This window comes from Sinohyriopsis cumingii, unplaced genomic scaffold (genome assembly GCF_028554795.1).
Source record: "Sinohyriopsis cumingii isolate HCF-2022 unplaced genomic scaffold, ASM2855479v2 utg000624l, whole genome shotgun sequence".
Lineage (NCBI taxonomy): Eukaryota > Metazoa > Mollusca > Bivalvia > Unionida > Unionidae > Sinohyriopsis > Sinohyriopsis cumingii.
Window position 1 is genome coordinate 420,419 of NW_028315919.1, and position 288,358 is coordinate 708,776.

General features: G+C 34.9%; 3 protein-coding genes and 1 long non-coding RNA gene across 8 annotated transcripts; 2 read left to right on the forward strand and 2 right to left on the reverse strand.

The window, feature by feature from the left end:
- Positions 1 to 4,510: 4,510 nt before the first annotated feature.
- On the reverse strand, positions 4,511 to 174,062 carry LOC149773571 (small subunit processome component 20 homolog). 2 transcript variants are annotated; one of them, XM_089946373.1, is made up of 63 exons: positions 173,919 to 174,062; positions 168,432 to 168,512; positions 165,120 to 165,186; positions 164,091 to 164,152; positions 161,159 to 161,229; positions 158,933 to 159,127; positions 157,952 to 158,036; positions 153,712 to 153,771; positions 147,430 to 147,507; positions 146,592 to 146,750; positions 144,175 to 144,333; positions 141,259 to 141,393; positions 138,664 to 138,741; positions 137,482 to 137,651; positions 135,757 to 135,876; positions 132,835 to 132,932; positions 128,099 to 128,204; positions 126,426 to 126,576; positions 124,456 to 124,518; positions 123,232 to 123,384; positions 121,786 to 121,942; positions 118,825 to 119,080; positions 115,830 to 116,054; positions 113,714 to 113,804; positions 112,009 to 112,094; positions 111,106 to 111,231; positions 104,561 to 104,727; positions 96,321 to 96,399; positions 92,464 to 92,659; positions 87,585 to 87,662; positions 86,021 to 86,100; positions 84,478 to 84,689; positions 81,208 to 81,343; positions 77,076 to 77,166; positions 74,814 to 74,887; positions 73,726 to 73,795; positions 72,075 to 72,128; positions 63,643 to 63,798; positions 62,586 to 62,741; positions 61,067 to 61,204; positions 59,372 to 59,643; positions 56,929 to 57,044; positions 54,014 to 54,222; positions 52,601 to 52,740; positions 50,017 to 50,272; positions 48,645 to 48,812; positions 46,428 to 46,594; positions 44,305 to 44,452; positions 42,132 to 42,248; positions 41,512 to 41,682; positions 40,133 to 40,264; positions 38,854 to 38,964; positions 33,553 to 33,702; positions 32,265 to 32,384; positions 31,333 to 31,395; positions 23,763 to 23,894; positions 22,410 to 22,551; positions 20,480 to 20,649; positions 16,281 to 16,352; positions 11,625 to 11,801; positions 9,668 to 9,794; positions 8,287 to 8,432; positions 4,511 to 7,459 (listed from the first exon to the last, which is right to left on the reverse strand). In XM_089946373.1, the coding sequence occupies exons 1-63, from the start codon at positions 173,958 to 173,960 to the stop codon at positions 7,316 to 7,318; spliced, it is 8,211 nt and encodes a 2,736-aa protein (XP_089802499.1). In that variant the 5' UTR covers positions 173,961 to 174,062; the 3' UTR covers positions 4,511 to 7,315. The 2 variants fall into 2 exon arrangements, with proteins under 2 accessions (XP_089802499.1, XP_089802498.1); XM_089946372.1 differs by having other exon boundaries at positions 56,923 to 57,044.
- A 13,202-nt stretch (positions 174,063 to 187,264) lies between these two features.
- Positions 187,265 to 216,641, forward strand: LOC149773572 (tryptophan--tRNA ligase, mitochondrial-like). The gene is made up of 7 exons (XM_089946310.1): positions 187,265 to 187,444; positions 195,671 to 195,861; positions 198,361 to 198,442; positions 200,781 to 200,861; positions 210,144 to 210,226; positions 212,841 to 212,959; positions 216,112 to 216,641. The coding sequence occupies exons 1-7, from the start codon at positions 187,316 to 187,318 to the stop codon at positions 216,558 to 216,560; spliced, it is 1,134 nt and encodes a 377-aa protein (XP_089802436.1). The 5' UTR covers positions 187,265 to 187,315; the 3' UTR covers positions 216,561 to 216,641.
- Positions 216,642 to 225,204: 8,563 nt separating this feature from the next.
- Positions 225,205 to 253,872, reverse strand: LOC149773573 (uncharacterized). Its single transcript, XM_089946309.1, has 9 exons — positions 253,618 to 253,872; positions 236,666 to 236,830; positions 234,688 to 234,800; positions 233,323 to 234,288; positions 232,411 to 232,555; positions 231,797 to 231,936; positions 230,526 to 230,648; positions 229,428 to 229,741; positions 225,205 to 225,710 (listed from the first exon to the last, which is right to left on the reverse strand). The coding sequence occupies exons 1-9, from the start codon at positions 253,704 to 253,706 to the stop codon at positions 225,591 to 225,593; spliced, it is 2,175 nt and encodes a 724-aa protein (XP_089802435.1). The 5' UTR covers positions 253,707 to 253,872; the 3' UTR covers positions 225,205 to 225,590.
- A 1,856-nt stretch (positions 253,873 to 255,728) lies between these two features.
- LOC149773574 (uncharacterized) lies at positions 255,729 to 282,387 on the forward strand. Of its 4 annotated transcripts, XR_016417354.1 has the most exons (6): positions 255,729 to 255,915; positions 256,216 to 256,434; positions 263,196 to 263,373; positions 265,536 to 265,685; positions 270,010 to 270,160; positions 274,529 to 282,387. It is a non-coding gene; the product is annotated as an uncharacterized LOC149773574 (long non-coding RNA). The 4 variants fall into 4 exon arrangements; XR_016417355.1 differs by lacking the exon at positions 263,196 to 263,373 and having other exon boundaries at positions 255,729 to 255,919; XR_016417353.1 differs by lacking the exon at positions 263,196 to 263,373 and having other exon boundaries at positions 268,805 to 270,160.
- The last annotated feature ends 5,971 nt before the right edge of the window (positions 282,388 to 288,358 follow it).

Here is a 288,358-nt window from a genome sequence, read left to right on the forward strand (position 1 = left end):
GTTATGTGTTCATGTGTCTGTTGCCATGGTTACAGAGTGTCAAAACACTATTAAAAAAGATATGAAAAGTATTCATCTTTTCAATTTACTTTTCATAAATACTGCTTTATCAAGAACTATTCACCCAGTTTTAAATTTTGCAATATGCAGTTTTATTATTTTTGGGTTATTAAGCTCTGTAAATAAAATTTTATTTCTAAAACTACTGAATACTACACCTAAATTACATTGACAAAAAAGGTACTTAACCATAAAATAATAAAAAAGGTTCCAACATGAAATACTGATTAACATTATTGAATGATGTTTAATGTTATTGAATGCTATGAATATATGGAGGCATTAACAGGGGCCAATATGTTCGCTTCTTCACCGAATATATTGGTTTGTTACCTTCACTGGAAATGACAAGTGTTCTTTATGTATTTTTATCCTTATACTTTCATGGCAAAATAACACACACACACACATTTCAATCTATAGCAGAAATAAATATAAATACTTTGACTTCCATACCCCTTGATGTAGCCTCTATTTAATCTCTGATCCATTTATGAACTATATATTTGTCCACATATTAATGCAAATGCCAAGCAATATTTAATATCCCTTACACCAACACTTTTGTAATTTTTGCATACTTTTGTGAAATATGAATGGTAATGGGTAAACGGACCACCCCCACCCCACCCCAAAAAGGCATCTATTGTTATGTTTTAGCTGTGAAATCTATAATGACACGAACACACTTTATTAATACGCCAAGGAAGCACAATAGTCGATTTCAAATGCTAAATGCTTGATCACATGATATTAGTCAGCTATCATAATTATGCCTCCTAGTCGAAGCTGTGTTAAAATAAGTGCAAAAAAGTCTACAATACTTAATGCAACAATGATTTTCTAAGAGTTTTAAACATAATTATAAATATATATCTATCCTTGAAAAAATTGGCAAGTGTATTTATTCCCAACTTCAGTGTTAAAGATAGAATTTGGACATTAATAAAAAAGAAAACACTATTGGTTCAAAAGTTCTAATGAACTTATGAAAAATGTTAAAAATGTTTTAGAAATAATAACAGTGGCAGGTTTGGTGCATATGTCCGCAAAGCATAATACGGATACAATCACAACATTAATTTTCCCCAGTCAGCTCTCTCTCTCTCTCCTTTATTAAGGAAGGCCTACCCGCAGCTTTGTTAGAAAAACACCCAGGCATGTCAGTGGAGATCTAACGTGTATTACGCAGTGTATTCAAGAAAGAAGGCACTTCCAGGAATTGATCCCTTTTCAAGCCAGTAAGGTGGATATTAAACACTATCTTTTTTTACAGATTTCAGTTACACAATAATTCTTTAACATAATTGCAAATTAAATGAAATCAAAATAGTTAACAAGAATTCTTACCCCTTATGTAAAACATTTTATTATAGAACAGGCATGTCCTCCAGGGTGTGGGCCAAAGAACTGATTTTTAATGTCGCACCCTATGATGTAAATTAACACATAAAACCAAGTCAGTGGCCATATTGTGCCAACCCCTGTGATATAACGACTTGCTTTATCAAACATAAAATTACATACTAATGGTTCTACCAATCATCCAGAATGGTTCATTATAATAATTAATAGTTAAATCTACTAGCACTTGTTGTAAGGGTCAGTTGACAAGAAAAAAATGAAAAGCAAGAAGTAATAGTTATGATTTTAATGATTGACATAAAAATAAATTGTATTTTCTGTTAAAAAAAAATGAATCAGAAGAATAACTGTAAAAAATACATGAAAACTCTTTTAATAAAAAAGTGAAAAAGAAACAAATTTATACTGGGGAGAGGGAGACTAGGCGACTGAAAGACAGTGTTATCTGAGCAGAAAATGGGAAACCTGGAACAAAATTCTAAATTTTTAAAAATGACCTCTGTGAACCTCCTCACCAGGAGGGTTTTCCTTACAAGATGAGAGGTGTCTGCTGTATCTTTTCTCACTCACTGAAATCTCCCATAAACTCAAAATTATTTTAGTAAACATTTCAGAACAGGAATTTTCTTGTACTTATTAAATTTTACTTGGCCTCTTTTGGTTTCAGATGTTTGGTGTTAAACTTAAATACAAGGTTTTTTCAGAATCATCAAAAAGTATTTAGGAATGGATTAGATACAATGGATTATGGTTGCACGAGTCATCACACAAAAGCTCAGGTGATATAAGACAAGACAGTATGGTATCTGTAATCAAACTTTGTCATTATTTGTGTGTTATCTCTTAATAATAAAGCACCAAAATCTAAACAACTGAAATCTCACATGAAATTCAATAGTGGATGTAACAGGAATTTCATGAGATGGAACATGAAAAATGGCTCAGGGACAATGAAAATGCATTATGCCACTCCTGTAAAGTTGAATTTAAGGACTTCCCAAAGTCAACACTGACAGAATCAATCTTGAAAACATTCTGAGAGGAAGTCAGCAAGTTGAATCTATTCATAGGCAGGAAACAATTTTAGCTTCTTGGCAGACTCAGTAGTAACACTGCTTCATTTCAGTGCAGACAATGTAAGAACATTTTCTGAGAAAACTTCAGCCTGACTTCAGTGAAAACCTGAATCCCATAACAATACATTTCACAGGTGTTGGTGGCGCTCACCAGATAATATGTACTTTTGAGAGAGTGACGTATGTAAGGTGAAGTAGTTTGCATTTAAAACATGCACAGTGGAGAGAATGTTTGCATACCTGTATGCTACATTAATGTAATGTGGATGATATTTCTTTTGGATATTGTACTTTTGGAAATTTTACATGATTTAAGCACACTGCTAACTAAAATGACTGCTCCCTTGTGTTAAAAAATCAATCTGAATTAGTCTAAAGTACACTATACATAGCAGCTATTAAAATAGGGAAAATGAATTTTGTCAGACGAGACAATACCAGCTTCTGAAAGTGCAATGAATGAATTACCAAATATATAAAATGTAAAAAAAGTTATCAGCTCTTTTTTATACAATTTACCTCTTAAGTTCAGGAAGTGAAAATGACCAAGTATAGCTAGCACCTTTTTGAAAGGTGCACATTTGAAGTAAGGCCAAGCTGTATACTCTATAACCCATAGTACACCCATAAATCATACACCAAAATAAAGGGAATTAAAGGTTCTTTGCATCATACCTAAGATATACAAGGTCTTTTTTAAATAGCCAGTATAACCAGTGAGGAAAGCCGGGGAAATTTTTTTTCTTTAAAATCCTAACCTTATGGAAAATACGAAACTGTAGAGTGCCACCTGTTGTGATCATCAATCATGAGGACTGCCACAAATATAACCAGGGGAATGATCTACTAAGAAAGGATAAAAATGTATGTGCTACATACACCTGTAAGGACTGTATAAAAGACAACACATTGCCGTGTAAAGACTGATGTGATGAGATGATGAGCATATTTTAATATAGATAAAATCAATTTCATAGTAATTATCATTTTGTCCATTTGCATGCTAAAAATTAGGTCAAACTCCTCCAGATCTGAAGCAAAAACTACTGACCAAATTTTGCCTGTCTCCTATGCCAAACTCTAAGTTCTGTCATATGTTCAATTCAAATCCACATTATCTAAGAAGGAGCAAATATTATTATCCATGTCTGTCTGTTCCATCCTATCACATCCTGTTCTGCCCTTTTATATGTCATAAATTTTGTTTCTGCTCAGTGACTTTAACAGGATATAATGAAAAGATTGTAAATTTTGTACAAAGCTGTACATTAAAAGGTCCCCATGTCAAGTTTGAGTTTCACTGCTTTCTACCACAAGAGTTATGGCCCCTACCTGATTAAACCGTTGTTACACTAACTTCTACAATTACGTTTCGTATAAGGAAATCCATGATAAGCTCAATATGCACCATTTTCCAGCACAATTTAACCTAGTTATGACTCCTGTTTAACTCTGAACTTGGCCTTTACATTTTGTTTCTGTTCCAGTATCTTTGAAGGACTTTATTGACTAAGTTGAATTCAGTACAAGTCTTTACATGAAGAAAATATAAAGTCTGCTTTTCAACGTCGTCCAGCAAAATAGTATTTGACTTAAATCTTAAATTTCCTAACTTTTAAAGATCTTCATGGATTTAAACCAAATTTGATATAATGTTTTATTGTAACACCATGGTCGTTTGATTTTTAATGGAGTTATGGCCCCTATTTAATTTACTACTTTGCCTTAATTGCACCATACTGGTGGGAGTTTCTGTGGCGTATTGACATATTCATATTTTTAATAGTGCGATACTGATTCCTATCAGTTTTGTGTGTGTGTGTGTGTGTGTGTGTGTGTGTGTGTGTGTGTGTAGCTTCACAATTTTCCACATGCTTCCTTTTCATTTCATTTGGGAATATTCATGTTTGTCCTTTATCAATCCCTTCTCAGTCCCAAATCAGATGTGTAAAACATTCAAAATCTATCGAGAGATTGGAAAGCTGACTGAAGGATGAGTGAAGATGGACTATTGAATCATCTTTATTTTTCAATAAAACATTTTAATATGGAAATAGAACTCTCCATATTTAATTTGTCATGACAACAAGAAAATATTATACAGTAGTTTATACATGGTCAATGTAAGTTTGTACATAGATATATTCAGTCATTACTCTACAACTGTTCAAGTCAGTGCCAAGCTAATTTTGCTGTAAAAGAAACAGTGAATTTATAAAATGATCAACAGAAAATGCTCAGGTATAATTAAAAATTTGTATTATTCTCAAAATAATAGAAAAGTGATCATATGTGATTAAAACATGTACAAAAGACACATCTGTGAATTACTGAGCAACTTGTACCACAGTACAATACTGTACTCCACTCATGACATCAGGATAACATGGAAAGTGCTAAAGATATATTGTTCCTCAATGAGTATGATACTGAACAAAATACAGACCAGTTTCCACCTACATAACCATATTTATTATATCGTCCTTACTCAAATAAATAATTACACATTTTTTTCTAAATTGTAAGACTCGTATATTGCACTTAATATCTACAGTGTCATATTTTGGCATTTATTCTGAGTGAACCTACTGTCAAAGATTACTTTTGGTGCTACCCTAACTACCAGTTTTGTGAACTTTTCATAAATGCATATTCAATTATAATAATGGAGTTCTTTAATTTTGGTTCTTTTGTGGTTTTCAATCAAAAAAGCCAAAATTAGACTCCAATTAAAAAATATAAGAGCTGTAAAGTACACACTTATCACTTCGTCTATAGTTAAATATATACCAAATAATTTTTTCTTCAAACTTCAACAAAAAGCTCAGTTTAGCTCTGTACTTGTTAGCGCCTTGTAGAACAAAATTCATGTAAAATCCTAATTAAGGTAAAAGATGATCTTGTCAAGTTCATATTCAATTTATTAGTTAGACACAATTCTATAAAGAAGATTTTAAAAAATTGTACATATTCAATAAAGTGACTGACCGCTTCAGTCTTTACATACATGATTGTTTCTTTTGTGTGAGGTATAGTTTTCTTAGATATTACCGGAAACGAAATTGTTAAACAGAAGCTCATGTGATATCAGGTGATATGTGATATGTACTCAGACAATATCACAGTTCAATACATAAATATACTATGCTTAGTTGACATGTCTACAACTGGATAAAACTGTTACAGGCATGGATTTTAATACCCATAGTATTATTTATTAAAAGGGTTTAATAAATCAAGAGGCCAATGTGGACTTGATATTGCTCACCTAGTTTACATAAGATAGACTATTTCATTAAGGCATATGTTTTTTTTTTGATAACATAATTGTATGTAAAGTATATCCTAACCTTTTATATGTAAAACCTATCTGAATATAGTCTAACCAAATGTTTACAGCGATAAAGGCATACTTATTTTTTTGTGTAACTTGAACAAAATTTCCTGGATAAGAAACCTATTTATGATATATTTCATACTGAAGTAGTGAAATGTATCAGATAAAATGCATACTGCCATAGTGGTAATACCACTTTTATCATCACAGTGGTAATCTCACTATTGGAACTATTTTCTTTTCCCATTTAGGAAATTTATTAGTCTTTATGCTTGTTATTCCAACTTATATTTCCATATTTATGCCTAATTCATTTTTCTTCCTTTTCTTCTCCTTCTCTCCCTCCATTCCTCTCTTTCTCCATCAGGATAAAGAGATCCTAAAATATGTCAAGACATTAGTGCACATTTGTCCATGACTAAACATACAAAACCGGTTTCTTTTCAGTTCAATATTCAGCATCACCATAGCTATTACAACAAATGAAATAGTTTGTAGGGCAAAGCTCTTGATTAAATATAGTAACAAAACTGTTTACAAGGCAACTATATCTCTTGTCACAATTATAATCATGTCTCAAATTGCTGATTGAGAACTAGATATATGTGATAATCAAAATTCAGGTGCAGTGTCTGTTACCAAACTAGACTGTAGGCTTGCCAAGGAAACACCAAAATCCAAAAACAAATAAAGCACTACAATCATTTTAGGTAAATGCAGTGAGTGTTTGGGTGCAGCCCCTAAAGCACAAAAATCTTTATAGATAAATTCACATATGCTTTGTTTCACAAATACAATGAGTGTTTGGGTGCAGAGAGGACTTGTGATTGCACTGTTTGAATTTGAATCTGAGATTATGTCTGCTGTTGCCAGATGTGATCTGAAGTCACAATGCAGCCACTGTATCTGTTGTTATTGTTATTGTGATGTTGTTGGGAGCTGATACAAAGCTTGATTAGAAAGCACTGGAAACAGATTGGGAACCAAAAGACAGCATAGAATTTACTGTTTAAAACATTCCATAAGTATCATGTGACCATTTACAGCCAATCACACTAAAAAAAAATGCAATAAATTCATAACATTTGGAAATAATGGGTGATAACCTTGAGAGTGAAAGGGAGAGTTATAAATATGTGTACACTTTATAAGACACTTCATTATGGTGGCTGGATCTACCCTTTGAATATGACCTTTAAGCAACCATTGAAATTAATACTGTAGTCACAGGTTATGATGTTAGAATTTGCCTCCAATAAAATGGGTCATTTAAACTATTGGACTTCAGTTTTCCTGGTGCTTTTGAAAAGCTAAAACACAGAAAACTATTTCTTAAGCCAAGGTAGCCCTAGGATGTGAGAGCTAATCTCCAATGGCATAAGACAACTGATGTCATTAGTTTCTAAGGTTAAAAAGTATCCAACAATCTGTCACAAGACATAGCATTAAATACAGAGTCTAAATTAAAGAAAGAATGTCAATCTGCTGTAACTTCTTGATACTTCCTCTTCCGAGCTTTACGTGATGGCCGCAGTTCGTCAATGCGTCTCTTTTTGGTGACCTGTTTTGCCAAGTTTTTCTTAATCTTCCTCTTTGCTGCAAACTCTGGATCAGAAACCGCCTGTAAAGAACCAGTCCAATACTCATTTTATGGTCTCTGCATTATTACAGAAGAAAATGACAGCCTCTTACATTCTTAAGCATCTTTTAATAAAATAAAAGTACCGTATATACTCACTTGTAAGACAAGTCCAGCTGTAAACTGCACTGACCCAGCAAAACTAAACTGATATTAGCAGATGCCAGAAATGATTATAAAATATATTTTCAGCACAAATCTTTTTCAGAATTCATTTTACATAAAAAGGTCACAGCTACAAGAAAATGGTGCATAATTTTCAAAAGCACAAACACAAACAATCTGCATGCTGACATTTCCCTGAAATCTTAGGAAAGATCAATATTTGATGAAACTTGTTGCAAGAAAGAAAAAAATTGTTCTGTTGAAGTCTCCACATAAATGATTAGTGAGTATTGTTTTTGGCTGATAAAATGGTTTGTTGCATCTACTTTGAGCAGATTATTTCAAACAAGTGTTGACATAACAATCTGTACAGATTATTTCAAACAAGTGTTGACATAACAATCTGTGCAAATATCTGACAGTAAAATTTAACATGGTTCAACTGCAAGATAAAAATATAATCTCACATCAGTACTTACCAAAAATGAAGAAATAAAATAAGGAATTGAATGCATTATCACTGATGCTTTGGAAGTGCTATCATGTTTATGATCAGGATACTCAATAGAAATACTGAGAGCCATGGTGTGACCAAGTTATATCCAAAGCTGTGTTATAACGATGCATGTTACAGCAGGGTTTTCATCTACTCATAAACCAAACAACCTGTATCTCAAGATCCTAAATAAGGATATCATGTTTACCTGAATGGCTCTTTGCTGTTTCCTCGTCTCTCTTTTCTCAGCTCTAATTTTTTGGGCAGCTGCATAGACCCTTGTGAAATCCTCCACTCCCACTAACTTCTTCAGGAGCTCCATCACCTCCCCTGCCAAATGTCGCAGTGGGGAATCTGTTGGAAAAAGTTGGATTATATATCTAGAGAATCTTACACAAACAGACTGGTTTGATGTCAAATTTATCAACCTAAAATGACTATTATATGCACAAGATACATGCACTGAGAAGCTACTGTATTATGAAATGAAATGCATAAATTTCATGTAAAAAGAAAACAAGTTTAGCTTTTATTTATCACGGAACATTGAAGATTTGCATTACATGATGTTGCTGTGCAGCAATGATAAGCCTTACAACATTGAGTGAAGTAAGATTTTTGACTCCATAAAGACAATAAATTTCAGCATTATGCAATGAAATTGATTTAAATTTAAATCTGTCACTGTATCAAATTTAATTTAAATTAAAGCTACAACCCAAAAGGAAGCAATAACCTGAGATTCTGATTGTTTTTGCCCTTGTTAAAATGTTATCTGGTGACTCAGGAAGTTCTTTTATCCTGCCTTGTTTCAATGACCACTCTTGCCCAGTAGCTTCGATATATCTAATAGTAAATTCAACAATACACTGTATGATATCACATTAAAAAAGTATTGCACAAATTTAAATGTCACCTTAAGTGAAGGACTGGAACTAATCCTCATGCCAATGACAAGAACAATATCTTGTAACACAAATACAATTTTATGGTACCTGTAATTTATCTTTTTCCTTTTAAATACAAAGGAAATTTTTATAAGGTGTTCAATTTCATAATGATGCCACAGGTGGGCTAGTTAAGTAACATATTTTTCCAGCAATGTCATGGCTTTTGACCTTTGGTAAATCTATCATGTGGAATTTCCCATGATTCCCAAGGAAGTTGCATGTTAAAACTGCTGCTGATCCAATAATGCAAATAAGACGTATATTTATTTATACAAGCGTTCTGTATAATGTGGTGTTTTGCCCAATAACGCTATTATAATAACGTAGTTTTCTGCTTCAAAAGGCAAGAGAGGAACCTCAAGGATATCTGGGTATAAACTTCAGTAATAATGTACCAAAGTTACAGTGAAATACAACAATTGATGTAGAAGATATATGACTTGCAATAACTTTAATGTTGATGCCACCACCACCACCACTACTGAATAAGTAAACATCTGTCTTGCCATACATATGTGAGTCAATTATCTTGAAAATAATTTACATAGTCAGATGACAAAAGACAGTTATTAAACAATTTTCACAGCTTTACTTGGCTCTTCACCTAATTCAAAGTACACAATACAAAAAATGATTTACCTTGTGTAGAAGACTGCTCACTCAATTCTCTCTGAAGAGATGGCATTACAATCGGAAGGATAGAAATCAACATTTCTGATCCTAGGTTAAGACTAATGGCTGCAAGCCATTTAAAAACATTGGATCTCTGAAAAAATGATAAAACTGATTTTAGAAATAAAAATGAACAGAGATATGAACGATCTCAACCAATGAAATAAGGGTACTGCAAAATGGCACATCTATACCTTTTAATGACCTTGCCTCATCTTCTGATCTAGGGACTTGATTACTGTATGTGGACCTAATTAAATTTCCATCAAAACATCTATAGAGTTTAAAACAAGGCATTAACTTGGGGTTTAAAAAATGGCAGCATGATAAAGGAGAAATGCCACTGAACTACATTCTTTGGTGAGACTTTGTAGTTGTTGTTGCGGGCTTAATGCCATTTTTCAGCACATGATAGGATATAGATGATGTCCAGTATAACTGGTGGAAGAAGAACCCATTAAAACTCTGGGAAGAACTACAACTGGCAAGTTTTCTCGCATACCCACACAGAGTCCGAGACTTGAACCCATATGGGCAGAGGTGAGATGGTAGGGATCAATAAAGGTGAGTCCTTTAGACTACCTGGCCACCCAGGGCCATTGTTGAAACTTTGACTTTGAGACTGGGAGTATGACTGTCAATAGGCAAGACAAGGTCATGATAAATAACAAGTTCAAGTTTCATTAAAATAACTTGTTTGGTTCAAAAGTTTTATCCATACATGTAAAAAGATCACCAAGGGTCCTGGGTGACCTCCCATGGATTGGTTGTTCTTATCAGGGTTTTCCCCTGTGTTCTCCTCCACCAGTTAGGCTGTATAGCCCATCATGCAGTGAAAAATGATGTTAAACCCAAAACAACAACAAAGATAATAATACAGATCACTGATTTACATTTTACTGTGCCATGACCTTGACCTACAGGCAGCAGAGGCTTCATTATGGTACAAGACACTTCATTATGCTAAAGACACACCTATCTATGCAAGATATATACTTGAGCAGAGTTGCATTATAATATCTGATGTGGTTAAAAAGTCCAGAAAGAATACAAGTCTCAGAATTACATATTCCTTTGCTGTGACAATGGCCTTCAGGCTGGGGACATGAGACAAGTCATGGTATATAAGTTTTATTAAAGTATATTCAGTGTTACAGACTTATGCTGTTACAATCCTGGCAACAATACAAGTCACAGGATTATATTTTTAATTGCTGTGAAATTGACATTGACCTTGACATTTTCTTGTCATGATATAACCTTCAGCAAAGTTTCATTAAGGTATCTTCAGTGGTTGAAAAATTACACTCCAGACAAAGGTAAATTTACATGTTTCCTTCACATCAAGGAGCATGTCTAGTCATGATATATACATGGGCATAGTTTCATTAAAAATATCTCCTGTGGTTCAAAAGCTACACTCCAGACAAAGACACAAGTCACCAAATCACATTTTCCCTTGCTATGACCTTGACCTGGAGACAGAAGGTGAGGACATTGAGTGCAAACACACTTTCTAGTCATGATACAACTTTCAGTAAAGTTTCACTAAGGTCTTCCATGGTTGAAAGTTACACTCCAGACAAATCGCATCATTTAAATGTTCCCTTGATGTGACCTTGACCCCAAGGCAGGAAACATGGCTGTACTACTAATGTTACCTACCTGGGCAATATTTCATGGAATCTCTCTGAAAATGGTAAGTAATGGGCTGGACAAGCACAAGTTACAATATGGATGGAGTTTTAAAAATGTATTACATACAAGATGTCAGTATCTAAAGAAAAACCTGAAAAGTAAGTATTGAAAACAATTTAAAATACCTAGTTGGTACTGACCTCTCAAACACTACTTAAGAAATTAGACACTGAATATGTTAGGCTATTGTAAAATAATAAATGTAATACATGCAGACATTGTATACCTTGATAATGTTGCCTGGATTGTGTATTGCCTCATGATAGACCTCCCTGATCATTTTCTTAACAAGCCATTCCACAGTCAGCTGGGTGGACTTGTCTGCTGTCTGGTTGCCTTCTGCAGAAGACTTCTGTTTCATCAACATGGCCACTTTGCTGATAAACACCATGTTCTTTACCACCTGTTGGAAGTTAAAACAGCACAATATGAATATACTTTGTCTGTATGGAACAGAAACTAAGAGATGTATTGTATTATGGCGATCAGAGTAAAGTACACAAAATGGCAGTTGTCCTGGTAAAATCCAATGTAGGTTTTACAGGTTTTAAGTCTGTAATGCTGACCACTGAGCTTCTGTCTACCTTCCATGTCATGAAGTGTCACATGAAAAGCATATTATACTCACAACCCACAAGATATGGTCATGTTTAATCAAATACAATTTAAAAAATGATTTCAACAAGTCCTAAGAAAGAGCTACAAGAGTCATGTCTATGAAGATTCAAAGATACAAAGATTCAAGCTTAATGTGATTCACATAGATTCAAGCTTAATGTGATTCACATAGATTCAAGCTTAATGTGATTCACATAGATTCAAGCTTAATGTTATTCACATAGATTCAAGCTTAATGTCATTCACATAGATTCAAGCTCAATGTGATTCACATAGATTCAAGCTTAATGTGATTCACATAGATTCAAGCTTAATGTGATTCACATAGATTCAAGCTTAATGTTATTCACATAGATTCAAGCTTAATGCTCATGGAATGCTGGACAGTTTATACAGTTAATCAGTGGCAAAGGTTGTTTGAGTCAGATTCATGTAATCATGAAAAAAAACCAAAGTTTTATTATCATTGCCATTGATATGGTAAAGTTAGGAACATTATGAAAGTGGAATTCCTTTTTCAACGCACAATGTGGAAACTGAGAGCGGGAAAATCTAAAAGTTAATGCTATACTCCACTATCTAATAAACAGTGACAGTGAGAGCATTTCATAAGTAAATGATAAAAGATGGAAAGTGGAAACTAACCAAAAGATTTTAAGGACAGAACATTGGTGTATTTTAATGCCCTACTGAAATGGTTGTAGGAAAAGTAATGGTGTCATCCTTGCATTCATCACACCATGGTTAAATTTTGTCTTCATGCCACTTCAGGCACTGTTGTCTTGCATACACATCTCATAAAAAAAACTTCATTTTTTCTTATTTAGTGTGTGTGCATGTGTGTGTGTTTGTGTCTGTGTGTATGTACATAAGTGTTGATGATATTGATAATGCTAAGTTTATTGGCTAACTTTTTTGGGAAATGTATTCAATTCATCAAAGAAACCAGGTATTTTCTTGTACCACAAATTGAATTTCCTGTCATTTTCAACAGGCTTGTATGACAGCTTATTCTCAATTGTACAATGTCACCACATGCATGCAATGCCTGGATTTTTATGTTACAGTCCTGGTTACTGCTCAGTTAAGTGAACAAGAAGACAGTCGTGTTCTACTCTCGGATAAAGACTTGATCAACATGAAGACATACTTTTAAGGCAATGCACATGCCAAAGTGTCACCTGAGACCGACATGAACAAAACTAGTTTTGAGAAGTCACGACTAATGTGCTTATTCAGCAGTTAATTAGATGCATTCAGCATGTGAAGCAACAAAATTATGCTTTTGTTTTAATTTTTCTCAGTGGAAGTATGAACATTACTTGCAATCAACAAATGTAAAACAGCAAAAACAGTGTATATTTATGTGTGAGTGTGTGTGTGATTTGGACTATTAACGTAGCTTTTAAAAAAAATCAGTCATACTGCTATGATGTCTGCAAAGTCAAAGTTTATAGTGATGTCTAGTACTGGGGCATCATGCTGAAGACATGTAGCATGATGTCCACCCAGTACCATTATCCCGACACCAGGCTGACCAGTCCTAACACTAACCTCGTAACGCTGAGCGCCTAAGAAGACAGCTGCGAGTACCATTTTTATGAGTCTTTGGTATGACTCGGCCAGGGTTTGCACCTGTGACCTCCTGCATCCAAGGTGGACGCTCAAACCACAAGGCCTCCAGACTGGTCTGTATATATTTATGAAATGATAACTATTTGAATTAGACACGGTAACTGCTTTTGCTTATATATATATATATATATATATATATATATATATATATTGTTACATGTTTAGACTCAAATGAACAGTAACACAAGAAAGAGTGAAAACAAGCTTTGAAAACATACTAAATTATTTCCCTGTAAAATAAAAAATAATCCAAGAATAATCTACTAAAAAAATTGTTTAAGTCCTAATAACAAAATGTTCTAATTATTTCAACTTTGAATCCCGATAAAGAATCCAAGATGGAAGATGATGACATATGCTGTAATCTGTTGTTGTTGTAGGGTTTAACGCCATTTTTCAGCACACGATAGGCTATACATGGCGGCCAGTATTAATGGTGGAGGAAGAACCTGGGAAAACCCTGGAAAGAACCACCGACCCTCGAGAAGCTACTGGCAAGCTTTCTCACATACCCATATTAGCTGAATCCGAGACTCGAACCTACGCAGACAGAGGTGAGATGTCAGTGATCCGTAATGGAGAGCGCTTTAGACCACTCAGCCACTCGGGGCCCCGCTGTAATCTGTAGTGTTGAAGTCTACAGTTACTTGTAGAAACAAGAAAAATCACTCCAGTTTTGGAAATCAGAATACATTTTTATATAAGCTGTCTTTGTTCAGGAATTTCACATGAGCTTACATATTTTCCAGGAAAAAAAGAATTAATCCTTTTGAATTAAAGTAATTTTAAATAACTCCAAACAGCACAACATACAACTTCAGTGTAAGAGCCCAACTACTACTGAGAATATCTCTCCAAACAAAGGTTATATTGTATTCTAAAATGCAAAAAGGGGGTCACGTGATCATGTTCCAGAACCTTGTCAAAATTATGTACTTGTTAAAGATCACATACACCCAGTGTAGCCCTGACGAAAACCAATCAGTTTCCTCTAAGAAATAAAAAATAAAAAAATTGTTTACATATTAAACACATGGTCCCATCATGACCTTTACAACAACCAATCATTTTAAAATAGAAAAAAGAACTTATTTATGTAGTTGCTACTAATTTTGAATCAAGGTCAGGATCAATGCTTTTGACTTTTACTGAATCTTTGTCAAAGTCAATTATACAACAGAAAGAGGCATTTATACAACAATGACAAACAAGACAACACAAAAGAAAGCACTGATTTGACAAAAGTTCACATAACTATGTCTAATATAAGTATTGTTTGAAATTTTAGAGGCCAAGCCTGACTGATATGAATTCTAATGATTAAATGGGAACCTATGTTTGACCTACAAAAGGAGCAATGGCACTAGTGGTTGTCTTGATGCAAAATGGTATATCCATAGATTATATCCTACATAGTTAATTGTAATGATAGTTATGACCATGGCAATAATAATAATACCAACACAAACTAAAAAAGAAAAACAAATTATTGGGAAATAAACAAACAATGATGTTATTTGTGTGTGGATGCACTTTTGGAGTCTTAGTTTAAGCAGCAATGCTTTCAATGTTCTAAAGTACCATATCCATTAAGATTTCTTTTCTCTTCTGGTGTCTGAATTCCAGTTGCATTGATGGTACTTGCAGTATTATACCACTGACAGTATGGCCAGGGGAAGATGGCCAGGGGAAGAGAAGTGTTCTGCAACTAGACATTTCCATCATCTAATCAGATCTCTGATCCCTTTGTGTAGTTTTTCAGCATAGAACAATTGATAATACAGTACTCTGAGATCCTTACACAATGTTCCGCATATCTATGGATTAACAGAGACCAATGTAATTTAAGAATGTGCATAAAAAAGGAATAAACTCTGACAGACACTTAATTTCCTTCCCATTTCTGGCATGTTTCCTAATTTCATTGATTTGCACAGAATACTATTCCTAATTTCATTTATTTCCACAGAATATTACTAAGTTGTGATTATTATAAATGGATATAATATGTTCTCTGGGAAGAAAAGAAGGACACAAATCTTGAGTAATTTATATAAATGAACAATAAATACAGCCTGTATTTAAACAAGTGAACATACCTGTGAGTGATGTTCTACCATAAAATACCAAGAGGCAGGGCATGAAGTTGGGATGCTTTCAGTATATCATCGTGATTTAAATTTGTGGTCAAGTTTTTCCATGAAAACTGGTACCCCATGATTTGAGAGTGATTCAAAGTATACATAAATGTATATGATAAATATAGCCACAGAATGATTCTGATTTGCCTAATACTCAAAACAATTGTACCAGCTTAAATTTTATTGGTTCTGTAAGTATAAACTAAAGTATAACTGTGAACAGGAGTAAATAAGGCATTCTAGTTTGCTGCCAAGGGGTAAAGTGCAGGATAATTTGCAGAGTCTGATATTTTGTGGTTCATTGTCTTAAATGGCATATACAGGCATGTTATTTCAAGGACATTTAAAACTGAAACCAATTTCTTTTCAACACTCTATGTAGAAACCAAACTTTTAACTGAAGAGCTTAAGGACAGCTCTGTGTGTGTTTGTCTGTGTTTGTCTCTGTGTGTGTGTGTGTGTGTGTTCTGCATACATTTAGTTCCTACCTGACAAGCAAGTTCTTCATTAAGTAAAGGAGACTGGAGGTGGGAGAAGAAAGACAGAGCCAAGCTCCTCAGCTGTTTTGGAAATAAATGGAAATAAAAATTACTGAATCATAATACATATATAATATCAACATTATTATTAATTTTTAAAACTAAGAAAACATAATAAAACTTATAAACATATTTCACTTAAAGATAAACTATAAGAACTCCTGGATGCAAGGATGGCATTATCCTTACATCCACACCCCAGATGCTCTTTCACTCCATATGTACAAGCCATATTATTTGGTCAATTAAGTAAATCATTATTTGGTTGACTAAAAAAAGAATTATTTGGTCAACTAAATACATTCATAATAACCATTTTCCAGTTGGACTGGATGCCAGTACAGTGACATCAATATAAGGGTAATGAGAAATTAATTTTTTCCCAAGAAACATTTCCAGCAAATCCTGCAAATGCACCAAAACCGTGCCAATGAAGAGGATGTGCTATAAGCAAGTATATGTGGTACTACAACCAAGATGATAAGGCTGAATGGTTATATTTTCTTTTCCTGACCTTCACTGAAAGACAGAGGTACTGCTGGGCCCCATGACTTCTCTCCATGTATTTTAAACAGTGCTTGAGAGCATGGACTGGGTTTTGCATCACTGTCTCTCTCAACATATCAATTAAGAAAAAAGTTATTTGGGCATTCAAAGGGATGATGCTATTGTCTCTGCATTAGTCTCTGAAAACACCCCTTTCCCCAATAAACCTTCAAACTTGAGGGTGTTCTCGGTCAAGAGATTCTCTCCATGACTACACATTTAAATTTCTTTCTATACAAGGCCTTCATGACAAAAGCCAGGTCTGAAGGAGAAGCCTATCTGACTGAGATGAAACATTTGTGACTGAAGTTGTTGGAGTTAGTTGTGTCTGACCAGGATCATCCTGAAGATGTCTACTGCTAGCTCAATTAAATTGTTCACCCAGAACTTGTCCCATATGAGGGTGGCTATCAGAATCACTTTGCCAGTCTGGCCACTTATTTGTTTGTTTACTCCTGCAATCAGAACAGCTGATGGGAATGCATGTCTCTAAAATCGGTCCCTACTGACTGAAAGATGGTTCATGATCCAAACCAGAATCAGAGCGATGAAAGGTGAGTAGTTTGTGTTTCCACATTGTCACAAGGAAATGTAGTGGATACCTGAAAGTGTGCAAATCCAATAAAACAGCAATGGATGCAGGGATCAGCGGATGTGAAGAATCTGTCCACATATTGACATAAATGAACCAGAATATTATGTCTGATCTCCATAAACTGGTGCAAACATCACAGTGCAGAGACTCCTAGGAATGTAGTGAAGCATTCACCAAATGCACGAGTTGCACAAACTCATAGAAATCCATGTCCCTGTTGCAGACAAAGCCTTAAGGCTGGATAATCCATATAATTAATACGTGAAGGAGATGAATGAGGTTGCGATAGGCAAAACATTTCATACACTGATGGATGAAGTGCTGGGAAGAGAAAAAAATTCTGACTTCTTCAAGTTCACTAGGAAGGAAAGGTGGGTGAAGAGCGAGGCCAGGCTATTCATTTTGTTCAATAAAATAGTTACCATGTGATTTTGAAAATTGTCTTTCAGGAAAACTTCAGTTGCTGTCTGAAATAAAGACGTGAATAGGGTGACAATACTGTTGTTTTTGAAAATGACCTTAGGATTATACTGAGATCGAATGAGAGAACATACAACTAGAAAACCGCTTCTTGTAGGACAAACTGAAGGAACTTGCATGAAGTGTAACTGATGTAGTCAGGACATGGAAATATGTCAGCCAGTCAGATTGAGGCTGATTGCAAATTCTGCGCTTTAGAGGGAAAGCCTTACTGATTCTGATGTTTAAATTTTGAACTTTGACACAGTTATGTATTTATTGAGACAGCTGAGATCTATCACTAGCCTGAGTTTGCCATTGGCTTTAAACACAAAAGTTAAAATCTGTCATGGAAGGGAAAAACAAAAGGGATGGGTTTGGATAAATGAAATCCAAAAGCCCTTTTGTACTGCTGTTGTTAAGTGGACTTTAGCCATGTCTCCCTCTCCATATAATCATCTCTTCTCTGTGGCTGAGGTTGTTGTTAATGAAAAGTCAGAGGATGAGGAAAGGAGATGGAGGTGCAGTTCTTGTGCTTCATGCTTTTGTACATCTTGTATATGACTGCCAAACAGTGATGCTGTTTCAGAGCTGATGATCAGAAGGTGTCTTGCAGTAAAGTTGCAAGAAGCAATAAGGGTGTCAGTTACAGAATGATGTACTGCCCTATTAATCACTGAATGATGTGGGATACAGAAACACTGCCAGATTTCTTCAAGTGGGGAAAAACTGCTAAAGATGCTAAATCAGGCATTGATGATATAGCCATAATTTTCCAAACCAATTTTGAAGTTGCATAAAAAAACATTTTAAAAAGCTGTGTGATTGACATGTTTAACCGTAACAATGTTCTCAGAACATTTACACTCCAAGCATGTTCAGTGCCAGTGTAATTAAAAAGATACTGATAATAAGTTTGGGAGAAGATAGCCTTACAATTGCCTAGGTTCTAGTTTCTGTGCAAACGACTAGAGATTTGCTTATTGTCACCAATGGAAAGAGGAGACAAAATGAAAGTTGTTTATCCTTGTGGCCAGTATCTACTTGACCTTGTATATCTGGCTCATGCATAGTGTAGGTAGACACTCGGTGATCAGATCAAGAAAATTTAAAGACTGGCGGCTTTAACGCTAAACTGTATCTGTGCTATTGTTCTATCAGAGTAAGGCAAAAATCCAGGTTTTCTCTTCTCCCACCATGAGGGTTGCCTTCTTATCTGGAATGCTTACATGTCTTTGTATAGCATACCCAGAAGCATGGAAAAAGTAGTCTAATTTTACCTTGGCGTAACATGGTATTTCTCTATATTTTGATATCCAAAAGGACCAGTTGCCACCACCTTTCTCAACACGATTTTAATAAGCAGCAATATCTGAAACTTTTAATTCTAGAAATCTTGACCTAATTTACAAATATATCCAACAGAAAAATAATGATAAACTTGTAGTTGTGGCTTGCAGAAATATTGTAAAGTATCCCTAATAACAAATCCCGTCTTGACTTTTTTTTGGTATACTCAGTCCAAACATTCTCTAGTGCCATCTGTGGGATGGACGCAATACTATCATATTTTCTATATGTCTTCCAATAATGTTTGTGTTTATGCAAAAATCATTTTCTTGCCTTATAATGTTTGGACATCATTTTAAATGAATTCTGTTTACCTGCTTATGCTTTCAGACACAATTAAGCTATGTCCAGAGATGGAGGTGGGGGGGTCTCCTGTCCCTCACTAAAATCCCCCATGTACACAAAATTATTACTAAAAAATTGTATTTTTCCCTTTTTTTTCACACTTTGCTCCAGTGTTGTATTTAATGTAATACTGCCTGTGGATCACATGACTGTGAAGCAGCTAAGCAAGACAAAGCAATTCAGTTTCATATTCCAAGTAGCATAAAACAATTAACAGCCATTTGAATCTGTTGGCTGGGTGGGTTGGCTTCTATGTTTGAAGTTTATCAGTACCATTTTTGTAAGCTTTTGGTATGACTCGGGCGGGGTTCAAACCCACGCCCTCCCGCTTTTGAGGCAGACGCTCTAACCACTTGGCCACCGAAGCGGTTAGAGCAAATGCAATGGCTTTGCTGTAATGTGTTTTTCAATCCCAGACAGAAACCATCTGGCAATGATCTGCTGTAATGTGTTTTTCAACCGCCGACAGAGACCATCTTGCAATGACCTGCTGTACTGAATTTTTTAACCCCAAACAAAGAGACCATCTAGTAAAATTCATTACATTCTGCAGCTTCCTATTATGACTGTCAATATGAAGTTTGGTTAGAAAATATTTGAAAATGCCACTGTAACTGACAGTTTTGTGTTTGACCATTCACCCCTCAAGAGCCCCTTGTGGATCAAGCCAATGTTACTCCAAAGGCAATATGACTAAGTAATTTTATTAAATTCTCTCCATCAATTTTAGAGATGTTGTTATGGGCAGAGAAAATTACATAAGCAGTTAATTTTCAACACCATGGATAAGTAATAGATAGTTTGTCCAACACACTGATTAAAAAAATTAAATAAAATGTAGCATTCTTCGTACCTTTGTAGTTGTATTTGTCTCTAGGTAGCCATGAATAGTGTCCCCTGACAGGTTGACTGGTTTGCTGATTAGATCCTCGGGTTTATAAGAAGCAAATAACATTCCAAACAGCTGCGCTGCTGCCAACTGAACCCATACATGGGGGTGACGCAAATGAATCTGGACGTGATCTAAAAACAATTACAATATGTCATATGGGCACCAGAAAAGGATGCTCTCAATCTATTAAGCCACTCATTTACAGATATTCTTTCATGAATGTGTCACATTTACTAAATTTATGCAAATCTGACAAAAATCAAATATGACAATTAGTTGCAACAAAATGGCTATATAAGAAAAATGAATAAATCTAACCTAATCTGGTTCTTTCAGCACAAATTATTTCCATTAAAACATCTCTCATTACATTTTACAAATTATTCCATTAAAACATGTTATTACAATTTTACAAATTATTTCCATTAAAACATGTCATTACAATTTACAAATTATTCCATTAAAACATGTCATTACAATTTTACAAATTATTCCATTAAAACATGTCATTATAATTTATAAATTATTTCCATTAAAACATCTGTTGTTAAAATTTACAAGTTATTTCCATTAAAACATGTCATTACAATGTACAAATTATTTCCATTAAAACATTTGTCATTATGATTTCATATGGGTAACCTTTGACTGAACAGTACAACCTTGAGTATGATGACTGAACTGTACAGGCATAGTCACACACGTGTATGATGACTGAACTGTACAGGTGTAGTCAACCTTGTTTATGATGACTGAACTGTACAGGCATAGTCATGCTTGTATATGATGAATGAACTGTACAGGCATAGTCACACTTGTGTATGATGACTTAACTTTACAGGCAGTCACACTTGTGTATGATGACTGAACTGTGCAGGCATAGACACACATGTGTATGATGACTGAACTATACAGGTGTAGTCAACCTTGTTTATGATGACTGAACTGTATAGGCATAGTCATACTTGTGTATGATGACTGAACTTTACAGGTAGTCACACTTGTGTATGATGACTGAACTGTGCAGGCATAGTCACACATGTGTATGATGACTGAACTATATAGGTGTAGTCAACCTTGTTTATGATGACTGAACTGTACAGGCATAGTCACACTTATGTATTATGACTGAACTGTACAGGCACAGTCACACTTGTGTATGATGACTGAACTGTGCAGGTATAGTCACACTTATGTATGATGACTGAACTGTACAGGCATAGTCATACTTGTGTATGATGACTGAACTGTGCAGGCATAGTCACACATGTGTATGATGACTGAACTATAAAGGTGTAGTCAACCTTGTTTATGATGACTGAACTGTACAGGCATAGTCACACTTGTGTATGATTACTTAACTGTACAGGCATAGTCATACTTGTGTATGATGACTGAACTGTACAGGTGTAGTCACATATGTTTATGATGACTAAACTGTAAAGGCATAGTCACACTTGTGTATGATGACTGAACTGTACAGGCATAGTCACACTTGTGTATGATGAATGAACTGTACAGATGTAGCCACACTTGCGTATGTACAGGTATTGTCAAACTTGTGTATGATGACTGAATTGTACAGGTAAAGTCAACCCAGTGTATGATGACTGAGCTGTACAGGTATTGTCAAACTTGTGTACAATGAATGAATTGTACACGTATAGTCAACCTTGTGCATGATGACTGAACTGTACAGGTGTAGTCAACCTTGTGTGTGATGACTGAACTGTACAGGTGTAGTCAACCTTGTGTGTGATGACTACTGACGGCAACAGAAGTACTCTTTATAAGCAGGTGATACATTGGTAGTTAAACTTATTTATGCATTTGTAAACATAGAGAAATTGGCATTTATAGACAGGTGGTCATTACAGCAGACTGTACCTACCAAAGATGATATTCATGTTCTGTCTCCATTTATCACTGTGTAAGACAGTACCACACTCCTGTAGGACTTTGCTCAGAGTGTTAAGTGAATTGTAAAGAAGATGATCCATATCCTGACTAGGGGTCTCACCCTGGCGCTCCTCCTGAAAATATTCATTTGCAAACTTTTTTGGAAATGTTTATTCATCATCAGATCTGCCAACCCTAACAAGACCTTCTCAGTAAGGAAGGTGAGTTTTTCCATATGTAAAACCAACTTTCAGTAAGGTGTTACAAATCATCACATTATGCTATTGTCAAGTTAGAAAGCATGCATTTAAAAAGCTCAGATATGTGAATCAATACTAAGGCAGTGACAATAAATAATATCTTCAACTAAAAAGTTTGTCAAGTTCCCTCAGATCTTAATTACCTCCAGTACAGTTTTAAAAACTGCATTTACAAACTCTATGAAGCTTACTGGCTTCTTGTTATTTCTCAACCTGATGTAATTCTTGGCCTTCTTTTTTCAATTTCATTTGAGAATGGCAATCATCTCTCCTGCCATGAGACAGATGATATCCAATACACTGTTTTTCCTCCATAGAATCTGAATATTTCTTTCTATTCTTCTGTATTATTAAAACTTTTTAAGAGACTTAATGGCCCTTTCAAGCAGAACATGTAATGTGTGTTGGATGCCATTTTGTAAACATTCTAAATTTTATAATCATTAGTCTGATCATGAAAATGTTTTGCATTAAAATAAATATTTGCAAGTGAAAGCATTTGAGGTACTCATGCAAAGTTTGTCTGGTCCCCTACCAACTCTACTGAATCTAATATTAAACCCAGATCTGAATCAAACATGGACAAGCCAGTCTCCAGATTTTACTGCAGCAATCATATTTCTGTAATCTGTGCTTTTGTTTGGGAAGTTCATACTTAAAGGTCATTTCCTTAAGACTTACTGTCAAATCATAAGGGTTGGCAGGTCTGTTTCATAACATTCCTGGAAATTACTCAAACTGAGTACTTATGGTGGAATTTTTAATGATGGAAATTGTTCTACAAGGCCCAGGAACTGAAAATGTTAAAGCCTGAGACACTAATTTTAAAATTCCAAAGAAATGATCCAAATTTACAAAAATAAATGTATTTAAATTAATTTCTCATTGCAAAGTAAGCAAGACATCATGAATGTTAGAAATTTCCTCAACTTAAAACAACTAATTACACAAAGCCGCCACATTTCAATTAGTCTATGATGATTAAGATTCAGTCAATCTTGTTCCTGTGATAGATGGAAAAACTACTCACATCAAACAGAAGCAAGGTCTAGATCTGACTAACAAGTACTGTTTTATTGTCGCACCTTTTCCCATTTCCCTGGTTCAATCTGTTGTTCTAAGACAGGCAGCAGTGTTGATAAATGGTGCTCAAAATTTGAAGCTTCTACCTCCACAAACAAGCCGACCAACTGGGCTGCCATAGTCCTCAGTAACACCTGAAATAAATCAGCAGCATTCTGTTTGATAAGGAATGCTCTACCTAGTTTGTGTATGTGTAATGCTCTACCTAGTTTGTGTATGTGTAATGCTCTACCTAGTTTGTGTATGTGTAAAGCTCTACCTAGTTTGTGTATGTGTAATGCTCTACCTAGTTTGTGTATGTGTAATGCTCTACCTAGTTTGTGTTTGTGTAATGCTCTACCTAGTTTGTGTTTGTGTAATGCTCTAACTAGTTTGTGTTTGTGTAATGCTATTTAACACATGATTAATTTGTTATTTATATTCATATAACCATAATAATATTTCCATATCTGTAACATGAATAAAAAGCAAATTTTTTTTATAGTAAAATGTTTCTTCAATAATAGTTAACTAATGATAATACCCTCTGGGAGAATTACTACTACCTTGCAAATCCAATCCTCGCTGGCTAACATGTTTAAGCTAAGAAGCTAAACGTTATCTTCCCACCCAGGTGGTAGGGTGATCTCCCCTTGGTTGAGGGATTGGTTTCAAATCTGTGAACACTTCAGTTACTACTGGACCTGATGGCACACTACCTCATGGATGTAACTGCAGGGATATTGTGAGGGTGTATGTGTATTATGATCCGTTAAGTATTATTGAAGAAACATAGTTTACTAGATAAATTGGTTTCTTCTTCAAACACTTTACCCAATCATAATACCTTAGGAGAACAAGTAAATGGTGGAGAGAGATACAGCCCCTTACCCAGGAGAGACAATCTCTGGTTCCATAAGAAGACAGTTTCTAGATAACCCAACTCAACCAAAGAATAGACTTCATATATTGTGTAGTGGCTTTGAAAGAGAAAAATTTTCCCTCCTGCAAATCCAGTGGAATACATGCAGCTGTAGTACAACCCAAGAAGGTAACCTATTGTACCTAGGCTGTAGGTTCAACTGAGTTAAGCCTTTTAAAATGAAAGCTCTCTGAGCTGGAAAAGTGAACTTGAATCTCCATCCCATGGCATTGATAATGCAATGCAATATTTGTGGCAACTACCCTAACTTTGTGAGCCAAGATGTAAAGCAAATTCATTTGGTCTGGGGTTATTTTCTGACGTATAGAATGAATAGCCCAATTTATCCATGATGAAAGTGTCTCTGCTGATATCATCTTTTCCCTCTAAGAGGGGTAATAACAGGTGTGATCTCTCTTGTTGCAAGATTGATGAGGTCATGCTGCCCTGGCCTTCCAGATCCAGAACTGGTGAGACAAAGGTCAGGAGTTTTGGCATTGCACCTTGTCACAAGGAAGTCTGCCACTGGTTAACACCATTGGGCACATATTTGAGTGAAACCTGAGAGATGAAGAGACCATTCTGTGTGTAGCAGTTGATTCTTCTGGGACAATACGCCTGCCAATAAATTTAATTTGTCTGGAATGATGAATTTGGACATGGAGATGCCACTTTAGGAAATCCCCAACAAGAACACAAAACTCTGGGGAATTCTTTCCACCTTGCCAGTGGAGATAAGCCACCTCATTGGAGTTGTCAGATAGAATGAGAACACCTTTCCAATTCCGATCCTTCAGCTGCCAATGAGAAGTTTTTGACATGGCTTTCATCTCCAGACTGTTTATATGTAAACGCTGATCCTGAGGGGATGTTGGAAGGAGGTGTGCTCCCCCACCCCCATCTGTGTACTTGTATCCATACAGATTGTGATTTCTGGAGGTTGTACTGGAGAGGCATACCCAATATAAGCCCAGTGAGGTTGCCCCATCTTCTGAGATGGAATGTGCAGACTGTGTGAAGTTGGTCTAATGGGCAAAATCTTTGCCTCCATTTTGGACAACAGAATCATTTGCAATGTGCACATAAACAGGTTACCTAGGACTAAGAGTTCACTGCTGCAGTAGATCATCCCATAAAAGCAAGGAAGCCAACATTGTATTGATTTTCAATGCTTGTTCCTGAGGGAGACAAACTCTGTTTACTTGCATGCTGAAAATCATACCTAGATATTCAAAATGTTGAGATGCTTTAAGGTCAGTTTTGCCCTTGGTGTACAAAGAAACCAAGGTTGAGAAGGACAGTAAACAAGAATATCATGTCTGGCTCCAAGATATAACTCACCTAATGTTTTTGAAGAATGTAGTCGAGGTAGTTAATGTTGCCACAATGGAGATGGTCCATTTTCTAGGTCCATCATTTAAATGATACACCAGGGACAGATGGTCAAATGGGAGTGCCCTGAACTGGTAAATTATGTCTCTGTAGGCGAATTGCAACTTCCAGGAAACAATGTGAAAGGGGATGTGAAGATACACATCTTTAAGTACATACTGGTTGCATAGTCTTTGTCAAGGTGTTTCCATCATAAACCAAATGACAAAGGAGGATGTGTGCTGTAGTGATACAAGAGGTGCAATGAGGTGATACAGAGTTCCATGGAAACCACTTGCCACTTGTCATGTCCATAGGTCACTGTGCCAAATCTTGTATCATTTGGCAGCAAAGAATTGAAACCTTCTACCTACCTATATCTGTGATAAAGGCAGCATGAATATGACATCTTTTTTTCTATAAGGAGGCTCTTGTGGCTAGAAACAGTGTAAAAAAATTATCACCTTCTCTCTGTCTCTGTCCACTTTTGCTTGGGAGAAGTGTGGTTTTCAAAAGTTAGATTCAGTTGGACATCTTCCCAGTGGCTCTTGTCTGAGGGTTGCCCCTGTGACCTTTTGATGACTGCCTTGGAAATCCCTCTACTGTTGCTGAGACTGCGAGGGAAAGAAATTGGTCTCAATGTGGATTTTTATCAATCTGACCATTAAAAAGGCGACTAGAAAATATAGGTTGCAAGCATAGCTTGACCTTATGGTGGTCTTCAGAAAGGTGGAGGTTAAGAGTACTGCATTTTGTTTGGCAGTTGTGCATTCGTAGCTGCTGTTAAGTTGGGCAGCCCTGTTAAAAATGTGGGCCATTCTGGAAACAGGCTTCCATACATATCCTGTTGACTTCATGGAAAGAAGATACACTGTGTTCCCCTCTGAAAGATCGCCACAGATTCTAGATCCAACACAGAGCCAATAACCACGACATTGCATACCAAGTGCTGTATCACGAGATGACTTCTAATCCACATGTACCAAGAACAACTATGTCATCCCAAAGCTGCAATATCTTGGTTGACAAATTGAAAATTGTTCTGTGAGACTTAAAGAACTGCCAATAAAAGTTCAAGGGAAGGTGTCTTTGTGAGAAAAAGAGTTGGCTGACACCTGGGTCTTATAACTGACGATATAAGCATTCCAGAATGTCAGTAGCTCTGCCATACTGTGGAAGTAATTTGAAATTAATTGTTTCTGTTTAGATAAAAATAATCAACTGATGCCAGAACTTTAGACCAGACAGTTGTAGTAGGAGGAAGACGAATGAACTCTGGTGGCAGAAGGTGGAAAACTTCTGGAGTTGAAGCCTATAAGGCCAAGTCTTTGCACATATATAATATCTAATAACGATAAGTGGACTTGCCAGCAAGTTTCAGTGGATAAAGATGTTGAAGCTAACATCTCTTGTGCTACTTGCGAAGAAGCTGGAGAAGAAAGTCGAGGATGGTGGCTCACTAAACTTGCAGAACATCCTGAGTTACTTCCATGCTGTCACTAAATAAAGGATCCCTTTGAGTGGAAAACGCTTGAGAACAAAGTGAAGCAAAATCTTTTGGATACTTAAGTATTAAAGCTGGGCATCTTGCATAGGGAGAGTCAAGTGGCACTATGAATGTATAACCTGGGTTCATGAAACTAGACAAACTTTGTTCTTCTGTTGGCTGATAGTGGTCATACCAATTACAATCACAGGTACATTGGAGAGTCTTGCTGTAATAGAACAGGTCCGTCTTGGTTGGCAAGACTTTGTCCAGTTTTTTAGATTGGGACAGGGTAAAGGATAATCCACATAGCTGGTATATAATTTGCTCTTTATCTCATTCCCCAGCCAGTGATATGGGATTGAACCCTAGCATGCAAAATGACGTCCTTGTCCCTCAAGGTGACCATCAGCACCTTTCCCTTTAGTATCCCTATCTCCGCTGCCCATTGATTTCTGTCCGTAATATGCAAGTCTGACATATATTTGTAGAATTGTAAGTGAACTAAGCAACACATTTACAAATGTTTTTCAGTCTGGTCTTGCCCATAGTCTAAATCTGTAAGACAAAACAGAGCAGACAACATATACAGATGTAGTGTGGCATGTCATGCTATGACAATTACCCATAAAAGGGCACATAAGGCGGCTCATACAGTACATTATCTGAGTGCTATTATTAACACTTACAAAATGGACACTAAAATATCAATTCTAATGAAAGTTATCTGTAGGAAAGGTTAAGTGACTGCCTATACAAGTAAAATCAGTGAACCCTTGCTTACATTAACAATTAAGTCAATGCTACAACAAAACTAAACATTGAAAACTTACCTCTATGTATCTGACCACATCATAAACTATACAGCAATTCAATTAATTCCATTTTCCATAGTACACACCATATATTCACATAAAAATGCAATGATTGTTGTTGCTGTTGTTGTAGGGTTCAATGCCATTTTTCAGCACACGATAGGCTATACATGGCGGCCAGTATTAATGGTGGAGGAAGAACCCGGGAACACCCCAGAAAGAACCACTGACCCACGAGAAGCTACTGGCAAGCTTCTCACATACCCACATTGGCTGAATCCAAGACTCGAACCCACGCAGATAAAGGTGAGATGGCAGTGATTCGTAACGGACAGCGCTTTAGACCACTTGGCTGCTCGGGGCCCCTAAAAAAATGCAATGAAGCGCCATTCTTTATACCTATGAAGTGGACACTATAATATATATTCTAAGACAATGTTACCTGTGGAAAGCAAAATGATGACCTATACAGGTAAAATCAGTCGAGTGTCATGTACGTAAATGCTAACAGAACTCTAAGTCTAGATTAATGTAGAAAACTTACCTGTATTTATCTGACTGTAGTGAAAACTATATAGCAATATTAGACAAGTTTTCTATATCACACACCAAAACTGCGCCTATTTAAGTACAGCTATAGTAATATGAGGGGATATAATCACAACCCATGCTGGTACCTATCACGGGCAGCTACATGTGTGTGGATGGCAAAGTGATGACACTGAAAAGCCAGAAACTTTGTCAATGAAGAAAATAAACAACAGAAAAGTTGGAAATTAATAGATGGTGTATACTTCCCTTCAAATAGAATGCTCCCCCAACTTCCTTAATGGTAGAAAACTATATCTGGATTGCATGGAATCCCTGTTTGTAAAAAGTGTGCTACTCAACAAGAGCAAAAGTAGTAACTTGAGTATTTATGGGATTTGGCAACAATCCCTGAATCAAGAGGAGATCACTCTAACTGCCACATAGGTGAGCAGATAACTTTTTGAATTTCAGCTAAAATATTTTAGTCTGGGAGGGCTTTTTTGTGAGACAGCAGTAGTTCTCCTATGGTATTATGGCTGTTTTTGAAGAAGAAATTAGCACTTTTGTAAGACTTGCAATGTTTCAAAATCAAACTACTGTCAGAATACTGGAAACAAAAGTTTTTATATAAGATAATAGTAGGTCTAAATCTTTGGCAATAATTATCTTTGCAATATGAGACTGTAAAGAACTACACATCAAAATAGTGAGAGAAGACTGGATATGAAACTAATTTTACAAAGTATTTGTTGTATTATTCTGCTGAAGTATACGTCTTTCCTACATGGATTATAACATTATATACAGTGTATACTCACTTATACGATGAGTCTAACTGCAAATTGCACAGACCCATTTCTACCAGTGTATAATGCACCAGTAGATCTGGATCTGTGCAGTTTGTTAGGAATAATCAATAGAACAAACAACATAGACCCTAATCTGTGGGAGGATTATGCTATGACAGATCAGGATCTTTGTTATTTGCAGTTTGACTTGACTTATAAGCATGTATATACATTAATAAAAGTGTGTGCATGCCTTGGTGAATTAATGATTACTTAAGGCTTAATTATAAATGATGAATAAAGTCAGCACTATCAAAGGACCATGAAACAAAGTAGCAATAACTGGACAAAAATGAAAGTACTCACTTTGATGATGTTCCAAAATCGTGTGTGTAAAAGATCACATGAAACAAATTTCATACTAATACATGAAAAGGAACAATAAATAGAAAGGTTTAAAAAAAATGTAAATTTACCATCCATTCTGTATAACAAAACCATCATCGATGGTATGGTCCAACTAAAAGATTATGTTTTGTCTAATTATGTAGAACTTCTTATGATGCAGCCTATATACAAAACCATATTGCTCTGTGGTAACTGAGTTTTGATTGGTGAGTGTAGCACTTCTTATCAAGCATCTACAAACCAGGTCACATTACTATGAAGGTAATAATTTCTGAAAAACTTAGCTAAACACAAAGTTAATTCAGGGCACTTTAGATTACAATGATCTAGTTTTGACTTAAGGGTGTAATACCTTTCATGGTGCATCTTGAAGTCAATTTACACGACTCTGCAGACAACACTCTGTGAAACTAAGCTAATTACAAAGATTTACACAGATCACTGTTTTTGGTAAATACAGATCACAGTGACCTAGACATCGTGCAGTACTCCTTATGGTGCATATTTATCCAAAGTTACAGAACTTTGCAAGCAATAATGTCGGATAAACTTGAACAAACATGAACCCAGATAACCTGAGCTTAACACAAAAGTTTGGCAAACACCACTGAACCATGAAATATAAGCACCAGCGATTCAGTTTTAACTGTTGCTGTAGTACTTCCAATGAAACATCTACATACCAAATTATCTGAGTCTATGAATAAAAGTGAGAAAACGACAAACCCTTAGTACAATGCAGATGTCAGATTAAAAGACAGAACCACTTCTGGACAGGCATTATCAATCCATAATGCTGAAAGTGCCTTGCCATTTGGGTACAATGTTAGTAAATTAGTCAAGCCAGTTAACCAGTCTGACAGAATCTGGCAACAGATTTGCAAACACTGCAAAAGCCTTGTTAAACTATCTGTTAACCAGTCTGACAGAATCTGACAATGGATTTGTAGACATTCTGAATGCCTTATTAAACTGTTTGCTAACCAGTCTGACAGAATCTGGCAACAGATTTGCAGACATTGCAAAAGCCTTGTTAAACTATCTGTTAACCAGTCTGATAGAATACATGGGTCAACACTGTAAATGCTTCATTGAAATGTTTGCTAAATTTACCAAAAGCAAGGCAAGTAAATGGAAACAAATACAACTGATGAAACAATTAGATATATACATCTTGACTGGTCCCTCAGGGTAGTAAAATTTTAAAAGCCTGTTTCTGAACTAGTATAGGAAGTAATGAAATGATTTAAATGAACTGTGCTGTCATACTACCTTGCTGTCACTAAACCACTTCATAGTAATGGCAAACAGCTCATTTCGTTTAGTATGGGCCAACTGGAAGTAGAAAGATTAAATTTTATTTCTACAGACTTCATTCAAATATTGTCTTATCACTGTCATACAAGTTAGTTTTGATTAGACATTAACAGTGCATGAAAGAAAACATTAACGCTCATTTTACACTAACCACTTAGTATTATAAGAACAGGAGGCTCAAATTGGTCTGATACTGTTCATAAGTGTAACGTTACTTAAGCTGGTGAATAAAAATTCACTCACATACTGAAAGTGAGCAGAGAATATAAATTCTTAGAATGAGTGGAGTTAATCTGTGCAGTCAGCAATATTCCAAGGTGTCCTTAACCTCAGAGGCCCTGCCCTTGGAGTATAACATGCAAATCACTGAGACCAGTACCCAAGTAACAATGGTGGTTCAGTGATTCAGGCATTGGACATGTAATCAGAAGGTTGCAGGTTCAAGTCACACCATCTGATCAGCATGAATTGACTAATACATTTTTCTTAATTTATTTATAAAGGTTATAGGTGTCTTTTCTCTTAGTACTTAAATTTGATAATAAAAAGCATATTTGATTAATATTACTTTTAGAAACTAAAAATACAAAAATAGCTGTTTACAATTTTCAAACAAATGAACTAAATTTTTGGTCTAAGAAATTCTGCTTTAAAATTGTTCCTCCATAGAAAAAGGCATTCATTTTTGTATTTAGCACAAGCTGTCATATTTGTAGATTGGCATCATCTGAATAAAATGAGCTTCTGTTTTGTGGTTTTTGAGAAACTGTAAACAGCAATGACTAATGGACAAATCATGACTCACAATAGACAATGAACAAAGAGAAATACCATAGCTTCACTTTGCCTTGTGGCCAGGTGAGATAATAAAATACAAAGTTGTATACCTTGCCAAGAAGTGACTTAATGGCCAGAGCTGTCAGCTTTCTACATTTGACTGATTCATCATTGGCCAGGGATGCTGACATGGGGAGGTAGAAAAATGAGGCATACTCTGCCAGAGTTTGCTGCAAAAGTAAGTACAATTATTAGGTAATTACATGCACAATATTTGTTTCTAGGAAAAGACATAAATATCAATATACTCTAATGGGACCAGAATGATGAAAGATGGTTTCTAAAGTGGGGTTCAAAGGTTTCATAAGCAGAGTTTCACCATACAATGCATCCCATATATTCGAGCTTATAAAGTGAGTCCAACTACAAACAACACAGACCTTGATCATAATGTGCTAGCATATCTGGGTCTATGTTGTATGCTATACTGATTACAACTAATAAACTGCATAGATCCATTTCTGCCAGCATATGTTGCAACAGCAGATCTGGGTCTGTGCAGTTTGCAGTTGGACCCAACTTATAAGCAGCTATATACAGTATATAATTTATAAAGGAGGTAATACAAGTAGGAATCAGAGGTACTCACTGTGGATGAAACCATTACAAATTATTCTAAACAATTACTAATATGTGATATGCAAGGACAGAATTTACAACCTAGCACATTCAAATCTTAATTATGAAATTACATTTCCTAAACAGACCGATATAGAAATATATTTTGCATCTCAAATGCATGTGGCCTTAATCTCAATAAAGAAATATTTTGTCTCAATATCATGTGATCTAGATTTAAATAGAGAGATATTTTCATCTTAAAACCATGTGACCTTGATTTAAATAAGAAAAATATGCATCTCAAAAGCACGTGACTTTGCTTTAAATAAAAGCAACCTTTTTAGAATTTGAATAACCTGGCATCCTAAACTATGCAGGCATATTACATAATTGCCACCTCATATTTATCTGACCTGATACCAGAAACTGTCTGTAAAATTGGCTAATAATGCTATAATTTCAATATTAACTTCTGTCTCTTCTTTTTAAATTAAAAGAATGTTTACACTGAAGTTACAATAGGTGTTAAAAAAATTACCTAACAGATGATAGTTATCATTATGCCAAAATTAGCTTTTGAATTTCAAGTAACTACTCCACAAATAAAATCTGCTGTCTATTTTAAAAAAGTAACAACACATGACAAGCATAAAATTCAAGCAAATTTCAGCTAATAAAATTAATTGGATGATTAGTTATTAACTAAATTTAATGAAAACAAAAGTATTAAAAGTTAATGATGAATAATCATCAACAATTTTCAAAGTCCTTTCACACCTGAGGAAATGTTGTAAAGATTGTGGCCAACAACTCCAGTGTAGATTCCCTTCCAGCCTCTGTCTCATATGACAACTGAGTGACATAAAATTCCAAATGTTTCTGTAGTTTCTTTCCTAGTGGGTAGTCCAGCATGTACTGCAACATGACCTGAAAGGGGTACAGTACTATTAGTGTTAAATATCATTTACATTTGCTGGCACAGAGGATTAATGGTACAGGTCCTGTAATGACTCTTATTTACAGGGAATGGAGACACAATGGAACAACTGTACTGCATATAATCATTTATAAATCTAGTCCAACTGGAAACTGCATAGACCCACATCTCTCATCACATAATGCACTGGCAGATCTAGGTCTAAGAAGTTTGCTAGATACAATCAGTAAAACAAATGACATAGACCCTGATCTAAAGGTGAATTATGCTTTGCCATATCAGGGTCTATGCTATCTACATTTGGACTCTTACACAAGCATTGTTGTTGTTGTTGTTGTTATAGGGTTTAACGCCATTTTTCAGCACAAGATAGGCTATATATGGTGGCCAGTATAATTGGTGGAGGAAGAACTCTGGAAAACCCAGGGAAGAACCACCGACCCACGAGAAGCTACTGGCAGGCTTTCTCACATACCAATGTTAGCTGAGCCTGAGACTCGAACTCTAGCAGACAGAGGTGAGATGGCAGTGATCAGGAAGGGTGAGCGCTTTAGACCACTTGGCCACTCGGGGCCCCCTTACACAAGCATATAATGAATACTATTATTTTCATGATGCTAAGATATGACTTCATAAGTACTGGAAATTGTTACTTTCTCATATCATGATACAAATATAAAATAATGAAATATCATCCAGGCAAGTACAAATGTTAAAGTATGTGAGACTGCCTATTATCTCGCAAGAAAAATGACCAATATATATATATATATATATATATATATATATATATATATATATATACACACACACACACTCGCTTTTAAGTTGAGTCAAACTGCAAACAACAAAGATCCTGATCTGCCATAGCATAATGTTCCTGCTTTTTTTTGTTTTACTGTAATAACTCTTATTTACTGGGAATGGAGACGCAATGGAACAACTGTACTGCATACAATCATTTATAAATCTAGTCCAACTGGAAACTGCATAGACCCACATCTCTCATCACATAATGCACTGGCAGATGCAGTTTTCTAGAAACAAACAGTGGAACAAATAACATGGACCCTGATCTGAGAGTGCATTATGCTTTAGCAGATCAGGGTCTATGTTGTTTGCATTTGGACTCATCATATACATAAGTGTATACATTGCAGCTGGACTCTTCTTATAAGTGAGTACATGTGGTACATGAGCTTGTATAGAGAGTTCCTTTCAAATTAAATTCATGAAACTCACTAAACAGTTTCTATTTTTAGCTGACAATAGCATGCAACCATTCAATGAGTTAAATATTTTTCATTAAGAATAATCAAAAATGTAATATTCTATTTATGACATAATAAAAAAGGCTGATTTTTTTGGACAAAATCACATGATATAGTAATGATCACTACGCCTTTGCCCTATATGACTTAATAATGTTTTATGTGATTACCATAATGTTAAAATAATGTAGAATAATGTCTTGTCACATAGTCGGCACACTTTGCCTATAGTGTGTGCAGTTTAATATTCCTGATATATTATAACATGTGAACAAATCACTTTATGTGATTCTGATTGGTCCAGATAAGTTCATGAAATTATTGTGCAGTATTCTCTTTACTGACTGGCTGTGATTGTGGGAAAACTTTTTAAACCCAGCCTTCTGGAGTTTTTTGTTTTCACTGAACATTTTTGGACACTGGCCAGTTTACCCCCACAAGGGTTTGATATGTCGTATATAACATGAAAAATGGCAAAACCCCCACAATAAGAACAATAACAACAAGTAAAACTACCGGTATTGCTCAGTTGATAGCAAGGGTGGGGGTGGGGATGGAGATGGAGGGGCAGTATATCTGTAGCATGGAATCCACCTGTTATACAACCTTGGTTTAAATGTGAACTTACAGAAGTAAATAAACTCATCTTTGTTCACCTAAGAATATAGACATAAACTGGTCTCCCCAACTGACAGAACTTTATACAACCACAGCATATTTACGCGGTAAATATGTGATACAAGTCTGACTCAAAAAGAGATTTGTTTACGTCTTCTGTCTAATGTTCCAAATCAAATACTGCAAATATCCGGTCACAAATATATTACAGTAAATATGTATATTTCTGTATCCAGTAATCTTCTTTTCACAAACATATTGCAATAATGTAATGTTTAGTTGTGATGTAGAATTTCAAAGTAAACATTGGCACTGTGTTGTGTAGGCCAACTCAAACCAGTACTGTGCAATGCATCAAACAAAGTGACATCACATGCATTGGACATTTTGTGTTTATTGGGATGGACACTTATTCTTTGATTTATACTTAGCAAAAATGTGTAATATATACTATTTCAACTTTGTTTGGGACTTTTTTATGCACAACAAATAAAAGATACCATGTCTGTCAGATTGAATGAAATTATTCATTCTTCTTTCTATCTAAATAATTTCTACTCAAATAAAACTATGTGATAAAAAGAATTTCAAATGGGTAATGATTTAATATTGAATTTATACAACTTGTTAAATAATGTCCAGCTTTTTCTCGCAAAATATATTCAATATGAAATCGTTACATATTTGAGAACCTCTATACATCATGTGTGATGTCATAATAATGTCATATGTGATGTCTTATATGATGTCATAATAATGTCATAATAATATATGCGATGTTATAATGATGTCATATGTGATGTCATAATGTCATGCAATGTCCTAATAATATATGTGATGTCATAATAATGTAATGTGATGTCATAAAAATGTCATATGTGATGTCATAATAATGTGATGATATGTGATGTCATAATGTCATGTGATGTCATAATAATGTCATGTCATGTCATAATGATGTCAAATGGTGGTTAATACACATGTTGCAAATAGTGGAATTATGACATGGGTATAATCAAATAAATAACACAGTGGTCTGGTAATAGATTGATTTCCTTTACAAGTACTTTCCACCAATTTAGACTGGAATATACCAGTACCATCCAGACATATTTATATACAAGAGTCTCTGTACCATCCAGACATATTTATATACAAGAATCTCTGGAGAGGACTTATGCTCTACTGGGTGAAAAGAACTTCCAGAAATTAAATATAGGACATTTCTTCCTTTAAACTGCCGAGTATTGAAACCATCTCTGATATTCTTCAGTGATAACAAGATTTTCAAATTAGCTGATGTGTTGGACATACAGGAAGTAAATTTAGCACCATCTTCATTTAGTACCAAGCAGACATTACAAGCTTTTGTTTTGTAAAAACTCCATGTCAATAGCACTTTCTGTTCAGAAGAAGTAGCAAAAACAAGATTTTCAGGATGGCTGCTGTGATGGCAATACTGGACATTTTATTGGCACCATTTTCACTGAGGATCAACTAAACATAATAAAAAATCTTGTAATGAAAACCCTACACTGATATTATCATCCATCCAAGAAAAATAACAAAATGACAAGATTTTCAAAATGGGTACCATGGTAACACCATTTTCATTCAGGACCTATTAATCATGGGATGAATGTGCACGTTATGTTTCATGGTTGCCCTCCAAGTAATTTAGGAAGAGTAGTGATAAACTTTATATGTGTATATATATATATATATATATATATATATATATATATATATAGTAAAGAAATACAAATAGTAAACTACATATTTTTAGCTCTAAGTCATAAAATCAGAATGATTCCAAATGAGTACAGAATGTGTAAACCATTTAATTCAGACAACAGTAAAACTTGTACCAGATCTCTAAACCGAAAATATGAGTTTTCTACCAGGGCAAAATTCTTTCGAGACCTTTGTTCTAGTCTCATTTCAGAAGGATATAAAGAACACATGTTTTTAAATACTTTCTCAGCACTTTTAGAATGTAGGCAAAATGTACATTATTTAGAACTGAATAATATCATGGATAAAAATGAATAAAAGTAAAAGTAAATCTTTTGTACTGAAAATATCACAGAAAATACTAGATCTCTAATATTTCTAAGTGTAATAAGATAGAATGGCATTACAAATGCACATAAAAAGGGGAGATAAAAAAATCTAAAGGCAGAAAATTTCTAGTTCAGTTCTTATTGCCAGAAAAAATATCAGTTGTTAGTATGGATCCGGTATGGTGTGCAGGCATGTGCGGAATCTGCTGTGACAGACATGTCCTTACCTGTCTTCACTCCCTGTGGAGATGTGAGGAATATGCTGTGACAGATGTGTCCTTACTGTCTACATTTCCTGTGGATATATGGGGAACACGTGGGGAATCTGCTGTGATAGATGTGTGCTTAAACGTCTACATTCCCTGTGGACATGTGCAGAATCTACTGTGACAGATATGTCCTTACCTGTCTACATTCCCTGTGGATATATGCAGAATCTACTGTGACAGACGTGTCCTTACCTGTCTACACTCCCTGCGGACATGTACAGAATATGCTGTGACAGATGTGTCCTTACCTGTCAACACTCCCTGCAGATATGTGGGGAATCTGCTGTGACAGATGTGTCCTTACTTGTCTACACTCCCTGTGGACATGTGGGGAATCTGCTGTGACAGATGTGCCTTTACCTGTCTACACTCCCCGCAGACATGTGGGGAAACTGCTGTGACAGATGTGTCCTTACCTGTCTACACTCCCTGTGGACATGTGGGGAATCTGCTGTGACAGATGTGTCCTCACCTGACAACACTCCCTGCAGACATGTGGGGAATGTGCTGTGATAGATGTGTGCTTACAAGTCTACATTCCCTGTGGACATGTACAGAATCTGCTGTGACAGATGTGTCCTCACCTGACAACACTCCCTGCAGATATGTGGGGAATCTGCTGTGACAGATGTGTCCTTACTTGTCTACACTCCCTGTGGACATGTGGGGAATCTGCTGTGACAGATGTGCCTTTACCTGTCTACACTCCCCGCAGACATGTGGGGAAACTGCTGTGACAGATGTGTCCTTACCTGTCTACACTCCCTGTGGACATGTGGGGAATCTGCTGTGACAGATGTGTCTTTACCTATCTACACTCCCTGCGGACATGTGGGGAATCTGCTGTGACAGATGTGTCCTTACCTGTCTACACTCCTTGTGGACATGTGAGGAATCTGCTGTGACAGATGTGTCCTTACCTGTCTACACTCCCTGCGGACATGTGGGGAATCTGCTGTGATAGATGTTTCCTGTATCTTCTTCATCAGCTCTTCCATTTCAGGGACAGAGACTTTTCTTGATAGTATGGCCTGTATGTAAGAATATCAAATGTTGATATTTCACCATAATAAATGAAATCTGTTAATTGCATCAAAGAAGAATAGAATTTGACTAAATGAGAAATGAGTTACCCTCACTAAATAAAGTATTAAATCTGTCTACAAGTCCAAGTGTCTAATAATTAACCACTCTTCCCCCCTCCCCCATTGTCATGTCATATCTGTTAGGTAAATGTGAACAACGTATTCCATCTAAACCAATAAAGCACATAACCGATAAATTAAAAGAGGAAGATAATGACTGAAAGGATATGAGGGAATTCCCTCTCATCTGCTAGGGTGGTCTAGTCACCTACAGTCCCTGACTGGTTTTGTTAAGATTCTGTGCTAAGCTAAATAACACAAATGGTTTCCTTGTGTACTTCTCATTTGGAATATTCAACTTAACACCTAGTAAATTATGACAACCTTTTATACAGTGAATGTCAACATGGTAAATCTTTTACTACCATATATACTTGTTTGTACGCTGAGACCAACTACAAACTGTACGGACCAGTCTCTGTTATCGCTATACGCACAAAGAGATCTGGGTAACTACAGACTGTACAGACCCATCTGTTATCGCATAATGCACCAAGAGATCTGGGTCACTGCAGTTTGTTAAGAGTGATCAGTAGAACAAACAACTTAGACCCTGATCAGCTGGTGCATTATGTGATACCATAGCAAAGTCTATAATGCTTGCATTTTGACTTGACTTATCAGCATGTATACTTGTAATGTCTTTTGCAATGACCACATTCTGATAATATGACCACCTCATTAAACATCAATGTAGCTACTTTCAGATTAACCTAAATCATGTACACTTGTGCCATGTAGTATATATTTACATGTCAAGAAAGAAATCAACCTGGTAAATTTGACATCTATAGTTGTAATTAGTCTGGGACAAAAAAATTAATTTGGTCTCATTACCAAACATGACTGATTTAATAAGCTGCTAAATCATATGAAGTGAAAGCTAATCCTGTAATATATCTTTGAAATAGATATGAGCACTTCTAATGTGCTAATTTTTACTTGTCAAAATAAAATAATTTCATGCTGAAGCAACAGATAAAATTATTATTCAACAATAATGATAAAGAAATGATTATTTTGACTTTCTACATTAAAGAAAATAGAATGTGACCTTCAGCAAGGTGAAGGCTGTGCTCTGTCTGTTGTAGTCATGAAGATCCTCTTCACAGAATAACAGCAGGACTTGCAACTGCTCAGTGTTGATCTTGAAGAATTTCACATGTCGAACAAGCACTGTCACTGCCTGAAATTATACACATTTTAAACTCTTTTATATAAAAAAAATGTATATATACATATTACTACTAAAATCCAGTCAATAGCATGCCCTGGAATTCCAAGTCTTGGGGCCAGTGTTACATATATATATATATCTCTTCATGTCCAGTTACTGATCATATGGCTGGGTATCTTGATAGTTTCTAAGTTATATCAAGGCAAGTGCCTAACTCCAGAGGCAAGACCTAGGGTTTGCATTGGATGTATAAGAGCATTTCTCTCCTCATACCCATTCAATGAATGTATCATTAAAAGTCTGTGATCTTCACAATTTCAATGTTATGACCTAAGGGCAAGTCACTTACCCCTGGGACATGACCCAGGGTATGTATTGTCTAATTTCATCTCTTCATGGAAACCCGATCCTCACTCTATAACTATGTATAGCTTTGATACATAGTTACAGGTTGAGGATCGATTTTCCAAGTTATGACCCGGTGGAAAGTTCCCAATGTCAGGGACATAACCCAGTCTTGGCACTGGATACACAAATGATTCAGACTCCTGATACACTTCTAACATGCATGTGGTTACATGATGGTGATCTCAACAGTTTCCAAGCTATCATCAAGGGGCATGTTGTCTACTCAAGGGCCTGACTTATGGTGTATAGTGGACACGTGTATAATTTTGTCGCCTTATGTCCTTCAAATCTACAAATGGTTACAAGGTCAGGATTTCCAGTTTCCAAGCTATGACCATCAGTAACATGCATTACCTCAGGGATTTGACCCATGGCCTGTAATGGATACTATCTTATTTTTATTAAAACCAATATACATATTGTTATAGCCCCAGTGATGATGAATACCAATCTTCATATCTACATCTACAATATTAAAGTGATTGCTAGAGATTTTGTTTCCACCCTTAAGCTAAATCTTTAAAATTTATTAAACTGTTGTACAGACCACACCAAATCATTGTGAGATAACTTTCCACATTAGGAAAATATAATGCTCTTTCATCATCAAAACAGCTTTGCTTTTATAGTTTTGCATCAAAAACTCTAAGGATTCCTTGTTTTTTTTACCAAAACAAGTAACTTGCATGTAATTATCATACAATCAGCACTAAGTATTACTTTTTGCCAACACTGATATGATTAAACATGTCCTTGAGTACAGCTCCAAAATGATATTACATGTCTTGGGAAGACTAAATTTTGCTTTTGCTAAATTAAAAGACTATTAATGTGTTATATTCGTTTACCTTGAAGCACATTGAGACCAGTTCAAGGTTGTCTCCCCTGGCAGAGCCAACTGAGCCATGGTTTTTCAATAGAACAAACATGCCATTAGCAATCTTCTTTATGTTTGTCTTGATGGAGGGCAGTTGGAAACGCAGCAACCAGATTAGACACCTCAAACTACCAGAGTTTACCTGAAACAACAGAATACAGATGCAATAATGCAATGATAAAATGGTTTTTAAAAAATACATGAGTTTTGCTCTTTTTTTTTTAAGGCAGCATCTGTGATACAAGAGCCAATTACAAAATACATTTTGAAGGAAAGGAAAATGTGCATAAAAGAGACATTAAATAGACAAAATTCTCTATGATGTCAACAAACTGAGCACAAAATAATTTCAGAGGATACTTTGTCCCCCCTCCCATTTCAATGGCCAATTTTTCTTTATGTTAGCTTTATCATTGTCTCTGTCTGCAAATTTATTTCATGTACTTTTCAATAATAAATGGCATTATATAAGAATACATGTACATAATGGGTTAAAGATACAGAATAACATGTAGTCTACAATGCAACTGTATGAATGCACAAATTCTAGGAATCATGTTATAATGTCCTGATGACTATCATGGAACTAACCTTGATATGTTTAGAAAACAGGCACTGTGCAAGCATTTCAACGAGAGGATCTATTAACCTAAGGTGATCTACATCAAAGGAATTCAGCTTCTGTTTCTTCAAGCACTGATGAAGCAGCTACATTGGATAAAAACAAAATCTTGTACTAAGAATGTGAACAAAGTAAATATGCAACCTGTTCAGTGAGACATAAAAATGCTGTAACATCCAAGATAAGCAAATCTCACTCTTTCATAGATAAGGATAGTAAGAACTGATCTCATTCAACTTAGCAAATCTCACTCTTTCATAGGCAAGGATAGTAAGAATTGATCTCATTCAACATCAGCAAATCTCACTCTTTTATAGGCAAGGATAGTAAGAATTGATCTCATTCAACATCAGCAAATCTCACTCTTTTATAGACAAGGATAGTATGAATTGATCTCATTCAACATCAGCAAATCTCACTCTTTCATAGGCAAGCATAGTAAGAATTGATCTCATTACATATCAACAAATCTCACTCTTTCATAGACAAGGATAGCAAAAAATGATCTCATTGAACAAGAACCATACTATAAATCAGTGAAGATAAAATTGTTGAACAAGAACTATACTATAAATCAGTGAAGATAAAATTGAGTAAATATGGGTTTGACTGTCTCTGATTGGTTGATAATGAAAGTAAGATTTTAGTAAAAAGAATCTTTTGAGAGCCTGTCCTACTTGTAACTGAAAAAAGTGAGGGACATTGTTTTATTAACGTAATTTCCATCCCTTTACAGACCTGAGTTTGGAAGACCCTTTACTGAAATCAGCAGCTGACTCTTTGGTGCAGTACTGAAAGCGTACATTTTAAATTTGTGTAGGTCCAGAAAATGTTGCAGCTGTTATGGTTTTCTTTTCACAAAAGCTGTCATCATAGATGTGTATATACTGATACAAATCTGATCATGAGCACTCAAAATTTTAAGTTACTGAATTTTAATATCATGGTGTTTGTAGAGGTTTACAGTGGGAACTGAATTAGTACAGTGAGTCCTGAATTCTTAAGTTTTGTACAAATTCATGATTTCTGTATTAGAAATCCCTATTATAAAATTGATATTCATGAACATTAAATTAGTAGGTATTAAGGAACTGATCAATGACATATACAAATAATAAGCCACCATGAAAATCTGTGATTTCACAGCATCAGAAACACACTTGGCTGACAGACAAAAAAACAAAAGGACAGAAGATTGATTATAATGAACGAATACAAATAAAAATATGCAGTAGATTATATGATCTATAAGAATTCAGTAGACTACCTCAAGCCAGCTGTCATTTAAATCGTTTCTGTCCCCAACCCAATATTAAAATCGCTTCTACTGCCCACTAACCCACAGCCAGAAATTATGTTAAAAAAATATGCTTCTGTAGGGGGCAGTGTCGTTTTTATTAAAACATATCTGACAATGGATCATAAATTTTTTCAATTCCTTCTGTTGTGGGTTGGTTGAATTTGAAAGTGCCTTCCCCCCAGGAAGTATATGTTTTATTGGAAAAGCCCTCAAAAACAATCTTCCCACATATATCTTAATTGCCAACATAAATATCATTATTCATCACATGTAAATACCATTATTCATCACATGTAAATTCATCAACCTCTATGAAGCAAATAATGAAAAATAAGTCACAATAAAAATGTAATCTTCTTATTTACAATCCCCGAAAATATTATATGATACAGAGACACATGGTTAAACTTTGTACGCATAAATTTCACACTAAAAGAACATACTGCAGAAGATCACATCGAAAAATGCCAGGAAAATAATCATCTCACTTTAAATGAAATACTGTACTCCTTGATCACAAACATTTATACTTTTTTGAGAAAAGCACAAGTATAAAATGTGATGAAACACACAACCTCTTCCTATGTAACATTCTTACTTTACTAAGTACTGGAAATCTTGTCTCCCCTTAAGGATGATTGTGATAGCAATAGGAATTATAAATTGTTCTTTATCATGATTAATGTGTTGCTATGGCTACTGCACCTCTGACAGAAAATATATTTAAGATATATCAAAATAAGGGTCAATGAAGATATGATTAGCTTCAATGCAATGTAATCCTACAGAAAACTAATGATGTTACCTGGTACAAAAATCCTACAGAAATTTTATGATATTACCTGAAGTCCAAATTCGACTACCACATGAAGATTGGTCTTCTTATTGGATTTAGGTTTGGCCCCTCCTCTGGGTATCACTGTTGGTAGGAGAAGACAACTCGCTGGTTTCTGGCCAGGTTTTGTAGGTTCCTGCTCTGGTGCTTTCTCCCTAATCATATACAAGTTTTGTACATTATTTCATGACGAGATCCTGCAGACTGATTGACCACACACATGCACACGCACACACACCATAGCTGCCAACCTTCCAGGCTCACAATTAGTGAAAACACGGATAAAAAGTCGTGAATTTGGACAAGAATTAGTGAAAAATACCATGACAATAACTCCATCCACTCTGACCACTCCATCCACTCTGACCGTCAATACTACCATAGATCAAGTTCGCAATATAAAAGTAAAACACTACATATATGCAGAAAGATTTATTTTTCAAGACATGATACTGTGGCAGACTTAAACTTCCTCAACTGCTTGATTGTAAATTTGTTTTCTAAACAGTTCAGACTTCTTGCTGGCTGGTTGATCTTGGCGAATAAAATTACTGACAAATTTTCTGTAGCTAAGGAGGCCTCACTAGAGAAAATACACTTTCGCTGTCACTGTTGCTGTGAGGAATGCACAGGAGCTGCAGCACTTTTGGTCCTTCCACATAAAATTTGGAATCGATTTTCGAGTCCGTTAACATTTGTCAGAACAAATGTTTAGCATGATCTCCAGCTGATAAAGGTAGATTGTGTTTGACAAGAAAACTCACAAATAATGCTTCAGCGTTTGGTAGCCTGCATTTCTTCCGCCAATTGTTTAAAATATTCTGGAGCCGAAATCTGCGAATTTTTAATTTTCCCAACTTCTACGTGTTTTTGCAACCGACGTACTTCCTCACATCGTCTCTGCGATGGCACACTGAGTACAAAAAGCATGATGAATATCAGTGTTTAATGGCAGAATGCACGGCCAATTTTTTATATATTCCAAATTAAACTTCACTTTTTGAGTAATACATTTCTTTTTTCTTGGTGGTGAAGACATTTCCTAAACCGTACATGAGATGCTGAACCGTACTCAAATCAGTGTTGGTGACGCATGCGCGGAGCAAAATTCCGGTTAGGCCCCAGTTTCTCTCAAAAGCATTTGTAAAACTACTCTTATACATATAGATTAAAATAGGCAACAATGCTTGCTACCGGGCCAACTGTACTAATCGGCTGTAGATCTACTAATATCGCGACCAGCAGTACCGGACCGTTTCGGCAACTGCGAATATCACGACTAGCACTTAACGGGAAATTGGTTATTTTATTAAAGATTTAAAATAATTGAGGATTGGAGAATTCATGAATTTTTGGCTTGCGGAGTGAATCCGTGAATCACTGAAAAAGTCGTGAAATTCCCACCAAATTCGTGAGGGTTGGCAGCTATGACACACGCATGCACACACAGAGCTGGCATTTAAAATCATGGCTTTCTAGATTTATAAGATACAGCTAATTAAACAAATGCATTCCTTCCGTGGAACTTTAAGTAATTTTTTTTAAAGCTGTTTAAAACATTAATTTATTAAACTTTTACTGGTTACTCAACATACTGAGTATCTACACTCATATACTATTTAAGTACAAAAGCTTTTGGAAGATTTCTCCATATATTAAAGATGCTTGTACAAAAGTAAGAAATTATCGGACCTCTTGACTGTACTCAATAGACAGTGTGTAATTTAGGGTAAGTACAGGCAGGATAAGCACAACTGACTCTAGTTTACATCTCACAATATATGAAAATAAATTACAGAATATCTGAAAATAACTTATATACAATGCTGCTAATGGGGATGATATTTTTTAAATGTTCAATGGACAATCACCTTTATCCAACAGTATGTAACAAACAAAGCATAACTAACTCTAGTTTACATCTCACAATATATGAAAATAAATTACAGAATATCTGAAAATAACTTATATACAATGCTGCTAATGGGGATGATATTTTTTAAATGTTCAATGGACAATCACCTTTATCCAACAGTATGTAACAAACAAAGCGTAACTGGAAGAAAAACGCAAGACCTGTGCAAATAAGAAATCTATTCATTGTCTGAAGTCATGATTTTATGATCTTACACTTTATTTTCATCCAGGAGAGGTATAACCTCCACTGTTAAACTGTGTATATATATCATCAGCATTTCAGTGGTAATGGCTTTGTTTTCCATCAGTCCATAGGCTATTCTCTTCATCACATCCTGGACCTTCCTGGACATCTTGTGGCTATGAGTTGTCTCCAAAATCTGGTATAAAAAGTATGGTGACCTAATTTCAAGGTTTTTCTGTATATTAAATGATCCAATCTATTCTTGCTTAGCTACTTCAAGTTTTATGACCTATTAATCAACAGAGTGCATTATACTGGCAAGTCTTACAATACCAGGGCTAAGTAGGCCAGATGCAAATAGATTCAACATGATTCTTTGTTAAAGAACAGGTAGATAAAACTATATAGGCACTGTAAAAAGCCAGGTACACAGCTAGTTCGTGTTTCCTCTGACCCTTGTCACCCAATATTTGATAACTGGACATTTATGTTGGGGTGTATGGTCTGAGTCCATTTCCCTATCGAAAAGTTGGAATTTGCAGACACCATTTGGTGTCGGCATTGGGTAGCTGCTTACTAGCAGGCCCAGAAAACTTGAATGACCTTTCATCGAGATATACCTGCATGAAATCAATAGGAATATGATTTATTTTCTCAGAAATTGTGATCATAGCGTTTGTTACATCTTTAATCCGCTGACAGATGAGATGAAAGTACATCGTTGCTGACATTTGACCTGGATCTGGTCATTTGCATTCCTAGTCACATGACTATACAACTCTCGCAACCTACATGTCAATGACATCAGAGGTCATACAGTCACGTGATATCAAAAAATTGTAGGAAAACAAATTGAACATATATATGAAAGTCATGTAATTTTTTTATAGAAAATGAAAAAACATAAACTTCTCAAAATATTTATTGTGAAAACAATGACTGAAAATCTGTAAATGTTGCAGCAATTTGAAGAAAACCAGATTCACTATGCAGAGAGCACATGTCAAATGTGGTAATCATGTGACACCAACAAAACCATCACCGACACATGCTCGGTACTTCTTGAAAATGGTTTTCTCCACCCTGCTGCAATACCGACACGTTTCTGGTCATTGTTCTCAAAATAAATATGTCGAGAAATAAGTGTTCATTATATTTATTTACAAACATTAAGTGACTTCTATACAATATGTACAAATTCTATGTACAACAACTTTGGAAATTTGTTTATTGTCAATATCATGTGACTAATTGACCTCTGATATATATATATATATTATTTTTCTAAAATAGCAGCCAACCATATGACATAGCCTTCAAGACAGATATAAATGTAATGGATGTTAAACACGACATTACTATAGGAACACTGAAATCTCGACCTGGTGGCCACATCCATGAAACTAAGCACAAATTCATAATCATATTCCAATTTCAAAACTGTTCATCTTCTACAACTTTCCTCAGAGAGAAGTAAGAATCACAAGAATTCTGAGAGTTATTTGTTTTTGTCTCTACAAACATTCCCAATTTTTACATGACTGAGCAACTCTGCATGATTTCTAATTTGGGAGTTTTACACAGGAGTTTCATTTTTGTGCTCAGACAGTTTCATGACTGAGGCCTGGTCTCAGATTCAACAGGTTCATGAATCTGAGGCCTGGTCTTAGATTCAACAGGTTCGTGAATCTGAGGCCTGGTCTTGTGCTCAAAGTTGCATGACTGAAGCTTGATCTTCTGCTCAGAGAGCTTCATGACTGAGACCTGGTTTTGGATTCAACTGTTTCATGACTCTGAGGCCTGTTTTTGAAACATTTCTGAGCATGAGTTCAAGATCAAAATTGCAAAAAAACAATAAGATACCCTATAATTCTTTAATGACATAGCCTTCACCCTTTTTTACACGATAGTGTGAAATCTGTATCTAATAAAGCCTTTTTCCATAGGTCAAACAACTTTTCTAACAATTTACAAGTCTGGTACTTTCTTTAGCTTATCATAGAAAACATATTGTATTTGGAATTTATCTCCATCATTGAAATTTCTTATTAAAGTAAAAATGTGAAACTATATTCCATAAACTTTTAGAATGCTATTTTTAAGCAAAGAGAAGTTTCAGAAAGTTAAATTTGGGGACCTAATGTTGAACTTTATGCTCAAAATTCCTTTTTAAGAATATGGGGCCAAAGCTATCAATTCTTTCTCTTTTCACAAAGCAATTCATTCTAGTACTAGAATGCACAAACCTGCTTCAGCGGAGAGATCAGTATTGTCAGAGATCCTGGTCCTACAATCCTGCTTAGGATCTCATATGAGTCATAACTTTTACTGGTCTTAGCTTCAAACAGTTTTCCTGTAATTCCCTCAACTTCCTTCTCCTCTGCTACTTCACCAAATATTTCCTCATTAAAAACCTGCAAGATGTACACATATCTTAAAAGTGCATGTTTTGCAAATGTTATTTAACAAAAATGTTCTCAATGAAAACATAGTCCATTTGTTATGACTCTATGGTCATAAATTAAGTAACAAAAATAAGCAAAACCAACAAGTTTGGTAAAACTTAACAAATAATTTAATTATCAAAGTTATAAATGAAAATGTGAGAGGAACATGCAGTATTATGAAGTGAATCCAAAATAATCCTGATAAAGTTCTATGAAACTCCGCATGAATGAAAAGTTCCATATAAATTTCAATACCAGAAATGTACATGTATTGGTCTGCCAAGAATCATGACATTGTCAAAATGGCGTTTCTAGAACGTCTGTGAAAAACTCACAAAAAATCCAGAATAATATTATAATCCAAATAATGAGCACTTTCTATTTCCAGTGAACAGTCAAAAAAATTTTTTTTCCTCTCAAATAATATCTAATTACAACATAAAACATGTCTGCAGACCTACAACAGGAACACAAGAAATAAGAATGACTCCAAAATTGGAATGAATCTGATTGCTCAGTTCTCTCCTTTTATACAACTTTTACTGCAACTATATATCACAACATATGTCACCCCCATGTGACAGATCTTACTACTCAATTCATAATTGCATATTCAAGTGACCTAGCCCAACCAATTCATCTAGAACCATCCAAACCCCATCAGCAAATAAGAAATAAACCCAATGTCATCATTAAGACTATCATTAGTAATTGTCAGAGCATACATAGGCCTCTATTTATAAATCATATGTAACTTTACACTCTTAATATTTCTAAAACAGACCCTAGTCAAGTAGTCAAAATGTAACGAAAGATCATAACAAATTACAATTTACAGCAATGAATAAAAAAAAAAAAAAAAAATTGATAAAATCATGTACCAGGAGTTACATAAAATATACACATCTCTTTTCCCAGAAAACTGTTATTTAACCTGACCAATCCTAAAAGGGTATATATGACAGTAATTGGATCTAGTACAGTGAAATCTGTCTATAAGGGACACTCAGGGGATTAAACAAATTACTAATTGATAGGTGTCATTTAATAAAGAGGTTTTAATAATATAATTAAGAGAATGTCTTATTAGCAGTTGTCCTTTTCATAGGTGTCTGCTAAGTAAGATTTCACTGTATCAGGTTAGACATTCTCATTATGAATGTAGGCTTACCTCTTGCAGACATTTTAGACAGATGTCAAGGTCACCAGCATTGATGGACGTTGCAATGTGTTTCAGCAAAAGATGAAGCGTGAAGCAGAGAACATGAAGCTGGTAGCCACGTTTTAATGTCCCCCGCAGTTCCATGAGCAGAAAGGGAAAAAAGCGAGGACCCAGAGATTGAAGAATCTTTACAAGAGTATCCCGTGCTGTGTTTCGAATGTCATTAGATCTTGACTTCAGAAAGTTACACACTTTTATGAGTATCCTGTGGAATAAATAATGAATAATACACATTGCCCAAATAACCTATCTAATATGACTAACAACAAATTACTTCAAAAGACCTATTGTATGTATGTACATGCACACCTTTTTTCTTCATGCCACCAGTTCCTTATCACAATAAAATGCTTTCTCGGACCAACTTTTGTAAAGAAGTTACAAAGTTACAAGTTACTTCAACTGGAAGACTTGTGTAACTCCATTTTCAGTATCTCCTTGAGAACACAAAACAGTATGACCTAAGTAGATAGAAACTTGCACTGTATTATTATTATTATTATTATTATTTTGATAAAGGAATATCAAGTGAATCAAAGGTGAGAATGTTTCTTATCTCACTTGCACTCACCATCAATATAACTCATATATAACTCAAAGGTGTCAATATTTCAAATTCAAAAGCAAAGTAGCTTTTATCTTTAGGATGGAGGGTTAAAGCAATTTGTTTGTTGCATGGTGGGAAAGGTAGTTGTGTTATAGCAGCAGAAATGGAAGTGATCTTTTGTGACAATGTGACAGGTATAGGTTGATATAATTATCTATCTTCCTGTGAATTAAAGCAGTTTCTGACGAAAAAAGTTCATCTTTGAGAAGAGATGGGAGTTACATCCCTTTTCTTTAGGGTATGCAGTCATTCAATATTTAAAACTTGCATGGTGAGGCGGGCAAACTTTTGTGTCACAAAGAATAGCCGTACGACCTCTTTTGATTCCCTATTCACAGGCCTAACACATACTGTCTTTTCATCTCAGTGAGTCAAGAACTGGCTAATCTAGATATTGGTTGTTTTTTCTGGAACAGCTGTTTTGAATCCTAGTTTATGCAAATTGAGCAGTCAGAGTTGTTGTTTTTTTACAGTGGTATGTAAGTTGTCAATTAGTAGTGAAATTTATTGCACAAGATCGGTCAAAATCTGATTATTTGGAGGGTCAGTGATGATTTATTTATAGGACAGATTAACTGGGAAGAGATACAGTAATCTTGTTTGGATGTATTTATAAAAATGTATGTCGTTACAAAATTTATTTACCATTACATACGAGTTCAAACAATTGTTTTTGACAGTAACTGTACCATTGTAAATTGTTTATTATATGTTCAAGATCATTAATATAGACATGTATATTATCATTTTGACAAATAAAGTATTGTGGTTTTTGTGTCTAACAAAACATTTCAGCACTAGAAAGGCTATACATGGCAGCCAGTATATCTGGTGGAGGAGGAACCCAGGAAGAACCACCAATCCATAGAAAGCTACTTGCAAGCTTTCTCACATAACCAGTGGCCCTGCCTGAGATTCAGACCCATCCAGACAGAGGTGAGAAGTCACTGATCTGTAAAGACAAGAACCTTTAAGAACTCAGCCACCTGGGGCCCTAAAACATAAAAATGAATTTAGATACATTTCTTGGCGATAATGTTATAAACATCCCCATCCAGTATGAAATGTTATAAACAATCTTTACTTTATAATCATGTAATCGTTGTGTATCAAGGAAATTTTATGATTTTTCCTTATGAAAAAGCATATAAAAAATGCATGCATGCATCAGATTTTGGGGGATATCTGACATAAAATGTGCAGGGAGCCTGCAATCTCACTCAGGGTGCAACACTAAATTCACTGATACTGCATTTGCATAATATAGACTCATAACATCATGCTATTACTGAATATTACAGAATATTAGAATACATTGGTTTCATTAAGAAAAGTAAAAATTTCTTTTCATTTCTCATTCAGCACAGATTGGAGTATCCACTCACTGACAGGAAGATCCCAACTGTTTCATTTTGAAGCAAGCTAGGTCATTTGGAAGCCATGTGAATGAATGTAAACATGTAATGTTTGTCTTACTGCTGACAATACAATGGACATTGTATATTCATAATCCTGTGACTTTAGCTTTATGCAACGTAACAATGAACATCCTTAATTTTTGATTGACACCATTAATATTTCAAGTTAAAATTTACACCATGAATGGCCATTGTTAACACCGTGCAAGGTTAGAATAGGCACCATAATGTAATACAACCAACACAATATGCTTAAAGGCTTCTGAACTGAAAGCCTTCAAGGTTACTATGTATAAAGTGGGATATTAAAATGACACCACACATGGTTACAATAGATTATATTCAGGTAGCTACTAGCACTATACAAGACTAAAACTGATGCCAAGAAGGGTTCAAAGATATATTCAACAAAAAATATGAGTTCTAATGTGCACAGATCAAAATAAAACCATGTGATGATACAAATGTTACTGAAGCAATTAACAATAACCCCACGGGAAGCACATACCCAGGTAGATGTTGTTCAAGCTGTTTTTGTGGGAGATTCTGAAGAAGCTTCACCATGGCAATGGCAAGGGGGACCCGCAGGATCTCATCATCCTCTGCATACTTGGATTTAGCCAGTTTATGTTCTCCATCACTCCTGGCCTGTACAAGTATGTACAGAATAGATTAAATCATGCTGTGCAAGAAAATAGATGCAAAAAACACCTGCACACAATATTAAGTATCTGTAAAAAAGATCTGTACTTACTATTAAATACCTGTGAAGAATACAGGTACACACTATCAAATACCTGTGAACAAGACTGGTACACACTGTTAAATACCTGCAAACAAAACTTGTGCACACTATTAAATACCTCTGAAAAGATCTGTAAACACTATTAAATACCTATGAAAAGTATCTGTCCACACTATTAAATAATTGTGAACAAGAACTGTACCTCACTATTAAATACCTGGAGAAAAATCGGTCGAACACAGACAAGCCTGTATCTGGATTTTACCACAAACAAAGTAATTTCCATAATTTGTGTTTTAATTTCTCAAGTCTGTATTTTAAACATTTCTGTAAGACTTAAGGAAAAATTTTAAGAGTTGGCAGGTTTGAAATACATGTGAAAAAGATCTTTGCACTATTAAATGCCTGTGAACAAGAAATATACACAGTATTAAAAACCTGTTATTAACTGCTTTGATTTACTTGCGGTAAATAATAGTCATCTTTCAAAACAGATAATGCAAATCACACTATTTTAACATCAATAAATATACTAGAATTTTTAATTCAAGTATAATGGGAATATCAGTATGTATGTATATGGTTTAATGGCACACCAGCACAGTAATGACTACCATATATGATGGAACCATACATTTTTAAATCATTTTGTATGTGCATTGTATGTTCAAGGACACATTTTGTTTCTTTCCAAGTTATGGGACACCTTAATGATTTAAAAGGTGGGGCACAAGTTCAACACCAATTTATTTCATTTCTTAAGTCTTGAGACATATAACCTAGGTGAAAAAAGTTCCATCATAACTTCTGGGCCAGGAGAAAAATTAATTATTTTATCGTGTCCCAATATATATGGTAAATATGGTATATAGCATCAATTACAAGGTAAGTTCTAAAAATTGCAAGATAAACAAAATATTTGGAAACTTCAGTAAAACTTCTGGGCTTTATATGACATTTGATAATGCTTGGGTGTACTGTATGATTGTGTTTGAGAAAGGGTGACAAAGTCAAGTCGATGTCAAGGATCAAATCTAGTATTTCGTCATCATAGTCAGGTTTAAATTGGACTTAAATATTGGCCAGAGAGGACAAGTAGTATGTGGCCTCATACACCCATAATAACTACATACATATAGTACTATATATGAGGACTTAAAATCTACTAAGACACACCTTTTGCACCAATGTTTTGTGAAGGTCTGGTAGAATACTACTCAGTATTGTTCCATGAATCCTTGTGGCTAGACCTGATGGACAGAGCTGTTTTCTCCAAGTAAGCTCTACAGCATCCTTGCTGTTCTCAGGTACAAAACTTGTATCTTCTTCTACTGTATCCATAGTAACATCCTCATTGTCCTTCTCTTCCTTCTCCTTCTCATCCTCTGCAAATGACAGTATCAACACAGATTTGATATCAATTAACTTATCTAAAAAGTTTCCATTCTGATACATTAACCGAGGGCCATTCCATTCAAACATACATGGTACACAGAGAAGGCAGTTTTAAAAAAAATATATGCCAGGGTACATTAATAGCAGAGTTTATATTAAAATAATAAGAATATTCTAAATTGCATCTATGGGTGAGTTAATTCTAAATTGCATCTATGGGTGAGTACCCTGCCTTAAAAGTGCTGGGGAAAACAACATCAGTAGGAAATCTCCAAAAATGTTTCCTTGCATCAGTTTAGCAGAAGAATTAGTTTAAAGAGATATCTACCCATTTCTACCAGTTATTAGCAAATAAAGTAGCTTGTTATACATGGTTAAAGATGATTTTTTTTTCTTTTCTTTGATTATCAAAAATATTCTAACCCTGAAAGGCGGTCATCTAAACTATGAACATTTGATACTCTTGGAGTACATTCAAAATATATGCCAATTTTTGTATTAAGTATTAAGAGACAAATAACAGTATTAAGAGATCAATAACAATAGTAAAAGATAAATAACAGTATTAAGAGATCAATAACAGCATTAAAAGATAAATAATAGTATTAACAGATAAATAACAGTATTAAAAGATAAATAACAGGATTAAGAGATCAATAACAGTATTAAAAGATAAATAACAGTATTAAGAGATAACAGTACTAAAAGATAAGTAATAGTATTAACAGATCAATAACAGTATAAAAAGATAAATAACAGTATTAAGAGATCAATAACAGTATTAAAAGATAAATAACAGCATTAAGAGATAAATAATGGTACTAAAAGATAAATAATAGTATTAAGAGATCAATAACAGAATTTGGAGATAAATAACAGTATTAAGGATATAAGTGACTAATTAAGAGATAAATAACAGTATTAACAGATCAATAACAGTATTAGGAGATGAATACAGTCCTACCCACTTATATCGACATCACTTATGTCGACAAGCCGCCTATTTCTACAAAAAAAGCAAAGTCCCGTCCCTTGGTCTACTATAACTATAAAAATTGTCATGCTTATGTCAACGTCAGATAAAAAATAAATGCACATGTCAACAGAAGCCTTTGGTCCCAGCTTGAACAAATCCTGTTTTCTAATTATTTATGTCGACAAGCTGCCAGTTCCGACCCATACTTTGTTCAACAATTAGTTGAACTTGCCGCCAGACTTTAATATTCCTGCCTAATCATTTATGTCGGCAAGTGTCCTGTTCCGACCTGTACTTTATTAAACATTTAGTTGATCCTGCTGCCAGGCTTTAATTTTCCTGCCTAATCATTTATGTCAGCAAGTGTCCTGTTCCGACCTGTACTTTATTAAACAATTAGTTGATCTTGCCGCCAGGCTTTAATGTCATGGTCAGATAAAAAAAACACACTTTTGTTTGGTCCTATAAATTTGGCTTCTTGTGGCGACTTAAATAAAAGCAATGAAATCTGATCGATTCTTGCATTTTCCAAAGTGATCCATGATTAAAACAAGTTTATTGTGCTGTAAAAGTTTCATTTTTAACTTTATTTAGCATGTGTTAATGTATACAATATTATGCCTTCATTAATCATATCAGCCGCATATCTCGTTTGCTTTTATGTACTTTTCACGATGACTTCTCTAACTAAACACATGTACTGTTTAAACCAACTTGTTGACAGGTTTTCAATTCCCTGCGAATAGCACCATCCCCTTGGTTGCCTCAATAAGACAGAAAGAGACTGATCAAAATCTAGACCAATTTAAGTACATGTACTTGAAGCATGTAAATAACAAATATGCAACCATGTGCTAATGCTGACATTGAATACCAACAATGAATATCGTAGTGAATGTTTTTCATATCAGGATGTGACTGACAATATTTTATTGTGGATTTTTATTACACAAAGGTAACCAAAATGTAACTTGTCAATATACAAGTGTATTTCACACTGGTTTTGTCTTCATGTACTAAAAATTACCACTGTTTGTTTTCTCAAAGTGTAAATGCTACTCACTGACGACAGGCCACCCCTTACTGACAAATTTAACTTGTATCTTTTTTCAGACCCCCCATCACTTATCTCCACCTTTGTGGCCAATATTTCCTTGGGCCCGAGGATGTCGACAAAACGGGTAAGACTGTACCAGTATTAAGAAATCAATAACAGTATTAGGAGATCAATAACAGTATTAGGATATCAATAACAGTATTAAGAAATCAATAACAGAATTAAGAGATCAATAACAGTATTAGGAGATCAATAACAGTATTAGAGATCAATAACAGTATTAAGAGATCAATAACAGTATTAGGAGATCAATAACAGTATTAAAAGATCAATAATAGTATAAAGACATCAATAACAGTATTAAAAGATCAATAACAGTATTGAAAGACAAATAACAGTTTTAAGAGATAAATAACAGAATTATGAGATCAATAACAGTATTAGGAGATCAATAACAGTATTAAGAGATCAATAACAGTATTTCCTACTCTTAAGACATGAGACAAAAGCAATAAGGATTCACAGAATACTTTTGGTATAACAAATGACCTGCTTAAAAGAGGCATTCCAAGTTATGTAATGTATAAGTATATTGTATTGTATACAATGAATTCATAATATTGTATACTAAGCATAATAATAATAAGGGATACAGACTATTACCTTCCAGAGTATTGCTAGTACGTGGTTCTGAAGTGAATGTCATGGGAGGTCCTTTGTCGTTCTGCTGAGAATTGCTTAGATCAAAATGAAAGGCATCCAGTATTGTTACTATCAATCTGAAATCAAATAAATAACAGCATCAATCTGGCACTTGCAAAACACATTATGTGGTAAACTAACTTTTTTTTCCAAACATTTTCATTTATTTGTATTTTTAAAAAGAAGAGTGGTTTTCTTTATTTGAATATTTAGCTGGTAAAACAAAATCAAACTCTGCCATTGCTGGTCCCAAGTCCGGATGTAAAAGGAGGAGAATTGGGCATGGGGCTAGCGACCCGTCCCTGTAAAACCCCACTTGCTACAAAAACGCCAACAGAAGAAAAACCAGAAAATGAAACCCTGAAGGATGAAGGAAGACTTATAACGCTATGTGGTGAAAGCACAAGCCCAAGGAAGCCATAAAGCAGACCACCCTTCTATCAAACAGGAGCACTAACATCGCAATATGGAACATAAGGACAATGTGTGAGGTAGGAAAAACAGCACAGGTAGCAGCAGAGATAACAAACTACAACCTATCCCTACTGGGTATTAGCAAGACACGATGGATTCAATCTGGACAAAGAAGACTGATGACAGGAAAGATGATACTGTATTCAGGATATGAGCAAGATAATGCACCTCATACACAGGGGGTGGGGCTCATGCTGTTTTTTCTTTCAAGCTGGTGCTTGTATTGGCTACAAGCAGTGCACATATTCCGACAGAGAGCTACATCTGTTCTCTCGTGCAAGAAATCTTTCTTCTTATAGTAATTAAATGCACTTTTTCCACATGCCTTCTGAGCTTCAATTTTTCAGTACGCAGCTTCTTTTGTAGGTGCCGTTCCAAAATCTTCCAACTGCAACTGACGTACAGCAGAGGTCACAAAATGTCAGTGCTCTAGCATTCAGTTTTCTTATAAAATGACCAACTAAATTTTCCGTTGACTTTTTGCTCCAGCCATTCTCATTTCCATACGTTTTTTTAAAACCTTTATCTAAACTTCTCGTGTCATGGTCTCTCTCAACAACTTGGGATGCCGTTTTTTTTTTGCTGCAAGCATGCCTCTTCTTTCCATCGCCATCATTTTCCATTACAATCAGAATACTCTTTATGATAGTCATGGGCTAACTAATATATGGAACGAATATGTTAAAAGGGTCATTGCGGAATGGGACCAAAAGATCAATTTTTTAAAAAACCAGATCAGAGATGATAAAAAAATGGACTATATCAAGAAAAACGGATTCAAGTCAGGAGAAAAGTGGATTTCCAGTTTATAACAGAGAAAAATCATGTCTGTGGTGAGTAATTTGGAATCTGGCAGGTCATATGAGAAATGAAAAGGTGATACAAATTTAAGGACATCTATTATAGGCATTAATTTGGCATGCATGTCACAGAACAAAGAAGTCAGCTCAGGATAAATCAGAAGAATTGCACAATTTGGTTGGGAATTTTTTACCTAAAAAAATGGGGAGGATTTGCACTAAGAATGGTGAATTTTTCATTGCAGCACATGTCAATTTTTTTTTATCCTAATGAATACCCAAGCTAGGATGGAAAAATATACTACTACTGTAAACGAGAGATTATGTTCAATTATAAAGTTGGCACAGTGTTGTGGCAGATTTATCTTTATCCAACCATCTCTACACAGTTCATGACCACCTGAACCTTTTGAGCCAATATATATGTTTAAGAAATTCATTTGTCTTGGGTTTCTTCCTTGTATGTTGACCAGATTGGTTTCATTGCCTTCAATTTTCATTCAAATATACCAATATACTAATTCCTGCAATGTAAACTTCAAATTGTCCCCTTTACCTATCTTCTTGAGTCCACTGTCCCCACCAAAGAATATTTTGGAGGGAAAAATCCTCATAGCATCTCATAAAATATTTAATAAAAATTGATTCCATTTCACCCATGTCTTGGCTTAAGATGAAATTGAATCAAACCAGTTGGAAATTCCCATCTTACCTGCAAAACACCATGTAAGTAATTTTCCAAGACTCTGTATATAAACCTCAATGGATCAGAACACTCCTGTCACAAAACTGCTTTCTAAAAGCATTGTGTATCAAAACAGGAATTCTGAAGAGTTACACGAAACATAAATGGGACATCAAGTAACATATGATGCAACAGTACACATCAACTACCTTTGTTTATGATGAAGTCATGGCAACTAGAGTACAATTTGTCCTTGTTTATACAAGTTTAGAAAAAAGTAATTATGGGCGATGACTTATTTTTAGTAATTCTGAATTAAATCAATTTATTTGGCAATAGGCTATATTACATATCTTAGCACAAAATATAAAGAAATTAGACTTTATCACAGAGTTGGTATGAAAGATATTAAAGTTCAAGTTACAGCACTAATAATAGAGGTCACCTGACTGTAAGTTTCTGAGTGTCCAAGCTTTTTTCCAGCACCTGTAGATAATGTTTCAGCTGTTGAAGGTAGTTGTGCCATTTCAACTGCCTGCATATGGCACCCATGGTTTCCACTGCAGCATCCTGCAGGGCATTGGCTTTACTATAGCTCTCACTGTTCACAAAACTTGAGACAATGGGGAGAAAGTATGATATGAGAGTCTCATTTCGTACTTGACATTTGCTAAGATGATTCCTCAATTTCCTGAGTGCCTTGGCTCTCCTATGGAGCTAAAACAAAAAATTGCAGTATCAAAAGTCAGAAAAGCTCGTCTGTACATACATTAAATTTAAAAATGGTATAATTGCTAACGCCAACACCAATGACTTCAACAACAGTGATAAAGCATATAGAATATGAAATATTTTGTCATAAACTCAGGTACAATTAAATATAAGCGATGATGACTTAGCTTTAGTTTCATGAAGACAGCCAGGTATAGGGGCCAGAATCATAAATTCTGATCAAATTATTCAATCATTCTTGAGAATAAGGAATCTGGTGGTTGATTTGATGGGAACCATCAAAAGTGATTTATGACCACTGGTATGACATTTGTGATCACATGCAATTATTTACAGCAGCAAGGGTAGAGAAAGAAACCCAGGAAATGTGCTCTTTGTACTTATGTTTCCGTTTATACATTTGCTACACTGGAGTGATTATTTGCTTGATTATGGGGAATCAGTATTGGAAAGACACTTCTCAAACCTGAGCAATTAGTGAATTATGTGGTGCAGGGAGAAATAACCATATTCACAAGGTTGATGGTAGAATGGATTAGTTTTAAAAAATGGTCCCCCTCAAATTCTTGACATTAATATCTTGCAATATTCTTGCTATAAATGTTTAGATATTGAAAAGAAATAATTTTATGTGAGACAGTTAGGTCCTGTTTCATAGTAAATGATACTAAATCTGATCTATGGCTTAGAAGTGTTCACGGATAAATCATACAAATGTAAATTAAGGAAAAGCAATGTGAAATTAAAGCCTTAGTTTAATTGGAGGAATATTATTTGTGGCCTTTTAAGGTCCCTTCAAATAAACTGACCATTGTCTTGGAAACATAGGCCTCAACACAAACTCTCCCAGGGCATTGACAATGTTTTCTTTCCCTGCTTGCTCTTAAGATGAACTTGTCCTAGCTGCCTTTATGCTTGTAGCAAGAATTTTTTCAGAACATTTTTAAGCTCAGATAGATTTGGTCTCTCAGCACAAAAGTATTGAGTCAACAGATGCAATAACTTTGTCAAATATTATTGGAAAAAGCTGAAAGTCTAATTCCTATATTATGACACTGATGTAAATCTTTGTACCAAATTAAATTAAATTAATCACATCTGAGCTGAAACAAAAGATACAACATCAGCAGGTGGTCTGCTTAACAACACTAATGTGGAAATACAGATGAGGGCAACAATATGTACATCCACCATCCACCATAGGTTCAAGTTCAGAAATTATAATTTGCTTCAAATTAATTTGCAAAACTCACCTGTCTTGAAGACTGTCCTTGCTATAACTTGAAGATGCCATGGTACCACAACTAAAACAAATGCATTTTCCATGGGGATCTGAGAATTATCAATATTTCTCAAAATTTTAAAAACTGTTTTAATAATAATGAAATGCAACAAATTTTACACTTACCTGGATGTGTTTTATGTTTTCAAAGAAGTCTGTCTCAACATCTTTGTCCTTTAGTGCATGTAGATCCAAGAACGTGGCATGGTCAGAGAATACGTCCGCAAGTGTACTCAATAAGCCAATATACTCATGTCGCACAGTCTGAAAATAATAGCAACCAATTTGAAAGTGTGCATTAATATCAATGAATAACAGAAAATATCACTTAATACAATAAGATCTTCAAAACTGTAATCCTCCAATGAATGATTAACGATGTGAATTTTGTTCATTCAAGAAGGTTGTTGTTGCTGTTTTGTTGTTGTGGGCTTAATACAATTTTCCAAAACACCATAAGCTATTTATGGCAGCCAGAATAACTGGTGGAGGGAGAACCCAGCAAACCCATTGGTAGAAAACTTACCCATGGTTAGCTACTGGCAACCTTTCTCATGTAACCACACTGGCTGAGCCAGAGACTCAAACTTACACAAGCAGAGCTGAGATGGGAGACATTGGTAATGACAAGCAACTTTAGATCACTCAGGCACGCTGGACCCCGCATACTAGAAGGTGGTTTAAGCCAAAGTCAAATTCATTTGTAGAAATTATTTGAGCCTAAGAACTTCAGCAGTGCATTCATAATTTTTATATCTAAATGTACTTATTAATATATATCATGCACTTCCATGGACACATGAATTCAACTACAAAACAGCCTTAAATCTGTTGTAGAGGCGTCTGGATTAACCATATTTCACAACACATTTAGATGCATGTGACCTTACTTTGCAGCTATGGTATATTAATCAAAAGCTAAATTAATAATTAATAATGGGGTTGGGGTATAAGGAGAATTTCATTAGCGGTGTCATTGTCCCTTGGTGGTAACAAACAATCCCAGGAATAGACAAATAAGTGGTCATGTAAATACCATATTGCTCTTAAAGACATGTCTGATTTTACACCTGTACAAGCTAAACTACCATACATACTCGCTGATAATACTAGTCCATCTGAAAATGCACAGACCCAGATATACTATGATATTATTAATTAATTATTACATAATTATTACTATATTATTATTAATTATTACACCCATCAATTTAATGTAGTTATGAGACAATTCATTACAGGCAAATTAATTATCAGGTGTATCAATTTATCACATGACTCGTTGCTAAAATGCTGCATATAATTAACCAATTTAATATTTATGGCATGATATTTACACGTTATTGCATTTGTATGGGAAAATATGAAAGAGTATTTTGGATGAATATACTGCACGACCTTGGGATTTTAACATTCATATCAAATCAGTGTTAATGTAAGGTCCTTTGTGTACAAATCTGTCCAAGGATTTTAACATTCATATGCAATCCGTGTTAATGTAAGGTAATTTATATACAAATCTGTCCATGGATTTTGACATTCATATGCAATCTGTGTTAATGTAACGTCCTTTATGTACAAATCTGTCCATGGATTTTAACATTCATTTTCTAAATGAACCTCTTATTAATACTATACTTCTTACTTCATTCTTGTTTCGTAGCCCTGTTTTCACCACATTAAGTAAACCTTGTGAGATGACCTCTCTGAATACATCTTGGTCATACTGAGCATGCTCAAACTGCTTCACCATGGTAACAAGACAGTGGGTGGAGCTATCTCTTAGTGATAAGTCCTCAATCTACAATTATATATCATCTGTTATAAACTGGGAACAGAATGACTCATGAGTGTCTGAAAAACTGATCTATATGCAAAATTTAAACACAAATGGCTGGATGGACAAGTGCTACCACACTATTTAATCCAAATACCTTGTGGTGGCAATAAAAATACCGTTTCATTCTTGGAATACATTGAGGGCAGCCATCTTTATCCAATGCAATTGTATTTTAGATCAATTTTTCAAATGAAATTAAAGAAAGAAAATACTGAATGGGTGAAAATAATAATTATACATAAAGCATCAATAGTATTTCTATAGATGAGCTTTACATTACTTGAAAGCAAAATACATTATACATCACTAAAACTTAAATTGTGATCCATGCTTTGCTTCATTATGCTATGTACTTGACGCATCCTATTGTATTTATCATGTCTACATGTGGTTTTGTCATGATGTATGCAATATTCATAAAAATTCATTGATGATTTAACAATCTGAAAATGAAGAAACTCTTACAACCTACAATCAGTAGTTACCATGTGTACTTGCTTATAAGTCGAGTTAAACTGAAAACAAAGATCCTGGTCTGCTGTACCATAATGCACCTTCAGATCAGGGTCTGTGCTGTTTGTTCAACTGATTACTCCTAACAAACTGTACAAAGCCAGATCTGCTGGCACATTATGTGAAGACAGATCTAGGTCAGTGCAGTTTGCAGTTGGACTCATCTTATAAGTGAGTATATACAGTAATTCACCACAAACTCTACTAGCAGAGAAATAAAGACATCTAACACGTAAAGCGTTGCTTTGAGACAAATAAAAAAATGTTTGAAAAGAAAATGTAGCTGAAAGCAATAAATATCAGAGGATTCCAGGAGTAAGAGAATATCCTTGACCTTCTAACAACTTACTGTATTTATGAAGAAGCAGCAGTTGTACAGAATGGGGAGACAGAAGATGGGATTGATGACAGCGCTCTCTCTGAGTAAGGAATTAATCTGTTGGAACTCCTTCAGCCTTGTTGTGTAATCTGGATCCTCTACTCGCCTCTTGTCCCAGCTATTCAACTATTGAAAGCAGAAAAGAAAGAAGTCTACACTTTTCTCATAGAATTATTTATCTGTGCAGATCATTCCTTGACAGGAAAGAAATTAAAATGCAACAATACATGCAAAGGATCAATACTGGATATGTTTTTAATCCTTGATAAATAAAATATTCCAAATAAATTGCTCAATAACCATAGTTTTATCAATAAAATTTGTCTTCTATGGATCATGTTCTAAACAATATGTCTCACCTCCCAATTAACAAGGGCTCAACAAAAATTAATTTAAACTTATCCCTTAAACAGGATACTTCATTTTTTGAATAAACAAACAATACTGAATGGCATGATGCAAACAAAACAAACAAAATAAAAGGACTGATTCTGTCTTGACTGTCTATGTGTTATTCATACTATGAAAACAAGGTTACAAATTTGAATATTCATTGCAGTGGTTCCTAATACAAACTACAATTATAAAGGCTTGGACAATGATTCCATATATGAATAAGTGGCAATTCACTTCTTTACTTGAAATATCTGCTATTTTAGCAATATTTAGTCTACAAATATTAATAAAAAAGCCAAGAAATTTATTTAAACTTTAGAACGGACCCAACCCCCCAAAAACGGAAGTTGTCTCAGCAAATCTTTAATGTGATTTTATCATATATTACCCAAATAACAAAAGATATTTACAACTGTGGTGGCCATTACTTGCAAAGGATTGGCAAAATACTTCTGTTTTTATCATGACAACATCTCGATATGATGTTGAATGCCTGAAGGTACCTTTTCCCATGGTGCATTCTATATATGCAAATTTACAACAGAGCGAAAAAATTCAAGATAAAGAAAATTTAGAATTAAAGAATGTAAGCCTGGTGGCCAAAATTACTTATAATGTAATCCAATTGCAAGAAAACTATGTATGTTTTAAAAAATCTATTATTTTGTAAAGAAATTATGTTTTTGTAAGAATACTCACCTGAACACATTAACATTAAGAAGTTCGACTACCTCATAAATCCAGCAAACACAGAATTACTCCATATCAATGACGGTAAGAAATTCTTCCCAACCCTTCCCATTAACTCTCCTCACCACCTCTGTGGATATGTCTGCTAAAAAGTGTTCATTTGAATGATACTTTGATGAGGATGACTGCATTTGCAGGAAAGCATGGGAGAGTTTAATAGTAATGTGATCGGGTAAGTATTCTCATAGAAACATATTTATAAATTTGAATGCATTACCCAATAACAATAAGATAAGGATAATAGATAACAGGAGGAAATGCTGGGCATCCTACTGTTATCATGGTCACTCTCCATTGAATAAAACTCCTCCATGTATGAGGGAAACCACACAACTAAAATCAGACAATCACAACTGACAGTCACTGAAAAGGAAGCAAATGACATTTTCTTGCCAAGTGAAATCACCAGACTTATCAAAGGCATGTTCTATGCCCATGGTATGGCTGTGCTAACTTCAAACTAGTCTGGTAATGGTCAGGGCTGCAGTCACCATACCTACCAAAGTCAATTACTGTCTAAAGCTTGATTAGGTAGGTAGAAGCTTGAAAAAGTTCAATGCGAGTGTCAGCCAACTTCATCTCTTAGGTCTTGGATTGCCACATTCTATTGGAGCAGTTGCTGGGCCCCACAGAACATTTTCATGAATTTAAGAGTTTTTAAGTGCACGAACTGGGTCCTGCATCACCGCCTCCCTAGACTGATCACTGGAGAGGGGATAGATGACCACTATTTGATTGCCCCATGATGGTAGCCTGTTCTTCACCATGACACATGGTCATTAGGACCATGAAACTAGCTGATCTGAACTGCAGATAATTCAAGTTGACTGAAAGGGAATGAAACTCACCTTGCAAGCAGAATGTCATGTATTATAGCTACTTCAACTGAACTACATCAGATCCCATGAAAATTTCCACTTTTAAAACGGAGTGCACAATTTTGGTCTATAAACTTCAAAATTGGCTAATAGGTCTGATAAATCGCTACCATGAGCTATATCTGCTCTATTATGGTATCTGAATATGTCTGACATCAGGGAGTGTAGCCTTTGATTGGGGGGGGGAATGTGTGCAAATTTTTCTCCTTAAAATTTCTGAGAATTAAGTTAGCCAGCTGTGTTACCAAGGCACTGAAAGGGACAATGCAATTGCTTTGCACCAATTTCCCCAAAACTACCACTTCTCCTAATGCACCTTCAAAGTGGAGGACCTTCTAGCTTATGATATTCTCTCCAAGATGGAATGCTTAATTGTTTTACTTTTTTTGAAAGACTCTCCTGATAAGAGCCAGGCATGAAGAAATAGCCTGTCCAGGCATGGCTGAAACACTTGAAATCATGGCTGTTTGAACATGTCCAGCCTTGGGGGAATTTTCCTGAGAATGTTTATCGCTAGACTGGGCAGATCCTTCTTGTCCAACCTAAAATGGGCCATCAGGATCACTTCACATCTGTGGTTCCTCACTTCATAATTTTTTCCAGTACCAAGCCCAAGGGTCCATGATAAGATGAAGGTGGGCAGTTTGTGATTCCACTTTGTTACAAACAGATCTATCATTAGGCAGTCTCAAAGTGCACAAATCTGCTGAATGATCCATGGGTGGATGGACTACTCTGTGTGAGAAAATCCCAAACCAGTAAATATAAAACTGGTGATTTCATCTCTCCCACCCACCCACAAGCCTACCATCTGAGAAGATAACACCACCAAGACAGAATTCTGCATCATAACGAGATCTACTTTTCACATAATTGGTTCTCTCAGAAACTAAATGAATTTACTATGGTGTTCATATCTAGAATGTTGATATAAAAAAGCAACTCTTCTACCCCACCCCACCCCACCTCCTTACCTGGTGTCCATATCAAACTTTTCATCTGGGGCTTTTCAAGAGGAATTCCTGCTGAGAGCCATTATTGATTATACCACTGACAAAAGAAACAATACTTTATTCAAAATGATAATTGAACAGAAAAAGAGGCACCATTATGCAAGCAATGCTACTTGCAAAGGGCACATGAAAAGGCATCCATGTTGAATCAAATCTGCTGCCGCATTGGGTAGAAAAAGGAGGGCAAAAATTCTCTTAACAAGATCCATTCCTGGTTGGAAATCAACTCAGTGAGCTTGATAACCTGTGCCACATGTAACAGAAAGAGGCAAACAAGTTCCAGTTTGCAAAGCATTCCTTGCCTAGGTGGACAAAATGCTAGGATGGAATGAGGCCTAACTTGAAGAAACTGACTAGCAACCATAACTGATTCAAAAGGGAAAGAAAATAATTTATGAATCTGACCAAGAATAAACCTGCCACGTGTTTCTGTAAAATGTGGCCAAGATGTGCCACCATCACTGCTGAGGAAGACCACTAGAAAATAGAGAGGGCACAGATCATAATCTTGGTGAAAGCCCATAGACTGGTACTAAAGTCAAATGGAAGACCATGAAATTGGTAAATGGTTCCTTGAAAACCAATCAGAAGTAACTTGTGCAAGAATAATTGTATAGGGACCTGACAATATGACAGTTAAGTTTAAACTAACTGTATATACATTTTTTTAATATACCAGAACTATGACTAACCTTTCCATTTGTATTTTTACAACCTCAATGCAGTTATCTACTTGTTGACCTCTAAATATGGTCTGACATTTGAACTAATCTTGAGTACTAGAAACAGCCAGATGTAAAACCATGGAGAATTTGACTTGTGAACAATCTTCTCTGCCCACTTGTTGAATAGTGACCAGATCTCTAAAATTCCTGCCTTCTAATTGCACAGCAAGTCTGTCATGGAAGGTGAAGTTGAAAGAGGGGAATGGATCAATGAAATCTGAAGGCCCTCTCAAACATGTATAGCCAATTCATTCTCAGGAAACAGGATTATCAATTCGGTATAAAAAAAGGAATCTGGAGCACAACAAAAGGAAGTCGGGTTGGCAGTCAACATAGGCTGTTAGGATGTTGTAGAAGGAAACATGGTGTTCCTTACTCTTTATTCAACTGCTTCCAGAATTATGGGGCCTGCTGCTGCCATGAGTTAGACTGGGGATGAAATTGTTGCCTTTGAGCATTATTCATCCTCCACCTATTGCAAGCAATCAACTTTTCACTGCAGCTGAGACAGACTCAACTTAAAACTAGGTGCAGGTGGCAAGGCAAGATGAAGAGGCTGTTCTTGCAATGCCTACTTACATACTTCCTCAATTTTTCATCAAGCCACTCCTGTTCACCATATAAAACAGAGAGCTTGGCATATTGACCACTGCAATGTTTTTTTTCCCAGGAAAGCAACTCAGCACTGAATACCAACTAATGTTTGTCATACCTGCATGGACAGAACTCCACTGGCAGCTGAGAAAAGAAAACAACAGAATTGTCAGGGTCCTTTATTTTATCAGCCAGGCAGTCAGATGTTTTTTGTCATCTTCCAAATCCAATGAAATCTGACTTGCAGCTGACAGGGTTGGACATATAGAAATCAGCAAACCTCAGCAGATTTCTTCCATGGCCACTTTAAAACTATTTCATATGCACCATTGCTGGATCAAAGTACAGAAGTCACCAAGGTTATCCCAGCACACAATGCATTTGTTGTCCTCATTGGGCATTCTATCACAGTAAAACGTCCCAGTCATAAGCCATAAAGATCTGAGCTGTAGGCCACATCAAATGTTGGGCAAGAGCCAGTTTTTGCCTTGCCACTATAAAATGATGTGAAGCACTATTGGTTAGTATGTATGGCTATCACTTGGATATATGGCCTAGCTAGTCAGCTCAGCTCTTGACCAGATGGAAGGCCTGGTAGTTAACTGGATGGCAGATTCATTAACAGATGGATTGGCCAACCTGATCCCTGTATAGCTCTGCATTTCAAGGTGCAGGTGGCAAGTATAAGGCATGGCTTGCTGAAGTAGTGTATTCATGGTCACTGATTGTGGAATACAGCTGGCCAAACAGCTGGTCTGGCTGGTTGGTAGCTGGAGTGGCATTATACTAACTGATGTTAAAATGGACCATCTATGTCTGAAAAATACTCCATGTACACAGACTTATAGGCCCTAAGGTCAAGCTCAGACATGCTGTGTCGAGGTGATTTACACTTAATGGGCAGTGAAGAAAAGGAAGGGCAGTCCTCCTGAAGTCATCACTGGAGAAATAAGAGGGACAGCAGCAAACAAATATACTCTAGGCCTGCAACTATGTCATCGCCTGTTGTACATGTCGCCGCATCACAACTAAGATAATGCCTGTTGAGGAAGTGTGGGTGGCAGCACAACCACTTTTTCATTCATCTGTAGCTGACATGATGTAATGGTTGCTGTGGGGACTGAATGTATTGCTTACAATGGGGGAGGAACCATAATTGTATCCCCCACTAAGGTGGCCAGTGATGACATCTTCAAATGCAAACATAGTTTGTTGCAATTTTTCTCTCTGGACTTGCTGCATCTATCCTTTGCCTTTAGTCCTTTCCACAGTACAATGGTCCAGATGTTTCTGAGACACATGAACACTGCATGAAGCCATAGTTGAACACTGGCACATACAAGGCAGGTCCCATGAATGTCCTTGTTTGAATCAAATCTTTTGCATTTTAAGCATTTGCTGCCATGGTCTTTATCAGTTTTCTGCAATACAAATTATTTTCAGGAAATAACAAGCTGAAAGTAACAAACTGCACAAATAATTAACACCTGTTACTAAATAACCAAATAAATATCAGCATGTGTGAAAACAACCATCAACAGGAACAAATGATAGTGTGCTCAAGCACCAGCTCCAAAGAAGAAAAAAAGTCCACAACTGTGAGAAATTCACATAAATATCAACAAATTTCACAAAATAATGATTACAACATGTAGAAAAGAGAGTATATCTACAATTTTGGAGTTGATATACATGAATATTTCATGAGTGAAGTGGAAACATTGCAATATCATCTAGATTTTCTTTTTATTATATATCTTTAAAAGGCAAAAGCCATCAATTTTCATGGGTTTTCTCCATTCTGTGCCAACGTGATTAACAGCTGCAATACTACATCAATAAAAAAAAGTTCCTAAATTTTACAATAATTCTGAGATAGCAAGAATTAACAAATTTAGCTTGTACATATCATGCATCAAATTACATACTTTGTCAAAATACTGACTGTATTCATATGAAAATAAAGACAATTTTGTCAAAATACTGACTGTATTCATATGAAAATAAAGACAATTTTGTCAAAATACTGGCTGTATTCATATGAAAATTAAGACAATTTTGTCAAAATACTGGCTGTATTCATATGAAAATAAAGACAATTTTTTTCACACATTTCATGCACTGTATTCATATGAAAATAAAGACAATTTTATTTAACACATTTCATGCACTGTATTCATATGAAAATAAAGACAATTTATTTAACACATTTCATGCACTGTATTCATATGAAAATAAAGACAATTTTTTTAACACATTTCATGCACTGTATTCATATGAAAATAAAGACAATTTTATTTAACACATTTCATGCATAGCATGATACTGCTGGGGGGTGTAACTAAAAACATTTAAGTGGTTGTATTTGACATACTCTAGAACACAACAGCTTTATAAAAAAAAAAGATTTTAATGATTGTGAGTTTACTTGTAAGGATTTTCTTTCTTTATTTTGTTTATTTCTACACTAAAACATAAATTTGTGTCTGACTTTGGCAAGCTTACAAGCTTACAGTCTAGTTCAGAAGCAGATTCTGTATCCAATTTTTGATTATCACTTAATTTCAGTTTGAAATCAACATTAATCAATGCCTGATTTATCCATCATTTTCAAACACAATTGTGATGAGAGTTAAAATTGCTACTTAAAAAAAATTGTATTACTATATTTAATAACAGGATTCTTTTAATAAATGTGTACCATTTGTCAACGAGTATTACAGGTATACACTGAATACATTATGTGTGACGACACGTAGTAGCAGGTCATGTAAGATCAGGCACTGATAGTTTCCACGATGCATGTAGAAAACTAGTTCCAACAAAGGTAACACCTGAATTCTACATCTTGCCGTGTTAGTTCATTTTTATGAATTTCTCTATCGCACCTCAATGACTGAATAAATTAACATTTGCGGGTCTACAGTTCACTCATTTTAAGGTCAGTACATCCTGATGTGGAGGGAGACAGACAAACAGACAGAAGGAAGGAGTAGATGAAAAATAAAGTAGGCAGAAATATGGTAATATCAGTCTGAATAATATACATATGGGCGGATATATTTCCTAAATAGGAAAAAGTAGTTCCAAATGTGACATCACCACTTTTGCAATAAAAGTGGTACTGCCACTGTGGCAACATCATTCTTCTCCCACTGACATAGTTCAGTATCATACTATGAAATGTGTAATAAACTCCTTTACACTCAATACTATACTGATTTTGTCAATAATATACGTGATTAACTTAAGATTCTGTGAGAGGTACAAGATATGATGTATGCTGTAATAAGCAAAAGTTGAAAACTGGCAAACAACTGTAGCCACCCTATCAGTGGTGAGGTGAGGTAAGGAGCAGAGTTGGGATGAGTTTCTTCCCTTTATCTATAATACTACAGATAAGGAAAAGATTAAATGTTTCAACTTTTCATGATTGGTGGATTCGAATGGTAGCAGAGCTTCTTCCTAACATTAATGTCTCTGGGAATGCATTCAAAGGGAAAATAATATTGTAAATAACTAGTTAAATTATTGTGGTGTTCTAAATAAACATCCCCATACATCTGCATCATTTACTATCTTCCATCCGATTCATACAATTGTATCGCCATTAGACTAAATTTGTATCGGTATAACGTGCTTCCTCTACAGACCAAAACATTTTGTAAAATGTAAACAATCAGAAAAATTGCTATAATAATATGAACATTTCTTCAGGTCATCTGCAAAAGAACAAAAATATGTCTACTAAATTTTATTTGCACACACTGAGTTGCTTTTGCTTACTCATGTTAAAAAGCTTATGTCAAAAAACTGAAAATTGCTGCAGTGGTCTCAAAATCTAATCCTAAAAATCATGTTTACCAAATTTAATGGTCTAGAGAGAGTGTTTATTTAAGTGAACTTGCTTACAAGCTTATCAGGGCAAATGAATGGATGCATGGATATGCCTATGGCCATACAGAAGGATGGATTGACTAGACCAAATTAAGATGTCCCAGCAGTATGTTATGAAGAAATAAAAGTTGCAGTCTGCAACTTCATACCTTGGCAACAGTCACTGCCACAGCCTGCATGTCTTTTTCTCTCTCGCAAACAATCTGAAATGGAATCAAATGAAATATTTGTTATTGGCCTGATCTATACTTGTAAACTTGGGATTCTTTTAATATTCGTGACATACATGTATCTGGCATCCTGTCAATGACACAATACAAATACTGCATTGCAGTGTTATTTACAGAGAAAAAAAATCTTTTTGCATAGTTGGCAAAGATTTATTTTGTTTTCTATTCATCCTCAAACGAGCTTTTCCTTTTAAGCCAATCTTTTTATTGTCTACATGCAGTTCACATATTCTAACACAGGACTGCATCTGCCATTTTGTGTATGTTTACTTGTGTGATATCTTAAAAACCAGTGATGATAAAAAAAATTATATTCTCATTTTATGTTGATAATAGTGTCAAAGGAAATTATGTGTGTGTGTGTGTGTGTGTGTGTGATTTAGATTGTTAAGGTAGCTTTAATATTTTTTCAGTCATACTGCTACGCTGTCTACAGTGTGACAGTCTATATCTAACATGTAGCATGATGTCCCACCCAGTCACATTATCCTGACACTTGGCCGACTAGTCCTAGCACTAACTCTTAATGCTGAGCACCAAGCAAGGCAGCTGCTAATACCATTTTTATGTCTTTGCTATGACTTGGCTGGGTTCAAAAACGAGACCTCCCCCATCCCAGGTGGACGCTCCAACCACGGGACCACCAGAGCAGACTCAAAGGAAATGACATTAGTTATGTTGAAACCTATCTACAAAGAACCATTTAAATGTATCTTTTAATTACGAGTGTAGTTTACATATAAAGAGGTTTTAAGAGATCATATATAAAAAAAAGAAGTGACCCATATATGTATTTTATATGTCCTTTATATGATTGGGTCTGATAAGGCAAATTCCACTGTAATTAAGTGGAACAATAAAGATATATGGCTTATATAATAAGCAAACCTCCCTCACCTACACACAATGCAATGCAAACCTCTCCACCCACAATGCATAAACCCTCACCTACCCATAATGCAAAAAACACTGCATGTATTATACTGGATCCAAAAAAAGCCCAAAATTTTTGTTGTTAACCATGTCCCTAATGTAAATAAAAAGTCTCAGTCTGTGGTACTCAAAAATGTAAAAAAAATCTTTAACAAATGCTACAATAACACGAAACACAGGCATTCATAACAAATATCATAAATCAACCTGGAGCAGATTTTGCTAAAATGTTCAAAAATGTGTAAGAAATGGAAAAAAATCAGGTCATACACATATTAATACAAACATGTCTACCAAATTTCATCTATCTACCTCAAATGGTGTTTTGGTGTTTGCTTAATTGTATAAACAATATTTTTGTCTAACAATATTTAAGTCCATAAAGTTTACAAATCTGTATAAAAAAAGAAAACAAAACAAAAACAAAATGTTACAAACACCAAATCTAATCAGGTCTCTGGACTTGAGTAGAGTATCTAAGTATTTAATATAGTCTGGTTTAGCTCAACAGTTTTCAAGAAAGTCTACTTACAAGGCAATCTGAGAGAGAGACATTGGATGGACAGCTGGTAAAAACAAAGTCAATATTATAATGTGCAAGTGATAAATGCTCAAAGTAACAAAGCTGGGTCATTACCTGGAAGATATTGCATAAAATGTCTCTGCTTTGCTTCTGAGACAAGCTCAAAAACAGGGGAACCACTAATCTGCAATGTAAAAGAAAATATGCACATTGTTGCCCTATGTATAGAAGCAAATATTACAAACTGGGTTCAGGAAACTCTGCCTCACTATTTCTTAGAAATCTGTACATGAAACATTAACAACACAATCATTTCGGAATTTCAAAACCACAATCCAACTGAGGTTTAAAAAACTCTTTTGAATGGCTAAAAGTGCAAGCATAGATCTGGATCGTTTCTCATATGTCTATTTTTTAAAGTTTTCTTTACAATTTCATATTTCTACCTTTCATTCCATCCAAGAGGTTTCAAAACATAAATATGTATGCTTGTAAAATTTACCATTTTGTCCACTGTAAGACAGTGAGTCTGTGAGCTCATCTATCCTGTTGCTTTCCTTTTTTTTCTTCCAACTCTGACCAAACAAATATACACACAGAACAAACCAAAACAAACCAAAACTAGAAATTAATACATGAAATATTGATGCCTGTAAAGTGCCTGAAAATGTACATAAATGCAAACCCTAACCGAGGTGTGAGGAAGAGATAAATATAACATAATATGGCAGCCAGTATAACTGGTGGAGGAAGAACCTTGGAAAACCCAGGGAAGAACCACCGACCCACGAGAAGCTACTGGCAGGCTTTCCCATGTATCCACGCCTTGGACTCGAACCCACGCAAGACAGAGGTGAGATAGCAGTGATCCGGAACGGTGAGCGCTTTAGACCACTTGGCCACTTGGGGGCCCCCTTTTAACATGTATATGCACTGGAAAGGGATATTGTGCACTCTAAACAATGACATTGGACTTCACATCTACTAAAGCAGATAGTTAAGTATTACACTGATTGAAATGGCTGGGGTCACCTGATTTTGTACTGTGAAGTTGCTAAGTATCATGCTATGGTAGAACATATATTAATGACGTTATTCACAGGGTCACTGTGTAATGAAGATGTTTTCTAATTAAGGAAATTAAGAGAAGACGAAGAGGGAGATGACTACTGAAATAAATGTGTTAATGTGAGGGTGCCCACCTGTAAAACTCATGGCGAGATTCAATCTGTTTCATCAGGTTCATCACAATGGTCAGTAGGCTGAGCTCTGTTTTCTGTAGGATATAAGCATAAAACGCTTGAGCAATATTTCTTTCGAGTTACTCGCCAAAATTATGCTAGATGTATATGTATGCACTGATTAACAATGAATGAAGTCAACCTAGATTAAAAAATAACAAGAAAAATTATCCATAGCCTTATTGGACTTGGCTCGGATCATTACTTAGAGTGTTTGTACTCACTTTTAAGTCCAACTGCAAACACACAGACCTTGATGTGCCATCACATAACACTGTTCTAATAATTACTCCAAACAAAATGTAAACACCCAGAACGTCTAGTGTATCATGCAATTGAAGATCTAGGTCTATAAAATTCATGTTATTTGCAGCTGGATTCAACATTAAGTGAGTACATACCATATAATGCAAAAACAATGAAACTGAAGATTTTACACTTTAAGTTTGCAAGCCAATGTGTCAAAAGCACTACCACACAATCAGCAGTAGCATATTTACCAATGGCAATTTTTTTATATATCCAAAAGCTTTGGAACCAAAAATTAATTTTCAAGAAAATTATGAGAAAATTTTGGGCTGCGTTAGGGGTGGGCAAGACTGGCCTCTATTTTTATTTCTAGAGAAGGACAATAAATTACCAAGTTGGCAATGTAGATACAATAAAATTAAAACTTTATAGTCCATAATCGTTTTACCTTGTCATCTTTCATCTAAATACTGTCACTTCTATATGAGAAAATACCTACATAAAATCAGCAGCTTGTCAGTTAAGTCTGAGTTCAGCTGACAAAACTGCTCTGAACTGTACAATAGAAAATTATTTCAGTTTTCATTAGGTAGAAAGGAAACTACTTAAGCCTTCATGCCAAAAAAATCCAAAAATTATTGTTTCCTTTATTTAAATTTACCCTGTAATAGTCCCAAATATGACAAGCTGTGAAGCAATTAGCCAACTGGTGCTTTGGCTGTAATGATCCAATCATAAAATAGCATATGCTGTCAGCATGAGCTGGGAAGTATTATTACAAATTCAAACTTCCAACTGACATCCGAATAGATGAAAATGAATCACATTTTGCAATTCGATCTCCCACTTGAATGTAAATGAAGAAACAGTTTTCAATCATCAATATTTAGGACAAGCACCTTTTACCTAAATGGAAAAGTAATACATCAACATGACTGAAAAAAACTATGATTGGTACTCACAAAATGGCAACTCCTGGCACTTTTACTGGCAATGTTTGTTGCCATGATTTTTGTGTTTCAAAATGACTTTCCACATCATACACATTGTGATGGATATTAATTTTAGAATGTTCAAAAATTAGGATCAAAAGTAAAATTACTGACAAGACCTGTCAAAAACACAGGGTGCACAAAAATATTTCAGATAACAAACTTTGGATGTCCACACACTTAGAGTGCTCAATGACTGGATGGAAAGTCTAATAAACAGGTAAGTCAATTCTGAGAAGCAGAATCTCATAGGATGTGCAGGACATTAAAACAAAATCAGGAAGAAGTTACAGCCTGGTTTTTTCATTCTACTCCACATTTCAGCAATGATTTTATTTGGAACTTCTATGTCCTAATAACTTCACAATATTTTTGTAAAAAATGTTGAAATGCTGGAAAGGTATTTAAAATAAGACTATGATTCAGGTTAGTACATTAATGAGTCAAATCACAATAACAACAAATTACTGGATTGCAGTTCTTGCTTAAGTATTTGTTTGTTTCCGACATGAAGCTGTTATAAACACACAATTTGTAAAAAAGCTAAATACAAATTAAGATACCTGGCAAATACTGTCTATTTCTAAAACATACACAATTCCTACTATATATTTTGAATTTATAGTAAGTTCATGTAAAATGTAAATTAATTTCCCAAACATAAATAATGACTTTTAAATATTTATGCACCAAAAATGCCAACAAAAGTTTATTTTTGTGTCAACCTTGAAGGTACAGCAATATAAAGTGGAACTCAAATGCACGCGATTTCAATGTCAACCTAGAAGGTATAGTAGAAATTCTAAGCTGGAACTCATACCCATAATCTGATCCACCGTTGAAATATGCCTGCCACTCAATGAATTTCAAAATGTTACAAATAATATTCTATGATTGGTGACAATTACAATGATACTGCCCCAGAAGTGAACTGATACTTTGCTATATGCCAACACAAACCAGAAATCAAAAAGACACTGACCTGAGATCTCTTCACACCTGGATCAAGGAATGGCAGCAAAGATTTGACCAGAACTGTTGAATCCTCCTCACTCTCCACATACACACTCAACCTGCAAAAAATCATGTTATATCAATAAATCTTCTTGTTATCTAAAAACAGCTATCTACACCTCATTCATCGAGCCACCCATGGCAGCTCAGGAATGTGCAAAAGACCCAGTGCAACCCACTGCAAAGTCGTATCTGGTAACTAATGTGGCAACATTTTGCCTAGGGGTATGCCTCATGATGATTTTTCCAATTATGATGGACTGGGCATTTTAAGAATGCAAGTTATATTGAGAATTTGTCTTTTGTACCAAAAGGATTTTACAATTTTTGCTTTTTATATTTGTTCTGTATAGATACAACTGAGCTGACATACCATAAACCCTATCCATATATGTACAAATCAATATTCACTCCTCCATGTAACTGGTTTATCTGTCCCCTAACCATTCAAAGTTAGTTTAATGCAAAGTTAGTCCACAAAATTTTCATTTTTATGTTTTGCCTCCCCCATTGAGTTAAGATAAATCACTCTTCTGGATTTTACTTTTCAGATATCACAAACATGCCAACCCCAAGAGAGGTATAATCATAATGTTTGCTAATACAAGTGGCAAAATTAAGTAAACCATATGAAAAATGCACATTTATTTTGGATCTGCAGCTGGTAATTCTTGATAAAAATGGGTAAATTCCATCAGGATTACAACCAGAGTACAAACGCAACCATCATGAAAAACTGTTTATATTCAAAACTCACTTTATGTAGTCTACATGTATAACTTTCACAGAATGATCATAAAATCCATAAATTTTGCAATGAGCATTACAATGTTCTCAATCTGAGTGTTGCATTACATGACTCTCATTTTCTTCTTTTCAAGTACGTAAAACGGTGTTGATTTTTTCTTTTTCTGATATGGCCTGTTTTGAAGTTAAAAAGATCCATTTGCTCTAACAATTTTCAGTCATATAACCCTCACAAGTCAAACCATAAGTGCCTGCTTCACTTAACATCTGGTGCCATTTTCTTTAAAAGTAGAGACTGATTAGAGTACTATATTATCAATATAATGAATCTGTGAGGCAAAGTTTCAGGTTAAAGAAACCCATCTGTCTTCTTGGAAATATACAGTTGCAATAAATACAAAATAAGGACAGTACTTGTAATTTACTCTTATGCAGCAGCTTTCTAGAGTAGTCTCCAATTTTTACAATGAGTGGGATTAATGAGATGATCGTAAAAATGACAAGTATACAATTTTTTTACATAATATTTAATTTTTAATGTACCAGAAAATCATAATCCTAATACAGGCGAACATAAGACTTAATTAGGTGAAAAAAGCATAATAATTACACCAAAATTTTAATGGTTGTCATATCTGATACCAGTTTGAAGTTTAAAGGAGACTAGAAATCAAAATTTTCCTTTTACGTATGTAATTCTCTACAGATTTTAATTCGACTGCAATGTTTATAAATTAAATATCGTAAGCGGGTAGTGATTATATTGCGTGGAAGATACCACGATTCCGTAAATTGCCGAGTTTTTCCGAGTTTTGATGAGATGACAGATCAAGTGGTACCGTGACGCTATACTAGCCAGTCCTCGAATACAAACATAAACATTGGCGAGCGAGGCAGACAGGAGACCACATTTGGGTTGCACATTCAAATGTTGAATCTGCAATCTGATATAATAGTTTATGTACTGTACTGGTAAGTGCTAAAAGAAATTTGTTAGGCACAGGCCCCGGGCTGGTGACTTAAATAAACTAAAAGTCCTGAATGAAATTCCACAAGCCGGACAGTTCATACCTGTCAACTCTCAAGCCGGGAGAAAAACCTCCCGATTTTGGGGGTATTTCCTCATCTACCTCCCGATCTGGTAATATCTCTCGATTTTGCGCAGCGAAGTCCCGATCATTACATTATGTCTGTCAATTTTCATTTGTCAGAAGAAAAAAGCCCAACCCCAAACCATTTATAAATATAACGTATGCAATCCACAGTCTAATCTGCCACACGGCAGACATCGTAGCGATATGACTGAAAAATTGTTAAAGCTACATTAAAAATTAAAATCACACGCGCACACGTCTAAACCCGGCACTGGACGAAATAATTAATATCATACAACAGTTTTTTTTCTTCTTTTCTTCTTCTTCAGTAAATAGAACGTGAAGATTAAACATTATTCAAGTAAATTTCAGATGTTTTTAAACAACTACAACATTACTATAGAAAAAAAGTATTAAAAGAATAAAATTGTCACAATTAGCTTAAATGAATGATCACTTTGAAATTTTCTCTGCAAACAAAATCGCATCTCCATTTCCGCCAAAGAAACTCGGCCAATTAACACCTGACATTGCTCTACCGTATATGAAAAGTTTAATTACCATGATTAAATTACAAGGAATAAAACAAAATATACCATGCAGTATATGTGGCCCTAAAGAACTAATTCTATAAATATTTTAATCAACAAACAGTGTTACATGCATTAAGACTTAAACCTAAGGAAATAAGGTGGGGCATAAAACTTGAGAAAAACAGTTGCCACATGTACGGTAACTTGTGACTGCAGATTTGAACTGTTAAAATGAAGTCCATGGCAATGTAAGTAACAACAAAATTGGCATCGTTTACATGTATTTGGCAATCAATTGCTGGTGCTTACACATACACACACTGTCGAACATGGTTTCTTTGAAGTATGTCCGAAGGGCAGTCCTTTTCACAAGATCAATGCAAGGATAAGGATTATGTTCATTAGTCACACCGGCTTTATTGTTTGCATACTTAAATCAAAACTTTAGCTATTTTGCAATTTAGCCAGAACTGACCAGAATATGCAAAAGGGGCTTGTCATGGGGGAATAATAAGGCGTATCACAAGGAGAAAAGGCACGTCAAATGGACCGTCGCACATTGGGGCGGGGGGGGGGGGGGGGGGGGGGCAATAGTCCCCCCCCGTTCTATTGTCAGACAGTTAATGTGAAACTTTGACGTCCTTTTTTTTAATCGCTGCTTTTGAAACTGCCCAAGGAATAGTTTTATATCAGTTCCAATTATTACAGATTACCGTTTATGCATACTACATGTATACAATGCATTTTTTTTAAAAATTTGTAATTTTTATAAGATCACTGAAAATTGTGTTTTCTCGAAACACGACAGGTTTAGAATCTTATTTTTAGCAAAGCTTCCATTTGATTAAAATCAAATCTAAATTTCACCTAGGACAGTGGTGATTTGATTTAGATTGTGCCGTGTTAAGGCATGTATGTCAACATCTTGAAAATACATTTACTCATTTCACCAGCGCGATCAAAGTTTCCTCAGGCAAACAATTTTTGTTTCGACAAGCCTGACGGGCACCACACTTTGAATACAGGATGGGCCGGAACTAAAACCAGAAGGGGCCCAGGGTGTCGGGCTATCAGATTTGTTTTTAGCACTGCTGTTTTAGATAAAAGATATGTGGATTGATTGTTGCATTTTGTGGTCACTTACTCGTCCTTCTGCCTATTTTCGTAACTCACACGTTTAACACTTTTCCCAGGATTTAAAATGTCCAAAGGTTCGTCTGGAACAGCGCCAACTTTTAGTCAAGGCCTAGCATTTGCGTATCTTTGAGCTGCCATTTTTTCATGATCCCTCTCGTAACATTCCTCTGAGAAATGTAACGAGCACATAGTGCTGTATGGTGTTGCTTTGAAATCGACTCGTTTGTAATAATGTACCCATTCTTTCATTATGCCTTTGTCTTTCGGAAAAGAAAAAAAAAATGTCCACAGTCTTTTCTTAATGTTCTATTACACCCGTAAGCAACGCAAAACGGTATTGTCTTTTACTCTGGCAACTCCCACTTGGGCTGCTGGAGTCGCTACTATGACGTCACATCCCGAAAGTAACCAAATAGGCGCGGAAATTTTGCATACGAGGTCACGGAAATTCAGCTCCTAGAAGATAGGCCAATATTTAAATATTGGCATTACGGTCGCAGATGATACTTCAGAATAAGGTTTTCTGCTATAGTACTTTTATTATTATTCTATATTTCGATTGATTTCTGGTCTCCTTTAAGTCACTTACTTGGAAAGAATGTCTAGTTCCCGAAAGGCTTCCTGTTTCTTGCCAAGCTTGTCTTTAATAGATGCTATATTTGACTGGATAAACTTCAGGATGTCAGAAATGTACGGCTTCAACAAATGAATGCCAAGGTCAGGAGCTACATTTATACAAAGAAAACAGTCTTGTTAATTTTACACATACCATTACACAACAAGAGACCCAACTGGGCCTGAAACTGCTCAACTGGCTGATATTTCCCACAGGTCAAATGTAAGAGCAGTTTGTTAAAAGTAGGATGTTTACTGTCAAAATTTCTTAAAATATCACTGATTAGTTATGAAAACAGACACTTCAAGGTTTCTCCATTTTTTTTGTTAACTTCATCCATATTTGACTACAAATAATCAAGAGTTGTACAAAAGAGAGAAGCCTTGATGCCAAGAAACTTTATACTAAATTTTGTTACATTCTGTTAAGCAGTTTCAGTAACAAGTATAAAGACATATATATTTTGATAAACAGTGGCCATATTGGATATCAGATAGCATCACTGGTACAAATCTGAAAGGATTTCATACCAGAATGCTTTCTTTCAATTTCTTTTACTGGAGTTGTTCAAATGATTTTCAATTTTTAGAAATAATGGACACACAATATAATTAGTACAACTTTGAAAAATTTAATCACAAAGTGGCCTGAGAAATATTCCCTAAATCTGAAGAGTGGTTTGAGAAAAGAAGCTGAAACTTGCAAGTGTTGATGGATGACAGACAATGCACAATTTAGAGATTTTAAAAAACACTAAGTTCAAATGAACTTATGGCCAGGTGAGCTATACATAAATAATGAAATGATCCAAATGCTTTTCAAGTTTTGAAGGCTACTGAGATAAAAATCAAAAGAACATAGTGTTAAAATAAAACCTGTAAATAATATGATATGTGATTCAAGTTAGAAAGGTGCTAATGGAACAGGAATGTGCCACCAAAGTGCCTGAAAATTGACCTTACAAGAAAACTTAACAAACAGGCATGGGTAACACTACATGCTCCATCATAGTACCTGAAAACTGACCCCACGGTAAAACCTGACAAACATTGATAACACTACATGCTCCACCACAGTGACTGAAAACTGACCTGGCTGTACAACTTAACAGAACAGACACACATGGTTAAAAATGCCTGAAAAGTGACCTGACTGTAAAACCTGAAAGACATACATTGGTAACAATACATGTTCCACAGTGCCTGAAAACTGACCTGACTGTAAAACTTAACAGAACAGACACACATGGTTAAAAGTGCCTGAAAACTGACCTAACTGTAAAACCTGAAAGACATACATTGGTAACAATACATGTTCCACAGTGCCTGAAAACTGACCTGACTGTAAAACCTGAAAGACATACATTGGTAACAATACATGTTCCACAGTGCCTGAAAACTGACCTGACTGTAAAACCTGAAAGACATACATTGGTAACAATACATGTTCCACAGTGACTGAAAACTGACCTGACTGTAAAACTTAACAGAACAGACACACAAGGTTAAAGTGCCTGAAAACTGACCTGACTGTAAAACCTGAAAGACATACATTGGTAACAATACATGTTCCACAGTGACTGAAAACTGACCTGACTGTAAAACCTGAAAGACATACATTGGTAACAATACATGTTCCACAGTGACTGAAAACTGGCCTGACTGTAAAGCTTAACAGAACAGACATACATTTAAATGCTTCCATGGTTGGAGCGAGTGTTAAGTCTTCAAATTCAGCACTTGTCTATAAATAGAAACCAGCAAAATTCCAAACCAAGATGGTACCCCCTCCAAAACAAAGACGTGGTTATTATATTGTTTTGAACAAAGAGTAAATAAAGCACAAATAGTATTTTTAAATTCATATTTCATAGTGCCCAGTAACTATTTTAAATAGAGTTGTCCATTGCTGTGCCATGATTACAGATTCTTCTGACATTGTTACAGTAACTTAAATGTTGTAAAAATGTATGACTTGTTACTTAATCTCATTTAAAAGACACCCCCGATGTAATCAAGAAAACTTGCTAATATCACATTAGCGGTCGAGAAAAGTTATACACCAAACATAATTCTCATACAAAACGAAAAGCAAAACAAGCAAATTTCAGTCTCTACTCAAATTCAACTCAAGGCAATTAAATGATGCCATGCAAATATGCATGTATATTAATGTATGCACATTTCATGTGGTTACACGTATATTAATGTGTATGTTTCATGTCAGCATTCATGTACCTTACTGTGTACATTTCATGAGAATATACACATATATTACTGTGTGTACATTTCATGTGAGTCAGACCTACCAACCCTGATGAGGCCATCTCAATAAGAAAAATTATTCTTTTTCTCCATAAGTCTGACTAGTTTTCAGTAAGGTATAACAAAATATCATAAATTGCTATTGTAAAACTTGAAAACATTTAAAAATTCAGTATTTGAACCACGCAATGACAATAGAAATTATGTTCAACTGAAAAGCTTTTAAAGTATACATAGAACTTATTTACCACTAGTACAGTTGCACAAACTTCAGTTCCAATTTTTTTCCATCTCATTTGATGACAGCAGTCTTATCTCCTGCCACAAGACATACTCACATTGACATGTTATGTCCAATGTAATTGTCTCCCTTTCTGCTTTTATTCACACGAATCTAAATATTCCTTTCTTAATTTCCCTTTCGACTTCAACATACATCACTTGCTGTATGCCATTAAAAAAAATTCTATAATCAAGAGTTTGATCTTGCAGATTTTTTGCATTAAATAATATGTGCAGTTTAAAGCATCTGAGGTACCACTACAAAGGTAGTTTGGTTCCCTGACTAATTCCACTAATTCTAATATGAAACCCCGATCCAAATCACACACAGATGAACCAATTATCAGGATTTTTTGGCAACGATAATTTTCCTGTGGTTTTTGTTTTTATTCCATATTTCTGTATTTAAAGGATCTTTTTTGTAATACTTACAGCATAACTGGATTGGCAGGTCTGGTGATTATGCATGAACATTACAGTGTGTACTTTTCATGTGAGTATGTATGTACATTACTGTGTGTACTTTCAACTGAGTATGCATGTACATTACTGTGTGTACATTTCATGTGAGTATGCAAGTACATTACTGTGTGTAAATGTCATGCGAGTATGCATGTACATTATTGTGTGCACATTTCAAGTAAGTATGTATGTACATTATTTTGTGTACATTTCAAGTATAGAATCAGAGTGTTACCATTAAAATCTATGTCAGTGACACAGTTTATATCTGTCAATCTCATGAACCCCTCTTCAGCCTCACTTCCAGACAGCAAAGTATCAACTATCTCCAAGATGTAGCTACTGACAGCTGATGACACTTTAGGGGAAAGTAGAAGTTGGAAGACCGAGTTCAATGGGGTCAGCTTTGGGGCCCCTTCAGGGTGCTTAGCTAACAGTGTAGTATACCTAAAATGGTGAACATGTGAAAAAGAAATGTGAAAATAGGAAAATCCTCATGTGTGCAAAAGGAGTGCTTCTTAGAACATGCTACATGTACAAAAAGAATTTCATACTAACTGGGATGGTATGATGTGAAATTGGTATTTTGAGTGGACAGCAGACCCCCAATATTGCCTATGTTCATTTTTTGCATGCAATGTTTTATTTAATTAATGTGGTAAAATTCCTTTATTTTTATGCAACAGTAAACAAAATTAGAAATACAAAATCAAATCAGAAATCAAGTAAGCCAACAGTAGAGGAAGGGCAAGATCACCAAAAGTATTCACCCTACACTCTTTTGCACTGTTGGAGATTTAGAGTGATTCTTTTTCGGAAGGCTTGTCTCATGGGCATCTTTTATGTTTATGCTCAAATTTTGTAACTTAAAAGCTTAAAAGATGACTGGAAAATATTTTACCTTGTCTGAAGCTAAAACTGTCAACCTACAAAAATTTTTTGCATTCTTGTTTACTCAAGAATATATCAATTTAAACTAAAACTGCTTCCATGACACAGATGCCAATATGATTCATCTGAAGGAAAAGTTTGACGTCAAACTGGGACCATAACTCTGCAAAATTTTACTTGAAAACAAAAATGAAAACCTCACCATTGTCTTTTTGACATAAAGTATCAGTCCATGAAATCAAACCAAAAACATACACAGAAGCGCAAAGTTCTATCGTAAGACAGAGGTCATAACTCCACACAATTTTTTGGCAATGTAGTTGAAATCAAATTTGACCATGAGTTTCTCAACGTAAATTCTTAAAGCAAATTTGATTCAAATTCATGAAATAGTTACCTAGCAGAAACTGAAAGGCCATACTCAATTACAATTAGCCATACCTGTGCATAATTTTACCAGAAAAAACCCCAATGAGAATCAAATTTGACTTTTTGATGTCTTCTATGTAAACCCTCATACCAAATCTGGTTTCAATCCATGAAGTTCCTTCGTAAGTTAATGAGTTGAAGCTAAACTGAAAACAGGCCCAATATGATGGGTTGGACAGAAAAGAGTAACATTTTATGTCCTCATCACAGATGTGGCAAGGCATTTAAAAGAAAGTGAAATAGTAAGACAAGTTTTTTTTTCTACCTTATATCAATGTCTGCTTATATGTATATGATAAATTTAAAGAGAAAAAGATTAAAACTCAACAACAATATAAATATCCTTAGATGTTACATCTAAAGATGACGGGGAAAGGGAGTCATTCAATTTAAATCCTATCTTTGTGGTGTTCTTAAACACACCATAGTTCTTTCAAAGTCATTATTTTCAATCTTACCTTGGTAATTTTGCCCAGGTTTGCAGCAATTTCAGCAGAGGAGTAGGTGTGTAAATACCATCTAATGATATTTTCTTCAGCTTAAAAATGTAAACAAAAGTTTATTCTTTCTTGTTTAAAAAATACTGAGAGATATTTTAATGATGACATTTTCTGCAATGTGTACAATGTAAGCATGAAAACACAAGCAATATGTACTTGCTTATAAGTTGAATCTAACTGCAAAGTGCAGAGACCCAGATCTGTCGTTGCATAATGCACCAGCAGATCTGGGCCTGAGCAGTTTATATGGAGTAATCAGTATAACAAACAACACAGACCCTGATCTGCAGACACATCGTGCTACAGCAAATCAGGATCTTTGCTGTTTGCAGTTATGCAATATGTATGCAGGCATTACAGATTTAAGCATATGTACTGTCATTCAAAGCATTTGAAAAACACATGCTAGGAAACCATACTTAAGATAAGATGGACTTTCAGGGGCCATAACTTTTCTTAATGACAAGGAATACCTGAAATTCATTTCCTTCAAGAACCCATCAATACAACCATCATCTCATGCAAAAGATTCAAAAGTTGCTCGGGGCCCCGAGTGGCCGAGTGGTCTAAAGCGCTCTTCGTTACGGATCACTGCCATCTCACCTCTGTCTGCGGCGGTTCGAGTCTAAGATTCAGCCAATGTGGGCATGTGAGAAAGCTTGCCAGTAGCTTCTCGTGGGTCGGTGGTTCTTTCTGGGGTTTTCCGGGTTCTTCCTCCACCATTAATACTGGCCGCCATGTATAGCCTATCGTGCTGAAAAATGGCGTTAAACCCCACAACAACAACATCAAAAGTTGCTCAACATGGGCCATAACTCTGTACAAAATTAAGTACATGTTGCAAAACCCATAAAGTGACTTTTCTTAGTCTATAAAACAAGTTCACTTAAATGCATCAGAATATGTTGAATGATTGTTGAGCTACAATGATTACAAGCAACATCTCATAAAAAGGTATTAAATATACAAGGCCCATAACTCTATCCAAAATGGTGTAAACACGACAAAACCCATAAAAATCACAGAATTGTGATCTATGCCAATTGCAAGCAAATTCTAAGTTTCATGGTGAAGGCAACAATTTGCTTCACACAAGACGTCTGTAAGCAACAGCAGGTTTGCACAATACAGGCTATATGGTGCTGATTAAAGGTTAAGTTATAAGAATATAAAGAACTGCAACAAAATAATATTGGATGGGAAGACACAGCCTTCCAGATAAACATAAACATTTGATACTAAAATATAGAACAATGAGAGTAAAGATGTTTAAATTCTGTAAAAGATATATCAAATAATAGATATAGGTAAAAGATATATCAATAATAGATACAAGTAAAATATATAAAATCTTTAAAACATGATGTCAAAATTTTTTATGCAAACTGTATTCCCCCAAAAATCATGGATTACTCTGGTGGTACATCATATTAAAGTTTGGTATGTTTGGAACAAAAAAGATGAGAGCACAAGTTTAGCTGTGTAAACCTCCAAGTAATTTTACTTCAAATTTTGTACCAACCTGAGGCCAGACTGCTGCTTCAAACATGGCATCTATGTCTGCTGCTGTATAATGGAAGTCATCAAAGTACTCAAAGAACTGAAGAAAGAAAAAAAATACCCATACATGTGACTTGGAACAGAGTGAAATAGTCTACTCTTGTGAAATTGATGCAAACCAATGCATTTAAAACTTTGGACAAGCCAGAATCTAGGATATACAAATGTATTTTAGACTAACTCTGAATACACTGTTCCTGTCTTTAGTTATGTATTACAGCTATAGCTAAATGGAAGCCAGCAATATTACAAATATAGAACTCATGAAAAAGATTGAATAACAGTAAGATGTACTTTTAATATTTTGTGAACTGAATTTGAGCAAATAAAACAAGTTCTGATGGACTTTTGTGACTCTTACAAATACCAATATCACACATCCACAGACAAAACTCAAATTCTTTCCTCTGTAAATTAAAACATTACCCATTTTACAGCTAGATCAAGTGAAGAAGTAAATACCAACACAAAACTGCATAAATTATTTGTTTAATAATCTGAAATAATCTGACATTATACCATTGCCACATGTTATGTATAGCATATCAAATGAGTTCTTTCCCCTGATTTGAAACGGAACATACTGTCAAACATGCCCTAACAGTCATCTGCATTTGACAGCCACCTGATCTTCATGGCCATTCATAATGGAATTTCCTTCAAAAAAGTAATGTTTAAATGGCTAATGGCCTGGTGATTCCTAAAAAAATAATTGTTTCTTACATTTTTAAGTGGTTACTTGAGCAAAATAACTGACACCTCTATGCATGCAAATAAAATGTCTTGTTTTTGCAAGAAAGACATGGTTAGGGAAAAGACATGTCATGTAAATTGACGTGTAAACATGTCTTAAGTTGCTTATATTCACATACTTGTGTCAATCTATTCAGTGTAAGTTCCAACTGTCTAATTTCTCCATGTCATATTAAGAATTGACACCATTAATATTGCTTAGAAAATTCACTTTGGGGTAAATATTTAAGGTAAGTAATCCTTCTGCTAGTCAGCAAACAAACAGACACACAGGCATAGACACACACAGAACTCTGTTACATCCATCAACAAAACCCTAGCTATGGGCCTAATAGCACCTATAGCCTTGACGGTTAGATTCAGGAAAGCCAAAGCTAACAGCGCAGAACCAGATGGCTGATCAAACATTTTACATGCTTTAAGGCAAGTCCTGCAAACAAGTCTTTGAAGTTAGCCTGCAAAGTCAAGAGTAGGACTCAGATCTGGGCAATTCTGAGCCTCCATTCCTTTGCCCTGGCTTTGCAGTAAACTAAGAGAAGGCCGCATCATCCTTGTTCTTACCAGCTGCCAGTGGAAATGACTGCTGCATCATACTGGTTATTTGTTACCTGCCACAAAACTTAGAAGCCCCAAGTCAGTAAAGTACTGACCCATCTCAGTCTACAGTCCTCATTGGGTGCATGGGGCTTAGATATTCTTCATGTCAGGTAGATGGCAATACCCAACATAAAGAAAAGAAAATTTTTCCAGCTTGGAAGCTGGACTCTGTGCCCTCGAATGTCTGATGACCTCCAAATGACAGAAGATGTCTGAAAGACGAACTGACAGACTCAATATGTGAGGCAACCCCCCCTCCACTGGCAAGGCAAGAGTGCTGATGAACACTGTGAACATGGTGTGATTTTGCAGTCTGCAATGAACTTGTGCAGAAAATCAAGACACTGGGAATGATATGCCCCAACTTTATATGAATCCGTGAAGACAAATACCACTTCTATGACTCTTTACTTGACATCCCCAAGTAAAGCTTTTACTCCTTAACAACTTCAATCCCTGAGATGGATCTGATGACAGTTCCTCATGACCCTCATGTCTCAGACAGTGTTGTAAAGGTCAATAAGAATGGCTAGAATGTTTTTAAACTATGTGCTCGGAAGCTGATTTGCATCACAAACATATTCTTTTAAGGCAAACATCACCACAAAGTGTCATGGCACTGTCCAAAATCCAGTTACGATCATCAACTTGACCTGATTATCACCAGTAGACACAACCTGCCCGGTGTACTCAGCACCCACATTTATCATAGTGCGGACTGTGACACAGACCACTAACTTGTCAACAGCAGAGTCTAAAGTGCAGCCCTGAAAACAATATGAAGCCAAATATTTAGGCTTACAATACATCAACACACACAGCATGCAAAATGCTAACAGTACTGAGGAGTCTACTAAATGGACTATAAATCAATGCTAAAGAACTCTAGAGCACCCTAAATTCTATTATCTATGTGTCAGCCATCACCACATATGGAAGAAACAGAACCCATAACCAAAGACTGGTTTGAGACCAAGTCTGACAAAGTGGTGTCAGTGATAGGGGTAAAGAATGCAGCCTTCCAAGAGTACAAACTAAATGGATCACCAAAAAACATTTCTGGACTACAAGTTGGCAAAAAACAACAATGCAGAAGGTAACCAGGCAAATGCACAAAAAATGAATGTGCCAATCTATCCCTGGATAAACAGACCACATCAGACACTGGAAACATCCTGCACAATGTATGATATAGGATCAAAGGCTCTCAGTCATACTGCCATATTGTAACCCACTTGAAGGCAGTGAATGGCAAGGTGATCACAATAGGAGCAAGCAAATGTTTCACTGAATGGACCACTATACTCCCTCAAAACGAACATCTCTCAGCAATTGAGAGCAATAATAAGCAAACAATGCTAGAGTTCAATCAAGCATAAAGATGCCCAAAATGGATTAATTCCAGCCAAGGTGCACAAATGTGGAAAGCCCTACTTGCATCTCTATGAACTCCTTCTGCACCGCCGGTAGGAAAAAGCAGCCCAATAGGACCCATATTGGATGTCCAATAGGCACCATTTTCATTCAGAACCATCTAGACATCACAAAAGTCTTTTACTAAAAACCCTATGTCAATATGACCATCAATTCTGGAAGAATAGACTTCAATAATATGTTCACGATGGCAAAATTGTAGCCTGTGGTCACCTGTTCATAAGGCCATTCTTATTCACTATACCCACCCCACCCCGTCCTATATAAATGTCCACTGTGTAATGGTCACCTGCCTTGTGGGGTCAGTGGCCAGGCATTTTCTAACCAAACAATGCTATTACAGTAGACATGTGCCAATGTGACATGTACATTCTGAAAGCTATCTCAAAAGAAAAAGTTCATGTCTGGGAAGAGATACAATATCCTTTTCAACAGGTTCAGGTTATTCAATATTTGAAATTTGTCTGTAAAGTCAGGCCAAGGTTTATTATTCAATATTTGAAACTTATCTTTAAATTCAGGCAAAGTTTCAGTTCACAGGTCACAAAAATAGTCATATACAGCTTCTCTGGATTTCTTATTTAGAATGGGCTTCAGACAAACAAAAACTTATTTTTATGCTGGCGAGTTGAGCATCTGGCATATATTATTTATATATTATTTTTAAAGCACATACAGATGTTTTCAAGTGAATCTCACAATAGCTGGCTGACAAAAGAATTAATCTTCTGTTTACAATCATACGTAAGTTGTAGGTCAGTAGTGACATTATTGTATTGTCATGGTCCATGAGACAAACTAGGATCTGTGATTATTTTACGTCTGTAATGATTTAACTTTAAAGAATGGATTAAAGTAAGCAGGATACAGTTATCTTGTGTGGAACATAAATTTGGGAGAGAACAATGTGTGTGTGTGTGTGTGTCTGTATGTGTGTGTCTATATATATATATATATATATATATATATATATATATATATATATATATATATATATATATATATATATTCATGAGAAGTAGTGATAACAACATTTTCTGCATTGCTGTCATGGTGGCCATATTGGACTTCAGATTGGCAATGTCTTCAATTATGACCAAATAGATACCATAAGATATGACCATCCATTTAGGCTTAGTGATGAGATTTTGAAGATGGCCTCTATGGCAGTCACACTGGATTTCCAAGCAGTACTATTTTCATTTGGGACCAACTAGACCATGGAATGAAGGTGTCTGTCAAGTCTCAGAGCAAGCCTTCAAGTAGTTTAGGAGGAGTAGTGATTACAAACTTGTATGGATGGATGGATAGATGACAATGTAAGAAAGACCATATCATAAACTCTTCTGGGCTATGACCAATTGAGCTAAAAAAAATATGTAATTTTTATGAAAATATGCAAATCAGATATTTTCAGAGTGGTACCACTGTCTGGCCTCAATTTTTCATGCAATCATCCAACCTCAATCTCATAAAATTCATGACTGTAAATTTCTTCTCTTGCCTACTACTATTAAACTGTAGTTTACACAGACGGAAAGACATCCAACACTTGACGCAACACTGCATGAAAAACTGACTTCTATGCATAACTTCATCAAAGTCGGAGCATGAAGCAGGAAATGAAGTACATAGTGACTAATTTTTTAAACGGTACACCCTCATGAAGAGGCATCTACAAAGTGTATAACCCTATGCCCTGCAATGGACAAGAAATTTTCTTCAATACTGAATCAACTTGTAATTAATGGACATATATAAACATAAGCAGGCATAAAGACACATGGATAAACAAGAACATCTCTCTCCTCCCCCCCACCCCACACACATCCATCCATCTATTCATCCCATCTGCACTTCACCCCCTCACACACACACCCATCCATCTATTCATCCCATCTGCACTTCACCCCCCCCATCCATCTATTCATCCCATCTGCACTTCACCCCCCCCCACCCATCCATCTATTCATCCCATCTGCACTTCACCCCCCCACACACATCCATCCATCTATTCATCCCATCTGCACTTCAATGGCATATCGTTTATCACATACCTCTTTTAACCTGGTCAGTGCAAGCTGTCTGACATTTTTCAAGATTGGGATAACAGATGGGACAAGTCTGTCTCTGTTTTCCAAACACTCTGCACAACAGGTGGTAATACCAAGGATAATCTGGTACAAGGATGGTAGAAAGCTGTCTGAAAGATGTCCCAGCTTTTTGAAGATTGTGTCCATTGTACTCAGTGCCCTAGATGGAAAAATCAAATTAATCAAACGTACTATTTACTTATCTCATTTCAACTTGACAAAACATTACTGAAAAAAAAGAACAAAAATTAGCTTTAGACATAATATATTGTTTAAAATTGCATAAACATGTATATGAGCACATGTATCTATAAACATGTATATATACGTGCACATGTACCTATAAACAAGTATATGTATGAATACATGTATGTATAAACAGGTATATGAGCACATGTATCTATACACATGTATATATATATGAGCAGATTTATCTATAAACATGTACATGTATGAATACATGTATAAACATGTATATGAGCACATGTATCTATAAACATGTATATATATGAGCATATGTATAAACATGTATATGTATGAATCCATGTATGTATAAACATGTATATGAGCACATGTATCTATAAGCAGATGTATCTATAAACATATATATGTATGAATACATGTATGTATAAATATGTATGAGTACATGTATCTATAAACATGTATATCTTAGCACATGAATCTGTAGACATGTATATCTATGAGCACATGTATCTATCAACATTTTTGTCTATGTGTATATCTATCCACCAACATGTTTATCAATGAGAACTTGTATCTATTGATTTTTTTAAACTATGAGCACATCTATTAACATGCATATCTATGAGCATGTGTGCCTAATAATGTTTATCTATAAGCACATCTATCAACATGGATATATATGAGTATGTGTGCCTAATAACATTTATCTATGAGCACATCTATCAACATGTATATCTATGAGCACATGGACTTATAAACAAGTTTAAACATTTTTATGTATAACACACATAGCTTAAACTGGTATAACCCATGCCCCTCCCCAAACCCTCAATTTAAAATATATATTGGTTGTTGTTGTTGTTGTTGTTGTGGGGTTTAACACCATTTTTCAACACACGATAGGCTATGTATGGCGGCCAGTATTAATGGTGGAGGAAGAACCCGGGAAACCCCCGGGAAGAACCACCGACCCACGAGAAGCTACTGGCAAGCTTTCTCACATACCCACATTAGCCGAATCCTAGACTCGAACCCACGCAGACAGAGGTGAGATGGCAGTGATCCGTAATGGATAGCACTTTAGACCACTCGGCCACTCGGGGCCCCAAATATATATTGGTAAGGAATAAACAAGGTGCATAATATGTAATATCAAATTAAAGGTAAATATATAAAAACTGATGATATCAAACAATATTCTTGCAGCTTGGGAAGTATGAAATCAAAATAATATTATTCCTATCTTAATACTTTGTTTAATATGTGTTCCTTTGTGCTTAGAACATGCCATATCCTTAAGGGTTTCAAATGATAAAGTTTCTGAAAGTAATTAGTGGTAGGAGAAGTCCACACATTCTTAAAGGCTGTTTATGTGCCCTAGACTGAGCTGGTTCTGTGGACAACATTTTGCAGCACTCTCATTAACCAATAAAAAACATTTTCTATCATGTTTATGTCATGACTTTGTCTAACTAGCACAAACATTGAAATGACTTTGGTATTTGTATTGCTGGGCAAATCCTGTGCACAGGTGCTTTATCTACTGTGAAAATGTACTGCTCTACAGGTCAAACATTGTTCTTAGTTAATTGCAACTGTTTTGGGGCAATTAAGTTCCCATTTATGACTGATACTGTTCCAACTTCACGATAAAGTTATGCAACCCCGCATCATCAAACTTAAAACTGGTCAATGTAGGAGCCAAGGCAAGACTGTTCTCCAACACAATCATCAATGACCATTACTTTTCCCAGCAAACTGTTCATAGTGGGATGAAATCAACTACCCACCAATGATAGCCATCCTCATATAATTTTCTTTCAGAAACTCTTTTTGGGATCTATATTTTTCCATTCTGATTAAAAATGCTAAAAATATCAAACTTCTGCATATATTTTCTTTAACATCATAAAACTAAAATTAGTCCCAGTGAAATGTGAATGAGGTCAGACTTTTTAGACCTCTTTTGTCAACTTAATCATTTAAACTGACCAAATCAGTCTATAACATGATATCAAGCAAACAAGCAATTTTAGAACATCTAACTCCACTTCATGCAAAATTATTTAATGTGTTATAAAATATTTTTGGTACACTACTTATTTCTCTGCACTTAAGGGCCATACTGTTTATACAAGCATCAAACATGGAAGAATGATACAGTTCTGAAAATAAACCAATTATGCAGACCTGCCAACCCTAATGAGAATGTCTCAATAAGACAAGTCAATTTATTTCCCTAATTTGATCAGTTTTCAGTAAGGTGTAACAAAATATCATATACTGCTATTGTAAAGTTGGATAACGTATTTAAAAATTCGGTATTTGAAACATGCAGCAATGGTAAACATTATGTTCAAAATGAAACGTTTGTAAAGTACATGTAGACCTTAGTTACCACTAACACAGTTGCACGAACTTCAGTTCCCTATGCAGCTCAATGGCTTGTTGTTATTTCTCAACCTGACATAATCCTTGTAATTATCTTCCATTTCACATGACATCTCCTTCCTTGAGACATACTCAAATTGCATGTCATGTCCAATAAACATAATTGTGTCACTTCAAGCGTTTATTCATAAGAATCTGAATATTCCTTTTTATTCTTTTGTGCTGATTATTAACACTTTTTAAGAGGATTATCTGCCCTTTTGTCTTCAACATGCATCACTTGCTGGACACCATTTTTGAAGAATTCTATAATCAACAGTTTGATCATGCAGATGCTTTGCTTGAAAAAATTTGTGCAAGTTAAAGCATCTGAGATACTGCTGTATAGTTACTCTGGTTCCCTAACTCCACTAATTCTAATATGAAACCTGGATCCAAATCAAATGTGGATGAACCAATTATGCAGACATTTTGGGAACAACATTTGCCGTAGTTTTTGCTTTGATTCCTTAACTTCATATTTTAAGGGTCATTTTTGTAAGGCTTACAGCAAAATTATGAGTTGGCAGGTCTTAATAACATGCACTGGAGTGTGACAGCTATTATCACACTTTACCATGAGACATAAAGTGTTTTCTTACAAACATAATCAATGACCATGTATGATATGATGTTGTCAGGATCTTGCTACCTTCACTTTTGGCTGTACTCTGTATCTGCATCGAATGCAGGATAACAGTGCAGACTTACACGTCCACAATTCAACTCAAAATCAGTTATTCCTCCTGTGTTTCACTTTGAAAGCAATAGGCAAACTCTTTGAATTGGTAGGAAGAAATCTAATCATGCATTATAATTTATTAATGAGGTTTTTCAGCCATGTTACCAATGAATATACTATCTATACTTGCTAAGTCCAAATGCATACAACATTGACCCTGATCTGTTTTTGCATAATTCACTAACAGATCATTCTATGTTGTTTGCCTTACTGATTGCACCAAACTGCAGAAACCAAGGTCTGCTGACACATTATGGGATAGCAGATCTGTGTCTGTCCAGTTGGATTAGACTTATATCAAGATATTTCTGTGTATAAAATCAGGGCAAGTCTGTATACATTCTATGCATACACATGTGTTGAGTCTGTGTGAAGAGGTAAGGCCAATATCTGTCAAACAATTGCTTATAATAATTAAATAATAATTAAACCTAGTTCTACTTACCCAAACATTTTCTTTGGTGGCAAGGTGTTTGCAAGATCAAGTTCCTTCTTGGTATTCAGTACCATCTTTAAGGGATTGTCTGTCGCAAACAAATTTAAAAAATGGATATAAAGCAACAAAGATTAATACCAATACTTTAACCACAACTTAATTCTTGATCACATAGCTTGCCTCATCAAAACCTTTAGTTGAATGATTACAAGGCTTGCCTCTACAGAACTTTTAGTTGAAAGATTACATGGCTTGGCTCTACCAAATTTTTAGTTCCATGATTACATAGCTTGCCTCTATAAAACGTTTAGTTCCATGATTACATAGCTTGCCTCTATAAAACTTTTAGTTGAATGATTACATTGCTTGCCTCTATAAAACTTTTAGTCCCATGATCACATAGCTTGAATCTATAAAACTTTTAGTTCCATGATCACATAGCTTGCCTCTATAAAACTTTTAGTTCCATGATTACATAGCTTGCCTCTATAAAACGTTTAGTTCCATGATTACACAGCTTGCCTCCACAAAACTTTTAGTTCCATGAATACATAGCTTGCCTCTACAAAACTTTTAGTTCATGATTACATAGCTTGCCTCTATAAGACTTTTAGTTCCATGATTACATAGCTTGCCTCTATAAAACTTTTAGTTGAATGATTACAGCTTGCCTCTATAAAACTTTTAGTTCCATGATTACATAGCTTGCCTCTATAAAACTTTTAGTTGAATGATTACAGCTTGCCTCTATAAAACTTTTAGTTCAATGATTACATAGCTTGCCTCTAAAAAACTTTTAGTTCCATGATTAGACAGCTTGCCTCTATAAAACATTTAGTTCCATGATCACATAGCTTGCCTCTATAAAACTTTTAGTTGAATGATTACATAGCTTGCCTCTACAAAACCTTTAGCTCAATGATTACATAGCTTGCCTCTATAAAACTTTTAGTTCCATGATTACATAGCTTGCCTCTATAAAACTTTTAGTTCCATGATTACATAGCTTGAATCTATAAAACTTTTAGTTGAATGATTACAGCTTGCCTCTATAAAACTTTTAGTTCCATGAATACATAGCTCGCCTCTACAAAACTTTTAGTTCCATGATTACATAGCTCGCCTCTATAAAACTTTTAGTTCCATGATTACATAGCTTGCCTCTATAAAACTTTTAGTTCCATGATTACATAGCTTGAATCTATAAAACCTTTAGTTCCATGATTACATAGCTTGCCTCTACAAAACTTTTAGTTCATGATTACATGGCTTGCTTCTACAAAACCTTTAGTTGAATGGTTACATGGCTTGGCTCTATAAAACTTTTAGTTCAATGACCACATAGCTTTCCTCTACAAAACTTTTAGTTCCATGATTACATAGCTCGCCTCTATAAAACTTTTAGTTCCATGATTACATAGCTTGCCTCTACAAAACGTTTAGTTCCATGAATACATAGCTTGCCTCTATAAAACCTTTAGCTGAATGATTACATAGCTTGAATCTATAAAACTTTTAGTTCCATGATTACATAGCTTGCCTCTATAAAACTTTTAGTTCCATGATTACACAGCTTGCCTCCACAAAACTTTTAGTTCCATGAATACATAGCTTGCCTCTACAAAACTTTTAGCTCATGATTACATAGCTTGCCTCTATAAGACTTTTAGTTCCATGATTACATAGCTTGCCTCTATAAAACTTTTAGTTCAATGATTACAGCTTGCCTCTATAAAACTTTTAGTTCCATGATTACATAGCTTGCCTCTATAAAACTTTTAGTTGAATGATTACAGCTTGCCTCTATAAAACTTTTAGTTCAATGATTACATAGCTTGCCTCTATAAAACTTTTAGTTCAATGATTAGACAGCTTGCCTCTATAAAACATTTAGTTCCATGATCACATAGCTTGCCTCTATAAAACTTTTAGTTGAATGATTACATAGCTTGCCTCTACAAAACCTTTAGTTCAATGATTACATAGCTTGCCTCTATAAAACTTTTAGTTCCATGATTACATATCGCTTGCCTCTATAAAACTTTTAGTTCCATGATTACATAGCTTGCCTCTATAAAAGTTTTAGTTCCATGATTACATAGCTTGCCTCTATAAAACTTCTAGTTCTATGATTACATAGCTTGCCTCTACAAAACGTTTAGTTCATGATTACATAGCTTGCCTCTATAAAAGTTTTAGTTCCATGATTACATAGCTTGCCTCTATAAAACTTTTAGTTCATGATTACATAGCTTGCCTCTATAAAACTTTTAGTTCCATGATTACATATCGCTTGCCTCTATAAAACTTTTAGTTCCATGATTACATAGCTTGCCTCTACAAAACCTTTAGTAGAATGGTTACATGGATTGGCTCTACAAAACTTTTAGTTCAATGATCACATAGCTTGCCTCTACAAAACTTTTAGTTCATGATTACATAGCTTGCCTCTATAAAACTTTTAGTTCCATGATTACATATCGCTTGCCTCTATACAACTTTTAGTTCCATGATTACATAGCTTGCCTCTATACAACTTTTAGTTCCATGATTACATAGTTTGCCTCTATAAAACTTTTAGTTCCATGATTACATAGCTTGCCTCTACAAAACCTTTAGTAGAATGGTTACATGGATTGGCTCTACAAAACTTTTAGTTCAATGATCACATAGCTTGCCTCTACAAAACTTTTAGTTCCATGATTACATAGCTTGCCTCTATAAAACTTTTAGTTCCATGATTACATAGCTTGCCTCTATAAAACTTTTAGTTCCATGATTACATTGCTTGCCTCTATAAAACTTTTAGTTCCATGATTACATAGCTTGCCTCTATAAAACTTTTAGTTGAATGATTACAGCTTGCCTCTATAAAACTTTTAGTTCCATGAATACATAGCTCGCCTCTACAAAACTTTTAGTTCCATGATTACATAGCTCGCCTCTATAAAACTTTTAGTTCCATGATTACATAGCTTGCCTCTATAAAACTTTTAGTTCCATGATTACATAGCTTGAATCTATAAAACCTTTAGTTCCATGATTACATAGCTTGCCTCTACAAAACCTTTAGTTCATGATTACATGGCTTGCTTCTACAAAACCTTTAGTTGAATGTTTACATGGCTTGGCTCTATAAAACTTTTAGTTCAATGACCACATAGCTTTCCTCTACAAAACTTTTAGTTCCATGATTACACAGCTCGCCTCTATAAAACTTTTAGTTCCATGATTATATAGCTTGCCTCTATAAAACTTTTAGTTCCATGATTACATAGCTTGAATCTATAAAACCTTTAGTTCCATGATTACATAGCTTGCCTCTACAAAACTTTTAGTTCATGATTACATGGCTTGCTTCTACAAAACCTTTAGCTGAATGTTTACATGGCTTGGCTCTATAAAACTTTTAGTTCAATGACCACATAGCTTTCCTCTACAAAACTTTTAGTTCCATGATTACACAGCTCGCCTCTATAAAACTTTTAGTTCCATGATTACATAGCTTGCCTCTACAAAACGTTTAGTTCCATGAATACATAGCTTGCCTCTATAAAACCTTTAGCGGAATGATTACATAGCTTGAATCTATAAAACTTTTAGTTCCATGATTACATAGCTTGCCTCTATAAAACTTTTAGTTCCATGATTACATAGCTTGCCTCTATAAAACTTTTAGTTCCATGATTACATAGCTTGCCTCTATAAAACTTCTAGTTCTATGATTACATAGCTTGCCTCTACAAAACGTTTAGTTCATGATTACATAGCTTGCCTCTATAAAAGTTTTAGTTCCATGATTACATAGCTTGCCTCTATAAAACTTTTAGTTCATGATTACATAGCTTGCCTCTATAAAACTTTTAGTTCCATGATTACATATCGCTTGCCTCTATAAAACTTTCAGTTCCATGATTACATAGCTTGCCTCTACAAAACCTTTAGTAGAATGGTTACATGGATTGGCTCTACAAAACTTTTAGTTCAATGATCACATAGCTTGCCTCTACAAAACTTTTAGTTCATGATTACATAGCTTGCCTCTATAAAACTTTTAGTTCCATGATTACATATCGCTTGCCTCTATACAACTTTTAGTTCCATGATTACATAGTTTGCCTCTATAAAACTTTTAGTTCCATGATTACATAGCTTGCCTCTACAAAACCTTTAGTAGAATGGTTACATGGATTGGCTCTACAAAACTTTTAGTTCAATGATCACATAGCTTGCCTCTACAAAACTTTTAGTTCCATGATTACATAGCTTGCCTCTATAAAAGTTTTAGTTCCATGATTACATAGCTTGCCTCTACAAAACGTTTAGTTCCATGAATACATAGCTCGCCTCTATAAAACGTTTAGCTGAATGATTACATAGCTTGCCTCTATAAAACTTTTAGTTCCATGATTAGACAGTTTGCCTCTATAAAACATTTAGTTCCATGATCACATAGCTTGCCTCTATAAAACTTTTAGTTGAATGATTACATAGCTTGCCTCTACAAAACTTTTAGTTCATGATTACATAGCTTGGCTCTATAAAACTTTTAGTTCCATGATTACATAGCTTGCCTCTATAAAACCTTTACTTGAATGATTACATAGCTTGCCTCAATAAAACTTTTAGTTGAATGATTACACAGCTTGCATCTATAAAACATTTAGTTCCATGATTACATAGCTTGCCTCTATAAAACTTTCAGTTGAATTATTACATAGCTTGCCTCTATAAAACTTTTAGTTCAATGATTACATAGCTTGCCTCTATAAAACTTTTAGTTCATGATTACATAGCTTGAATCTATAAAACTTTTAGTTCCATGATTACACAGCTTGCCTCTATAAAACTTTTAGTTTTATTATTACATAGCTTGCCTCTATAAAACTTTTAATTCATGATTACATAGCTTGAATCTATAAAACTTTTAGTTCCATGATTACATAGCTTGCCTCTATAAGACTTTTAGTTCCATGATTACATAGCTTGCCTCTATAAAACTTTTAGTTGAATGATTACATAGCTTACCTCTATAAAACTTTTAGTTCCATTATTATATAGCTTGCCTCTATAAAACTTTTAGTTGAATGATTACACAGCTTGCCTCTACAAAACTTTTAGTTGAATGATCACATAGCTTGCCTCTACAAAACGTTTAGTTCCATGATTACACAGCTTGCCTCTACAAAACTTTTAGTTGAATGATTACATAGCTTACCTCTATAAAACTTTTAGTTCCATTATTATCTAGCTTGCCTCTATAAAACTTTTAGATCCATTATTACATAGCTTGGCTCTATAAAACTTTTAGATCCATGATTACATAGCTTGCCTCTATAAAACTTTTAGTTTCATGATTACATAGCTTGCCTCTATAAAACATTTAGTTGAATGATTTCACAGCTTGCCTCTATAAAACTTTTAGTTTCATGATTACATAGCTTGCCTCTATAAAACTTTTAATTCCATGATTACATAGCTTGAATCTATAAAACTTTTAGTTGAATGATTACACAGCTTGCATCTATAAAACGTTTAGTTCCATGATTACATAGCTTGCCTCTATAAAACTTTCAGTTGAATTATTACATAGCTTGCCTCTATAAAACTTTTAGTTCAATGATTACATAGCTTGCCTCTATAAAACTTTTAGTTCATGATTACATAGCTTGAATCTATAAAACTTTTAGTTCCATGATTACATAGCTTGAATCTATAAAACTTTTAGTTCCATGATTACATAGCTTGCCTCTATAAAACGTTTAGTTCCATGAATATATAGCTCGCCTCTATAAAACTTTTAGTTGAATGATTACATAGCTTGCCTCTATAAAACGTTTAGTTCCATGATTACATAGCTTAAATCTATAAAACTTTTAGTTCCATGATTACATAGCTTGCCTCTACAAAACCTTTAGTTCCATGATCACACAGCTTGCCTCTATAAAACTTTCAGTTCCATGATTACATAGCTTGCCTCTATAAAACCTTTAGTTCCATGAATACATAGCTTGCCTCTACAAAACTTTTAGTTCATGATTACATAGCTTGGCTCTATAAAACTTTTAGTTCCATGATTACATAGCTTGCCTCTATAAAACTTTTAGTTCCATGATTACATAGCTTGCCTCTATAAAACTTTTAGTTCCATGATTACACAGCTTGCCTCTATAAAACTTTTAGTTGAATGATTACATAGCTTACCTCTATAAAACTTTTAGTTCCATTATTATATAGCTTGCCTCTATAAAACTTTTAGTTGAATGATTACATAGCTTGCCTCTACAAAACGTTTAGTTCCATGATTACACAGCTTGCCTCTACAAAACTTTTAGTTGAATGATTACATAGCTTACCTCTATAAAACTTTTAGTTCCATTATTATATAGCTTGCCTCTATAAAACTTTTAGATCCATTATTACATAGCTTGGCTCTATAAAAGTTTTAGTTCCATGATTACATAGCTTGCCTCTATAAAACTTTTAGTTTCATGATTACATAGCTTGCCTCTATAAAACTTTTAATTCCATGATTACATAGCTTGCCTCTATAAAACTTTTAGTTGAACGATTACATAGCTTGCCTCTATAAAACTTTTAGTTGAATGACTACATATAGCTTGCCTCTATAAAACTTTTAGTTGAATGATTAATTTGCCGCTATACGACTTTTAGTTGAATGATTACATAGCTTGCCTCTATACAACTTTTAGTTGAATGATTACATTTTGCCTCAATAAAACTTTTAGTTGAATGATTACATATAGCTTGCTTCTATAAAACTTTTAGTTCCATGATTACACAGCTTGCCTCTATAAAACTTTTAGTTGAATGATTACATAGCTTGCCTCTACAAACCTTTTAGTTCCATGATTACAGTTTGCCTCTATAAAACTTTTAGTTGAATAATTACATATAGCTTGCCTCTATACAACTTTTAGTTTCATTATTATATAGCTTGCCTCTATAAAACTTTTAGATCCATTATTACATAGCTTGCCTCTATAAAACTTTTAGTTCCATGATTACATAGCTTGCCTCTATAAAACTTTTAGTTCCATGATTACATGGCTTGCCTCTATAAAACTTTTAGTTTCATGATTACATAGCTTGCCTCTATAAAACTTTTAATTCCATGATTACATAGCTTGCCTCTATAAAACTTTTAGTTCCTTGATTACATAGCTTGCCTCTATAAAACTTTTAATTCCATGATTACATAGCTTGCCTCTATAAAACTTTTAGTTTCATGATTACATAGCTTGCCTCTATAAAACTTTTAATTCCATGATTACATAGCTTGCCTCTATAAAACTTTTAGTTGAACGATTACATAGTTTGCCTCTATAAAACTTTTAGTTGAATGACTACATATAGCTTGCCTCTATAAAACTTTTAGTTGAATGATTAATTTGCCTCTATACAACTTTTAGTTGAATGATTACATAGCTTGCCTCTATACAACTTTTAGTTGAATGATTACAGTTTGCCTCAATAAAACTTTTAGTTGAATGATTACATATAGCTTGCCTCTATACAACTTTTAGTTGAATGATTACATAGCTTGCCTCTATAAAACTTTTAGTTGAATGATTACATAGCTTGCCTCTACAAACCTTTTAGTTCCATGATTACAGTTTGCCTCTATAAAACTTTTAGTTGAATGATTACATAGCTTGCCTCTGTAAAACTTTTAGTTCCATGATTACATAGCTTGCCTCTATAAAACTTTTAGTTCCATGATTACATAGCTTGCCTCTATACAACTTTTAGTTCCATGATTACATAGCTTGAATCTACATAACTTTTAGCAGTCTGCAGCCACCTTTGTATACATTAATTATCATGAAGAAAATAAATTTTGACACAAGTGATGTTGGCCTATGAAATGTTGGTCCCTATAACAGGACACAAAAGACAATATTCTAATAACAAGAAATTCATATGTAAAATAGTGAGTTAACGTGCTGAGAATAACCAATCACAATACGTGTTTGTGTACAACAAATAACATTTATAACGTTTTCTGATATAAAAAAATGACAAAGAAATAAAATATAAATATGAAATCTATATCTCCATTCCTATTTTAACTAGTTCTGTCTTTATGTATTTATATTAATGTCCCCAGTTTTTTGTAACAGCTGTGTTAGGATTCATTTGTATCTCGAGTTAAGCATACAGTGATAGATACAGAAGTACTGTAGGTAGCAAGAATATGTTAAAGTCACAAAACTGTAATGTCTCACCTGATATGAAATGTCTAAAAGGTGCAAAAACAAGCTCCATGAAGCAGGCAAGCTCCTGATGATTGCAGCCATTCAAGAAACGAAAGACAAGGGACTGTCGCTGACCAATGTTAGACCTTCCTGATGTGCCGAGACCAATTTTTCCCTGCATTTTGCCATAAAGAATGCTGTAAAAAAAAGTACAACTGATCACATTGAGCACTATGAGATAAATGTCTATTCTACCGACTAAAATGTGTTTGACAGAAATGTAAAAACTCTGTATACAAGACAATGTTATTTTATCTCTATGAGCTAAAGTCTTGCATCTTATTATGCTCTTTAATAGCATTTTAAATGTAGACTAGCATTAACAAACAGGATGTAACAGCTTAAACACATTATTTCAACACTTCCTAAAGAAACTGCTAGTTAGATATGAAAACGAATAACAAATTATCACATTATTACTTGTCCTTAACCACTGATAATGGTAGAAAACAAAACTTTGGAGGGGGACTTCTTTCAGAAATATCTGGTCATACCAACTTAAACAGCTAAAGATCACCGGCCATACTCCAACAATTTCCTATTTATATCAGATTTGCATTACATGATTAAAAATAGTTATACTCGCAGAAAAAAAACAAAAAAATTATCAAGGGTAAAGAAGAAATAATAACTTAATTACTCGAAATAGAAGTATACAATGCTGTTACTTTCCCTTAGTTACAATTTCCCACCTACAGAGGATGCAACCAGAAATGACATACATTTATCCATATAAGATGAAGTACATGCTTCTTGCTGTTGAAAAATAAAACACTATAAACTATGGATAGTGAATATTTTAGATGAACTAATGAAAACTAATTTACTGTTCAGCCTTTTATTGGTATGCATGAAAATTTATGTTAATACAGGTAAAAAGAATCAATGAAAGAAATGAGCACACTTAAAGAATCCAAAGGAACCAAACTTGACTTCCTTTTGTCAGCCAACTTCAGAAGAAAAAAATCGGCACACTAAAAAGATACCAAAGTCAATTTTCCGGGTTTGGTTTGCAGTGTAATAAAATAACCTATGTATCTGATATCCTGTCGGTAAGTTTAAACAATGAGTTTATTTCTCCATGCCAGTTGTGTTTATCACCCGGGCTTCTATTTGTTTGCCATATGTAATCATAATTGATGTTTTAATTGCAAATATTATACACAATAATAACTTGCTTTAATAATAATTTTGTAACCCATGCTAGCAAAAAGATTATCATTTGCACTCACACTGAAAGTATTTTAAAATAATATTTATTTGCGAGATACTGACTTAATAGTCAACCTGGATACAATACAATCTGGGTCAGTTTGCAATAAGTAACTTATCATGCGTAAATGGCAGGTGCCTTCAAGCAATTGGGTGATACTTTCGTCTCATTTGCAATTTTGTTATTTGAAATAAGCAATACACACTACACTAAGGATGCATACGCAAGCCAGCATCTGCTATATATACGGATTTATATTTTTAAAAAATAATTTTCGCATGATGAAAAAAGAAGGAATATATGATAACAATGCAAGGGTAATTTCTTTCATTTTATTTTCAAACAAGTGTATGTTTATCAATTTATTTTGTACCGTGAGTGTGTGGGGGGGCGGGGGGGGGGGGGCACAAATTAAACACAAAATTATTTCCTTTCTAATTTGTACTGAATAATGGAGCAAATATGATTGACGATATTGACCGGTAATGACAAGCTTTCAATTTACGCGCGCAAACACTAAGACAACTTGAAAAATAAAAACAAACAATAAAATTAACTGGTAAGAGCTTCATATTGCAGCAACTAAATACTGACAAAATGCTCAACATTATTCTCTCTCTCTCTGTCTCTCTACATGTGTAATCTAGTATGTATTGTATGCAGCTGCGTTACAACGTGGAGCCTAAAATTATGTATATTTGTTATAATATCTCCTGTATACTACCCTTAGCAAAATGTATATGTATTATGCAGAATATTATCTGTTATGCATTTTTGTTTTATAAATGATTATTGATAATTTGACTGGAAGACTTAAATTGAGAATGTCGTGCAGATGCATATATTTGTTAGCATAAAAAATGTATAGAAATATTTTAATTAGAACAAGCAAGATATGTCAGTTTGTGTTTCTCTCATAAATATGTATGTCACGAAGTATGATTATTTCTTTCAAAGAATATCAAAATAGTTTGTTTAAATTTAGTTTTTATGTCCTCATAACATCAACTTTTTTGTTGAAGAAAAAGAACGTACAAACTATTAAGTTTTGCTGAACTGTATTTCGAGTTAGGCCGAATTGTCTTTCAGCCAAATTCACCATATGCCAGCATAAATGATACAACTTTCCCATCCCTCCCCTATTCGATCCCACAGATTAAATACACTTTTTCCTGGCAAACATGGTTTTATGGAAAAAGAAAGAACTCTTTTTCCCATCATCACTCTTTCAGCTACATCCATATGCAACACAGTGCACCATATTTGTTGTACAAAAGCATGATCGTACGCTATATCACACAGACATTTACATGGGGAAATTAAGCATTTGAATGGCTAGGTTGAATAGAAGGGATAAATGTACATCATATCCAGTTTTGGCACACGGAAACTATCGATTGTTTACGGAGATTGCTGAATAATTTTTTCATTTTATAAAGCGGAGTTTTAAGTCTAATTAAACATTTTTATGGTGTGCATACATAACCAATGTGTTTTGTTTATAACTATAACAATATCACACATCTGTACAATATAGGTGGCCAGTGATCTTTAAATAAAGAAATTTGGCCAAGGACAAGCAAGAATCAATATGAAACACTAAAAATTGATTTTGTAATCTAGAAAATGAGTAACTAGTCAAACTATTATGCAACTTTTCCACTGAATGTTAGAATAAGATATTGTGAAATGTTTCCTTTCTAAACTATGATATTTAAACAATGTCATTAAGCCATGATGACTGACATCATTACTCAAAACAATGCCACTAAGTCATGCTGACTTACATCATCACTCAATGCAATTTCATTAGGCCATGATGATTTATATCATCACAAGCCATGCTGACTTACATCATCACTCATAGCAATGTCATCAAGCCATGCTGACTTACATCATCACTCATAGCAATGTCATCAAGCCATGCTGACTTACATCATCACTCATAGCAATGTCATCAAGCCATGCTGACTTACATCATCACTCATAGCAATGTCATCAAGCCATGTTGACTTGCATCAACACTCATAATGCCATTAAACCATGATGATTTACATCAGCAATGCCACTAAACCATGATGACTTATATCATTACTCACAGCAATGCCATTAAGCCATGATGACTTATATCATTACTCACAGCAATGCCATTAAGCCATGACGACTTAATCATAACTCACAGCAATGCCATTAAGTCATGATGACTTACATCATAACTCACAGTAATTCCATTAAATCATGATGACTTACATCATAACTCACAGCAATGACATTAGGCCATGATGACTTACATAACTCACAGCAATGCCATTAAGCCATGATGATTTACATCATAACTCACAGCAATGCCATTAAGCCATGATGACTTACATAACTCACAGCAATGCCATTAAGCCATGATGACTTACATCACAACTCACAGCAATGCCATTAGGCCATGATGACTTACATAACTCACAGCAATGCCATTAAGCCATGATGACTTACATCATAACTCACAGCAATGCCATTACGCCATGATGACTTACATCATAACTCACAGCAATGCCATTAAGCCATGATGACTTACATCATAATTCACAGCAATGCCATTAAGCCATGATGACTTACATAACTCACAGCAATGCCATTAAGCCATGACGACTTAATCATAACTCACAGCAATGCCATTAAGTCATGATGACTTACATCATAACTCACAGTAATGTCATTAAGTCATGATGACTTACATCATAACTCACAGCAATGCCATTAAGCCATGATGACTTACATCATAACTCACAGCAATGACATTAAGCCATGATGACTTACATCATAACTCACAGCAATGACATTAGGCCATGATGACTTACATAACTCACAGCAATGCCATTAAGCCATGATGACTTACATCATAACTCACAGCAATGACATTAAGCCATGATGACTTACATCATAACTCACAGCAATGACATTAGGCCATGATGACTTACATAACTCACAGCAATGCCATTAGGCCATGATGACTTACATAACTCACAGCATGGACATTAAGTCATGATGATTTACATCATAACTCACAGCAATGCCATTAAGCCATGATGACTGACATCATAACTCACAGCAATGCCATTAAGCCATGATGACTTACATAACTCACAGCAATGACATTAGGCCATGATGACTTACATAACTCACAGCAATGCCATTAAGTCATGATGACTTACATCATAACTCACAGCAATGCCATTAAGCCATGATGACTTACATAACTCACAGCAATGCCATTAAGCCATGATGACTTACATCATAACTCACAACAATGCCATTAAGCCATGATGGCTTACATAACTCACAGCAATGCCATTAAGCCATGATGACTTACATAACTCACAGCAATGACATTAGGCCATGATGACTTACATAACTCACAGCAATGCCATTAAGCCATGATGACTTACATAACTCACAGCAATGACATTAAGCCATGACGACTTAATCATAACTCACAGCAATGCCATTAAGTCATGATGACTTACATCATAACTCACAGTAATGTCATTAAGTCATGATGACTTACATCATAACTCACAGCAATGCCATTAAGCCATGATGACTTACATCATAACTCACAGCAATGCCATTAAGTCTTGACGACTTACATTACACTCATAGCAATGTGAAAAACTATGAGGCAACTGATATTAAATGTTTTCTTCCAAACATATCTGAATAAAAATCCTGCTGACAAAACCTTTAAAATTTTAAATACACATTTTCCATTATAGCTGAATGTTATGTTTCTTATCTATCTTTCATTCTGAAGTATATAAGCAGTAATATAACTGTGCCAGATGAGTACATATATATGAGCATTAATATCACTGGGGGCCCCGAGTGGCCGAGTGGTCTAATGCGCTCTCCGTTACGGATCACTGCCATCTCACCTCTGTCTGCATAGGTTCGAGTCTCGGATTCGGCCAATGTGGATATGTGAGAAAGCTTGCCAGTAGCTTCTCAAGGGTCAGTGGTTCTTTCCGGGGTTTTCCCCGGGTTCTTCCTCCACCATTAATACTGGCCGCCATGTATAGCCTATCGTGTGCTGAAAAATGGCATTAAACCCAACAACAACAACAACAACAATTAATATCACTGTGACAGATGAGTGCATACAAGAGTATTAATATCACTGACAGATGGGTATATAAATATGAGTATTAATATCACTGACAGATGAGTGCATACAAGAGTATTAGTATCAATGACAGATGAGTGCATAAAAAAGTATTTATATCAATGACAGATGAGTGTATACAAGAGTATTATTATCAATGACAGATGTGTGCATACAAGAGTATTAATATCAATGACAGTGTTGTGATGTGATGTGATTTTGATTTTTAACATAGCTTTAACAATTTTTCTGTCATATCGCTATGATATCTGCAATGTGACAGTTTATAGTGATGTCTAGCACTGGGGCATCATCCCGCAGACATTTAGCATGACGTCCCACCCAGTCACATTATCCTGACACCAGGCCGACCAGTCCTAACACTAACCTCCTAATGCTGAATGCCAAGCAAGGAAGCTGTTAGTACCATTTTTGTAAGTCTCTGGTTTGATTGGGCCGCGGGTCAAACCCACGACCTCCTGCATCCGAAGTGGATGCTCTAACCACTAGGCCACTGGAGCAGTCAATATCAGTGACAGATGAGTGCACACAAGAGTATTAATATCACTGGGATAGATAGTGCATACAAGAGTAATAATATCACTGTGATAGATAGTGCATACAAGAGTATTAATATCACTGTGACAGTGCATACAAGAGTATTAATATCAATAGCAGATGAGTGCATACAAGAGTATTAATATCAATGACAGATGAGTGTATACAGGAGTATTAATATCAATGACAGATGAGTGCATATAACAGTATTAATATCACTGTGATACATACAAGAGTATTAATATCACTGACAGATGAATTCATACAAGAGTATTAATATCGCTATGACAGGTGAATGCATATGAAAGCATTAATGCCACTGTCACATGAGGCATATATATGAGCATTAACATCTCTGACAGTTAATTGCATATGAGTATTAATATCAATGTGACAGTAAATTGCATATATGAGTATTAATATCGATGTGACAGTTAATTGCACATGAGTATTAATATCAATGTGACAGATGAGTACATATATATGAGCATTAATATCACTATAACAGATGAGTACATATATATGAGTATTAATATAACAATGGCAGATGCCACTCACTAGGGGAAGACATTTTCAGAATGCGAATCTCACCTCATAAGGATCTGCAGCACTTCATTTCTGTCCTCTTTGGCTATAGGGCTGTTTTCATGGTCTATACTGAACAGTACCAGCTCTGTCTTGAAGCTCTTGTCATCCATCAACCTCTCAAAATTATCTCTACAATAGAATCAAACTGCATTATTACCAAATCTTGATTCTTATCAAGAAGATCAGTGTGTAAATTTTACAACTATCTACAGAGACATGCTAAAGATACATATATTTTCTATTTCACAATAAGTTAAATTTATTGTAGTCATTAAAATTGACTTCCACTTAAATAGTGAAATTTGCCTTATCTTGTATGATTGTCTATGACATCGTAAATTGTATAATCAAATATTATAATGCTTTCAAAAGCTTCTATGATCCAGGTAAGATTTTGTTTTAATTGCAAAGGTAAATAATATGCTTAGTTTGTAATTTACAGCTGTCTGGATGTTCTTGTATTGTGTTGTTCATCCTTTATTACAGAAATTTCCTGTTATCAAAATAACTCTTGGAGAATAAGTCAAACATATTCGATCCAAATTTAATTTGAGTGATGCTGTGTATCAGAGTCATTGACACTATGCGTTATTAAAGTTATGCAATTACCATCACTCACAATCCTTGTAAAAAAAGTCCATTATCATTAAATGAATGCATCTATGCTATCTGATGGCTAGAGTAAATATGTATAAGAGGCCACTATTTTGTTGAGCCCAACTCATATTTAGCAATGTACAAATTGTAACATTAAGGTTAATCTAGGTTGAGGACAGGAGTACTGAAGTAAAGATAAACAGTAAGAAACTCTTCAATATATCAAGCTTACACCAAGGCACACATAACAAATATGTATCTATTAAAGTATAAGGAAGAAATAGCAAACTTTGTAACTAAATTACTTACTTATATGGTGTAAGGTGTTTATCCTTGTATGTCATGATACACTTAAATGCTACTCTCTGCACCTCAGGATCTCTGTGTTTCAAAAGCTGATAAAGAATCAAACAATGATATAAGGTGCAGCAGAGAACATATATTGTTCATTAATAAGCACATCATCACAAATAAGTCTAGACTATCGTCTGATGCAAATTGTTTCCATTAAAAATATGCTGTTTTTATTTAAGGCAGAGCAACACAAGTAGGTTATTAATTTCCAAGGCAATTGGAGTTAAGTGCCCTTCCCAAGGACACATGTAGCACTGAATTGGGTTTATCTGATGGTAAGATTCAAACATACACCTTTTCAATTGCAAGTCTTTCTCAATAATAAATGAGCCATTGCAACAGTTCTACCTCCATTGTTCACCTCTACATGTGGGTGGACACAATGGTCCTGTTCTACAAACTGACAGACAGACAAACATGACTGTTAGATAAACAGACCTGGTTTACATGAAGAAACCTTTTCTGTCAAGTGTTTCAATCATCAATACATTAACTTTGCATGGATGAACTGCATTATTATATGATTTGCTTTTCTTTCTTTGCAGTCATGCAACTTAAAGCACACTGAAAGTAGAGAAGACATTTTGCACCAATGAGAGAAGAAATACAATGAAATAATTTAAACATTTTTAGACCAGACAAAACACTTGTAATGTTTGTAAAGTCAGTAAAAAGTCTACAAATACAAATACAAAAGACATTGTCACGTTAATAAGTGGAAACATAAATATAAACTGTAATTGGAAACACTCTTCAAATATATGCAATTATATGTGGCCTTAAATTCATATATAAAATGGCCATAAATGCACATAAATGGCCTAAAATGCCCACAAAAAATGTTATTAAATGCACACAACAAATGGCCTTAAACGCACAAAAAAAGCCTTACATGTACATAAAAATGGCCTTAAATGCACATATAAAATGGCCTTAAATACAAATAAAAAATGACCTTAAATGCACATAAAAATGGCCTTAAATGCACATATAAAACTGCCTTAAATGCACATAAAAATGGCCAAAAATGCATATATAAAATGGCCTTAAATGTACATAAAAAATGACCTTAAATGCACATAAAATGGCCTTAAATGCACATATAAAATTGAAATAAGAAAACTACAACAGAGTATCATTACCCTTATGCTTACTTAGCTATCACTACAGACCTATCGTTTTAAACATGAATATCCCTCAAGCTCTGCAACCAGGGGATAAATCTACATTCCCAACAATCAGGGAAGGATCCAGATTGTAATACTATTATGCAAATATGTGGTATACAATCATATCTGAAAGTATTAAGTACTCATCTCATTTACTCATGCATTCAGTGTACCATATTTCTCACATTTCTTCAAAAAGAATTGGCATAAATAAACATGCAGTCGGTCTGTTAATGACATAAATTTGATGACAAAAACACTGCAATATGTACTCTTCCTCACTGCCATTCCATCTGTAATTCACCATTTTTTTTTACTTAACATAATCTTGACATTACAGCTTCTCATTTACAAAGCTATCTGAAAATTAAGTTTTCTAGGTTGTACAGAATTCTCTACTATCATGTGTGCCGTCTTGTTTACATCATTTACTATTTATACTGTAAACTCTCATTCCCCAATCAACTTTGGTCTTTTACAATATTACATACCTCCATGTATAATGCCCTCAGTTTGGGCTCTAAATAAAGAGCCGTGGGGTTCTTGATCTTGGAGAATACTTCAAGCTGAACAACCAGAGACCTAAAACAAAGTACAAGAGTATTAGTATCAATGACAGATGAGTGCATACAAAAGTATTAATATCAATGACAGATGAGTGCATACAATTAACACAACTGCAAGCCATCCATAAAGTATGGTCCAGGTCCATGATGCAGAATTAATGTCAGTGTGCAGAAATAATTTTCTTCTTGGATATATGCACTAAGTCATAATTTAGTTTAGGTGAAATGACAGACTTTAAGGTGACTATTTCACAAAGTGTGGACCCTTAAGTATTCAGAGTTTCCCAACATATGTGCATTGTCAAAATGCTGACAAGTGACCAGACAAATGTCTATTTACACTGTATGATTAATAGGTGCTCTGTCCTTAATCATAAAAATGTTCTGACTATATGTTCTCATAATACATATTGGTAGCGATCAATACACATATTTTGTGCTTTGAATTACTCAGATTCAACACATGACCTGAGACTTGTTTTAAGATATGCCTGGAATCATACTGTCTAGTGTTTAATGCTAAATTACTCTTTCAACTACTTTACTTCTGATCAATCATGTTTATGTCACATTCTGTTTCATGCCTTTTGCATTGTAATGGGAACATATTTTATAACAGTGTTCAGTATTCGAGTTTGTTGACTTCTCTCTCCTTGATAAGTATGTTGCAAAGATTCCTATCCTTTCACCGAAAAAAGTTTTAATTTGATGTTAAAGTAATGCTGCCATAAGATCATATGGCACATTTATTCCAACAACAACTGTAAGTAAATCAAATGTATCTAAAATGAATGAATAATTCTGCAACCTCCTAATATTCCAATAAGAACTCAAATCAATTAACTCTGGATCTGTTCAGTTATAGCCTAATTAAAGTGGTCCCCTTCCTGAATGGGATTCCCCCCCTCCACCCAGCCAGCTGCCACCCTCTTGGAATAAGCAGAATCCTATGGCACTGAGTTTGCATTCAAATGAAACCCCTCAATGACAGCCACCCCTCTAGTGGGGCTAGCAGCTAGCAAATTAGTAAGTGGCCACATTATGGTTGTTTACAGATATAAATCTCAATAATATTTGTTAATTTATCAACTCAACACACCAACACTTATTCCAGCATGCCAATAAAGTAACTCTAAATCATACAGAGAAGAAAATAATCCAAGTATTGTTACTACTGTGTATTTCTTAGATGTTAGGCTTTGTTACCTTAACACTGGATAGCAAAATTATATGTTAGCCTTTCTGTCTCCCCTTTGTAAACACTGAGCATCTTGTGTGTTAACTATAAATTGGCTATGAAGAAATAAATTGTTGGAAAAGGTTCAAAATGCAGACAGGAATTTTAGAACAAAAGGTGAAAGCAATTCGACTAAATAATATGAGGGAGGACAATTTCATTGTTACTGAGAAATTGGACTTCAGCAGGATTCAAATAAACATTATCAATACAAATTCAACTGCAGTGAGTGGGAAAACCGAATCAACCTATATACATGGATGATTACAAAGAGATGCTTGTGCCCAGATTTTACTTACAATGTGGTTTTCTTAACCAGATAATAATAATCCAAGTTTAAATGAAAACATTATATATATAAACATTAGTTACATCTTTTATACTTCATGTGTAGTTATTATTCACATCTGTGTAATCCCCCTCTAAAAAGACTACTCTTCTTTTAAGTCCACATTCCTGCTGCAGAATTAGTGCCTTATAAGGGGGGGGGGGGCACTGAATATATATTTTTTTGCAGATGAAAATTCTGTTTTTCCTTGAACCTGGATCAATATTTGCAAAATTCTAGGGCTTTTCCCAGCTGGGAACAGACCTATTCTTTCTCGCAACGTTTTCCACTGATTTACCTGTAGCATGGAAACCATGCAAAAAAGCATGAAATATAGGTCAAAGTGACTTTGTAGAGGTGAGCTAAAAATGCAGGAATTGTAAAATAATGATGTTTCATATGAAAGTTAATTTAAATTGTCTATTTTCAAGATTTCTGAAGGACTCTGAATTTAGAGACATCTTGGGTGGCTTTACTTTATGGCTGATTTCCTGTGCTTTGCAACTGGATTTTGTGCCTGTGGCTCCATCAAAGTTTTCTCCACTTGTGCCTTTTCTCCTGTCTCCCCTTCTTGATCTTCCATTTCCTCCTCATCTTCTACATCAATGATTGGGGTGGAAAGAGAACCTAATGTGGTGCTGCTTGCGGGTACAAGGCTCTGTGAGGGGGCATCATTGCTGTCTGATTTGTAGTACTCATTGCTGAACAAAAGCAGAAGAAAATAAAGGGATTAGGATACTACATGATGCACTTTAATCAGTGTACATTTGTATATACACTCACACATGATGGTTTCAAATTAGAAGATAACCTGAAAATTTGCATTGTCTTTAATAATTGTTAACAAAATGAAAAGTGTAAATAAAGACAGACCATGAAAAGGGTAATTTAACCTTTGAAATGAAAAAGGAATGCAAACCAAATGCTGCATGAATGCGAACTATATGATGAATGCAATTCAAAGGTAAAGAAAAATGTAAAATGGAGAATAATGAATGGTATATAAAAATAAAAAGTAAATGCATTTCATGATTGATTATGAAAATCTACTTACCTTTATTTCTGGACTGTCGCCAAATCTCCAGTCAAAAGCCATTTTGCATAATAATCCAAGATCACATCCTTTAAACTGACAATTTAGTTATTAGATGAACCAATTAGTATACATGTACTTCCAAAACAGACCTATTGCTAATCTGTTTCAATTAATTAACATGAAGGCATTATAATTCACCCTTCATTAGGTGCTGTGATCTATAGTATTTTATATTGGATGCTCACACAATACAGTATACTACTTTCCAGTCAACAACTCAAAATTATGACCTTTCAAGCAATTTCATTGCAAACACACAATTCATCAAAATATTGTCTTTAGAAAAAGTCAACAGTACCGTTTCTTCATTATTAAGTGCTTCTGTGAGGAAAATAATGATAAACCACAATGCTATAAACTATGCATGGATCCAGCCTGTTTTCAATATTTTCCAAGATCTTGAAGATATAAGATCTGGATAAGAATTACGGCATTTAGAAATTAGATGCAATATCACCTCATTAATATTCAAGAATCTTGCTAATTATCAAAGATACTGAAGATCCTGATGATGTAAGCAAATATTCCAAATTTGATTCAATTCAGACCAGAAATGTGACCTACAGAGTGGTAACAAGGTCAGCCAATCAGAAGCAAGATTATCTTATTAATAAAAGTGGATCCAGCTCATTGCTGAATACAGATGAAACAAACAAATATATCCAGTTTGATCAAAATCAGAACAGAAATGTGACTTCAGGAAAGATTAGAAGTGCAGCCAATCAGATGCAAGATCACCTAATTAGCATGTGTGGGATATAGTTCATCACTGCACCCATCCTAGATCTTAAAGAAATGAGACTACATTCCATAATTGATCAAAATCGGATCAGAAATATGACCTCCAGAAGGGTAAAAAGTTCAGTCAATCAATTGCTAGATCAACTAATTAAGAAAGTATGGATTTTGCTGCTTATCAAACTCATCCAAGACCTTAGGTGGTGCTCTACAGTTCTGTATTTTGCAGAGGGGTAGATTTTAAAAGAAAATGAATTTCCAAAGTTTTAAACTCTGGTAATCCTGGTTATTAAAAAAAGACCCTGTACATCTTAGGTATTGTTAAAATAACTTTTCATTCACTTTATTTGGTGTCTGATTGATGGGTGTAATTTTGGTTATATAGTACGCAGCTTTGCCCTACTTCAGATGTGCATGAATAAAAAAACTGGTAGCACATGGTCCTTTTCACTTCCTGGGTTTCAAAAGCAAACTGTAATAAAATAAGTTGATGTCTTTTTCTTCTTTTTACATATTTTGTAATACATTCATTGCACTTTCAGATGCTGGTATTGCCTCTGGCAAAATTTTGTTTTGATATTTTAATACCTGCTAAAGTAAGTGCAATTTTGACTAATTATGACTGGATTTTTCAAGGACATGAGGGCAGCCATTTTGATCAGATGTGTGTTTCGATCCTATATGATTTCTACAACTACAACATGTAACAAAATTTCAGCCACAATACATGAAAATAGTAAAGAGGTATGCCAAAATTCTCTCTGCTGTTTCTGTTCCGAATGCAAACAACTTCACCTTACACTTATCACTTCCCTTCCAAATGTACCAATCGTATAGCTAGTGAATTGTAGACTTAAGTGTCAATACTTCATATTCTTTATCAAAAAGCTTTCTAATATCAAAGCTGTGTCTTTCAAAGGGTGTCATCTATAGTGTAAGCTTAATCATCTCACTTTAGTCACATCTTTGAGATTACAACTTATACAACAATTGACATCCATATATAATAATTCATTGGCTTTAAGGCTATGACCATTTAGGTTTTGGGAAGTGAAGATGGGCTAAATTTTCTTTTAAGCAGAGATATTTTATTTTCTTTTATCTCAAGATGGTTTTTGTACAAATAATATAACTGATATAATATGGTGTTATATTCCTACAAATATATTTTGTCCAGCTATTGACTGTTTTTTTAAGAAGTGTCAGGACCTTACCCTAGAACACTAAATTGTTGGTCCCTATACTGGTATGCCATAATACAAACTGCAGTATGTTTGAAAATACTGCAGTATAGTGTGGTACAAAATTCTGGATGATACCTAGCTCAACTATCAGCCAATCTGAAATGTTTCAAATGTAACACCATTTCTGATTGGTTGAAGCAATTCTCAAGCTCAAAAAAGACACTGTCAGTTCAAAAAGAAAACAATAAAGAATACAGCGGTAACACAAATGGAATATACTGTACATTCCAAATCTTTTTTCAACCAGTAATTTATACAATCAAAATCACTCTAATGATTAATCATTATAAAGTATCATGGACTAAATTTAACAGTTCAAAGCAATCTCTGATAACAAGAAAATACATTTTAAAATGGTAAAAATGTAGTCAAGGTCACAGCTAAGGCATTTACCTCAAGAACTGAAAAAACAAGGGAACAAATTCTCTGGAATTGGACTGACACTGTTCTGGGAACAACTGCATGGAACACCAAAGCTGGTTACGGAAGTTGAGGAAGTCAGGTGCCCTTTCTTCTTCAGAGGTCTTCCTCAGCAGCAGGGTGAAAACTGATGTGATAGTGATCTCTGCCTGAATCCTCAGATCACCTTTGTCCTCTACCCCATCCCCACTCAGCGGCTGCTCCATTCTCTGCACATGAATTGGCTTTTCTGTCAAGTAAACAAGATACAGTAGCACATGCCATTATGATGGCAATAGGCATACCAAGGCATTTAAATATTTTTGTTCAGTGACGTCACCATGTGTAACATCTAAATAATCGGTATGTAAACATGTCAGGAAGTTCGCATAGCTGTGAATATTACAAAAATTTGAAGAATAACTCTATTCAGACTAAAAAAAAATAAAAGATATCTTTTTCACGTACAAATTTAAGTCAGTCATCAAATCCCATTCATACCCTTGTTATGTCTATGTATTTTGTATGCCTTATTTCTGTCTATGATTGAGGGTTGTGGCATTAACACCTATCTGACCTTTGTCAAGATTTTAAGAAGTAAACTGAATTTATCTCCTTATTATGTGTGAAATCATATCATTAGTATGCATGGATATTGCTCCTTAATGAACTCATCCAAGATCTTAGTGAGATAAGCATCCATTCCAAGTCTGATCAAAATCAGATGAAAAATACTACCTCCTGAGTATTAACAAGCTTATCAAATTTGTTGCAAGATTATCTCATTAATATCAGACCTGCCAATCCTCACAAGATGTTCTCAGTAAGGCAGATGATTTTTTTCCTGTAAGTTTGACCAGTTTTCAGTAAGGTATAACTAAATATCAAAAACTGCTATTGTAAAACTGTTAAACGTATTTAAAAGTTCGGTATTCAAAACACAAAACAGGAGTAAACATTATGTTCAACTGAAAAGCTTGTACATGTAGACCTTATTTACCACTAGCTCGGTTGCCAAAACTTCAGTTCCAAACCCTGTGCAGCTCAATGGCTTGTTGCTTTTCTCAACTTGACGTGATTCTTGGAATTTTTTTCCATTTCATTTTACACTGGCAATCATATCTCCTGCCACAAGATATACTAAAACTAACATGTGTTGTCCAACAAATGTAATTGTATTCCTTCCTGCTTTATTCATAAGAATCTGAATTCTATTTTATTCTTCTATGCTGATTATTAACACTTTTAAAGAGGATTATTTTCCATTTCATCTTCAACATGCATTGCTTGCTGGATGCCATTTAAAAAAATTATATAATCAACAGTTTGATCATGCATATGCTTTGCATGAAAAAATAATGCAGTTTAAAACATCTGTGGTACTGCTGTACAGTTAGTATGGTTCCCTGACTAACTTAACTAATTCTAATAAGAATCCCAGATCCAAAGCAAGCACAGATGAACCAATTGTTCAGATATTTTTGTAACAATCATTTTTCTGTAGTTTTTGCTTTGATTCCATAAGTCTATTTTAAGTGTCATTTTCATAAGACTTAAGGCAAAATGCAGTTAAGGCAAAATCATAAAGGCTGGAAGTCTGTAATATGAGTGGATCTCATTCTTTATCAAATTCATTCAAGATTTTGATGATATAAGCCAATATTGCAAGTTTGATCTAATTCTGATAAGAAATATGGTTCTAGAGAAGTAATTAACTCAGCCAATCAGATTCAAGATCCCCTCTTTAGACTGCATGGATCTCACACATTATATACATTTTTCCAAGATCTTATTGATATAAGCATATTTTCCAATTCTGATCAAAATATGATATCCAGATCAAAAAGTTAGCCATTCTCGTGAAATGTGAACACTTTAATATGCATGGATCATGCATAATATCCAATCTGTCCAAGATTTTGATGATATAAAAATCCTTTCTGCACTTTGTGGTATTTACACGTACTGTCAAATTCCTACAAGAAACTATGCACGACATTATAAATCCTTTCTGTACATTGTGCTATTTAAGGTACCATCAAATTCATACTAGAAATGATGGATGACATTACAAATCCTTTCTGTACTTTGTGGTATTTACATCAAATTCATAAAAGAAACTAACCATACTCTAAAGTTGTCAAATCATGACTTGCAGATTATTAGCTCAGAAAATAATTCTGATTCAGTTGTACCATAGGTAAAGAAACCCTGCAGAAGTGGCCTTACCTGGAGATCTCAGAACTTTTGGATAAGAGTTAGATTTTTGTTTGCTCAAATAATCAATTACCCAAAATTTTCTGTTATGTAAATTCTGCATTTCTGAAAAACTTCAGGATCACAAGGCCTAGAAACTGTGTTCCATCAGATCCTTTTAGAGGTGATATCAGTGGCCGTCTTCCACTATAACATCTAAGCATTGAGTAGATACACTGTCAAAGAAGGTACTATCATGAAGAGTCAGGTAATTTTAATGGATATCAAATGAGCTCACAGTTTGTCTGCATTATTATATTTTATCTTCTAAAAATTTATTTGTAGTTTAATATTTAAAACAATACCATATCTGAAGAAGAAAAGGACTTTAATAGTTAAGACAAACTTTAAAAAATCTGTTACCAGTGACAAAGATAGAGACCTAATTTCTGATGCAGAGGTGCCAGGGTATGATATAAATGTAGTTGTTGTTGTTGTTGTAGGGTTTAACACCATTTTTCAGCACGCGATAGGCTATACAATGCAGCCAGTATTAATGGTGGAGGAAGAACCCAGGAAAACCCCGGAAAGAACGACTGACCCACGAGAAGCTACTGGCAAGCTTTCTCACATACCCACATTAGCCGAATCCGAGACTCAAACCCACGCCGACAGAGGTGAGATGGCAGTGATCCGTAACAGAGAGCGCTTTAGACCACTCGGCCACTCAGGGCCCCGATATAAATGTAGATATTTTACCTGCATACTGTGAAGCCAGTTGTAACTGTGGACTGAAGACCTCCCAGAACAAAGCTTTACTCAGCCCCTTTGCATGACTTGCTATCAGTTCTCGTGTAGGTTCCCACAGCAATTTGAAACTGACAAATAGATTCCCAATCAAAACCTGAAGTGGCACCTAAATGGTAAATCGATGAGAAGACCATTGAGTGTTAAAATATAGCTGTAAACAATAGCATGTTCAAATATAGCAAGTGTAAAATAAACAATCACAATAGCTTTAACTACCATGGGGAGCATAATTTGATTTTTTACAAACACAGAGGTTGAAAATGATCTATGGAAAAACAGTGTATGCTAAGAATGATAAAAACTAAAAATCTTGTAGTATTATCTTCATAACAATTAAATTACCTGGACTTCTACATATTTACTTACTAAATGTATGCTACACTGAGATTTAATCACTAACCATCAAAATTAACCATTTAACTAAAAAAAGCAACAAGTCCACATGGGCCTGATGTTGCTTAATTGGCTTACAAAATTTTACAATTAACCAGTTCACTAAATAGGCTTATGTTGTCCTGTAAGGGCACAACTCTATGTAAACTCTATAGTTAGATAACAAATCATTCTATAGATAACAACGTAATTAATATGCCTTGGTCATGCTCACAACTCACTAAGATAACATAAACGTATTTACACACTTTTATCATAATCAGATGAGAAATAGTTTTTACAGAGGTAACAAACTCTGCCATTAACTTGTGCAGGTATCACTTGTATTAGAATCTAAGACCACAATAATGTAAACTCTTCAATGCATTCAGCTGAGACATTGTTCATATAAGCCTATTTACCAAGTTTGATCAAAATATGAAAAGACAGTCTAGAGAGTATATTTAGAGTAAGACAATCTGATGTAAGCTCATCTCAATACGCTTGGATATCACTCACTATAAGATTTGTGCATGATTCTGATCATATCCTTTGCTCCAAGTTTGGTCAAAATTGAATCTAAAATATGGCCTCCTGGATGGCAACAAGCTCAGCCAATCAGATGTATGATAACCTCATTAATATGCATGGATCTTGCTCATTACTGAACTTATCAAATATATGCAAGATGTAAGATAAATCTTCAAGTTTTGTCAAAATAAGACCTTCAATATATATAACCTTATGAGTATCAACAGACCAAGTCAATCAGATGTATGATCACCCCCTTAATATCAATGAATCTAGCTCATTATGCAGCTCATCTATGACCTCGATGATACAATTACACCTTCCTACTTTGATAAAAAATATGGCCTCCACATTCTTAACAAGCAACTGTTGATGGGCCCACTACTGATGACAAAGGAAACAAGATGCCTGATGGCTCCTGGACAATACACATTATGACCAGAACAACTGAAAATTACTTGATGGATATCAACACTCAACATATTCTTTCACCTGTTGAAAGGGCCCAATGGGTAGATACTTTTGGACGGTGTTATACTCCAGCTTCCGCAGATGTAGTAGTCTCTCTCGGTAAGTGTGTAAAACAGGCTCAATCTTTTCTACCTCCAGACAGATCCGGAATATATCCATAGGAATCCCAGCATCCTTGGTGCAACAAACATATGATTAGTTATTTTGTAATAATAGTAGATGTCATCAAGAGAAAATGAACAACTCAGTTTGCAACAATAGTAAAATGCTGCCACCCTAGACTGATATTGTTTTACTATACAGATTTGACAAGCATGACTGAAAAAGTTAAAAATCTAAACAGCAACTCAAGCTGTTACTGAAAGGGGATCACAAGATAAGCTACCTGTGTGGCAAGATTCAGTGATTTTAAGAAACAATGAATAAACTCATGTTCATTCTTGAAAGCGCCAATGGTGAAATTTTAGGGACAATAGGTACAAAGGTACTGGACTTAAAATGCAGACTGAATTTTTTGGCAGTGCAGAATAAACCCATAAAATGTCAAAATGACCCAATGTTAATATTCTGCAATATCTTCGTCTGTGTAGTCTCAATAGGTACATCATAATCATAATTCCACACTGGTCAGGGCTGATGGAATGACCAATGCAAATATGGTGAGAGCAGAATGGACATGGCAGAAGGATGGACCAAGGCAGAGATGGCATGCCCAGACTGGACAGGGCTGAAGGATGGACCAAGGCAGTGATGTTGAAACAAAGGCAGCCTATTTACCAACCACTTCTTAAAAAGTATATATTAATTCTAAAGAAGTGGTAAACAATTTTTAAATAATAACATCTATTTTCTTGTCTTATGGTTGCCATAGTTCCATAAGAACATTTCTGTTTGGTTCATTTTAACCTTTTTTACACTCCACCGATTAGTTTTAACTGTAACACTTGTAACATAACAGTGCAGCTCACCTATAAGAAAGCTATTAGGGTGTACCATACATTTTTCTCCAACAGAGACTAATAGCTGAACTGATTCAAACTGAATAGGGAGGTGATACCTCTTCAATGGACAAGTTAATGACTTCAATATACACATGGTAATGTAACACTGTAATGTAAAAATGCACAAGGTATTAACATTTATAAATGAGTTTCAGGAGTCACAATTTAAATCTGGAAAAAAAATATGAAAGAGGTCAATATTCACAAATATAGAATTTATTCCAGTGACAAGAAAATAACTTACCTGATCACAGTTAGGAAGAATCATTTCAAACTGTGATAGTATGTGCAGAGTAAGTAATCGAATCTGAAATGAAACCAATTTGTAAATCTCTTTTATCTGTTTCTACAACATTGGAAGATATTCCTAATTTTACATGCATGCCACAGAGATATTTTTCTCAGACACAATTATCTTAAATTTTTGTCCTAGACCGTATAGTTTTATTTTACTCCAGGATTAGATAAGTTCATGACAGTTATAGTTTCTACCATCCATTCTGATTTCAGACATAAATGTGGGTGCAAAATGTTTTTGTCAATTTAAAGCATGATAAATATGTTCTTTTTACAACACTCTCACATTTATGACCTTGAAATGTAACTTTTGACCTTGAATAGAAAGCTGGATACTGAACAAGCAGACCATACAAACCTGAGATTTCTCAACTGAAATCATCCTAAAAAAACCAAATGTTCAAGAAATCTGAGTTAATAGGATGCTTTCCGATCCTTAAATTCTGTTCATAAGTTATGAAAAAGTTGTTTGACAGTTTCTCAAATTTCTTGAGCCATATCTGATTGCAAATCACCTTCACTAGCATAAAATTAGAAGTCTTTTACCTCAGGACACTTTCTGTTGAATCTGGTTAAATTCTGTTAGCAGTTTTAAGATCTTATGTCATTCAAGATGTTTCTATTTTTAGTGATACTAACTAGAAATCTGCATCGTTTATGCAAATTTTAAAGACTTTTATACGAGAATGTTTTGGTCCATTTGATAATATTCTGCTGAGCAGCTTTTGAGAAGTCATTGTATGGCTTAACTATTTTTATCAACAGTGGCCATATTGGATGATTGACTGGAATTTGTATAAACCTGAAAACCTTCATAAAAGATTGCTTCCTATCATATCGGATCAAATTCTAATGTGTGATTTTTGTGAAGAAGTCGCTTAGAGGTTTGACTATTTTTCTGTAATAATGGCAGATCAGCATCATTTGCCAAAAGCTTTCTATCAAATTTGACAAATTTTTTATAAGCTATCAAGCACAGATTTTTTTTTGATTTTTTAGTAACGGAAGCCATATTTAATGCTGAATAGATATCTTTTGTACAAACCTGACAGGCCTTCAAGCCAAGATACCACATCGTTCTGGAACTGGTTAAGTGTTTTTTTTCAAAAGTTGATAATATCAAATGCTGATGGATGGTAAACAGAAATGATATATTACTGAAACAGGGCCATCCTCAACGTCTGATGAGCTAAAACTAGTGTTAATGTTGGTGAGAAAAGTTGTTGTCTCCATGTTTGCAAGCCAAATAGAAAAATCAAATCTCAGGGTCTAAGATTTGTGCTGGAGATTCAGGTAAGCTTCACCCCAGGCATAAAAATTCATCAACTGGCTTTTTTTAAAATCCTGCCCATACATTTGTGAAAGATTCCATTAATCTTTAGTATTATTTGTTTTTGTTTTGTCAGTTTCAATGGTACTTTTAAAACATGAATGGCAGCAAGATGCTAATGAAATGGAAGTCATTAGTATTAATATCCTTAATACAGGCTGTTTCCATAGAAACTCATAGTGTCAAACCTACTTTGCCTAAAATACATATCTGTAAATCTACCGTATTTAAAATACTTTATATCCATTATCGGTGGTTCTTCCCGTGGTTTTCCAGGGTTCTTCCTCCACCAATTATACTGGCCACCATGTATAGACTGTCTTGTGCTGAAAAATGGCATTAAACCCCACAACAACAACAATTATATCCATTATGGCACCGTTTAAATCTGAATCTGATGAAGGCGGGCCCTAAAATTGCAGTAATAAAACTTATTTTTAAAAATAATACTTTCTAATGCAGTCATTCAGTTACCTGAATAGCACAACTTCAACTTTCACTTGCAAGAAAATATATTCACCATTTAATAATATTGGCCCTGCATAAGACAATACTCTGAGATTAAATGTACCTGAGATTAACTGTACCTGAGAACTTGGTGAGGATAAATTTTGTTTCACTGCAGGAAAGATTTTCAGAAGAACCTCCTGTGACAGAACATCAATTGCACCCTCCTGTCTAGCTGTTGTGAAGTACAAATTAGCAAGGTGCAGGGTCGTGGACTTGTCACTTAAGTGGCTAAAAATAACAGAACAATTAAAAACAGAATTTTCTTCTCCATATACAGTGGTCATTTATCAGTGCAAACATGACTTACAAATTCTTCAACATAATGAAGCATACATTTTGGACCCCCAAAGACATTTGTAATGATAGAATACTTAGTAATAATAAATGCTTTGTTATTACAACTGATCCCTATGTACCCATAATTATTATAGTGGAAAATACCTGTATTTTGATGAACAGGTGCCACGACTGCCCGTCTGGCAGATAGACAGATGAATCAATTGATACTAAAACTGAAATAAGGACAAAAAGCCTCAATTATAAGCATTTGCATGCAACAGAGAAATACTCCCCAGTGATCAGAATATGAAGGCATGAGGATTTCCCTACCCCACATAAAGACAGTTGACCAATTATTTTACTCCCATTCCTGAATTATATACAGTGGTGAAAAACACAGTGGCAGATTATCAGTAAGGATAAAGCCATAATAATTACAGAATGGTTTTCGAAAACTTTACCTGTAATTTATAGGTTTACTCTTTCTTTCTGCAATGAGCAAGAATTTACTGATAATGGTGTTTACTTGTTAAACAAACAATTGTCCTCTTTCAGTGAAATGAGCATACTGTAAATGCTAATGAGGTGCAAAGAATGGTGATGACATGATTGAATGCACTGATATGGGGCATACTTGCAACCCCAAATGGCTTTCTCACACAAGATGTGTGACATGTACACACAAAAATGATGACATAAGCATAATGTTTCATGTTATCAAGTGCACTTATGTGGAACATGCATATCACACATGGTTGTCTAGCAAAAGTGAGATGTGCCACATGTACAACAAAATGTTGGAAGTATGTTATGTCATGCTTTTGAGTGCAGTTATGTGAGACAAGCACATGGCTATTTCACACAGGGAAAGCTGTGTCACATTTATATAAAAATGTCTGGCATAATCATCATGATGATGTGTATCAATCAGATAACTCTACATATCATGTCTTAATTCCCTCCCTTTCCTAAGAAAGCATTATAGATAGTGTGATATTCTCTTTCTCTTAGGAATTATGACAGCACACTAAGTACCGTATATGTGCAAATTTTATGAGGAAAAATCAAGAGCTATGACAAATCAGTGAAACAAATAAAATTCTATCAACAAACTTTGAAATTTTAAGACAGACACTATATCCTTCCTATTGTCTTTTGCACACAATAAAATATGTAACGTGCAATATGTTTGATCTTTAATCTTATATGAACAATCCAAAATTAGTTGTCTTTTTATTAATTACCTAACAAGCCAGAAATGTATCCATGGACAATGCCCCACTACAATGTCTGAAAATAACATTCAGCACAAAACTTAGCATTGATGTGACAGACATATGGACTGAAGGACATGGATTACATTGTATGCCCCTAGCCACTACCATGATTAGCTTGGTCAGGCAAGCAGACCAGACTAGTATATAGCGCCCCAACAACTAATACTTGCATTTCTCTTTAGATACAAACTCACCTTACAAGATCCAATATTTGCTCCAGCGGGATCCATTTAAGAAGATTCTCTTGTTTTATCAGAGTCAAACAAAGGACACACTGGTACATAATGAACAGCAGCCTCTCTGAAATAAGATCTAGAATAAGTAACACGATATCATCCTTGTATGCAAAATGTCTCACATGCATATTTTTTATGAAGAAAGGTCACAAACACACTCTGCAGAATGTATAGCCACATAAACAGGATATAAATATTAACCTGTTAGAGATAATCATTCCTGGCCATGTGAATTTGAGTGTTGACACTACAGATTAACTCTGAATCTAACCACTGAAGGTCAAGTCAGATGGCAGTGATGAATTTTTTTTCTTATATGCCTAAATTTAAAAGTACAGTTGAAATATACATAACTACAACATGACCTGCAAGAACAATCACTTGTTCTTCTAAATATAGTTGCCGTCGGTTAAAAGTCATTGAAATATCAACCTTTAATACATTATAGCAAGATTTTTTGGGACATATATAATTTTACATTTCATTAGTGGTACTTACAACCAAATAAAAAGCAAAATATCAGGTAAATCAGTATGTGGCAGTCATCAGACATCTGGTTGGCAGGTAAAACCCTATGCAAAATTTATGTTCAAGATATTATGGTGATCAAAGGTTGTTAACAATGTCAACAAATTTATGATGCATATCTAAAACTTACTAAAATACTTCATCTAGGATTTGGCTAATGTGGGTATGTGAGAAAGCTTGCCAGTAGCTTCTCCTGGGTCGGTGGTTCTTCCCGGGGTTTTCCTGGGTTCTTCCTCCACCATTAATACTGGCCGCCATGCATAGCCTATCATGTGCTGAAAATTGGCGTTAAACCCCACAACAATAACAACAACTAAAATACTTCAGCAAGACAGCCAGCTCATGGAAGTTCAATTATTTAAACCTTTATATGTTATAACTGGTCCAAATCATTATACAACTCTTGACATAATTACAGCTGGACAAAGTCATTATACACCTGTATATATAATTATACCTGGTAAAAGTTAAAATACACCTGTATACATAATTATAACTGGACAAAGTCAATATATGCCTTTGTACATAATTATAACTGGACAAAGTCAATATGCCTTTGTACATAATTATAACTGGACAAAGTCAATATGCCTTTGTACATAATCATAACTGGACAAAGTCAATATATGCCTTTGTACATAATTATAACTGGACAAAGTCAATATATGCCTTTGTACATAATTATAACTGGACAAAGTCAATATGCCTTTGTACATAATCATAACTGGACAAAGTCAATATATACCTTTGTACATAATTATAACTGGACAAAGTCAATATATACCTTTGTACATAATTATAACTGGACAAAGTCAATATGCCTTTGTACATAATTATAACTGGACAAAGTCAATATATACCTTTGTACATAATTATAACTGGACAAAGTCAATATATACCTTTGTACATAATTATAACTGGACAAAGTCAATATGCCTTTGTACATAATTATAACTGGACAAAGTCAATATATACCTTTGTACATAATTATAACTGGACAAAGTCAATATATACCTTTGTACATAATTATAACTGGACAAAGTCAATATGCCTTTGTACATAATTATAACTGGACAAAGTCAATATGCCTTTGTACATAATTATAACTGGACAAAGTCAATATATACCTTTGTACATAATCATAACTGGACAAAGTCAATATATACCTTTGTACATAATTATAACTGGACAAAGTCAATATATGCCTTTGTACATAATTATAACTGGTCAAAATCAATATACACCAGTATACATAATTATAACTGGTCAAAGCATGCAAAAACATATATAACAAGAATCACTCAATGGGACTGATGCTCTACCTGATGAAAAGAATTTCCAGGAATTCAACATATAACCATTTCTTCCTTTTAACTGTCAAGAGTTGAAAACATGTCTGACATTCTTCAGCAATAACAGCATATCAAATTAGCTGCATAATGGATGTCAGCTTGGCATCATTTTCATTTTAATGGAGCAAAGCAGACATCATTAGAAGTTATTTGGTTAAAACCATGTCATAATGATCTTCCATTCATGGCAAGTAGTGACAACAAGATTTTTAAGACCATCGTTGTGGTATCAATATTGGATATAAGACTAGAACTGCTTTCATTTAGGACTAATTAGATATCATAAAATGTCTACTGGTGAAAACCCTATGCAGATACGGCCATCAATTTGGAGAGATAACAATAGCTTCAAGATATGAAATTGCATTCATGGAAGAGTAGCAATAACAAGAATTTTCAAGATGGCAGCTGTGGTGGTCATATTCTACATCACATTAGCACTGTTTTCAACCAAGACCAACTGGACATCACATTAGCACTGTTTTCAACCAAGACCAACTGGACATCATAAGAAGTCTTCTGGTGAAATCCCCATGCCAAGTAGAGATCTAATACTAAGATTCAAGTAGAGATCTGATCTGATAACAAGATGGCTGCTACGGTGGCCATATTCGATGTCAGATAATGGACAACTGACCTTACTTGGATTCATAACAATGGACAGATAGACAATGGACAACAGACCTTACTTGGATTCATAAAAATGGACAGATAGATAATGGACAACTGACCTTACTTGGATTCATAACAATGGACAGATAGATAATGGACAACTGACCTTACTTGAATTCATAACAATGGACAGATAGATAATGGACAACAGACCTTACCTGGATTCATAACAATGGACAGATAGACAATGGACAACAGACCTTACTTGGATTCATAACAATGGACAGATAGATAATGGACAACTGACCTTACCTGGATTCATAACAATGGACAGATAGACAATGGACAACTGACCTTACTTGGATTCATAACAATGGACAGATAGACAATGGACAACAGACCTTACTTGGATTCATAACAATGGACAGATAGACAATGGACAACTGACCTTACTTGGATTCATAACAATGGACAGACAGACAATGGGCAACTGACCTTACTTGAATTCATAACAATTGACAGATAGATAATGGACAACTGACCTTACTTGAATTCATAACAATGGACAGATAGATAATGGACAACAGACCTTACCTGGATTCATAACAATGGACAGATAGACAATGGACAACAGACCTTACTTGGATTCATAACAATGGACAGATAGATAATGGACAACTGACCTTACTTGGATTCATAACAATGGACAGATAGACAATGGACAACTGACCTTACTTGGATTCATAACAATTGACAGATAGACAATGGACAACAGACCTTACTTGGATTCATAACAATGGACAGATAGACAATGGACAACTGACCTTACTTGGATTCATAACAATGGACAGACAGACAATGGGCAACTGACCTTACTTGAATTCATAACAATGGACAGATAGACAATGGACAACAGACCTTAATTGGATTCATAACAATGGACAGATAGATAATGGACAACTGACCTTACTTGGATTCATAACAATGGACAGATAGATAATGGACAACTGACCTTACTTGGATTCATAACAATGGACAGATAGACAATGGACAACTGACTTTACTTGGATTCATAACAATTGAGACATAGATAATGGACAACTGACCTTACTTGGATTCATAACAATGGACAGACAGACAATGGACAACAGACCTTACTTGGATTCATAACAATGGACAGATAGATAATGGATAACTGACCTTACTTGGATTCATAACAATGGACAGATAGATAATGGACAACTGACTTTACTTGGATTCATAACAATGGACAGATAGATAATGGACAACTGACCTTACTTGGATTCATAACAATGGACAGATAGATAATGGATAACTGACCTTACTTAGATTCATAACAATGGACAGATAGATAATGGACAACTGACTTTACTTGGATTCATAACAATGGACAAATAGGCAATGCACAACAGACCTTACATGGATTCATAACAATGGACAGACAGACAATGGACAACTGACCTTACATGGATTTATAACAATGGACAGATAGACAATGGACAACAGACCTTACTTGGATTCATAACAATGGACAGATAGATAATGGACAATTGACCTTACTTGGATTCATAACAATGGACAGACAGACAATGGACAATTGACCTTACTTGGATTCATAACAATGGACAGACAGACAATGGACAACTGACCTTACCTGGATTCATAACAATGGACAGATAGATAATGGACAACAGACCTTACTTGGATTCATAACAATGGACAGATAGAAAATGGACAACTGACCTTACTTGGATTCATAACAATGGACAGATAGACAATGGACAACTGACCTTACTTGGATTCATAACAATGGACAGATAGACAATGGACAACTGACCTTACTTGGATTCATAACAATGGACAGATAGACAATGGACAACTGACCTTACTTGGATTCATAACAATGGACAGATAGACAATGGACAACTGACCTTTCCATAAGCTCTTCTGGTTCTTGACAAGTAGAGTTAAAAATGGGTAAATTAATTTCAAAAGTCTAATTCTATATATGTGTCATAACAGCAACATTTAGGCACTACTATCAAAAGCTGATCCTCATAACAGATGTTATTCTGTTGTTATGTTTGCAAAAAATAAACTAAACTAAAATAATATTCACAAGCAGTTTTATGTTTTCATAATAATGAAGTGCAACGAAAATATAATGATAAAACTGATTACCTGTCCCAAGATCAGATTTGTCCATTTTATCCAATTTCAACTTTATAGTTTGCATAACTGACAAGACTTTTTTTGATGCACTGCTTACAGATAGAGGTCTGAAAAGATGAATATAATATGACAAATCATTGTACAGATTAAATACTTGATTAAATTAAACTATACATATAAATGTGTGTGTGTGAATTGGATTTTTAACATAGCTTTAACAATTATTCAGTCATATCACTAAGGTGTCTGTAGGGTGGCAGTCTCAAGTGATGCCTAGCACTGGGGCATCATGTCACAGACATGTAGTATGATGTCCCACCCAGTCACATTATCTTGACACCAGGCAGACCAGTCCTAACACTAACCTCATAATGATAAGCGCCAAGCGAGGCACCTGTTAGTACTATTTTTGTAAGTCTTTGGTATAACACAACGTGCGATCAAACCCATGACCTCCCACATCTGAGGCAGATGCTCTAATGACTAGCCCACCAGAGCAGTCATATTAATAAATGACCAAACTAATTAAATACTTGATTTGATTAATCTGTATGTATAAATGACCAAACTAATTAAATACTTCATTTAATTAACATGTATATATAAATGACCAAACTAATTATACACTTGAATTAATTAACATGAACATATAAATGAACAAACTAATTAAATACTTGATTTAATTAATCTGTATGGGTAAATGACCAAACTAATTAAATACATCATTTATTTAATATGTATGTGTAAATGAGCAAACTAATTAAATACTTCATTTAATTAAAATGTATGTGTAAATGATCAAACTAATCAAATACTTGATTTAAGCTGTATGTGTAAATGACAAAACTAATGAAATACTTGATTTAAGCTGTATGTGTAAATGACAAAACTAATGAAATACTTGATTTAATTAATCTGCACTTGTAAATAACCAAACAAACTAAATACTTGATTTAAGCTGTATGTCTAAATGACCAAACTAATTAAATACTTCATTTTATTAATATGTGTAAATGACCAAACTAATCAAACTAATCAAATACTTCATTTAATTATTCTGTATGTGTAAATGACCAAACTAAGTAAATACTTTTTTCATTTAATTAATGTGTAAATGACCAAACTAATTAAATACTTGATTTAATTAATCTGTACATGTAAATGACCAAACTAATTAAATACTTCATTTAATTAATCTGTATGTGTAAATGACCAAACTAATTAAATTCTTGGTTTAATCTATACATGTAAATATTTGTACTTATTAAATACTTGATTTATTTAATATGTATGTACTGTTAGAAATGTGTTGTTGCATACATCAACATTATGTAACGTTGCTCTTCTTAAATACTTATTTTAAACATATGTAACAGTATTACACCAGTATAATGAGCAAGATCTATTCTAGAACTAAAGATGGATGGAACACAGTTTTCTACATAATGGGGAGATTCAACAACAAATTATCAATCATGAAAATTATCACCATGAAAAACTGGACTTAACAAGTTGTGTGTACTGCACATAGAATGTGTGCAAATTAAAGTAACAAGAGATATATATGAATTAACAAGGAAGAATGCAGTATTCTGTCTTAAATCAGTGACTATCAAGTACTAAACAAAAGCACATTTATCCGCAGGAAAAAACAAATACAAAAGTCTGGTTCACCAGCATATACATAAGACATAGTCTGATGCTTCATATGGATGGGTGGGGCCTGATGCCAGAGTGAACTAAAGCGTTCACCCTTACAGATCGCTGATATCTCACTGCTGTCTGCATGTATTCGAGTCTAGAGCTCAGCAAATGTGGGTATGTGAGAAAGCTTGCCAGTAGCTTCCCATGGGTCGCCTCTCTTTTGCTAAATAATGGTGTTAAACCCACCAGGTTTACTTTGGTGCTTTATGGCACGGCAACATAAACAGGTTATTTAGTGCCAAGGCTATTGGAGTATAGTCCCTTAGCAAAGGATACACTAGAGCAGTGTCGCAGGCTAAACCTTTGACTGGATTCAAACCTGCAACCTTTCTTTCATGAGTCCAGAATACTAACCACTGAGTCGCTGCAGCTCCCAAAATCAGGGCACAGTGACCTTTACTGAAGTAAACAAAATCAAGACTTCAACAGTATTATTCTTGCCTTGTGCATGCTTCTTTGATTTTTTTTTAATTAGCATTAACTGCCCCATTACAAGTCGCAGAATAGACCTTGTTCTGTAAATTAGATTTACTGCATAAAATCTAATGCTCTTGCAAAATCGCATTTCACTCAACATTAAGTGCAGTATACTTTGTACATGCCTTCTACTGCATGTTTAGAAGTCAACAAACAGTATTATAACACATCAAAAAACTCTACACATGTTCAGAAATTTCAAAAAACATTAAGACCTACTGCATATACTTCTGTGTTAGTTGGATGCAGCTTCACACTGAAAAGATCCAGATAGGAAATTTATTTGGTACCATTGACAGAAAACACAGTGCTAATCATAGGGAGTTTATCTGGTGCTATGGACAGAAAACAGTGCTAATCATAGGGAGTTTATTTGGTGCTATGGACAGAAAACAGTGCTAATCATAGGGAGTTTATTTGGTACTATGGACAGAAAACTGCTAATCATAGGGAGTTTATTTGGTGCTATGGACAGAAAACAGTGCTAATCATAGGGAGTTTATTTGGTGTTATGGACAGAAAACAGTGTAATCATAGGGAGTTTATTTGGTGCTATGGACAGAAAACAGTGATAATCATAGGGAGTTTATTTGGTTGCATGGATGGAAAACAGTAATAATCATGGAGAGTTTTTTAGTGTAACAACTAAGCATGGAAATCTGGTATTCCAGACCTATTAGAAATTTCCATACACTATTTGAACTACTATGTGCTACAGTTACATGGACTGTTTTGATAATGGCGACTAACCTGACATGTGGTAGACATACAAGAGACGACCAAATCTTCAAAGATGACTCCATGGAATTTAAGTTCTCATGATCAACATCCAACAGGGAAAGGACAAATTTTGGAAACCCTTGCTTGCTTCTGCAAAAAATAAATTAAGTAAAAGCCATATTCAACCTTTTGAATTTTTCAGTAGCCAAGGTTCCAGTATATACCCATATCTACAGTCACTGTAGTAATGGATACACATAAGTACCTTTGCTAATGTGAATGACCTTTAAATTTAAAATATCTTATGATGTCAAAGGGAACACATCACGTGATAATAATGTAAAATTAACTGCCAACACAATCCATTCAAAAGCAGTCCAATGGTGCTGATGATTAAAATCAATTTGAATCATACAATCATTTCAAATTATTAACGATCGAAAAATGTTTCTTCTACATTTGTCAGTAACCAAGTAGAATACCTTCCCACTTAAATAGTAATCATTTGATGAAGTACATTGTTATATGTGATATAAAAGCCTTGTCATCATTCAAATACATAGAAGTTTTATAAAATATCTCAAATGGTTTGAAGATATCAACTCCAAGTGAAAAGGACAGAAGGATAGACATTGTTTTTCATAATAATAAAAATAGGAATAACTCTTAAAAGGGTGATAAGACATAGTCCATTCTTTTACAAGACACACTGTCTAGTTATAATTTAGGTGCATACCAAGTTTCACAAACATACCTAACAACAATATACCCTGTATCATGAAAATGCCTAACAAAAGATGATCAAGTTTCATGAAGAAGCCTAACAAAAGCTTATAAAGTTTTGTCAACAGGCCTAGCAAAAGAATACCAAATTTCATAGACAGACCTAACAAATGCTTATAAAGTTTTGTCAATAGGCCTAGCAAAAGAATACCAAGTTTCATAGATAGACCTAACAAAAGCTTTATAAAGTTTTGTCAATAGGCCTAGCAAAAGATGATCAAGTTTCATGAAGAAGCCTAACAAAAGGTTATAAAGTTTTGTCAATAGGCCTAGCAAAAGAATACCAAGTTTCATAGATAGACCTAACAAAAGCTTATAAAGTTTTGTCAATAGGCCTAGCAAAAGAATACCAAATTTCATACACAGACCTAACAAAAGCTTATAAAGTTTTGTCAATAGGCCAAGCAAAAGAATACCAAGTTTCATAGATAGACCTAACAAAAGGTTATAAAGTTTTGTCAATAGGCCTAGCAAAAGAATACCATGTTTCATAGACAGACCTAACAAAAGCTTCATAAAGTTTTGTCACTAGGCCTGGCAAAAGAATACCAAATTTCATAGATAGACCTAAAAAAAGGTTATAAAGTTTTGTCAATAGGCCTAGCAAAAGAATACCAAGTTTCATGAAGATTTCTAACAAAAGCATACAGTTTCAGGAAGAGGCAGAACAAATGCATACCCAGTTCCATGAAGTGGCCTTAATCGGTTAAGGGCTATGAAGTGTATATACAATTTCCAAACATAGGGTGACAAGTCAAATTCATTTACAAGACTTGAGTGTCTGGATACCTGAGAAAGGTATGACTTCTAGAAATGGTTTTCCAACATTTGTCAATTTAGCAACTTGTATGAATTCAATAAGATAACAAAATTTAACCAGTTGCAACAGATAGATAGTAGAACAAATGTATAACCAAAGATTTTCATCCCATATTAATAACCAAGACATTCAAAAATATATAGTACTCTTACTTTTCTCCAAAATCCAGCAAATAACACTGGAGATCGTCCAGTGGGTCAATAGCTGGTGGCATGGGGCATTTCCTCAGAACTAGTTGAGTCAGCAGCAACAGAACTTGCTGATCACCCTCATCACCATGGATACCACTCTGACAGAGCTGAAGCAGCCATGGCAACACATCCTAAAAATCACAGAAAAAGAAAATGATAGCGTCATGCTTATTTACTTTAAAAGGCATAATATGTGTCTAGCTCACAATAAATCTCCCCCGTTACATGTGTCATCAAACTTTATCCAACTAAAAGCAAATGAATGCTGTGCTTTTACAGACTGTATTCACATCTATGAACATAATTTCCATCAGTATGAAAGGTTCAAGTGCTTCATGTTTAACATAATGTACCATATATATCCACTTATAAGTCAAGTCCAACTGCACCCAACAAAGACCCAGATCTGCATTATGCAGTCTTTGTTGTTTGCAGTCTGACTCAACTTACAAGTGAGTATATATCGTAAGTCATACGAACATCACATTACAATGACTTCAGTTCAGTTAAGAAACATTTCTATATTTGACAGGCTCTTCAACCCAATTATATTAAATTGTTACATTATCAGAACAGTTTTACTGGTTTAACGTATTACCAACCCAGTTTTTACCAGGCATATATGTGTTACCAAGCCAGTCTTAAATGGTTTAATATATGTTACCAAGCTAGTTTGAACTGGTTTGGTATGTATCAACTGGTCTTATGTGTTATTATACTGGTGTGACTGCGTAGTAAGCCATACTGATTATTAGGAATTTATGTGCTGCTGAAGGCCAGGTTTATTCACGTTTAAAACAGTTTTTGTTTTTGATATGTGGTATATTATTATTATGTACTAACTGTTCATCTGTTGATGTAGGAATGAATGCAAGATTTCAGTGTACAAACATTTGCCAGAGCACCAAGAAATGATTTAAAACTCCATAAGCTCAGAATTTCCTTCAATTGCTGGCCAACACTTGTGTACAATCATTATACTAAATGCAATATGTCTACCATACAATGAACACCTGGACATTAACACTATTAAGTATTTATCAGCATAAGAGTGACAAAATAAAATTGTACACACATAATACAAGTGCATCATTCATGTTCAATTTTTAAAACCAGATTATCATACTGCATGAAAAAGTGTACCTTTTCAAACAGTGGCAGATCAAACAAAGATACTGTAAATATGCTAACTGCCTCCAGAGGGAAATTGCTCTTGCAAACCTGTTGAAAAAAAGAAAAAAAAACAAATGGAATGCTTACTGTCCAATCATACCAATATTTCTTGCTAGAGGAGCTAATGATCAGTATAAATACTATATAATTTAGTATCAAATTCTGGATAAATACAATCCGTATGTATCTGCATTCCAATGTGAATCACAGTAGTGCCATAAATATATCCACATCCAATTTTCAGACATGGACAAGTTCTAAAATTCTGCATTCTCATATTTGAGAAACCATTTTTTAAGAGTCAAAAATGTTTCTTCAATACTATTTACTTAAAAAGAACATGTTAGTTGTACATCTCCTACCCTGTAAATCAAGGTCTCCATTCATCACACCTTTTAGTTTCTTTTAGCAACAAATGTGTTAAAATGTTTCTTACTTGCTAAAACAGTCAGTTGAAAGTGATCTCCCCTTGGGTAGAGGGATAAGTGTGAAATCCTGCCAGTTATCAGTTGCTATTGGAGTGGATGTGCATGATTTTTCTGGGATGTAGCTATGGGAAGGTACTAGGAATGGTTTGTGCTCATATTATGACCAGGAGAATACTATCAAAGAAATGTATTTTACTCCCAAATTTGCTTTGTTTTTTTTTTAAATACATTTCCCAATCATAGGATTAATGACAAAAGGAGTTACATCTCTTTACCTTGGAATAGGCCCTTACTCTGTTTTCCTAATTTACATGAAGTAGTGTCCAGTTTCATGTGAGATCTGGGCCAGGACTAGCACATGGTCAATGAATGAATATGGTTTAGTTGTTGTTGTTGTTGTAGGGTTTAACGCCATTTTCCAGCACACGATAGGCTATACATGGTGGCCAGTATTAATGGTGGAGGAAGAACCCGGGAAAACCCCAGAAAGAACCAACCCACAAAGCTACTGGCAAGCTTTCTCACATACCCACATTGGCTGAATCCGAGACTCGAACCCACGCAGACAGAGGTGAGATGGGAGTGATCCGTAACGGAGAGTGCTTTAGACCACTCGGTGACTCATGGCCCCGAATATGGTCTGAAAGAATTTTCTTTTACTCCAGTGGAAGTAGAGTAACCCTTATTGTTATGATGGTACCAAATAACCTGACAATGTAGCCTGTTTTGCCACTGACACAGGTCCAACCTTATTGAACTGAGCCTTCGAGATGAACGATGACAGCCAGGGAACAGCTACATTCAACTGCTATGCTGGTAACAACTGTCCTACCCACGTGAGCAAATATGAACTTTTTAAAATCTAGTCTTGGCTTTATTCCTTGTATGTTGAGCAAATAATCCATTGGATCTAGAATGATGAAGCCTCAAAAGAAATATTTTCCCGTTCACTTTTAGCCACAAGAATGAGATCCCGTTTATGATCAAACACCACTTTAGTGCCCAAACATAGTGAAGCTGATGCCTCTGGAAAGAAGGGTCCAAAGAAGAAATCAGTTTCAAAACAAAGGACTGATTTCCATGAAACTGGGACCAATTCTTGGCAATGAAAACATGGTCTGCCACAAGAGAAAGCAAACCAGCACTGCTGAACTGCAGACAGTTTGACTTGATCACTAAGGTATATATCTTTGTTCTGCCTATTTTAGCTGAAGTGGCAAGAAAGCAAGCATTGTATGAAAGGTGAATCAGAGATCTGAACAGAGTTTCAAAGAGTGCTTTATTCAGGCACATCAGATCCCATTTTGGCAAGAAGGTCAGAGATATTTTTGCTTTTGCCTATGTCCTTTCCATGATGGCAAAGCACATCTGAGATTGTTGAAAGGTATCCTTTGATTGTGACTTGAACTAACCTCTCTTCGAAAAGTAACATGAAGAGGTTAGCTACCTGTGGTATTCAGGGTCTTAAGAGGTCACCCCAAGCTGATCCAGATTCAATTGAAGACTAATGGTAATGGATCATTCCATATGGATAAGCGGATTCTGTCAATTCATTGGGGCTGCTAGGACATTAAGCCTGCCTGAGATGTTGCAGACATGATTGTGAATTTATTGACAATGACACCACCTGAGAAAATCCTAAACTAAAAGGCAGAAATCGGGGGCATGTCTCCCACAAATAATTACATTAGATTTACATGTGTATCTACACATAAGTAGAATGGTTTAATTAGTGACAAGCCGTCTGTGTATCATGCACATTAGAGTTCATAATTACAAGCTAATTGTGACTGTATATTCATAGTAGCCTGATTTTTAATCAACTGATGAACTCTGTAACAGGCGCTATTTAATACAAGTCTGAATTTTTTATTATTTAAATGACTCCTGAAAATACCATGTCCCAAGCAGATCTCTTACTCCCAGCTACAGTTGAAACATAATCTGCATTACTTCTGTTCAATATCAAAGTGACTACACATCTATTTAAATGAATGTTGAAAACCTCTCAATAGGAAAAGGAAAAGCAAAGGGGAGGTAACTTCAAGTGTAAACAAAGGTTACTAATATCTGGGACAAAATCAACTCTTGCATCCAAAATTGCGTAATTCGGAGATTGTTGAGAACTACAACTTACCAGTGATGTCAATTTAGCTGTGTTTTCTACAGAAAGCTGTATGTGAGCTGTTAGAAGCAGTGAGGACACATCTATCAACAGCTCCTCTGCCACCTTGTCAGGCAACTGGGGACCTTTCAGGAAACCAACGAAGACCTAAAATGGCAAGGAAAGAAGTACATATACAATTAAAGATAAACTGTCACTGATATGTATACCAATAACGATTAGCTAGTTAACAGTTATATGTAAAGATAAATGATGACTGGATGTTGTGTTGGATCTGACACCACTTTTAACCCATTAGGACCAACAAGTTATCATTATTAGTCCCATGTTGAAAACCCCATATCAATCTACAGCAATAAACAAGATTTTCAAGATAGCCATACTGAATGTCAGCTAGGAACCATTTTCATTTAGGATCAACAAGACATAATACAAACTCTTCTAGTGAAAAACCCGTGTAGGTGGAGTAGTGACCTGAAGATTTTCAAAATGGCTGCCATACCAGTGATAACTAAGGTCAGATCAACACCACTGTCATTTAGGATCAAGAAGGCATCATAATTTGCCTTTTGGTAAAAACCCACACATGCCAACCCCTGGTGAGGAAAAAGTGTAATCCGCGCAGAAAAAGAGTAATCCACATATAACATGATAAAAATTCAATGAGCATATGTACAAAATGATTTATTTATCCTTCTGAAAGTTTAGCATCAATTACTGCTTCAAGTTTTCGTATATAACACTTTGAGCTTTAAAAAGCAACCAACTCTCATATTACATTTCAAAACACGTACCAGCTGAAATTATGAATGTTTTGCATTCCAGTAAAGCAATAATTGCTGGGTTCGAGAGCTTGAATCTGAATTCAGTTTTATTTATGTGAACAATACTGAACAATCTCCTACAGTCAGTATTAGAATGGTAAAGAACCAATATTCCTTTCATAACCTGACAAAGAAGAGGAAATTTATATCTTACAGTTATTGGGTCTTTTAGCTGGGAAATAAGATGAAAAAAATCAACTCTATCTGTATGAAGTACATTGTAAGGTAGAGTGGAGTGCCAACTTAATACTTCAGGAGTGCTTCTAATTTATCAGTAGCTTTTCCTGCAAAATGGTGCATCATATGACAGAGACAGCTGATATGTACAATAAAATATAGAATGCAATTCCTTTATGAATTCCAGTCATCACTGATGCAGTATCAGCTTAAAACTCCATACAATTATGCCAACTTAAGTTTATTCAAAGTATTATCAAGCAAATAAATAAAATGTTTTCACCAGTGCAATCTACTGTTATTTCTGTTAATGAAAGAAGAGCACTCTGACTTTGCCCTTTTCATTGTCAAAGTCTCTTACACAGACTGGGTACAACTTTTTGTCACAATCACTACTCCTGTCTGTTGCAGTACTAAGCAACCCAATTTTCATGGCTTCTGCAATTTTAAGTGAAGTATCTTCTGCTAAACACCTAACAATATTAAATGATTTTGTTCTTGCACATGTATATTTTCTGCAATTTTGGAATCAGGAAACATCCGTTTGAACAAAGGACCAATGTAGTCATCTACCGCTAGAGGCTGTCTGTGCTTTATTAAGAACTTTGTAGATAACGCTTCTGCATTTATAAAATTCATGTCCACAATTTAGTTCTGCTGTACAAAAAGAAGTTACCTCAGTACAGGAGTTAGTAAACAAGCTAATTCAAGGTTTCTTGTTTTACCTCCATGACCAATATTAAAATCCTTTCCACGCAGCCTGCAAGGGGCAAGAAGATCCCTAGAATGGAACGCTGTATTGTATAATTCATGTATTCAACTCTGAATTGGTTTTTCGTCTTTTCCTAATCCATATGTGAAATTATTTGAAAAATATTTTTGCTCTAACACACATCGACTAAAATAAATCTGACTGGACTTATAGTGCCAAATACCTACAGACTGGTTCTGTTCTGAATTAGAACAAAGAATCTGCGAGCAAAGATCAAAAGTTAGAAAACCAGTCTGTTCTCTCCTAACTAAGCCATACAGCTGCTATAAATAGAAACCAAGGTCAAAAGTTGAAAGTAGAAACCAGCAAGTTCCTTGAAGTAGGGCAACTGCTATAAATAGAACATAATACTGTTAGGAAAGTGCATGCAAGTCTTCGGACAAAGCGTACTCTTATGTCGTAGTTATATAGAAGCCACCTTTTCTAGAATATGGTCTGTGGGATTAATGGGATGTTAATGAGAAAACAAATTATTAATTTTTTTGGAGGGGGACATACCAAAAATGCGTAATCCAAACATAGTTATGCATAAGGCATAATTTAGTGGAAAAAAAGCACAATGATAACACCAAAAGCATAATGGTTGGCTTGTCTGAAAACCCCATGTCAATATAACTCCCTGTTTAGGAATAGTAGCAACAAGAATGTTTTCAAAATCACTGCCATCGTGGCCACTCTGCATGTCAGATAGGTGCCATTATTTTTGTAAGACTAATATAAATCATAAAAAAGTAATTCAATGTGAAAATATTGTTATAGCAAATGCTGCTGAAGAGATGGCAATAACAATAACAATATTTTCAAGATGACTGCTCAGGCAGTCATACTGGATGTCCAAGCAGCACCATTTTCAGTTAGGATGAATGTGTGTGCAAAGTATCATGTCAATCCTCCAAGATGTTTAAGATAAGTAGCAATAACGTGTACTAATGGATGGACAGATGAAGCGGAACTGAACATCCCATTAGTTCCTCTTGTCTAGGAAAAATGGAGCTAAAAAGAAACAGTTCTGGCTGTCACTTGAAACTAAATAAGCTAAGAGACAATACAGAAAATGGAATTCACTGAAACACATAGCCACAATATTTACATGAATCGAATGTGTGTGTGTGTGTCTGTGTACAATGTTTATACTGCATATGAACCCACTTCTACCTTAGCTAAAGAGTCCGGCTGACTAAGCACAAGTCCTCTTTTGTATGTAATCCAGAGGTTGATCAATCTCAGTAGTCTCTCTAAGGCTTCTGCTGAGGAAGTCTTCTCGTCAGGGTCTTTGGCAGACTGCCACGAACTGTGAAAGCTGTTCAGAGAGTCCTGTTATCAGAAAGGAAATTATCTTTAATAATAATTTCTTAATATATACATAACTGATATGATTAACATAACAAATAAGGAATTAACTTCTGATACCTCCTGAAAAAATACATAAAAACTATTTTCCCTCCATATACAACACATACAACAAAAACAGTATCAATAGAAAGGAACTCTTCCTGATTCCATTGTAACTGCCTTCAGAACTATTGGTTGATGGATTTAACTTTGTGCAGAATAATGGCAAGGGGAAGAATTCAGTTCTTTTCATATACTGCAAACAACATATTAACATTCATCACCCTGGACTGTATGACATACATCAAAATAGGAGCACCACCTGTATGAAACATATTTGACATGCTAATTTGAATATTCAGGTTAGTTCTCTTTATTATTATTCTTTACCTTAAGTCTGTTAAAATACTAACTATTGACCCATGCTTTTCAGGATAATTTTAGCCATCAGATAGATTGACTGAAAGACAATAATAAGCACTCACTCATGGTTGCACAGTTGATTTGTGTTGATAAAACATTAACACTTGTACAGGACAAAGGCATTCATTACTGCTTTATTACCTTCAAAGTCTCCTTTAAACCTGAAAATAGTATATTCCCCGCCCCCTTCTCCCAATCTAATGGTCAGTTCCAAATGTAAATGTATATTCAATTTTCTACAGAGATAAAATCTCTCATAATTACAGTTCTGACAATGCTAGCGTTGTGGTTGTCAAGAACAACTAGATTCTGACCAGGACTCACTCAGAATCTGGCAAAGATATTTGAACACCAACACCATCCAGTCTCTATGAATACTAATGTCACTTGCATTACCTTTAAACCCCCTATGAACTACTGAGAGTGGCAAAGAATACATCTAACCAAAACCTATATTTTGCCATCCAATGGACTTTAAAGACAGAAACCTGGTGTATGTTTTCAGTGTGGAATGTGAGTGTTTACACATAAGTGTACGTGTAATGTGACAATATCTGACAATATTAAGTCAGCCAACTATTTGTTCTTTACATGTGCATTAATTGCTTATAACAAGACAAAGAAATTAATTTCTTTTATTTAGATTTGAATTTCCAAGCATTTTCTATAGGTTTATATGAAAAGTTAGCTTATTCTCAATTGGACATCACTGTTCTGGTCACACGCAATGACACCCCCTTGGGACCTCAATATGCACTTTTTGAGTCTTAAAAAAAACCCAACATTGTCAGTTGGGGAATATGGTTGGTGTGCTACTGTCCAAAAGGAACTTCAAGGAAATCAAGATAAGACCCCTTCTTACTTTTAACTTCCAACCCTGATGAGACCGTCTCAGTAAGGCAGTTGATTTTTTTTCCATAAGTCTGACTAGTTTTCAGTAAGGTATAAAACATCATAAACTGCTATTGTAAAACTGGAAAACATTTAAAAGATCAGTATTTGAAACATGCAACAACAATAGACATCATGTTCAACTGAAAAGTTTGTAAAGTACACACAGAACCTATTTACTACTAGTACAGTTGCACAAACTTCAGTTCCAAACCCTATGCAGCTCAGTGGCTTGTTGCTATCAACCTGATGTAATTCTTGGATTTTGTTCCATTTCACATGCTGACAGCAAACATATCTCCTGCCACGAGACATATTCAAATTGGCATGTGATGTCCAATAAACATAACTGTGTCCCTTCCTGCTTTTATTCACAAAAATCTGAATATTCCATTATTCTTCAGTGTTGATTATCAAGAGGCTTATTTTCCTTTTCGTATTCAACAAGCATCGCTTGCTGTTTGCCATATTTTAAAAATTCTATAATCAACAGTTTGATCAGACAGATGCATTGTATGAAAAAATATATGCAGTTTAAAGCGTATAAGATCCTGCTGTAGAATCAGTCTGGCTAACTCTACTATTCCTATAAGAAACCCAGATCAAAATAAAACATGGATGAACTAATTATCCGGATTTTTCTGCAATCATTGTTCCATAGTTTTTGCTTTTATTCCGTAAGTCCATATTTTAAGGGTCATTTTCATAAGACTTACAGCAAAACTGTAAGAGTTGGTAGATCTACAAGTGCTGAAACCATCTGATACTCTTCAGCAATAACAAGATTATCAAATTAGTTGCTGTGGTGGTCATATTGAATGACATACTGATACCATTTTCATTTAGAACCAAGAAGACATTATAAGATGTCTGCTGGTAGAAACTGCATGTTGATATATATGTAAAATATTCCCGTTTTCACTGACCAGAATACACTGCCACATGGGTGTCATGTGTTCCTTGTTACTATGGTACGCCATGGATTGTATCATGCTGCCCAATACCCTCTCCACCACATCCAGCTTTGGAGTCTCCAGCTTTCTGTCCTTGGGGATACAAAGTTTCTGTAGTAATATGGGCAGGATCTAGAAAAAAAAGAGAGCACATTAAACTATACCTAACATGAAATTGAAAACAGCATACAATTGACAAATATTCTTAATTTTGTTATTTTAACCAAACGTCATTATTTTATGTCTTTATGAAGGTTGCTTATTGAAAACACAAAGTGCTTTTTCTCCTGAGTACTGCATTTAATCTCAACAGACTATGCCAATATCATTTAATATACATAGTTTAACTTGATTATGTGTCAGAATGTTGAATTAAAACTGACCAAGATCTGCAGGTGATGAATACAACACAACACTGTAAAGATGTTTTCTATTCTACATGTCAATACAGTCATTTATTGACCTGTTCAAAGTGTGTATTAAAAATGTTCATTCATGGTGGTCTGTTTTATTTATTAAGTTACAAATTTAGAAAATCTATACAGCAGCCAACTAATGATTCTCTCACCATCATATGACATAAAAAAATAGGCTTTTATCTCATTAACGTACATAAGGATGCTGCTAATCTTACTATCCAACAATAATAATAATAATAATAATAATAATTACAGTTTAATATTAACTAAATTACAGTACATTTACTGTTAATAATGGAGCCCTTCTTCATTTGACATAACATTCCTACACAGGATCATACATTTTGGGTTTGATACTGGCAATGTTAAGTAAATTATCTATGGAAACTGACCTTACTACTACAGCTGTGGAACTGGTTCTTGACCCCCTTTATCATTTGAAACATCAGACGCCCAGATCCCTCACATTTCTGGAACATAAATTTACATCATTAATGAATATGCCTATATTGTATATGCAAGCAAGCTGTAATGAACACAGCTACTCCACTTCCAGAGACATCTTCACTGGTTAACATCAATTTCTTTGAAGCCAGAAGTTCTGCTGACTAGTTACAACTGAAATTTTACTAGCCATCAGACAACTGAAATTATGAAAGCTACTAGTCCAACAGAAATTATGAAAACTGTCTGGCAAATTATGAAAACTACTAATCTGAAAAATTATGAAAACTACTAGTCTAACAAATTATGAAAACTACTAGTCCAACAGGAATTTGCTAACCATGAGCTTGCAGCAGACTACTGTTAATTTCGAGCCCTGGGTTGAGGATGGATGGGCATAATTTTAACACAAGGACAATTACATGCTGCATGATGAAGTGTTTTATTTAAATTTTAAGAAATGTCAGTATGACCAGCCTTTCAACACAAGGAACTCTAATGAGATCTTTCACAATGTCCACCAGACACATCAGTATCATCTTCATTTAAGACCAATACATAGTGAAAATCATTTTGTGAAAACACCATGTTAATATATGGCCAACCCTTTACATGAAGTAGTAGTGACAATATTTTCCAGACTGCCTCCTTGGTATCATATGTCAGATCAGCACTTTTTTTTAAACTTAGGACCAACTAGACATCATAATGAGTCTTGTAGTGAAAACCCATCATCGATACAACCATCCATTCTGGAACAGTAGCAATAATGTTCTCAAAATGGCCATAATTGTGATCATATCTGATGTCCAGGAGGCATCATTTTCACTTAACAACAACTAGACCCTTAGTTGAATGTGAGTATAAAGTTTGAGGCCAGTACTTTCAATAGTTAAGGAAGAGTAACAATGAGAGAACTATGCTCATGGTCAGGCAGCCACTAAACAACAGACCATTGTTGTTGTTGTTGTTGTAGGGTTTAACACCATTTTTTAGCACAAGATAGGCTATACATGGCGGCCAGTATAATTGGTGGAGGAAGAACCCTGGAAAACCCCGGGAAGAACCACCGACCCCATGAGAAGCTACTGGCAGGCTTTCTCACGTACTCATGTTAGCCAAGCCTGAGACTCAAACTCACGGAGACAGAGGTGAGATGGCAGTGATCTGTAACAGTGAGCACTTTAGACCACTCAGCCACTCAAGGCCCCACAGGCCACTGTATAACTCTCTTGTATTTAACAAGCAGATCAAAACAAACATGAGTCAAACACATTTAGCATAAACAAAGATGAAACAAATTTAGCGACAGTATAAATATATATATATATAATAACAGAAAATATTCTTAGGAATATTCTATGTCTCATGTACCCACCGCATCGCCCAGTGCCTGATGCAGCTATGTTTTCATTTTGCATTGAAAAAGTTACAAGTGCAAAGGTTATTTAACACAGAGATTCTGCATTCTACTGTCAAAATGTGACAGCCATCTCACCCTCCCCAGGTTTCATAGCTACTTATATCAACAAGTGGACAAAGCAGACCTGATACTGCTTAGATGACAGTTGTAAAAAGTCATCAATAAGTGGGATTTCACTCATAATCACAAAACGTCTCAGAGATCTATATGCCTACATGCACAGTTTGATCAAAATCTGAATCTAATACACAGCTTCTCAAATTTCATCCAATATCAGATAACAAAATGACTCATTTGTATGTGTAGATGTTATTCATAATCCAATTCATCCAAGAACTTGATGACACAAGTTGCTATACTCCATCTGCTCATAAATCCAATCTCTAGTAACAAGCTCAGACAATTACATGCCAAAAAGCTTAATTAATGTGCATAGCATTTACATATAATCAACATAATCCGTAATCTTGATGGTTTGAACTTACACACAGATTATAGAATGATCAACAAACCAAATGCAAGATATCTCATTACTACATATGTATGCTGCTCATCATCAAACTAATTAAAGATCATGATGATATAAATGTCCACCTACATAACAAGTTTAATCATATTGTGTTAAAAAAAATACAGTCTAACTCTGCTAATCAAAGGCAAGGACTCCTCATTTATATGTGTGGATGTGATACCAAATCCCTTTCAATACAATCATTGCTGACATAGTCACTGTCATTGTTATTGTATCCACTGCCAGAATAAGTGATACAAATCCAATCCAAACATTGCTGACACAGTCACTGTCATTGTTATTGTAACCACTGCCAGAATAAGTGATACAAATCCAATCCAATACATTCACTGCTGACACATTCACTGTCATTGCTATTGTAACCACTGCCAGAATAACTGATACAAATCCAATCCAATACAATCACTGCTGACACAGACACTGTCATTGTTATTGTAACCACTGCCAGAATAAGTGATACAAATCCAATCCAACATAATCATTGCTGACACAGTCACTGTCATTGATATTGTACCACTGCCAGAATAAGTGATACAAATCCAATTCAATACAAATATTTTTTAAAAATAAGTATAAACCTGCTTACACAGTTATACTATAATTATTTTCAACAAAGAAATCTAACCTTTTATAAACAGAAACCTACCAGAAATATGTGTATGTGCCCTTCTTGGTCATTATACAATGTGTTCTGGCCATATGTGACTCCAAATGAGAACACCATAAATTATATATTGTATTTAATTTTATTTTAATTTTAAATACCTCTATTACAGTACTGTCATTAAAAATTGGTATAAGTACTGCCCTTAATCAAGCAATTTAATATGGTTGTTTATAAAACTTCATAAAACTTGAAAACATTACAGAGTATATACAAAAGAAATTAATGATACAGTAAAACCTGTCATGAGCGACCTCTGCTATGAGCGACCACCTGTCATTTCCGACCACAATCGTAATGCACGGATCGATTTTACTATATAAACGCTCTGTTATGAACGACCACCTGCTCAACGCAACCAGCGACCACGATTTCTTGGCAAAATATGCATTTTGACACTGCTATGAACGACCGCCTCACCAAAAAAACAAAACAGATTGACACCACTGACCTTAACTTAATCCTTTGTAAACACTAGACCTCGGGATAAATGTAGTATGCAAACAAAGTGCACATTAAATAACACTATAGTTGAACAACCATATATCGAGATAAACACCTCTAACCATCATTTAATCCTTTGTAACAAAGACTGCATACATAGTAAAGATTGCTTTAATAAAGTATTTTTAAAAAATGTGTCTTTCTACAGTATCAGTTTTGTGAAATTTACAACTCCAGCATACGGTGTCATTTGTAAACTGCAGTAAATCAGACTAAATTACATGTCACTAACCACCATTGTAGTGCCGAAGTCATGTGAATTGCCAGTAAGAGTAACATCAAAGGGAGTAATGATGCCTATACGCAGTCAATTTAGAGGTTTGTATTTTTTCTTTATCTTTATGAAAACTCACAAAACGCCATTAGTCCTTCTGTCCCAGTGAGAAATTGTTTGAAAGGGCTTCAGTGTAGGTTTGAGTACATCGTTTGTCTTTCCAGTTAATCCATAAGGCCTGGAGGGTGAAAGAGCTCATTGTCTTTAATACTAGTAAGTGAGAATCATTTCCGGATATTTTTAAAATTATTTTTTATTTCTTTTGTTAGTGTTTCACCAAGCCACCATCTGTTTACCTGGGTGCAGATGGTCGCAACCATTGTTTATCGAGCTGTAACGCTCTTGATTTAAACTTCGTCTCAGAATAAATGTATTGTTTCTTGATGAGTTAATTATGTCTTTTGGTTTCATTCATTGGTACATAATATATATTTATTCCACATTTCCCCAAAACCTGATAAAAACCGATAGTCTTTAAAATGTCAACACTAATAACAATGGCAGAACCTCCGCTGAAAAAAAGAAAAATTTTAACACTGGAAGAAAGGATTAATGTCACTGAAAGAAATGAAAAATGGGAGACTGCTTGCAAAATAGCAGTCAGCTTAAGCGTCAGTAAAACGCAAGTTCAAAATGTAATCAAAGACAAGGAGTCCATTAGAAACGAATGGCAGAAAGATGCACAAGCACAGAAGAAATATGCCACGGCACAACGGACAGTTTACGGAGATCTGAACGAGCAAGTATGGGAGTGGTTTTGTGTTGCAAGGAGTAAAAACATACCAGTAAGTGGAAAGTTGATTCAGGAAAAGGCTATAATTGAGATACATGTTCAGACCAAACAGCTGAGTAAAACATGTCAACAAAGTATAATGGATTTTTAAAAAAAAAAACAAGTGAATAAGTGTATAGAATTATATACATCATATCTAACTGTTCATTTTTTGTACATATTAATGTGATGCTGAAATATAAATTTTATTCTCGTTGTTTGATAGATGTATATCTTTTATTATATAAAGATATTTTGAGAGGAATGCATGCAATATTTAACAAGATTTATGAATAAAGGATATGATACATGTACAGTGAGTATGGGTTTTATTTATTTGTCAACAATGCTAACTATTGACGCTGAAAACCAGTCCATTTTCACACACCTCTTATGAGAGACCACCTGTCTTGAGAGACCGCTTTTGGTTGGCAGAAGGGGCGGTCTCTCATAACAGGTTTTACTGTACCACAAAGTAATGTGAGGACCAAAAGAGAATTGTTATAATTGGTATATACTGCATTGCCAATCAAGATAATTGTGTTGTCATATTAAGAGTCAAATACAGGCTCAAGTAAAAAATATCTACACACAGTACATAAATGAGGATACAAGGAACTGTATTATTGTTAAACTGTGAATACTACTGCCATGGTACCTACCCTTGTAGCCCACCTACAATACTGAATCAGGGCAATTTGCATCCAAATGCAGTATATAAATGCGGACACAAGGAACTGTATTTTTGTTAAACTGTGAATACTATTGCCATGGTGCCTACCCTTGTAGCCCACCTACAATAATGAATCAGGCAATTTGCATCCAAACACAGTATATAAATGAGGTCAGAAGGAACTGTATTATTGTTAAACTGTGAATACTACTGCCATGGTGCCTACCCTTGTAGCCCACCTACAATACTGAATCAGAGCAATATGTATCCAAAACACATTATATAAATGAGGACACAAGGAACTCTATTACCATTAAATTGTGTAAAGGCCATCAAAAGAAACTTATCCCACTGACCGACCACAACTATTACAAATGTAAAATTAATTTAAAAACCCAATTTCATGTATGCTAACCTTGACCTTTTATATATTGTTCACAGGCTATATGGAAATGCCTTTAAGTGTATTTTAAACCTATGAAGCAGATAAAAAAATGAGGAATCTTAAGGAAAATAGTTGGTTTTAGTTTGACACAGCAAAACAAGTAGGCTATTTAGTGTCATGCAACTGGAGTAAGCTGCTATGTTCAGATAAGCATCACAGTAGCTGACTCAGGCTAATCTAAAAGCAAAATTCACACCTGCAGCCTCTGATGGTAGATTTGAACAGACAGCCTTTCAATTGTGAGTCCAGCATGCCCACCACTAAGCCACTGATGCATTTTAAAGGAATGTAGACTTCTCTTGTGGAACCCAAAAAAGCAATTTTAGCTCCTGCGACTTTGACCTTTGGCCTCAAGAATAAACAAAACAGGGATTTCAATACAAATTAGATCCTGAAAACTTCATTTATCATGCAGATTTTTTTTCACATGATTTGCCCATGACCATGACATTTCACCTCCTGACCTCAGGAGAAAAAGAATATTTTTGAACTGGTGCTATTAGGTTATTTAGTGTTGAGGCAACTGGAGTAAAGTGCCTTGCCCAAGGACATACTATGAATGCCAACCCAGGCTGGTTCAATGGTAGGAATCAAACCCACAACTTTCCAGTTATGAGTCCAACTTACTAACCATTGAGCTACCATGATTCCCGTTACACATAATAGGGAGCCGCCCCTTCCTAAGTGTAGTCTACCTATTAAGTTTGATGAAAATTAGGCCAAGAAAACTTGACACCATTCAGACAGGAAAATAACATTTCAACCACTGCAACCTTGACCTTGGACCTAGTCAATTGATAGACTAATGCCTATACCCATGGTTAAGCAACATATGAAGTTTGAAGAAGAAAAAAAACAGATGGCAGCAAACTAAAGTTTCGTTGCAAAAACTGCCTTGTTTATAGACAGACTGATAAACTGGTATCGTTAATTGTATACTCACATCTGGTTCCTTACTCAACTCCAGTAGCATAAAGTCAAACAACTGGCTTGGCTCTTTGGCCTAGAAACAGAAACATTATGAGAGCACATCTTTGCAAGAATTGGTATTCTCAGAACTGATTTAATTATGTTACAGAAAACAGTATAAGCATTTATATAATGTTAGCTAATACAACTGTGTAATACAGTGAATTCACTATTTTTATTTACTGAATATCAATTTTTCATGATTGCTACAAAGCACAAATTTAAAGACCAAATGAACAACAATCCATAGTGGAAAGCAAAACTTTTAGTAGATTATATTTCTCCAATAATACTTACCAGATTACACTGACATTAGGACAAGTCACTGATATCTCCAAATCCAGCCCTTAATGTTACCCACAAGACTGACACCATTATACCTGTATATAACCAGTTTTCACTTCAGAGAAACCTATAGTAGGATGCTTGCATTGTGTGGAACAGTTAGAGGGATTTTTAGCAATATGATCAGGTAAGTATTATTGGAGAAACAAAATTTAATTTTTTTTAAATTTGCTTTCTCTGTCAAATACATTACGAGAAAAGATAAGAAAAGAAGGAAAGACCAAGAAGCCTTCCTCTATCTGTGTCCTGTGGCCAGAGTATTGCTGCTCTACTAAAAAGATACACTTTTCTCATAACATAAATTTAGCACAGCCAAAGACAATTTGTTAATACACACAACAGTGTGATTCTGCACTTGATTATCATCTTACTATCAAAAGTTCTCCAGGTGAATCCAGCGTAGTAAATTCCCACCTAGGTCCAAGATTGTGCTTTCATAAATTTGGTATGATTACTGTCTGGGCAGCTACCACTGGCCCGACAAGATTCAGCGCTTACCTTTGATAGGTCATATCACAAAAGGAGAAGCTGGAGAAACTAGCCTGGGCATTAAGTCTTGAATTGGGAAATTATGTTCAAAGGTTAGGCTCATGGAAATTGCTTGCATTTTATGAGCCAAAATTTGTAGCAGTCATACCTGATCCTAAGAGATTTTAGATTATTGTGACTTGATAGCCCCCTTTAACCAAGTGGACATGTGTCTTGTTTTCTTGCCTTCAGCGGTATGACTAGGCTTTGATGGTTTTAATGGATAACATCTGTTTCTATCAATATTTCGATCAAAGGAAGGAAGCAAATAGTAATTTATTGGTAGCCCAGTAATGGCAGCCTGTTCTTAAACAAAACCAAGTTGGAACAGAAACGCATGTAATTCAGATCCATGGATAGGACATGTTGTTCAGATCCATGGATAGGACATGTTCAGATCCATGGATAGGGCATGTTCAGATCCATGGATAGGACATGTTGTTCAGATCCATGGATAGGACATGTTGTTCGCTTAACCAAAAAAAGTCATATGATACGCTTCAGTGAGGTGGAAGAAAGAGGCTCAAACATGAACGAGTTGAGACCCATGAGAGGTTCTATTTTTGAGAAAAAAAAAGTGAGTAAGTGTGGTCTGGAGATGATGAAGCCAGAGATGTCTTAATGTTTGAAAATTACTGAAAAGCATCCTGTTAATGTGACATTGGTTAACTTCTTGTCTCAAAGAAGTTATAAAGTTGGGGAATGGAGGTGGAGAGTGGTGTAATATCACTGATGTGACACAAGTCACTGAAAACATGCCATTTTGTCTTCGCATGCCTTCAGATTGAAGGGCCTTCAAGCTTTTGCAGTCCTCTCCATGACTGAAGCTTTCAACCCCATTTTGTGCAGTACGTCCATGGCAAGAGCCAAGCATAAAGGGGGAGTTTCAAGGGATGCTGATGGAATTGTGACAACCTTGGCTGCATAAGAAGGGTAGGGATTGCTATTAATTAACAGGGTACATTTCATGCAAAGGCAGGCAGATTATTGATACTGATTTGTCTCATCATCAAAACTATTTTGCAGTCTGTTCCCCCCATCTTCTGAATTACTTTTGGGATCAAGACTGATGGAAGGAAGGTGTATACCAAAATAAGCAAATACATTGCAAGTGTATCCTTATGAGCACTATTTATATAGGAGACATGTTATTTGTACATGCTCACAACTCTGAACTGCTTACACTTCATACACATTATGATCATCACTGTAACGAGGAACAAAAAACAAAAAACAAAGTGCATACAACAATTTATAAAATACTGAATTAAATCTAAATCCACATTAACCAAATTAACAGAAGTGTAATCATTTAAATGTACAGTGCTTAAAAGTTTTTACCAGTGAGAATTATATGTTACCAACCAAAATTACATCTGGAAATGAATTGTATGACAGTCGCTAAATCTGAAAAAATTCACCTGAATTTAAAATAAAATGTATACACCATATATAACAACATTTTGAATAGCTATAACCTAAAAAAATAGGATGGATGAATTTAAGTATATAACAAATTTAATTCTTGGAGATCCATTCAGCAAAAGTTGAATAACTGATTACAGTTACATACAGGTATAACAACAGTAGCCACCTCATAGGCAGAAAAAGAAAGGCAAGCTGAAGATTTGCTTCACTTTGATTACATGATGTGTAGACATAAATACATTTCTTTCAAGAGGACTGGATTCTGAGAAACAATATAATCTCTGCTGTGGAAACAAATATATCCCCTTCCATGTAAACAAATATATCCCCTTCCATGTAAACAAATATAACCCCTTCCATGTAAACAAATATAACCCCTTCCATGTAAACAAATATAACCCCTTCTGTGTAAACAAATATAACCCCTTCCATGTAAACAAATATAACCCCTTCTGTGTAAACAATACATTCCATTCCTCAATCAATGAATTTAAGTAGCAAATTTAAATATATTAACAAATTGCTGCAACATATGTGTGAATGAACATAATCAAATCAACACCTACTAAAAATGAAGTTTATCTACAAGCCTTTCAATAAACAGCTCTCCCCCATTTAACATGCTTCATCCTAACGTGATGATGGATGGGTGGTATTTTTATGGACCCCATCACTCAAGTCAGACCAATGTATAGTAATATGCATTGACACAAAACAAGGTGACAATTAATACTGTATCTTCATTCCTTTTCAAAACACCATCATTTAATAAAACGTTGATAATGCCCGCTATACTACAGTTTGATATATTAGACTATTCTCAATATATCGCAGTTCAGTACATCGCGTGGCTCTCAATACAATGCAGCCCTTTAGGATACTAACTACTGTATTATAATGGAGGAGATCTGTACAATTCCAACTGTTATATTAAATACCTGTGTGAACTATGTAACACTCAAATATATAGTAAACACTGGCCATCAATGACCAAGAAAACAAACAAAATGGACATAAAATCATTCAGGTTATGTAGTACAAGGTTCATTCTCATCCTGCCGTGCAATGTCTTAATACTGACTATTTACCTTTCTCTTTTTCAAGATAGGGAGCTCGATACATATCAATTACATGTAATTTAGTTAATCTTTGATGAAATCTTATTGACATGATCGGGTTTTAATTAACAAAGAGAAAGCTACTTTCAGACAGACACCAATACTAATATGAGCATAAGAAGCCCTACTCTTCCTAAAAACCTAACGCCAAGCTGATGGAATCATTAGGAATTGAATTGATGTGAGTTCCTACCTTCCTGATATGAAGCCCTATTCTACCTAAACACCTAACACCATTCTGAGAGAATCATCAGAAACTAATTTGATGTGAGCTCCTACCTTTCTGATATGAAGCCCTACTCTTCCTAAACACCGAACACCATTCTGATAGAATCATCAGAAACTGATTTGATGTGAGCTCCTACCTTCCTGATATGAAGCCCTACTCTTCCTAAACACCGAACACCATGCTGATAGAATCATCAGAAACTGATCTGATGTGAGCTCCTACCTTCCTGATATGAAGCCCTACTCTTCCTAAACACCGAACACCAAGCTGATAGAATCATTAGAAACTGAATTGATGGGAGCTCCTACCTTCCTGATATGAAGCCCTACTCTTCCTAAAAACCTAACACCATGCTGATGGAATCATCAGAAACTGATTTGATGTGAGCTCCTACCTTCCTGATATGAAGCCCTATTCTACCTAAACACCTAACACCATGCTGATAGAATCATTAGAAACTGAATTGATGTGAGCTCCTACCTTCCTGATATGAAGCCCTACTCTTCCTAAAAACCTAATACCAAGCTGATAGAATCATTAGAAATTGAATTGATGTGAACTCCTACCTTCCTCATGAGGAATGCAAAACTCTCAGCAGCAAAGTTTCTGATATACTCCTTGTACTGACTATCAAGCAAGGCTGACATCTTTCTGTTAAAAATAGATGAAGTATTAGTGAATCATGTGTTGTTCAATTTCTTCTACAAAACTAATACAATAACCTTACTTTAGCAGAATTACAATCTCCATATGGAGGTCAATATTTTTCCATGACTTAAACCAATTTTCAGTAAAATATCATGTACTGCTATAGTCATCTTGTTATACATGCATCTGAACAGTTATCAGGCCCCATTTTTACAGGATACAATATCTAGACAAAATATAAAAGCATACAAAGTTTCTTGAATATATCTCAAAGGGTTCAGGAGATATTAAATACACAAAAGTTAGATGGACAGACTTAAACGCGGACACCAGTATACTCACCTAAATTTGGTTGAAGGGGATATAAAAAGAAAAGGCATCTTCATTTCTCCTTGTCAGTGCATTGTTAATTACTGGTCTGTCTACTATTATTTGGGAATTCACGGCTCCAAAACTGTATAGACCCAAAAATCAGATTGCATTTGGAATAATTTGTATAAATGTCTTTGAAAAAGAACAAGTAAGCACACAAATTTTCAATATATACTGCATGCTTTAAAAATGCCCAAGACCTTCACAGTTTTACCGTCATAATTAGGCATTCCTCGGCAAAATGGTTGCTGCCATCGGTCACCTTTTACATAGTTTATAATATTATACATCAATCACCATGATAAAATATACATGACCCACAAAAAACATATTTTCACTCTGGGTCAAAAATTATCATAATAAACCATAACCACTTTGCTTTGATTGCATAAAAACTGACGTTAGAATGACAGTTCTTTTGTGAGAACCATCCTGAACAACACAAGCTAAATTTCTATCAGGTTTAAATGCGTACTCTATTCATTTCTTTGATTTTTGTGATTTCTGTACAGTCTTGTTGCACTCACCTGTACACATCCTGTATATCCCTCAGCATATATCGCCAAAGGAACTTGACTAGATAAGAAAGACATGTGAATATTTTCTCCAGCAGTTCTGTATCCTGGGGGTGGGAGTTCAACAGCCTCACGAGGATGTCAAAGAACTGATAAAAATGCACATAGAAGTCTGACTGCAGGTCCCTTGCCAGCTGGACCACAAGGCTGAAATAGGACAACACCGATATGATCTTGAATATCTAAAGTACTGCATCCACTGTATAAGACAGAGAAATTTTGGAATGTCAGTATACTTTACTTCAGTATTTCAGGTTCACTGGTATATTGTTATACTTCTGCATGTATTTAATTCAAAGATTAAGACTTCATACTATGGTGAAAGCAGTCAACACAGAAAAAATAATGACACTACAGTTATGTCCTTTACTGACAGGTGTATTCTCTGTACTGGCTACAAATGATAAAACACATAATAAAAAAAGACATACAAATCCTTTCCTTTATGACCAAGTGTCCCATATAAAAAGGTTTACTTATGAATGTGTATCTATTATGAACAGGTGTTCTCTATATTAAGACATCAGTTAAATCAGGTTTCATGGTATAAAAGTAATTTACTGGAAAAAAACAAGGCATGTGCATCCAATGTCCTCTTTGTTCTGAGATATAGCAGCCATAAAGGAGCAATGACATATTGCATTGGTCAGCAATAACATATTGCATTGGTCAGCAATAACATATTGCAATGGACAGCAAAAGTAGCAATCTTATAATGATAAGAGTAGCCTGACATCATTTACTGCAATTCTCTACCAGAGGAGTCAGAAATGCTTAATCACGTGTATTTGGACGCAATTTTTTTAATACCTGGGATGCAGAAAATCACTTATACAGGAGTCATCCGTACGCACACATTTGCTGGACGGCAAATATGAACACCTTTTTTTTTCATTATCGTATTCATTTCCAAGTGTAGCCAAATGAGCAGTGCACGTGACCTCGAAATCAAGACATGTTGAGAGTTAGAAAAATGCTGTTTGCAAATTTGGATAAGTATTTTGGGGCAAATTGACGAAGATTGTAATGAGATTCAGCAGAGTGCTAGAAGTTGTTAGAACTGATATTTCACATGGTACATTATGTGTGATGCTTAGCTTAGTGCATGGAGTAATATGTTTCCTTGGCCTGATATAATTCACTCTCACTTTAATGGACAAACACGTTTTATGTCAGTGATGTAAAGAAGTTAGAAAATTAAACTCAATGGCAACCACTGGTTCTACTCATCTGGAAATTTAGCCACTTCAGGTATGAACAATATGTTTCTGGTAGGGGACTGCAACTTATGCTGGTGGAACTCCAGTTTTTGTCCAAAATAGGAGTCTTGGACTCCTAGTTTTAAAATCCTAGAGAGACCTCTGTCCACTAAAATGGGGTAATTTTAATTTGATACCACTGACTTAAGATTATTTATGGTAACTGTCTACCAGTGGTAATCTTATTCAAATGTCACTAGCATAACATCATTTACCATAAATTCTCTATTAAAACAGGAGTATTCTTACAAAGATAACACCAGCTTAACATCATTTACCATAAATTCTCTATTAAAACAGCAGTATTCTTACAAAGATAACACTAGCTTAACATCATTTACCATAAATTCTCTATTAAAACAGCAGTATTCTTACAAAGATAACACTAGCTTAACATCATTTACCATTAATTCTCTATTAAAACAGCAGTATTCTTACAAAGATAACGCTAGCTTAACATCATTTACCATTAATTCTCTATTAAAACAGCAGTATTCTAACAAAGATAACACTAGCTTAACATCATTTACCATTAATTATCTACTGAAGTGGTGATCTTTTAGGGATAATTTTAGCACCAAATCTTTTACTATAATTCTATTAAAATGTGATAATCGTTAAGAGGTCACAATAACTTAACATCATTTCCACTAAACAATTGTAATCTTACAAGGATAACATAAGCTAAACATCACTTGCCATAATTCTCTACTAAACAGCCCCAAACCTGTGTTAAAATTAGCCCATTCCTGACTTTTACAAAATATACAAAGTGTTCAAGATGCTTGTTAGAAAGCCTTCCCAAGGATTAGACCAAGCCCATCTTTTCAAAACATGTACATCGCACAAGCTCCCTGGGCTTTTCAAAGGAGACAAACTACTACTGCTACTACTACTATAATTAGAAGTGACTACTTACTCCAACAGAGGTTCCAGAGCCTGGCAATCTTGTATCTGTAGATGGGTTTGAAGGGACTCAACCAAGAAGTCCTGAAATGAGATAAATTATGTTACTGATAATGATGGATCAGAAACAACATGCGAATCAGGGGATTTTTTGGGCAGGAAATATCTTTACAATGCACTGAATCAATGCCATCCCTCTTCCACTTGAAGTACATTAATGACATTAATGCTTTTGTTGTTTGTTTTGGTGTTTAATGCCATTTGTCAGCACATGATAGGCTATACATGGCGGCCAGCATAACTGGTGGATGAAGAACCCGGGAAAACCCCAGGAAGAACCACCAACACAAAGAAAGCTATTTTCAGGCTTTCTCACATATCCACATTTGGCCAAGCACTTTACACCACTCGGCAACCCAGGGCCACTTTGCAATAATACAAATACTAGCACTAAATTACATAAGCCTGGCTTAGAACCGCAATACAGTGAAACCCTGCTCTAATACAAATTTTGATATGACATGGTCCATTAATCTTACATGAGTTTCACTAATTTCTCCTGAATTTGTAAGTACTGCAAAATTTCAATCCCAGCCTAAATGTGGGTTTAATTTTTTTTTAGATCTGGGGAGAGTTGTATATTCTTAAAGCAAGTTAATCTTTGTTTAAATGAATTTTGCTTCAAATAAAAAAAAATTCAACAGCTTCCACTTATAAGTATACATTGCAAATATGTCATCTTAACCTATTTGTATTTAACTATAAACAATGATCATAATAATTCTTCCTTGTGTTTGTCTGGCACTGATTTACCGACAATCAACACAACGACACTTTTACAACAGGGCCTGGCAGGTGACCGTCAAGTGTTCAACTAACTAGCAGCTGATCATCACTCAGTCCGTATAAAAGCAATAAACTTTATCCCTAAAGTATATCCATCAATAAATGAAACAAAATATTTTGTGCATAAGGTACTGAAAAGATCAGGAAATTTTACTGATTGTTGTTCAACAATTGTTTTGGTTATTGCCACACGCACCACTCCCTCAATAACTCACACAAAAGGATCCAAAAACTGACTGCAGCTTAAGCACTGGTGCAAGTTATAGAGAGATCTCTGAAAAATTATGAATAGGATGGATATAGACAGTGGGAAGAGGGCGAGATGACATTGATAAATGGTTGAATACTTGTTTTACAATCAAATTGGAAATAATTATTGATAAAAAGCTTTTACTAATGAAACTATTAGCTGTTTTGTATCAACTGCCTTAATTTCAAGATAACTAATCCCTGAAAGATGGTTGAAAACATTGCTCAAAATATTTCAACACAAATTACATTTGTACCAGCAGAAACACCATATATAATGTGTATTATTATGTCAAATGAACGTGAATACATTCTAGTGATATTGCTGATTCAGAACAAATCAAGATTTTTTTAAATAAAAAGTGTAGACATTTATATTACGTAATAAAGTCAAAATCCAAGTTTTTTTAAATTCTGTTTAGTAAAATATTGACACTGTGATTACATTTCAAGTAACAGAAAAATTTCTGCTCACCCTTGTGCAAACCTCTGTGTGCCTATTTAGTAATTTAAACTGTGAAACTCGTCTCTCCATAATGAACCCTATTTGTGAAAGTTGACCTCATGTATAGAGGATGCCTTTTGTTTGGCTTCATTGATATCCTTGATGAATGAGTAGGATCAACTACTGATTAGTGTTAGATACTTCAATTATATTACCTACATAATAATATTTAAAATAATGTTTGATTGGTCAATTGCAATGGGCTGATCCGACATGTGACCATGACTGCTAGTTCATAAGCAGGCAGGATTTGCATGTCCTTCATCTCTGTTATTCTACCCCCATTATTCTGACTTGATATGAAAGACATAATTAACACAACAATACCAAGCAAATTCATTTTTTATTGATTGTAATAATATTCGCTGACTTGTCTTGGTATTGCATGACACATTATATCACACTTTGTAGAACCCAATATCATGGTATAAAAGGTTTAACTTTATAACCACAAATGGTGAGTCTCCATTCTAGGAAGCTGAGTAGAGGAAAAATGATATGCCCTAGACGGTAATAGTCCCTGCATCTAGGTCTGAATTTTATCAATGTAACTTAAGTCTAAGCTTAGACAGTCTCTGCATCCAGGTCTAGATTTTATCAATATAACTTAAGTATAAGCTTAGACAGTTTTTGGATCCAAGTCTATCAAGCATCAAAATAACTGAATTCTAAGCTTAGACAGTCTCTGTATCCAGGTCTGAATTTTATCAAAATAACTTAAGTCTAGGCATAGTCTCTGCATCCAGGTCTAAATTTTATTAATATAACTTAAGTCTAGGCTTTATAGAAAGTTTCTGTATTCAAGTCTATCAAGCATCAAAATAACTGAAGTCTAAGCTACAGTCTCTGCATCCACATCTGGATTTAATTAACCAACCTTAAGTCTCAGCTTAGACAGTCCCTGCATCCAGTTTGGATTTTATCAACACAAGTTTAGACTAATATCTGTCTTTAACAGTCTAGCTCAAGTCTGACCAAACATATGTCATAAATCTAAACTTAAAATTTTGTGATGCACTGGCGACATTACAACCAGGATTTCCAAGTTTCTAGTCTGGACTCTGAAGTTCCAAATTTTAATCGATCTTTTCATATATGCTGGAGTCTAAGCATGTGAGAACTTGTTGTCCAGGACTACCATATTCAAAGTCATCATGTCAGCTTTGTAAATCAGGTAGTATTTAAAACCTGTTGATGGATGACACTCAAGGGATTAAAAACATATCCTTTATGGGCAAGAGTCCTTTCTGAACAGGTATTAAACACATGGCGGTTGCCACAAAGAGATGCTTTACTTTTTACTATTATGTATGCAAGCATGTGTGAAATAAAATAAATTATAAACCTCATGATGCACCAGCTGTGGAAAGGTCTGGACCTTGTCATGGACTTGGTGATAGAAGTCAGCTGAAATAAAACAAATACTGCATAACTGTTGTATAAATAAATACACTGAGCACTTAAATGATGTTAAATAAATGAAACATAGAAACTAAGTCTTTCAAGATTCCCGATCTATCTGTTAATGTGTCCACTCTAAAATATTTAGCTTGATAAATTTACTAGATCATTTTATTCTGCCAAAATCATTTGGTTAACTAGAATCTCAAAGTTCTTGCAAAAGTCAGGATTCACTTGTATAATGCCAAGTCTCACTTACAATCTACCATGCATATGATTTACAAAAAATTTAACTGAAAACGCTCAAAAAAATTGATGTATTTCTATTCAACTATAAAGTGAGGCAGAGGAGAAGTGATGGCCAAAGACATCAGTGCTAGATAGGTAATCATTTTGGAAGACATGAAATATATCCAGCTATCTTTGAAACAGTACAAATAATATATATTTTAACAATTAACTAATCTTACCCCAGTCTAATGAATTAGCTTTTGCATAACAGTAAAAGTGCACAGGAAAAAGTTGAGTAATATAATATGTTGTATGTATCAATAAATTTTAGTTTTCTCTGTCACTGCAGTCTTGAAGGTGTAGAACAGGCTCAGTGCACCCTCTCAAATGTCACAAGTTACTACCATTCTGATCTTGCAACCGAAAGGGTTTTTGTGACTTTGAATCCTACAATCAGACCAGGTGGGTCTGCTTTCATGATGCATCCTTGACCAAGTCACTTTACTGCAAGTGACTCCACATTAAAAGAGCTATTTATCTCACAGTGACATAAAACATCTACAACCCAACCAACTGCCAGATCCATATACAAGTGCAATATTCCTTAAACCTGTATCAAAATTATTTATTTGTTCAATGGGTTAAAAATTCCTCTCTTGTTAACAAACTGTAAGCCCCACTGAAGCTATATATATTTTCAATATTAAAATGTGCAGAATGAAAAGAGCAGCCTGGTACTTACTGAAGTGTTTAGTACAGTTCAGTTCAACCCAGTTTTCCAATGCTTGATAGAAGTAGGTCCCAGTCTCCTAAAATGTAAGTAAGAAATTTATGCTATTGAGTATTTCTGATAGATAACACAGTATGCAGGCATAAGCAATACAAAAAATAACTAGTAACACTTTTAAGAAATGCTGAAGGGAACGTTTACTACCCTGGTACAGAATGAGTGGAATATCATGTGTATCAGAAAGTCTATCAAAAATACATAGTCAAAATAGTAAAGTTCCCAAAAATCCATGATGTCAAGGATCCTTCTGTCAATCCCATAAAATAAAAGTCACAGATATTCCATCCCTCATACATACAGGCCACTATAAAACTTTGTCTTATCCATAAAATTGCAAAGATTTACTGTATGGTGAGGACTGTTCCAGTAAAATATACATGGGACTCCAGGAAGGTAGTGTCAATATAGAGTAGTTGCCCATAGATAAAATTTAGAATTTTGTATCATTTTCATATGAATTCTTTGAGAAATTTAAAAGAACTCCCTCCCCTGGGTATTGTGTATGTTTAAATGAATAGGCTTAATTTACTGTTTCTATATAATAAAAAAAATAATAATCTCTGTCCACACATCCATTTTAAAGACTCCATTTATGTGTTTTTAAAAAAAGAAAGAAAACACACCAGGACTGATACATGCAGTAAAAAATTTCAAACTGATAAGCACTTCATAATTTCAATTTTAAACAGCACATACAATTAAAAATAAAAATTAAAAAGATGAAATTAGGAAATAAACTCAAAGTTGTACAGTCTGGAAAAGCTGAGGTTTTATATAAATATATTATGGTATTTCAAATGAAAATCTTTCTACAAAAGAATACGTTATCACGGTGGAGGGGGGGTCTCATTCTAGTGGACCTGATTACAAAACAGTTAAACAACATGTATGAGAAAAATATCTTGCAAGGTTTTTCTCTATTATCGGGACTTAAATGTAACATAACAAAAACAAAAGCTATTTGGATTGGAAACAGGAAATTTTCTAATGAAAGAACATGTCCCGAAATGGGCCTAATTTGGTACTCTTCTAACTTTACACTCCTTGGCATAGAATTTTCTCCAGATTTACAACAGATGGTGGAAATCAATTATATGAAGAAACTAACAAAGGCAAAACAAATACTGGCAAGCTGGAGTCAAAGACATCTATCAATAGTTGGTAAAGTAATTGTTGTAAAGACTCTTGTTCTGCCCATATTCATACATCTTTTTTCAGCACTTCCTAACCCATCAGCAAAAGTTGAAGCAGAACTAAATCGCATGTTATTTAAATTTGTATGGGGTGGAAAAGTAGAGAGAATAAAACGTGATATACTAGTTTCCCCAGAAAACGAGGGAGGACTAAATATGATACACATATTTTCATTCATTAGGTATATTAAGATAAGATGGGTTAAAAGATTGCTGGAAAAGGAAGATGGAACGTGGCAGAACTTAGTCAATACAACTATACTCAGAAATAAAAAGGATATTTGGAATTTAGGGAGAAGGAAATTAGAAGAATTTTGTAAGTTCATTAAAAACAGTTTTTGGAGAGATGTAATTTTGGCAGTATCTAAATGGAAAGAAGAACCGCAAAGTCCTAACGAGTATCTATCCATGAGTATTTTAAATTTTGTCCCCCCTAAAATGATCTATCAATACAAATCCTGGACAGAAGCTGGTTTTGAAATTCTGAACGATCTAGTAGATGTTCACGGTAATTTAATACCTTTTGAGATAATAAAACAAAAAACTGGAAGCAATGATTTCTTGAAATACTTCTCCTTAATATCCAGAATTCCTAAAGCATGGAAAGATGCCATAAAAAACCACCTAGTACATAATAATTTTGATAAGCAGGAGGATAAAATAACGAACTTGCGAAAACAAGATTCACTCAAGTTTGTTTACAAAGATCTTTTACAGGAAGCTAAAAGGCAACACACTGCGAAGCAAGAAACTTGGATGCAAGTATTTAATAAAAATATAAGTAGTGAGGAGTGGTCTGATATATATAGCCGGGCAAAATGCTATACCAAGGATACCAAGTTGATCTCTTTTAACTTTAAATTAATCCATAGAATAATCGCTACTAATGATTTTCTTAAAAGAATTAACATATTTGATGACAACAAATGTACTTTCTGTAAGAGTGAAACTGAAAGTATTGAGCATCTCTTTTATGACTGCAGTATTACTTCACAGTTTTGGTACCGTTTTATTGAAGTTTTTGCACCTTTTTGCCCAAATATTGTACATCTGTCCAAAAAAGAAACATTTTTAGGAAGTGAACAACTTGACAGTTTGGGTAATTTTCTGCTTATTTTGGCAAAATATTATATTTATACTTGCAGATTCAATATGAAAAATCCTTTTAAGCAAATAGTTGCAATGCATAAGAACATTGAAAATTACACTGCTAAGGTAAATAAAAAAGAGGACCAATTTCTTCAAAAATGGACCTCAACAATGAACATTTAACTTGTCTCTGACTTGAGGGTAAACAGGAACAAAATACTGTAATATCACAAAAGCCATGTCACCTAGATTGTGTGCCATATGCATGTGTATATGTGTGTGTGTGTGTGTGTGTTTTTCTTTTTTACTTTCTCTGTAGATTATATTTATTATCCCTAGATTATCTGATAACCAGAAATGTTTGATTGTAAGGTGACCCTGGAATGGTTCCCTGACCCATTGGTCAACCTATTACGGGGTTAATAAAAAAAAAAAAAAAAAAAAAAAACCATGCATGAGAAACTAATAATCAAAATATTTTTTAAAAAACCTCTGCAATATTGTTTTAGATATGTCTAAAGACAAAACTAATGAAATACACCCCCCCCCAACTAAAGGTGTGGGGTTTGTATAATCACATAGCTAATGAAATACCTACCCCTGTAGTTAGCTAGGATAAATGTCGGGGATTTCTTAAGTCCCAAAGCTAATGAAATACCTACCCCTGTAGATAGCTAGGATAAATATCAGGGATTTCTTAAGTCCCAAAGCTAATGAAATACCTAACCCTGTAGTTAGCTAGGATAAATATCAGGGATTTGTTAAGTCCCAAAGCTAATGAAATACCTAACCCTGTAGTTAGCTAGGATAAATATCAGGGATCTGTTAAGTCCCAAAGCTAATGAAATACCTAACCCTGTAGTTAGCTAGGATAAATATCAGGGATTTGTTAAGTCCCAAAGCTAATGAAATACCTACCCCTGTAGTTAGCTAGGTTAAATGTCGGGGATTTGTTAAGTCCCAAAGCTAATGAAATACCTACCCCAGGAGTTTCCTCTTGTTGTTTAATCTGATGAATCACATCAATGTTGATATTTGCTATCCTCTCAGAGAATGTTTGAAACTGGAAAAGAAAGTTTGAGAAGTTCATTCTTTTCGAGAATTTGTTATGAACATCAGGGTAAGGAATAATAATTATACAAAAAAAACTATTATTGCTACTGAAAAAGAAAACAAATACATGTATGTGTAACTTCATTGTTTCCCAATCACTAATGTACATGTATTCAATAAGTTAGATTCCTGAAAAATACAGCAAACACAAAATATTGTTTAAATTAAAGCAGGTTTTGAAATTTATTAAACAGAAATGATAAATTATTTCAAAATAATCACTTCTCCCACATAACAATATTGGGTGTATATTTTAATATCTTTTCACATTTAGTAGAAACAATTATTTGCAGATCTGGTCACTGCTAGTGCATGAACTAGTTCACAGATAAGGACAAATCTTTGGTTATGTAGAGTGTGGTCTTTGGTAAATTTCGCTGACATTGATCACATCTGTGCCACTAGGTAGTCTTTGGTAAATTTCGCTGACATTGATCACATCTGTGCCACTAGGTAGTCTTTGGTAAATTTCGCTGACATGGATCACATCTGTGCCACTAGGTGGTCTTTGGTAAATTTCGCTGACATGGATCACATCTGTGCCACTAGGTAGTCTTTGGTAAATTTCGCTGACATGGATCACATCTGTGCCACTAGGTGGTCTTTGGTAAATTTCACTGACATGGATCACATCTGTGCCACTAGGTAGTCTTTGGTAAATTTCGCTGACATGGATCACATCTGTGCCACTAGGTGACTAACTTTTATCACCCATTAACAGGGTTCTTACAGATTCAAGTGAAAAAACTCAAGGACAATCAAGGACAGAGCCCAGATTTTCAAGGAGTAACAATCAAGATATAAACTAAAATAACTCTAAAGTACAAAGAATAAGACAAAACAAATGCAGGGTTTTACAGTATTTTACTTTTTTCAGAGAACAACTCATTGGCACATATACGTGTACTGACAGCTAATGTATATGATGAATAGGGTATCAACACCATTTACTAGCATGACATCGTGCCATGCAGTTCATCCATAATGCATGTAATTCCATTGAAAAATTGCACACACATTTACAATATTCAATAATTTTGTCCCAGATCATTGTGTCTGAATTCAACATCTAATATATAGCATGAACAGAGTATTGACACTGGTTACTTGCCGTCTGATATCATTCCATCAAATTCAGTGGGAAAAATTTACAGCAAAATTAGGTTAAGAAAGACGAAGCACGTGTATGGTTCATTACGTTCCAGGGTCTATGAACATTGTCTGTACAAATTTCATACTACAAAAATTTTCTCATATGCATTTCCGTGTACATTTATCCATTTGAATGACTACAGCAAGAATAATTAACAATCAACACAAGCTTTCAGCATACATTTACCTTTAACTTCAGATTTTGTGAATATTGAAAGAAATGTGTGAAAACTACTGTACTAATCATTGTGCAAAGTGCGTTGAACAACTTGCATTTGTGAACTTGCTTTTACATAACGGTAAAATATTATTTTTAAAAATAGGAAATTAATAACGAGTTCATAAGCAAACACCACACACATGTAAAACCCAAGAACTAAGTGCAGTAGGCCTGCGAAGGTCACGAGTCACTTTATAAAAATATTTAACCTGAACGCATGTACAGTTTCATACCATTTCAATTTGCAGCTAATATAGTGGACATTATTTACTGGTCAACTTACTGCATCTAATAACACCGCCAAACTCCGCAAACATGTCGGTGGCTTTCAATTTTTGATGTTTATTAAACTGTGAGAATCTATTATCAACCACTGCATTGTCTGCTATTTAGTTATGTATGCATTTAAAGAAGAAACACATGTTGGCTGTTGTTTGAGCAACGACTGCATACAGAATTAATTGAAGACAATCACAAAGGCAAATTACTGGCTTTACTCATGGATCAGTAATAAGTAACATTTCTGATAATGTTTATTTTGGCATAACACTTCAAGAACCTGGTGAAATTGTTAAATTTCAGAAGCTATGCCACGATCATAGTATATTCAAATTCATACACAAACTCTTCCCCAAAATGATAATAAACGTTTTACACACTACTTCTAGTACTGAAAAAAAAATATTTTTCCCGGTACGAGAAAAATACACATACATGTATTTTAAAATTTTAGGAACCACACCACAATTGTATTATATTACTAAAATTCATACGCGATATCTTCCCCAAAATGATAATACATTTTTATACATTATTTCATGTACTTTGAACAAAAAATATTTTTTCCTGGTACGAGAAAAATACACATACATGTATTTAAAATTTCAGGAACCACGCCACAATCATATTATATACGAATTCATATGCAATCTCTTTCCCAAAATAATAATACATTTTTTATACACTGTTTCACATATTATTTTTTTTAAATATTTTTTCATGTGTAAACGAATTTAAGAAATTTTGGAAGCCACGGCTAGACCATGTTATATTCTAATTTGCATCATCGTGGGGTGCCTTATGGCAGGGTCACACTGTACAAGTAGGCATTAAAGATTCCCAAAACAATGTCGGCTGAAGTACACTTATTTCTCTGCCACAAATGTAGCCAGATAGGTCTGAGATGAAGGGATGAAAATGAAACTTGCCAAAACTTTCCTGACCTCATCCTTCACTAATTACTATTTCTAGCTATCCTTAGTCCTAAAAGGTAAAACATAGCACATGTTTTTGTTTTAGTGCTATGTCTTACTACCCAAATAATGGCTTTGCATAGAGTGTTCCAATGTTGGTTGACAGTTGGCTGGATGTCGGTTGACATTGGAATGAATAGTCAAGATTTCAGGAATATCTCACACACTTGGCAGCCTATATCAATATTCTTCCACTAATTTATGTGTAATTAATATACTTACTGTGCCGTCTTTATCGTGGCAGAATGAAAATATGACACTAGCAAATGGATGCATTTTCATGTTCCATTTACATGCATTTGAATATGTTGCTGAAGTATGTTTAAGTAGGTTCATGTGAGGGATATGTTTCTTGAACAAAATAAACGTTGCTTACAGTTCCATAATATATTTTCATTCCTTTCGTTAAAGAATAATATTTCAACTTAACACGATTTCAGCATTCTTGGTTTTCATCGCTTTCCAGGCAACTGAAATGTAGGCCAACAAAACTTGAAAACAGGTCTATTTCTTTTGTGAGAATTTTAATTTATTAGAGAAAAGACATCAGGGTAAGTAAAGTCTGACAAAAACATTATAACTTCACTGTGTAGAAAAGCATCATTATTGGTAGTACTAATATTAGTACCCATACTACTACCTCATGGACAGGGTACTAACATGATACTATGTGTCACTGAAGCAAGCCAGGTGTGATTCACACCCCGCTCTTTTTTAGCGTAATACCAACAATTTTGACCATGTTCTTTGAATATAATGAAATAAATTATCGCAAATCATTTTAGAAATAGTTGTAAAATCTTGTTTACCTTTCTTATCTGATATTTTTGTTTAGATCATCTGCCATATTAGTTCTACAACATCTGTTCTCAGCCTCATTTGTTTGTGTGCCATATAACAACATTGAGGCCTTATTTGAAAACATAAACAAATCTTAGCAAAAATATGGCATGGTTTGAGTAGGAAATTCTGCGCAATAAAAGTAATTATGATTTACCGGTGACTTGGAAAATTCCACAAAGAAGCCATTATTTGCCACATGATTGATAATAACATAGTGTAGAACAGCCAAATATGGTCTAGTAAGAGTTATATAGAAATGGGGTCACAGCGAGAGTCTCGCGTTATCTGTCATGGCGGACAAGGTGAGGTTAGTGTAACCATGCCAAGTTATGTTATGATGTAAGGGCTTAATAAATTCAAAATAAACCAAACTTCTTTCACAACATGATTATATTTATGTAATAGTTTTCTACACTATTTGTTTTTCTGACTTTAGTGATGATTTTTTGGGGTGCTCTATTACATGTTATGGGATCAGTTTTTTAGCCTCAGCCACAACAAATCAAGCTGAGGCTACGACATTGTAGCTACATTACTGGTTGCCAGTTATGTGTGATATTTCTGAATATTTTACTTTCGTTACACTGTTAGTCGTCATCAAAACACTCTACACAGCACAATCTGTTAGGCAGTAAGACCCATCACCCACCCCCCGGAACACAAATAGAGGGTGATGTGTCTGACGTTGTAGGACTAATCTATCTTATTACTTAGTACTAATATTAGTACCCTTACTCATACCTCGTGGACAGGGTACTAACATGAGCATATACATATTAATGGAGCAAGGCGGGTGTGATTCACACCCGGCACTCTTTTAGCCTAATAATAACACTTTAAACATATTCCTTGCATATAATCCAATAAATTGAATTGTCCTCTTATTTAATACCGGAAGTATCGAAAATCACTGTAGAAATAGTTGTAAAATCTCGTTTACCTTTTTTAGCCGATATTTTCGTTTAGATCATCCGCCATATTATTTCAAATAATGATTACTTCCGTTCTCAGCCTCATTTGTTTGTGTGCCATATAAGGACATTGACGCCTTATTTGGAAATGTAAACAAATTGTAGTAAAAATTTGGCGCCATTTGGGACAGAAATTCTGCACATTAAAAGTAAATACGGTTTATCTGCAACTTTGAAATTCCACCAAGAAGCGATTCTTCACACTTGATTGATAATAATATAGTGTAGAATATCCAAAATATGGTCTGTCAAGTCTTACGTAGAAAAGGGGTCACGGCGAGAGTCTCACGTTATCTGTCATGGCGGACAGGATAAGGTTAGAGTAACCATGCCAATTTATTTTATCGTGTACGGGCTTAATAAATTCAAAATAAGTCATACCTCTTTCACAACATGATTATACTTATTAAGTTGATTTCTAAACTGTTTGTTTTTCTGACTTAAGTGATGATTTATTTTGCTCCATTACATGATATGGGATCAGTTCGTAGCCTCAACCACAACAAATCAAGTTGAGGCTACGATATCGTAGCTATCCTATTACTCCGATTATTCTTCTTTCTCCCATGCACCAGTGTCGTGTAATTGTCTATGGTGACTGCAACAATATAAAATATTGATATCATATTGATAGGTATTTCAGAGTATTTTGGTTTTTGAGATTATTTCTGTTTCTTGTAACCTACCAACGTTATGGTTGCTAGACCTTTAAATCTTTACTGCATTGCAAATAGATGTAAATAAAGTGGCATAAACCATTAACACAAAGATGGAGAAATGTATCCGAATGGCTCGTGTTGATTGCATCTCGTCCAGTTGGACTATCGAAAACTCGTGACGCCTGGATTTAGTTCCCATGTTTGTTGTTTCGGCACTGTAATAAAATTACAAAGATAAAGAAGACACAGCATACTCACCCTAAATGTGTTTTCTCCTTTATGCTTGACAGATTTACCCATGTTTATAGTATGTAGGTAATACAAATGTAAACAACTCGAAATAACTTTGACCTAAACTTTCTCAGAACAGGATTACCCACGTTTTAACATGGAAGCCGCCATTTTATCAATATCTGACTGCTCTACGATCTGTTCATGTCCAAGGATCAGGGTTACAACGGACCGGTAGCAAAAGGGCCCACGACCAAAACGGACTAATGCTTAAAATGGCCCGGCCCGAAAATGCCGGACCCAAAAATGGCCCATTTATGTATCAATTACCAATTACTAGTATCGTCTCTACTAAAAGTAATTAATACGTAAACATCAAAAATCCTTGTTTTACCGTGAAATGTCTATAAATAATATGCAGCAGAGAATCATTGTGCAGTATGAGTGATCATGAAATTAATTGCGACACGCTTCTACTTTATCTATATAAAATGAACAAAGAAGAAAATAACGCAATTTACTGAATGTGAGAAAGTTAAAAGAAGGCAAATAATAATTGTGTAAGAAAACAGTGGAAGTAAAGCGAATCAATAATATCTTTGTAATAACATATCAAAACTGACTACGAGTTATTGTCACCCACGTGTGGTTTGTGCATGCAAACTTTGTCATGGTAATGCCTTAATTAAGTAATGACGATTGTATTAATGATGGATGAATGTTTTCATTTGCGAAGACTATTGACTCTTCCTGTTTCACATACATTCAATATCGTTAATACATGTGTATGCGTAGTTTATTTTTGTTGATTATAATTTATACTTTAAATATACATTTACTATATTCTGTGTCTTGTTGGCACCGACATTGCGTTGTGATTGTAATGAAAGTCAAGTCAAAATTGGAAGAGAATTAAAAGGTTATTTATATATAAAAATAACAACAAATTTTTTATGGCGGGATAGAAAGACAAAAAGAAGAAAAGATATAATATCTAACTAGTATAAGCAAAAAAAGGCAAACAAACACTAATGCCATTTCAGATTTCAAAATTTGTTACTAATAACAAGAATTATTACCAATACATGAATAGTAAAATCTAATATTAAATAATACAACATTATTGCACATAACGGCTGTCAGTTAAATTTAACAGCAAAATATAAAAAACAACAGCAACTATAACAACACGCTTACATAGATATTCACTTCTCAACAAACAAAAAAACTTACAACACTACAAAAATGCACACAGTAGCTATCAAAGTTAATTCATAATTTCCAAGCCTTTGTTTTCCTAGTGTAGATCACAAAACATACAAAGCTGGGTAGAAAATAATGTTGAAACAAGGTGTTACAACTCGAGATAAAATATGTGACTATCAGAAAGTCTCATAAGAACAGATGAATTTATTTGACATTCAAGAAAAGAAAACAATCCCATACAAAATCGTAAATACCTGCTTAAAGAAAAGTTCAATTATGGAACTGGACTTGTGACGCAAAGTTCAAACATTTTCCTTTAATACTACGTATAGGGCCAAATTTCTATTTCAATTTACTGCAATATTGTATCGACAACTGTTACAGAAATGTATGGCGCAATTGAACATTTGTAAGAAAATTACATGAAAGCAATCGAGCATCTCTCCGTTGTGGGTCCAAAAACTATAATGTGAGATCTATGAATATTGCACATTCATACATTTTCTCCTTTTTAAATAAAATGTCAACTATTTCATTATAAAAGTATGTAATCCAAGGTCAGTAGCTTCAAAATCTTCATCCTTAGATAAAGTCCGGTAATTTTGAAAGATACATAAATTATTCATGTTGAAGATATTGAAAATATCTGACAATGTAAAATAAGGAAAGTTCATTAAAAGATATATGTAATGGAAATAAGCATAGATGATGATGATGAATAAAATGTTATGAGTGAAGAGAAGAAAGAGACACAAGTACCATACACCTGAAGTTTACAGATAATCGCCTTGGGTATTTTAGTCAGGAGTGTCTCAGTAATCGCTACAAAAACTGTTAAAATCGTATGACACATCAAGTCCTGTTGAGACTGGAGGCATGGGAAAGAGTTGTGATTGTAGAGACTTAATTGTGATTATCAAAGTTTCCTAACATACTAAATAAATCTGAGATAGAAAACAAGTAAAGGATGTGTGAAAGTACAATGCGATCGATATTCTTTCCTGATATCGGTACTACAATCTGTGTAATCTGTAAAGGTCTGCTGTTTGCTATCAGTGCTTTATTTTAGTCTTTGTGTTCATCCTCACTGGCCAGTGATTCAGTTTTTGCAGCTTCGTGTTGTAGCAATATATGTAAAAATGACCTTGACTTAAAAGTGAATAGATATGTACATTGTAGAAAAGCTGTCTTCTTCTTCTTATTATTATTATTATTAGCAAACAAGCTTTTAAACGGCCCTTTATAACCCGGGCCTTTTACATTAAGGTACTTCATGGACCGTTACTGACCTTTGTGGACCGGACCGTTTTAACCCGTCCCTCTTCCGTACCGGTCCTTTCTGACCCGTTACCCATATCTAATAATAATGTCATAAATTGAAGTTTGAGTTCAATAACCGATTCAAACAAAACCCAGTTTAGTAGTAATCGAAAATCCTCGACGGATTGTTTCTTTTTCCCCATCAAGCACAAATCCAGTCAAAGCTAAATAACCATATAAGTAAATGTAAAATACAACTATTTTTTAATTACTCATTTGTATGTTTAAATCATTTTATGTACATATTGATTCCATGTATATGTATCATTGCTAACATCTTTAAAGTAATATATTCCTTTTGATTTTATAGCCTGACCTCTCCCGTAATACTACTGGTAACCAAAAGTTGCAGTTGCCACTATCAACTTAGAGACAAAATAGAACCTTAAAGTAGTAGTATACGAAGAAAAGGAAGGAAACGGAAAGCAATTCCAACTATAACAATTTTGATAACAACCAAACCAACTTTATTGTTGACAAGTGACACATGCGAGCGAGGAAGTCAATATGAATTTATTGATAGTTACCAACACAAAAAAAATGTAGTCAAAATATTAGTGAGATCGATCTAATCGAGTGGGAATAGTACTGATCGCAGAGTCCTGGTTAACACAATTTGGGAACTAACAGACCAACATCATACTCCACACACAATAAAATATTTTTTTGAAAATATATCATAGGCCACCAAGGTCTTACTATGCACCAAATAGTTGTTTTGCAAAGATCTTAGACCAACATAAAACTGCACACCATTAGACCAAGAATTCTCTGGGCCAAATCCAAAATAATAATAAAAGAAATATATAAAACCTAAGCAATCACTTTTTAAAGAAGATAACAGATTACTTTATATTGATCAGTCAGAAAGAAAGTCACATTGTTTTTGACAGATTAAATTTGCTCACTCGACATGAAAATAGATAGACATCGGCCAATAAGAAGAAATTCATTCATAGATTTTCAAGAATGTGTAAAACTTAAAACACTACTCCTAATATTCAAAAATAACAATATCTTATTTTTATGACATTGAATGTATTATACAACCACAAAGATATCATATATGCTAGACCACTAAATATACTCGTGACAAATATAAATATTGGTTTATTAAATGTTTTACGAAGAGTTTTATAATTCGTAAAGTCTAAGTTAATCCGTTTCTCAATTCCGAGAGAGAGAGAGAGAGAGAAGAAAGGAAGGAGGTTCAAGTCATTTGATGTAGTGTCACTCGATGATGAAGACGTGACTACATTCTTGGGGAATTGAAGGTACTCGGGATCGAGCTGCAAAAGACAGAGCCTACTTGAGTTTCTGGCTAGCAAAACTTTATTGAAATACTCAACATGTAAACTTACATTTCAATATCAAACTACAACAAGCTCAATTTTCGAATATAAGAAATACATATAAAACTACGATATTCTTTCACTTACCAACATCATACTTGTATAATATCTGCCGTTTAGAATCTAATACAGATAATTAAATATCGAGTAAATTCACGATAGCAAAAGAATCTAAAATTCAATATTTCAGACTAATACCGTAATTGAAATATATTTTACTGAATTTATTCTAAAAAGTCAACACATTAAATTCTATTATATAAAGAGTATTTTATTTCCAAATTAACTATTACTGAGTATGAAGTTGGTAGCGAACGTTGCTTTTACTAAAATCAATAATATAGTTATAAGTAAATATAAGTTCTTCAAACAATTAAACTTTCCGATACATTATATTAAAGAATAGCAAGAAAATATTTAAATAATCTAATGTTTAAACATACTGATGTTAGGTTAACATCTTAACACTAAAATTTCTTATAACACTAAAAAGTCTTATACTATGAAAACTGTACATAGACGGTTATCTTACCTGCAAAAGACAGAGCCTACTTGAGTTTCTGGCTAGCAAAACTGGTGGCGACCCGCGGCTGGGGTTTTTTATACCAGTTTCTGAAGACAACGCCAAATATGGCGCGCTCCTAGCTCTTTGCCATGGCCAGAACCTCAAGTGAAGCTTCGTAGTCTCTTACAGGCTATCGTCTGGATCTATGTATGTCATTAGACAGATAATTCTACAACGTCAGCGCGATTAGTAATAGCTTATGATTTTTCTAGGTTTCCGCAATGCGGTACTTTACATGTAGTTTTTCTTTGTGTGCCGACTTTAGGATACAAGGGAAATGTATGTATAGACGGTTCGTACTTGATCATAAGAGCGCAATCTGTATTAAATAGTATATAATTGCAATACCGAAATAAATGGATTCAATCTCAATATATTTTAGTAGAAATTTACTTTCAATATAATTTATCAACCTACTTTTAATACCATTTAGAGAAAATTTCAATCTTGTTACTTGTACTAAAAATTTCTGTCCTAATAATACCCTCCGGTTCACTTGAGCCGAGTCCTCGAGGCTCGAGAAAAAGAAAAAAAAATTACATTCATAAATAGAAGGTAAAAGATGACAGATCAAGACATTCAATAATAAAACATTGTGACATATATTGTAAATTCAAAAATACATGAGAAAAACACTGCAAATATAGCGTAAAAAAAAACAAAATATACAATGAGAAAAACAATGCAAGTATCTATAAAATATTAAAAGGTACAATGAGGGAAAAAACACTTCAAGGTACTCAGTAAAATACAAAAATTACAATGAGAAAAAGCACTGAAAAATACTCAGTAGAATTATATGCAATCTACTTCTTCGACTAGGCTTATTAAATAATTATAACACTAATATTAACATGCAGTTCTTGTTATCTTTAATTTTTTTATATTTTTTTGTATGTTATTTTACTCTTTTTTTTGTTATTTTTTTTGTAAAGAATTTACTCTGTGTAACATCAGCATAACATATTTTTGGGTGACTACGGTTATTATTTTGCTTCAGCCAAGTGTGGTGAAATGAATTCCCGTTCTCATGAATAGTACTAGTGAGCCGATATTGAGTTTATCTTCCTATTGCATAGATAATATCAACAAAGAAATACCAGCAACAATGAAGTAAAAATGGTTGCGAAGAGAATGTCATAAGAATTTGGTATTAACCAAGAATAAGGAAAGTAACAATTTTAATGTTGTGTTATGTCCTACCTTATAACCATAACGTCTATTCACTTGCAATCAAACCTTGACCTGCGTATGCATCAAATAGAAATCGTATCTAACATAGAGCAAAAGTGAAAATATCATTGTAATCTATCATTATAATCGTACACTGGTTGGTGTGGTCAAGTACAACTTTGAAATGGGCGTGTATTACCGAAGTTACCTGTGACGTAGCAAAGAGAATGTATCGCCGTTATCGTTTCAAACAAAGTAGACGCAGAAGTTGGCCGTATGTAGGCCAATAGCTGCTCATGTCTTATGAGAGCTATGCAACGCGGAAAACTCGGTTTCGAGTAATCGCTCCGACACTTTGACTAATTTATCATTTTAGCATACATATATAATGAACAACACGACAACATCAATCGATGTTGCCTAACCAGGGAAGGTAGCACCTCTTCTGACTGGTTTGAAGGCATTAGAGCCGTTTCTATGGCGTTATCGCCGTGACACAATACCATAAGATATACATTCATACGATTCGTATAAAAACATACGAGAAAACTCTCAATAACATTATCGAACCCCATTGGGCTGACACAATAAACATCTGCATCAATATGTTTGAGACGGTTAGGCGGAAATTACAATTCTCCCTAAGATAAGCGAATACGGTAAGACATTATTATATGTGTAGGCTACGAAACGTGTATACGGTGGTTTCAGATTTCAGTACGAACAGGTTTGATGTAAAAGCTTAGTCTGGAATGCAAGTTAAAGTCGGTAGGTTCATTCACTCTCTGTAGTAGAAATCTTAGCTAACGCGATGAATGTTACTGAAGTAGGTATATAGAAAGTGTTACTGTTACTAAATAAGACATTAAATACAGCATAAATTAGATCATTTTGTTTGGAAATATTTTGAAATTAACGCACTAAGCTTGTATTGTTTTGTAATTCAAGATACAAAATATGGTATAGCAAAAACATACCTGTGTGAGAATTACCACAGTCCAGAAATATTCTCTTTATGAAACGAATTGTATATTAAATGAATAGTCACAATACACTTATTGTCTTTAATATAGAAAGAGTTCAAATTGTAAAAGTTCGAGTCACTATCACTGGAAAGGAAACTGTCGTTGCTACTGTCGTTGACTTGGGGCCTGGCGGAGATGTCGCTGTTGGACCCATGGAAATCTGTTTTTGGCATGGATAGATGTATTTCAGACTGGGTTGTAGGTAGCTCGACTTCGGGGCTGGACTATGTATAGCATGCATTCGACATGTCTGGAATTTCACGTGTTACTGCAAGAAGAATTCTCACCGGCAATGCATACATTGTATACTTGTAATATGTTCGTTGCCTTTGTAATGTTTCTGGCGCTGATGTTTCAGAACAAACCCTTCTTGTGTGCGAAAAGTACGAAAATCACAGAAGAGTTGTCAAGTCGTTCCAGAGTTCATGTAGCGTAGCTGGGCGGAGTGACGTCTGATGGTCGCAAAGGTTTTGGCGCGAGTCTCTCTCGTAAATCATCATTATGCGGAGTGACACTATCCATTTTTTTTCACTTCATTTTATTCTCCTCAAGCTTTTACGAATGAATTTGTTCTTTCTCCACCAGCTTTTACGAATTGTTTTGTTCTTTCTCCACCAGCTTTTACGAAGAGTTTGTTCTTTCTCCACCAGCTTTTACGAAGAGTTTTATTTCGTAATTTCTAAGTTAATCCGTTTCTCAATTCCGAGAGAGAGAGAGAGAGAGAAGAAAGGAAGGAGGTTCAAGTCATTTGATGTAGTGTCACTCGATGATGAAGACGTGACTACATTCTTGGGGAATTGAAGGTACTCGGGATCGAGCTGCAAAAGACAGAGCCTACTTGAGTTTCTGGCTAGCAAAACTTTATTGAAATACTCAACATGTAAACTTACATTTCAATATCAAACTACAACAAGCTCAATTTTCGAATATAAGAAATACATATAAAACTACGATATTCTTTCACTTACCAACATCATACTTGTATAATATCTGCCGTTTAGAATCTAATACAGATAATTAAATATCGAGTAAATTCACGATAGCAAAAGAATCTAAAATTCAATATTTCAGACTAATACCGTAATTGAAATATATTTTACTGAATTTATTCTAAAAAGTCAACACATTAAATTCTATTATATAAAGAGTATTTTATTTCCAAATTAACTATTACTGAGTATGAAGTTGGTAGCGAACGTTGCTTTTACTAAAATCAATAATATAGTTATAAGTAAATATAAGTTCTTCAAACAATTAAACTTTCCGATACATTATATTAAAGAATAGCAAGAAAATATTTAAATAATCTAATGTTTAAACATACTGATGTTAGGTTAACATCTTAACACTAAAATTTCTTATAACACTAAAAAGTCTTATACTATGAAAACTGTACATAGACGGTTATCTTACCTGCAAAAGACAGAGCCTACTTGAGTTTCTGGCTAGCAAAACTGGTGGCGACCCGCGGCTGGGGTTTTTTATACCAGTTTCTGAAGACAACGCCAAATATGGCGCGCTCCTAGCTCTTTGCCATGGCCAGAACCTCAAGTGAAGCTTCGTAGTCTCTTACAGGCTATCGTCTGGATCTATGTATGTCATTAGACAGATAATTCTACAACGTCAGCGCGATTAGTAATAGCTTATGATTTTTCTAGGTTTCCGCAATGCGGTACTTTACATGTAGTTTTTCTTTGTGTGCCGACTTTAGGATACAAGGGAAATGTATGTATAGACGGTTCGTACTTGATCATAAGAGCGCAATCTGTATTAAATAGTATATAATTGCAATACCGAAATAAATGGATTCAATCTCAATATATTTTAGTAGAAATTTACTTTCAATATAATTTATCAACCTACTTTTAATACCATTTAGAGAAAATTTCAATCTTGTTACTTGTACTAAAAATTTCTGTCCTAATAAATGTAAAAGATGTAAAATCTGAAAATTAATTTAATATATTATTAAGATTATATCGTCTCAAACTAAGAATCAGAAAGAAGGGAAACCAACATATTTTGTAAAATTGAGCAAACGATTTATTTCCATAGAATACACAGTGACAATTCTACAGACACAAACATTATTGTGAATTGAATGCCAAATGATCATAAATGTTCTATCACACATCCAAATTATAAAATGTTCTGAATGAATTCCAGTAAACGTGCATGTGCTGATATACCAATAGTCCTGATGTATCATAGTAATATAATCCAGAATGTCCTTGAATGAATTCGCAAATATCCCCACGTAGTGTTGAAGTCCAAATAGTCAATTAACACCATGTAATACCAATTAATAATTTGAATACACGTAAATGTTTCCTCTCAAATTATAACTGAACACATCATAGAGTCCCAAAGACTGATAGTAAAACAGGAATGAAGACTTATTTACAAAATCTATATATACATAATAATTTCACTTAACCTAAGATACAATGGGATGCCCACGATGTGGGTAATTTCTGGTTGAAAATTCCAATTGCATTCGTTAACAAGTGTAGGCCTTGAATTTAAATTTCAATATACATCTTGTTTACCATTTATAGTCATTCAAAAATCAGCAACGCAAAATATAACAATAGTCTTAGGGCAAAACTACATCTCTGGTCACAGAGATAATTTAAAGGACACAATATATCGCAAGGTAACCTGTGCTGATAATGATGTTATCCTTTTTCCCTGGCATTTTATTATTCATTTGGCTAAATACGATACGACTTACAGCATTGAACCCGTGGTGTACGTGACTGGCTCTACCAACCACAGAGCGACACGATGCTCATTCGTAAAGTTCAAATACGGCATTTCTGGTATTGGGTTGGATAATGTCCAGGCATCCTGTTGTTGTAGTTCTTTTAATATTTTGTTGTTCATTTAAGCTGCTTCTACAACTGGATCTCAGTCTGCACTTACCCTGCGTGTTGAAATCTCTATGGAAACAAAAACTTTACCCTTTGAAAAAGTATATATGATGCCTACAACAAATATTCCACTACGCAGCAAAGATCATGCTATTTGACCTTTTACTCATTTCACACAGATTTTAGCCTCTTTTGATGTGTTTTTCACAATCCTAAAAATCTGGATTCTTTTGTTTGTGTTTTCAAACATTCAGCGTTTACTTTTTTAAATCATGAATGTTTAACAAGTTGTCTTCCAAGTTTAATTCAACGTTAATATTTTTAGCTTTTGTAAAATGACCATTTCAATGTTTTATGTTAACCTTACTTTATTCTCACCTTTCATCTCATCCGCCTTCCATTTATTTCACACGCAAATCTTTAAGATAGATAAAGTTGAATCTGAAGGGGAACAAAGGTGAACTGCAAGATAGTTCACCATAAAGTCAAATCATTCAAGATGGCTAACACAATCATTGAGGAAATTGTGCGAGCAAACATTGCCCCGGAATGAATTTGAACAGTATTGTCACATCTATTTGCCACCGCATGACAGAAAGAGACCCATATAATTCTAATTATTGTGATGAATGTGGTTACATGTACAAAATATCTAGAAGAAAGCAATAAGTACGCATTTGTTGGGAAGCTTTGTTTCAGTATTTTCAGTTTCGTTATTTTCAATTCTGAAATTCGGCTAAGAATCAATTTCCTTTTGATGTCATGTTGTCCTGATTAAGTTAAATGTGTAAACTGCCTGCTTTGATATTTGAATATCCTTTTTTACTATTGTCAGGTTGTAAAAATCGATATTTCCTAATAATTTGGAAATTGTAGCATTTCCATTTTCCATTTACAGCGACTTCACAAGTCATTATTGCTTTCCAACTCTTTCCAGTCAAACTGTTACCAGTTATTTGTTTGCATGTTCCATCTGCAATAATTATTTCCTCCCAAAGGTTGTGCTCTTCGAATGTGTTTATGATACTAAGCAATTGCAATTTCTTGTATGAGATCGAATTGTTATTGCGCTAAATATGAAACTGAAGAAATTGCCGAGGGTGGTTGTATTATATATTAAATTAAAGAATTTTGAAAATCCCGCATAAGAAGATGGTGATATGGTAGAAATACGACAATTAATGATATTGTAAATCTTGCTAGTTGTTTTGCGGATCACGGTCAATGTTGTTCAAAGATGCTACTGGAAGCTGAGATAACAGCATTCTACCCACAACTGTGGATGTGCACAAACAGGATGCCTTGCCATTACTGAATTTTTACGTAACTTGGAACGAAACAACTGTAGAATCTAAAACAAAGAATTCTATTAAAACAAATTTTATGGAAACGAAGCTGCAATTTCGAAGAAATGCAACGTCGAACATTTTTTCAACATCCAGAACTCGAGCACGCAAAACTGATAGTAAATTGTTAATCGAACAAGGCTGGAGAAAGCAAGGTGATTTAGGAATACTTCCTACTGCATCAATCGTTGAGAATGCCCAGTCTAACTTTCATAGCATCTCTAACATGAGAATATCCGCTTGAACTCACTCTTGTACAAGGCAAAATAAGGAAAAGTAGACGCAGATAATACACACAGATGAGCCGTTTGGTGAACAGGCAAGAGAAACTGAGACAATAATTGATGATTACCATAGAATAATTAAAAACGGAGAACTTCAACGTGTGGCGGAAAGTTTATATTTTAATGAGGACCAAAGAGAATGAAGCGGCTGTGTAAATGGTCTAGAAAATATTTACTGTAGTTACGCGCGAAAAACGGCTCAGTGAGTTATAATAGGACATCAGGAGAAAGAAAGAAAAAAAAAAACAGACATAAATAAAAATACTTCTCAGGTACTGTATGTAAATGAGAGCAATTAACTGATATCTAACACATTTGGAAACAACTGGAGAGAAAATATCGAAAAAATCAGTTCAATAAATTACCATTAGGTGAAAGTCTGAAACTGCTTAAAGAAAAGATATAACCATATCTGATATAGCAACAGCGCTATCATTTACTATTTAATCAAATGCCCAATCTCTAGCAACAACAATACCCATTACTATATCAACAATTGCTCTATATGTAGCAATAGCGATATCAATTACTATGTCAATGATTGGTCTGTATGTAGCAACAGCTATATCAATTACTATGTCAACGATTGCTCTGTATGTAGCAACAGCGATATCAAATACTATGTCAATGATTGGTCTGTATGTAGCAATAGCGATATCAATTACTATGTCAATGATTGATCTGTACGTAGCAACAGCGATATCAATTACTGTGTCAGTGATTGTTCTGTATGTAGCAACAGCGATGTCAATTACTATGTCAACGATTGGTCTGTATGTAGCAACAGCGATATAAATTACTATGTCAGTGATTGCTCTGTATGTAGCAACAGCGATATCAATTACTATGTCAACGAATCCAGCATCTTCAGATTAAAGCAGGTTGTTATTCTCAAGAGCTTATAACGAAAAGTCACCAGAGCGGCGCACATCCTTGGACATTTAAGATTGTCTCAAACCAAATAAATGCTGAGAGAACTTAATATCCAATAGAATTTCATACAAAATGAAATGTATTAGTAGATACATTTAGCATATTGTAAGTAAACTGTACTTCGGTGTGTATACTTCATCACTTTAAGAGCACACACACCCTGTGTATTACGTACTCAGTAAATAGCATCGGCATCAGCACCGATCGTCAGCGCCAACATACGTAAATTTACACCACTGCAATGCATTAAAATGCAACCTTCAACGCGTGCATAGTTTTATACGCGTAAAAGGACCGACAAACGGTGTAAACAAAATGTTTGCATGACTAGCATTTGTTCAAAATATTTCACCCACTTATTTTCTTACCCACCCAATATCGAACAGCGTGTGACACTCAATAAAACTCTGCATTTTCAACCCCAGTGCAGACGAATACTAAACAAAATTGTGGAAATGAGAGTATTAAGCCTGATAAAAAAAAATCAAAATGTGACTAAGAAAGTGCACCGCAAAACTACTCTGTTTATTAAATCCTTACTATATTTTTGAAAAAAATCCGCCCTAATTTCAAACACATGTGCGAATTTCCCCCCAGAAAAAAGCCAGGAATTTTTTTGTACAACTATTGCAGGACTGATGATGTTACAGGGTACAAAGTTGCACATAGCAGACATAACATTGTACTGATGTCACAAGGCAGCACATCAAGTTCATTGCAAAACTACTCAGAGAATTACGAAGCAGAGTTAATTATGTTGGACATCGTCCGTAATTGTGAACTTGAACTTAATCTTAAAACAACTAGTACAAAGTGTTTCCGTCTGACGTTCTACAAAGCCTTAATCAGCCATTCATCTGATATCAAACATTTTCCCCATGTCTAATGATATGAAACTGTTAAGTACTGCCTTACCAACAAGTTGTTCGCCGCCTGTTTTTCTTTATGACATGATTCGTGGTCTGTATTATTAGAAGCTCACATGAAGCAGATCTCACGAATCTACGTAGCTACGATGTCGTAGCCTCAACTTGATTTGTTGTGGTTGAGGTAGGAGTAAGGGTACTAATATTAGTACTAATTCAAATGTCTCCGAAAAATATAACTAATATTGGATTTTATTTAATAAACATCGCTTATATTGGTTATATAATTTTGCTCGTATGCAGTCACGTTGAAAATTCTATTAAAAAAAGAAAAGTCACAATATATTTTTGACAAATGTAAATTTTAGCGAACGTTGTTAACATGTTTTAAGGATGCCGAAGTCCGTGACATACATATAGGCTGATTTTATTCTGGGTGTTAGTCATTGAGTCTTGTCGCTCCATCGAGAATACACAAAACATGTTTAAGTCTCATAATATCAAACAGATTCTCAAGATTCGTATAAATAAAAGATTTAATTTGTTTCTTAGCAGAGCTTTGAGCGGAGACATTCTTCAGGAATCCTTAGATAATTGGTCAAGAAAGAAGGTAGGATAGAGTTACCTATTTTCGAGGTCAAACAGTTCAACAGTTCTCAAACTTTCTATACGCTATGTATTTTAGTTACAGAATACTACTTTGTTAGAATCCGTAAATTATAAAAACTACAGTGGAGGAATATGAATTACTAGACCATCAAATGACAGTTGGTGCCTCGCCCCCCTCTCCCCCCATGCTACTCACGATGGATTACTTCCCATTGGTTAGATAATGTAACTAGCACAAGGCTGTACAATTGGTAGTAAATGATATATTGAGAAAATCTTATGTATTGCAAACTCGGAGTCACTTCTAGGACATGCAACTGTAATTTTGCACAAACTTCTTGGAATAATTGCTCCGAAAAATCCATTCAAAACATCTACATTTTCAAGCCAAAATACCATGATTTATTTATTAAATCCTTACTATATTAAAAAAAAATTCCGCCCTCATTTCAAACATAGCTGCGAATTTTCCCCCAGAAAAAAGCCAGGATTTTTAAATTTTATTTCTACTGCAGGACTGATGATGTTACAGGGTACAAAGTTGCACACAGCAGACATCACATTGTACTGATGTCACAAGGCAGCACATCATGTTCATTTTCCTTTGTTTTTGAATGAATTTCAGTCCATGTACCATGGTTATGTCTGGTCGACATGCTGATGTACTGATATGCAGAGACAATGAACTAATCTTGAAATGACCCAGGGGTCAAAACAACCTCTTAGCTGTGATATATTTTGAAAGAGTATGAGATGTGACTCATGAGGGTTATCAATGTAATCAGGTCTAGAGTGTTTAACATAAGTAGATGTTTGTATAGATACTATTCCAAACCATTATTTGAAATCCCAATATTACCATTATTTCCATTTTTATAATGACATAAGGTTCCACTTGAGCTTTTGTAAATTTATCTCCTTGTATTTACTTTGCTTTCTTTGGGGTCAAATGAATTCCAGCCACATTGAGTATGCAGCTTATTGCCTTTATGTAGATAAGATCTGGAATAAATTTCGTTGTCAGCATTCTAGGTCATTATTTGTTGGACCCTTCTTGTCTGACGAAAACAAACTTTTGTTTCCAAATTTTGATGTAAAGCTTTATATGAAATCAGTTTTGAGCTAGGATTCTCATTCATCATGTTTCTTTGGCTTTGACAATTGGAATTTAAACATGACTAATTTCTGACTTACAAAATTCCAAGCTGTAACTCTCTACGACGCACCTTAATTTTAGTTGGAACATAATTTTTAATGTATCTTTTATTCATCTTTGGCATAAGTCCCTTAGATTGTGCTCTGCATAACAGCTTTACTATATATGCCAGTGATTGACATTTGCTAGACTACTGCTTACACCTTATTGGCCAATAATATTGCATCATTGTAAAACCAATACAAACTGGGCAGAAAATTACAGGTCACTGACATCATGCATAGGCTTGAATAAATGAATGAAGATTTTATTGTATTTGATGTTTTTGACAGAGGAAGACGAAATTAATTATTTGATTGGATTAGCTTTTGGTCAAATATTGTCTTTTGTTTGATTGCTTGTCAAATCATAATGACTTAGACAAAACTAGAAAATATGGCAACTCTGATTTATTTCATTCTTTGGAATTAGTAGAGATTGAATAACAAGATGTAAATTTTATTGGATGTATTTGTGAACTGTTAAAAGCAAGATCCATCAGTCGAAAGCATTGATGCAGAGAGGTTGTTGCTAAGTTTGTAAAGGGTAAAAATAGGAAGACATAATTAACAGGCATGTTCTGCTGACAGATGACTTAACAGTATACAGCAGCCATATTTGATAACTATTTGGTATAGTTCATACAGCAATATTTCAGACCTGCCAACTATTATGATTTTGCCATAAGTCTTACAAAAATTACCCTTAAAATATGAACTTACAGCATACTACAAAAAACTACGGAAAAATGATCGTTGCCAAAATATCTGGATAATTGGTTCATCCATGTTTTATTTGGATCAGGGTTTCATCTTAGAATTAGTGAAATTAGTAAGGGAACCAGACTTTACAGCAGCACCTCAGATGCTTTAAACCACACTTATTTGTTTATGCGAAGTGTTTGCATGATCAAGCTGTTGATTATATAAAAAATTTAAATGGTGTCCAGAAAGTGATGCATGTTTAAGGGGGTGCTCACCAGTTTTTATTTACTTTTGAGAGAGTGACGTATGTAAGGTGAAGTTGTTTGCATTTAAATCATGCACAGTGGAGAGAATGTTGGCAAACCTCTATGCTACTTTAATGTGGCTGACATTTCTTTGGATATTCTACTTTGGAAATTGTACATATCTAAGCCACTGCGAACTAAAATGACTGCAACCTTGAGGTTAAAAAATCAGCCTGAATTAGTCTAAAGTGCACTATCCATAGCAGCTGTTAAAATAAGGAAAATGAATGTTGCCAGACTAGACAATACCAGCTTCTGAAAGTGCAATGAATGAATTACTAAATATATAAAATGTAAAAGAATTTATTGGCTCTTTTTTATACAATTTAGCTCTGAAGTTCAGGAAGTGAAAATGATCAAGTGGAGCTAGCACTTTTTTGAAAGGTGCACATCTGGAGTAAGGCCAAGCTGTATACTCTATAACCCATATTACACCCATCAATCATACACCAAAATAAAGGGAATTAAAGGTTCTTTGAACTATACCTAAAATATACAAGGTCTTTTTTAAATATCCAGTTTAACCTGTGAGGAAAGCCAGGGAAATTATTTTTCTTTAAAATTCTAACCTTATGCAAACTATGAAACTGTAGAGTGCCACCTAAGATGAAAGGGAAAATAAACGTCTCGTAAAATGTTACTAATCAACTCAGAAGAACAAAAAGGAATATTCAGATTCTTGTGAATAAAAGCTGCAGAGGACACAATTATGTTTATTGGACATCACATGCCAATTTGAGTATGTCTCGTGGCGGGAGATATCATTGCTGTCGTGATGTGAAATGGAAAAGAATTTCCAAGAATTATGTCAAGTTGAGAGATAGCAACAAGCCTTTAAGTTGAAAAGGGTTTGGAAGGGTTTGGAACTAGAGTTTGTGCAACCGTACTAGTGGTAAATAAAGTCTGCACGTACTCTACAAACTTTTCAGTTGATCATAATGTTAATTGTTGACTTGTTGAACTTTTAAATATGTTTTCCAGATTTACAATAGCAGCTATTCATATTTTGGTACATCTTACTGAAAACTGGTCAATCTTATGAAACAAAATCAACTGCCTTACTGAGATGGACTCGTCAGGGTTGGTAGGTCTGATATTTGATAGCAGATTATTATCATTCATACAGTCACATTTGATGGCAGATTGGTATCATTTGTACAGCCATATTTGATGGCAGATTGGTATCATTTGTATAGTCATATTTGATCTCAGATTGGTATCATTTGTGCAGCCATATATGATGGCAGATTGGTATCATTCATACAGCCATATTTGATGGCAGATTTGTATCATTCATATAGACATTTGATCTCATATTTGTATAATTTTTACAGCCATATTTGATGGCAGTTTGGTATCATTTGTACAGTCATATTTGATGACAGATTGGTGTCATTCACACAGCCATATTTGATGGCAAATTGGTATCATTGATACAATCATATTTAATGGCAGATTGGTATCATTCATAAAGCCATATTTGATGGCAGATTGATATCATTCATACAGCCATATTTGATGGCAGATTGGTATCAGTCATATTTGATAGCATATTGGTATCATTTGTACATCCATATTTAGTGGCAGATTTGTATCATTCATACAGTCATATTTGATGGCAGATTGGTATCATTCATACAAGCATATTTGATGGCAGATTGGTATCATTTGTATAGTCATATTTGATGGCAGATTGGTATCATTCATACAACCATATGTGATGGCAGATTGGCATCATTCATACAGCCATGTTTGATTGGAGATTGGTATCATTAATACAGCCATATTTGATAGCAGATTGTTATTAGTCATACATTCATATTTGATGGCAGAATGGTACAATTCACACAGCCATATTAGATGTCAAATTGGTATCATTCATACATTCATATTTTATAGAAGATTGGTATCATTCATATTTGGTGGCAGATTGGTATCATTTGTTAGTCATATTTGATGATAGATTTGTATCATTCATTCCGTCATATTTGACAACCGATTGGTATCATTTGTGCAGCCATATTTGATGGCAGATTGGTATCATTCATACAGCCATATTTGATGGCAGTTGGTATAATTCACACAGCCATATTTGATGGCAGATTAATATCATTTGTATAGTCATATTTGATGGCAGATTGGTATAATTCATACATTCATATTTGATGTCAAATTGGTATCATTTGTACATTAATATTTGATAGCAGATTGGTATCATTCACACAGCCATATTAGATGCCACATTGGTATCATTCACACAGCTATATTTGATGGCAGATTGGTATCTTTCATATAGCTATATCTGATGGCAGATTGGCATCATTCATACAGCCATATTTGATAACATATTGGTATCAGTCATACATTCATATTTGATGGCAGATTGGTATCATTTGTACATTCATATTTGATGGCAGATTGGTATTATTCATACAGTCATATTTTATAGAAGATTGGTACCTTTCACACAGCCATATTTTATGTCAAATTGGTATCATTCATTCATTCATAGTTTATAGAAGATTGGTATCATTCATATTTTATGGCAGATTGGTATCATTTGTATAGTCATATTTTATGGCAGATTGGTATCATTCATACAGCCAAATTTTATGGCATATTGGCACCATTCATACAGACGCATTTGATAGCAGATTGTTATCATTTGTACAGCCATATGTGATGGCAGATTGGTATCATTCACACAGCCGTATTTGATGGCAGATTAGTATAATTTGTACAGCTATATTTGATGGCAGATTGGTATCATTCATATAGCCATATTTGATCTCAGATTTGTATAATTTTTGCAGCCAAATTCGATGGCAGAGTGGTATCATTTGTACAGTCATATTTGATGGCAGATTGGTATCATTGACACATCCATATTTGATGGCAAATTGGTATCATTGATACATTCATATTTGATAGCAGATTGGTATCATTCATAGAGCCATATTTGATCACAGATTGGTATCATTCACACAGCCATATTTGATGGTAGATTGATATCATTCATACAGCCATATTTGATCACATATTGGTAACATTTAGACAGCCATATCTGATGGCAGATTGGTATCATTCATACAGCCATATTTGATGGCAGATTGGTATTATTCATACAGCCATATTTGATGGCAGATTGGCATTATTTGTACATTCATATTTGATGGCACATTGGTATCATTTGTACAGCCATTTTTGATAGCAGAAAGGTATCATTCATACAGTCATATTTGATGGCAGATTAGTATCATTTGTACAGTTATATTTAATCTCAGATTGGTATAATTTGTACAGCCATATTTGATTGGAGATTGGTATCATTTGTATAGCCATATTTGATGGCAGATTGGTATCATTCATACAGCCATATGTGATAGCAGATTGTATCATTTGTATAGCCATATGTGACAGCAGATTGGTATATTTTGTACAGCCATATATGATTGGAGATTGGTATCATTTGTATAGCCATATTTTATGGCAGACTGGTATCATTTGTATACCCATTTTTGATGGCAGATAGGTATCATTTGTATTGCTATTTTTGATGGCAGATTGGTATCATTCATACAGCCATATTTGATAGCAGATTCGTATCATTCATACAGCCATATTTGATGGGAGATTGGTATCATTCATACAACCATATTTGATGGGAGATTGGTATCATTCATACAGCCATATTTAATGGCAGATTGGTATCATTTGTACAGCCATATTTGATAGAAGATTCATATCATTCATACAGCCATATTTGATGGGAGATTGGTATCATTCATACAGCCATATTTGATGGGAGATTGGTATCATTCATACAGCCATATTTGATGGGAGATTGGTATCATTCATACAGCCATATTTAATGGCAGATTGGTGTCATTTGTACAGCCATATTTGATAGCAGATTGGTATAATTTGTACAGCTTAAAAGCCCTTCATCCCAAGATGCTTCTCTCAAATCTGGTCAAAGTTTGAGAAGTTATTCAAAGGATTTTTTAAATTTTAGTAATGGTAGTTATATTTATTGGTGAATCAGAATCATTTGTATAAATCTAAAAGCCTTTCAAGCCAGAAATATTTCTTCAGATTTAGTCAGGTTCTGATTATCAGTTTCACAAAAGAAGTGATTTAATGTTGTTGTTTTTTCATAACAGTGGCTTTATTTAATGGTGGATAAAAATAATTTGTACGAATCTAAAAGGCTTTTTTTCCTGAGTGTTTTCTGTCAAATCTTGGCAAATTCTGTTGAATGGTTTTGAGAAGTCATTTAAAGATTTTATAATATTGGTTGTGGTGGCCATTTGTGATTATAGAATTGTTTTGAAGATCATGTATGCCATGATTCTGTCAAATTGTCTAAAATTCTGTAAAGCAGCTTTTAAGAAGTCATTTAAAGATTTTTACATTTTTAGTAACAATGGCCATATTTGATAGCAGATAAGCATTATCTGAACAAACCTGAAAGACCTTCATTCCAGGATGCTTTCTGTTAAAGTTGGTAATACTTTGTTGAGAAATGTTTTAGCTATTATTTATCAGATTATATTTTTCTTTTTATGGTAACTATATTTGATAGAAATCATTTGCACAAAACTGAAGGCCACACAAGCCAGAATGCTTTCTATCAAATTTGGTAAAATTCTTTTTAGTGGTTTTGGTATATTTAATAGAAAAAGGATTATTTTATACTTTATTCTATCTTTAACTTCTCAGCATAGTTTATATATAATTCTTTCAGCATGATCAATTTTTAACCTGTCAGATCTTTCTGAATGCCAAAATATGAAAGTTATATATGAATCACATGTCTAATTTCTATATGGTAACCAGCTCAGCCTATCCTCTTGCTTCAAACTAATGCATCAAACAGCACAAACAACACAAACAAGGCATATCCAGTTTTATCAAGGATGAATGAACATCACAGTTGGTGACTTTGTACATGTATGTGGGATGGCATCATTAATGACTTGATGATAAAGAGACAATCCAATATTTAAAAAATAATAATCAGTTTCAGACCAGGGAGTAAAATACCCTATTCACTAATGTAGAGCTATTTGTAATAATAATGGTATTACCCTGCTGAAGGGGTATCCATTTGTATTTAACATGACCACAACATTAATTAGGTTTTGGATTTCATGCATTAGCATATTTTTATTGATGAAATCTTACATGAATTGGAATTGGCATTTTATGTTATTATTTCAAGATCTGTGCTTCTGTTTTCCATTGGGCTGTCCCAGTAAAATATACCTGAGACCCAGGGAAAGCACTTTCAGTGTAGAGTATCCACCCAGAAAAGCAGTTTAGAATTTTGGATCATATTTATGTGAACTCAATCAGAATACACAGGCATATAGATTTTTAAAAGGTGCCTTCCTTGAGTATTGTGTATGTTTGAATGGAACAGTCCTGATAATCCCACTGCTGGTTTTGGCACAATGACTCCATTTATCATAATTTTTATTTCATACCGATATATACATCAAAGATTTTAGATGAGTTCAGTTGTCAGAATTATGTCTTCATTTTTGGGATTTAAAATCACTTATCATTTACATCCACTTTCATTTATCCACAGATGACTGTTTTATGATTGATTTCCAGTTAGATCTGACAGACAGCTTTGTATGATTCATGCATATTGACAGATTGCTCTTCTAGCTCAGCAAGCATAACCATTGGCATTGAGACCTACCACTAATAACAGTTGTTGATAAGAAAGTTAATCAACGTTCCTTAAACATGTAGTAATAAAACATGAGGGTGATATCAAGCTCTTCAGGTATGGCATGTGGTTCACAGACTAATGCAGTATTGTGCAGGATTCAAGGATAGAAAGGTGTGAAGGTTAACTCCTACCTGAACTATGCCAGGTCAACGATAACAATGTGTCTCTTGACAAGGCATTTTACTCCTCAGCATGGTACAACATTTCGTATATTAACGCACTGTTAAACACCAAACAAAAGCTCTTCAGATTAATATTGATTTCTTGATATTTTTAGGATCAGTTTGCTCGAGGATCAAAATGCATTTTATCAGGGATTCAGCCAACAGGAATTCCCCACTTAGGGAATTACATAGGGGCCATAAAGAAATGGGTGGACCTGCAAGACGCTGGGATGCATGAAACCATTTTATTGAGTATTGTTGATCTGCATGCTATAACAGTGCCACAAGAAAGGGAGACAATCAGGTAAAGTACAAACTGAACAGTATGAACCTCATAATGTGCTAGGTCAGTGACTTGGTTTCAGAAAAAAAGCAGTAATGAGTTTTTACAGCAATCATGCTTTAGCAGGGCATATGACATATAGGTGCATGTGCGTGAAACTGAATAAAATTCCCTTTCATAATTAATATTTAAAAAAAAGGTACAGACAAAAAGGGAGAAACCTGTTTTCTCTTCATTTTAATTGACTGATATTTACTGGATATTTTTGAATACATTACTCAAAGTTATGACTAAAATGGTATGGCAACTAACCAATAAATAAAATAAGTTGTGGCTAGCAGATCTGATAATTATGCCAAATAATACAGGATTGAGCTTATTTAACTTGTGTATATCATGTATGCCAAGTAATACAGGATTGACCTTATTTAGCTTATGTATATCATGTATGCCAAGTAATAAAGGATTGACCTTATTTAGCTTGTGTATATCATGTATGCCAAGTTATACAGGATTGAGCTTATTTAGCTTGTGTATATCATGTATGCCAAGTAATAAAGGATTGAGCTTATTTAGCTTGTGTATATCATGTATGCCAAGTAATACAGGATTGACCTTATTTAGCTTGTGTATATCATGTATGCCAAGTAATACAGGATTGACCTTATTTAGCTTGTGTATATCATGTATGCCAAGTAATACAGGATTGAGCTTATTTAGCTTGTGTATATCTTGTATGCCAAGTAATACAGGATTGAGCTTATTTAGCTTGTGTATATCATGTATGCCAAGTAATACAGGATTGACCTTATTTAGCTTGTGTATATCATGTATGCCAAGTAATACAGGATTGAGCTTATTTAGCTTGTGTATATCATGTATGCCAAGTAATACAGGATTGACCTTATTTAGCTTGTGTATATCTTGTATGCCAAGTAATACTCGATTGGGCTTATTTAGCTTGTGTATATCATGTATGCCAAATAATTCAGGATTGAGCTTATTTAGCTTGTGTATATCATGTATGCCAAGTAATACAGGATTGACCTTATTTAGCTTGTGTATATCATGTATGCCAAGTAATACAGGATTGACCTTATTTAGCTTGTGTATATCATGTATGCCAAATAATTCAGGATTGACCTAATTTAGCTTGTGTATATCATGTATGCCAAATAATTCAGGATTGACCTTATTTAGCTTGTGTATATCATGTATGCCAAGTAATACAGGATTGACCTTATTTAGCTTGTGTATATCATGTATGCCAAATAATACAGGATTGACCTTATTTAGCTTGTGTATATCATGTATGCCAAATAATTCAGGATTGACCTTATTTAGCTTGTGTATATCATGTATGCCAAGTAATACAGGATTGACCTTATTTAGCTTATGTATATCATGTATGCCAAGTAATAAAGGATTGAGCTTATTTAGCTTGTTTATATCATCTACATTGTTACAATCATCATCCAATCTTCAAACTCACTATCACTGAGACATGTAAATTTGCAAGTGACTGAGAACTAAAATCTCACTAGTTTTGCAAAACCGCAATGCATGACCTTCCAAAAGTGACAGCTATCAGTACAAAGTCATCTGGAAATTCTGATGCCTGCACTCTGAAGAACATAAATCGGTTTTTGATTTGAACAGTTTGTATTTGAATGACTTAGTTTCCATGGCTCTGATTGAACAAGGGGATAATGTTTTGCCATATTTGTGAAACAGATCCAAGTGCAACTAGCAAAATAAAGTTGACCAGAATGGTTGTTGTTTGCAGGAAGAAGAGAATCATCATTCACGGAATCAGCAAGAAATATCTTTGACATTCTTTTTTGTATACAGAGAGGAAATACTGTTGTCGTGTTCCAGGAGAGACAGATGGATGAACAAAAGCAGTTGGACATGACACATATTTGTTACACATACGAACTGACAATCACAATATCTAAAATTTGAATTCAAGTGCAGAGAAAAAAATTATAATTATTCAAATAGAATGAAATATACTTAGCTAATTTACTACAACATCGTTCAGATGAAGAAAACCTTCATCGTTTATTTCTTTTTAATTTTAGTTTACAACAGATATAAAAATATAAAACTGAAAATTTTTGATCTTCACATAATGTGATAAATTGATTTCAGTCCTCAGTGTATAATTGTTTCTATGGTTACCAATATATCTCTATCTCTATCTCTCTCTCTCTCTCTCTCCTAAAATTTCAAATGGCCATTAAAATTATTGAGATGGTCATCATGTACTAAGTTATCAGTTGTACATTGAGTGCTGCTATATTTTGTAAAATAGAGCAAGAAGATTGGCATAATTGTTGAATGCAGTATAATCATTTTTGGGAATAATATGTACTTACAAACTGATTGTTCATACTGCTATAGATATTACACTCTGTAGACTAATGTAGTTATTACACTTTCTAGACTGCTGTAATTATTACACTCTGTAGACTGCTGTAGTTATTAACTTTCTAGATTTATTATTGTTTTCTTTAGGGAGAATATTGTTGGTATGGCTGCTTGTCTGCTGGCTTGTGGAGTGAATCCATCAAAGACAATCTTATTTCAGCAATCGACAGTGAGTAAAAAGTAATTGCGGGTGATTATTCTGAACTTTATACCATACCATATATACTCAATTTATAAGACAACTCAAACTAAAAAACAACAAAGATCCTCATCTGCCATAGCACAGTGTGTCTGCAGATCAGTGTCTGTGTTGTTTGCTCTTCTGATTACTCCTAGAGGCCCCGAGTGGCCGAATGGTCTAAAGCGCTCTCCGTTACCAATCACTGCCTTCTCACCTCTGTCTGCATGGGTTCAAGTCTCGGATTCAGCTAATGTGGGTATGTGAGAAAGCTTGCCAGTAGCTTCTCGTGGGTCGGTGGTTCTTTCCGGGGTTTTCCCGGGTTCTTCCTCCACCATTAATACTGGCACCATGTATGGCCTCTCGTGTGCTGAAAAATGGCATTAAACCATACAACAACAACTGATTACTCCTATCATACTACACAGACCCAGATCTGCCAGCACAGTTTGGAATGGAAGAGCTGGGTATGTGCAGTTTGCAGTTGAACCAGACTTAAAAGCCAGTACATATGGTATGTATTCACATGTAAATCATATCCAGCAACACAGACCTTCATCTGCCACCACATAATGCATCAATAGATAAGGTTTATGTTGTTTGTTCTACTGGTAACTTCTGAGAAAGCATAGACACAGATCTGCTGGCACATTATGCGGTGGCAAATGTAGGTTTTGTGCATTTTACAGTTGGACTGGACTTATATTTGAGTATATATGGTACCCATTCACGGTTGATCTGGCATTTGATACAGATGGTCAGTCTGATATTTCATAGCACATTCTACAACTTGTACTATGTAGGTTTGGTTGGTTTTATGCCATCTTTTAGCACTTGAGAGACTATATAAGGCAGTGAATATATTTGGTAGAAGATGAACATGGGATTACTCCAGGAAGAACCATTGACCCACTGGAAGCTACATGCAAGGTTACTCAGACAAGGTGGCTAAACCGAGACTCTAACCCAGAGAGACCAAGATGAGAAGTCAGTGAAATGGCACATCAGTATAAGTGACTATATGGTACCATTGAAAGATAAATTTGAAAACATTAGGAATTGCACACAAATCTTTAGAAGATAAACCCTTCCAGCTAAATGTAAACATGAAGGATGAGATAGAATCTAACTGATAAATATTTCAAAATTCTGTACAAGGATATATATATATATATATATATATATATATATATATATATATATATATATATATATATATATATATATATATATATATATATATATATATAATGATAGGTAAATATATAATAGAATTTAACATGTAAAAGCTGTAAAAATGTAAAAATTTGTTATACAAAATGCATTCCATTGAAATGTCAGTCTCCTGGATAATATATCATCATACAATTTCTTCAACAAGTGTGTACCCTTGATTGAGAGCAAAACAGTTAATCATAGTCCATTGTAGAGTTCATCACAGTCCATTGTACAGTTCATCATAGTCCGTTGTACAGTTCATCATAGTCTATTGTAGAGTTCATCACAGTCTTTTGTACAGTTCATCATAGTCAGTTGTGCAGTTCATCATAGTCCATCATATAGTTCTTCATAGTCCATTGTACAGTTCATCATATACCATTGTAGAGTTCATCACAGTCCATTGTACAGTTCATGATAGACTGTTGTACAGTTCATCATAGTCCATTGTAGAGTTCTTCATAGTCTTTTGTACAGTTCATCATATACCATTGTAGAGTTCATCACAGTCTGTTGTACAGTTCATCATAGTCAGTTGTACAGTTCATAATAGTCCATTATATAGTTCTTCATAGTCCATTATATAGTTCTTCATAGTCCATTGTACAGTTCATCTTAGTCCATTGTAGAATTCATCATAGTCAGTTGTACATTTCATCATGGTCCATTGTAGAGTTCATCATAGTCCATTGTACAGTTCATCATAGTCCATTGTACAGTTCATCATAGTCCATTGTACAGTTCGTCATATACCATTGTAGAATTCATCACAGTCTGTTGTACAGTTTATCATATACCATTGTACATTTCATCATAGTCCATTGTACAGTTCATCATAGTCAGTTGTACATTTCATTATGGTCCATTGTAGAGTTCATCATAGTCTGTTGTAGAGTTCATCATAGCCTCATTTATTGTCAGCTGTTGTCAGTCCTTGTCATTTGCAATTGTTAATTTTATTTGGGGGATTTTCCTCACTACTCATAACATGTTTGCTTTTGTATTTATGAAACCACTGTCCTAAAATTGGTCACATTAAGATAAGAATATAAAACTAATTATGAAAATATGTGTCCTGATTAAAAAAAATTAAATTAAGTTTTGTTTCCAGATCAGTCAACACACAGAACTTGCCTGGATCCTCAGCTGCCTGTGTACCATGCCTCGCCTTGAGTGTTTACCACAGTGGAAGGTATGTGGTGTCAAAACTTTCTGAATTGAAATACATGATTTTCTCCAGTACCAAGCCTTATTTATTTTGTCTTAAGATGTACATTAAATATGTTAATGATTTTCTCTGGTACCCAGCCTAAATTAACATGACAGTATTATAGCAAATAACCAGTAAAATCTCTCTTCCTCTAAAGACATTGTTCATTGATATTATTCTCACAACAGTTACATTATTTATGTAATGGCTTGTCTTAATTAAGTTTGGAAACTCCATCTAAACTGCAGTGATATGTTGTAGCTTGATCTTGTTGCAGTGCTTGATGAGTAAAATATATGGAATTTTTGTACTTTTATTCATGGTGGTAGCTAGTTTTCTGCAGTCTCAAAACCACTGGAAATATGATGGAGTAGTCAGGAAATTTATAATTTTTAAGTCTTCCCTTGTTGCATTGCATGTTAATAGGACAGGGCCTGGGATTTTTTATCATTTTACCACTAACTTCACCAGATTATTTGTTCATCATGTATCCATTATTATTTTGTTGCCACAACTAAATCCACTGATGAACAGTTCTATTATGTTTCTCTTAAATGCCTTGTGGATTATTTTATTAGATTATATTTTGAAGTCATTTATTACAATAATGATCAATTTACCAAGAATAATTTCGCTTATGTCTAAATTGCATCACTGTCCCTGTTATGTAAATACAATGGCTTTAAGCTAGCAAAAATACATTACCCTGATTACCATCATTCTTATCTTGGTTTCCACAGTGTAACCTTTCCATGGTTTGTTGGATTCATTTTTACCTTGGTTTCCACAGTGTATCTTTTCCATGGTTTGTTGGATTTTAACGGAATTTTGATACAAGGTTTTATATTGATGATATGTTTGTGTCATTTGATTTCAAGTATTCCCTGAGATCATTTTCAGACTCATCTTTTCTGACTGCCCATACTCCTGACTTGGGTTTCCATAACATAAAATTACTGTATTTTACTGGATTGCATGACCTTGGTTTATTGGATTTGAATCTTCTCTGACTGCCCATACTCCTGACTTGGGTTTCCACAACATAACATTATCATGGTTTATTGGATTTGAATCTTCTCTGCTTGCCCATACTTCTGGCTTGGGTTTCCACTACATAAAATTACCGTGCTTTATTGGATTTGAATCTTCTCTGACTAACATAACATTACTGTGGTTTGTTGGATTTCAAAATCAAATTTGGTATGTAGCTTTATATTGATGGGACTGAATACCTGTGATGTTCAGTATTTCATGACAGGAGTTATGCCCCTTTGTCACCTCTCCTGATAAATTAAGTTTCTCATCATAGCTCTCCCAAAGTTTGATGGATTTTAGCCAAATTTGGTTTGGCACTTTATATTGATGAGCCCTTGAATAAATTTGATTTTCAGAATTCCATCACTTCATTTATGTCGCTTATGCCTCTTGATCTGCCCCATTACATTTTCATCTTTTGTTTTTTCAATCAAATTCAGTATGGATGCTGTATATTAATGTGATCTTGAATGAGTTTGATTTCCAATATTCCATCACATCATATCTAGAGTTATGTCCCCCTGATTGCCCATCCTTCTGACTGGTTTCTGCAGCATTACTGAGGATTGCTAGAATTTAGCCAAATTTATGAATGCAGCTTTTTACTAATAAGACCTTCAGAGGTTTTAATTAACAGCATTGTCATTATCTTTCAGAGGATCTATTGCCATCTTAGTGTTAAAATTAGACCATCCAACTTTAAATTTAGATTTATTGTGTTGGACAATCATTCTTTTACAGGTTGTATGCATTACTTTTATTTTTCCCAGATTTGAATGACTTTTTTTCACCTTTATGGACTTTGTATATTTGAGACCATGTTACAACATGCTTTTGTTGAACTCGTGTCATTTATGAGTTAGTGAGACACTGACTGTATTCACTTACTTTGTTAGTAATGGGAGAGGGTATTAGCAAGTTAGTAGCATGTTGAATTGCTAATTTATGCTTTGTTTACTCTTCTCGAGTCATTTCAAGAGAAATATAACTTAATGCATGAAATGCAAAATGTTCAAAGCAAAGGAAGGCAACATTGACTCTTGTATGTTCTAAGTGTACATTGTTTATGCCATGCAGTGTGTGTAATATGTGGAGTGAGGAAGTCTGGGCTACAGCATTAGCAAGTTGTTGAATTGCTAATTTATGCTTTATTTTCTCTTCCTGTGTCATTTCAGTAGAAATGTCAATTAAATGCATGAAATGCAAAAAGTTCAAAGCAATAGTCCAAAAGGCATCAAAAGAGAAGGAAAGATGGAACAAGTCGATGAAAGATAACACTGATGTCCTCAGTATACATCCAAAGTCGGCCTCCATTTCCCCCCACTGCCTAAAGTTCATCGCTTACAATTTCCAACTCATTGGGGGAGTGACCCCCAATTTTAGTTTGCCCAGTGGGTTTATGTACCCTCACATGTCCTAGCATGGCTGTGAGGCCTGTAAGTTGGGACGCATGGGGTTTGTACTGGATAATTTTCATAATAAGCATTGCCATCACTATCTGTCCAGTCATCGCTGTCCATCCAACAATCCCAACATGCAGACTTTCTTGATAAAATGGTGTGGCCAGCTAGGATTTACGGGGATCTCTTTGTGACAGATCCATCCATTTAGCTGTACCATCGGTGACATACCCTTACTATGATTGAGATTTCAGTGATGAATCTGTCCGTCCAGCCAGGCCTCTGGAACAACCTGTACCAGTGATACCCAGACCATCTTCTATAACACCAGTGTCCAGGCCAACATTACGCCAGGCAAACCAGCTGGCCATTCCATCAGTGCCAGACTTCCATTTGTTCACTCTTTATCCACATAGGAGAGTTAGTGACATTTTGAAAAAGAATGGAATTGAGTCATCAGTGCCACCTTGCATGGCTTATACTGAGCTGCAAGGGGGACAAGATCAGGACTTGACACAGAGTGCATGTGACAAAGCTCCCACAAATCAGCTGTGCTTAGATCCGACCATGAAACAGACTCAAGGCTGCAATTGAGGAAATTTTTAGAGGCAACTTCAGAATGTCCTCCACCTCCTATTTAAGGAAGATTTTTTTTTAAGGAAAGGAATGTCACAACTTTTTCAGTACATGTCTGTGAAGCTTAAATTTTAATGAAAAAACTTATAAATATAAATAGTCAATTGTACATGCACACACATTAGTGAAATATTTTACAAAACATAAGCAAACTCACTAAAACTTTGAAGGCAAGAACATCTTTCTGATTTCATGTGAATGATGAAGCTGCTAATTATCAAAAGATATGCTGTCAAACTTCTTGAATTGTTATTGATGTAAATACAGAAGCTGATTGTAATGTTTACATTAAGCTGGTTATGAAAATTGTATGTGTTACTTTCATGCCATTCATTTTATTCAGTTATATAACTTTGTTTTAATGACAAAGTTACAAGCAAATGAGACGGAAAGAGAGATTTTAATGAATAAATATAATAAGAAAGAAGGCAAGCAAAATAGAATGGTGAGACAGAGGGAGAGAACTCCAGAACAATTAAAGTTGCAGAAACACTTTGAGGATTAATTGTCCTGTTTTTTTTTTTTTTTGTTGTGCACACTATTCATTGGGGAAGAGTAAAAAATCAATCACATAGATGAAATGGGGCCCCGAGTGGTCTAAAGTGCTCTCCGTTACGGATCGCTGCCATCTCACCTCTGTCTGTGTGGGTTCGAGTTTCAGATTCGGCTAATGTGGGTATGTGAGAAAGCTTGCCAGTAGCTTCTCGTGGGTTGGTGGTACTTTACGGGGTTTTCCCGGGTTCTTCCTCCATCAATTATACTGGCCGCCATGTATAGTGTATCTTGTGTTGAAAAATGGCGTTAAATCCTACAACAACAACATAGATGAAATTAACAAGAGGGTCTATCTCCAAAATTACATCAACAGTTTATAATTACAAGTATGTACCACATTGTTTGCAAAAACAGTTTACCTATGCAATTTAATTTCATCATAATCCCATTTCATTTGTGAGATTGCTAGTTCTACAAAAGTTGCTATTTTTCATGGGTCTAGTCTGGCATGCAGTCTTTAAGTGACCACTCTAATAAATGTTCTATGCAGTCAGTCTCAGCTAATGGTATGGATCCAGAACACATTTGGAAATTGAGATAAATAGTAAAATTTAGCCAGTTGTAATAGTACAAGATATGACTAGCTGTAACAACTGTACAAGATACGATCAGTTGTAACAACATTACATATGGCCACCTGGAACAACATTACAAGATATAGCCACCTGTAAGAACATTACATGATATGACCACCAGTAACAATATTGCAAGATATGGCCACCTTTAACAACATTACAATATATGGACACCTGTAACTACATTAGAAGATATAGCCACCTGTAACAATATTACAAGATATGGCCACCTGGAACAACATTACAAGATATGACCACCTGTAACAACATTACAAGATATGGCCCCCTGGAACAACATTACAAGATATGACCACCTGGAACAACATTACAAGATATGGCCACCTGTAACAACATTACAAGATATGACCACCTCTAACAATATTACAAGATATGGCCACCTGGAACAATGTTACCAGCTAAGGACACCTATAACAACATTACAAGATATGGCCACATGTAAGAACATTACAAGATATGGACACCTGTAACAACATTACAAGATATGGCCACCTGTAACAATATTACAAGATATGGCCACCTGGAACAACATTACAAGATGAGGCCACATGTAAGAACATTACAAGATATGGCCACCTGGAACAACATTGCAAGATATGGCCACCCATAACAACATTACAAGATATGTCCACCTGGAACAACATTACAAGATATTGCCACCTGTAACAACATTACAAAATATGACCATCTGTAACTACATTACAAGATATGGCCACCCATAACAACATTACAAGATATGTCCACCTGTAACAATATTACAAGATATGGCCACCTGGAACAACATTACAAGATATGGCCACCTGTAACAATATTACAAGATATGGCCACCTGGAACAACATTACAAGATATGGCCACCTGGAACAACATTACAAGATATGGCCACCTGTAACAATATTACAAGATATGGCCACCTGGAACAACATTACAAGATATGGCCACATGTAACAATATTACAAGATATGGCATCCTGGAACAACATTACAAGATATGGCCACCTGGAACAACATTACAAGATATGGCCACCCATAAACAACATTACAAGATATGGCCACCTGGAACAACATTACAAGATATGGCCACCCATAAACAGCATTACAAGATATGGCCACCCATAAACAGCATTACAAGATATGGTCATCTGTAACAACTTTACAATATATGGCCACCTGTAACAATATTACAAGATATGGCCACCTGGAACAACATTACAAGATATGACCACCTGGAACAACATTACAAGATATGACCGTCTGGAACAATATTACAAGATATGACCACCTGGAACAATATTACAAGATATGACCACTGTAAGAACATTACAAGATATGGCCACCCATAACAACATTACAAGATATGGCCACCTGGAACAACATTACAAGATATGGCCACATGTAACAACATTACAAGATATGGCCACCTGTAAGAACATTACAAGATATGGCCACCTGTAACAACATTACAAGATATGACCACTGTAAGAACATTACAAGATATGGCCACCCATAACAACATTACAAGATATGGCCACCTGTAACAACATTACAAGATATGGCCACCTGTAACATTACAAGATATGGACATATGGAACAACATTACAAGATATGGCCACCTGTAACAACATTACAAGATATGGCCACCTGTAACATTACAAGATATGGCCACCCATAACAACATTACAAGATATGGCCACCCATAATAACATTACAAGATATGGCCACCTGTAACAACATTACAAGATATGGCCACCTGTAACAATATTACAAGATATGGCCACCTGGAACAACATTACAAGATATGACCACCTGGAACAACATCACAAGATATGACCACTGTAAGAACATTACAAGATATGGCCACCCATAACAACATTACAAGATATGGCCACCTGTAACAACATTACAAGATATGGCCACCTGTAACAATATTACAAGATATGGCCACCTGTAACAACATTACAAGATATGGCCACCTGTAACAATATTACAAGATATGGCCACCTGGAACAATATTACAAGATATGGCCATCTGGAACAACATTACAAGATATGGCCACCTGTAACAACATTACAAGATATGGCCACCTGTAACATTACAAGATATGGCCACCCATAACAACATTACAAGATATGGCCACCTGGAACAACATTACAAGATATGGCCACCCATAACAACATTACAAGATATGGCCACCTGGAACAACATTACAAGATATGGCCACCCATAACAACATTACAAGATATGGCCACCTGGAACAACATTACAAGATATGGCCACCTGGAACAACATTACAAGATATGGACATATGGAACAACATTACAAGATATGGCCACCTGGAACAACATTACAAGATATGACCACCTGTAACAACATTACAAGATATGGCCACCTGGAACAACATTACAAGATATGGCCACCTGGAACAACATTACAAGATATGGACATATGGAACAACATTACAAGATATGGCCACCTGGAACAACATTACAAGATATGACCACCTGTAACAACATTACAAGATATGGCCCTGTAACAACATTACAAGATATGGCCACCTGGAACAACATTACAAGATATGGCCACCTGGAACAACATTACAAGATATGGCCACCTGGAACAAAATTGCAAGATGTGGTCAAGACTTTTCTTATCAGAGTAAAACCTGTCCTAAGAGATGACCATTTCTGCCCAAAACAATTGGTAATCCAAGACGTGGTCTGATAATAAGTCTTTGCTGGAAGGCTAGTTTTAAGGTGAAAATTCAACTGGATTTATGAAGGAAAAGTTCCCATAATTATTATATGTATATTTTGTTCTGTATTCACTCAGTCACATTAAAGAAGTTATATGGCACTAAAAATACATAGTCATAAACATTGTAATTTTTATTAAGTCCACATGTTGTCTGTTGGCATTATGACACATGCATACAAGGTTAACTGTAAGATGACACTTATTCTGTTCATAAATTATAAAGTAGGTTTTGATGATGCTTACTCAAGAAATGTATACACAGCCAAAAGCCAAAACCTAAGACATGCATGACATAAATAATAAATGCATCAACTCAGTAAACCAAGGGCTGTAACAGATGTGTAAAGGTGACCAGATGACGAAATTTTAGACCAAGGTGTTTAGTGTCTTTTTTTAATAACAGTAACATAAATAAAGCAATAAAGAAAAGATCATTACATTACCTGTAAAATTACGTTCTCTTTAAAAATAGCTATAGAATTTCCTCCTCTTTAAAAATAGTTATAGAATTACCTTCTCTTTAAAAATAGCTATATAATTTCTTTCTCTTTAAAAATAGCAATAGAATTTCCTCATCTTGAAAAAGCAAATAAGTCATTAAGAGGAAAAGATAAAATGCTTATTGGCTTTACAGTAAGGTAAATAATATAAGACAGTGGTGATTGTGCTATGGTGAAAGCAGGGTGAGTAGATATCTTATTGTGGCATTATCTGCTTTCTGCAGGTTGTCACAACAGAAAATAAATGATACAAACCTTTGAAAATAGATTAGCATGCCCACCATGGCTCCCTTTGAAGAAGACATGATTAATTTTAATTAGGATTTACATGGCTTTATTACTACAGTGGTAGGTACCGGTAATGACATGTAATTTAGTCTCATTCATGGTCTGTAGCATACAATGTTATCTGTAGATTTTAGGAACCAGTAGCCACTCACAACTTAAATTTTTTGTTTTTGTTTAGAACAATCTGCACATTGCCTGCAGAAACTTCTAAGTAGTAGAGGTTATAAAGGATTAATTAAAGGTCAGTGGTGTTTATATCTGTTTTTACAATGTGGTCATTCTTAGCAGTGTCAGAATGCATACTGGGCCTTCCAACTTGTGGTCACTAGTCATGTTCATCAGGTGGTCTCTCACAAAAGTAGTTTTATATAATAAAATCAATGCATCACAATTGTGGTCATAAATGACAGGAGGTTGCACATAGCAAAGGTCACTCAAGACAGGTTTTATTGTATTAACTATTATAAGAAGAAGATGAAGGCAAAGTATTATGTAGATAGATTGTATAGAGAACTCCAAATAATCAATTTTATTGGCTGATCTGAAGACGAGGAGTTCTGTTACAAAGATCTATATATGATTTTATCCAATACCTCTACGCTTTTTTTTATAATTACTCATTATTTTGCTGTAACTAAAGCCATAATTTTTTGTCACCTTCTTCCCACTTCCAACATCTATGGCAACCAAAATATTAGAGCATTGTTACCTAAAATTTAAAATGGTATATGAATCATTAAGTAGGTCACATCCTCTGGCTACATTTGACATGTAGATTTAGAATTTTGATACATGCCCCTGGGTCTGAGTATGGGGACAATTTTGTATCTGTATAATTGTAAATAGAATGTGTGATACAGTGCAGCTTTCTCAAGTGGCCATCCACAAGAAAAAGTCAGTTAATTTGAAACTGTAGTGAATTCAGACAAGGACATCTTGGATTGTGTTATTGAGATTCATCAAAAGACTGTTTTCACATATCCACATCACAAGCTGCCAAGACACATAAACACATTCAGTGTTGGACCTTATTTTGAACACCATTGGAATTTAATTAGAACTTTATTCATTAGGACAGATGATAGAATGTTTTGGACTATTTGGGTTTAATTTGCAATGCAGCAAGATTGTTTTTAAAAAATTTCACTTTGTATTTTTGGGAAATGAATTATTTGTTGAATTTTACAAAACTTGTTGGTTTTTGCTCTTTTCTAATACTTTTTTTAAAAGACCATATAGTGAAAATAACATATATAAACATATTTATTTGGGTCTTGGTCAATACACAAATGTCCTGAGATGTTTCTTATGTGACCATATCAGTTCATTTGTTTATAATTTACACAAGGCAAAGAAAACGGGATGGGCTTGATTTTATCCTTGAGACTGAATCATTTACATTGATGTGCTAAACTCATATTTACTTTTGTGTGAATTCATTATCATTATATAAAGTGTATAAAAGTGATAAAAAATAATGTCATATTCTCTCATGTGCATTTCAGGAGAAGTCTCAGAAATACCAGGAACCAGGAGTTGGACTTTTTATCTATCCAATTTTACAGGCCGCTGACATCTTGTTATACAAGTATTTATCGCCTATTTTGAACAATATTCCTACTTTTCATATGTCTTGAAACTCTTTAAGCACAAAAGTTAAACTTAAAGTTAAAGACTTCTTATTATTTAATACACTATTTTTTTTTCCCAGGAGAATGCTGCAGCTGGCATGCTGCTCCATCTATCATTATGTCCACTTGCATGATATAAAGTTTTACTCAGATATTTTGTGTACAGTAAAAACTGTTATGAGCGGCCTCTGCTATGAGCGACCACCTGTCATTTCCGACCACAATCGTAATGCATGGATCGATTTTATTATTTAGACACTTTGTCATGAGCGACCACCTGCTGACCTCGACCAGCAACTGCAAAGTCTTGTCAAAATATGCATTTCAACACTGCTGTGAATGATTGCATTGCAAAAATGAGGATAATTAATAATGCTTGGCAATCTAAATTTTGAAATAGCCACCAAAATTGTCAGATAGGATGCAATAAGGCACCTAATGTTTGAAAGGTACATGGAGCACTCTAAAGTGGTATTAAAAATTGTTATGTTAGAATATGTGTTACAGATTACTTGAAGTTTTACAGCCAAAGAGAAGAGTATGTGGTACAGGTTACCATAAGTTTTACAGCCAAAGAAAAATTATACTGCAGTTATGGCAATATGCCCATATAACACATTGACAAAGAATTCAGCTTTCAAGTTTTATAAAATCATTTTACAAACTTACTGTTTTCTTATCATTAATAACAATATTCCAAATTAAAATACAGTAGTCCCACTCTTATAAGGCCACCCATATTGCAGCAGAGAAGTGGCCTTATAATGATGGTGGCCTTTCTATAGGGGGATGACAAATGTGAATAGTAAATACATATGAAGAAAGTCACAAGTACATTTAATTCAAAACATTTAATATTTTCATTTAGAAATCACATGCATCTTGTGAAATAAATGTAAAACAAACTGTTTCATCATTTTCAAAGAATGTTACAAATATAATTTTAAAACTGTCTTTATAATTATGTTTCAGATCGCATCGTCCGTCACTTTGCTGGTAACAGTCTAAAAACCAAACCAGTCTCGTCACAATAAAAAATATCCTTGCTGTCATATCCCCTGCATATATCATTTAGTCTTTTGTTCCAATCTTCGACAACTTCATTATTATCATCAGCTGATTCTCCACTAAGGACAGAACACTTATTATTGTGTAGGGCTTGAAATCTGTGCAATCATCCATTACTTGCAGTAAAGTCATCATATCCCATTTAACTGACAAAATTGTTGCGTTTTCTTGCATCATTCAACCGGTGTGTGGAATTTTCATAGCACGCGCAGTGCAAAACCATTAAAAACCAGGTCATTCAAATCAGGATACAAACATCTGGCTCAAACAATTTCCTTTCTCCGTCCATTCCACCTTCCCTCTTCTGCAGAATTGTTTCCTTTTCTTTCACGATATTGTTTATCTTAGTCTTTCCGACATCAGTTTTCTGCAAGGATCCTTGAAACCCCTCCCCGTTTTGGTCAGTTGAATTACTTTCACTTTCTCTTCTGTATTGAGAATTTTTCTTTCCTTGATGACATGTTGATCTTTTTGCAGTAAGTTAATCAAGTTGCCAGCTACAAGACTGATAAAACAATTTTTATGCATTTAAACAAATTGCTGTGTGTTCTTAAAAGAAGTGATCTTGTCACGTGATTGGTTAGTCATAGTCTGGTACCCTATTGTTTTTATACATTTCTTTACACTAAGTGAGTGAAGCCAAAACAGCTTCGTTATGTACAATTTAACATCATGCAGATTTGACCTCACGGCCGTTAGGATTTGTAATCTTGACTATTATTGTCAGTAATAATAGCCACTAATTATCAAAGTCAACAAACTCAGCATCTTACTAAGGGAAGCCATAAAGGCTATCAAACCATTTTCCTGCTGACTTGTGTATTGTACATCTATGCTGCCACTTCTCAGCTGTTACTACTGTTTAATAATTGTAATCTTAATAATTATCAGAGTGACTGAACCGGACATCTTATGATAACATAGCAGTAAGGCTAATTGGATTACATGTACTTACCTGTTTGTATGGATTAAAATTTTAGTCTTTCTCGGCTTTATGGAATAAATGTGGCTTCTCATGAGGCATAAATGATATAATATTAATCTGATGGGTACATATACTTTAGTCAACACTTCTTTCAGTAATGAAAACCTGACATCAGAAAACAGTAATCAGAGTACTTAACACATGTTATGAATGAAATACTTGTTCTGGATACATATTATAAAATGCAGCCGCTTGTGAGTGGTAAATTTTATATTATTGCACTAATATGCTGGTCGCGTTAGCCGGGTGGCCTTTCATGAGGGGTGCTTTTGAACACAAACTCGTCGATGCCAACGGATTCTGGCCATAAGGATCTGGTGGCCGCTAGTCAGGGGGGCCGTTCAAGATGGGGACTACTGTATTGTGTTTAATATATGTTTGGTGCAGTGCTTCATTTCTGCTTGTAGATAATTTATTTTGAAAATATCAGTTGACTATATGTTTTTATTCTTCAAATTGTTACATTTTATGAACACATGTCCAAGTCAGTTAACAAATAATATGATGTTTATTGTTAGGGCAACTGAGGTTCCTGTCGGGGAAGACCAGATTCACCACCTAGAACTGGCTAGGCACCTTGCAAAGGCATTTAATCGCAAATATGGAGTTATCTTTCCACGACCTATGGAAATCATAGGTAACCACAATGGTCTGAAATTAAACATAGATTTAGACATTAAAATTTCAGCTATTTAAGTGATTCAGCTTTCTTAGTCAACACAATTTATAAAATTGTTTTTAAAGTATATTGTTAGAAGAGGATTTACTTGAACTGTAGTTTGACACTTTTCAGCTTTTTATTTAATCACTTGATTTAACAGCCCACCTTGGATGAAATATTTGTATATTTATTCAAGCATCACCCAGCATAAAATTTATTTGTGGAAATTCAGCCTTTAATGAATGTATATTAAGATAAAAGACAGTCCCTAAAGATGGCTTGTTTTTGTGACATTTTCAGTATTTGATTACTTCTCTGAAACAACAAACCTGTTAGTGCCTCCATAGTCTGGTTTTCCTCTTGAACCTCTGATGTCATGGATGAGTTGTGAGAATTGGATGGTCACATGACTAGCAATGCAGAAGGCTTGTTGTTGTTGTTGTTGTTGTTGTAGGGTTGAATGCCATTTTTCAGCACACGATAGGCTATACATGGTGGCCAGTATTAGTGGTGGAGGAAGAACCCGGGAAAACCCCAGAAAGAACCACCGACCCACGAGAAGCTACTGGCAAGCTTTCTCGCATACCCATATTGGCTGAATCCTAGACTCAAACCCATGTAGACAGATGTGAGGTGGCAATGATCCGTAACAGAGAGTGCTTTAGACCACTCAGCCACTCAGGCCCCCTTGCAGAAGGCTAGTTCCAGGTCAAATTTCATCAACATTCATCTTGTCTGTCATCAGATTAAACAGATAACAAATGCTATGCTTGCAGTTTCTGAGAAAATAAATGCTCCATTTATCAATGTGATGCAGGTATGGCATGATGGAAGGTTGTTTAAGCTTTGCTGGGCCCACTATTAAGCAACTACCCTCTATCAAAATTGTACAGTTGCTGCAAACTTTTCCATGGGCAATGCATTCTAACCCAACTCCCCAACATAAATGTTCAAATGTCTAAGATTACATGGAAAGAGGGGAACTAGGTCGAACACAATTTTTTTTCATCATGTTTCTGTTTTATGGTGCTTTCTATTCAGCAATGGTTTTATCATATACTGAAAATCAGCACCAGGCATAAATGAGAAATAATAATTTTAAAAACTGACCAGGTATAATATTTTAATTGCACTGTTATCCAGTCCTCCCACACCATTTCTGGAAATGCCGTAAACCACTTACTGTCAGGACCAAAATTTTGGACAGTTCTTATTAGGTGGCAAGTATAAGGAGGTTAAATTAGTACTGGAGCAGGAATTCTAGCATTCATTTTACAGAATCTTTTCAGCACCTTTTAAATGGATAACACATTTATTAAAAGTAACAAACTTTTATACAATTAGGTTGCCTCTTCCTATGAGCTATATGTACCAGTACACAGTAACAACCAAAGTCAACTCCATACAGTTTTCCATAGTGGTCTAAGCTCAGGTTCTGGTAGATGAAACTAGGTTTACTCAAACCTTATCTAGTGTATTGCATCAAAGTCTAGACTTAGTCATTTCCAATTTATTTGAAATAAAGTTGAAAATATCATGAAAATAAAAATACTTTTGATAGCAAGAATTTCTCCAAAAACAAGAGAAGCACAGTCTCAAGATAATAGTCATACATAAGCACAACTTGTATCAGAATCAGAATTAATAAATAAAATAGAGATTAAAGTGGCCGTAGGGATAAAGACCAAGTCAGTCACCTTATCGGATGAGATTAAATCAACCTCTGATTGATCTATTCCATTAGTGACATTGATAATGAAAAAATTGCTGAGAACATAAGGTACATCCATTCCTCCATTTTTAAATCCTTGAATTCCTTCAACATTTTTTGCCAGAACAATGATAAATATTAGTTTTCCCCATGAATTATCATTCCTTTCTTTATTGATAGTAAATCACCAACCAATGGTTGGGTTTGGTTGAAGAATGCTGTTGCTACTACAGTGTACTGTACCTGGTTTTGGATTTCAGATACAGAAATCAGAACAATTTTTGTTGTCTTAAATTGTTAGATTGTCACAAAAATCTTCCTTGCTAGCTGAGAGTCATCAATCCACTTCATTTCATATTGACCCTTAGCAAATGTCACCAGTTAAAAGTGTCTTCTTATCTGCTATCTGATTTAATGCAGCAGGAAGAAATCGATCCAGTTTGATTGCATGTTACATATACCTTGACAGTTCAGAATAATCAAATTTGCTTCGATGTACAATGTCACATTTTGGATGCAACTTTTTCCACAATAACTTTCTTTGTACAAAGTCTTTTGACTTCAGGCAAGTGTATGGTTTACAAAGATTTATTCAAGACAAAGAATTCTCGCACAAAAATATTATTTCAGAAATATTTCTTAGCAGATTAAGTCAACTTTTATTTTAGAGATACAAATCACATATTACAAGAAGAAATATTCCTTTTATCTGATTGAATGAAGCATTTTTTTCAAATTTGAATAATGATGCGTGGTGTCAGTCAGTACATGATTTCACACAGTGCTGGTCAGCAGTGCTTACTAGACTTGTCACTCTCACAGGTTTTCTGTCTGTTCATTGAAGCAAAGTTAAGTTGATATTTCATTAGTAAGCCTAATTTTTTTAGATGCATGTGAAAAGACTACAAGTACCATAGTTTGATTCAATTTTTTATTTACTTATATAGAGTTATTTCAACTGTTTCTTGGCATCTATCTTCATCTATATTCATTTCTTACATTGAGGAATTATATTCTATGATCAAGTCTATGATATCGATCTTCAAGTTCTTTGCTCCCTACATGTGACTGCATAGAAAACTCCTGTTCAGAATTGTGTCCCCAGAATTTTTATTTTCATGAATTTTGTTGGTAAAATTTAGAACACAAAATTTGTAAAACATTCAAAATAATTTGGCTAATTTCAGATTGGTTGTTATTTCCACATATTGTACCAATTTTGCAACACATTTACAAACTTAGTTATGTTGCCTCAACAGAACAAATTTTCGGTCACTGAATGTTTTGACAGTGAGAACATTGGATAACATTGCACAAGAGTTTGGACACGCTAATAGAAAAAACAACTGTTGCAAGAATAAAATCATTTGTAGAACATCAGATTCTCTTTTGGGATAAACAATCTTTCTTTATTCAGGAGAGGTAAACAGAATCAAAAGTCTGCGAGACCCTAACAGCAAGATGAGCAAATCAGAAGCAAATCCAATGGGAAGGATAGAATTAACAGACTCATCAGATGAAATTTATGAGAAGATAAAAAAATCGGTAACGGACTTTACTCCACATATCTTTTATGATTCTGATCAGCGTCCTGGTGTGTCCAATTTGATCCAGATTCATGCAGCTCTGACAGGTCAGTCTTGTGAGCAAATTGTTCAAGAAAGTGCAGGATTAGACAAAGTGGCATACAAAAGCAGGTTAGCAGAGATTGTGAATGAGACTCTAGCTCCGATTAGAACAGAAACAACACGTCTTTTGCAAGACAAACATTATATTAATACTGTGATGGACCAAGGCAGAAACAAGGCGAATATGATAGCTTCCAAAACATATAATCAGGTTAAGCAGTTGGTTGGATTTAGCTGACACTTTGGTCAGAGGAAGAATGCTAGGATAGAGAGAATTTTCAATTATCAGATTGAGTTTTTAATAAATGTGAATTAGCCATTTCTGTGTTTTTATCCCACATAATCAGGCTTTCATGTGTCACCTTGTAAAAAAAATTTTTTCTTGTTTCATTTAATCAAAGCTTTTATAATCCTTAAAGTCCTTAGGTAGAGAAAAATCACAGTATTTGGTGGGGTGGGTCCTAAGATAAAGGTCACTAGATCCCTAATTGTGATTTTGGTTTTGACATGCATCCAGTTTTCATCTGATGTTATGCTTTGGTAGTGGTTGCTCCCTGTTTAATTTGAGAGCTGGCAAGTCAGAAGTCAAGGTTACTGGAGCCTAAAGGTAAAATATGGAGGTGACTCAGATTCCAGAAAACCTTTTATCCATTTTGCTTATGAACTTGTGTAGTACCATTTATGAATTAATGCATGCAAAAATATTTCCTTCACTAAAATTGGAACATGCATTACCACCCTGACTACCTATATGGAAGTGTCACTATAGAGCCACAACACTCACTAAAGTAGAGACCATTGTGAAATTGATTTGTTAGATCATGAAATAATGAGTGATCTTAAAAATGCTGAAGTGACTAATGCTACTGTATAGCCATTGACGAGTTACAAAAGCTTGAAAGGTGACTATTGTTTTGGAAGAATTACCATATATACTCGCTTACAAGTTGAGATCATTTGCAAACAATATAGACCCAGATCTGCCAGCACATTATATGACAACAGATCTGGGTCTGTGCAGTTTGCAGTTGAACATAACTTTTAAGGAAGTACGGTATATATGGTGTGCCATAATACCGTGTAATTTTCTTCCCTTCTTATACTGGTCAGTAACAAAGAAAAAGAAAATTCTTTCTCTCAGAATGTTAAATAATAGCTCTAAAAATAAATTGAGATGATAAGAAGGAAAATCATTTAATTGTCACTCATCATCACGTTGTACCTTTCTCCTAATAATATTTCGTCAAGCTCTGTTTAATATTTGCTAATTGTAAAGCTCCTAATTGGATATAGTAAGAATGAGTACATGTGCTTCATACATTTTGTTTACCACAGTTTCAAGAGACAGATACTTTTTCTATTATTACCTTTCATTTCTGTCTTGCCACACCTTAGCATAAGTTTGATTTTGTGATCACTCTTGTGTCCATGTGCTTGTCGGCCTGTATATCTGTCCACACTGTAGATTAATGTCAGTGCTAAAGCTTTTCACTTTCCAATTATATTCCACCCTCTTCACATTTGGAATGTAGCTCCAGTATGTGCTTATCTTTAGTTGAAAAGATGCCATCATTTTATCCCCTTGTCAACATACATGGGAGAGGATACAGCATTTTATCCCGTTGTCAGCATAGATGGGAGAGGATACAGCATTTTATCCCCTTGTCAACATTGATGGGAGAGGATACAGTATTTTATCCCCTTCTCAACATAGATGGGAGAAGATACAGCATTTTATCCCCTTCTCAACATAGATGGGAGAGGATATAGCATTTTATCCCCTTGTCAGCATAGATGGGAGAGGATACAGCATTTTATCCCCTTGTCAACATAGATGGGAGGATACAGCATTTTATCCCCTTGTCAACATAGATGGGAGAGGATATAGCATTTTATCCCCTTGTCAACATATTATCCCCTTGTCAACATAGATGGGACAGGATATAGCATTTTATCCCCTTGTCAACATAGATGGGAGAGGATACAGCATTTTATCCCCTTGTCAACATAGATGGGAGAGGATACAGCATTTTATCCCCTTGTCAACATACATGGGAGAGGATATAGCATTTTATCCTCTTGTCAACATAGATGGGACAGGATATAGCGTTTTATCCCCTTGTCAACATAGATGGGAGAGAATATAGAATTTCATCCACTTAGTCATTTTTGTCATTTTCTTGTCATTCACATATTCATATTTTATTAATCTCTCAGTATCTTGGAACTTGTTGAACCTTTACTCATTAAAACATGAAGATGGATGAAGCTCTAGGAAAGAAACTCACCCATAGAATCAAAATTAGGTCACTATCACCAAATTTTCATGCTTATGCTTAAGTGACTTTTTCATTTTCAGCTATCATATTGTTTGGTATATGGCTGCATTGTAAGTTGAGTAATATACCTAATGCTGTTCACTGTGACAAAATTTTCATGACATATATTTTCAGATATCCGTTTGTTATACCTTCAATGTCTTGGACACTCTTTCACTTATTCTCATGAAAATTTGTATATGGACACAAGTCAAAGTGAGTAACCCAACCATTCCAAAAGTTGATTATTGTGATGTAAAATTTTGTTTCAGTGACTTGTGTATTTCAGCTACACTCCTGAACTTCTTAGACCCCAATTCACTAAATTCACGAAAATTCAGAAGCAGATGCATCCCAGTGAAAGTAATCGATCATACCAAATCAAATTCACTGTGACCAAAGTTTTCACAATTTAGTGACTTACGTATTTATAGCTATCCATTTGTCACACCCTCTATTCTTCAGCCCTATTTCACCTATACTCGGGGCCCCGAGTGGCCGAGTGGTCTAAAGCGCTTACCGTTCCGGATCACTGCCATCTCACCTCTGTCTGCGTGGGTTCGAGTCTAAGGCTCGGCTAGCGTGGGTACGTGGGAAAGCCTGCCAGTAGCTTCTCGTCGGTCGGTGGTTCTTCCCTGGGTTTTCCAGGGTTCTTCCTCCACCAATTATACTGGCCGCCATGTATAGCCTATCTTGTGCTGAAAATGGCGTTAAACCCTAGAACAACAACAATCACCTATACTCATGATTTCTCATGAAGATTGCTTCTCACAAAGAGCAGCTCAACATGTTAAAAGCTGGTTATTGTACCCTGATTTTGACACATGATTGAAATTTTTACTATTTTTCAGTCTTTTGTTTCTTACATCCACTATTACATCTAGACTAAATCAAACTTTGTTTTCACCATACAAAATTGATTTATAACAATTAGAATATTAAGTAATCACAAAACTCTTGATGATAGTTTCCTGTTGGCCACAATTTAATGTGTATTTTCTGTGTCGTTTTGGCCTAGAAATTAAAATAAATATTTCTGTTCTTGATCACATTCGTTCTGCCCATTTGTAGCACACACAAATATGTTGTTAGAAACAACTATTGCAGTAACAATGCTTTATATTCAGAGATTCTCATTTCGATCAACATCTGCCTGATAATATTTAGCATTGATTACATCTTTTAGAGATATGAGAACATGTGGTTATTTAGCTAACTTACTTTCAAAAACAACACATCACACACCATGTTTTCACCATCTTTGACAAACACTTAGCTGTGAGAATTACACAAATGTGTAAGTAATCCAATTTTAACATTTAATCGAGTATATAACGTATCGCACAATGCAACATCAACATCTGTATCAGACATATCAATGTCTTTTCTTTTCTCTTTCAAGGAAAGGACAGATTCTCAATACAGAATGGTCCCTCAATCTATCATTCATCAGATTTGCTTACAATTTAGGGAGTCCAATGATAGATCTTTTAGCGACTAGGTGAAATAACAATTTGCCCACTTTCATCTCTCCAGTACCGGATCCTGAGGCTTTGGCCGTCGACGCCCTTTCTATTATTTGGGAGGGTTTATGGGCCTTTGCCTCTCCCCCCCCCCCCACTGCAACAGCCTTTATTCTAAAATTATTCAGAATTCGAGGGACCAGAAGTGCAAACGAGTTTGATTGCCCCTCTCCGCTGGGACAAGACCTGTATCAACGGTCTACTCGATCTATCGATAGCTCTACCAAAGAAGATACTGGCCCGGCCGAATCTTCTATAACAGCCTCAGACCCAACAGTTCCCCTCAAGCCCTCTCTTTGTGGTTGAAGTGGATAAAATGCTCGGTATACTCCGATCGCCATGACAGAGAAGCCTCATAAAATCTCTGTTCATGAGATGAGACTAATCTCTACGATCCTTGCCTTTGACCGTAGTGTTTCTATCGAAGACATCGTCGAGGCCGTTGGCTGGCACATATAGTCGAACTTCTCAATATTGTATCTCTGAGACTTAGCTCCACAGCGACATACTCTGGGTCTGGTAGTCCCAGTCTCAGTCGCACACGCGTCTACCAGGCCCATCTGACATCAGCACATCCTTCCTTTTTTACGCCTCTGAGATCTATTATATACTTGGGTTGTGTATCTTCAACAGGATATGCCAACTACGTTTTTCACTTTGTCCCTCCTAGCATGTCTGACATAAGTGGTTAGAATTACTCATTAATGTATTTTAATCAAGGTACGACTAATTTGTTCCGATCGATCGTTGATGATTTAAAGAAGAAAGCAAATCAGAAATCCTAATTGCCTTCTTGTAGTAGAAATTTTGATGCATCTATTAATAGTCGCCCGAAGATACAACTCTTGTCATGATGTTTTTCAAATTATTTAAACTTGATTCCACACCACTGAAAAACATGAATTTTCCATACATTCTACAATGGTTTCACATGACATAAATACACGTATTCGTACATTCTACATTGAATCCACAATATAAAAACACGTATCCGTAAATTCTACATTGATTCTAAAGCACAGAATAATTTGTATTATCCGTACATTCTTCAAGATTCCACAGCATAGAAAAACACTTATTATCCATTTATTCCCTGTTTCCATCAACTCACTTAGCGTTCCTCCGTGCACAAAGGCTCCAAGTTGTACGAATCTAGCAGGACAGCAGCTGCAGGGCAGGTTTTCCCCTATTTGAACTGTTTTGCACACGCCCTGTCCTCAACAGTTTCGTACGTATGACCATTAAGACTAACTGGGCTTTCAAAAAACAAAATGATCGAATTTGTATTTAACTAAAAGTACTATTTTTGTAGACATAGACAAGTTATTTTATATGTGATGTACGTCACTATTTTGTGCGTACAACTAATTTAAGAGTTTATGTATTACATCGATGCTTCAATGTACTGTGACGTAAACTGAAGTCAAATTCTTCGTGTGATATTTTCTTTTATATTACAGTATTCCAACCACTTCCCTCGTGTACCACTCTTGTTTTCTGATCACTACTTGCACGATATATGTAAGAAGCATCCAGTAGGCCTACCACACATTATGCTAACAGTCTCGGTACATTTTCCTGTAATGTGCTGAGGCCTTAAATAACTTTCATAAAGGGAGTAACATGCAATAACAAAATTGCCCTCGTGATCAGCGAATGAAGATATTTATTTCTTTTGTTCCTTTTTATGAAGTGTAGCATGAAGTTCAAATCAGTTTTTGTTGACTGCCGTGACAATCTGACCCGTCTAGTCATTTTTACAGTATCTTAGATTTTGGATGTTCTGGATTTGTGATTTATTTATTTGGTTGTTTTTTTAAAAAGATGTGCAGTGTATTAAAGTTCACTGTTACATCAGAATTCTCATAATAAATACCAATGTCAATAAAAGAAGTTATGATACTGGCAGATTCCTATTTTTGACAATTACCGTTCTTCCCACGCCCACCAACCCACTATGAGCGTTTTAAAATGCTTTCATGATAAAATAATTATATTATCACTGGAAGCAATTCTTTGCAAAGTCGATACAAATTTGGCTTCGTGGAAATCTTAAATTACTCAATATTTATTGGAAACGTACAACACAAAAAGTACATTACACAATGACATGGAAACTATTATCTTTACTTATACTTGTCATCCGATCCTGTAACTTCGCGACAAATGTTCTGGAAAAGTATGGGCTGCTGAACTCTTATTATTTCTGACACCTGATACATAAGCAAGAAATTATAAATGTAATACCCATTCTTGACCTAGTCAAAATCGCTGGACCCGACTAAATTAGGCACAGGCTGCTAAAAATATAGCTGAATAAATTTCAGTTCCGTTGCAAATATCATTTAATCATGTCAAGCTTGTACTTGTATGTTCTTTGAATAGTGTTAAAAGTCATAGACACCTAAGACTAGCATTAGCTATGATGCTAAACAGACTACTAGCTTTGGAAATTGTTGCCAAACTGACTAATAGCATTAGCTATTGATGTCAGGCAGACTAATATCATGAGCTATTTATGCCAAATGGACTAATAGCATTAGCTATTAAGCCAAACAGACTAATATCATTAGCTATTGATGTCAAGCAGACTAATATCATGAGCTATTTATGCCAAATGGACTAATAACATTAGCTATTGAAGCCAAACAGACTATTGGCATTAGTTATTGATGTCAAGCAGACTAATATCATGAGTTATTTATGCCAAATGGACTAATAACATTAGCAATTAAAGCCAAACAGACTAATATCATCAGCTATTGATGCCAAACACAGAATAATATCATTAGATATTGATGCAAACCGACTAATAGCATTAGCTGTTGATATCATAGAGACTAATATCATGAGCTATTGATGCCATAGAGACTAATATCATGAGCTATTGATGCCAAACAGAATAATCGTATTAGTAAGACTATTTAGAACGCAAATATCTATCTAGGTTGTGCACCGCTAAACATTGCTTAACAAACTAACTCCAAATCATATACACTATTCCTATCTCCATTTTCAGAATATGAAGTCCGGGATAATTGCTCAAATAAATATTCTGAAAAAATTGACATAATTACAAAATTGAAAATGCGCGATTCGTTATAGATCGATCCATCAATTCTTCTAGAACGTCTCTTTATGCCGAAGCTAGTTGAGAAACTCTTGCACATCAAACCGAAGAGAAGAGATTATGCATAATGCATTCAGTTATAAATAATCAAGTACCTATCTATTTAAGCTATCTTCTTCCAACAATGGAGATAGGAATTATCCAATTACCGTCTACGTAACTCTTAAAGCATTAAGTCAATCGCCACCAGTCTCAATCTGCAATTGTTCTCACTGATAATATCCAAAATGCTTCTCAACCATTAAATAAACAAAAAATAAAATATCCGATATAATCCAAGTAACGGGCCATCACAGTAAACTCACATAAATATATCGCACTCTAAATTTAGACATGTATATAGTCCCTCAAATGCAGTCGTTACCGAGTGAGCTATGTTAACTCTCTGATGTGCGCATGTGGTTATCGTAATTAAGATGCTAAACACTGTCTTTATATTTATGCTGATTTAACACTCAGAGAATCCAGCTTTTTCGATCTAACATTCACTTCACTCCGCATGTCTCGCTAGGTTTAATTTTGAAAGGTGACGCCAAGCAAAATAATGAGACAAACTCTGTAATATTTCTAAATGTTCTGAAGTATTTCCACGAAACTAGTTGTTTCAGGTACATACAATTAACTTCTAAGTACTAAATCGATAAAATTATAGGAACTTGATACCAGTGGTTGTGGCCAGTAAATTGCCCTTTCAACCTTACAGCTCTCTCTCTTTCTCTCCATCACACCGTTTCTCTTTCTCTTTCCAGTTCATTGTCTCTCCTTTTACTTGTTGATTTACTTATTACAGGAAAATGTACCGAGACTTGTTCGTTTTGGTTTGAAATGTTACAATGTCTTTTAGTATATTTAATTTTAACTTATTTTTAAAATAGGCTCAAATGTGTGTGTGTGTATATGTGTGTGTGTGTGTGTATGTGTGAAGTGAATATCATATTTGGAACATTTTTGTATTTTTGGGAATTGATTTGGATGAGTTAGTAAATTTGTGCCCATCCCATATTGTTTAATAAAACGACAATAAAATATGTTTAAAATAAGAATATATAAAACAAGCAATTCTTGTATCAAAAGCACAAAAAAACTATGTTGTGTATGTTCAATTGTTTCATTGCATACTTCCATTTAACAGAGTTAAAGACGTTGCTTTCAGCAGGTGTTTTGTGGCATTTGCTTTAGCTTCTTGCTGTTAAACAGGGCGTACTCTGGTCTGTACCATAAAATATAGCCCTTCACCCAGAGTTCATGTGCTACTTTGTCAGTAGAAAATTAAATACAGGATATCAAAACAAAAGTAAACATTTTGCTGTGAATTATATGCTATATATTTTGAAGTTTATAAAATTAATAATGTAAAAATAATGAATTAGTTCCTCATCTAATGGACACATCTCAAACATGTCTAAAACTCCTTTTTTTATCTCTCCACCAGTAGAATGGTTCTCTAACTAAAACAGTCTTCCTATTTCCGATACATTTGACCTTTGAAACTGTGACTCTGGTTACTGCATAATATGAGGGGGGGTTTTTTCTTCTTTTTTTCTCGATATATTTTTAAATTAACGCATTCAATTTTAGCATAAATAAGTTTTCATAAAAGTGTTTAAGAGTGCTTTGAAGATTGTTATATACAGTTTTGACCGTCTTTGTGAATGTGTTAAGCATCAATTAAAAGACTTTATATTTTATAAAAGCTTAGGGGTATAAGATTAACGCTACGGCGGACTCTTTCGTGAGTTAAAAATCTCGTTTGAAATTTGTTTTAGGCCTGTGCAAATGAAATATACTCTCTCAGTCCCTACTGGTGCAAGTGATCTTGGTTGCCTTTAACTCAAATGAAAATAAAGTCATTTTGTCCTCTCTTTTTGTTTTGTGATGCTTTTTTTTTACAAAATTGACAGAAGACTCTACTTTGTCGTAAGTGGACCTTTATTCTGACTAGAAACGATTTAATAGACTAAAGACTATATCAAGAACAAACAAAATGTTTCTCATACCATTGAAGTGCCAGTCAACAGAAATAATGTACGTATGTTCTGTGCTGTTTGTACATTTTTTTTTTCAAATCTAATTATGCTCGTTAGAAGGATAGAGAAAAGAGACACACGTTGCGGGTTGATCTCATTCAGTTATAGAAATTTCCTGGCGAAAAATGTTTGTGACAGACTTGAAATTATCCATTTACTTCGCATCGTGTAAGTATTAATTGTTTTGTTCTCATTGAATCTGTAGCTTTGAGAATAAGAGACTCGAAGACGACTGTTCCGTTTAATACACCCGTGCATACATTATTTTCTTTACATCTGTGTATTGTCTCCCTCTTTCTCTTCCTTGTCCGAGAGGTACTCGGAAGCATTTTTAGCTGAAATCTTTTCCCCTTTGGCCTCTTCATAGGACATATGGGGAATTCCTTTCACCTGGAAGAGATATATTTTGTCTCAATAATGTTATTTTGAGCTACAATATTATATAAAATATAACATGATACCAAGCATATATCTCTGTTACAATATTATATTGTATATAGTGTGATATGCTAACTGCTGCTATAATTATTAGCGAATATATCTGCAACACTACTGTATTAACGATAGTCGGATACATTGCATATATCTCAACCACAGAAGCTAAAATTCAAATTTGTGATTTTGGCATTCGACTACTAAAGTGACGGCATCATTGCATTTGAACGAGATGATGTGTGTATTCGACCATTGGACAGTCCTGCATACCACTCTAATGTTGCGCAGAGCGTGTTGTCGAAACTATACAGCATGTGCTACCCTGTTCGAGTGCGACATAGCTGTCGCCGTCTCAGTTGAAAGCCAAAATCGAAAACTGGTATTTAACTCGTGAACATTAATGGAAAAAGAAATTGATGCAAGTATCTTATAGCATTCATGAAACGTTAAGTGCAACAGGCAAGATCCCTTGTCATTCGATCTCAAACAGGCTGCATCACTAAATGCTGGGATTTTATATATGCAATTATCTTCTTACTGAATCAATGTCTATACTGAAACATTAGTTTATGAAATTGGTTATAATCTTTTTACTATAACATTGTAAAGGAGAAAGTAAAGTTGTTATCTAATTTACGTTTTCAATATTCAAAATCACTGGCTTTTCCTTGTTTATTTTATAATTGTTTTGTCATTATTTTTTTCTTCTTCAAAGAACACATCATTATGTCATTGAAGTTAATTAGAAAATATAATCGTTATGCATTAAAACTAATCAGTCCACAACCTGTTTGAACATCTTTTTAAATCATTACAAGAATAAACATTAAGTAAATAGATTGGACGCGCATGTGTAAACACACGTTCCATCCATGATTGATGGGGCGCATGTTTACTGTTGACATGACAAACATTCGACAGGTGATTTGAGTTTAAAATGGTCATGAACAAGTCATGTATCTAGATATATGGAAGTCTAATATGACATATCATCAATCAGATGGGTCTAGGCAAAAACTTGATTCATTCGAGCAGACTTCCAGACCAATTTTAAACGGACCCACAGCCACGACTTCACAGACGTATACGTAGACATATATCGATACAAGCAATTGATGATTTTAAACTTTCTTACATAAAACATGATGATAGATTTGTCAGGTAACGTTTGTATATGTGCATAATATATCGTTTTCTTGTTTCAATTACGTTTTTGGGATCTCTGTTTATCATCAATTTATCCTAAAAAATACTAAAATTGATTACTATTGACATTCCAGAATAAATATAGATTTAGACAATAAAGATATCTGCTGTCTAAAAGTAAATCTTTTAAAACATTTTAATTATTTTTTTAAAAGTACAATATTTTCTTTAGTAAGGAGAACTAAATATTCTTCGAAAATTTTGCAATAAATGTACTACGTACACATTTTTGCTAACTAATGCGAAGTTTAATTATCCAAGTTTGCGAAATTTAAAACAAAAAATCAAGTTTCCAATCAGATTTCTTCGGTTACACTCTTTTATAAATTAAAACTTCCGTATTAGCGTCATGGAAATTTTGTCATGTCTGTTTATTTTCGGTTTAAGATTTCTGACCTTTCACGTAGTTTCGACACTACCTTATGGTCCAGGAAAATTGTCAATGAGAAATATAAATTTATTAGAGCATAAACAGACGCTAGATTTGACTAAGCATTGGTTACTGAAAACAAATTCAATGTAAAGACTAGTGTAATCAATGTTAAAACTACTCTTGCAATATCATCGAAATCTATTTTTAATTTTAATTAATATTATGTTTTCAAATGTAAAAGATATTAGCTTTAATGGTTTTTAATCCGAATAATAATTCTTAAAATTAGCACCAATGTTTACCCTACGAAATAAAGTGCAAATTAAGTTTAAATATTCGTTAACATCGTGTGTTTCATTCTAAATTCTTCACATAGAAGAAGTAAATCATGTGACAATTCGCAGAATGGGCAAGTAATGTTGCTACACACACAATATATTCCAAGAAGGACACTTAATTTCACTACAAGTGTATCCTTCATACCAATAATCACCTTGAAACCTATTCAGAGACTTGTTACGGCTTCGTTGTATGTTTAAAAGATGCTTTTCTCGCCCATCATATATTTACACTCTAAGAACCACAATACAAAGGTTGATGCTACGCTGCTTACAGCAGCATAATTGAAACTTTGAGTATCAAAAAGGAGATTTTATACCATATAAATAGATCTTATTTGTAAAAAAAATAATTGACTTGTGTTAAAATTTTTATATTAGAAAAAATTAAAAATTTAAACTTTACATAATGTCAAACTTTTGCAATGGAGTTCAGTTTTACTTAAAATATTCGATTTTAAAAAGAAAATATTCTTTTCTTAAGATTATGCAATGAAATATTAATTTGATACCATTAAATATAAGAAGAGGCTCCAGTGGACTTAATGGCGCTCATCTGGCGCGCACAAGTCTTAAAAACCAAACAAAGCAGTAATTATTTCAGGTACTCTCGCTTGAAATGCGTGATTATCCAACCGGTCGCTGTGATGGACAAAAGTCTGCTTGGAAGTCTCCAATAGCTCAACTTTAAAACATTGATGAATTTGCCAAATAAAATAGTTGTAAAAAGTTATATTCACGTTGGCAACGGAGTATTGGAGGAGATATGAAATATATATTTAAATTTTGTTGCTCCAGAAGCAGAACAACTTTAAGAGAAGCCTCTAAAAATGCAACTGATCTGAGAAAGAAAAAAAATGTCCCATGACATATTCCTAAAATGTTTGATGAAAATTGTCCCATTGGTTCTGGAGGGTGCGTTATATTTTTCACGTGGCTGCTAAAGAAGTGATACTGTTGGTAAAAAAAAAAAACAAGTCACCCCATAACACAATTTTGAATAAACATCTTGATGATTTTGTTAAATGAAATTAAGTACAAAAATGCGCAAATATTTCTATTAGACCTGAAACTCGACAACTCTCGTACACACAAAGCTGTTATTTTCTTTTAAATCACCGTATGGAATACAGATTTATCAGTCTTTCTGACCTGTTTTGCAAAGAAATATCAAGTACAAAATGCTTACACTGTATATTATTTCCACAGAATAAACATCGAGAGTTATGTGGTCTACAGTGTCAATGTAATGAATGTACCACTTATCACAGTAGTTATAGGTTCGATTCTTTATCAAAGCTTTATTGATCTGGGCCGGATCATGTCATGTGTTTTGGAGGGAGGGGGGTCCAAAAATTGTCAAACGGGTCCTGACTTTTCTCGAAAGGACACAAAGCAAGTTTCTGCGTGTCTATTTACTTAAATTGTACATAATAATAAACGTTCACATGAATAAAACGATGGTTAAATTGACTGTATGTTTGTGTGTGTACAATTTTTATTTTAGCCGGGGCTGGGTCGGAAACAAACCCAAGCCCAACCCCAACACCCCAATCTGGTCCTGTTCAATTTATTTCCAAGGATGAGAAAGGAGAGTTGCCGCAAAAGCTAAAGGTCTGATAAAAGGCTTCAGTGTCCTTACTAAGAGGTATATATTATGTCGATCCCCAGTCATGGAAAAAATGAAAGGAACTTCTGTCCCTGAAGTAGGCCATAGTGTCTAACAACACAACAGAAATCTTAAATTTGACTCACCTCATACACTGGCGGTGGCACGCCGATTGTGTAGATGCAGTCAATGGCGGAAGGCTTAGTTGGTTCCTTTGATAATTTCATCTTGTGTTTGAGTCGTCGCTTGCAGCAGCAGCAAATGAAGAGGGAGAAGACAAAAACGAGGACTAGAAATCCAATGCCGGAGCCAATGAGGATAGGGAAGTAAAAGTTCTTCATCTTGACTTCTTCGACCTTTACTTCCTGCTTAATGGCTTGGTGAACCGAGTCGCTAATCTCCTGCTCTGCCGCCTTGATCTCTGCTACTGCCTCGCCAGTTGTCTTACTCTCCTTAAGGACTGAAGAATAAAGTATGAAAATTAATTATACCATGTCAGACATGCTCGGTGTTGTTATTCTGATCCCCTTCCACTGTCCTCTAATCGCTCTTATTAATGATGGTCAACTGAGTAATCAAAGAATATTTGGAAAAGAAAATGTAAAAATTACTAAAAGCCTTCAATGTGAAGGCTGATAGGTTTCTCAACGTTAAAAAGTGAATGCGCAATGAACATTGTCATATCTGCCAACACTTTATTTATATTTAAGCTTGCAACATCGCAACTTAAAGAGCTACATATCTAAATCATAATACCAAAGCTTTATTTTAATATTAACAGCTGTTATTCGCAAGCAGCAGACATTTTCAGAATGGATAACATGAATGAATTCAATCTTTAATTCAGAAAAGTATTTCAGTAAAATTCGGAAAGAAATTCCTTAGTATCACCCTCACAAAAATAACCTATTCTTATTCTTTATTATTAATATACTTTCAAAACACAAACACACGCACACACACAATCCAACCCCTTCCTAACAAATTCACACAAAATTAGTACAACACACGTATGAACTATTCACATCTATATACTTTCCAGCTTTGCCACAGTCATAATAACAAAAACAATCTTTACCTATCTCATAGCGTACCATGGCCATGATTAATCAATCATCATCATCAAAATCATCATCATCATCTTGTTCTTTTTCCTTACCTTATTTCTTAAGCTTATCATGAGCTCCATTACACAAGCATATCAAACCACTGCAATATATAGGAAAACTACTACATTGACCTACCGTCCAGTGCTGCCATAGCTGTTTTGCTATCAACAGTCTGTGGAGCTTGTTTGACGTTTTCAGTTCCCGCAACTGTGGTTTCACTTTGTGTTTGGCTGGGCGGCTCACCATCCTGTGTCGTTACTAGAAGAGAACCAACAATATTTGGCGAAATGTTCTTTCACATCCTCTACTCAGAGGAGTATACTATCGCACATGTTTATTAATACCCAATTAAAAAATCGGCTATAAGTTATTGTGAGACCTCGCAATTTCAAGTACTAGTACTGACTTTGTCCTAAGTATTACATTCATGGCAATGTAAATCACACACACACACACACACACACACACACACGATCGATTGCAATGGGCTCAAACGCAAATCCTCGTCTTTTGTTTGCTCTATATACCAAACCTATACCCCAACATTCCACTATCGTTATTCAATCTACTCCCTAGACAGTGACTGAGTGTTCATTATTCAAAATCATAACACAAAATCCGTTGCATATTTGGTGCATCTTCCTGCTACAAGTTCATACGTTATCTGTGATTAGAGTATATTTCAAATTATCTGCCACTGTTATTGAAATCTGTGTACAACTGACCGTTGAATTCGTACCAGGAACTCCAGGCGTGGGAGCCCAGAATGAAACCCCTTTGCAGATTGCTACCTCAATGGTACCATAACTGAAAAACTACGTGAATGTCCACTCAAAGGTATAGGAGATGTGGCAACTGACAGCTGGACGGACAGACGCAGGGCATCACAGCATCCATCATCACAATAAAGAAACGAATACCTGTGTTTTGCCCCGGGCTCCGCTTCAGAATTTAGTGTAACTCCTTATGAAATTCACTGGTTACAAAAGAATACATTTGACAGATTTGTGTCATGTACACTTTTTTTCCCGATGGCGCGCTAATAGGAGCCGACAAGATATTGTTTACCCCTAATCTGGACCACAACGGTATCTACCCAAACTATTTATTTTCTTTACTCCATTAAAACAATATTTTACCGCAACGTTTATAGCTTAGTCCACTCTGCCTACTGGCAACATAAACAGTGCAAGAAACGGTTTTCAAAACACCCAACGAGAATTATGCAGATCAACATGAAACAAGACTGGTGTCTTTAGAACTAAGGTCCTTCTATGAAAACAAGGAGGAATGTAATCAACCTATTGTATGCTTATTCATATGTATGTTCTGTTTAACAGTACGAGGTCAATCAGCTTAATTAAATTTAGTATGATATCCCACACCTTGTCTGAAACAAATCTCACCTGTCACTTCCTCAATGTTGCACATGTTGACGAAAGTGTCCGTTGTCTTGGTCATCATATCTCTGGCATGGAAGGCCTCTGGTCCGTCCTGGCATTCCTTCATTCCGTCGAGGATACAGCTGTTTATTGTCTCCCTCTGGCTGCAAACAAAGTCCCAACGAAGATATATCAGGTTGAATACATTGAAGAATTTTGCATATGGCGGTTGACCTCATATTTTCAGATGTTTTAACATTATCCTGCTCAATTGCCTTTTTATTCCTCTTTTGGCTGAAGATTCTCTTCTGGAGTGAAGGTGATTTTGACTCTTATGTTCGAACTGATACCATATGTTTTAAAGAAGATACAACCCGTCAATGTAGCAACTCTGTCTGCCTCTGTCTGTCTGTCTGTCTGTCTGTCTCTGTCTCTCTCTCTCTCTCTCTCTCATGAGCATAAAGTATCGCTTAATCGACCAAAACATGGCCTATAGTAACGTTCTCTGCTACAAAACCTGATATGACATCACATTTGATCATTCCCATTTATTTTGTAAGAGGACAAAAACCTGTCTCCTGAGATCAGATCAACTTCCAAACGCTAAATATCTTTCCTACTCCCATCGGTGGTCTTACCTGCAAAGAGTGCTGAGTGTCTCCTCTCCAAAGGTGTCGAAAGGTGTCATAATATCAGGTAGATCAATCTTAGCACTGGCCATACACTTCTTCATTGTGGAGGACAATACCTCCATACAGGACCGTGGAGTTGTTTCGGCCTCGCCTGGAATATCCAGATTTGTATCACAAGGTAAATATCAATTTGCAGTTTTTGCATTCGACTCAGAAGGTAAGAACTCTGTTGCATTCAGCAGTGTAGTCTCACATTTAACTGTGAATGGGACATAGCATACAATCAGTGGCGGTTTTAGGGTAGTGCGGACCTAATGCAAAATGAGGACAATGGGACCCGAAAATCTAATTTCTATATCACTGAATAAATTCCGTAAAGTATTCATAGAAAAATAGAGGTTTGTTTTCAAAATCAAATGTGTTTTTAAATAATTTGATTTAATTTATAATCCGTTTTTTTTTTAAAATCCAAACTGTTCGGGTCCACCTTTCGCACCTCGTTACGGCCACTATTCATGCAATATGATCTCTTGTATTTACGGCAACATGTTATTTACTGAGCATAAATTCTTAAATAATATACATATACCCACGACCTTGTGTGCTCAGTGGTCATTTAACTAAGTCATCAAAAACGGAATGTTTTCCTGCACATTATTAAGTCTTAAAACCAGTCTGTGGCTGGACTGATCTTTTTCATTCCAAAGACTGTTTTACAGAACACTTTCGTACGTTTTAATGAAAGTTTTAATATAGGTTGCTATATAGTTTAATGAGCCAAAACAATGTCATAATTGAAATTTAACCAGCACATTATCAATCAACAAAAATGAAAGACAAATTGTTGTTTTCCTTCGGTGTGTGTGTGTGTGTGTGTGTGTGTGAGAGAGAGAGAGAGAGAGAGAGAGAGAATCTAACCTGAGCTGAAATTATCTAACATTATCTTTGGTGCTTCGTTGGTGTCCACGTTCATCTCGAGCACTGACACTGGTGCTGCCTCTGACTCCGCGCTCTGGCTGCTCATGCTTGCCTTCTGAACCATTTGGGTCTCGGGGTTAGAAAAAGGTGATGGCTTTTTAATCAGACCAAAAGGAGAGGTGCCCAAACTACCAAGGCTTGGTCGAGGACGGTTCAAAAAGAATGGTCCAGGTTGCTGCATATGATGCATTGGATGAAAAGGGTTTCTGACGGGGAATTGTGGAAATGGGAACGATTCTCTTGGCATCATTGGAGGCACGGATGGTACTTCCAACTGTGGTTGCCGGGCTGGAATTTCAGGGAATGGTTTGTTTTGATCGTGTGTAGGGAAATGTGCGGGTATCTGTGGTGTGGGAAGTAAGTTAATTCTACCTTTCATTGTCTCCTCTGGTTTATGTTGCTGCTGATCATTACCATGCATAAGAGACATATGATGTCCCATCCCTTGGTTGATACTCGTGGTATCTGGACGGATCTGATTTTGAAGAAGATTAATTCTTGACATTGCTGCTGACATAGCCATTGGGTTGGATCTTAAGAGGGCGATTCTACGGCGAACCATATCCATAATAGGAGAGCTGATCGAAGATCGGACCAAAAAGATCGGTCTTTCGCGTGGCCTCGTGAATGCGTTTCTATTTCTAAGTGCCGCTACTCTCCTCATGTAATTGAGTCTACTCATCAAGAGATAGACAGGCGAGAAGGGGAACGGACGGGGCTGCATGGGACTTCGCATATTTCCTAACTGTGATTCCATTTCTGGCTGTTGGGCTAACATCATATTCTGAGTTGGTTGCCACATACCCATAGGCTGGTTGGAAGTGAGTGCAATCTGTCTCGCCATATTTACTTGCATTGGAGTCTGGGTCGGCATTGCTATTTTCTGGATATTTGCCTGGTCTGCCGCTGGAAATAAGGAAAACTTAAATAAAACCCAAACTATTTTATTGATGCAATATCCCCTCCCCCAAATTGAAAAAACAAGTACACACCACTCTACTGTCAAGGCAATTAATTGAATATCTATAAATGTATAGGATGTAAATTCTGTTCGCTAGTTAGCGTATCAAAAAAGGTCACTCAAACAACTGCATTGTGAAATTTTACATCTACGTTATAAAGAAAACATTGCCTCTGAGGCGTCAATGTAATGAATTGTATATGCTCGGTGCTGTGAACATGACGTGGACTAATTCAAATTGTTTTTATTATTTTCAAATACATCTTTAATTTGACTGGACTGAAATTAAATACTTAAGAGGAAAATTGACTTGTAGAAACTCCGATGGGTTGGACATTATTTACCGATGCTGCAGTGGCCCCACTTATCCACTGTCCATCCAGGGCAACAAGACTGTACGCGGAAATAACGGACATATGGGACACGGAAATAACTTTCACATAATGGTCCTTGGGGTCTGAAAAGAAAACAACAAATATGTGTAAAACGTTTAGTAGTTAAAATCGAAGGGAATATATTATCAAAAAGGTATCCCTGTCTGCAATCATCAGCATTTACCTGTCGAAAAAGCTTGATTCAATGTAATAAATATTTATATATGCTGTTTAATGTATAGATGGAGAATTTTATGACAGTTTGTTTTCCTAATACATATATCAGCTCTGCATCAAATTAGAATTCTTAGAATCAGATAGATAGATAGATAGATAGTGTGTGTGTGTGTGTGTGTGTGTGTGTGTGTGTCCACGGTCGGTAGTAATGGCGCAAGGCCGGCTATTTTCACATGAGATAGGCAGAATACAATTGTATGTGAACCAGTATAATAGAATGTAAATCTATAACGTTGTCCACATGCATATGTCACGTTCGTTACTTTTTTTGTTAATTAATGTCATCATCTTTAATTCATGCAATTATCAAATTCAAAATCTACATCACTTGTTTGGGAAATGAATCGAGAAAGGTATTCGTTTACATGCGTACCAAAGTTCAGTCACATGAATATTTTTGCATAAAAATCCAAATATCTAAGATTAAGTTTGTAAATGTAACAAGTCATGGTAGTTGAAATCCTATTTAACCGAAAAATCCATGTAATGGAATTTCTATTTGTTAGCTTCATTTGTTGAATGACTTGTTTCATACTCTTAAGACAATGATATTTTGACTAGACAGCATTTATAAGGAGCTTTCGTTATAAATGGACCGCATACATGATGACCTGTTTGGCGTATGTACTCATTGTTCCAGAAAGAGCAGGGTATGCCCTATATAAACACTCCGCATAAAGTAACGACTGGTTTATCGTGATACGGTATACTACGATATGAGCAACGTTCAATGCGTTAATCTTACTTGATTAATTATACCACTGTTCTGTTCTTTATATGAATCGATTATACTATGTAACTGTTATGGGATAATATAGAATTGAACTAAATCAAGTAATAAACATTTAGTTTGAATGAACTACACAACCTAGTAGGTAATAAGAATGTCTCCTTTGCAGAAAGCGTTTCGCAAAATAACAATTTGAAGAGATCTTCATAAAAACATCAGTGCTTATTTACAATTTACAGAAAACACCTTTCAACATATAAAACTAAACCCGTAAATGTCCGAACCTCAGTATGTTGGGTATTGCTTTAATTTGGGTAACTTTTTTACTTTGGGTACGTTTTGGCTTGGGGGTACGTTTTGACTTGAGTACGTTTTGACTTGGGTACGTTTCAGTTTGGGTATGTTTACGGTTTGGTGACGTTTTGACCTATTTCCATCTGCATAAAGATATCAACATATTTTACGGTCAACATAAGCGATAATCAAGATAGAAACAATTTAGTACAAACAAGAATTAAGCCTAAAATTAAAACACCAAATAGTCTTGGTAGTTTTCCTCTTTCTGTCTTTTCGTGTTATTTCCCGTATAATAAAATTCATTAAAATTTATTAGTATTCGCAGGAAATATTAACGTAAATACATCACTAGTCAGAGAGTGTCTTTGGGCTAAACACGAGAATTAGGTTGTTGACCAGAGTATATTGTTTTTCTTGTTCTTCTCACTATAAAGCCAGTAATCTTGTTTCGAAAACTGTCAAGAATCTCGTTCTCGGGCTTAGGACCCATACCACCTTAAAGGCGGAAGTAGACAAGAAGAAAGGAGTCCTAGCCTTGATGAGCCATAATATTGTTCAGAGATCAACTCGAATTAGCACATGCAAGCTCAGGAGCAAGCTAGAACATACGAGAACGTCTTCTTGGTGTTTGAGCGAAATCCCAGAACATGCTGCTTAAGGACAGACAGAATATCCTTGACATACCCTTGATAAGCCCGGATGATCGGTACACCATGAATGCGTCGGTTGCACGGGTATCCCAGCAACTGTGTTAGGAAGAATGTGTTGCGAACCAGTCTGAAACATTTGTTGTCAATGCCCTGACGAAGTCCATTGGCTCCTGGATTGTTGCGCACGATTTGAACTTGTCTGTAAAAAAAGAGAGAGATTTAATAATAAGCAATAAGATTGAATACAGCAGCAGCAATGCGGACATCGGTCAGTTACTTATCCTTGATTTTGAAGGCGGCTCTTTAATCAGGTAGGTCTCACGCAATTCCGTTTTACTTCGCCTATGTTCAACCGATACTCATGACTTTATAAAAAGTACTAGTCGTGCCTCAATGAAAAGGCTAATTATCTATATTACAAACTCGTGCTTCAACGAAAAGCGAACTGCCTAAATGATAGTCATTGCATTAAAAAGTATGGTCAAATTGATCAATAAAAACAGGCCCGGTCCTAGGGCAAGGCGAACACGGCAACCGCCTTGGGCCACGCGCTTTCAGGAAATCAACCCCACAATGCAGTTTTGTTTGCTAGGGGCCCCGCTCATCGCTTGCTTCCTTGGTCCCCGCTCATCCTAGGGCCGGGCCTGAATCAAAATGTGCCTGTTTTTTTTTTTTTGTTCAGATAACTATATATGTCCGTATACGATCTTTAAACAAAATTTCTTTTATCGTGTATTGTGTGTCTTTGGTGTGCAAAGTGTTGTAAATAACAGGAGGGGAGGGGCAGGAGGAAGAGGGGGAGTTGTTTTGAGAGAAAAAATCGACCCCCTCACACGGTGAAATAGTATTCTTGATGTGATTTGTAGAATAAAATAAAAACAATTATAACTATAAATTAGATGGAAAAAAAAATCTTCGTGTTAACAAAAAATGTAACACACTGGTTCAAAAGAAAATTCCAAGCTTCACCCCATCACACCCCAACCCGAAAAGTAAATGGTCAATCCCTAAAAGGTCTGTCGGTTAGGTGAGGGGCCATCTGCTTTAAGGGTCCCATTTAAGGAATTTAATGTACCCAGCCACATTATATACCATACATCAATTGGTCTAAGGATTCAAAGATTAATCGCTATCACCCCAACTCCCCATGTAAAACTACCCCATACCAAGAAATGATAAAGTATCCACAAATAACTGGTCATATTTTAAGATATATACTGATTTTCTCAGTGTTTTCATGCAAAGCAGTCTACTTCTGCTCGATGTTCAGGCTATTGATAGTTAAGTTTTAGCTACTTCCTTTACTTGTGGTTTTATGTCAAATCCTTGTAGATCATGCATTATGTTCTAAAAAGCAAGTGAAGTACAGGAAAATTACTATCGTCTCTTTATGTAACATACGATGAGTAAACAAACGTCGATCTATTATTTTCAATATTAAATTCGTTTGAAAAGATGCATTGTTATTTACTATGGGATATATCACATCTGCTGCCTAGTTATGAATACATACTTATGTTTTGTCCTATAGTTAAGGGGTATATGACATTAGAGTAGGTGTGACAAGCGGTACCACTCTTGTGCGACAAGCGGTACCGCTCTAGTGTGACAAGCGGTACCGCTCTTTAATATAACGATGGTTCTGTAGTACGGCCATAGACATCAGATTATCATCGCTCAAATTTGTAACAAAGTTTAGTCAGTAATGTCTCATCTTATCCAGCATGTGATAATTGGATTACATTTTGAGGATTATCGTACATTTTCATCACGTTCTACTATTTTATATTTTGTACGTTCTCACGATTTTAACGTTAAACATAATTTTTACATTTGTTTATAGCAGTTGATTCTAAAGAATATTGCATGTGTATTCCTTCAATTCCTACAAAAAGGAAACGAGTCTGGCGGGAATATGACACAAAAAAGCATTTCAAACTAATTATTTTAATAATTTGTTAGTTTTACAATCAACATTGAGAGGAGAAACACCAGTCCATGATTTCAGGACTGGTATTAACAGTAGCGTCACTAGGAGGGTGCGGACAGCACCGGGTGACACCATCTGAGGGGGTGACACCAAAATGAATGTCTATACAATTTTGGTATGGTCTGTTACGGAAGGAGGTCCATGGGGGTGACACCACGAGCTACCGCACTGGGTGACACCAACCATAGTGAAGCCACTGAGTGTTAACATTGAATATACTCAACCACTTTGTTGTGAATGCCTCGTCATTCTATACTTGCGTATGATTGAAAACGGTCTAGCTATACCCCTGCTTACAATGAAGATCTCTGTTTGTGAGATGCAATATTTGAGTTACATTTTGGCAGACTCTAAAATTTCAAATAAAGCTGACGGTCATGTTGATCCATCAATGCGTAGAATCGTGTTTTAGTTTTCTTGAAACGTTTCTGAAAGTTAAATTCAAAGTGGTGCTAAGAAAAGCCATTTCTACATAACGCTACTGCGCTAATATGGCAAGTTTCCGGATCTTCCTAACATTTTCCTATTTGTTTATAATTTTGGGTTCAAGTTTCATACTGGACAATATAATATGGGGTCTGCATATTACTCTACTTTGCCTGATAATTTTAATTAAATAATTTTTGTCCGACCCATACTTAGAATGCAACATTAAAATGTGAAAAATATATGATTAATAAAGATCTTCATTAACAGCAAATTTAATTAAATTTGCTTTACATACACAAATTTTCTCCGTCCATGTGTGGATGGGTGGGCGCGCGCATAAAAGATGTTAATCACGAAAAACGATGTACATCTCCCCTCAGCATGCTAGTATATTTGCAAAACTGGAACCTACAGTCCAGATTACGGCTGGAAGGTTGGAACTGCCAATCATCTTTGACCTTTCGTGCCTGCTTGCAGTTGTGATTGCCGCAGGTTGCTGTCCCCCTTGGCAGTTTAGAGACGCATATGACTGTCATTAGTTAGGTTGGCTCGCGAATTTCTGCACAAACTCAAGACAGTGTTATAAAGGACATTCACCACAAAGCCATACAAGAAGCTTTGGTAGAATAGTAAAACTTATTTTGTACATGGCCTTGGTAAGAACGCTTAAACTGTATGAAGAAACCAGTATTTTGTCCTTGATTAGACTCTAAACTTCATTACACACACACACACACACACACACGCATCAGGCTATAAAATACTACTGAGAGATAAATTCAACATTATTGCACGATGTTGAAGGTCCATCATTATTCATAGTATCAGAGATGTTTACATCTAAATATTAGCTACCGTATGTACTCACTTACAAGTCCGCTCCAACCGCGAACTACATAGACCCAATATGCTATCAAATAATGCGCCGACAAATCTGAGCCTATGCAGTTTGTTAGAACTATAATGCAGAACAACAGAGACCCTGATCTACCGGCGCATTATACCACGGTAAATCAGGTCTATGTTGCTTGCAGTGGGATCTGACGTATACGGGAGCACATACAGTAATACTTCTATTGATTGATAAACTAATTCAAATACCGCCTATTTGTATAGGAAACATACATTTCATCCAGGGATAAATTATTAAAGACTCAAATTATCTAATTAAATACAATTTTGCCACTTCTCATCTAAAAATTCATGTATGTTTTTGTTTTTGCATTTTTGTTTTAAATTGTGTTTTAAATGCCAGCCTGGACCTATATAACTTGTTCACAGAAGCTAAAGCTTGTAGTTTGTGGAATCCGATTTTTCCTTCTAATCTTCACTTTGTTTCTCTCTAATGATCTCAAATTGAACAAAGAGCTTTGTATCTTTATGTGTTTATTATTTATGTTGTGTTGTCTTGCTAAAAAAGGTCAAGTATGTTAACTTTTTGGGAAATGACGAAAGCTTCAAGTAGGCAAATTCACTCGTTCTTTTGATTGTCAGCTCTTGTGTAATGACGTATTTAGTGATGATAGCATATAAATATTGATTAAATGGTGGGAACATGAATTCTACTAAGGAAGTTCTGGTTAAGCTCTAAATTTATCCGATAAATAAAATATGTTTATTATTTTCTAGGATAGTAAACACTAATAATTGCATCTAACTCCATAACTGTTTAAAAGTATATGACAATAGTTGAATAATTTTGTCAAAGGCGTGAGGTTTCTCTCAGGCACACTCGTACACCATTTAAAAGTTGCAAAATAAAATGCTGCGGATGTCGTAAAAAATACGTATGTTATAATTTTAAAAATAATGTCAATTTTTTCGTGCGCATGCCTGAATATTGGCTGCTGGAACTGTTTACAAAGGAATGGATTTTACGTATGTGATCTTACGAGGCGAAGCTTTAAATACTTTGAAGATGGTTAATTTAGTAGGAAGCAACAAAAGCTAAGTTATTGTTTTACAATGTGCGTCATATTTCGCCATGTTAACTTTCGCATGTTCATTGAGCAAAGTTCATCGAAATTTCTATTGTTGCGAAAATTATCTGCATTTGCGCACACAGATAAAGAACCATCTTCTGGGAAAATATGTCGCCTTAAAATTGTCCCAGTTCAAATGACGCTAAAGCGAACAGCACCATAAATTGTCTTGACTAACAGTTTTTATGTACATCTACCTATGTCGAGTTGAGAAAGAGTATAAAACTAAACACTGTTTTGCGGGCCGTGTACTTTACGTTTTCTCTACTAGTTTTAATGGCTTAGACAGGCTGAGACGGACAGTTACAGATTATTAATAAGCACATTAAAATGCCTGACAACGTGGAAATATAAAACACGATTCTTAGATGTACGTTGGCTCGATAGGCTTCTAACTTAACATAGCAGAAAGTGCACCTAATGTAAAAAAAAGAGAAAAATATAGTTATGATTCAGGTTGGAATTAAATTTTTAGGAACAGAGACATTAATCTATTCTTTTAAAATCTCAAGGGAAAAATTAATTATGCCCCTTGTGTATACTCTGTAAAGAGAGTAATTATAACAGTAATCTTTGGCAAATTTTTTTCCTTTAATTTTGTTATTTATGTCGCAGAGTCACGGATATGGAGGTGTCCTCTTAGGCAAGTGGTATATCATTATATGACCCATAATCTAGCTTGAATGTAGCTCGCTTTATACATCTTTAAAAATCACATTTGAGTGCTTCATGGTCTGATAAACAACCTTCTGTAGTTTTTTTTTCTGAGTTTAAAACACCAGGCATCTACTTTGATTTGATATATGTATAAGGGGTTGTTTAAGGACCCCGTGTGACACAGCTTATTTCTTCAAAATCGCAGCGAAAATCAGGATAATATGGAAAATATTTAGTTTGGCCTTGTCACAAACTGAATTATAATTACTCACTTGTCACAAACTGACTTCAAATTATTAAGTTGTTTTATTTATGCATTAATTAAGATTAGATTTTTAATATAATACAAACCTGGAAGCATATTATCTGAAGTCTACTGTGCTAAAAACGCATGTTTATACTAAGATTGAAAACGTGTAGCCGCTTACTATGGACAGGAGCTAAAAACCTGAAAATTTAGGGGGGCCAGATTAAGGTATGAAAATTCTTTATTTCTTTCATTATTTTGAATAATATCCGGAAAGGTGTTGTAACTGCATACAGCTGGAAATGATACTTTTGGAAGGTAAGGCATTTTTTGGTTGGGGGGTGTTGTTTGTTTGTTTTTATTTTTCATATAGAATAGGAGTTGTGCTTTGAAGATACTATTTTATTCATTAAAACTCATTCTTGTAGATTGTCACTACTTAACGTATTTATGATTACAAGTCATTGTTTATAACCTACAGACTATAATGTCTATGAAATATATTGATTGTAAGTCATGGTCATCATGCAACGTTAGTAGTTGAATATAATATGCGATATGTTATGATCTACTTTCATATTTTCATTGCCCTGCATTCATAAAATGTTAGGTTTGCCTCCATTTAGTTCAGAAAATAATTGTAGACGACATAAAAAGAGCTGTTGAATGTAACAGCACGAAGGCACTCTATATAACAGTCACTCAGTGTAATGTATACTGTCACTCAGTGTAATGTATACAGTCACTCAGTGTAATATATACAGTCAATCAGTGTAATGTACACATTAACTTTATACTAAGACTGAAAACTACTTTCGTTTTGAAGCCGCTTCCAACTCTGGAGAGACGAGACTGCTAACGGGAGATTGTGCTAGTCAGAGAATCCTGCCATAAGGACGGACAAACCCGGGATGTCATAAGAACGCCGGGACATGGGACACAATAAGTACCATATCATTCACTACACAGTGGAGAAGCCATTAGAGGGCGCACCTACAAATTGAAGGAGCCACTGGAAAGCGTACCTAAGCAGTGAAGAAGAAATTGGAGGGCGTATATACTCAGTGAATACTAATTCAGTGCAGAAGTATCAGTACCATAAAGTGCTCCAAAGAACTTACAGAATAGAGAACAATATTCAAGAATGGTTGAACGGCAGTTATTTTTGAGAGTGAGTGTGTTTGTGTCTATGTGTGTGTAAGAGAGAGAGAGAGAGAGAGAGAGAGAGAGAGAGAGAGAGATTAAGAGTGTATGTGTGTGTGTGTGTGTGTGTGTGTGTGTGTGTGTGAGAGAGAGAGAGAGAGAGTGTGTGCATGTGAAGATGAGAGTGTGCAAAGCGGGTCACCGCTACGATGTTGCATGGTTCCATTTTAGGTTCGTATTTTGTACAGGTTTTAATTTTATATGGGAAAAGAGCATCCTCATCGGTAATCCTGAATTTTGAAGAAGACAAAATATTGTGTACAGAATATACTGTTAAAAAACCTAACAAATCCCTTTACGTCGGTGGATGATTGACGGGTGCGATTTTGGTTAGAGAAAATACATTTTAACATTATTTCATATGTGCATTGCTCAATGGACTGCTAGCCACACATGGTCGTTTCCTTTCTTGGACTTCAGTGGCAAATTGGAGAACAAATTTCCCAATAGCTTTTTTAATTGTTTAGGTTTTTTGATATTCTATAATTCATTTATAGCACTTTCAGATGCAAGTATGGTCTACTCAGGTAAATACATTTTCCTCAATTTAGTAGCTGCTAACATAAGTGTAATTTGGACTAATCGATATCTGGAGCACACGGTAGCTGCCGTTTCGATCAACTGTATGCATATACCAATAAATCAGCCCCTCATGTATAATAATATTGACTGGCGATTTAGGAGATGATATTGCCTATTCATTAAAACTTGCAAACATTTGCTGTCACTCTTGTCTGCACACATCAGTGTATATTTAATGCAATAACCAGTATTTCTCGCAGATGTTGAACTACCGCTGGCTGAAAGGTTCTTTTGACGACATATACATAAAATTTCCGGAACAAATTCTTTTTCGCGACTGGTAAATCGACGTGGAATAACACAACCATCTGTCATGGTGCCATTTTGAATTTCGCGCTATATTTGCTGTTACAAAATCTAAATTGTCCGCAGGTGTGTTTAGGAGAGATTTGCATGCAGAAAAAATTGCACAGGTGACATCATACCCACATATCGTCCATCATAATCAACACATATTTGGGGGGATTTATCGGACTGCTGTGTACATTGTTCAGTATGTCGTGCAATGTCAGCCGTTAATACTGTACACAAGAGCTGGGTACCATACAAAATGTTGCATTTCTGAACATTTCGCGAAACGTAGTACGGTAAACTGCAATCGTGTTATAAAGACCAACAACTTAGACTCTAGGACAGGGGCCTGCAATTTGTTTTATATTTTGAAAACCTAGCATATTTCAAATAAAGAATGAAAATTATGTCATGAAACTTTTGTAGTGCAGTGTCAGAACTATACTATTGATAATTTTATTTCTTCAATATTTTCCTGGTAATGGGGATTAATATAATAACTTTTTAATTTCTGCTTATTTAAGATATTGCATTTTTCATTAGCAATTTTACATAAAAATTTTTTTGACATGTTCGATGTTGTTCTATACCAAATGTGAATAAAAAAATTCAATAGTTTTTTTTAAAAAAATTACATTTTGCAAGACAAGTTCTTTGTCGATTCGGTTGTGGAAGGAATATATGTCCTTGCTTGATTCAAACATATGGATATTTAGTTTTTCAACCTTTATGTTTTCATTGCGAAACGAAAAACGAGTCCTACGATAGAGGTTATTACATAAAGATAATTCAATATAAGTTACACGTTCTTCATGATTCTATAGGGATTTATTTGAAAACCAACACCTGACTTGTTTATTAAGAAGCACATAAAATAAATATGTCTGTTTTGTGCTGCAAGCAAATAAAGCAAAATAAAAGCAACATCAAAGAATATATTATTTCTACAAAATTGTTTTATTGATGTCTTAGCCATACTTGGAACAAGCGATTGTGTTTGTAATCCCAGTGTTAATAAATGAAAATAATTTTTTCGGACTACCGTTGACCATTCACCCTGATTAATTGAATTAAATTCTCTATTCCAAGCATATACATGAACGCATTATGTGCATAAAGTACATGGAACAAAATGCAGATTCTTAAGGTTATTTTTAAAAGTATATTCATAAACTGAATTACTATAAGTTGTACAGCATATATAAATATATGCAAAACACTGTATATTATATTTTTTATAATACGCTAATGTATTCATATCCAATTTCGTTTTCGGGAAGTTCCGCCCAGGTTTTCGGCTTAAATGCATATTGTTTTTAAAATCTGAGGAATGCGTTTATACATAGAGGACTTGTTGCTAAAATAAACCCTTTATCAAACAGGCTTTAACATTTTATAAGATTTATTGATACATAATGCGTGAATTGCACATAAAGCACAAAACAAAAACACGAGCTGTCATGGCTGACACTGTAAGGCTTAATATATATTTTAATGTACGTTGACAATTTTGAAATTGTTTTCCATGAAAAATGAGCATAGTCGTCAAGACATGGTCTGAGTATTTCACGTGTTCTTATCGCCTCGCGGAGCAGAAGAGCTCTGGCTAGAGTACGAGATAGGTTATTGATATTCGCATGTTCCTCATTTAGAGTACGAGATAGGTTATTGATATTCGCATATTTATCATTTAGTGTACGAGATAGGTTATTGATATTCGCATGTTCCTCATTTAGAGTCCGATATAGGTTATTGATAATCGCATGTTCCTCATTTAGAGTACGAGATAGGTTATTGATAATCGCATGCTCCTCATTTAGAGTACGAGATAGGTTATTGATAATCGCATGTTCCTCATTTAGAGTACGATATAGGTTATTGATAATCGCATGTTCCTCATTCAGAGTACGATATAGATTATTGATAATCGCATGTTCCTCATTTAGAGTACGATATAGATTATTGATAATCGCATGTTTCTGATTTAGAGTACGATATAGGTTATTGATAATCGCATATTCATGATTCACCAGCAAAACTATATACATGTTACCTCTCAACAAGGTATTTTATTTTCACTCCCAATTCTATACCTCAGTTTCATGCAATATCTTTATTTTAGAATTACACAACTCAAAAGTTTCCGTCAAGTAACGTTAAGCGTAACTAACACATTTCAGATTCAGCACAAAACCTACCAGTGCATTGTAAATACATGTCAAATAACGTTAAGCGTGAACGTACACTTTTCGGATTCAGCACAAAGCCTACCAGTGCGTTGTAACTACAGATGAGAGTCTGTCTTTAAAGTTAAATATGCGATTGATTCGCAAACCGAAGTGTGAGCAGTGTCCTCGTGGTTATTGCTTACAGGATCAGAAGGATCAATTGCATAAAGACATTCAACACAAGACAACTTACAGGAAACGACATGGTTCCTTTTAAGGAAAAGTCAGCATTAAAATGGCAATGCATGGATCTCAGTGGTACATGATAGGCCAGGGGGAAAAGTGGATCTACGCCTGCCAACCAGAATGGGAATCGTCTTTGACCTCCATGTACAGATTCTGAGAACTCAAGAAACCTTAGACTAATGGGTAACAACTTTAATCATATAACCATTCTGGTTGCAAGACTCCTTTCTACTCACACTTACCCTTACCCCTATTGTTTTTATCTGTGTATTCTTTATTAATTTCTTCCTTTTAATTCTTATTCTTTCTTCTTTTGACAAAATATGTTTGCTGAAAATATATTTTAGATCATAACCTGGACAGAGTGGAAGTACGTGACAATCTAGAGACCACTTGTGCGGGATTTACTTACTACCATTTCAAATACTAATGTTAGAAAAACAGTTTTAAATCGGCTATACATATGTTTTATAGTGTTTCATTAATGACGATCTCCATGTTTGTATTAGAGTGGATAAAGTTTGTTGATATGTTTGATTTGTTCTTCTTTTAGAAGAAATTATTACATTTCCCTTTCATTTATATTTCCCGTGAGACATTGCGAAAGCCTATTGAGCGTCATTTCGGCTGACATGCTGAGAGGTTTATTGCCCATCGAAACGGGGCCCGGTCAAAGAGAACAACTAGCAATTGTCCGACTAACATAGCATTAGCAATGTCCAAAAGTGACCACTGATGATCAATCAAATAATTCTGACATCTTACACAAAAAGCGTTTATCACTTCCTCACTTGCATATCACAGTAGTCCAACATGTCATCCCGGAACGGCCTTTTGTTCCTTGAAGCAAAGTAATATTGGTGCATTATGGCAAAGACTTCCGCAGACTACCGTATAAACTAGCTTATACGTCGAGTCCAACTGCAAACTGTACACACGCAGATCCATCGCAGAATGCGCTGGAGATCCGGGTCTATGCAGTTTGTTGAACAAAAACAACATAGACTCTGATCTGTAGGCGAATTATGCAGATCTGTGTCTGTGCAGTTTCAAATTGGATTCGTCTTACAAGTGAATATAAACGGTATGACGTATCCCTAAACAATCAAGTTAATTTATGCACATTTAATACAATGTCCTGGAATCTCTGAAAAGAAGCAATCAAGCCAGTTAGAAATGGAGAAAGAAAAGAAGGAAGAAGAAAACAACAAGAGACTTAATACCTGTACCTGTACTTACTAATACTTTTTAACAAAATCCCAGAGAGCCGATCTGTCCGCCCGCTGCATATTTCTTGAAGGAAACCATTTATCGATATGTAACTCGCATCTTCCTATCTGCTAACGTTTACATACTTTTACATTGTAACTAGAGTGCTTTTGTTCTAAACGAAACACACTAGCTAGCCAAGAAGAAAATTACGGAAAAGAAGAGGAACTAGAAAGAGGACCGAAAAAGAAAAATTAAAATTTTGATAGAAATATAACATTGCTTTGACCATGTGTGCGTGTGTTTTTGTGTATAATAGACATCGCAAAAGCTTCTTCACGCAGACAATAGGATATTGTTATAAAACATTCGATCCGCCAGCAGTTGACGCGTTTCCCCTTTTGATACCAATAATTCATCTACATTCACTCTGTACTTAACGTCATGATTTAATTTACATGATTATAGTTCTCCGTGATGACAGTTAATTAAAATAAAGAACTCATAATTTATTTGCTACGTGATATAAAATTAAGGAAAAGCATCTAAGATGTGGTTCACATTTTTCAAAGATTTACACCTGTTATTTTGTATTTGTCTCGGGTTTGTGTGAATGTGCTACTGATCTCAACATTGCTGTCATACCTTTTCGAAAAGTGACTCAAGAAATAAATAAGAAATCTCTCTTTTATTTGGGTTCAGGTATTGCCATTGGCTTCAAAGTGTAACAGTATCTCCTTTAGCTCTGCTTTACAATATTGAGATTGACGGCATATTTTAGTAAAATAAGACTGCTGTACTGTATACAGACCTTCCTTGTGGAATTTGTTTTCATATTTACCAACCCCGACCAGGACGTATCATCGTTAAGGTATTAGTAAACTCAATAAAATGGGGCGCAACACTAAATACTTCCGTATTCCTTTAGCATTTTGAATACTTTCATTTCCGCAAGGACCTCGAGATTGAACTCTCATAAACTAAAGTACATATTTAAATATAAATTAAAAATGGGCACAAAGTATATGATTTTTTACTTTTCTTACTCAGTTTTTTTTAATGCTTTTTAATTTGGTTTTAGAACACATTACGATGTATAGTTTATATTGGAAATGTCGCAACATCTCAGTGAGAATATTTATTTATTTATTTATTTCTGCAGTAAAATAATTATTGCAATATTGCAAACATATTGCAAATAAACTAAAAGTTTGGATAGGTAACATAGTCAATACCTTTTCAGTCTTCAGGTTATCGACAATCAACACATAGGCATATTTGTTTTTTTTTTTCTTTCTCACGATTAGTTAATGTAATTATTTTGTTTAAATCCTTTCTTGTTCCAATGATTAATTTGTGTTTATTTATATATTCATTTATGTATGTAGTCATGTGCTAGTTTCACGAAACATACACGATTTAAAATTAATTTTTTCTTCTTTTCCTCAATTATTTAAATCAGAATTCTAAATTGGTTATTATTTTACTAATTTCGTCAAACTGTACCTCAGAAATATTTCATTAACAAATTTCAGAGTAGCTGTCGCGACTAAGAAGGTGAAATTTCCTAGTGAACCCATTTTGTGTACAAAATATGATCAAATTAGTAAAATATTAAAACTTTGGAACTACTTTGATATAAATAACTGAGACAAAGAAAATACAATCTCATGAATTATTACCAAGTGCTAATCAGACTATACTGGAAAAGGCACATTTATTATAAAAATGAAAGTGTACTCTACTAAATTCAAGGAATATTGTTTCACAGCGATGTACTATTAACTTAACTACGTGCATAATATACATTTACAGTCAGTGTGTATGAATACAGTTTAGAATGGTACCAAACGTTGTGGCATAACAGTACCGTAATGGTCGAATGTCATGTGATACAATTTTACAACAGCTAATTATTGTCTATAAATATGCTATTTCTCGCAAAGCTTGAATAATGTTATCATAAATTATACGGAATGGCCTGAGCTGAATCGGGATGTGCATGGGTGGGTGAGAGATAAGGATCTAAAAGAATGCGACCTTTACATAGTTAATAGAATATGCAAGTACAACAAATTGTCGTCATATGTCATCCATCAATTGACATGTTTGACTGAAATAACTAGTGCTTTGTCTACGCATCCTTGCTCATACAACAAACACCAATGGTTTTCAGGCTAGTACTCAGAAAATATGTTATTGTCCAATCAATCCATCACCGAGTTAATTGACCTTTGTATCCGCATTACGGACATCAACCAATAGAAGTTAGATCTGACATGTACACGAAGAGTAATGGCAATGACAAACAAGACCGAACATGTTTCAGAATAGCTGAAACCAAATGAAACCAAATGTTACTAATCCAAAGCCTTCCATCCGACAGTTAGATGACAGACATACAGGCAAAACTAATGAATGAATCTGATTCGCAAAGAGACATTACACGGTAACAGACGAAACAGACTGCCCACCGTTATGAAGACATAAACAACTATTTGAATATGACAAAAGTCCCGACAAGGAGTTTCTTAAAATAAGTAAAGGTTGCAGGGCAGAATCCAGATACAGAAATTCCTATATTTTCTGGAGTCATTATTACATCTCTGATAAATGTTCTGTCAAATACGGACCTAAAAAGAGTATACCATCATACCTCATGTTGGCGGAAACGATGCCCGAAATTAAACAGACATACGGAATTTGCAAGGCAAATGTCACCTCATTTCTCAAGGATGTTACTGTGACAATACGTATTGTCAGACCATAAGACTGAGTCCTACAGGATTTGTGCCAAAAGCTCAATACAAAATGTATCCTTAATTTGGATTACTTCCATTTTCTTAGTTGTGAAATTACTGAAATGTATTTTCTCGATGCAATCAGCACCTGTGTCATAAGGTCACCGCAAAGCTATTAAACTATGTAAGAGTCAGTACATCCAGTAATTAAAATAAAACACATTCAAGCCATGCTCATCACCGGCACGGTAAGAAACAATATCTTGGAACCGGTCATGAGTACAGGACACTCGAATGCAAAACCCCGTGAAGCTCTTGTTATTGTATTTTTAATTAAGTGTACAACATGCTGATCACTATTATATATATATATATATATATATATATATATATAGAGAGAGAGAGAGAGAGAGAGAGAGAGAGAAAATATATGCATAGTATGTACGCTGTATCAACGATATACCACGAGATGTATAATTTTTTTCATTAAAATGAAATGAGGCTTGCTGAGTTTCCTTTTCATGAAAAAGTTATGCAACGAGTGGTATATCATTGATACAGCGTACATAATATACATATATTTTAATTATATCACATCTAGGTACATATATTTTCCATCTGAAAAGAGTTAGATTGACTAGAGGCGACTGTGTATGACTGGGTGAATGAACTCACATCCCTGCCGAGTGTGTCCGCTACAAAATGTGGTTCTGTCTTTTTTGTGCCTATTCACAATCACCTTTTCTTATTGATAAGTTGCTTGTTTTCATATTTGAGTTTATATTTTGTATTCACATTGATTAAATCAATATAAGTTACACTTATGACTTATATATGAAAGATGGTTTTAATAAAGAAAGTAGAGCAGTAGGCCTTCATACACATAGATTATTGAATACTGAAAGCTCATTAATGTATTGACTGACGTACAAGCGCAATGAAATCAGGGTGAAATAGAAACTAAGCGAAACGACGAAACAACAAGAGGTAATTAAAATATTTTTATATATTTAAAGTTGATCTAAGTTACTATTCTGCTTCAATTAACATTTCTACCGACCATAAAAATGTTTTCTCTCTCTCTCTCTCTCTCTCTCTCTCTCTCTCTTCTTCTTCTTCTTCTTCTTCTTCTGGTCGGTATGACTTAACATTTACCATCGTTAGTCATAGGTCCAGAGACGTTGTGGTTTAAGAAACAACAACATCAACAAAGCATTAAGTACATTACACATGTGTGCCCCGTAACCAAGACATTTTCTTTACTGTGTCGACCGGCAACTGCAACTTTGTATCATTGATTATATGAACACTTTAGTTAGGTCCCAAGGGAAGTGTAAAAAGACCGTTATGAAGAACGATATTGTAGGTTACTCGGTGAAATTTCAGTTTCAATGTTTTTTTATCCAGCCGAATTTCTTTTTCTCTCTCACTCCAGATTTTTGCATATTTTGTCCCTTGGTCATGAGAGGGGAGGGGGAAAACGGAAAAAGAGAGGATTGCGATTAAACTGTGTATCATGTTAAATTCATTTTAAAAAGCGGGGAATGTTATTAATTTTTATCGTTATTTTCTTATGTCGCTAATGATTAATGAGTGGAAATTCATCACTGATCTATAGGAATAGACCCAACAGCAAAAGTTCCAAGAATATTTATGTATGCGTATTATATATGTGTGTGTTTCTTTTACATTTTATACTTTCATATTATAAGCTGTCGTGTCATGCATAGTCTGTGTTTTCCTAAACACCTGTCACATTTATTATTTCCTTTGCATAATCAAGTGGATATAATTGTTGTGTTGTTTTCAGATACTGATATATCGCTTTAAAAGTTTTTCCACTCCAAACGATACGTGGAACAAAAGAAAAAAGTCCGAAATATATACAATGCAAATGTTATATTTCTGCAAATGTCTATACAATTAATTTTCTTTCTGAATGAAGGGAACAACTCTACAACTCTCTCCGTCTTGTCCTCCATATTAATTAGTAAGCGTTAGTCGGCAGACATGCGGTTGATATGTGGATTCATAGGAAGACGTGCATTGATTTACAGAAGTTTAAGTTTGTCGCCATTAATGAATGATTTTGTTTATGTGTAAATAATTTCGATCAACATTTTCTCATAAAATCCTTGTAGAAGCCAAAATTCTTTTCTGGCAACGGATCAAATATTGGAAAGATGATAGAGTTATGTGTCAAACGTCTGCCTCAAAATGAATTATATACGTACTGAATACGTGACCTTATTCATTATCTGCTAGCGCTACTTTCATTGCTCGCCAAGGCAAAATTGAAAATCTCCACGCTTTTCATTATATAGATCCTTTCCCCTCCCCCTTCTTCCTTGCACACCAGACCGTGATTGGAGGGTCATAACATAAACTTCTCATGCATATGAATACACCTATACACTTGTTATTATATTGCCTTTTTGACCCCCTTGACCTGGCCCCATGAGACTTGCTTCAAAGTTATACCATCCTGCAGACTATTACTACATCGGAAAACTATGTGCCAAGTTTGGGGAACTCCCACCCCGCGGTTCAGGAGGATTTAAATTTACGTCAAACAGACGGACAATGGGAATCTATATCGTAATGTTTTATGCTAAAATACATGCGTATAGTTGTGAGTGAAATCATTTGTTGCTTTTGAAAGATAAGGATGACTAGAATCAGCAATCTAAGTTTAACGTTTGAGTGCACAGATCTGAAGTCGGGTACACGGCAAGTGACAAATCTGGATTCTTATTGTCTGGTACGATTAATGGATTTATACCTTCAACTTCAAATATTGGTGTATTAGCTCATAGCTAACGTAAATACTTATTTACAAAACCACTCACTTGCCTTTTGCATCGGAATCCGACGTACACGTGAAAAGGTTTCCTTACTATATGCTATCAGCCAGCATGAGCCATCCGTAGAGAAATATAAATGACAGAGTTTACCAAGCTGTATAAATTGTTTCTTTCTTTCTTTCTTTCAGAAAAGTATGCGCTTAGCATTTAGTTGTTTTTTTAAAACATTTTATTTATTTTTATGTAGATGTTATTTATCCAGAATAAACATTGCAGTTTTGAATGTAATGGCATATTCTATACATAAACGGAGACCTCGGTATGTTTCCAGATGCTGCAGTTCAGATACATGCCATAACCTTCCCTTGAAATTTGTTAAATATCTCATTAGTGTTCTCTCCAATTTTGTTTGCTCATGTAAATAAACAATAAATTACCTGTTTGATTGTCCATCTGTATGTCCGTGCGGATGCGCTGTACAGAACGCCACAGTCAAAACGCAGAACAACAGTTTCAACCCCGCCATGTTGGTTTTGTCATATGGCAGATGTGTAGGGATTTGAATGCAGTTACTGAGCTCTCCTTTTTACAGTAAACGTCGTGACACTTGTTCGTTAGGTCCTACGCATAGCTCACGTCAAAAGTTATGCCTTCTTTCAGGCGCAGCTAATTCATTTCTTTCTGCCTACTTACCTGGTCACATGTCCAGGAATCACCTTGGGGAAATAGTTATACAGCTAACCAAATAGATTAATATTAAGATGACAGGTTGCACACGTGTACTTGCTAATGCATAGTTTGCCTTAATTTATGGATTTCTGGCAGATTTTGTACACATTTCAGAGCCACGCTAAATTCATGTATATCTATGTGGCCATTCATTCTGTATCACCAATATCTCCTATTGGTACAGCGCGCTTTTTTCTTCATTTTTTCATTTTAATTATTATATTTATTTGAAGCTGAATTCCAAAACCAACCGGTATATTAAAATACCTTTTGCAAGGATATTGAAAGTCAAAAGTAATACAATGAATTACCGACAAAAACTACAGTAAATGGCTTAGGAAAATTGTTCCATCAATCTTTAACAACAGCCAACCGAATATTATCAATAATTCTAGTATTTCCTAAGGAAATCTGTCTGAATTTTGTAAAGAATGCTAAACAACTGATCATAATTTTTTTTGTACAATCCCACAATAAGATTCTGATAGAAAGGAAAACGAAATTATTTTCTTAATTATTGACTTTCAAATAGAGTCTGTTTGAGGTTATAGAGCTGGTCTGAGCAAAAACTAATTAAATACAATACGGATTGAAAATGTTTTAGAATAATGTATTGTTTGTACCAGGGTATAAGATCATGTATTAAGTTTAATGCAATACCTGTGGTCTTCAATAGGGGGAAAACCTGCAAACTTTTCGTTTTTTCTTCATTTATTAACGATATATAATTATTGTTGTGTCAACATAACTGTAATGGAATTCAATTGAAGTTTTAATGTAGTGAAGATACATTTTAACTTCAACTTTTCATTCTTCTTTGTGCAGATAACACTGTCATTCTTTCTGACAGTGAAATAAAACTCCAAGAGATTTTGTTTTAAATTCTGCAATAGTGTCAGAATTGGAAATAATTATTAATTATACTAAAACGAAAATAATGCATTTACCAAGAAACGTCAAGTAATTGCAGTTTAAAAAACCGTCGTCTTAGATGAATAGAAAGAACATTGGTTATGGGAAAAAATGTTGAAAGGAAAAGAAATACAAGACAGGTTATCCACGCGGAGGAATATTTAATCAAATTTCTTTGTAATAAAAAGTGTCTACAAACCCAGTCTTGAATTTCATGACAGTAAACCCCACTAAAAACATTTAAGAATATGTTTTAGTATAATGATGTAAATAGGTCTCGTTTAATCCTTCATGCATATACTGACACTTGTATGCGATGATAATAAATGTCAATATGGTATATTGACTTAATATCTGTTAATGAGTAAGGAAAGAGGGAGTTGTTTCCTCTTTTTTCTTCTTCCTGATATGCATTAATCAGCTGATGAATAGTTTATCTATCGTAAAATCAGAAAAAAGTGAATGAGGCTGCTCTTGTCCCACTCTTGCATTTAACAAGGCGTGTCTAGCTGCCTCACTAAATGTTGTACAGAAATTGGCATGTTTCGCTGCCTCTCTAAATGCTTCACAGAAATTGCTAAATACTGCAAGCAAACATTCCATACAAAAAAATACGAAATTAAAGCAAATTGCTTTACCAGTAACAGATACTAAACGTCTGACTTTAAATCGAATTTCAAGGGTAAATTAGACAAAGTAATTGTGCCAGTATATATACTTAATTACTGTGAGATATATACAAAATATTGAACAACACAACCTATAAACGAATTGTCATAATTTCAACAAATTGTGACGGGCAAGCTGTCAAGGCATGTAAAATGCTAGCAAACGAGCGTTCAGTGTTAAAGCAGAGATGGGTAGGTGTTGTCAACATTACGGACAATTCTACCACATTTTTCAGGAATACATACAAGTATCTAGTGCCAAGCAGAGCCGTCATAGAGAGCAGGTGCGCCATTTCGTGTAGTTTACGGTCTTTTTGTTCCGAGTGATGATTTATATTTTACCGAGTTAGGGAGCCGAAGGCGACGAACGTACGGGGCGTCGTTTGGTCCAGAGAAAACTTGCGACAGCCCTGGTGCCTAGCGATGGTTGGTATGATTCCACTTCATATTTCATGTTTTCATATAAATGAATTAAAAATATAATTCTTTAAACTGTTTAAATTTATATTTTTATTACACGAATCGACGACGTAGCTTCCTGCATATCTATCAGTATCATTTTGGAACACTTCATTAGTTATCTCACTTAGCGATCACATACAGGTTCTAGTATATTAAAACTAAAAATCAATATTTCAAAATTTGACAATCTGGATATGAATACGTTTATTTAGCTAAAAAATCTTATTAATCTACTTGTGTTCATCACATAAATTAATTTATCAGCAGGTAATTACGGTTGCCTCTATGAGCGTGTGCTTCCAGAAATGTTCCATTGGCTGCTACAGAGTTAAAGGCCAAATGTCCTATGCAGAATTCTGTTGGAGGGTATATACGTACTTGTCAGCGTCTGTGCCAGGACCGGTTTGAATGTTTTGTGCGTTCAGGCTATGGGAACAGTTTTACTTAGTACAAATTCCAGATAAAGTAGTACCCGAACATAAGGTAAACCTTTACATTTTTATTTTGCGGGTAGTCGGTTATTTCACGAGTCCTTTGAACACGTTTTCATGCAGAGAAAAGGTTTTCTTATAGTAAGTTTATGCAAGGTCAAACAGTAAGCCCTGAAACATTGGATGCAGATAAGAACAAAAGTTCAGAATATGTATTACTTCATCTTTAAAAATCAGTGATATTTTGCTTTAAAAATGTTCTTAAGCAATCCATTTGCATGCCATGTTACATATCATAAGCTTGTGAGGTCAAGTGAAAGGTATCTTGCAGACCTTATAATAAATATAATAATAATAGTTATATCCGTTCAGTCGAAGTAATAATAATAATAATAATAATAATAGTATAATTTAATAATAATAATACATGTAACCGTTCAGTAGAAATAATAATAATAATAATAATAAATATTACCGTTCAGTCGAAGTAGTAGTAATAATAATGATAATAATAACAATAATAATAATAATAATAATAATAGCAATAATAATAAATATTACTATTCAGTCTAAGTAATATCAATAATAATAACAATGATAATAATAATAATAATATTAATACTTCTTAATAATAATAATAACTATTACCATTCAGTCAAAGTAATATTAATAATAATATTAACACTACTACTTAATAATAATAATAATAATAATAATAATAATAATAATAATAATAATTTGAATGTGAAGTCATTGAATGTTTCTCAGAACAATGTTGATAACTTACTCCTAGTAGGTCCAATTGTATAGCTGACCGAGTGTTGCATGAGGTTTATAGATTTGTTGTCAGTTATTGTTATTGATAGCACCTTAGTGTTCCCCAGCTCTATTTCAACACAAACCCATAGGAATAATTCATTTTCTGTCCGTGTTTGTGAATGTATCACAAAATAGAATGCTGATTAACCTTTGTGAGATACAATAGAATCCGAACCAGAATATAGTGGAAAAACAGGAACTTGTGCGCTCTGGTATTAATTAACTTTAAATCAGTTAGTCACAAAGCTGAGTTTTCGCTTACCGTGCATCAAAATATTACTTTTTGAAAAGTTCTAGTCAGAAAATGTTGAACAGAGGATTCCTCCTGTCGAGGTGTGGTCGTTAAGATCCAGAACTAGTAATGTTCAGGGAGATGTAAAATGGTTGGTCAGGTCAACATAGGTCAATCCTGTCGAGATCTATGAATCTCCATCGAGGCTCTGATAATCATTTTTGGTTATTTGGCTATTTAACGACTTTATCTTTGATATTAGAACATTACTCTCCCTGTCACTCTTACTACCCTCACCCCTGTCATCTTTAGCGATTGCCCTTAATTTGCATGGCCGTTTGTGGTGAGCTGCAGCTAGCTTAAGTTACTTTGTGAATTTATTTCTACATCTGGCGTGGTTAGAGCGTCCGCCTCGAAAGCGGGAGGTCGTGGGTTCGATCCCCGGCAGAGTCATACCAGAGACTTACAAAAATGGTACTAACAGCTGCCTCGCTTTGTGCTCAGCATTAAGAGGTTAGTGTTAGGACTGGTCGGCCTGGTGTCAGGATAATGTGACTGGGTGGGACATCATGCTACGTGTCTGCTGAATGATGCCCATGTGCTAGACATCACTATAAACTGCCACATTGCAGACATCGTAGCGATATGAAAGAAAAATTGTTAAAGCTACGTTAAAAATCAAAATCACACACACACACACACACACACCTGGCGTAAGCTTTCTCTCATCTCGTTATACCAAGGGGCCATACCATAATGGCAGAGTTACACCCGACTTCCTTAATTTAGATTGGGGGGGGTTTCCAAGAGTTTATCATCATCATTTATTAAAAACATTTGGTGAGTTATCCTCACCGTTTTCTGGCATAATTTGACTCAGCAAAATACTAAAAATATTCACTACGGAATTATCGGTTATATGACGGGTTTTCTAGAATAACTTGAACTAATTTGGGAGTGGTTTCTCTATGTACATTTTTTGCATCAACACTTCAATGTTCACACTGTACACGCTGTGACGTTTTGCTTGTTATGACGTCAAGGTTACTAAATATTACGTTTGATGCAGCATATTAAATCGTACAGCAAAGTAACAATATACAAAACTTTATTATTTTCTCGGCAATGAAACACTGAGGTCAGAATACGTGTTTCTCGTGACTTGCATAATAAACAGAATTGTATATGTGAGCATAGCAATTATTTAAGGCAAATTCTAAGATGGAGATCATTTTTTCTCGAGAGATTCAAAGATTTACAACATTGCTTTGTAAACATGAAAGCTCTATATGTATAACCCAAATCTATAAATACTAGATATGAAAACAAGAGTTACTTCAACAAGTTATACTATTTCTTCCCGTTTGTAACTTTTGTCTAGAGCTGTATGTCATACATGAACTGCCAGAGGTAGGCTTCTCAAGTTTAGAACTTGCCCCGAGCATTTTCCCACTTGTCCAATCCATCATCGTATGTGTACATTGCCTTCATCACAACTCTTTCCATTATACCAACAAATTAATGCATTTTTTAAATGATGAGTCTTGCAGATTGTACTTCTTCAATCGGCTGATCAGCCACCTTAGGGTTGAATATTACCCAGCAAAGAAAAAACAAAACAAAACGAAAATACACAATTTGCTTGGATACAATTGATAGCAGTATGTGATCATACTTTTGATGTTTTTATGCACAGCATTCATTAAAGTGAATAGAAAATAAATATTTATTTGTAACAAAGAACCCATGTACATTTTCAAGGTTATAAAGGTTACATCACTATGGCAACGTGGCGAGCCGTCATGGACCGTTACATTATTAGCCATGGATTTTCATTTGTATATGTCAAATTAATGCTTACCTAGAGAAGGTTTTACATATATGTACATAAATGCAAACATATATGCAAAGTTCAAATGCGAGCTGTATATCATCTGAGTCAAGATCATAAATGCTGTGGAAATTGGACGAAATTTATTCAGACAATGAGACGTGTCACTTGTCAATTGTTTCGGTGAAGGAGGAAAATGTTTACGTTAGGTATGCAGTGGGTGTTTTGTTTCAAAAGAAATTCTTCTTTGTTTCGAGCAAATCTGTTGGATTCTTTGTCTAAGATCACTTTAACCTAAGAAAAATACAAAACAATTACAGTAAAATAAAATAAAGAATCTATTCGTCAGCGTTATACTTACATAGTTGATTTTCTTTGTAATTTTCCCAAACACGAGATGGCATTAAGTCTATATTTTCATGATTAAAAGATACTGTATTTATATTAAAAAAATTTACGATCCCCTTCCCTTGTTTCTAATATACTTTTGACATATATAATTTTTAAAATGATATTGGCGTGAAACAAGGTAAACCGCTTTCACCACTGTTGTCAGTTCATTTATAACTGATTTTAATAGTAATACTGAAAAACAGTGAAATACACTAAGTAAGCTATTGCCTTATAAAAATCTTCTTACATTTTAATTTTAATGCACTCATGGGTCCCACACAACACTCAGTCATGGGTCGCATGCATCACTCACTCATGGGTCACACAATCACAGTACCCACTCATGGATCACATACAACACGCACACATAGGTCACACAAAAACACTCACTCATGGGTCACACACTCAAAACATTTACTTATTGGTCACACACTCGTAACATACCTCATCGAAAGCTTGTTTTCTCTACTATCTAAATTATCATGTTGAATTCAGAAATCGACATTTTTATATTTAATGTTTCTCATCAAGTTATACATTTTAAACGGCAACAAATGGAAAATGTGTTACTAGACAGCAGGCTTAATTTCTTGATTCTAGCAATATTAACTAAGAATATTTTTGTTCGAATCACTTTAGGATTGAACTTGTATAATGAAAACATCATTTTTTGCATTTAAGCCTCCAATTTTTACGTGTAAAATATAAACCTTATACATATTCAAACTGGCTTTGATTCTAATTATACTACTTTGGTTTCAATATAATCAATAAGCAGTTTGATATGACAAGAGAAGTTAATACAAGACGAGACGAGCACTGTTAGAACGTATAAAATCTTATTCATTAACTCTCCTTTCGCAGGGGACTCAAGGTCGATATTAAAAGTAATCAAGGCCGATACTCAGATGCTAGCTACATCATGCGGTGCATGTGAACTAAGAATTCGGACCAGAAGAGGTAGAGGGTCGGATTCAGTCACCAAATACCTACGTTTTGTTGCTTGCAGTGCATTTCTTCTAGAAGATGCTACATGCTAAAATATGGATACGAACAGGAATAGTGACAAATATTAGGGGATCTGTGATAATACATACTTATTCATGCAATTTGCCAATCATTACTTCCTGTAAAATGTCAGATCCTCCCCGCGGCTCGTGCTTTGATAGGCTGTGACTCAACTTCCGTACTCGTTGGCATTAGAAAGAAACCCGTACTGAGAAAGATGATGGACACTGATGAGAATTTTATTGGTCTTTCTACACCTGGAGGTAATAATGAGATAGTTTAATCTGACCATGAGGGTACGATTGAATTAGGACATAAAAGCTTAAATGAAGTATCGGTAAAGTTGATTACACAAAAAATATCGTCTTGTTCCTGTTTATTTTGAAATGTTCATGGTAGCTAAAATATTTGATGATCTAATTAATATGTGCCTGCAGTAAACACTACAGATGAGGTCAGCAACATTGGAAATGCAGATATTTGTGTCCTTGCGAAGGCAACGAAGACTGGTGTAATACATGCACGAAATCAAATCCTTCGAAATCACATGCAAGAGTTATGCTTTTTGAAAGTGCTTCTATCGTGTTATCCGATACAGACAATCGTGTTAGAAAAATGAAAACTAATGCAATGTCTTTAAACAATTAACGAAATGTGACACATAGGTCATTGTCTATAAGAGTAACTAGGCTTTATCGCAGAAAAACCTTTCATATAAAGATGACTTTACATGCAATGAACGAAGAAAGATACGATAAAATGTAGGAGCCATTTAATGGAAAAGACTGATATTTTATTGACTTTGTTTTTCTTTACCAGCGCAAACAAGGCAACACACAAAACAATCTTGTTAGTTTACTCTATTCAAATTATCAACTCAGATTTGCTTCTTTAAAGCTATTTAAAGTATTTGTTTAAATGTAAGTCTAAAAAAGCCTTTATGGATCTTGCAAACAGAAGTTTTGATAAATTAAACAAACGACATTCACATTGCCAACGCTTGTCTCCATGGCAATCTGACCACAACAATATATCACATCAATTTTTTTGTTTGTTAGTTGTCACTGATAGACTATAAGCTTCAAATGAAGTATATAGACCGTGTGTTTCTCGTGGGTTCATTAACTAGCCATCGCCGCTCACACGTGATATGACTATTTTGCTGTACTGTTTTTTAAATATCACACAAGTCTTACAATATATGTATATTCAATTTGATGATTTATTGAAAAATATAGGGAACTCAGTTAATACACGATATTTCAGCGTGTGTATCATTGCACAGGTGCGTCTCTGTTCTATGGTAATGAGCTCCAGTCACCGGTAAACGTTTTTATTTAGTAGCTGTGACCTTGAATACCGACACAAAACATCATGCAGTACCAAACATACAGGCAGCCAAACCACGAGAGTCGTTCACGTTAATATTTTTTAAGAATCAAGCAAAAATTGTATTAGGTTCACACAATAATTTTGGCCCATGCTTATATATACTGCTGTGAAAATTAAGAGGATTTGCAATAATGGTACATTTGCCATTTAGAATGTCTATATGAAAGTGTTTAATCAACCATGTAGAACTATTTCAGTTGTGATCTCAACAATCACAAATCAAGAAAAGAATGTTGAAATATTATATATTAGTTTAAATTCACAAATCGTAATTTTACATTTTTACAAAAAAAAAAAAAAACCCAACCAAAAAAACACGAACACGCAAGATAAACGTTGAATAACAGATCTCAGAAACTTCGTATTTTATCTTGGTTTTGTAATTCTTTAAGAGGTTATTAATAAAGTAAAATGGTCGTAAAAGCTTTGATGACAAGAGCGTTGGCGGTATTGGTGAGATGGGGGTGGGGTAAAGCCATATCTATTGCCGAATATGTAATCGCAGATATCACTAGGTGATCTCACCAGGCAAGATTGATAGTGGTCAATAAGGTAGCACTAAACCTTTTGGCTTCGGTTCTGGTCGAATATATACCCTCTCACCTTTTATGGTACTAAGTGTCTACAAGACGCTCCATAACCATTAACATACATATATTTTCAAACTGGCCAGCGAATGGTGGAAAACAATCAGTAAAAAAAACTGAAACAAGAGTGCTGATCCTTCTGTGATTAACCCCTTAGTAATTGGTAGGGGTGAAACGATACGCATTTGCCGCTTATCAATACCATTCACGATACGCAGCATGCGATACGATATATATCGATAAGCATATGAACTAGATGGGCCGTTCCTTATTGGAAGGTGGGTGGTGCATCTTGATGTATGTTGACATGCTGGTTGTATTTCCAGTATGCAAATTACAGATAGAATATAGTTATCATATATTTATATGCAATTCTCATCGATAACAAGCAAGTAAAAAGACTTTCAAACGGACTACCTGTTGGTAGTCAGTGAGTTTTCTTCAGAGTTTTAGTCCATGTAAAGGTGACTCCATTTAACTCATTTTAGCCACCAGGCCCTTTGCTTTTGTACGTCATGAATGCTTTGAAAACATCTTACTACCAATTTCAGGTCTCATTTAAACTTGGAAGACATTACGATGTTATCTTTAAAAAGAAGAAGTAAATCAATTTCCTCGTGCAAAGAAAATTTCATCTATATAAAATCCAGGCACGAGAATGAGGATGTATACCAACAAAATCTATTCCATTGTACTTCATGTAGATGCAAAAGACTGCTGCGGCCAGAGGTACGTGTATTTATCAGTGAAGAAGGAAAACTACTGAAAACACACAGTACTATTCTATAATTTCGTTTTTAAATTTATACACACGGTAATAAACTTGAGTGGTTTGAAAGCTGACCCATAACCGATTCTGTGCTAATTTTATTTATTCCATCAGCAAGTTCATTCACTGTTTAAATATCTCTGCATTTTCATCTGCGTGACTTTCAACTAGTTTGCTTAAGTTCGCGTGCATCACAGTTCCGTAAATGGGCGAATTCGTGCAAATTTTGCACGATTCAAGTAATCGCACACCCCGACAGCATCTCTGTTTAAGTACCTTACATATCAATGACTTTTGCTCGAAGTTTCTCTGTTGTTTTACTCGTAGTTCCTGTTTTTCATGCAGGGAATAAGTACATTAAGTTTATGATTGATAGTTACTATTTAACCGGGACCGTAACAAGCAATAACCACCAATGAGATTTCAGTGTAGCTTATTTCACCGTGTGACGCACCGGTAATGTAGCTTTCAAATGAACTAAAGTAGACGATATAAAATTCAACGTATATCTGATTTAATATATATATATATATATATATATATATATATATATATATATATATATATATATATATATATATATATATATATATATATATATATATATATATATATATATATATATATATATATATATATATATATATATATTAATTTAATTGTTTGTCAGTTTTAAATTTTGTATTCTATTATTTGCTATTATAGTGTAAATTCATTCACTGTAGATGATATTTTTCCAGAAAATTGGTTGACCTGAATCATTCTTTTCATAAACACCAGTGTTGGCCTGGATGCTGACCTTGATTCAAAATTAGTAATCACAGTTCTATTTTATTTTAAAATAATTGGTTGTTGTCATGGTCATGATGGGGCTTTGGGCTTAAGATGTAAACAACATTTTTTTTTATTTCTTAGAGAAAATTATTGTTCTAATCAAGGCCATATTCTGTGTACGTGATATAAACATGATCACGTGACACCCCCTCTGATTTCGCAACTTGGGGGAATTTCGAAACTGCGTCTTATGATACAATATAACCTTTGTTTTAGAGAGAGATCTCTCTCTCCATCTTTTTGGGCTTTTACACTTGGTATCAAGTTTTTTCTTTGTTGTTGCCCGATTTTGAGTTAATTGTCTTCAGATCATTTGGATTTCAAAAGGATTAATTCTTTATTCTCTGGAAATATTTTGAGGAGTGCTCACACAGAAATTTTGGAAAGACATTGCTTACAAATTTAATTTGGATTTCCAACACCGGAGTGCCATTATTTGTATTTCTATAAGGAACTGTAGATAAGCACAGTACTGACTACAGCGTACGTCATCATCATCCATCTTAGATTTTCCATCAGGATTCGAACTTGAAATTATTAGAACATTTATTGCTAGGACTTTTGTAATTTAATTCGTGGATTATTCTTAGATTATTTTTGGATTTGATTCTTGAAACCGTAAGTTATTCTCTTTTTTTCATTTTTACAGAATTTTCCAGGAAAATAAATTGTTTGTTAAATATTAAAAAGCTTGATGTTCTACTCTTTCTGTGTTACTGTTTATTCGAGCCTAAACACGTAACAGTAGAAACTTGGCGTAAAATTGGATATTAAATGATGAGTAAAGTACTTCATTATATATGTGGAACACGTTTGGAATGTTGCTGTTGTTGTAGGGTTTAACGCCATTTTCAGCACAATATAGACTATACATGGTGACCAGTATAAATGTTGGAGGGATAACCCGGGAAAACCCCCGAAAGAACCACAAGCCCACGATAAGCTACTGGCAAGCTTTCTGACATACCCACATTGGTAGAACCCGAGACTCAAATCCATGCGGACAAAGGCGAGAGGCTATGATCCGTAACGGTGACCGCTTTAGGTCACTCGACCATGTTTGGAACGTATTCTATATGCTGAATATGCTGCTGGAATCGGGTCGCAATTAACGCTTCCAGTTCAGTACCCACGAATGTAGTTCTAGTCTATTTTTAGAACATTTTTCCCTCTCTCATTTTGGTGGTGATAGAAGAGTTTTATTTATGCTTTTTTGGTAGGGATTTAAAGGTAATTGTTTATTCTTGAGAATATCAGCTCAGGGTGTTGTTGTCTGTGTGTATTTCAGCGACAGTGCACAGTGAGTAATAAGACCTTGGTGATGATCCGGAAGTGAAATCTGTGTTCTGTTTACATGCTGCTATGTTGACAGTCCAGCATCTCAAAAAAGAGCAGGTCAACCTTTGACGAGAACTTCACCGTGAAGTCATCTTTGAAGGTATTTTAGATTAACATATGATTTGTATTGATTGTCACACAGTGGAAAGGTCAGTACTGAGAAACAAATGTAGAGAACATAAAGTAAAAATAATTGTGTTCTATGTCCTGTCAGGGCAGCATTGATTCAACTTTAAATCGCTATAAAAAATTTATTATTAACGATAGACACATGAGATTTTCGCACCATGTGTATACTGACTGTAGCAATCAGAAAATTTAATATATAATTAAAATTAAATTTTTTAAATTAAAATATTTTAAAAATTAATTTTAAAAATTTAAATATTTAAAAATTAATTTTCCCATATAAATTCACAGAAATGGTATCTGTTGGAGATGACACTCATTATTATTAGCTGCAATGTATTCCTACACCATATAGAAGTTGCAATGGAGGATTTTTTTCAAAGCCTGTCAGCGAAAATCTCATTAAATTCTGTAATAGCACATACTAGTGTTTGTAAAATATGGACAGGAAATTTAACAGCCAATGGATTATATGGCCTATTGTCATATAAGGATCCTGTGACAAACACATGGAAGAAAAAACATGTTCACAGACTGGCACTGATGGTGAAGTTGAGAAGTCTGACTATACCAAAGGAGCTAGATGCATCCCATTTATGCCATAATAGTTTGTGTGTGAATGTGGATCATCTGATTCTAGAGCGTCATTCCGTTAACAATAATAGGCAGTATTGCAAAGGTTATGGCAATTGCATTGGCCATGGTGACTATCCAGACAGCATGTTAAAGTTGAAATTGTAATATGGAATAAATTCAGGTATCATGATATATCTTTTACACCCACCCACATCCATATCAATTTATGTCTGACATGGAAGGAAGGATGGATGGATGGATGTGTTGAGTAACAAGGAGAAAGGAAAGAGTGTGGCCTTTATTTAAGTAGACCATGCTGGTATGACAGTGCTTTCTTAAATACATTCATCCCTCCCTCCCTTCCTTCCTTCCTTCATTTCATTCATTCATTCATTCATTCATTCATTCATTCATTTCATTTCATTTCATTCATTCATTCATTCATTCATTCATTCATTCATTCATTCATTCATTCAGCTAGTCTAGTAAGTCATGTTTTGTCATGTCATGTTATTTTAATTTTGAATTTTTTAAACTTTATTTATATTGCTTTTTAATTTCTTTATTTGTGTCTTCATATTCAGAGAAAACTGTTTCGACCTCTCCATAGGTCTCATCAGGTGGTAGTAAGTAACACAACTGCACATAACATGCATTGTGTTACCTATGGATTTCCCCACTACAGTTTTTCCTTCTGTACAACGTGTTCTTCATGGTGTCTTTGAGCACTTTCATTTTACACATGGAATTAAGATAACTTTTTCTTTCTGCAGTGTCCATTGGCTCCTGCTAAACCTTTGCATAGGAGTGATCGCCCTTGGTATCTAGCAGTCCTTTGCAGTAGTCAGACTTCCTATTGCCTTGCTGTGTCCTGTACCTCAGATGGGCCTGCATCATATTTCCTCGTCTTGCTAGAATACGTTTCCTGGTTTGTGGATGCTTTTGATACAACTGATGATAAGTGCAGTCTTTATCCATTGTCTCCAGTGATCTCAGAGTCCTTGTTGAATGTTTACCTCCCAAGTGTGTCACTTTTATTTTCAGTGATGATCCCAGGCTGTTATTGAGTCTGTGTATTGTTGAATGCACTCTTGCCTCAAAGTTTCTGGAATAGTTCACATTTTTACGTAATGAAACACTGATTGATCTGTTCACCGCCTCACATTTCTGTGTGTTTGTGTTCATTCACAGTCTTTCTACAACATCACAGGAGAGTTTCATTTTCAGAACTTCTAGCAGGATATTCTTATCATTTTCTGTCATGTTGAGATGAATCACTTGATGAGGACCCGGGTATGCTGATCGCATCCACCAGCTGTTAGTACTTCCTCCCCCACAGACCTTTGAATAATGCCGGCATTTTGAACAGTTCCCTGAATAACAGCGCAGAGTGGCATCCAGTACTTGGAGAAGTTGACATTTAATTTTTGCAACATCACCCCTATTGTCCTCCATCATTTGCTTGAAGATCAAACCGCAACGTGCTTTAATGTCTTAGCTGACAATTTTCTGTTTGAGCCTTTTTCCTTCTCTTGTTCTTATTCCTGGAAACATGTTTTCACTAAATATTGCAGAATTACACCGTTTGAACTGTAAACGACCCAAATGGATGGGATCCGACAGTCTTTCTACTTTCCACATTGGATGCAGAATGGTGTAAGCATTTTGGAAGCCAGCAGCAGCCTGTGCATCTCCATCTGTTGTTGCATGTCTCATGAGAATCTCTTGCAGCACAAACTTGTTTCCCATTTCTCTTGCCATTTCATACTCTGAATGTGGTGCAACTGGTGACAGATTTGCTGTGCAGTCAACATGGCCTCATGGACATTGCACATCAAAACCTTTCCCCTTGAGCCATGCTCCAGTCCAACACAGCTTGTTTTCTACTGTAGTTCCCACAATGTATTGCTTCTCTGTAACAGTTTCGTAGGCAATTCCAACAGCTTGTAATGAACTTTGACCAGGTTTCTTTTCATGTCCAAAGCTAATGGCATTGTATCTTGCATCAAAAACAACATTTATTTGCTCAGAATGCTGAACACCAAGCATAACATTAACTTGTCTGACTAGTTTCAGCTTGTCTGTCGCGTCCATTTCATTGAGTTCCACAGTTGCTTTGCCTACAAGGTTGGAGGACCTTTGCATAGATGTTCTGCTAGGTGGCGGAATGTCAGTGGCTGCAAGCAAGTATCTAGCCCTGGTGTTGCCCATTGGTGTGTCTTGTAGTCCAGCTTGAAACATCATATTTACAGCAGCAGGATTTAGGCCAGGTTTATTTGTTTTTATCTCCTCATACAACTTATACTCTGGTGACTTAAAGCTGCAGTTTTTACACATGATAGTATGCTTCCAAGCAAGTCCCCATTTTATTTCATTAGCAATTTGGAACTATGGTCGGCCACATGTGTTGATTTGATTACCATGGCGATGAATTATATCATTCCACATTTCAACATTTCTTTTCATACAGATCATACGTGTCCCATCGTGCTCATTCAAATTTGTATCTTTCAGGTCCAGTTTTGCTTTGGATGATGGTCGTAGAATTTTTTGCAGACCCAGGTGTGCCATTACAGTCTGGTCCCTGAACTGACTTGAGACCTCCATTTGTTGGCTTTGTCACTGATATGAGAGAGAACTTGTCTGCATCAGTTCCTCTGGTCACTGAAACAGATGCAGCACTGAAACTTAGTAGAGTATCATCAGTCAGATATGTGACTCCTTTGTTATGTGGAATATATCCAGGTTTAAAAATACTTGTCTTCCTCTTCTTGTACCCTTTCATGGTTTCGGTTACAATAACTGCATGTAAAATACAAGAATTATCCTCTCTCTCTCACTTATATAACTAGGAGAAGGAATGCTAGTTTGGTTTCAGAGAACTTCACCAACTCTTCAATACTACTGGAAGCCTAACATCTGAAGACTCCTCCCATTCATGGGTGGAAATGATATCATGTACTTGGTTTAAGACCTAGCTTGCGTATTTAGATGCCTCCAGATTTCAGGTGTTACCTTTCATTGACAAGCTCTGGTTTAATTGCTTCACACCTGATAAGGAAAACCATTGATGTTTATGACAAAGGAATGGAGAGACTTTGCCATAGAACATAAGTTGTCAACTTCAGGTTTTAAAATTTCATTAAAATTTAAGTTAAATTTAAATTTTCATATCAAAATATGTATCATTTTTTAAAATTGAATTTTCTAAGAAAGTTAAACAGTCAAATTTAATTTCTAGTAATTTCCAGATTGGTGTTAGAACTTAAAACTAATTACAGTTTATTTGAAGTGTTTATCTTGATTGGCAAAATCACAATTAAACTTTAAGTTTTGTGCATTTTTGAAATTCGGCCATTTGGAATTGGCTTGTGCTTGTGTTACAGTGGTGTCAGCTAAAAGCCTGTAACTGTCCTATTCATGGATGAAATTCCTTAAAATTTTGCAGCTGTATTTAAGAGACATTGATTTGATCACGGATGGAAGTTTTGTCCATGGAGGTAAAATTGTCTAACCCTGCCAGGAATCGGGTCGCAATTAATACTTCCAGTTCAGTACCCACGAATGTAGTTCTAGTCTATTTTTAGAACATTTTCCCCTCTCTCTCATTTTGGTGGTGATAGAAGAGTTTTATTTATGCTTTTTTGGTAGGGATTTAAAGGTAATTGTTTGTTCTTGAGAATATCAGCTCAGGGTGTTGTTGTCTGTGTGTATTTCAGCGACAGTGCACAGTGAGTAATAAGACCTTGGTGATGATCCGGAAGTGAAATCTGTGTTCTGTTTACATGCTGCTATGTTGACAGTCCAGCATCACAAAAAAAGAGCAGGTCAACCTTTGACGAGAACTTCACCGTGAAGTCATCTTTGAAGGTACTTTAGATTAACATATGATTTGTATTGATTGTCACACAGTGGAAAGGCCAGTACTGAGAAACAAATGTAGACAACATATAGTTAAATTAATTGTGTTCTATGTCCTGCTGGGTTACGATGATTAGCGGGGGGGGGGGGGAGGGCGCAGATCACGAAACATGTCACTTTGCTTTAATTTGCAGACGGCGAAGAAGTATTCTCAATAGTCTCTTTGTTCTTACTAATAAAAATGAGTGCCTAGGACTGCAAATGCTGTTTCAGATGAGTTCTATCTTTAAAGAATAAAACGAGAAACTAATGATAATTATTCATGACTGCTGATGAGGTCTTTGTTATTTAGATCCTGACTCGACTTATAAGAGAGTCAATACGGTACCTAGCCATCGCCGAAATTCCTTACTAGTCATCTCTCTCTCTCCCTCTCTCTCTCTCTCTCTCTCTCTCTCTCTCTCTCTCTCTCTCTCTCTTGTCAAATGTCTTTTTATAGGGAGAAGGCTGTTCCTATGCTAAACAACTTTTATCACAACCCCAACTGATTCTTTAGTAAGGCAATGCAGTATGTTTAAACTAAACAAAAGGTGGCTTTTCCTTATAGTGAAGAAATTCGATATACCGCCCATACCCGAGTATTTACACCACAACATTTAATTTCGACCACACATCGTTTGAACTAGCCCAAACCACACTCACACTGGAGTAAAGGTCAGTCCATTTTTTCTGCCTATACCGCCCACCTAGTAGAAAAAAACAAGCTGACTGAATCTCTCTTTTTGGAGCAGTTTCCGAATCTCCTGGAGTATGGACATTCGATAGGTGGTAACCTAAATATTCTTGGAGATTTCAACTTTCACTTTGACTGTCCCGGAAACCCAAACACATCAAAACTCATAGATTCCATTAATGTTTTCAACCTCAAACAGTCAGTTAACCAACCTACCCATAAACAAGGTCACATTTTAGACTGGATTCTTCATAGACCTGATGATAACATTCTACGGTCCTCCCTGGTATCCCATGAACTTGCATCAGATCACATCTGCATTATATGCCATCTTGGCGTATCAGTCCCTAACCCTCCACCTTTATCTGCTACTAAGAGAAACCTTTGTATGATAAATAGAAACTAATGCATGACATTCAAGAAAACCTAACAACTTGCTTACGTCCTACCGCAGAACAACTTGATAACTGTCTGCGTTCATTGCTTGACAAACATGCCCCAGCTACCAAGTGCAGAGTATCAATTCAAAAGTGTTCTCCATGGTATAGCAGTGTTAGGGACCAGCATCGCACTGCTAAAAGAGACCTCCGTAAAGCTGAAAGGCTTTGGCTTTCCACCAAACTCACTATTCTTAAGCAAATCTATGAAGCCGCTAAGAAGAATGTCACAGATATAGTCCATGCAGCGACACCACAATTTCAATTGAGTCGTCGTTACCATACAGTTGGGATACAGAATTTGAGCGGCAACCATTAACAGCATTTGAACATGTCTCTATGGGTTTCGTACGTACAATCGTGATGAAGAGTGCACCAAAGTCATGTGAACTTGATCCAATTCCAACATCACTGCTGCTTGAGTGCTTAGATCCAGTATTGCCTTCACTAACTGATGTTATTAATACCTCTCTCTCATCCGGGGAATTCCCATCATTTTTCAAAACTGCCATTGTAAAGCCTCTGCTGAAGAAACCAACACTAGACCATAACGATTAAAGAACTACCGCCCAGTTTCTAATCTCCCATTCATATAAAAAAAATCTTAGTAAAGGTTGTTCTATCCCAGCTTGTATCCCATCTGAATTCAGTCTTTTTAGCAAAAACAATCTGCATATCGCCCTTGCCACAGTACTGAAACTACTCTTCTAAAAGTAGTCCATGACATTCTCTCTGCTTTGGGTCGCGGAAAGATTACAGTCCTCACCCTCCTTGATTTATCTGCAGCATTTGACACAATAGACCATGATATATTACTTCACCGTCTCCAGCATGTATTTGGCATTCATGATACAGCCTAACTGTGGTTCAAGTCCTACTTGGTCAACAGGACACAAATTGTATCTGCAAATGGAATACACTCCAGCCCAGCTGATCTATGTTGTAGTGTTCCACAAGGGTCTGTTCTTGGATCTGTTGTCTTCATTCTATACACTCAGCCGCTCTCAAGTGTTATAGATCATCATCCAGTGTCTCACCAATTGTACGCTGATGACACCCAAATATACAAATCTAGCCACCCAACTGAAATTGATGCTACCATCCAAGGTGTAGAGAGGTGCATTTCTGATGTCAAATCATGGATGACATGTAACAAGCTGCAGATGAATGATGATAAAACTGAGGCCATTCTGATTATAACACAAAGACTTTCTCATTAACATACTTTACATCAAACAATAAATATCAGCAACACCAACATTAAATTCACACAATCAGTACGAAACCTAGGTGTTACTCTGGACAGTACTCTCGTATTGCACCAACATGTCATGAACATATGCAAGGCTGCATATCTTGAGCTGAGACGCATCAGCTCCATTCGCAAATATCTTTCAGCTGATGCCACTAAAACACCTGTGTGTTCATTAGTACTTTCAAGGCTGGACTATTGTAACTCAGTTCTTTCTGGTTCATCTCAATATCTACTCCAAAAACTTCAAAGTGTTCAAAACACAGTTTCTCGGATCATACTTAGAGTACCACGATCAGAGCACACCTCCCCGCTGCTCTGTACCCTACACTGGCTATCCATTCGATCCAGAATCAAACACAAAATTTGTTCTCTGTGCTACGTTTCACTGACGGACTCTAGTCCAACATATCTATCCGACCTCACCCATGTATAAACACCAGCAAGATACTTACGCTCCTCTTCTGACAATCGTATACTCATTATTCTCACTATGAAAACAAAGTAATATGGACAACGTTCTTTTGCATACCAGGGCCCAGCAACGTGGAATGAATTGTCCACTGAACTTAGACACAAAGACACAGTGATACCATTCAAGAGGGCTCTCAAAACTCACTTATTTCGACTGCAAGAACAAACTTAAAGACATAATAATGTTTCCTACCTTAAATATTCTCAGCATGTTTATTTTCTATGTTTTCTAATTTAATGGTGTTTGTGTTTGTAATAATATCATTATTTATGTTTTTTATATCTTATGTGTGTTGTCTAATGTTGTAAAGCGCTTAGAACTTCTAAAGATTAGGCGCTATACAAAATCCTCATTATTGTTATTATTTGTCGAGTCCTGCAAAATCGCTGGCAGAGCAGTTTCTATACTGTTCATGTATATTGGTTAGTCTTTACAAACTGTATAGACCCAGATCTGCCATCGCATTAAGCGACGGTACATCTGGCCCTGCGCTGAGTGCAGTTTTACTTGAGTTATAAGAGATTAACTACTATTGTGATATATTTGTGTCCGTCAACAAACTGAATATCTTTACCAGACATAAAGTTATTGCAAAATGTCAATCTTTCCAAGGGAAACAATTCTTAACGGCATACATTGTACCTGAGTTATTTTTCCTTACTATTCATAGTGTCATAACTGCAAAGGGAGCTAATAATAGAAAACACGGCTATCATAAAACCAAAAATTGCATCCCTTTAAAATCGCTGAAGTCATCTCAAATATACACGGTCAGAACTAAGCACACACGCGCTTTTTTTTTTTTTTTTTGCAACAGGTATATCAATATATTATTGTTACATAAAAGAATGTTTAATTTCTATAATTAGCCTGAATTAAATCTTTTCTGCTGTATTATTAACATATCCATTGTTAATACATGTATCTTCTACACGCGATTTACACTTTGTATTTAACAAGCAATGGAAGAGAAAAAAACGTTGTCTTTAGGAAGCAAATAATATAGGCTGAACCTGATTTCGATAAGACTATCATGTAAAAAAACAACATGACAACAAATGGTAGTTCTAAGTCAACAAAACCATTCGTTTGTTTCTTAGCAAGTAAATAACTAAGTAGTTTTGTTAGTAAGTACGCAAATATATATATATATATATATATATATATATATATATATATATATATATATATATATATATATATATATATATATATATATATATATATATATATATATATATAATACTGCTAAATTTTCAACAACTGGAGTGTATGGAAACTTTTGAGCTAAAGCTAATATTATCAGAATGAATGATTCAGTGAATTGTCTTTGGATGATATTCATTTATCGGGGAAAGAGTCTAAAGATCACATTTTAAGATCTGATAAGGGAAATATGTTAATTATTTCATCAACATCAACACCTTTTCTTCAAATAGTTATACTATACTTGTTGAATAGTTGTATAATTCCTTTTCAGGTGAACATCGGTCCGTTTCCAAGCAGACTGCACCAAAAGCACACATAAACAGGCCATGAAGGTGTTCGGTACCGACTATTTCATCTAATGGTGTCAATTTTGAGAATTTGATTACGCATAGCTTTAAATGATGATAATTCAATTAATTTCGCTCCTTGTCAATCATCATTTCTTGGAATATCATTATACAAACGCTCGAGAAGTATACTCCAACGCTGTATTATCGCGGCTAATAGGACTTTCCGAACAATTTTGAACACGCGCCGTCAATCGGCATTTTACATATGTAAAGGTGTAGCCAGGATGGAAGCAACTGTGTCAGAGCACTATGGCCTAATCAATTTCAACATTTTTGGTAATTATATATTAAAAAAACAATGAACATCACTCTTTTGTAAAGTGCGTGCAATTTCATTGATCTGATTCATATACCAAACTCTTGTCAAACTTACTATACCTGCATTGGTCTTGATTACCAAATATTCTCAGTGTATCGTCTGATTTTTGATGATTATAGATCATATACCGATGGCGACGTACATGTCTTTACAAGGTTACGCATGGAATTTCATTCCATAGTAGTCAATATTGACCGAAATTGACAAAATGTTGCTTATGATTCTATTTATCCTACATAAATAGGAAAGCAATAATAGTTAAATATTTGTAAAAAGTAAGTAACATTTCAGTAATATTAATACTATTAAACGGTTTTAAGCTTTCAACATGTACCGATGACAACATTAAGTGCCGCGATCATACAGAGTTCCATGCTTTATTCGGCAAAATCAATGTACGCCGATGTTTTGAAACGAGTGCATCCAATACGTGCAATCCAGTTAAAACCTGACAGAATGTCGCACATTAAGTCACACTGACTGCGCCTCGTACTGGGGAAAGATATTGTAGTATCCCATTTAGTGGTAATCTAACATCAGTTTCTCTGGACAAACTTTAATACCAGTCTGCCATTGTAAAAGACTACTCTATAGTAATCGATAATTTTCGTATCGAAGCACTGTCATGACAACTAAGGTGCAGATTGCTTAACAACTGGGAACGAACAGACCTGGTAAAGCTACTGCAATGTTAAAGTTTAGAACAGCAGTTTTACTTTGTGAAAGACCAGTAAAGGCGCTTGCATCACTATACTTGCACAGCGTTTGTACACATACTTTTAGTTTGCATTAACAAACATACAGACCTAAGATATGTCTTTCATTCTATATATGACAGTCATGTTGCGATTCTCTTATATATTATGAACCGGTTTAGGGCACACGTGGTAACAGCTTTCACAATGCACACTATATGGTATAAATAAGGAAGTATTAGGCTGACAAAGATTGGAATACCCGAATAAAACTAAACGAAGAAGAAACATACGACCCGGGCAAACGAAGCACCAGCAATTGACCTGATCGCATGATTCCTTTTCTAAACAGGGTGTGTTGTTACTCTGCAATCTAATCTTTTTCCCAAACTTTAATATTTTAACGATAAATCAGTAAGGTAAAGTAAGATAAGGACCGCATTTTTAATACTGCATGCAGACGTGCAGAGTGTTTATAAAGGATCAAACGAGAGAGACTTCTTTTGATCACAGCTCATGCTGCGGTGCTGAGTTTGGGTACCTGCCCGGAGCGAATTCTCAGGCGAAAACGTGTGTACAGTCTACAACTAACTAGACGGTCCTTCTGCAAGCATAATTTCTTCAAATAACATTTGTCTTTTCCTGATATCAAATTTAGTCTGTCACTTCCCACGATTTTAAGCTCAATTTGACCTAATAAAGGCCTTCTGACAGCCTGGCTGTCAATGCTGAACCGTGATTGATATGCCAGAATGGTGCCATATAATCGTATGTATTTTGCACATGGCAGGCAACATAAAGATTCTCGTAACCGGTTATTATCCCAGCATGCTCAGCCAATGATGTATGATGCTTATTGTTATAGAAGTGCATACATATTGATTTATTGATAATATCAGATCAGGTGCCTGGTCTTAACTAAATTTATCAAAATCGAAACTCTATTTATAAAACAAATACTGCACATTCAAGGAAACAATAAAACATTGGCTGAATGGGTACCTTGTTTTTTTCTTCTTCTTGGAACAACATACATATTTTACATGTATTAGCCGCCTTTTCGTGGATCTTGCAACCAATTTACCCTTTATGGCCCGCAACTAAATTTTTCATTGCTGCAAAAGGTTGAATATATTCAGTTTCACCGAAATAAAATACAAATTGAATACATACTTACTGTGATATAATAATTTATTTTGATAAATGGTTTCAGTTTATGGGTAATATTTGATAAATGGTTTCAGTTTATGGGTAATATTTGATAAATGGTTTCAGTTTATGGGTAATATTTGATAGTAGAATTGCCTTGTAATAGTAAGTTGTGGTAAATGTCATTTTGGATTGTAATTATTCAGCTGTTATCGAAAAATACAATTCTGGTATTCAATCTTTAGATACTAAAAAATAAACGTTTCATAAATTTACACAAAAAACAATTCGGTTTTCACACACACACACACACACACACACACACACACATTGCTTATACTTCTTTTTATTAATACTTTTCTTTCTAACATGACGAAGCGTAACATGGCGTATTTCACACACACCGTTCTTTCATTAACGACTAAATTTATTTTTATTAAAAAGAATAATTTTGTAATAGGTAATAATTGTTCACTAATACGTTTTCGTAATAATTCAGATCTTTGCAGTTTAAGTTCCATACAAATTTCAAGCCTTCCATTTCATCATGGCATTGGGATTCCTGATGGTGTGTTCAAAATAACTTAAAGACTTAAAGACCACATAGGCTCTATGCAGTTGTCGAAACACACATAAGGCACGACTTGATTTGACATGTTTTTGTCGTTATTGTTTCTTATGTATTTTTAAAAGACTCTAATTTTAGGATTATCTGACCAAGACGTGGCAGCGGTTGGTGGTTTCTTCTTTGGTGACCTTATTATGTCCTCTGGCCCTTTTTTGGTGTTGGCATCCTGTAATATTTCTGCTCCTGCAGCTGTGACAGTCCACATCTTGTTAACGTAACGATCATTCACGTGTTCTCGTAAGGAGCACTGCCTCCAGCAACACATTCGAATTTCAATGTACAAATTATCTCAATTTCGCACAATTCATCAGAAATCCACTCGAGTTACAGAATCTTGTTAAATCGGCGGAAGGCGGGATTGTAGCAGACGGCGATGAGGTCCGCCCCCGGCATCAATCTGTTTTGGACCGGTCGGTATCAGAAAACTTGTCTGCCAAGCACCGGGTTTCTGATCTGCCCCTTCTGTGCACAAGATCCCATTGAGGCTCTGAAGACGTTACCAACTGTCAGACGCCAATTAGAAAGAGTTACGGTGGCTAAATCCAGCCCGGGAACCATTGCGTGTCTTACAAAAATAGCTTGTTTTAATTAAATGCACGCGCGCCTGATGTTTTGGCTCCACACGCGGGCTGTATGTGGTTATCTTCTCAGGATGGAATTTAAGAAGATACAACATTGAATTCCAGTATTCAGTAGAAATTATACCATTTTTTCCAGCCTGTTATACAGATAATAACTACGACAACAGAGTGGATGCAGTTTTTGCTCATATTTTCCTTTCGTAGAATATATATGAATTTATATTTATGTAGCTATTTTTTCTTATTTATCTCGGCAGTGGTTATAGACTCATCCAGCATTAAAACAAGTCTGCATATACAATGGCAGTATATATTTTAAAATAGCATTGCTCACGCGTCATGCGTCTTTAATGAAATAATATGCTGACGATTTCAAAATAGAAACTCGTATCGTATGCTTTTGATAAGTCTGTCCGCTATCCGAATTTTTCAGCACAAAAAGTAAATGCTTTAATTAGATTGGATGCGCTTGCGTATATCACACACACACACGCACATACATATTATATCAATTTAGAAAGCTCTCAGATTTAAGCGTCTAGAAACACACACTCGTACAGAAATAACAAACAGATTCCACACCCACTACAATCCACCACCCCGCAAAAATAATTAAGAAACAAACATGGAAGTGAGTACCATTAACTCATTTCAGCTTTTAATTTCACTGTAAAACTTCGTACTCACTGAGGTAAGTATATATGGTATATATTATTCTTCTGTTCTCGCTCAGACACAATACCAATCTAAACATAAACGAAACTATTCCTGTTTAATTGTGGATCGATTTTGTTCCAGTGTTGAAGCCTAATTTTATAGAGTTTATGTTGTTTTAAATATGCCTGGCGATTGCAGATTACATTGTGAACATCGATTCACTCTGAAACTAGAATTATAGCATCTTCTTTTGCTATTGCAAGTCGGCACCGCCTTTCTGCATGAACTAGACAAAAATATCCCGCATATTTCCTGTGCCCGCCAAACTGACGCTTTCAAAAGTAGTTTTCAATTATTACTTCATTGACATACCTAAAAATTGACAAAACATACAAAATACGCATTGAACCGTCTTCTGTCAACGAAGTGAAGACGCAAAAAATTGCATTATTAATTGCCTTTCAAATTACAAAATTTCGAGAGAATAGTGACTGTCACAGTTTCCAATATCGATTACTTCGGTTGATTCATTGATCTACTAAATTGCACACGTATTGTTTGTTTGTTGCCAGCGATGCATTTTGAGAGAGGATTTAGACAAAATGAACTTCAAATGTTACAAGATACACTTCATTACTTTAACTACACTTACAATCTGTGGCATAATTGCTTCCTTCATAACACTTCAGCCATCTTCTTTCTTTCGTTCCTTTTGTCTCTTTCAGTGTCTAAGTGGACCTAAACTTTGGATTATAGACCAGTCTGCTAACCGTCGTGGCGACCCGACACGTATAATAATATCACATAAAACTCCGCGGCCCGTCTGCGTCGGGCAGATTACCAGATTGGCCAGTCCAAGACAGGTCTGTGTGTGTGTGTGTGTGTGTGTGTGTTGTTGTTGTTGTTGTTGTTGAAACGTTAGAATCGGTTTTTCATTCATAATATAATGATTTACATGTGACTGTTGCTCTCTAGAGAAACAATCATGAGAACGTTTACAAATTTTATTTTCTTTACATGTTTACCCGTCAAATATATCATTCTATCATGGCGAAACAGCATTCTTGATTGGACAAATTCGTCTACCAGCTTGATAATTTTTTTTATCTCGCACAATTTTGCCCGTGGTCACTTGAAATCATTCGGTTTTACCTCATGAGTAATTTGTTTATATTTTGATCAATTTTCCTGATAGTGATTTAAAAGTTTAGCAATTACCCTAATGGATGATGCTTTTGGTTCAAACTTTCAAAAAAAAATTACTGTCAGGATTGTGAGGCTTTTAGTTTTTTGTTTAAAATACACTCTTATAATCGACGTAAAATTACATTAATTTAAAGTAATTCTGATCTTTTTTTCGTCGTTGTATGTGTCCCCAGCTTTCAGAAGATTTTCTGCTTGGTGGGATGGCTATCGAGTTATTTTCTCTTTTTCGTAGAAGTTCAGGTGTGCATGAAGCAAACGTGATGTCCGGTCTTTTCGCTACTTCCCTTCAAAACGAGGGAGAGAAAAACGCATTGAATGCACAAATGGTCAGACTGTCGGAATGCGATATTTTACGCTATGTAAACTTGACCCAGCGGGACAATTTGCACCTTATGATTGGGGTTACGGTATCTGTTGCATGTCTCATTTTTCTTCACATAACCCCATTGTGAAAACAGCAGACAAATCCTTGACACTATTGTCTGCACGCGCCGGGAGCGCGCTCTTACATCACCATGATGGCTGCCCCGTGCCGGGAATGTTAAATCTAGCGTGTGTAGAGCTAATGGAAGCATTTGGCCGATTTAATAGGGACTTGTCAGTACGCAAATTGCAGGGTGTCACTGTCCGTAGATTGTTCAAGACTGACCAGGGGGCCGTGTCTTTTAAACATGCATACACGTTAGGTATACCGTAAAGTTATTGTGTGAATTGGCATTTCCAAAGTGCAACCTTAACTCGGAGTACATGTTGATAAACCGGTAATTATATAAACACAATAGCAGACGGGTGGAAATATACTGCACAGTCGGTATAAATGATTTTTAAAGATTTGGTTCTTCTGTGAAACATATTCCAGTTGATAATGTTCAAAACTTTAGACAATCTTTATCAAGCGTTTTTAGGTCCTGCACTGGAGTACACGTATGCTAATATTGTTTCTGGTAATGTAATAATGCAACAACAACAACAACAACAAAAATTCTTAGAAGGTCTATAACTCGAAGCAGGATGAATAACTACCGGTCTTGACCAGAAAAGGAGCTAGTGACGTATTGTATAATGAATTAAGATGGGACCATTTACAAAGCCAAAAAATGTAGGAGGTTAATTTGCAAGATACTAAGTGGAGCTCTGGAGCACAAAACTGATACAATACTTAACTAAAGTTTTTACTTAACTGATACGTTATTTAAATGTATTTCTACTTATCCGTTACCTTACTCAATATGTATAGTGTTCTTGTTTGGGGTTTAGTGCCATTTCTGAGCGCAAGATAGGTTTTACATGGCTGTCAGTATAACTGTTGGAGGAAACACGCGGGAAAACCCCGGCAAGGACAAACTACCCACCGGAAGCTACTGTCAAGCTTTCTCACATACCAACATTGGCCTAGTCCGAGACTCGAACACACGCGAACAGAGGTGAGATGACAGTGATCGGTAAAGGCGAGCTCTTTTTGATCAATCGGCCATCCGGGGCATTAGACCACTTGGCCACTCGGACCAGTTATATATATTGTAAATGTTGATTTCGAACTGCCTTGTATAATATAGTTCTTTGTGCTTGTGCTGTTTTCTTGCTTTTTATGGTTTGTTTTTTTTGTAGAACAAAAAATTACATGTCGAAAGATTTCGAAAATTATGCAGATACAGGTTTGAACCTTCTAAATTCGCAAAATTAGATATTGCAATGCAAGATTTTCTCTGTTAAAATTATGAAAACAATTATATACATATCAATATATCATCAACAAAAATATATTCACTCTCTTGCTGTTTCTAATAGTCATATTGGATTGATCCGCAATGTATATATTGTAAAACACGTGACATGTTTGTCAAAACGATTATATTGGCAATAACATATTAAATATGTATTTGATTATAGGTGTAAATAAAGCACTTAGAAATCATGTAGGATTATAGATGTAAATAAAACACTTAGCAATAATGTACTGGATTATAGGTGTAAATAAAACACTTAGCAATAATGTACTGGATTATAGGTGTAAATAAAACACTTAGCAATAATGTACTGGATTATAGGTGTAAATAAAACACTTAGAAATCATGTAGGATTATAGATGTAAATAAAACACTTAGCAATAATGTACTGGATTATAGGTGTAAATAAAACACTTAGCAATAATGTACTGGATTATAGGTGTAAATAAAACACTTAGCAATAATGTACTGGATTATACGTGAGAAGAAAAACTTGTAAGTTCTGATACAATCACAATGCTTTCTTCTGTATTTGTTCTTTGTTTATTTTTCTTGACTTCGTTTGTTTGCTAAAATAGAGATATACTTCAAATAAAAAAATTAAGATGCAATATGCTTCTTCCTTATTTGAGAAAACGTCATGTACTTAGCATGATGAATCGTATTTGCATATTTAATTATTGGTACTTCGTGCAATATAATTTTTCCATGTTGCAATTATGTCTGAAAGAGGGCTAAAATAGGTTAGTCCTACTGTCTATCAATTTGAAATATTTCCTTAGTAAAACAGCTTTGATCAAACATTAAATTGTAAGTGTTAGGTAAAATGTATTGTTTCCTCTTTTTATTTGTTACTCACAGCGATTGTATTTTACTCTCTCTCTCTCTCTCTCTCTCTCTCTCTCTCTCTGACGTTCTCAGTTACATGTGATCAAGCAGAAACTGCTAACTTGACCAAATCAACGACGTCAGTAACTGGTTTTGTATTAACTAAAGCCATTGACTTTGATGGCGCATACACTCGTTCTAGAATTAGGTTTTTGTTTTAGAACTGAATATTGTTGCAAGAAAACCCGTTTATTATTATTCCCATGTTTCTCTAACATTTATTTTCATATGTTCTATGAAAACGGACCAGAGAATATTAAAGCATTACCAAGGATAAGACTCGAGTAAACAAAATGTTTTTACATACATATAACATAGATATAGTCGTGTCCATTCATTGTGTTAAAATTGTGGATAATCTATTTATAGCATATTTGCAAAACTTCGAAAAATGACGTATCTTAGAATTAGGCCTTTGCAACAGTTACTTTCTGATGAAATAATAGAGAATATGGTAACTCTTGCGAGTTCTGCATCCTAAAATTGTATTCAGATTTTGCATCGACCAATCAAACAGTTATTTAAAATTTCAATTTTTAAAGTATAATTATATTTATTATTTGATCTTTCAATAGTCCTTCAATATATTTCACAGCATATTCCATAAAACAAATAACATTTTACTTTATACGCTTCCACGTCGGCTCCTATTTACATTTTAGGAAAGTAAATTAATGATGATCTGTTATGTAGTTTTACCTCGGAATTAATTTCTGTCAAATTATCTTCTTCATTTCTCCCTATCAGAAAGTATGTATGTATGTATGTATATGTATATATAATAACAGTTCTGACAATTGTTTTGCAGGTACTTGACGTGTAAATCATTTATGCACTGGTATGGTGGCCCTTTAATTGGCTCATAATAATAGCTTTGTCCTGTATATTTTGTTTTGTATTTATGTTTTATACAGGGATCCTGAAACACGGTGTCATTGTCATTCATAGTAGGACGACTTTTTTAATAAAAGTACTGTCAAACCAAATTGGTGTAACATCGTATGGAATATTGTCGTGACACCTAAAACATTCAAAAGAGAATGCTACATAAACTTCATTAACTTGAGGGATAAAGCATGTTGTGAATTTATATTAGTTCCAAAGGATAGATTCTCTGTGCCACTTATTGCTAATTTTATGTCGTTTACAGCTACTAGTTATGAATAGCGTAGTAGATACCTAATTTTTTCTTTAACACTTTATTGTTGTCATGTACGTGTGGCCACATAATTAAACTTCAGAATGAAGGTTCTGTGTGGTTCTGTTCTGTTCATGATAATAGTAAATGGCCGCTAATTAACTACAGTAGCATCACTAAAAGCATATATACATTTTACTGCATCCTTAAATTAAAAATGTACTATCACGTCCGGTCAAAAGTATCAAGATTTATTTTACATCAATAGTCCTATGTGTGTGACTATATATATATATATATATATATATATATATATATATATATATATATATATATATATATATATATATATAAACCTCACCTATTATTGTTATTATTATTGTCATTATTGTCTTCGTCGTGGTCGTCGTTGCTGTTGTTGTTATTTAGAGAGTGACATTCATATCATCCTCAATAACCCGACCCTGTGTATGTTAGGTAAACATGGCTGCTGTTCCTTGTAAAGCCTGATGGCCTTCATTTAAAATTTTATTACAATTTTCTTCCTCGAGGCACGCGGTCGGATAGTAACAATCCTGAGCAATATTCAATTAACAAAGCCATAAAATTTCCACAATGCTATCATTGCCACACTCTCCGCTCTTCCTTTGATCTCTGCATTTTTAGAGACATAGAGATCCCTTAGGGTCAGGGGTCGGGGAGGATCTCTGATTACAAAGCTCGCCTATAGCTCTGTTTAGATGAGTGTTGTTCCCGCGCCAGCTGGTTGCGATGAGAAAGTCTCCTAGGGCTGTCAAGTACCGGGTTTCTCCTCGTGTGCGGCATGGTCTGGAACGGCGTCCTTATTTCTTCTGCCTAGTTCTGGCACACTTCAACAAGACACTTCACTTGTTTACACAGCAATTCATTTTTCCTCCGAATATTTAATTTCTCTCCCTCATATTTTCTTGTAATAAGATACAGTTGCTTTAAGAGTGGCACAGGTTTATATAATAGTTAAACATGGTGATACTATTTGTTACAAATGAGAGCGCAATATTCTACCAATGAAAGACTGAGTTTAACTTTAAGATAAATTTCAACTCTGTGAAACTAAAAGCTATTCAGGTACTGAGATCGCAACATCATCATCCAACATAATCTACAGCTGTATTATCTTAATGTAAAAAAGAGCAAATGTCATTGCGATTTTGCATTTAATTTTACAAATATATCTGCAGACTTGAGGATCACACTTACATATCCAGTCACATTATCGAATTTCAGCAAATATTTATTTCTCTCCTACTAAGCTTTCACAAAATATCAAATCAATACATACTTCAAGTGGCAGCTAATCAAGTTCAGATTAAAATATTTCAATATAATATCGTTTTTATAATCGTGTTTTGGTCAGATATTCTTTTACGTTTGTATCTGACGATTATTATTGCTTTTCCAAGTGGCATAGATACTAATAACTCGAAGATAAGTAAAAAAAATACGTCATCTTTTTTTCTTTTCTTTTCTTTTCTTTTTTGGAGGGGAACTCTGCGTTTGATCTTTCCAGACCATTTGGAGAAACCCTCCTGCCCTAATATTATAATTTGTGTGTGCTATAATTTCGATTATAGCATTGTATTTTATTTGGAAAAAAATGGACAATTTTATAGCTATTTTTAATTTTTTGTAGTTTGTTTTTAATTGTAAATGTTTTGTTATATATACATTTTTTAAAAAAAAATATAATCTGAATAAATTTTCTGTCCTGGGCATTCGTCATCTCGTGTAAATAAATATTCATCTGCCATTCGGGATTATCCTTCCTCTCTTAGTTTCCTTCTTTTTTCCTTTCTTTTACTTCTGTCTCTATCCTTATCCGTCATTGGTGATTGTGCTGTTGTCGTGGTTTTCAATTTTATTAATGCTGCCTTCACTTGTTTTTGTTCTTGCTTTTTTTTGCCCTTGCTTCTCTTTTTTGCTGTTTGTGTACTCTCGGTTGGGGTTTTGGGCATTGTTATTCCTGTTCTTGCATTTCTTGCATCTTTCCCTGTTGTTGTTGTTGATGTCTCACATCTTTTTATTGTGGATCAGCGATTTGTTTTCCCGTCATAATTAATTGTACTGTTATGGAACTTTTCAAATTTGTTAATTTTAATTCCTGCTCCTGCATTTCTTGGTGCTGTTGAGATTGATTTGGTCTTGTTTGTTATTGTTGTCTCACTTATTTGGTTGTTGGTTAGTGCTTTGATTAACTTGTGGTTGCTGTTTTTTCTGACTTTGTTGTTGTTTTTGTTGCTGCTGTTGATGCTGCTGTCGCTTGATGATTTGGGGGTCTCCAATCTCTGCTTGTATTGCCTGATTTGTTGGACATTTGAAGGGTCTATGTCCTGTGTTTCCATACCTGTTACATTTTCTGTCGTAGATATACACCTTCTGTGCCATAATTTAGCTAAAAATCCAAATATAAAGAAAGCTCTCTTTATGGTCTTCAGTTTGCTTTTCTCGATTTCTAATATTGGCATCCCATTGTAAATTGTTGTTAGGGAGATAGTTGCCAATCTGGATGAAATCACTTGTATGTTGATTTTTTCTTCAAATTGTGCTGCTACATCCTCCACTTGGATTTTTAGAGGAATGTCTGATAGGTATAGTTCGCCAGTTTGTTCCTTTACTTTCCTTAATATGGGTGTTTTTTTTTTATAACTATAACATTTTCTTTCCCTATGCTCATTTCTCCATACGGTAGAATTGGTTTTTTCCCTCTGGGTCTAAATATATATCCTTTACATCCTTTGGGGTTAACTGAGTACAAGTTTTTGATGTAATCTGGGTTCTGTACTTTCAATGCAACCATCACTGCTGCTGTTCCCGGTATTCTATCTCTTGGTATATGAGACATGTCTAGCTCTTGTGTTCCATCTTTGTAAGCGCATTCAATAAAACTTCCCTCACTAGTTTCAATTCTCTTGATTTGGAAAAATTCTCCTAAGTTCTTTTTATCTCGTGCTTCTCGTGCTGAGTTTACCTTGTTAGATTTCTTTGTAGTTTGTATTTTCAGTGTTTTGTTTTAAAGTATTGTATACCGTTCTACATACTCCAATACTGAGTTGTTAGTCTTTTCACTGGCTACACGTATCCATGTATGAAATCACAGTGTGGTGGGGGATTCAACGCTGCTGTTCCATTTCTCAATACACGCCGGTTGATTTTCTTGCGGTTTGCTTTGTACGTGCCATTGCCGACGATAAAACAAAAACACGTCATCCAACATAATCTGCTTTTCCAAGTGGCATACATACTAATACTCGAAGATAAGTATAAAAAAACCACGTCATCCTACATAGTCTGATTTTCCAAGTGGCATATATACTATTACTCGAAGATAAGTAATAAGCCACGTCATCCTACATAATCTGCTTTTCCAAGTGGCATACATACTAATACTCGAAGATAAGTAAAAAACCACATCATCCTACATAATCTGCTTTTCCACGTGGCATACATACTAATACTCGAAGATAAGTAAAAAACCACGTCATCCTACATAATCTGCTTATCCAAGTGGCATACATACTAATACTCGAAGATGAGTAAAAAAAACACGTTATCCTACATAATCTGCTTTTCCAAGTGGCATACATACTAATACTCGAAGATCAGTTTAAACAAACAACACGTCATCTACATAATCTTGCTAAGTTTATGAGAACTTACTTTCAACATTTGTGTTCTAAATAATGTTAATTAACAATTGCGTTCTTGTGTAAATAGAATAGTGACGTACACTTTTAACAGGAGAAATGAACGTTTTATATGCCTATATTATGTTACATTAGTGCAGAGCATAAGTAAGAGGCCGGTCCTTCACGTCCGCGGACACTAAGGACGACGTGGACAATTAGACATCCTATATGTATCAGTGCTGTTTAAGCAAGTGCTCCATCCTTTTAGCAGAGAGAAAACTATTGTGTTTTTGAATCATGCAAGTATGTATTTTGTATTGATCTTTCCAATACTAATACTACTACTACTTATTATTATTATTATTCATAAGCAAACAAGATTTTACTAATTTTATGCAACAGAAAGACAACAATGTTGGTGTTCCTCAAGTGCGCTGATCGAGCCTAACAGTTTACATGGTTACTAAACAGTTATTATTATTATTATTATTATTATTATTATTATTATTATTTTTATTATTTTTATTATTATTATTATTATTATTATTATTATTATTATTAGATCCAATATCTCCATATATTAAACTTTAGGATGTACATAATAATCGCCTTAAAATGTTATATTCTAAGAAATAGAACTGCATCATTATTTTAAACAATTTATCTGTAAAAGGAAACTATCGACATTAGTAACCATACTACTATGACGAAGATACCCCCACCCACCTTCTTAAATGTGAGCTAAGGACCCTGTTCGTTTGATTCAGACCAGAAACAGAAGAATATGATATCAAAGGAATTCTTTTCAGACACATATGATGCCACTTAAATTCCTTGCATGCAGATTTTTTTAGTAAAAACTTTATATCTTTGACTGGTATTTGAAGTGATTCGTTGTCGACTGGCGAGGCGGAAAACTCAATCAGACAGGTGCTTGTTGTGAGAAAATCAGGCGGAAAAACGCCTATCTGCTCACAAAGCGGCGACAAGGGATACAAATGAGAATAAGATTTTCTATTCAAGATAATGACTCGCTTCCCAATCGGATTCACACTTATATATGTAAATGGTTATTTTTCCTCAATTGAAAAGACATTG

Coding starts and splice junctions, on each gene's coding strand:
- LOC149773573 (XM_089946309.1), bottom strand. CDS start 253,706: ATGGCGGGGTTGAAACTGTTGTTCTGCGTTTTGACTGTGGCGTTCTGT. Junction 230,649..231,796: donor CAACATTGAGGAAGTGACAG/GTGAGATTTGTT, acceptor GTTCTCTTCTAG/TAACGACACAGGATGGTGAG. Junction 225,711..229,427: donor TGCCACCGCCAGTGTATGAG/GTGAGTCAAATT, acceptor TATCTCTTCCAG/GTGAAAGGAATTCCCCATAT.
- LOC149773572 (XM_089946310.1), top strand. CDS start 187,316: ATGTTTAAGTCTCATAATATCAAACAGATTCTCAAGATTCGTATAAAT. Junction 198,443..200,780: donor TCTTATTTCAGCAATCGACA/GTGAGTAAAAAG, acceptor TTTTGTTTCCAG/ATCAGTCAACACACAGAACT. Junction 200,862..210,143: donor AGTGTTTACCACAGTGGAAG/GTATGTGGTGTC, acceptor TGTGCATTTCAG/GAGAAGTCTCAGAAATACCA.
- LOC149773571 (XM_089946372.1), bottom strand. CDS start 173,960: ATGGGTAAATCTGTCAAGCATAAAGGAGAAAACACATTTAGG. Junction 84,690..86,020: donor ACCTGGGCAAAATTACCAAG/GTAAGATTGAAA, acceptor TCACCATTTTAG/GTATACTACACTGTTAGCTA. Junction 59,644..61,066: donor AAAACATAAAACACATCCAG/GTAAGTGTAAAA, acceptor TTTTTGTTTTAG/CTCCATAGGAGAGCCAAGGC.